A 280,708-nucleotide genomic window follows, 5' to 3' on the forward strand; every position below is an offset into this window, starting at 1 on the left:
GGTCACGTGCAGCTTTGGTAGACAGGTCTCTTTCCAGGGAACAGACCTGTCTCTTTGATCAAAGGTTTATGCTTGGCCCAAGTAACCATGGGGCCCAGACAGGAAATGTCAAATGTCGAGGAGAAATAAGCTAGGAGCAGCCCTCAGCCAAGAAGGCATAAGCTATGATAAATAAATACCCCGTGTTTTTGCCCATAGAATGTTCCACGGGTCTTTCAAAGCATCCCTGGAGAAGGAGCCCCATTGCCTGAAGTGGCAATCTACCTGTCATTGCACCCTGTGTTGGCTTCCGGACCTTCCCTGCCTCACTGTCCCCACTGTCCTGGGGTCACCACTTAAACTACTCACTCCTGAATCCTTAATTTAGGCTTTACTTTTCGGGGACATCCATGCTAAGGTTAGAGTTTGGGACGGTTGGAGTCCTGGTGGTGAGGGGTTGGGGGGAGGGGGACCCTGACAGCACAGCCTGATGAAATTTATATAGTAAATATTGATGGTGCCAGATACCATTCGTAAGCACTTTACATGCATTAAATCGGAATAACCACCTCATCAGGTAGGTGTAATTATCACCCTCATTTTACAGGTGAAGAAACCAAGGCACAGAAAGGTTAAGTCACTTGTCCAAGGGCACCCAGCTACCCCAGGCAGCCAAGTTGCAGAGTCTTGCTCCTAACGACTACACTAGCCTGGCTCTCGTCTGTCCACAGCTGCTCTGCCAGGATGAGCGGAGCACCCTCAAGGCTGGGCCCTTCCCTCTTGGACATCTGCTGCTGTGCTCACCACAGAGCCCCTGGCCACCCATCTGGGAAGGCCACACACCCACCACAAAGTTCATGGAGCCACTGGAAGTTTGTTTTGCCAGTGCCCAGGGAACTTGGCACAAAGCCTAGGAGAGACTGATATGTCTAAAAAGGATAGCTGCTTGTGAACTGAGAGGCTGTAGGTTCGATTCCCAGTCAGGGCACATGCCTAGGTTGCAGGCCAGGGCCCTGGTTGGGGGCATGTGAGAGGCAGCTGGTCTCTTGCACATTGATGTTTCTCTCCCTCTTTCTCCCTCCCTTTCCGTCTCTCTAAAAATAAATAAATAAAATCTTAAAAAGGATAGCCAACCAGATGCAGTGGGAAGTTCCACCATATAAAAGGTTTGTAAATAAGGGCCTTACACCATTACTTTTGTTTATTGTTACTATTTTTACAATGCAGCAGTGCAGGGCAGTTTCTTTTCTAGGCCACTACATTGTTATGTTCTCTTTTATTTTCAGGAGACTTTTTTCTTACTTCATGTCCATTTTTCTGTACCTTAGTGCTTTAATAGTGATTTCCCCAAATTTCAAGATTGACGTGTTAAAACTTTATAGTAAGACCATTTAAATTTCATAAGAATTCACAAGGCTATTTATCATGGAATTATTCAAGCCATTTTTATTCATGAGCAAACCTACTGAAATGGGTTGGTTTAAATAATTTAGAACGGAATTAATACCCAATATGCCCAGAATTCTAACATTAGTGGATATTTATTTAAAAATCAAAGAAGACATAAATGTATAGGGGTCATGTGAGTTCATTTATATTTCTATATTTTAAGAAAAAGTTCTTGTTATTTTTGCCTCATGACAAAGGCTGTGATTGTGGAGAGAGAAAAACGAAGAGACTGACATTATGGAATGAATTTGATCATCATGTAAGTTGATGGTTTTTCTGCAAAACTTTAAAAAAAGATTTTATTTATTTTTAGAGAGAGGGGAAGGGAGGGAGAGAGGGAGAGAAACATGTGAGAACAACACCCACTGGTGGACCCTCACACGTGCCGTATCCAGGAACCAAACCTGCGACCCAGGCATGCGCCCCACACACCAGTCAGGGCCTGACTGGGAATCGAACTGGTGACCCTTTGCTTTGTGGAACAATGCACAACCGACTGAGCCAAACCGGTCAGGGTGGCATGACTTGTTAATTTTTAAAAATTGCACAAGAAATGTATGTAATCATTATCTTAAGCTTTCATAGAATTCAGAAGAGTGTAGAGAAGCCAAAGTTAACTTTCAACCCTTGGCTTGCTAAAAGATTGTTTAAAAATCATGTTTAGGTGTTAAATTTTACAAAATGCTCCTTTGCTATCTACTGAAATACCAAAGATTTTCTTTGTTAATGTTTCAACACAGTGAATTACATAAAAAAATTCCCTATATTGAGCCAATCTTGTTTACCTGGAATAAACAATCTTAGGTTATGATGTGTTATTCTTTTAATATGTTGTTAGATTTGATTTAATATTATACTTAGAAATTTGGCTTGCATGCTGATAAATAAGTGGACATAAATTCCCTTTCCTTTCTTTTTTCCTTCCCTCTTGACACTTCTTCCTTTCTTCTCTCCCTCTCACGCTTAGTGCTGTAGAGCCTTGCTCTGTTTTAATAAGTTATCATTTTCTCACGCCCCAGCTGGCGTAGCTCAGTGGATTGAGCGTAGGCTGGGAACCAAAGTGTCCCAGGTTCGATTCCCAGCCAGGGTACATGCCTGGGTTGCAGGCCATGACCCCCAGCAACCGCACATTGATGTTTCTCTCTATCTCTATCTCCCTCCCTTCCCTCTCTAAAAATAAATAATAAAAAATAAATAAAATCTTTAAAAAAAATAAGTTATCATTTTCTCAAAGAAAAAAAGTTTGAAAGTTTTATGTTGTTTCCTGTGTTCTGGAATTCATCATTATTTTAAGATACTCAAAATGAAAAAATCCATTTGGATTTGAAATCCACTTGATTACATTATATTTGTCAACTAACAGAAGGGAACTACTGGAGCATTTAAATGTAATTTTACTCGTAAGCTTTGGAATGGGTTACAATCTTTTCTTATCAACTACTTGAAATTATGAAGTCTCTTGTCGATGTCGACTACCGAGAATTTGAAAAGATCATCATTAGTAGGCCTTGATCAGGAATTGCATTGGTGAACCATATTGATTGTAAATCCTCGTATCAAAAGGTTGCATTCACAGGAGCAAGATCAAGTTTCTTAAGAAATAAAATTTAAAATATATTTAGATGTTTTAATCAAAGTTAATACTTCATATCCTCTCTATGAAATATGTTCTTTCACTTCTCTCATCTGAAAATGTAATACATATAAAAGGGATGTGAGCCCTGGCTGGTGTGACTCAGTGATCGAGTGCCTGCTTGCGAATCAAGGGGTCACCAGTTCGATTCCCAGCCAGGGCACATGGCTATGTTGCCCACCAGGTCCCTAGTAGCGGGTGTGTGAGAGGCAACCACACATTGATGTTTCTCTCCCTCTCATTCTTCCTCTCTTCCCCTCTCTAAAAAATAAATTAAATCTTCAAAAAAAAAAAAAAAGGGATGAATTTTCCCCCAGGACTCACATAGACAGTCTGAAATCCCTTCCAACTTTCCCCCTCCCATAGTTTGTGCGTGTGACTGGCAGGTTTTAGATTGGGAATCAGTGAGTTAGAGGCCTGATTAAAAAATTTGCAGAATACTACACAGCTAGAAAAAATAATGAAGCTGCCCTGAGTTAACTGTTGAAGCTGCATGATGAATACAGGGGATTAAAGTCCTCATGGAAACCTCTTTTAAGTAGTTTTTCTTATTGTACTTTTTCCATTACCACTTACCCCCTTAATCCTCCGTCCGTCTCCTCCCCCCCCTGCAATCACCACAGTGCGATCCGTGTGCATCTCTTGGGAATTTCTGTAAGATTCATCATTTAGGTGTGAAATGCAAGGCACAATGTGTTACCATTTGTGTGTAAAAAAAAAAAGGTCACCATATTTATATCTATGTTTGCAAGTATGTAAGGTGTTTCTGGAGGGATACCAAGAATCCTGGGGAGAGGACTGAGTGGCTAGGTAAGGGCCAGGGGCCAGGGACGCTTCGTAGGCGTAGAAGTGGGTGGGAGGCCGGAGGCTTTGGTCTTGAACTAAGAATGGTGACCTGAGCTCCGAGAAAGTGGTGGCAAGCTCTGAATCCAGTACCCAAAGGTTGGAAGTGCAGACATCCTTCCGGTGAGCAGGAAGGATGGCCACTGGAGAAAGCTGGCCTGACAAGAGCGGGGGTCTGCACGAGGTGGGTGTGGCTTTCAGGTCGCAGCCCCCCCAGGGGGCAGTTAAGCCTGGTCCTGAAAGCGGGTGGGGTGAACGCCAGAGGCAGGTCCCACCTCCTGGCCTTCCCTGCCCCCCAGCCCCACGCTGGAGCACTGGCTCCTGGAGTCCTTTCAGGCTTTCCCAGGCCTCTCCCCTACCTCCCGTCACAGCCACATGGGGATTCATGAAGTGCATCTCATCCCTCCTCCTGTGCAGTGTGCCTATTGGTGGGGTGATCACTGCAGCCGCCCCCACCCCCCAATATTCAGTCCTCCCCGAAGCTCTGTTGGGTTATCTCATTCAATCTTGACCACCGTCTCGAGAGGTGAGAACTGACATCATACCCGTTTCATAGAGGGAAGTTGGGGCACAGACACTGATAACTTGCTCCAAGACCAGGAATGGTGACGGGGGGTACACATCTGGCCTGTCCATTCTCAAAAGCGGGGCAGTTGACTGAACATCTTCTCCACACTGCTCTTCTTCTAGAACCCTCTTCATGCAGCAGCCAGGGGGCGCTTTGGGGGTTCTCAGGGGGCTTATCACTACTAACCACCTTCCTACGGTTTTGGCCACCTTCAGGGTCAAGTTCAGTCCGCTTATCCCTCATCTCTGGCATCTTGACGCAGGAGCCCCATCTCAACTCCAGATGCACCAACTTACCTTCAGCCTGAAAACTCCTGTTCAACTCCTGCATTTGCTTCTTCATCAGGCTTCTCGCCACTCCCTTCTTTCAGTTAACTCTTCCACATTCCTCAGGCCCAGGCCCCCAAGGTCACCTCTTCCAAGGAGCCTGACTCCCTGACTGCCAGCTATGCTCGGGTCCCATGTTAAATGCTCTTTAAAAACTCATTATGAGCCTCTCAAGTAGTACTGGCCTCATTTTCGTAAACGCAATGGAATCATTATTCGAAAACTCCTCCTCTTATTCTTGTTATCTCTGATCCATCAGTTGAAACTGTGAGGTCCACCTTTAAGATGTTTTCTCAACTGACTCCCATCTCCTTCCCCACTAGGTCTTTCAAGCCTCGCCACACTTCCTCGTGGTCATGTTTCCACCTCTGCCCTACAACAGCCGTCTATTTGTCCATCGTCTTTCTCCCTGAGTAGAATGGAAGCCCCATAAAGGCAGAGACTTTGTTCACTACAGAATCCCCGGGGTCTTACAACTGTGGCTGTGACTCTGTCCCACTAGAATGGCAGCTCCTGAGGCCAGAGTCTACTTGTCCTGTTCATGTACAGCCCATTGCCTAGCACACAGCAAGTGCTCAATAAAAACCCCCTTTACAGACAGGTGAAGCCCTGGCCAGGTAGCTACGTTGGGTAGAGCATCACCCTGATATGCCAGGGTTGCAGGTTCGATTTCTGGTCAGGCCACATACAAGAGCAATGTTTCTCTCTCAGGCCTAGAGTGGAAAAGAAACTCATCCAAGATCCTCCTCTGGGGGCAGCAGAGCCAACCTCAGTACCCAGCTCTCTTGCAGCCTGTCAGCCAGGTAGCCCCTTCTTTCCCATTCCGGAACACATGAGCCCAGGCCCTTTGTTCACTTATGAACAGTTTATTACTTTACTCCACTTTCACCTGCACACAGACTAGTTCAAAGAGCTGGGACAAGTGTAGGATAGGGGTTGGGGGAGGGACAGGTGCCCCTCAGGAGCCAGGACCCCTGGCTGGCTTCCCCGGACCAGGGCAGGGAGGGAGCATCAGGCTGTTCGATCTCTGGGCACCAGCTCTCCACGTGCACACGCACAGCAAGCCAGCAGCTCCTCACACATAAATACAGACACGCTTAACAAAAATAGTATATCATCTTCACAAGGAATAAAAACTAGTTTCGAATATGTACAGCAGAGAGCCCCAGGGGCCAGGGCTAGGCCAGGAACCCCAGGGATGAGACAGGCCATGGGTAGAGCAGAGGAGAGAGGGAGGCCTGAAGGGCTCCTGGCCAGGCCACTCCGACCTGGCAGCCTGGCTGCCCAGGCTGCAGGAGGGTGGAGCGCAAGTCTGTTTGGCCAGGCAGGACTGACCCTCCAGCCAGCCCTACTTCCACCCTGTGTACCAGGCTCTCCTTCCTGCTCTTCCTGCCTGAGGTAGGGAAGACCCTAGGGCTCCCATAGCTGCTGCCTACTGCTCCCCTTCACCCCTGGGCCAAGGCCCCTGAACCCCATGGGCAGCAGTCCAAAGCAAAGATGCCACGAGGCTGATCTCCTTGCAGGAAGTGAGGCAGCTGAGGCCATAAACAGCTTTGGGGCATCTGTCTTGGGCCCACTTGGTCCCTCAGTCATGGTCAAGGGAGCCAGGGGAGGGGAAAGGGAAGGGGACTGGGGTAGTGCTAAACTGCAAGGGGTCACCCTAGCTCTGGTGTGGGGCGCTTCCTGCAGCCGCAGCCCCTCCTCCTGGGTTGGGCTGGCCTCTAGCCAAAGGCCTCCAGGACGTTGGGGATGGCGGGTGGGGACTTTGGCCAGGCCAGAGTTGGGGAGGGGGTCCTGGTCCTAGTTTCTTCATCCGAAGCAGCCTGAATCCCTAACTAGTCAGAATTGGCCCCTAAGTAGCTATTGGAGGGCGGGAATAAAAGGAAGGGGAGCTCAGGTCCTGGGGGGTAGGGTGGGGCAGGGATAAGAAATGATCAACTCTTGAGGCCACAAACATCAAAACGAAGGCAATCTAGTCTTTGTTTCTGGGAAAAAAGGTCAGAAAACTTTCTAGCTCCCTGGCAGGAAAGTATTCTTGGAGAGGCTAAGGGGTAAGGGGGTTCCACCAATCAGGCAGTGCCCTCTAGCCCCCAACTCCCACATACCTGCCAGCTTCCATGGGGCAGGTTTTGGGGAAACTTTGTGGGTTGCAAGGCCAGGAGAACTGAGGTGTGGGGGAAGGTGGCTCTCACAGAAGCATGGCGGAATCTAGAAACTAATTGCGGGGGGCCCAATCTAGGCCCAACCCTGTGATGTGTAGGGTGGTCACGGGCTGCATGTAGTGGTTCTCCTGGTGGCAATGTGGCAGAAAGAAGAGATCTAGTAGGGATGGGACGGTGAGTGGGTAGTCAGTGTCTGGTCATTTCCGACTGAGGAGCGAGCCCAGCAGAACCATGCCAGCCAGAGTCATGCCCGTCAGCAACCAGCGGTTGAAGCGCTCCTGGCCCTTCCGGCTCTCGGCCGCTGCATTGTTTCCGTAGAGTTCCACAAAAGTGTCCTGGAGGGAGAGAGAAGAGAAGGAAGGTACTGTTTGAGTCCTCAAAGGGTAACATGGGGGATGGGGTGGGAGAAGAAGGGCCAGCTTCATGTGATGGCCTTGATTTGAAAAAGTAGAGTCATCCATGCCCACTCTGGGTCTGATAAAAGGTTAAGGGCTTCCCTCCTTCTTGGCCTCCAGGTGGGGATGACCAAGCCATTTTATTGCTGAGAAAACAGGTGCAAAGTAAGAAAAGAGCTTTGTCCAAGGTCAGACAGCTAGGATATGGTACTCTAGAACCTGATGTGGGAAAGAGATGGGCCGGATCACAGAATAACAGGATGCCAAATGGCTGGGGCAAAGTGCAGAAGGAGGGGATAGGTGATATGAGGGTGCAGGGGTGAGTAAGAGCCAGACCACGTGTGGTCTGGAATCCACAGAGGAGCTTGGGGTCTGAGGGCAGGGTGGGGCTATAAGGCCTCACTCAGCCTTTCCACTGCTGTGACCGAAGCAGGGAGGGAGAGAAACGGGCCAGGGTGAATCCCCAGAGTGGTGCGCAGGGCAGAGTAGGTCTGGAAACTCTTATCCAGAGGCTCTTCTTCCTCTGGAGGGAGCCTCTGCCCAGGGTAGACCAAGCAAGGCAGAGTAGAGCTGGTAACGACCATGCAGGACTGGCATGGGGCTAAGAGCTCCTGGCCCTGTCCCCCACCCCAGGGGGTGTGACTCTGGGCCTGGGAGGAGGTGAGCAACAGCCCTGGGCCTTGAAGCCAGTCAGGAGGGAAGCACATGACACGGGGAGGGAAGGGCTTCGGTTCTGAGCCAGCCCCAGGGTGGAGCCAGCCCTCAGGGCAGGGAGAGGGGAGCTCAGAGCACCCTTTAATGAGGAGCCTCCCACCTCATTGGTCTTTTAATCCTCCCAACAATGCTGCAAGGCAGGCTGTCTCCCCCATTTACAGGCCAGGAAACCGAGCCTCTGAGGGCGGGGAGCCTGGATCGGCTCACCCAGCTTTGTCAGTGGAGGACCAAGATCCAAGCCTGGTGTCTGGCACCTAGAAATCACTGTGCTGTGTTCCACTGGGGAGGGAATGAAATGAATCAGTGGCTGGTTCCAGGCCCAATGTTCTTGCCTCTCCACCAAGAGCCCTCGCCCTGAGCCCACATTTCCACCTGGTTCCAACCAGCTGAGTGGTGTCGGATCCCTCAGGCAGGGCCTGCGTTTCCAGTTGGCCCCAGGGCACCCCTGGCCCTTTTGCTCCCTCAGATACTGCCTGGCTCCGCCTCTGGTCTTGATGACCCTCCTCAGTCCATGCTCCTCGAAGAGGAGATTTTTAAAAACATAGGTCGGATCACCACACGCCTGTGCGCAAAGTCCTCTAATAGCTTTCCCTTGTACTCAGGAAGCCACTGTCATGTCTGTTCACATCCCTGATACCCTAGCAGAGTGTCATGCGCACTGAGCTGCCAACTTGACTCAAAGAATCCTCAACATTTATTAAGCCATTAGGAAGGTCTGCTGAGAAAAGGCACTGGAGAACACAGGCAGGTAGGGAAAGTCCCTCCAGTTCAGACCACATCATCCCAAGCTCTCAACCTTTCCAAGGCTTTCCCATCACACCTGCCGTCGAGTCCTTACCACAGACAGCAAGGTTAAGCAGGACCTGGCTCCTCCCCAGTGCACACTCCACACATAGCAGTATCCTCCCTGTTGGTCCTAGAACATCCACTGAGCTCAGGAGCCGCTGCCTTGCTGCCTAGAGCACTTGACCCCAGATCATCACCGGCCTCACTCCCTCGTTTCACCCGACTCTGCTCACATGTCATCTCCTCAAGTGCCTTTCCCAGTCACTGTGTCTAGCATGGTATCCATCCCCAACTCTCTCATCTATTCCCTTGCCTTGCTTTATTTTTCTTAGCACTTTTTATAACCAGATTCTGCAGTTTGTTTTTATCTCCTGCAGTAGATGTGGCTTGATGAGGCAAAGGTTCTGCCTTATTTCTGTACACCCAGAACACTAACAGTGTCGGACACACAGCTGGAAGTCCACAAGTATACGAGTAGAACAAAGGTACTACATGTGTACTAAGTGCCCCGAGCTATTCTCTCATTTCACCTTCATCGTAATTCCCGGACTGGAGATTTGAACCCATTTCACAAATGAGACAACTGAGATTTACTGTAGAAAGGACCGTGTGAAAAGGTGGCAAAGCCAGGGTCAGAACTCAGGATGGCCCAGCTCCAAAGGGAATGCTGCTACAGCAGGACATTCCCTATGTGGGGCACCAGGGAGGACCTACCCTGTCACTAGTGCTTCATGGATTCCCTGAAAAAGGTCGTGGGGGTGGGGTGCAGGCAGAGTCTTGGGTCTGGGAGACAAAGGTAACAGCAGTGGCAGCAGCCAGCCCCCTAGCTCTTGGCCTGCTGCTGCCCACTCATGGCTGTTCGGATACGCAACCCTATTTCTCCCCCTTCACCCTGGCTAGCCTCCACGGGTACTGGCAAAGAAAATTCTTAGAGTTGTTTTAATTTCTCTGATCCACGTGAAGTAGGCCCAGGTGGAGTTGCAAAAAGGACAGACCTGTGATGGGGAGAGTCCTGGGCTGTGGGGAGCATGGGAGAAGTGAGGCCATGGCCAGAAGGCCCTGGTTATCATCCCAAGGGACCGAATGTCCCACAAGAAACCAGGGACACTGGGGTTGTAGCCAAAGTGGGAGAGGCCTGGCTCCCTCAGTGGGAACTTTCCTGAAGTAGAGGGCTGGCAGCCACAGGAAATTTTCAGCTCTGGGGCTGGACTGGAGTAAACAGGCTCTGTCCCTGCAAGGGCACAAAGCACTCACTGTCCAGGAACAGTCATTCCAGGGTGGAGGGAACATTCTCGTTTCGGTGCGTAGTGCATAGAAGAGAACAAGGCTGTGACCTGCCCAGCCCCCAAGCGTGCAATCCTGGCCAGAACAACACTTCATCTCCACTTCAAGGAGCTCCTTCTCCTGGGGAGGGGGAAGTAGGGTTTCCAAGGGCTGTGGATTCTGTGGATTGCTTTTGTAGACAGAGTGCTGTTCCAGGGCGGATGCTGGGTGCCGGGTGCTGGGAGGCAGCGGTGTGGGTATATTTAGCCCACGGTTCACACGACACACTTGGAAACAAACAGCCATTTTCTCAGTGGGCGGCCGCTCTAAATAAACAAACAGGATTGCAAAGCAGCGCAGTCTGGAAAAGCAGAGATAAGCCCCCACTGCTCCTCAGTGGCTCCCACTGGTTTTGGCCAGAGGGGGCATGGTGGGCAGGGAGGTGAGAGATAAGGGTGTGTTGCAAGGAGGTCCCTGATGTCACAGTCCTTGGGAGACCCAGGCCTGAGAGGTCATCTGCATTCTTAGCTTGAGTTAGAGCAAATGGGGGAAGTGTCTCTTTGCAGCTGTGACTGCTACCACGGGGATCCACGTGGGGGTTTTCAGGGCCACTGGGGAGAGGCAGTAGCTAATGACCCCCTTGGGAGGATCACGGGCATCTAGCCAGGCAGACCCACAAGTTAGCAAGGCCAACACACCTGCCCCTGATCACACAGCCAGTTGGTGGTAGAGCTTAGACTAGGAATTGGGGTCTCCCAACTTGGCATTGGGGCCCCTCAGAATGGCAAGAACCAGGGTCCCTGGGAGAAGCCAAGGCTGGGCCTACTTTCCAGTTCCTGCCTCCCACAGTCCTGGTCACACACGCAGAATGGTCTGCCCACAGGTTCCAGAGAGCCTCCTGCCCCGTGCCTCTGCCAACACCGTGCCCTCTGACTGGTCATCCTTCCCGCATCTCCCTTCCTCAGCCAACTCCTACTCAGTTCACAGGACTTCACTTTGAAGACCTGTCTTCCAAGGGGCCTTCCCTACTCGTCCCTCTTCCGATTCTGGGACGAATGTCTCCTTTGTGCTCCCAGGGTTTCTGGACTTCCCTGCACACCATAAACACTCACTGAGCACCTACCACGCTCTACGCCCGGCACTGGAGACACAGCAGAGAGCAAGACAAACAAGGTCTGGGCTTTCATGGGGCTCCCGTTCTCCTCCATGCACGCTCAATGGGGAGAAGTGAAGAATTCTGGGATATCGCAGTGGTTTGTGGCTCTCTGTGGTGCCGGAGCACAATCAGAGATACAGATACATGGAACAGCTGCACTCTTCAAATGTAATGGGAGGGCAATTAGGACAAAAATGTCTTGAAAAGACTCCTTAGGGGGTGGTAATAAGGGGAAAAAAAGTTGAGAAAAACCGTCCTCATGAGAAGCACACAAGATAACTATGAAACAAGAAACTTTCAGAGGTGATGGAACTTTGAAGACAGTAAGTCGTGGAGCAGTGACAGAAATGAATACTGGGGGACTGATGTAGGTGGGGTGCTCAGAGAAGGTGTCTCTGAGGAGAAAAGGGCTGAGCTGAGACCTGAATGACAAGGTGGAGGTGGTCAAGGGAGGATCGATAATCTCAAGTGAAAAAGGGCACGCTCCAGCACAAGCAAGTGCACAGGCCCTGAGGTGGGAAGGAGAGGCGGGGCGCCCCTGGATTGAGGCCCCGTATCTGTGTGCTGGTCTCTCCCAAAGGTCTGCAGGGGTGGCAGTCAGTGTAGGCAGGACCGAGTCTCACCCACATCTGAAGCCAGGGGCCCATCCAGACAGATCCTGGCTCAGAGGCAGACAAATGAACAATGCAGGTCACCCTGCAGGCACCCGCAACCCTGGAGAAGGCAGGACAAAGGCTGGCAGAAGGATATTCCTCGTGCGGCGGCCCAAGTGCCAGTGCATCGCCCACCCTATCAGGGCCTACAGTTCCGTCCCTGCTGGAATGTGGTAATTCTGCAATTCCTACTCTCCTCTGCAACTGCCTGTTTCCACGCTTCTTCCTAGTGGTGTGACTTCGAACAGGTTACTTCACCTCTCTGGCTCCTAGTGTCCTCACTTGTCAAACGACACTGAAATAACAGTTATATATTTTACCTATGCCAGTCACTGAGCCAAAACACTTTACCCTGCCTGGGCCACACTCCCTGACTATAGGTACGGCCATGGTCACTTCAGTGACTATTTTTTGCCTTGTTTCCCCCACCAGACTATGTGTGGTTTTGTCACTTGTATCTCCAGCATCTGGTACTGTACCTAGAACACAGAGGTACCATTCTAAAGGAGTCTGGTGACCTGGCTGGTTTGTCTGCACCAACCACCTGGCTCCAGCATCTCTGCTCACTTTCGAAAGGACGATACTTCTTGGGGCCCTGTGGTGGGCCAGGAGCACGCACTCCTGGGACTGAAGGAGGTCCTCATTCCAAGCCCAGGTGAACTGAGGCTCAGAGACGCTGAGACCTGATCAGAGTCGGTAAGTGAGGGGGCCAGTTTCAACCCCCAGCACGTGCAGCAGCAAGCCCCACTTTCTGGGCCAGGGCTACAGTCCTGAATCCCTCTAAGAAGAGGAAGGCAACCTGAGGCCACCAGCTTAATGAATGAGTTCTGCCCCCCTGCCCCCAGCTAAGAAGGAACCGGTGCCACAGGAAAAGGATGTGACGAAGACCAGGAGGGAAAGTGAAACCCTTCCGTCCTGGCTTCAATGGGGAACAAGTGCCTGTGCCAGACGAGCCCTTCCTTCCCCTGGGGTGACTCTAGAGGGCCCAGGCCCACTGCTTCCTTCCTGTTTGGTTATTTCGGGAAAGAGGTAGGTGGAGAAGAGGAAGGGGCTCCTAGTAGCCCAGAGAAAGTACCAGGGACATCAGCACAGTAGTTTGCCCTGGTCTCATCATGTCCCTGCTTGGGCAGGCTGCGCGTCACTTGCGGAGTTGCTTTCTGCTCTTGGCCTCCGTTTCCCTGGGAGAGAGAGAGGCTGATAAATGCCTGCTGAGTAGACAGACCAATGAGGCCTTGTTAGGACATCCCTAAGAGACGGCAGGAAGGGTGGGTGGGGCAAATGGAGAGACTTTATCACTCTCTTGGCAGGGAGTTGTAGTGGAGACTCGGAAGAAGTGAGGTTTGTGGTTGGAATCCACTTCCCTTGGCTTTCCCAGAGGAACATGGGCCTGACTGTGGGCAACTCAGGCAGTTTAATGGGGCAGGAGCAAATAGACAGGTGGCCAAACTCTGCTGGGCCTGACACTTCAGTCCGGCCAGCCCAGCTGTGGGTGTGTAGCAAGCCTCTCCACTTCTGAGCCTCGGTTTCTCCTGCTTTGGCCCCATCCACAGGCAGTGGTGGTGAGATCAGGGGATGAAAGCACTTGGTGAAGCAGGGTGACCTTGGTCACCCTACTGGCTGAAGAGGGCGTCACAGGGGACCCAAGCCAACTGGGCTTTAGGGAATATTTGAAGTCATCCTCACAGCAAACTTCGTTATAATCTTTGCCCCTGTCAGCTGCCAACCTCTCCTCCCCCGCCTCCTCCCCCACCATTAGTTCTAAGAAGCTAAGCCTGACAGATGTGCTCATTTCTCAGAAAAGGAAGTGGTTGTGCCGGGAGGAGATAACACCTCAGCTGGGGAATTGAGAAAGCTATCTGACCCAGCAGGGCGAGCGGGGCTCTCTCCACCTCCTCAGCTCAGACACAGGGTGCTGGCCTTGGAGGCGAAGAGACGGAATTCGGAGAAGCATTTACTGGGGCACAGATGCTCATTTAGGGGCTCACAACCTCCTTCCCTGGGAGTGATGGTTGATATTTACTGAGCACTTACCGTGGTGCTAAGAGCTTCACTGTGTATACAAATTCACTTAATCCTCACAATAACCTGGTGAAGCAAGTATTGCTAATACTCCATGTTACAGAAGAGGCATCAGACGCAGAGAGCTCAGGTGATCCCCCAGGTCACACAGTTCATAAATGGCAGAGTTGGGATTTGAACCCAGGCATCTGGCTCCAGAGCCTATGCACTTAATGGCTCCTAGGCAGCTGCTACACACTCATAGGCATCAATTCCCTGGAATTCCGAGGCCTCCCTCATCTCAAGTCTCTCTCATCCCACCCCTGGTGACTGTATTCTTTCATGAGTAGATGGCCACAGCCTTTCATGCTTCTCCCAGTGTCCAGGGCAAGAAGGACCAAGGCATACCCCTGAATCAGAGTCAGGCACTCAAAAGTGAAGTAACAACACACACACCCACCTTTCATGGGATGAGTAAGTTCACTCCTAACACTGTCACTGCCCAGATGGGGAGCAGAAAGGGGGAGCACCCAGGTGACACAGTGGGGGTCTGCTTCACTCCAGATGGTCCATATCTGGGGAAATTCACAACTCTCTCTAGGGCTTTCTCTGCTTACACACTTGTCATAAGGAACTCCCTTCCTCCCCATTAAATGGTGGAGCACTTACTCTTTGGGCAGCTCTACTGGAAAACGTTTCCCTTTGTCAGCTTGACTGGAAATCTTTGCCTCTGTCCCTCTGTCACCCACCCCCCAATCCCCACCTCAGTTCTGGCCTCTCCCTCTGCTGCTCTCGTCCGACTCCGTCTCAAGGGCTTCCCAAGAAGACAACACAGGCTGGCAGAGGCAGCTTTGCTGGCCTCACTCTGGGCCCTGGACCAGGTCCTGCTCCTCTCTGAATATCAGTTTCCTCATTTGGAAAATGGCAGTGCTGCTGGATGAGGCCATCGCTGGTGACAAATTAATTTCTATTTTCTCCACCAAGCTGGACTGCTGGAGCAAAGAGTACGCAGGTACCCAATAAGTCTTGCAACTAGACTAAGATGTTTAGCTGCGGACCTCACTTGTAAAATGGGGATTAAAAATGTACTTATTTCACAAAAACGCTGTGAGCATTCAATGCATGTAAAGCTCTTAGAACTGTGCACAGCACACAGCAGACCAAGTAAATGGTGGCTATATCTCCAAGGTTCAGTCTGAGTCTTAGAGACTTTTCCATGGTTTGCAAGACCCTGCAGGGTTTCCTCCGCTTTGACCAGGCCAGGCTGCTTCACTTCTCACATGCCATATTCTGTTCAGCCCCCAGACGCTTGTCCGTATTGGTCCCTCTACCAAGCTCTCTTGTATTTATCTCTTAGGTCTGAGATAGGTCTGACTTATAGGTCACTTCAAGGAGGATTCCTGCTCTCTGCCTCTGTGTCTCCCTCAGCTCTCTCACCAGTTTGTTTAGCTGTTCCATTTTGACCATGAGCTCTGTCCCCCAGGCCTGGCCCAGACAGTGCTGGGCCCAGAGAAGGTGCTGATGAGTGCTGCTGACTGCTAGGCAGTGAGGAGGGAAGGGAAGAGGAAAGGCCAGTTTTCTCTCTCTCTCTTCATCCCCATCCTCACTGCCTGGCCAAACGAAGAAAAGGATGGAGACACCAGGTGATTGGGCAGGGTGCCCCGGATTCCCCATACACCATGTTCTCTCGGGCTCAGGAAGACTGACAGAAAGCTATGGGAAGGATCTGGAAAAGGCATCTTCTGCACTGTGTTGAGGCAACAAGAAGGAGGGACTGTGGTAGCAACCCACAAAGAATAGGGACTTGGTTTCTGGGGCCAACCCCTTCCCTAAAACTCTGCTTCGTTCTGGGGTGTATGCTTCCAAGTACCCCATAGTCCAAAGCAGCCTTTCTACCCGAAGCTGTTCCCATGCCCCCATCTGATCGACATCACATGCTATAAAGAAAAGAGCAGATGCATTTTTCATATCCCAGCTCTATCACTGGCTTGCTTGGAATGCTGGGAAAGCCTGGGCCTTTTGCCATCTGTAAAATGAAGGGGATCATCTTAAAGGGCTCCTATTACTGCTGCAGCGTGAGGAGGATGAAAGTAATTCACACACAGAGGGCTGAGTGACACCCTGGGTTCTCTCTCTTAGGGGTATCTGACAGACCCGGTAATATGGAGGGGGAGAAGTGTCAGGACCTGTTGCCACAAAAGAATCTGACCCCCCTCCACCTCAAAGCCTGCTGATGAGCCTTGTCCTAAAACCTGCAGGATTCCAGGGGGAAAGAGCAATGGGCACATGTGACCCTGGGCAAACTCCTCCCATGGGCCAGACCTTGCTGGTCTCTGCTCCTGTGGTCTCAACCTCCTCACCCCAGCACCGCCTCCAACTAGTCCAGACAAGTCCCGGGTATTTATTTTCAGCCACCTTGATCTGATCGGAAATGTTTGGAATTCCAAGCAGAAGGGGGTGGGAGCAAATCCCTGCACCACCCTTTCCTCACCCTGTACATGTGAGTGCTCACACACACACCCCGGTAACCAAAAGCTCAGCTGAAGGCTCCTGTGGGGCTGCATTTCCTACATTCCTGGCCCAGCCAGTCTTCTCCCTGGTTTGTCTCCACCCCAGTCCACCAGCCCCTCAAGGTTTAGAATAGCAAGATGCCTGAGATGACGCCAGGAGAGCTAAAGTACTCTGTTTGTAGTGGATGATGCTGAGCCCGAGGCTACCTGGACGTCTGCTCTTCACAGTCGACACCCAGAGCCCCACAAGAAACTGCAGAAGACTGCTACCACTATGACCACCAGAAGACCCAGAAGCAACTCACTGTCCCATCTGATGCGGCAGGTGGAGCACCCAGAAACAGAATGTCATAATCTGTGGTTCATAGAGAGATGAGGCTGAGATTTAGAAACGCTGATGAGAATCCCCCGAAAAGCCCCCTGACCCTTGCTTGGAGTCTGACAGTGTGGGTTCTGACCTCAGCACTGTGACTGCCTACTTGTGGGACCTGGGGCAAGGCCTTTACCTCTCTATCTAAACTCACTGTCCTGTCTACAAGCAAGAACAATGTACTTCATAGGCTTGGCAGCGAGAATGAAATGGTTCATGGAACGTGCTCAATAAATGCTACTGTTTGTTTAACAGCTAAAAATGAGCGGGCCTATTTGTGTATCTCATTTGTAGCTACAAACAAAAAAGTTACAGCTAACATTTACGAGCTCTTGCTAGATTTCTGAGAATCTTGTAAGTAGGTGTTGTCCCCATTTTACCAATGAGGAAACTAAGACTCCGAGAGGTGATGAAACTTTGCCTGAGCTCACTGGTTACTGAGTAAGGGTGTCTAACTCCAGAGCACATTAAAATTTGCCAGTGCAGTAGGAGAGATGCAGAAGGATGTTACTAAGTTCTTCTTGGCTTCCTCATTTCACCCACCCACCCACCCGCCCATTATTTACTGAGGATCTGCTACTCTTGGGCCCTGGAAGTCAGAATGATGTAAACGACAGGGAAGAGGCACGCCCTCTAGTCGTCTCAGGGTTGGAAAGGGAGAGATGTGCTGATGGCTGCTCTGTGCTTCCCCCTACCCTCACCCCAACCCTTGCAAGGCCAGGTCGGTCCTTGCAGACAGAGTCCCTCCCACTATTTGGTCATTCTCTTGGAAACAGAAGTGATGCCCAGTAGCTTTGGTAGCTGTTTTCAAAGGCAGACTGTGACCCCATTGTGGGTTGACCTGTGGGGTTGCAGGGAGAACCAGACAAGCTGCTCTGCTTAGCTCTGGACATTTGCTCATTCTACAATTCTTTATTATTAAGTGCCCACTAAATGCCAGGCACTATGCTAAGTGCTAGGGATAAAGCAGTGACTAATTCAGATGAAAATTCTTACCTGCATGAGTTTACAATTTAATGGGAAGAGACAGGCAACTCTGTATTTTTTTTCAGACTATAAGACGCACCTTTCTCCCCCCCATCCCCCAAATTTGGGAGAAATAATGGTTGTTAATGCTGCTGTAAGTTCTGTTTACATTTACATTGGTAAAATGTTATGTTATTTATGTTATTAAATATTTTACCACATTTTTTGCTTCAAATTTTTTTTTCCCTATTTTCTTCCTCTAAAACCTTGGTGCGTTTTATGGTCTGAAAAATACGGTAAATGTGTCAGAGAGCAATACATGCTAAAAAGAAAAATAAATAAGAGAAAAGGGGTTCAGCAGAACATGGAAGAGGGCAGGATTGCAACCCACGGTCATAGGAAGCTTCTTGAGGAGGTGACATTTGAACAGAGCCCTGAATAAAGTAAGGAAACAGGCATTGCAAGGATCTGAGGAGAGGCAGAGGGAACAGCAAGTGCAAAGGCCCTGAGGCAGGTACACACCCAGTGTGTTCCAAGAACACAAAAGACACCAGTGTGGCGGAGGCTGAGTGAATGAGGGGAGAATGGCAGCAATGGGGTCTGGCAGTAGTGAAAGACCAGATTATGCAGGGCCTTGAAGGTCATTTAAAGCCTTGGGCTTGGCCTTTAAGTGACATGGAAACAATGCAGGGTTGTGAGCAGTGGAGGGACATGATCTGATTTGGTTTTAATAGGATCCCTCTGGCTGCTGGGTGCAGACCTCCACCGGCAAGGGTGGAAGCCAGAGGTCTGTTGAGGAGCCGAAGCAGTCACTCAGGGGAAATGCGATGGTAGTAGCTTGGCCAGGGCAGTGCCAGGGAAGCTGGTGAGAAGCAGGCAGATTCAGAATTTATTTGTAAAAGCAGAGCTGAAAGGATGTGCTGATGGGATGTGGACTGTAGGAATTGCTTGTCTCTTTGGTCTTCTGTTTCTCATCTACAAAAAGCTGAGAAGGAGCCTTTGGATATTTTTTCCCAGCTTGATAGCGTGAATGAAGTAAGATAAAACCATTTCTGTTGTCAATGAGGCAAAGCCATTTGCTCCCAGGCCCTGAAGGGTGGATGACAATAGGAGAAGGAAGGAGGAACTAGACAGAAAGGGAGGGCAGGATCTGCCTGGGCTGTGACTGCGCACTTTCAACAGGCACGTCATTCAAGCTCCACGAACGTGCAGGGCCAGGGAGAAGCCAGGCCTGGGATGGGGGTGGAGGCAGAGACAGCTCTGCTTTATATTCGGAGGGAGAGGGCAACAGACCTGTGCTGTCTCCAGGGCGTACTAGGCAGAGGGTGCCCAGTGGTCAGTGGGTGAGTGAATGGGGCAATGCCAGGAGGCCACAGGGTGTGTGCAAGAACTTCCAAGTCCTTCCAGAATCAACAAGAGGTAAGTAAGCCTGGCCCAAGAGATTCCCTTGCTTTTCATTCCTTCTGCATTGATTACATTCTAGGCTGTCTCAAGTTCCCATTCTTCGTGAATGAGAGACTCGGAGGTCTGAAATCAGCAAAGCTGAATTTTAGAGCTGGAAGGGAGCACAGACACATTGGATCCACTCTAACCTCGATTTCAGCCATCACTGTGTTGGCTTTCTCCATGTATCATTATTATTATTAACATTTTTCAATCAATTGACCTACTTTTAAAAAATTTAAATTAAATGTATTAAAAATTCTTAATGTGCCCCGCCCAAACTTGTTCTTTCCATATCTTTCCCCTTTTTAGTAAATGGTAGTAGCTTCATGATTCCAGGTGCTAAAGCCTAGAACACCTTGGAGTCACATTAAATCTGCTGTAGCTTTGATCTGTCGGCAAATTCCACTGGATCTACACTCAAAACAGATTCAGAGTCTACCATTTCTTACCACCTTCACCACCACCGTTTACTCCAAGTTAACATCATCTTCTGTTTGTATTACTGCAACAACCTCCTTTCTGGTCTCTCAGATTCTTACCCCTGCTGTGGTTCTTCACCAAATAACAGCCAAAAGGTACTTCTAAAAGCAGTCAGATCCTGCCTGGCCAAAACACTCCACTGCCTTCTCATCTCATCCAGAGGAAGGGCCAGAGTATCTCACCACGGCGCACACAAACCTCTCCCTTCTACCACTTTCTCCTCTGGTCTGTTCTAGCCACACATTTCCTCTCTTCTTCCTCAAACATGCCAAGCACATGCTTCCCACCTTGGGGTCTCTATATCTGCTTCCCAAGCCTGGAATGTTCTTACCACAGATTATTACACTGTTTCCTCTCTAAGGACATGCAGATCTCTCCTCACATCACTCCTCCTCACAAAAGTCTTTCCCAGTCACTCTTAATTAAAAAAACAAAAACAAAAACAAACACTTGCCCTGGCCAGGTAGCACAGTTGGTTAGAGTGTTGTCCTGACACACCAAGGTCTCGGATTTGATCCCTGATCAGGGCACATACAAGAATCAACCAATGAATGCACAAATAAGTGGGACAACAAATCACATCAATCAATAAAAATAAAGTAAAATAATAAAATAAAATAAACAAATACCCAAAGTTGCCTAGTCACCCTCCACCCCGTCATCACTGTCAGTCTTTTTAGAACAGAATCTCCATGAAGACACATATCCCTAGGAGCTAGAATAGTGCTTGGCATAAAGTAAACACTGAGTAGTTGCTGGGTAAATAAAATGAAAAGGCAACTTATACTATTATAAATACAGAACCAGTATCATTTGCCACCGATGAAATCAACATAAAATACCAACACTATTAAAATAAAAGTACATCCGTTTGCATATGACCCATATATTATCTTGAAGACCAGTGTGATTCATGTACCAATCTTGGTCCCATATCTTTACAAAGGAGATAAGCGAGGCCCAGGGCAGGAGACAGCTCAGAACAGAATAGTCAGCCAATTGGAAGTCTGTCCAGAGCAGCCACACAGGTGCCCACTTCATGCCTTAGAGCCATAATCCTGCCCTCTGCCCTCTGCCCTCTGCCCCCAGGGGTGAAGACAAAGGGCCGGAATCTTGGGAAGGATGCAGCTAGGTTGGACTCAAGAGCTTGTCTGAGGCCAGGAACAGAACTGGCAGCCCTGCTGAAGAGAACAAAAGCCAAAGAGGAGTGTGCCAGGCTGGAAGAGCCTCACGGGGCTGCATCGTGGGGGACGGGCATGCAGAAACCTGTAGGTGAGGCCCATGGAGACCAGACAGCTGAGAACAGAAATGAAAACAGACTAGGTCCCAAAGGGTCCCAAGGGTGGCAGCTTTAATCCCGTAAACACCAGGCAGGCGTGGGGGTCCAGGTGCAGGCCTGGGGGCCCAGCTGAGCCCTGGGGGAGAACGGGACCTTCCCAGTCAGCTCCCTCGGTGGTGATGACTCTGAGCTGAGCATGGGCACTGCCAACTCTGCTACCAGTCATGCCAGGCATCAAACATTAAGAGGGAAAGAGACAGCGCCGCCCTTCTAGTCCCCACATTCTAGGTGATCTCTTCTAGTGCCCTCCTGCCAGTTCTGCTCACGTGGACTCTGGAGGATTTGATTTCTTTGAAAGGGAACATCCTTCTTCCATCCCCATGAGGCTCAGCAAACATGGCTGCAGGTGCAGGGGGTAAAGCTAGAGCTGTTCTAACTGCCAAGCCAGCAATGTCTGACCTACATCTCCATGGCTGGTTGCATGCAGAGAAAAATACCAGGGATTTCCGTTGGTGTTCACCAGATGCAGCTGCCAAGGAAAAGACGGGCCTTCTGAAGGCCTATTGTGAGCAGGGCAGGGCAAGTAGTAAGCTAGCTGAATAGGTGGGGGGCGGGCCTATACTCTCCTGGCTTTGAGGACCTCCTTACATTCGGAGACTATCAAATTTTTATCTTTTTTCTACCAAGATCTTCCACTGAAGCTCCACCCACTTCTAGTATATTATCTTTGCTAAGAATTGACAGAAAGACAGAGACAGACAGAGAGAGAGAGAGAGAATGAGATTATATTTTGAGGGGGAAAAAAACAACTCCCCAAACCAGCTGTTCTCATTGTTACTGGCATTTGGAGTGAGGCTTTCGATTTGCATAGAAAAAAAGGCAATTTGGAAGTTTTGCTTGGCAGTATAAAGAAGACCAGCGGGGTTTACGCCAGCTCTGCAGCAGCTCTACTTGGTCACAGACATGTAAATTAAGCACCCTGGGCCTCACTTTTCTCATCTGTCAAGGGTGGAGGATGGACCAAATGATCCCTAAGACCCTCTCTCTAGCTCCAAAGTGCTATTGATCCTATCCCTAGGCTTTTGCCCCATGCCCCTTCAGGGAGCAGCGCTGTCTAGGGAAAAAGTAGTAAACTGTTTTAGGAGATCAGAGACCTGGGTTCTAATCCCAGTGTTGTTGCTTATTAACTCACTGTGTGATCTTGGGCAAGTCACTTCACCCTTAGGAGCACCTTGCTTTCTTCATACCTAGAACTTTGACATTATTATGCCTCCCTTATGTTGTCCCCTTCTTAGCATATGCTTGCCTCCCAAAGGTCCCGTTCTTTACCTCTAATCACCCCTACTGGCAAATCTTAAAACAAGGGTGCCAAACTCATTTTCACTGGGGGCCACATCAGCCTCAAGGTTGCCTTCAAAGGGCAGAATGTAATTTTAAAGCTGTATAAATGTAACTACTCCTTAACAGTTAAGCAAGAGCTCAGCGCTGCCGCTGGCTGGATAACAGAAGGTGGAGGGCTGGGTTTGGACCGTGGGCCATGTATTTGCCACCTGTGCCTTAAGATCTTAGAGACACGGAGCAGGTGGGGTTCAAACCCAGGTGTGTCTGAGTGCAAAGCCTGTGTTCTCCGACTACAGAAACCAGGAAGTGGAGAAAGCATGGATGGGATTTAAAATCAGAAGACCTCTTCTCAGTTCCCTCCAAGGTAAGGGGATGACCTCCTGTACCTCCTAGTAGTCAGAAGCTAAATGAGATAATGTATGGACACAAAGAAGCACTGGATGAACCTTAGTTAATGATCATGTGCTATGACTCTGTGGCCCGAGCCTGGGTTTCCTCTTGTTCAAAAGGACAGCAGAAGGTGCAAGCTATATCTTAGGGGTATTATGGCTCCACTTCTTAGACTTTTGTCCTACATCTCAGCCTCTCCTTTCTTGTCCATATCTGGTCTATCCCTCCAGACTCCTTTTACCTGCAGACTCCAGGCTACTCAACACAGAGCCCAGAGAGCTCTCCCTTGAGAGGCCATAGAAGAGTTCAGAGTCCTAACTCTGACTCATTTGCTGTGCAACTGTGGGTCAATCATGTAAACTCTGAGTCTCAAGGTCCACATTTACAAAAGGAACATAAGACCTACTGTAGAGTACTCAACAAATGTCTACTACTAGTATAACTATCGTGCTTGCCCTCTCCTCTGAACTCCTCTAACCCCTGCAGTCTTTTCATTTACTTCGGTAACTGCAGTCTCATGACCCAAGCTGTGGTGCTTTGCCCGTACTTTACACTTCTCTTCTCTCCCAACGGAGCAGTGAGCACATGACAAGTGTTCAAAGGGAACCTGCTACATGATTGGGAGACGGGTCCTTTCTGGGCTGTATCAGGAGGGTCATCAGCAATGACCACCCACCAATCCTCAGGCGTCATGTGTCAGCCCACTGTGGCTACACTGTGCTAATCACCGGGGTGGGGGATATGGGGCAAATGGAAGCTATCGGTTCTCTCCTTTAAAGCAGTCAAGGTGAAGTGGAGAAGCCAGACAACCCTCTGGAGAGGGCACCAAACAAAAGCGGAAGAGACAGAGAAAGGCAAACCTGTGGAGCACCACCAGATGAGGGAGTGAGGGGCTTCTGAGTCTAACACTCTAGATTTTATTAGAATTGTCCTTGGAACTATTTATTTAACTTGTTTTACAATCAGGGCAATATTTCCTGAGCAGAATTACTGTGAGGGTTAAAAAACATAACACAGTGTACCTTACAGCATCTTGCACAAGGTAGGACTCAATAAACAGCAGCAACTACATTGTCATTAGCCTATTCATCATAAATGGGTTATGTCTATGGGCCCCTCTGATGGCCAATAGACGAAAACCAAGAACCAGTGATTTATGGTTCTGAATGGCGACTGGAGCTCTGGATGGAGAAAGGTCTCTTGATGGAATCCTACTTAGATTTAAAAACTCCATGGAAGGAAAAGAGGCGGCTCAGTATAGATTAGAGGCCTCAGATCACACATACGTGGGTCTTCCCCTGGAGACTCCATAGCTTCCTGGCTGTGTGTTCTCTTGGCCAGTACTGCCTCTGAGCCTGGCTTCTCCTTTGTGTTATACTCCAAGACCATGTGTTATTCCTCTTGAGAGGCAGACAAGGGTGTTTTTTAAGAGCTCAGGTGCTAGAAGCTTCAAGCCTGGATTTAAATCCCAGCTATGCCATTTACTAGCTTGTGTCAGCAACCAAGTCACATTATTTAACCTTTCTGAGCTTTAGTTTTCTCATCAAAAATCTTCCTTGCCCTGGCCAGGTAGCTTAGTTGGGTAGACCGTTGTCCAGATATGCCAAGGTTATGGGTTTGATCCCCAGTCAGGTCACATACAAGAATCAGCCAATGAATGCATAAGTGGAACAACAAATTGATGTTTTTCTTCTCTCCCTGCCAAAATCATAAAAATGTAAAATCCTTCCTTGTTGGGGGTGCTGTATTACCAGATAATATGTCTGTGCTTGGCACACAATAACAATTTAACTTGATACATAAAAGTGTTATCTTTGTATCCAGGGCCCGCCACTGGAAGGCACTCAATAAATGTGCTGAATCAAACCCTAGAAGAGATACAAATGGCTAATATGTATAAGAAAAGATGCTTTACTTCATAAGTAACCCTGGAAATAGTCCTTGGATATTTTTTACTTTTTATTATGAAAACACTTGGACATGTACAAAGTAGACAGAATGATAAAATGAACCACTGTGTACTCATTACTCCACTTCAATAAATAGTAACTCAGTACCAATCTTATTTCATCTGTGCCCCAGCAACCCTCCTTCATCCCTGCAGTGTTGAAGTGAACCCCAGCCATAGTTGAGTATGCAGTTCTAAAAAATAAGGAATCTTGCCCTGGCTGGCGTAGCTCAGTGGATTGAGCGCGGGCTGTGAACCCAAGTATCACAGGTTCGATTCCCAGCCAGGGCACATGCCAGGGTTGAAGGCCATGGCCCCCAGAAACCGCACATTCATGTTTCTCTCTCTCTCTTTCTCCCTCCCTTCCCGCTCTAAAAATAAATAAATAAATCTTAAAAAAAAAGGAGTCTTAAATAGGAAACAAACAAATACACGAACATAACCATGATACCATTATTGTATCTAAAATTTGAAAAATCCAACAAAAATCTTAGAAAAGGTTTTAAATGTGATCATAACTCTTTCCCAAAGAGAGCACCTTTGTTCAATATGAAATATTAATGAGGTGTATATAATAAGCTCTAGGTGCGACTCAAGTTATAAATAATTCAGATTTGTAGACATTTAAAACCTACTGAAATAAAAGGTATTCCACCAGTAAAAACACTAAGGTGGACATAACAGTAAATTGCAGATCTATTAAAGACTTAAATATGAAAGACAAAACTTTAAAACTTTTAGAAGAAAATATAGACAAATGTCTTCAGGATCACAGGCTGCGAAGGGATTTTTTCAACAAAATGTAAAAAGTGTGAGTCATAGAAGGAAAGACTCAACTACTTTAAAATTAAGAAGTTCTAGTCATCAAAAGACAATACTGCATAAAAAGGAAAAAAACAAACTAGACACTGAGATCCTCTATTGTAACATGTGTAGATCAGTATTCAGAATACATAAAGAATTCCTACAAATCCATAAAAAAATATCAAAAGAGCAAAGACTTGAACAGGTATTTTACAAAAAAGGAAACATGAATGGTCAGTAGGTGGAAGACAAGACTCTCGACCCCACTTGTAATCTGAGAAATGCAAAACTAAAACCACAAGATACCATCTCACATCCACCAGCTCTATAAAAATTTTAAAGTCTGACCATATCAAGTATTAAAATGTAAAGCAATGAAAACTCATGTGTTGCTGGTGGCAGCATAAATTCTTAAAAACACAAAGAGAAACAATTAAGCATTACCTTCCGTCAAGCAACCTGACTCATGAGTACATACCCTACAGCAATGACTCTCAAAGTGTGGTCCCAGGACCTGCGGCAGCACCGGGAACTTGCTAGAAATGCAAATTCTCAGGCCCCAACCCAGACATACAGAATCTAAAACCATGGGGGTGGAGCCCAGCAAAGTGTGGTTTAACAAGCCCTCTGCCTAATTCTAATGGGCAGCTAAAGCCTTTGAAACCACTACCTTGGAGAAACTCTTGAACACGTGCATGTGCTGAGACACACACAAAGTGTTCAAAACCACATTATCTGAAGTAGCGAAAACAAGGGAAGGACCCAAATAACCACTGACAGTAGAGTGAGACACACAAAAAGATATGAAAATGAATGAACTACAGGTGTACACATAACATCAATGGATCTCACACTGCTGAATGAAAAAAGCAAACTGCAGAGGAATGCATGCAGTATAATATTTAAATGAAGTTTAAAGCATGCATTAAGAAGATATATATGTAGTAGAACCTTTTTTTCTTTAAAGCAAAGTAATGAATGATAAACACGAATCTCAGGAGAATGGGTAGGAGGGGCTGTGATTGGAGAGGGACACACAGGGAGCCCTAAGTTATCATAAATGTTTTATTTCTTAAACTGGGTAATGAATTTACAGGTGATCATCTTCCTATTTTTGAAACTTTACATACGTATTCTCTCTTGTATTTATGATAAATTTCTTTTTTTAAAGTGTGCTGGAACAGTGCAATACTTAGAGCCAGAACCACAACCACTAATTCTGGTGACATTTATGGTGTTCAAAGGGTTAAACTTGTTTCTCTGCCTGTGGGTGGGAAGGCAGGCGGCAGCTGGGGCACAGTGGGAGTCCCTGGCTCCAGCTGGCTTCAGCCAGGATCTGCCTGGATCAAGCACCACGCCCAGGAACTGGCACCTGGCGAGGGAGGAGCTCTAGACAGGTGGCACCTGAAGCCCTTGGTGACTTGATACACGTGAGGGGCTGGGCCCAGTCAGATGAATGGTGGCCCCCTCCTGTCAGAGCCACTCCATCTGGTAAGGAACTGTCCTGGTGGCAGCTTGGTAGTGGGAAGGGGAAGAGGGTCTGGTACTCAGGGTGGGGGTGGGGAAGGAACTGGGTGGGCTGGGCTCAGATACCAAGGGAGGCTGCTGGGATTAGCACCTGCTGAGAATGAGATTAGGTTTCCTGGGAAGGGCTCATCTATTTAATGTCCCCCAAAAGCTGTCTCCCTATGGCTTTTCTCTGCTGGACAGATGGCGTCTGAGCTGCCTCCTGGAGGGTGGGCTCCTTGAGGGAGTGGTGGAGGTGGGGGTAGGACCCGCTGCCTGCGAGGTCATGGGATTCCCTGCCTTCCACAATAACGAGCAGAGCTAACGCTCTCTTACTGAGGTTTTACTAGACATATGCCAGGTACCATCCTAAGCCCTGCACACAAATTACCCCTATTGAACTCTCACAGCACCCAGCTGTCTATGGTCTAGAAAGTAGATTTACATCTGAGGAAACCAAGGCCTGGTAAAGTTAAACTCTTACCCAAAGTCAAACAGCAAGCAAACTAGGACTTGAATGCAGGCAGTCCGACTTCAGAGCCCTCTCAGGAAACCATGACTTAGCCATGATGCCGTCCCCTCCTCGTTAACTGGCAGCAAGCTCCTTCCAGTCCAAGCGAAAAACCTGGACTCCTCTTTCTCTCTCACACCCCTTATCCAATTCTCAGCAAATCCAGCTGATCTGACTTTCACATTGTATCAAAGTTCTGATCACTGCTCACCACTTCTACCATACCTCCACCCTTGTACAGACCACCATTATCACCTGCCCAGCTTCCCACTGGTCTCTTGGCTCCCGCCCTTGATTGCAAAGTGGAAAGAGGACTTTGATTTGTTCATACTGTATGTTCAATCTATAGCTCAGTGCCTAACATATGGCAGGCATTCAATAAACATTTGTTAATGAACAAGTGAATGAATGACCAACATCCCTTTCAGGAAATGACTCAAAACTCAGAGAAGAAAGTCTGCCTGAGTGCCCTTGGCTTTCTCAGCCCTCATGACCTTCAGTAGCTGTAAGGTGGTGTAGTCAATGTCCTTTACTATTAGAAAATATCCTGGATGTATACAAATACCATCACCAGAGCCATCCACTTGTGCCTGCATACACACACACACACACACACACACGGGCACAGGAGCTGGAGCAGAGCTACTTCTGAGAACAAACACAGAGCACTCATTTCTAGAGGACTGTTCTCCATCTGTCCCTTCACTGTATACACTTTGCTTTTATTCTCATGAATACAAAGAGTCACTGGCCTTGGCCAGAGTGGCTCAGTTGGTTGGAGCATTGTCCCATAACCAAAAGGCAACTGATGAATGCTTCTCTCTGGCATCAATGTTTCTCTCCCTTCCTCTCTCTTTAAAAAGCAATGAAAAAATGTCCTCAAGTGAGGATAAAAAAAAAAAAACACATTAAAGAAAAGAGTGCTGGCCCTGGCTGGTGTGGCTCAGTGGATTGAGTGCCACCCTGCGAACCAAAGGGTCGCTGGTTCTATTCCCAGTCAGGGTACATGCCTGGGTCGCGGGCCAGGTTACCAGTGGGGGGCATGTGAGAGACAACCACACAGTGATGTTTTGCTCCCTCTTTCTTCCTCCCTTCCTCTCTCTTTAAAACTAAATAAATAAAATCTTAATAAATAAATAAATAAATAAATAGATAAATAAAAGAGTGCTAGAGATTTTGAACTGAAGAGTGGCAGGTTCTGACTTCTACTTTAGAAGGATCACTGGTGCTATGTGAATAACAGATCTGCGGGGCACAAGGACAGAAGAGGAAGATGGCTGGGAGAGCTGTCCAGCTGGGAGGGAATGAGCAATAGCTGTGCCCTCTCCAAACGGCTTCCAGCCTGTTACCTGGCTGGTTCCCCCGCCAAGTAAGAAATAGCATTGGTACATACTGAGGACTTTACTCAGCAGTTTCCATTATCAATATAGCACTTCATTAACTCCCTCAACAGTGAGGTAGGTTCTTGCAAAACCCACAATTTACAGAGAAGAAAACCGCAAGGACCTGAGAGGTAAAGTCGTCTGTCAGAGATTACACAGCAGACAGTCAGCACCCATCCATAGCCTACCCAGGCCCCAAAGCCCAGTCCTAAGTTCACCTTCTCCAGGAAGCCTTCCCTGACCTTCCCCAACGGGCTGTCCCTCTTTTGAGGACTTATCTACAGAGCCACCATTCACTGAGTGCTCCCTGGGTGCTGGGTGCACTGCTGAATGCTTTACATATTATGTAATATTCCAATAACAGAAGGAGCCACACACCTCGGTGATACCCATTTTTTACAAAACAGTGAAGCTGACAGAAGCTAAGTCACAGAGCAAGTAAGTTGTCTGCTGTCCTACTCACCTGGCACCGAGCCATCTTTTTATTACTTTCTTTGCTTTTTTTCTTTTTGTTTTTAAATATATTTCATTTATCTTTTTCCTTTTTGGTCACTGGGTCAATAGGGATATTCAATAGATCATAGTGTGGTAGCTGTTCTGCTCTGAAATCTGTCTCTTTGTCCTCTTGACCAGACTCTAAATGCTTTAACATCCAAGTCCACAAATAACATTTTGTTTGCCCAACCTACAGTGTTGGGCCTGAGCCTTGAACTTAGGCAGATGAGATCACAAGGGTCAGGAGTTCTCACCAAGGTAGAGGAGAGGGATGTGGGCCCTCCTGTGAATCCTCCTATCCCTCAACAGCACTGTTCCCTTAGCCTGAGAAGTCTTGAGGACGGCTTTCTACAGGAAAATGCTACCCTTCCAGTTCTGCAGGAAGTGAAGCACTGTTCCAGCCAAGACCCTGCGGATAGGCGGCATGGTCAGCCTCGTTCTGAAGAGGTCTGCAGTGGGAAGGAAGGGGCAATGACTTTCGGTTCCCGTTGTCTAGAAGCAGCCGCTGAATCAGCTAGATGATGTCACCTTCCCAAAACTCCTGACCAGCAGCTGAGATGGTGAAAGCAGGAAACTGGGGGATACTTAGCTGGCTAAGTCCAAACATGCCTCTGGCTAAGGCCAACAGTAACTCCAGGTTCTTGGGTACCCTCCTGCAGAGGAGCAAAAGGAGTCCTCTCAGCTGGGAGGATAGTAGGTGTCTTTCGAGACTCTTATAAGATGCTTTCCCAACTCTCCTTTTGCTAAGTAGTTTTCTGCATGTCCTGAGCTAACAATGCTTCATTTACTCCGAGGGTGGAGCAGTGGAAAAAAGCCAGGGTTTGGAGCCAGACCAATCTGGGTCTGAATCCAGGTTCTACCATGCACAAGCTGCAGGACCCTGTTCATGGAACTTCATCTCTCCAGACTTCAGTTTCCCCATTGGAAAAGAAATGGGAGCCACCAGACCACTTATCAGATAGGCCAGTGGGAGAATTAAATGAGAAAATGCATGTAGAGGGCCTGACGTGGAAAGGGTGCTCCGTACATGGTGGTCACCATTGCTCCCTTTGGACCTCTGTGAGGGAGGTCTGAAAGATATCTTCATCCATAACACAAAGGGAAACAAAGGCCAGATTGGGCCCACCACTGTCAGCTGAGATCTGTGTGGGCCCAAAGCTCAGAGGAGCCAAGTCCGGTCCTGCCTTGCTTTTCTGTTTGTAAAATCTTTACTTCTAATCTTCCCAGGCTGGCTCTTTCTCCTTAATCTACTCTCAGGTCAAATGTCATCTCCTCAGAGAGGCCTTCCTTGACCTCCTTGGATAAAGTTGCTTCCCCAGACACTCCATCACTCAGTTTCATTTTCTTCACATCATTTAGGCTCCTATCTGAAATCACTGTATTTGCCTGTTTCTCAGGCCAGCCGTCTCCCTCGTTAATATAAGAGTTCTATGACAGTAGTGCCCTTGACTGTCTTACTCATCGCAGCATCCTGACACTCAGCACAGGGCCTGGCATGTAGTAGATTTGATCAGTGGTTAGGAATCTGTGTACGTGGAGGGCTGACTTAAATTATTCATGGATTTTTGACTGGTGGGTGGGTCAGAGCCCCTAGTCCCCTGCACTGTTCAAGGGTCAACTGTAGCTGGTGCTCAATAAACACCTGCTGAATCACCAAGTGAATGCACCTGGGATGGCCGAAGGCTAAACTGACAGTGGCCCCCATACTTACTCCTCTGCTCAGGGTCAGTTCAAGGCCCTGGCTTCCATTTCAGCTGTTGGCACTGCTACCTGGGAATCGGTGGACCGACAGGTGGCCAGGATGGGCATCCATGCCTGGCAATGACTCATCTACAGGGATACCAGGGCTGCTGAGGAGGGCCTTGGAATCTTTCCTTGGCACTCAAGGCTCCCACAGACCTGGTTCCAGCTGACCTCTCCGGCTTTATCACCTAGTAAGAGAGACTCTTCCACGCATACTCCACACTGGCCTGCTACTGCTTATGGGTCTCTTCTTGAGAGCCCATCCCAGCCTGCACATCTTCGCTCACATGGATCCCCCAGCACCTCGCTGGGAACACCAGCCCTCTGTACCCTGTCTTTGTGGGTGAGTCCCAGCACAAACCTGACCTCTTCTATAAAGTCCTTCTCTTATTTGGCATCTAGCATTCATTTTTACCTTTCACAGAAATCTCTTTTTATGCTCCTTGTCTTTTCTCTTTAATTCGATTGGAAGTGTCCTGAGAGGAGAACTGGGTCTTCAATGGCAATACCTCAGTTTACAAATCTTCAGAGAAAAAGGTGCTCTTTGAAACAAAGTTGGTCGGATCCAGAGCGGGTTGGGGAGAGGGCCAGCCCCCTCCCTATAGGACTGGCCCCTCTGGTAGAAAAGGAGGAACAAGAGATCATGCTGCCTCCGTCCAGGAGCACAGCTGATGAGGCAGTGAGGGGCTAACAAATCTGGCACTATCACATGCAGTCTGGGACAATCCCATGGTCATGCGTGTGACTGGGTTTTTGAGAAACCGTCACTTTCAAGAATCTGGGTGTAATTTAGTTATCAGCTGTAAAGAATGGTCGAAAAGCTTTGCTCTGTTCAGAAGGACTCATGTGGCGTCCATTTCTGTGAACGAATCTTCGTCCTGGTCCCTGTCCTCTTACTCATATTCTCGCCTGACCCCTACACACTTTATCCTCTTGGTTCTATCCTTCGGTTCATTCTATCTTTTTGGAGCTTTTCTAAGTTGCCTCCAACTCTTCGTACAATAGAGTGAGGTTCCAATAAAAAATAAACAGTTAGTCCAGTTTTCTTTAAAATGCTACAATGGTGTACAAACAATGATTTTCCAAATGACTCTGTAACAATTAAAGATAAATGACAAAAATAATACATGCAAATCACTGAGTACAGTGCTTAGAACTTAGTGAGCGTTCAAAAGGTAAGGTGACAACACTCTCAATTCTTATTAGCTTCTCTGGGCCTCAGCTTCTCATGTGTAAATGAAGACAGTGTCTTAGGTTTGTTCATTTGGTCAATCATTCATCCCAAAATCATTCACTGAATGTTTACTACCTGCAAGGAACAGTTCTAAGCACTAAAGTGATGAACAAACCAAAGTCCTGAATATCATGGAGCGTATGTTCTAGTAGAAGAGACCAACAAAAAGAAAATGTTAAACAGAGGTAGTGCTGGAACAAAAATACAAGGTAAAAGACTACAGAGTGATTTAGAAGTAGCTCAGCTACTTTAGACCAAAGGTCAGAGCGAACCTCTCGGAGGATATGACCTATGAGCTGAGTCAACTGAAAAGAACCAACAAGGCAAACACCAGGGGCAGAACATTCCTGGCAGAAGAAGCAACTACAAAGTCCCTCAGGCAGAGACAAGTATGCCAGGAATCAGGAACAGCAGGAGTCCCCTGAAGCTTGAGTGCAGACAGGGAGGGGTGCAGGGATGCAGGGTGTAGAGGCTGCCAGTATCCACTTATATAGACTTGAGAGGCCTTGGTAAGGACTCTGGGTTGTATTCCAAGTGGGTGGAAGGTAGTTAGCAAGTTGTGATAAGCTCTGAATTTGGTTTTTAAAAGATCACTTTGGTTACAATTTGGGGCAGAAGTGATTTCTTAAGGTTCTTTCCCCACTCCAAACTCTTTTTCCTCTGTCATTCTAGGTTCCCTTCAACTAGGTTGCCTGAGCAAGAAAGATGATGCATCCTTCTCACAGGAGTGGAAGCCAAGGAGTGGTTTTTGCCCTGGGCAGGAGTAGGTAATCTGCCTCACCTGGTTCTGCAAGAGATGGAGGGAGTGGCCCAATCAGGGAGGGGTGGGAATCCCAGCTTGGAATACATCACTAAGCCACCTGTATTGTTTCTGCCTCCAGTGTGAAGTTTCTGCCAATGACACAGTACTCTGGAATGCTCCCTACCCCCATCTTCCAGTTATAGAGGCATAGTTGTACTTTGCACTCCTCCCACGATTTAGCTCAAATCTAGCCTATAGGAAATGGTCGCTAAAGAGCTACTGATTGATTAATGAAGAGAGGAAATAGTCTCAGCCATTAAGCAAATATTAATGAGTACTATGAGTACTATGTTGGTCTCTGGGGATGCAAGGTGATTAAGATGGGTTTCTTGACTTCACTGAGCTCAGAATTCAGCAGACAGACCAAAAGCCACAGACAGAACTCAGCAGACAGACCAGAAGCCACAGACAGCTACAATACTGGATACAAGAGTAATAGCAGCAACACTTATGAGGCCTTCCTTAACTAGAGGCAGCACACACGGGGTTTGGAGCCAGACAGCTTGGGTTCAAATCATGACTTCGGCTCTTATTAACTGTGCATCTTTGGACAAATTCCTTAACTTCCTTATGCCTCATTACTTTCCTCTATAAAATGAGAATAATAAGAGTACCTACCTTGATGGTATGGTTTTGAGAATTCAGTGAATTAATATGAAATTCTGAAGTGTAAGTGCTCAAAAGACGTTAGCTATTACTAAAATTACTGTAACATCTGTTAAGTTTGACATATATGATCTTACTTCATCCTTACAAAAATCTTGAGGCAAGTATTATTACCTCCATTTGTCAGGCAGGGGAACTAAAACTCATAAAGGGACAGGAATGTGCCACAATCAGAGCTGCTACATGATGGAGCCCAGATTCAAATTCAGCTCTGACTTCAGAGTCCATAATTCCAATAACGAAATGATCCCATTCTCTTAAAAAGCCTCCAGCATAGTACAGGTGCCCCATAAAGGGAGCTGTGGCTATTATTCCATTGTCCCTGAAGATCTTCCAATAGCAGGTGCTGTGGAGCCCAGAGGAAAGGCTTCTTTCACCCTGACGGGCTCTGAGAAGGCTTCAAAGGCACTGACTGACCTGGGTGCCAACTGTAGAGTTTGCTCTGGAGTTCCATGGACTCCCATCACTGAGACTTGGGGTACTAATTTGGAACCACAACCAAGTAATTCAGACTCAGAAACTGCCCCCAGGTGCCCAGACACCTGGCATGGATAGGCAGGCTGTTTCCTCAGGGTTGACTTCTTGTCTGGCCCTACATATCTTTCAGTTTCATTACTTAGCCACCAGCCTGGGGCCTCATACCTGCACCTGTGGACTGACTTAGTCCCAGGGGACACTGAGCCTTAGGCTTGGACCCCTCCATAGACCCTGCCCCAAAGGGCCATTTCTGAGTGACTACCTAGGGACTTCCTCGATATGTTAACCCCTAGGGTTCCATATGAATGTGGGTGCTGTGAGCAAAGGGAACATTTTCTAGCTGAGTAGCAGATGGAGAGTGGGTAGAACAAAGGGTAGGTGTTCTTGTTCTGAATGAGGTAAGTGCAGGGTTAAGGCCTGCTGTGCCTCACAGTTTTGTTTATGCAGACTGATCCTGGCCGAGTCAGAGCTCCCACTCAGCAGTACACCCCAGATGGACAGGAACTTCCTGGACTTAGGAATAATTAATACTCATTTCTACTGTCCACTTGAGTCACATTCAGAAGCCCAACCTTGCCGGGTAATTTGACTACAGAAGGTAACTGATGGCTAAATCAATGAATGATCAAACTTCACAGTGAGAGGAAAAGAAAAGGCCTAGCTTTGGTAAGCTTTTCCCCTATATCAGTCACTGTGCATACACCACTCATTGGTATGTTTGTTAACTCAGTCACTAAACACTTAGCCACCTAGTGCTAGGCCTAACAGTAGCTTATAACAGTGACTGAGACAGTTTCCATCCTCAATAAGCTCAGAGCACCTTGCTTAGTCTTTCTCCCAGCAATCCTGTGAAATGAGTATTATTTCCAATTTACAGATGTCCAGAGGCTTACAGAAATAGTTTGTCCAAAGTGAAGCCAGATAAATGAGAGAGCCAGGGTATTGCTTCCACTCAATAAACGCTTGTTGGTTGCCCTGGCTGGGTGGTTCAGTTGGCTGGAGAATCATCCCGTATGAAAAGGGTTGTGGGTTCAACCCCCAGTCAGGGCACATACCTAGGGTGCAGGTTTGATGCCTGGTCAGAAAGTGTATGGCAGGCAACTGCAACCAATCAATGTTTTCTCTCTTCCGCGCCCCCCCAACACCAAAATCAATAAACATATCCTCAAGTGAGGATTAAAAAAAAATTGTTGGTTGAATGAATGAATGACACACAGCTATGGCTGTGACCTCAACAAGGAGGAGCAACAAGACCAAACGTATTTCTGAAAGTGCTTTTTCATCTATCATTTCCTTGGGCCTCACAGCTAGCCCATGAGGGAGGCAAGTGGGGTGTTATCTTTCTTCAACAGATGAGGCAACAGGCAGAGCTTGGGCAAGAGACTTATGGCCACAAAGCAAACAAGAAATGGGGCCGTCCTGGAAAAACTCCAGAGCTCACACAACACCCCGTTTAATCATTCAAACACTTGCCACGCACCTACTGTGTGCTAGGCATGCTTCTACACACTTTATACTCAATCCACTCAGTCAACAAATATAATTCAGCACCTTCTGTATTTCAGGTTCTGTAGCAGAATCTAGGGATATAGCCATGAATAAAGCAGAGGATGAGGTCCCTGTTTATTGAAAGCACTTGGCAAAGATCGAAGAAAATATGCACTATTGCTAAATGCCTACTCTGCAACACTGGCCAATGCTCACAGTATACAAAGCATGACCTGGGGACCCTGTTGTGGAGGAGGGTGGGAAACAAGGTTGAGTCACAGTTCCGAGCTTCAGGAATCTTAAGATCTCTAAGGTCTTGGTTCAAAAGATAACCACATACTTTACCAAAAGAGTAGCTCCAATAGCAATGACAGCAAGCTGATCACCTGTGAAGGCAATTCAATAAAACAGTAACAGTTGCTGCCATACTGGGTAGTAATTACTGTATGCCAGGCTCTAGGCTAAATGCTCCATGTATCTTCCCATTTACTTTCATGCATATAAGACTCTTTCAAGAAAAGCATTATGTATTATTATCCCCTTTTGTAGAAGAGAAAACTAAGGCAGGGGGAGATTAAGTAATTTGTCCAAGGACAGCTATACAGCAAGCAGGATTCAGCACTGATTTGTCAAATTTCGTACCTGACTCTTAACAGTGATGGAATTCCTCCCAGGGAGGCACTGTAGAGGTGGACATCAGGAATACCAGGAGCAGCTGCTGCCTGGGGTGCTGGTGCCTCCAGAGCCCCCAACAGATTCTTCTTCACTCCACTGAGATGAGAAGGGTGGGAATGATTAGGCATGCTCAAGCTATCCCTAATGTTCCCTCTCTGCTGAATGTCCAGGAAAGAAGTTTGTGACCTCCAGTTGCCACCTACCAAGCTCCCAGGGAGAGAAAGAAGGAGGCAGGGCAGGGTAGTCTTTCCTCCCTGGGATCGGGGGGAGCACACCAGGGAGGAAGGGAAGAAGCCTGATTGGTTCTTTACTCTCTTGGGCAGGAAGCCTGTACATGTGATGTGGTGTATGTCCTTCACATGGAACCCCCTTGGGGTAATGTCAGGGCCCTTTTTGGACCCAAGAAGTCTCGGAGAGGAGGGACTGATACAACCCTGAACTGTAAGCTTAGCTAACAATTTCTAAGCATTGTAACTAGGTCACCAGGTTCCTGGAGAAGCCAGCTGTGGCTGGGGGGTGGGAAGGGAAATTCTGCAGCCTACCAAGATCCCTACTTCCCTTCAGGCCCCACCCTCCCCGAAATCTGCACCTGTTCCCAAATCAACCCCTTCCCCCAGCTGGGCCCAGCTGTCAACGGCTCCCAATGCCCCACTCTAGACTTCCACAAGCAGAAACCACAGAGTGGAAGGCGGGGGGTAGCTTTTGGGCAGTAGGCACCTTATTACCACCTGAGCTCTTCAGAAGAGAGCTGTGGGGCAGGGAAGAAGTGGCCTCTGCTAAGGGGTATTTCTTGCTCCACTAGGGCAGCAAGAAAGCTGGGCCCCTTTGAGCCTGCCCAGGGTACCTTCCTGGCATTGTTGTCACAGGTGGCAGGAGACAGGTGATGTTTACTCTGCTGAGACCAGAATTGCCAAAAGGCTTCAATCAAGTCTTTGAATCCGCACCTGGCCCAGAGCCCCAAAATAACAACCAGGGCAGCCTACCTGATCTGCAGGTCGCAGGTGCCTCTGGCTTTTATCTCCCTGCAGCTTGGTCTGCTGAACCCAGGCTGGCAAGGGATTCTCTTTCCCAAGGTTTACTGAAGACCTGGTCGCACCCCTCTGGTGTTGGGCCTCATCCCATCGGGCCCACCTCTACCATCAACCACCCCTAACCTTCTTCTGAAAGGCCTCCACCAGTCACCGCTCCCTTTTTCCTGAACCATTTCAATAACAACTCACACTCTCTTCAGTGACTCTGCCTCCTCACCATCTCCCAAATGCTTCATACACAATCCACCCTCTAGATCTGTCTGGGTGGTTCTTACCTACCACCATGCCACCCTCTTTTCACTTCCTGAAAGCCTTTATAACCCACATCTTCCTAATAGACAATAATAGTGCCTTACACTGACTGAACATTCTGTGCGTATGTCAGGCACTGTGCTAAGTGAGCTACAGAATCACTCATTCACCAAATATTTTTTGAGTGTCTCCTATGTGTCAAGCAATCTGCTAAATGCTGGAGATGAAGGTAAAAATGAGACAAGGACCCTACACCCTGGGAATTTAGGTTTTACTGGAAGAGACACGCAGTAAACATGTAAACGTGAGTAGCTTCTGTTGAGGAGATATTTGAGTTGAGACCCAGAGAAGATGACAGCCCTAATCAGCTCTAGGGGAGGGGTAACCCAAGCAGAAGAAACACAGCAGCCTATGAGAAAGAGATTACTGCTATTATCTTCACTGAGGGATGACTATTATCTTCACTTTACAGATGAGGAAACTGAGGACTCAGTGTGAATTACACAAAGCCACACTGCTGAGAAAACTATTATTCAAGCCCTTAGTGACCTTTTCCCTTTCTGACACTCCACAACTGGTACAGAAGGAGGTCTGGGCTGGTGATGCGGTTGGCGAGGGAGAAGGTGCACACTGATGATGCAGGCTAAGAGTTGAGGCCCCTGGGTCATCAATTGAGTGGCTGATCGTGGAAGTGGGCCGGTTTGGCAGGAGTCCAGGACATCTGTAGGATGCAGCCAGTGTGTCTGTCTTCTTCCGCTTCTGGAGTCCACAGCACAGATTTGGCACAGTTTGCCTGGAGCCATTTAGTGAGTGTTTTGGGTACTGCTTCAAATGAGTTTGCTTCCTTAGGAACAGAGACATTTTTGTAGTGTAACCTACACCTAATAATAACCACCCTTCATGTTCATTGAGCAGACCCTGGCTGAGCCCTTGCTGAACCCCAGGCCCTGTGCCCAGTACTCAGGGTGAAATAAGCCAGTCTGGGCCTGCAAAGAAGCTATGATGCAGTGGCCTGAGGGTAGGCTTTGGCACCAGATATATCTGAGTGCAAGATGCACAAGGTGTGTTACTGTAGATGCTTTATAGAACCTCTTGAGGCTCTGAGAATTCTCCATCTTCACATCAGAGCAGTTGTGAGGACCAATCAAGACGATGAAGTCAAAGGTATAAACGTTGCACCTGGCACAAAGCCAGCACTCAACATAGAGTATCTGTTATTATTACTGAAAAACACTTGTGTTTCACTTTCTAGTTTAAGCTTTGTGTGCTCTGGTAGGTTGGTATTACTCTCTCAGATTTATGAATGAGAATTTGAAGCTGATTTGCCTAGTGTTACACCACCAGCAAGAACTCAAGCTAAGTTTCAAATTGGAGTCAAATTTTATCTATGGGTATACTAAAAGTGATCAATACATAGTAACTAGGATAAACTTTGCCTGGCATGTCTGGGAACTGAGGGGACAGATCGGTGATGCACACGGCCTGATGACAGGATACCAACCGGGCCCACGGTGTGGGCCATAAAAACAGAGCATTTAGGCATGAAACCCAGTCCCACTCACTGCAATAACCAGTCTCCATAGCATTTAGCACATATAAAGCATCCATCAGTATTGGCTGACTTAACAAATAAAAAACTCTAAAGACAGCTCTGAGCAATGAACCAGACTTAGGGAAAGTAGGCAACATCGGTAACATGTGCCTTACAAGCCAGAACATGGATTCTCAGTCTGGCTCTGTTATTTGCTGTGGGACAAGCCCCAAACCTTAGTTTCCACTCTGAAATGAAACTGAGCATACCTACCTAACTACCTCACTATAAAATGATGTATACAAAGAAGTCTGCTAAATTATAAAGCGTTTTCATGCACATAAAAGCAATTATCAGACTACTAAGGCAGTAAAACATGAAGTCAAACACCTGGAGTTTGAATCCCAGGCCCTCCTGGTACTAGCCTATGAGACCCTGAGCATGCCACTGTGCTCTGAGCCTCAGATTTCTCAACCATAAAATAAAGACAATACCACCTACCTTGTAGGGTTTTTAAAGAATCTGGCTGCTGGGCTGGGGTAGGATTAAAGATAACATAAACTTTGGAGTACAGCAAACTTGGTTTTAAAGACAGACTCCACCTGCTGCTAAGTGATTCCTCCTAACTCTGTTGGGACAGTGACACAGAGATGATGTTGGTAAAAGGCTTGCACACAGTGAGCACTGGACAATGATCACCTTGACACTGGAACAGTGGGGACAGGAGGGACAGTGTAGTGTTTAAAATGTGGAAGCTTACCCTCCCAGGTTTTGCCACTTACTAACTGTGCTACCTTGCATAAGCTGCTTAACCTCTCAGTATCTCAGTTTCTTCATCTGGATAATAATAGTGCCAACTTCAGGGTGGTGTTGTGCGAATGAAATAAATTAATACATCTAAAGCACTTTAAACAATGCTTGGCATTGAGTAAGCACTTGATAAATGTTAGGTGCTATTAATAGTGATGTTAACAATAATATTAATCACCAAGCGGAGTAAGAGAGACTGTTTAATCCTGGGACACAGGCATCCCATGGAATAATTCGAGGTAAGAACCTGGGTAGCTGTTGCTAGGCAAGTTCTTAGCTGCTGAGAAAAACTCTTTATGGAAAGGACTTGAGGCTGGGGGCTCCTGAGCAAAAAAAATCCCAGTCCCACTGACCAAGAGGTCAGCCTCTGGGGAGGCAAGTCAGGCTCCTTGGAAGGGACACTGTGTTCCCAGCCGCCTGACTCAGGGGAACAAAGGCACGTGTGTGTGGCCAGGGAGGAGGGAGGGGAATGTTTCCCTTTCAAGAGCAGAACAAAGGATCTGAGGCATAGTTGAGTGCGTTCCAATCCCCTCCCAAGCTATCTCCCATGCCTCATGATTGTCCAACAAGGTTTTCAACCTAGCTTCCTCCTGAAAGGTGCCCGGGTGGGGGTATGGCTGGTGGGGTGGTGGGGGTGACAGGCTCTACCTCACTCTACCCTGTCTTCAATTTCCAAGAGGCAGGATTTATATGTGCCAAACCTCTAAGATCTCTCTTAGGAGTTTCCGTCCTGTTTAGGGGTGAGTGGGGACCCCTGGGGGAACTCAGGGTTAATGGATGACATAAGGCACTGCAAGTGACAGGATTAATGTCCCTCTAGGGAAAGTCCAAGACTGAAACTGCTACTGAGTGAAGAAGCCATGGAGAGAACCCTGGAGTCCTGACCAACCCCCAGCATGGGCTTGGGGGTAAGGTCTGACATAAGCAGAAATGCATTTTCTAAATCTTAAGAGGATGATCAGAGTCTGGAGAGAGAAGCTAAGTGAAGGGTAAAGGGGGAGTAAGAAAAGAAAGTAAATGACGAGGAAAGGGAGGGACATGTCCAAAAAAAGCAGTTTGTGTAGGGGGGAGCCTTTAGGGACATTACTTTCCAGTTTCCATACTCTCGCTCGCAGGAATCTGGCTGCTGGGTTGGGACAGGAAGCAGTCCATGGAAGTCATGGCAATGGCATTTCCTGAAGAGCAAGAGAAAAACCTCTAGTTCCGAGGGGAGCTCTGGAGTCTGCCCAAAAAAGCCCTGTAGCTTGGAGGTAGCTGCAAGGCTCCAGCCTGGCCCGAGAGGCTCATCAGGGATGAAACCAAGTAGCTGAAAACTCCAAAGGCATTTTCTTTCTTCAAAAAACTATTTGCAAAAATCAGTATGTAATAAACTGGAAGCCAGAAGATGTGACTAAAGCAGCCCTAGGATGCAGCTGCTGTGTGCTGCTGATCCCAACAGTCACTACTTGGAGAGCCTTAAGACTCGATCTAACTCATTGAATCTTCACAAAAGGGCACTATTACTATAGCCATTTACAAGTTAAAAGGCCTGCCCAAGGCCACACAGCAAGTAAATGGTCAAGTCCCCATAGGAAAGTCTGAACCCTGCATCTTCCTCCTGATGTAACCTTGGGCATGCTGCTTCTCCTTCTCAGCCTGATCTCCTTCCGGCTCACCTCCCTGGGTGGCCATGAGCATCAGAATGGCAAGGTGGATAGGAAAGCGCTAAACGGTGAAGTGCTACATACATCTGGAGTTATTATTATTGTGGGGCCTGTGATAAACTACCCTACATTGATCCTGAGATTAGCTAATTTTTGCATTTAAAGTACTGCAGCTGCTAATAGAAAAGAGTCACGCTAAAACATAGCTAATGTGAAATGTGCAACAATGATGGAATCTACCACAAGGCCAGTGAGAACCTTAACCTTAGTTAAGTATATACAATGTATGTGTATATATGTGTATATATATATAAAGTGTGTGTGCATATACACAAAAATATATACAAGTATATATGTATGTGTATATGTGCAATTACACATTTATTGTCTATCTCTCCCCACTGGAATGAATATGAACTCCACAAGGGCAAAAAATTTGTTTTATTTAATGCTGTACCTCTGGTACCTACGACAGGCTGACACATATTAGGAGTTCAATAAATACTGTTTGAATCAATGAATAAATGATTAGGTAAAGGGCAATCCCCATTACTATTATTCTGGTTTGATAAGTGGCTGCTTCTTCAGAAATTCAGTGGGCATCTCTTCTACTAGGTACCCATTATGCCTAAGAGCTCTGCTCAGTGCTGAGGAAATAAGTGTGGACTAGGACACTCAGGAAGCTCCTAAAGCTGACAGAGATGTGGTAGCTTTAGAAACGCCTTCTTTACATTAATTTAAACTCTACTGCTGTTATTCTCCTCTTACTTAGCCAAATTCTGCTGGGTACTATACCAATAAAAAGACTAAGCCCCTTTTCCTTCAGATATTTGAAACCAGTGATCATATTCTCCTGGGTCTTCTCTTCCCCAGGCTAAACAAAAAGACCCAGTGGGATTGTGTGACTTGGGCCTGCCAACTGGGAATGGGGAAGACAGACTGTCGGCTACAGGAACAGAAAAGAAGCAGATCCAGGAGCAGAGTGACTCCTTCAAAGAAAAGAGAGGGAGCCCTTGGGGAGGACTCCGTGGAATTAGGCTGGAGGTTGGGGATGGGGACAGGGCCCTGCTAATTAACGTAGTAGGAGATTATGTTTCTGTAGAAGAGCAGCTCACTGGGAATTACCTCTAAACCTATCCACACTACACCGAGAAAAAAAACACAGCTGCCGAAAGAAAGCCCAGGGTGAAAGGCTGAGGGCACTGGGAAAACCAGGGAGGCTGGGCGTAGAAGCGGACACTCAGGCCCACGGGCCTCAGGACAGATACCTGTATGGGAAGAGACGGCAAACAACTGCTGCTTCCCAGAGCCCTAACAAGTCTGGTGACCGCCCACACCGAAGTCAAGAAAACCCTCTGGGTTCCGTTGGGGCCCCCTGAAAAAATACCTGGGTAATTTTCTGCCAGAGGCTGAAGGGTCTCATGGGGCTACTGGGGAGATTCGTCGTAGGAAGTCTGGAAAACCCTGTGATGGTGACAGAGGTTTAACAGCAACCTCAAATGTACATCCAGAGCTGGGTTCTTTGAGGGGGAGCCCGAGACTTGTATCTCACTTTGGAACCTGAATGACATTACTAAAAATTTCCACATTTGGGGTTTCTAATGGGGTTTCCCCGAGAAAACCGCAGAACTGCCAAAGCTGCTGAGACCTGAAAAGGTCGCGGAGGTATTTCAGCTAAACATGTCTCTATGCCAAAGCAGCCAGAACAGGTAAACAGCAGTCTACAGAAAGTAGAATACCACAGAGCAATGAAGATGGGGAAAGGCCAAATTACATTTTCTCTCCCGCACCATCCACTGCTCTCAACAATGTCGTTTCCACCTAGCTATGGGCTTTTCCAGGGACAGCAATCCCAAAATGTCCTGGCCCACCAGGGTCCTCACACCGTAACTGTCCACATTCCCACTGGAAAGCTCCAGAAACACTCTTGTCCCTTCAGGAAAGGTCACATCATATACCATTCTGGGTGAATATCTCAGAGGCTGACTTATTTGTTCAGAAACTCTAGGGGCAAAGTTCAGTCTTCTGAGGCAAGTAATCTATTCATTAAAAGGGGTGCTTCCACCCTACAATTAAGGCACAGGAAGAGCCTTTGTCTAAATCCTTTACTAGAGTCAAGCTATGGCAGGTGGCTATCATTATTCCGTTTTATAGGTGGGAGAGATAGACAGACAAGACACAAACAGGCTCCGCATCTTGCCAGGTGACTCCGGGAAAGCAGTGGTGTGGCTATGAGTCTGGCATTTCAGTCCGTGGAGCACCCTCCACAATGAAGTAGTCATACCTGGAGCAGGTCACCTCCTCCCCACAAACACATCATTCTTATCTATTGGTAGCACCTGAGAGGATTTTAACGAAAAAATTACCAAGAAGCCCACTCTGACTGGGCAAACCCTTGATAGCCACTCGAGTTTTCCCAGTGCCAGAATATGAGGCTCCACACATGCCTTTGGGAACCTGCTACTGCCGACAGAGGCCCTGCTCCTCCTGCAGCTAACTAAACAGTGCCAGGATCACAGACCAGAGTGAGCACCTCCACAGGCGTGTTTTACTTGGCCCAACAGCATCTCTGGCTCTCTATGCTAGTTTGCTGGGGTCATTTTATTGCTCCGTGGAGAACCTGATAAGGATGGGAAGAGTTTAGACTTTGAAGTCAGGAGAACCTACATGTAACTTCTCATTCAGTCACTTCACTGGCTATGGGATACCTGAGGCCAAGTCACTTAGCCACACAGGTACACTGGGATTAAATCTACCTACCTTGGAAGGTTATTGTGTGGAATACATAAAACAGCATGTCATTTCCATGAGGAAAGGTGCCGTGTCTGGCTTATGGCTAGCACCTAATGCAGTGGATGTACCTCATAGCAGATGCTCAATAAATTGTGGTTGTATTAGTAGAAGACCTAACTAACACAATGCCTTGAACATAAGATGTGCTCCATGAAAGCTCATTTCCTTTCCTTTTCCGTTAAAGAGGTTAAATTTAGAGAATATCCAAGGATAGAATGACCCATAACTTCTACACTCACGGATCCCTCAGCCACAGCCTCCAGGAGATGCCACTGCAGTAGCCACTCTGTGTAGCTCACACAATGGTACCTGAGAGGGAAGTGGGAGGTACTTTCTACCCAAAGGATCCTGAGTCAATGTCTTCTGACCTCGGGGAAAATGCACACCCAGAAGTGGTTCTGACATAACTGGCTCATCTGCATGCATCCCTTATGTTCACCGAAGAGGACGTGATAATATGGTATGTTGTCCAACAAGCTCTGGCAATTCTTGAGCAAAGAGAGAGAAAATGGAATTTCATTCCAGTAGCTGTCTAATGAACTTGCCCAGTGCTGTGTCTAAAACCTCTTCTCACGTGCAACATTGGCTGCCTCGCAATTCTCTGGCCCAGGCAGAGCTCTGGAGAGGCTGGCTGGCAGACGAGGAACCTCTCCCAGATTGCCTTGGTTAATAGCTGGCAACAAGTCACCTGTTATTAGGACCACTGGCCAAAGACAACAGTCATGCAAAGTAGGCAAGTGGCCCAAGTCTCTACCTGGAGATGCCTCAGAGGGTGTGTCTGAAGCGCTGGAATCCAGTCCCTCCTATAATCAGCTGAACAAATATTTGCCCCCAAAGAGAATCAAAGCAGGAGGGAATGAGAGGTCATTGAACAAACCAACAGGAACTATTTAATCATTTATCCCCCCAGGGAGTTCATTTACAGAATGGCTTTCAAGTCTGGTCAGCCTTAGCTCTAGAAAGCCTTCTACCTTTACCTCCCCCAATCCCACCCTGGTCATCTGACCTCTGACTTGATCTCTTTACTTAGTACCAGGACTGGCAGTGGGAGGAGTGGATGAAATTGCAAAGAAATGGGAAATAAGACAGGGGGTGGGGTTCCAGGGCAAACTCAGAGGTCTCTGCTCAATGGTAAACTGAAGTGCCTGCCACGCCCTAGTCCCAGCCCAGGGATAATTGCATTCTTGACATTCCTGAGTCCAGGGTGCATGGCCCCTTCCACCTCAGCTCCTTCAATAGATGACTTATTTCCCACAGCCCCCTCAATTTTAGGGGTATTCTGAGGGGGCAGACTGCCTCTCATAAGCCCTGCACTTCCCCTAGGCTGGGAGATAACAAGGAAATAGGACTGAGCTCGCTGTAGAAGAGCAAACACTGTCTACAATGACCCCTGGTACAGATTCTCTCATCACTATCTCATCCTGACTTGGTGACAGGCTAAAGAATTCTCCCTCCCCGGGAAAGCAATGAGGCATGACTCCTGGGCCCAGAAAGTGTGCCTGGAACCAAGAACGACTACTACCACAGACTTGTTGGAGTTGGTCACTGTGCTCACATTAGCTCCCTGAAATTGACAATACCCTGAAAGTCAAGGGGGGCTTGCCACAATTTTTTAGTGGAAGAAACTGAGGCTAAAGGTAAAGCAGTCTGTCCAAGGTCACACAGCTAGGTGAGTCACAGTGGTGGGACCCAAACAGATGTTGGTTTGATTCTGAAGTCAGTCACTGAATCTCGATGTCCCACAGGGCCCCACAGACTCGGTTCTTGCTTTGCCAGCAAACAGTGCTCTCGGGGCCCTGGCAGGAAAGCAACAGGCAGAACAGCTGGAGCTCCCCAACCCATCCTAGGCAGTGAGGTACAAAGTCCAGGCTTAATGCGTGACACAGCAAGAGCTCAGCAAACAGGCCGACCGTGCAGAAAGTTGCACACTTCAGAACAAATGAACACAGGGGTGCAGCACAAACACAACTGGCCACTGCCCTAAAATCAGACAACCCTCAGCCATCCAAGCCAGTGGGAACTGCTGCCTGGCCATGCCCTTTTCTGAGAGAATAAATACCAGGTATGCAAACTCTGAAATAAAGAGAATTTGATTTGGAGGAGGGAAGCCAAGGGCAGACATCCCTGGGGGAGTAAGAACGGAGAGGCTTGTGGGTCACCGATACTCACTATCTTCTCCAGGCATTATACTCATCACCCCTTTGAGCGGCGAGCCATTGTGTCAGGGTGAGGGGACACTGGACTAACTTCCCACTCTCAAGTGAACAAACAGGCTACGCTTTCCTCCACTGAGAAACAAGAACACAAGTATGAAAGAGTGGGGTCATGAGGGTGACCAGAATGGAAGATGCCTGTTCCTTTGAGAACTAACTGGGTCATCTGTACTCCAGAACAGTTAACCTCTTGTGGTGCAATGAGGCCAGTCACGCCTCCTTAACAAACATGTGTGGCAATCACCCAGCACAACAGAAAGAGATACAGAGAAAGGCTGGTGAGGATCTCTCTGACCAGAGGCCAAGGAAAAGGGACACACAAGGGGTGCAATCCTTACCCAGCCGCCGTTCTCCTGGATCCAAGGCTCTAGGTGGTCATTCAGGTAAGTGGCCATCCAAGTTGCGATCCGACTCACCAATACCTGCATCTCCTTGTCTACGCTTTCCACACACAGCGCCCCACCGAAGGAGAAAAAGGCCACAATGCGACCCCAGTTCACCCCATCCCGGAAGAGTTCATTCACTACCTGCTCAAAGCTCTGATATGCTGTCCCTGGGGTGATGTGGAGCTGGGATGTCAGGTCACTGAATGCCCGCCGGTACCTCAGTTCAAACTCATCGCCTGCCTCCCTCAGCGCCTGCTTCACCGCTGCCATGGGAATCACCTCCCGGGCATCCAAGCTACTGCTGTGGCCAGTGGCTCCATTCACCGCCGGGCTGTCCGCCAGGTGCCAGGATGGGTTGCCATTGATGGCACTGGGTGTCTCCATCTCTGATTCAGTTCCTTCTGGGGCCTCAGTTCTGTTCTCTTCCACATCACTAAACTGACTCCAGCTGTATCCTTTCTGGGAAAGCTTGTAGGAGAGAAAGTCAACCACCAGCTCCCGGTTGCTCTGAGACATTTTTATAATAGGGATGGGCTCCACCAGTCCATTGTCCAAAACACCTGCTCACTCACAGAGTCTGGTCTCTACTTAGTGGTTGTCTTCTGAGATCCAAAGCCAAGATAAGGTTCTGAAGGGAGAGAAAGAGCTTCAGGAAAAGAAGAAATTAATACACGAGCTATTTCACCTACAACATCACATTCCACCTCCAGATAACCAGAGATGGTTTCTTTGTGGGTCTAGCTTCCCACAGACTTCAATGAAGTCCAATTGAAAGCACCAGTGGGCTCTGAATCATCACACCGGCATCTTTTTTTTTTTATCCCAGCCACCCCCTTTTCTCCCAAGCTGTCTGCCCCCCATCCCCACCACCCGCTTCACCTACATTCAAATCCGTTTCAGAAGTCAGGCAGGTGCAGCCCCCCGGAAGATCTTTTGTATCACAGGTCGGGAGAGGAGGTGGCAGCCGGGATGCCGGTAATTCAGCTGGCCCGGAGGTGGCTGGCAAAACAACCCAGCTCCGGCTGGAGGGATCATGCGACCCAGCCGGCTGGGACCCCAGAGGGCGACACAGGAATTACGAAGCTCAGAAACCCGCCACCTCGCTTGCTTCCTCCTCCATCGCCCAGAATGAGGGCGGCCTCCTGCCACCCGGGAGCCCAGCCCCCTCGCTCTCACACGCTCCTGGCTCTCCGCCTCCTACTGGGAGCCAGGAGAATTCTCCCTGAGGTGGCTTGTGTGGGCTTTAGGGGTTTTTTTTTTTGTTGTTATTGCTGTTGTTGTTCTATTTAAGTACCGGCCCAGGGTGAGGCTTCCGAAACCCTGAAGGGACTTCTCAATGGGGCTCAAGGTTTCCATGAGGGACAGAGAGAAGGGGAAACTGCCTTAGATCTGAGGTCTGACTTCGGAAAGACCATCCCCGGGCCTTTCCGGGAGGCTGAAGACCGGGGACCCCCCAGAAACGCCGCTGGTATTCTTTGAATTCCCCAAAGGCCCTGGACGCGGCGTTGGCGGTAGGGGATTGCCGGGCCCTCCATTTCCCGAACGGACATAATGGCCGCCGGCGCCCTGCACAAAGACCGGGTGAGGGTGAGGCGCCCGGCCTCTCCTCGGGTCGGGGAGAAGGGTTGAGGCCTGTTCGAGGACCCCCACAGCTGAGACCACGTTTTCCTGGAGCCAGGCCCGATGCGGCTTCCTGGCGCCCCCGGGAGGGCTTGGGGGCCAGGGGAAGCACCTCTCCGGAGCCCGGGGCGGGTGGGCTGTGGCCTCGCGCCTTCTCGCGCGCGCTGGGCCGGGTACCCGTTGGGCCACCGCCCCGTTGCTAGGCAACTGCTCTCCCTCAGGGGCGCCCCTAGACCTTTCTGGTCTCGCCCCCAGCGGCCCGACCGGCGTAACCAATCAGAGAACTTAGTCGGCACAGAAGCGGGACGGCGAGGGCTCCCATTGGGCGCAGCGCCTGCCACGCATCGGGGAGGCGGTGCTCTCACCTGCGAGCCCCGCAATTCGTGGGGGACCACATTCCCCCCTTCCTCCGCCAGGTCGTTTCCAGACGCCAGAGCTCTTCGCGGCCGAGTTCCGCGCCGCTGACCCGGGCTGGCCTACCTGGCTGACGGCTCGCTCTGTCTCTTCCGAACGAGCCGGCCTCAGTTTCCCCTGAAGAGATCTGGAGAACTTGCAAGCTCAGTCACTTCCGGTGCCGCGGCAGCGCGCGCGAGCCCGAGACGCAAAAGGAGTGCACGACTGGCGTCAAGACCTGGAAGCGGGCGCCCCCTTGCGGTACATCTGGGGAATCCGGAGACACACACAAAAAATCAATGTTTGCATTCACATTTCAATTCATTCATTCAGTCAGTCAGTTTCATCCATCTGTTAGTTTATATATGGAAAAAGCATTTCATTGTGGCTAAGAATATTGAGTTTTGGATTCCAACTCCAGTTGGTCAAGTTCATCAACAGCCCTGTGCCTTAATTTCCTTCACTGTAAAATGAGTAAAAATCAAACTCCATCATTGAGTTACTGTGAGGATTAAAAAAATTATTGTTTGTGAAGTCCATAGAACATTGTATGGTCCATAGAATAGGCTGCATAAATCCATCCATCAAATGTTTATTGTTTGGGTGGCTGAAGATAGAATTGGGAACAAGAAAAAACATGGTCCCTGCTTTCATGGGCACCTTTTCAATCCTTTAGATGGAGAGAGACAGTAAATAACTAAGAAAATATACAAACAAGGTATTTCAAATAGTGACTAGTGCTATGAAAAAATAAATCGTGATTTGTCAAAAAGGGAGAGATGCTACTTTTGACTGGGTGGTCAGGGATGTAAGCTTTGCCCAGGGAGGGAAAGAGACATTTATTCAACAATTGTTTGTGTAGAGCGGCTGGGTGTGTCCTCTTTGAGGAGATGACACAGAATCCAACAGTGGAGGTACAAGAAAATGCCAACCCATGGGAAAAGCCTAAGGAATGTCAACCTCGGCATAGGCAGCAGCTGCGCAGTGTCCAGAGGCAGGAAGACTTTGGCATGTTCCAGAGGCTGAAGCAGAAGCAGTGTGACTGGAAGGGGGTAAGAAAGAGCAAATGTGGTGTGAGAGGAAGTTGGAAAGTTGATCATGGGACTAAGTTGCATTTGATTCTAAACATTGAAAGATGTAATTTAATTGATTAAAAATTAAGTATACAGAAAAACAATGTTAAAAATATACCAAAACCCTGGTCGGGTGGCTCAATTGGTTGGAGTATCCTCCCATACACCAAAAGGTGGTGGTTTCCTGTCCAGGTCAAGGCACATACTAGGTTGCAGTTTCCATCCTGGACAGGGTGCTTATGGGAGGCAACTGATGGATGTTCCTCTCTCACATCGATGTTTCTCTCTCTCCCTTCCTCTCTAAGATCAGTGAAAACATATCCTCCAGTGAGGATTAATATTTATATATACACATGAGGGGGGAACCCCCAAAACCAGAATTTATTTTTTAATTGTATATTTGTTCTTACATGTTTAAACTTCAGTCACCTTCAAAGTACTCTCCATTTGATGCAACACACCTATCAAGACGTTTTTTCCAGTGCTCAAAACAGTTTTTGAACGTGTCAATTTTGATGCCTTTTTTTTTTTTAGTGATTTAATACAGTTTTATTTTTCAAAATGTGCAGCTGGTGGGACCTGTTGTTCATGCATCTTCACCAACAGCTAGGGCATCCCCACCTTTTGTGTTTCTTGTGTAAATTACTTGAGCTCTGTGCTTTGAAACTAGTTTAATAAACCCTTCACTAAAGAGCCCCTGAAGGGCTGCCCTGGCCAAGGAACCGCAGACCTTCAATTGCTCAGAGACAATAGCTGGGGTTAGGAGCTTGTACTTGGGAACTTCCTTACAGAGTTTGTCATGTGTCGCTTTGTCAAACAAGACTAGGTTACTGACCTTGTCCCAAGCTTTGCCTTTGGACCACTTCTTCTTTTGGGCCTTCATCCCAGATTTGTTCACTGGGTCTTTGTCTTTCTTGGCTGACTTTCCAGCATCTTTCTCATCATCCTTGGGTGGCACAGCGAAACTCGAGGAGCACCAGCAATCACTCCAATTTTGATGTCTTTTAGTGCTTCTGCTGTTTTTTGTCTCACCTCTTCCACATTGGCGAATGTTTCCCTTGGAGGGCTTTTATTTTTTTAATCTGAGGAAATAAAAAGAAGTTACTTGGAGTGAGATTGGGTGAATAGGGAGGGTCGAGCACAGGGGTCATGCTGTTTTTGGTCAAAAACTGCTGAATACTCAGTGCTGTGTGGGCAGGTGCACTTGCTCAAAAATCACGCATTACGAAAGGGGTGAATATGTTGAAAGAGTCTACAAAACAAATTCACTGAAGTAGAGTGCAGCCTCTCACAACAACACCAGCGGGTACACTGATACAGATGGGTTCCTAGAACACTCACGTAGCAGAAGCCTGCAATACAAGGGGCCCTCCAGAAGAAAATTCTGGGGTTTTTTTTGAGGGGTCCCATATGTATATACATATACAGGGTCCAACAGAAGTAATGCCTACTTGAGTGTGGCAACAATATAAGTGTAATAATTTATTGTTTTAATTCAAACATTTCACCTGAAATGTCATATGGTGTGCCTGAGTGTGATATTGTGTTATAGAATTACATGCTTATGATTTTGTAATAAAAAAGGGACGTTATTTGTGCCAGACCTCATGTATATATAAAACAGAATAAAAAAGTGAGTCCTCTTCTCACTCTGCTTCCCAGGCCTCAGTTCCCCACACAGAGGTCATCATTCTTAACCCCTTTCCTCTATAGCTGGAGTGTCAAACTCATTTTCACTGAGGGCCTCATCAGCCATATGGTTACCTTCAAAGGGCCGAATGTAATTTTAGGACTGTGTAAATGTAACTACTCCTTAACTAGGGGCAAGGAGCTCAGAGCTGCCGCTGGGTAGAAACAAGGTTCAGGGCCGGATAAAACAAGGTGGGGGGCCGGATTCGGCCCGTGGGCCTTGTGTTTGCCACCTGTGCTCTATAGCCTTTCAGAGACAGTTGCTGTATTCACAAACAAACATATGTATAAATGTTTTACCCCAATATGCTTTTTTTGCTGAACTCTACATTTTGGATCTCCCTCAATTTTTTAAATTACCAACTTTTTTAAAGACGTGTCATAATTTACTTGCCCAATCTCCTATTTTGGAACACGTAGGTAGTTTCCAAATAATGCTATAACTTGTCCATTTGTTACTTTGCATTTGTGGGAGTTCACCTGCTGAGTAAATTCCGAGAAATGGAGTCATCAGTAAATGAGCGTGTGGATTAGTTTTCCGTTTGTTTTAACGGGTCCTGGCACGGTGCTCTCCGCAGCGGCTGTACCAGTTCGCTCTCACTCCAGCGGGTGCTGATTTCCTCACATCCCGAGCTGCATGGTGTGTTGTCAAACCTTTTTACCCTTGACAATCAGATAGATAAAAACCGAGAGACATTTTTATTTTCCACTTCTTTTTAGTAAGACTGAAGTTGAGCAATTTTTCATGAGTCTTTTGGCGGGGCGGGGGTGCTTGTTTAGGTAAATTCTCTGTTTAATTCATTCGCCCTGTTTTTTTTTTAAGTTGGTCTTTCTGCTGATTTTTTCCCTTATTGATTTAAAGGGATTTTTATCCTTTTTACATATAAGTTGTAAATATTTTTCTAGTTTATGAAGACATTTTTATTTTGTATGGATTTTCATTTATCGGTCTTTTCCTTTGTGGCTTCCAGGTTCTATGTCATTCTTAGGAACACCTTCTTCTGATCAGTATTATAAAAATAGTTCTTTGTTTTCTTCTAGTTTTTAGTATATTGTTTCATATTTTATATTTAAATTCTTGTCCTACCGTAAGTTCACTTTGGTGTATGGTGCAGGCACCCAAAATTGTTTGCCAAGTAACTACCCCATTATCCCAATATTGCCATGTTTCCCCAACTCATTTGCAATGTCTCTGTTATCGTAATCTACATTCCCAATTTCTGAACTTTTCATTAGTTCCATAGAAGGGTTTTAAACTGGGGTAGGGCATGATCTTGCTTTTATTTTTAAAATCTGTGGCATCACAATGATCTCACTGTAAAAATTAACATTACAGACGTCTATGACGTGCTTTGGGAGCCCAGCAGAGAGAGGGCAGATCAACCCTGCCCAGAGACACAGAATCCACTGAACTGGCCCTTAAAAGGAGAGAGAGGAGGTAAGGGGCATTTGAAGCAGAAGGCACTGCCTGAGCAAAGGCATAGAGGTCTGATGTAAGAGCACATGGTACGTTCTAGGAATGAATTGAGTTGACTAAGAGGTCATGGTGGTAGGGGAGACTAAATGGAAACGTGTATCCAAGAGTGCAAGACACTAAACAGGCACCAGAGAAGCCAGTCAGGCTGTTGAAACGGAAAAGTCACAGGGAGATATTTATTTTGGAAAGGTGCATACAGTCTTTTGGGAAAGGAACTTTGCAGTATTAGTCAAGAGCCTTGCAGACAACTCTGGAAAGGTCATTAAGAAATGATCTTTCATTGGAATCTAATTTATTTAATTTTACTATTTTTTAACCAAATAATAAATATTTACTGAGGGTCTTCTATGCATCAGGCATAACACTGAAAGTGATTGGAATCTAATTCAAAGAAGTGAAATGTAGCCAAAGATTTACCTTTGACAGAGGTGTTTATGCTAGGTTATTTATTGGGTTGGCCAAAAAGTCCATATGTTTTTCTGTATGATAAAAGACATATTTTTCATTTTCACTAATAACTGTATTGATTTGGATATTTTGAGTATGTTGGCTATCTCCTGCGTGCTGTAACATTGAATTAATTGTTCTCAATAAATGTCTCAATTTGATTGCTGTCAATTTCAACTGGTCTGCCCAACCATGGAGCACCGTCCAGAGAGAAATCTCCAGCATGAAACTTCACAAACCACTTTTGACATGTTTGATCAGTCACGACACCTTCTTCATTCACTGCATAAATCTTTTTGTATTTCAGTTGCATTTTTACCTTTCTTGAAATAATAAAACACAATACACTGAAAATGTTGCATATTTTCTTCCATCTTCAATATTAAAATGACTTCATAAAAATTCATCAATTTTAATGTTTTTTTAAATGCACATGGATATGACAGCTGTCACAATACAATGTCACAAAATTGTCTCAAAAGAAGTTAAAGACAACTAAGGGCTACTAGAGCCAACGTATAGAAAACAAACAAACAAACTTTTTGGCCAACCCAAATCGCACAGGAAAGAAATTAAAACTGAGAAGTTCAGAATGATGGTTTATATGGGTTAAATTCACACATTACAATTGTAATTGAGGAATATTTAGTGGTGTGGAAAAATGCTCAGAACGTAACATTTTGTAAAAAAAATAGACTATAAAACTATACTGAGAATTATTTTAATTTTTTTAAAAATGTACATTACATGCAAAATACAGAAGGAATTATACCAGAATGCTTAAAGGTGGTTATTACTGGGTAATAAAATTATGGATGGGGATTTATTTTTTGTAATACTGTTCTGTATTATCTAAACATGTCTGTATTTTTCAAATTGGAAAACACTATTTAAAAACTTCTTCACTGAAATTTAGATGATAAGAAAATGGTAGTGTTAAATGAAAATAAAAGTATACAAAATTAGTTGTGTGATATGATCTCAACTTTAAATAATACCACTCACAGGAAAAAGCTGGGGAGTCAATATGATAAAGACAAAAGAGAAATAGAGAACCCCCTGGGGGCACAGATGCTGAAGAGAAACTGGACCAGAATGGTCAATAAACCTGAAAAGATGCTCACTTCACTCATTGTCAAGGAAAATGCAAACAGAAGCCTCAGTGAGATACCATTTCATACCCGCTAGATTGGCAAAAAGTGAGACAATCTAAACAAATCAAGTGTGATTCAGAATGTGGAATAACTTTGGAAAAAACCTGTATTGTTACCTAGTAGAGTTGAAGATAACCATGATGAATGACCCAGCAGTTCCATTCTTTGATATATGTCCTAAAATAACTCTCGCACATGCACGAGACACAGGTATAAGAATGTACCCTCACTACTTGTAATAACAGAAATTGGGAAACTACCTAAGTGTCCATTACAGCTAAATGGTTAAACAAATAGTAGTATATTTATGCATAGTAATATGAGATAGTGAGAATCTAAGTGACTTTAGCTACATGGGGCATGACAAAATCTCTCACACACATTGCTTGAAAAAACTGCAAAAAATAATGCAGTGTAATTCCATTTATATATTGTTCGTTTCCTAATCAACATACTGTTGTGGGTTCAGGGTAGCCAGCCTTCTCCAGACGGCCCACCCCCAAAGATCCCTGCCTCCAGTCATTCACACCCTTGTGTAGTTTCCTCCCCCATGGCACCAAAGTTGTTCCGTGTGACTGACAGCAAATGGCAGAGGTGGTGGTATGTCACTTCCAAGGCTAGGTCACTCCCTAAGCACGAGCAGCCCTCTGGAGAGGCCCACGTGTGGTGAAGATAGGAAGCTTCCTACTAGCAGTCGTGTGACGGTTCTTCTGCTCCAAACAGGCTTCAGATGACAACAGGTGACAGTTTGACTACAACTTTATTTGAGACCCTGAAACAGAACCACTCCAGTAAGCTGGGTTCCTGACCCTCAGAAACCATGTGAGATAATAAGCGTTTGTCATTTAAGCTGCTAAGTTTAGGGGACATTGATTCTGCAGCATTGGAACACTAATACAGGGATGTATGCATATGTGGGAAATTATGTATGTATGTGTGTTTGTACATTCTTATCTTACTTCAAAAGTAATGCTTTTTTATTTGTAATATTTGGAAAATATTGGAAATAATAAAGAAGAAAGAAAAAATAACTATAACCTAGACTTTTGAGGCAATGTCTTCACTATTAGCATTTTAATGTATTTTTTCCTTTTTAAAATTGATTTTGTTAGATATTGAGTAGTGTGTATATATATAAATACATACACATATATGTAAAATGTATGAAAAGTATTAAGAATAATGAGGCAATAAATCCTGTGTACATATATACAATTTAATTTAATAAGAACATTTCCATGACCTTCCAACCTCCCCATTGTATCCTGTTCCTGGTTTATTTTGTACCCTCCTCTATCATGTGCAATGACTAGCTTGAACTTCACGTTTATGATTTCTTGACATTTCTGTATAATTTCCCTTTGACGGCTGTCACCAGCGGCTCCCACCAGCAAATTTCCCCAGGAGTGTCCTTGGGTGGTCACAGCGACCTCACGTGGAGGTAGCTGACAGTTACCTCGCCGCCCAGAGCCAATGACCGACTGATTGCGTCTCTTCTCCGAGAAGTAGGAGCCTCAGCGGAGCAGAGTCCAGATTTCTGGCCTGGTTAGATGGTAGGAGTGACGGGCACGGAGCGAAGGAGCGGATTTGGTAGGGGCAGGAGCAGAAGTTGATTCTTTCTTTCTCTCTCACCGTTTAAAAATAGAGCCTGAAGAACCCGAATGATTTTCTACCCCACTGGCTCCTCCTCCTCTGTCCTTTGTAGATGTTTCTTTCCTACCAGGCTTTCAGTGTTAAAAAATAAATAAATAAATTCAAATACATGGCAACATTCTTTTTTTAAAAAAAATTAAAAGATAAAGCTCCTATCACCTATCCTTTTTGTCCATAAGTCCAGTTTAGTTCCCTCTGAAGTTCCCACAGCTGTCATTTTGTTGCACATTCTTCCACACCTTCCCTCTCTCCGCACACATCCATGTCAGGAGAGGCAGAATGTGCAATGGTTAGGGGTTTGGTGTCTGGAGATGGCTTTCTTGGGTTCAAATCCTGACTGTGTCACATGCAAATTGTGTGACCATGAAGTTGTCTAACCTTTCTGGGCCTCAGTTTCCTCAATCTATAAAATGGGAATGATAACATTACCTACCTCCTAGGGTTATTGTTAAGATGAAGGGAATTAGTACGTATTTAAACTGTCTGGTATAGGACAAGTGTTCTATGTTATTACTTACACATACACATGGGAAAAGTGGAGCATTGTTTTGCAAATTAAAAAAATTATGGTTTCATAATGCATTTATATCAGTGATTTTCCACCAGTGTGCTGCAAGAATCTTTAAAACATGTAATACCTATTTAGTCAGGTGCACTGACCTCTTTTTCCTTAGATTGTCAAATTTAAAAAAAAATGACAACAGCCAATGCAACAACAGCAGTCCAGTGTGATTGAATCAAAATTGTACCTATTTTTTATTGCCAGATTGGCCAAAAATGTATTTTTTGGTGAGCCACAGAATTTTAGTAATTAGTTTCCATGTGTCATGAGATGAACAAGTTTGAAAATCGCTGATTTATATCAATCAGTGCTTTGTTTTTTAACACAGAATGTGTCTCAAAGATACCTCTTTGTTAGCCCGGATCTATGGAATTCTTTGAACAGATGCTTAGCTTAGCATTCCATTCTATAGGCAGGTTATTTTTTTTCAGATTTTATTTATTTACTTTTAGAGAGAGGAGCAAAGAGAAAGAGAAACATCAATGTATGAGATCATTTGTCTCTCACGCATTGCTTCTCATACCCCGCAACTGGGGACCTGGCCCACAACCCAGACACGTACCCTGATTGGAAATCAAACCAGCAACCTTTCAGTTCACAGGCAGGCACTCAATTCCCTGAGCCACATCTACCAAAGCTATAGGTAGGTTATTGAGATAAGCCCCTGTATATGGACATTTAGGTGGTTTCCAAGTTCTCACAACTACAGTGCAACAGCCTACTAAGTGATTTCCCTATTTCCGGTCTTGTTCCCCTTCCCTCTGTTTTCAGCATAGCAGCCAGTTATTTCATTAAAAGCAGAGAGTAAATCAAGGCTCAAAACCCTCCCAGGACTTCCACCTCATTCAGAGTAAAAACTCAAAGTCCTTATAATGGCCTAGTTGGTCTGTATCCTGCCCCAGAATATCTCTGCCTGCAACCCTGATGTTCTCCTCTTTGTCCATTTGACCCAGTCACCCTGTTTCCTAGCTATTTCTAAAACATTCCTGCTATGCTCCTGCCTTTGCACTTGGCCGTTCCCTGTGCCTGAAACATCTTCCTTCAGTTATCTGCATGACTCACTCCTTCACTTTCTTCAGGTCTCTGCCCAACTGTCCCTGGCCCGCCCTGTTGAAAATTGCAAAACTCATTTACAGAGATAAAGCCCAAACAGTGATGGCTGAAATTGTGGATAGGATGGACCAGATGCGTCTGTGCTCCCTTCCAGCTCTAAAAGTCTGCGCTGGTGATTTCAGACCTCGCTGTCTCTCATCCACAAAGAATGGGAACTTGAGACAGCCTAGAATGTAATCAATGCAGAAGGAATGAAAAGAGAGGAATCCCCTGGACCAGGCTTACTTACCTCTTGTTGATTCTGGAAGGACTTGGAAGTTCTTGCACACACCCTGTGGCCTCCTGGCATTGCCCCATTCACTCACCCACTGACTCACTGGGCACCCTCTGCCTAGTACGCCCTGGAGACAGCACAGGTCTGGTGCCCTCTCCCTCTGAATATAAAGCAAGCTCTCTCTGCCTCCACCCTCATCCCAGGCCTGGCTTCTCCCTGGCCCCGCAAGTACGTGGAGCTTGAATGATGTGCCTGCTGAAAGTGCGCAGTCACAGCCCAGGCAGACCCTGCCCTCCCTTTCTGTCTAGTCCCTCCTTCCTTCTCTTATTGTCATCCACACTTCAAGGCCTGGGAGTGAATGATTTTGCATTTATCACCTCCTAAGACACAACACCATTTATTTATTTACCTTATTAATGTTCGTCTTCACTTAGAATGTCAGCTACCTCAAGACAGAGATTTTGTCTGTCTTTTTACTGCTGAATGCCCACACTTAGCACAGTGACTGACACAGAGTAGGTCCTCAATAATTGCAGTCACTGTGTCTGTGAGAAAATGGGTGAGTATGTCTCTTGGAACTTAACTTATAAATAGAAATCCTAGGTTGCAAGGCATATGTGTTTGTTGTTTTAGTAGATGTTACCAAGTTGCCCTCTAAAGCAGTGGAACCCATCCATTCTCCCACCTGCTGAGTTCCCTTGCAAATCCTTGATACTTTCCAACTTTTAATTTTGGTCAATCTGATGGGTGAAAAATGGTACCTTTTTGTTTAAATTTCCTATACTACTGGTAAGCCCAAGCAACCTTTTATGACTTTAATGGCCAGTTTTGTTTCTTCTTCTAAGAATTGGCTATTTTCCCCATTTTTTTCCCATTGAATTTTTTTTTTTTTGGTCCTTTCCTCAGGAGGGTCATAGGAGACATTTTTTTCACATTCGGGGTTCTAATCCTTTGTTACACGTGTTGGAAGTATTTTACCTCTCAGTCTTGTTTTTCTTTTGTCAAACAGAATTTTAAAATTTTGGTTTGGTTGGTCTTCTCTTTTGTCTTAATTTTTTCTTATATCTTACTTAAAAATTTCCTACACCAATGTCATCAACATATTCTTTTAAGATTTAAAAATTTTTCATTTTTAAATATACCTAGGGTTTTAATTCCTTTAAAATTCATTTTTGTAACTGGTACAGGATAAAAATCTAATGTAATGTTTTCTTTCCCCAAATGAAAAGCAAATGTCCCAACTCCATTATGTATCTGATTTGAAATTCTAATCTGATAAATCTAATTCCAAATTAGAATTAGAACAATTCTATAATCTAATTCTAAATTCTGATACACATGGGTCTGTTTATGGACTCATAACTTTTCCACCGGTTAAAAAAATTTCTATGGTAATACCCTACTTAAAAATACTTTTGTGTAAAATTTCAAACACATATATGTACATGAGTATGGATATGCATACATGTGTCATGAACCTATCGCTCAGCTTCAACAATTACCAATTTTTGGCTAAACTTGTTTCATTTATACTCCCACCTCCTTTCCTCCCCAACATACTCCCAATTATTTTGAAGCAAATTCTAGAGTCATTTCATCCCTTCCATTTCTGTATGTATCTCTAAAAATAAGAAGTACTAAAAAACAAATAAACCAAGCTAAACCGAAACAAACAAACAAAAAACCCTTGCAGTTTATTTTTTAAAAAAAACTAGATCTTGAGTCCTGTAGAGTTTTCTCATCTGGATTTTGCTGATCGTGTCCCTATGGAGTCAATTAACCATATTTAAAAAATTACTATAATTTCATAATATGTTAATGTTTATGAGATCTGGTATGGCAATTGCCCCCTCTTAATTTTCAAAGTTCAGATGCCACTTCTTGTGCTTTTCTTCTTCCATCTACGTTTTGTAATGAACCTGGCAAGTTTCATAACAAAACCTATTGGTATTTTCATTGGAATTGCCTTGAGCTTTTATTAGGGAGAATTAACATCTTTACAATATTGGATTTTCCCATCCGTTAATCATGTATATCCATCTTATTTAATTACTTTAGAGTTATCCAACACAGCTTTACAGTTTTTAATTTTCCCATAAAGGTCTTAGGTTTATTCTTTATTTATTTAAAAGATTTTATTTATTTTTAGCGAGAGGGGAAGGGAGTGAGGGAGAGAAACGTCGGTTGTCTCTCGTGGCCCCCAACTGGGGACCTGGATGAAACCCAGGTATATGCCCTGATCTGGAATCCAACCAGTGACCTTTTAGTTCACGGGCCTGGCTCAGTCCACTGAGCCACACCAGATAGGGCAATTTTAAAACACTTGGTAGCTTGTGTTGTTATTATGGACGGTGATCTTTTTGTTCTCGTCGTTATTTTCTAATTGATTATTGATGATGTACAGACCCATTCTTAATTCAAATCCCAGCTCTGTTTATCACGTGATTTTAGACAAGTTTACTCAACTTCTCTGAGTCTTTGTTGTCTCTTCCATAATATGAGAATAAAAACACTAGCGATGTAGTTGGAATTAAAACGGAAGGACGATGGACCCAATTAACCGCCGTTTTAAAGCTGTAATGTCAGGGCGTGGACTGGATAGAGAATTTGAGGGACTCCTTCATTGGCAGAGAAGCTGAGGGTGATCTATCTCGCACGCAGGGGATTCCATATTAAAACGAAGTGAATTCCTATGATTATTCAGGCACAATGCACAACTATAAGGAGAACATTAAATTGTGTTTTTTTTCCGCGAAAGTTCTGGGGAGGTCTAGGATTGACGCTGTTCTGCTACCAACATCGTCACCCCATCTGTTCAGTTGGTACCACCTTTCCCAAATAGTTTGGAGCCGAGCATTCTGGGCTTTGTAGTAAATTCCTAATTAGAGAGGTTCCAATGGGCTCACGCAGTCGCGTGAGACTACGTTTCCCAGAGGCCTTCGGGGCAGGCTGTAGGCTCGTTCGCCATCTTGACTTCCGGCGTTTTGCGATCTCTACTGCCAATCGGAAGGCTGAGATCACCGGGTCCTGGCAGTCTGATTGGTGCATTCGACTGGAGTTCCTGGGTTCAAATTTTCAACGGCGCTCCATGAATCCCGCGGCGTTTTTTGCGGGTGCTTCGCCGTTGCAGCTGAGTCCAGGTGAGCCAAGCGGGGAAAAGGGAGCAGCTGGAGCGCAGGAGTGCCTTTTCCTGATTTTCGAGCGGCTGGAGGTTGCCTCCAAATTTCCAGTCGGTCCGCGTCTCTAGGCCCGGGTTTCTGAAGCTTTTGTTGGGCGCTGCCCTGGCCCGGGCGGAGTGGGAGCCGGGCTTCCAGAACAAGGAAGCCTTGCCTTCGTTACAGGATTTTCCCGAGAAGTCTGTCCGCGGCTAGTCTAGTGGGCTGTATCTGGAGGTAGAGGTGGGGGCCGGCCGTGGGAAGTAGGCGGAAGGAGTTGCGAGAGACTGTAGGGACTATTAGTAACGCTAGCAGTTGTTACTACCACGCACTCATGAAATAAGCATTTACTGGGGTAAGCACTCTGCGTGCGCTTTCTCAGTTAATTTTCACATCAAGCCAATGAAGTAGGCGCTGTTCTTAGCCCCACTTGGTAGAGAAGGAAACTGAGGCCCACAACCTAGATACATTTAGAGAAATGGGTGACGCGGTATCCTCACCCTCAAGAAGTGTTGCATTTGGTGAAGGGAAACAGATGTGGTCACGACTACATTTCATATGTTAAACTTCCCTGGTCAAGCCACCCCTATATCACCCTTGGTTGTTTGGGAGTAGCGCTGTTGAGTGTGTCAGTTCAGTATGAAGTTGTCACTCCTGGGATCAAAATTAGTGTAGCTCCCAGCTCACTTAGCTAATTAATTGACTTTTGAAGGACTACTGTATGTTCAAGTTGGTGTTCGATACTGTGGTTCTATCACATATGATGTACTTACTCAAGGGGTTTTCTGGTATGCTTGAGGGCAAAAGACGGATTCGAGTGGACAAGTGACAACCGGAACAAATTAAGATGGCATCTGAATGCTCTGCTGTTTTGTCTTGTAAGTGTCCTAGCAATTGAGAGGTGAGGAAGATCAATGAAGCTTAAATATAGATAAGGGTGTCCTTGTGAAGTAGGTGGGACCCAAACTGGCTCTTGATGAGTGAAGTTTGTGAGACAGGAACTAGAACAGTCTTGGTACATAGACATCACCCACTTAATGTCTATTGAGGTGACTAGGCAGGAGGGCATTATGTAAACATACTACAAAATTGCAGGTGTGAAAAAATGGACTTATTCAGCTAGGTTGGTAAATTTGTTTAAACTTTGAAATCATATCAATAAAATAGGGTTACTTTGGCCAACCTTATGCTTAAGTCTGTGTATTCTAACCTGAATTCATGCTATAGTTGTGATTAAGCTTCTCCAGGAGACAGGATTGTGGGGGAAGATCTTTCATTTCTTGTTTCTCAACAAGGAGAAGTTCACAGTTCTTCTATATCCCCTATATATTTATTTTCTCCAGCCTTTTCTGGATCTCTTCCCTAATTCTTTTTGAATTGCTAGAGAAGAAAGGAGGAGGAGAGATTCAAATGCCCCTTGGCAAACTTAATTTTCTTTGCCATGGGTAAAGGTAGGAAGCAGAATTGATGACAGGGAGATCAAACAGCTTGAGCAATTCTGTGAATAGATCTGTGTTTGAGACAAGGACATAGAGATCAGCAGCCCAAGGTTGGTTGTGAGAAAGGTGTAGATAACTGGGAGGTGTTCTCTTTCCATCTGTTTGCTTGATTAGGGGGATTTTAAAGATTAATGAGAAAACCCTCCACGTTAGAGGGGGAATAGGAGAGGGAGAAAGGGGGAAAAGGTACAGGGAGTAAGTAGCATAAATGGTAGGTAGAAAATAGACAGGGGGAGGTTAATAGTAGTATAGGAAATGTAGAAGCCAAAGAACTTATATGTACGACCCATGGACATGAACTAAAGGGGAGGAGTGCAGGTGGGAGGGGGTGTGCAGGGTGGAGGGGAATAAAGAGGGGAAAATGGGACAACTGTAATAGCATAATCAATAAAATATATTAAAAAGATAAAGATTAGTGAGAAAGGTAAAAGTTGTATGTAGGAGCTTGCTTTGGAAATTAGAAAAATGCTATTTCTACTTTTTAAAATAAAAAAAAAGTAAAAGCTTTTTCATATTTTAAGTGTGCCTACTATTTGTCCTGTTTGAATAGGACAGAAGTACACATTACCAGTGCAAAATTGCAGGTTTCGGAAAGGTTTCTGTAAAATGGGAGTAGGTCACATGAAGGACACCAGGAGACAGCAAATGTACCCTAAAAAATTCTAAGAACACGTTTACACTGATGAAACAACACTCTGTTAAATTTGGCAAGGGATCTCTACAGCTTAGACCTTAGCTCTCAGAGCACTCTCTGGTTTTGAGAGTGGGTATCCTCAGTGTTATAGCTCCTTCCTGTTCTCTGTTAACCTTTTTTACCACAGAGAATTTGAACCTGTTTCATCATCTTTCTGTTTCTTCCAGGTTACTGGAAGACTTGCTAGACTTCAAGATTTCAAAAAGAGAGGTGAGAGTACATTGCAACTTCGATTGGACTGACAGATTGAACCACAGGTAAGATTGTGTCCACGATGAGTTATATTTAAAAAGAACAAGGGAAGCATTAATATATTAGCTTCAAAAGTATTTAAATATGTTTGACCCATCTTAATAATGTGTTTTAGAACAAAATTTTATATTGGGATAGCAAATGAAAACACTATAACCCATTATCCCACTTCTCATAAACTATGGCTAACATTTTGATAGGTTTCTTTCCAATGTTTTTTTGTTTATATTTGGTTTCAGAAAATCACGCACCAAACACCTTCATTTTTTCCCTGATTAATAGGGTATGAACATTTTTTCGTGCCATGAAAATTTTGTAGAACATAACTTTAATGGTTATGTAGTATTCTGTTACTGTATGGTTCTACTTTGGTATTTTACCCAGTGAAATCAATCGTCAAAAAGAATGCATATTTGCCCTGGCTGGTGTGGCTCAGTGGATTGAGCACAGGCTGCAAACCAAAGCATCGCAGGGTCAATTCCCAGCCAGGGCACATGAAATCTTTTTAAAAAAGAGAGAATGCATATTTTTAAGACTTGGGTACATAACACCAAATTGACTCTTGGGAGAATTATGCTGATTGACATACCCACTGACAATGTACAATGTATTCACACTGGCACAAATTTATATATTAAAAGTATGTAATACATTTACATCATGCAAAAATCACAATAATGTAAAAAGATTTAAAGTAGTTAAAAATCTTCTTCCAACCCTGTAACTGTCTACCTCACTCTGTGTCTCCCTTAGATAATCACTTATAAATTTTTTTAAAGATTTTATTTATTTATTTTTAGGGAGAGGAGAAGGGAGGGAGAAAGAGAGGGAGAGAAACATCAATGTGTGGTTGCCTCTCATGCACCCGCCCTAGTGGGTACCTGGACCACAATCCAGGCATGTATACTGACTGGGAATTGAACCAGCCATACTTTGGTTTGCAGTTTGGCGCTCAATCCACTGAACCACACCAGCCAGGGCAATAATCACTTCTTTAGGTTCTTGGGGGTGTGTGTGTATATTTCCCAAACCTCTTGAAGGATATAAATCTTTACAAGTGATTGAAATTTGATGAGGATTGTAACCTGCAGCCCCACTGTCCACCCTTACAGACTCTTTCAGCTTCTTACTCTTGGAACATCAGAAACACTTTGATATTCTACAAAGATTTTCTGTTAGTATCCTACAAAGATCTGTGTCGTTATTTGGTGTAGAGGTAAATGGCATCATTGATTTCTATCCAGGTCCTGTTAGTTGTGTAAGAGTGGATTGTGGTGCAGGGGTATCTAACCTTTTCGCATCTCTGTGCCACACTGGAAGAAAAGTTGCCTTTGGCCACACATTAAATACATTGTGACACATAATGACAAATCTCATAATGTTTTAAGTAAATTTACGATTTTTGTGTTGGGCCGAATTCACAGCCATCCTGGGCTGCCTGCGGCCCAAGGGCTGCAGGTTGGACACCCCTGGACAGAGTCTGTGAATAAATTAAATAAAGCAGAGCCGAGTAATTCTTACAAGAGAGTAGAGGGAATTCACAAGTTTGAGAGAGAAGTCATAGAAAAATATATTTGCTTGAGGTTTCTGGACAGTGATGAATTAAAACAAGTGTCCTGTGCTGACTTCTGAGTGCTTGGACAGAAGGATTGTCATTGGATTTTAAATTGACCCAGTTTTGGAAGCTTCATAGATCTGTTTCTGTAAACAGATCCAATTTCAACACAGAAGTTAGCAAACTTAAATGTGGAAACACAAAGTCCATTAACATCCTTCAGACTTAGTTTTTGATTTAGATTAACAGTTAAGATTGCATGCTGGATTATGTTGCCATTTACTGACTCCTGCTGATCTCTATGCACACACAAAAAAAATGTAGGTGTTTTCTCCCTGGGTAAGATGAAAATAACTCAACTCTATTTAACTTGTGGTATTGTAACAGGATCTCCTATCCCTTGTGAAAGCAGAAGAGGGTGTCCCTGGGGAAATGGCATTGCCTGGGATGGACCATCGTAACTAAGACTTCTAATGGAGTCTTGGGTTGCTCTGTTTACTCTGTGACATTACCAGTTGTTTCACTCATGATTTTTTTCCTGCAGTAGAAATAGGCAAGATACAATTTTCAGGCTGGGTAGTGAGGTTCTCATTTGAGAGGATCTATCACACCAAAGTCTTTGTTTTGCTTAGGAGCTGCTAGTCCACTACTTCAGCCTTGCTTAGAATGTCCCCTTTTGCCATTTCCCCCCACCTGCTCCTGAACCTGCACCTTTTGATTTATAGAGCTTGTCAAAGCTAGTTATTTTTGGTTTGAGAGTGAAGAGAGACAGGAGGTGATAAAGGTTCATTTCAGATGACTGTGGGAACAGGTTACGTTGCTGCTTTTGCAGTCATCCTCAATTTGTATGCTTTACCCCCATTTGATTCCTCTTTCCATTTACCTCCTCCCCTAGAAAAGTCAACTTTCATCCTTAGCCCATAGAACTAGAACTCTGCAGCTCAGCTCTGTATCACTTTTACCAGGAGTGTGCTCTGACCCTCCTTCACTCTGCCTCTTCTCTGCACTCCATAGTTTATCCTTAGTTGCCCTGGGTTTGTACCCCACTATAGCAAGGGTCATAGTTGTATCCTCCATTCAACTGGGAGTTCCTTAAGGGAAGGGATTGTGTATATCCTTTCAGTCTTTATTTTTTTGGGGGGGGGGGATGATCTCCTTTGTTTAACAAAAGTAAACTATATGATATGATGGATGGCACTTCATAAGCAGTTTTTAAAAGGAAACTAACTAGTTCATAACATTTGAGAGAGGCTTTTTTTCTCAAGTCTTGTAGGTTTATTGGTCAGAAAGAGCTATTTTTTCACTTATGTTTCTACATTTGCAGGAATCTGAAGCTATGGTGGATTTAGATAATTTTGAAATGTAATGCTGACTTTTGAAATGTAATACTGATTCTCTTTCTCTTGCTTGGCAGCTTAATTTGTTTGGGGGAATACGGTTGACTCGTGCTTGCTTTTTTTTTTTTTTTTTTTTTTAGTGAGACCTGTTGACAGAAATTCAGTCTTGATTAAGGGGTGCAGGAAGGTATCCAGTTCCCACCATGCATGAGGCTCTCTCATTTGTTTGTTTATTTATTTCTCTATCTTTTTTTTTTTCTTTTTAGGCTCTCTCATTTAAAGTTGGCTTTGGCCCTGGCCTTTCCCACTAGGCCTTGTGCTCTTTAATTTTTGAAGGTTTTACATCCTAATAATTATTGTCTATGGAAGAGGCAGTGCAGTGAAACTGGCATGACTCCGTAGTTACTTTTGGCTCTGTTCATGGCTCGTGCTGTCTGTCGCCCGTTACTGAGGAGAGCCAGACTTCCCGATGGCTGTGCATTTACTTACTTGTTCCCCTCTTTCAGGGGTAGGGGGTGATCTCCTCCTGAGTTGGCAATACTATACCAAAAGATAGCTCAAAAGAAGCTTTTTAAAAAAGAGGTCATGTTAAAAGCAGTATTTTGGTTTTAAAATAACAGCTAAATAAAGATTAGGTGTATTTAGGTTTGAGCCCCTTGCCTTTTAACCCCCACCAATTGCATGCAGTCCGAGACCTCTGAGGCCATCCCTCCTTCTGATGTTTGAATGACCTCTTCATAGAGGTTATTCACTTATGTCTCTCTTTCTAGAATATCCAGTGAGAGGTTCAGGCTCACCTTGCATGTGGCAAAAACTTTATGTACAAGAGTACAAACTTAGAAAAATTAAGGGGCAATGTTGTACTTTATGAGAAGATCCAGCTCAGAGCTTTCCTAGTATATTTAGAATAGGGTTTTTAATTTATTGTTGTTCTTTAGGAACAACTTGTCAGGGATGCTTGTTTTTTGTGTAGAGCAGAGTTTTATTTTTATTTTTTTGGTCTAACAGATCAGTAAAATTTGGTTGACTACCTCAGTTTTGAAGGAATATTTATGGGGAACTCTGCATGTTATAATGATTCCAGATTTTGGAGTCCTACGGACCTGGTGTTAAAACAAAACTGCTACGCAGTTGGTAATTGGAGTAGCTTAACTTCTCTGAACCAGTTTCCTTATTTGAAAATGATGGTATCTGTCTTTTATATTGTTAATTCACTTTAAATGAGATGATTTATGTAAAGTGTGTGGTAAGGTGCTTGGCCTATGGTAGACAGTATTTAAAATTTATTATTACTTATAAATGGTTTTGTCTCTTGATTCTTAACATTTGATATTGATCATACAAATATCTATTTTTAAGTAAATATGAGAGGCAGTAGATGGTGCAATGGGTAAGGACATACCTTTAGGGCCTGTCTGGGCCCGAATCCTGGCTCTGCTACTTCTTAGCTGTGTTATGACTGAACAAACGGTAAATAACACTGTCTCTCAGTTTCCGCTTCTGTAAAACAAAGGTGTGACAGCACCTACTTCATAGGGTAGTCGTGAGGGTTTAGTGACTTAATGTAAAACATTGCCCACAGTGCCTGGCCTGTCATAGCACTCAGTAATTAATAGTCATTATTTTTAACTTTTTTTCAAGTTTACAAACCTTTTTTATTAAGTCAATACCCAGGAATATTTTATTTTTATAGAAAAGCATTACAAAAGAAAGAGGATGTATAACATTGGATATGTGAAAATTAGTAGCCTACTTATAGACCATGCAAATGGGAAGTGTTATTTCCAGAAATCAAGAGTTTTAACAGTTATTACTGGATTTAAGAATATTTAATAAAAATTTCAGAAAGCCCTATAAACCTTGATTTAGGGGTATTATACTGCTTAACCAGTTCTTTAAGCTGAAAAGGTATGTATTTATATAATAAAACATATTCAGAGAGTATAAAAGTTCATATAATAAAAAGATTTCTTCTGACTCAGCACTCCCAGCCCTCTTCCCAGACAAAAATACTGTTAACATTTTTGAGTCTCCTTCCACAATAGTTTATGTATGTGTAGGGGTACAAATAAGTACATATCACCCTTTTCTCTCTTTTTAACATGAATGGGAACACGCACTTCTGCATTTTGCTTTTCTCATTCAATAGCTTGGAGCTCCTTCTGCACATATAACCACATATGACAAGTTACTTAATATTTTATTATATGTTTGTGCCATAATTTATTCAACAAATCTCTTATTGTTGGTATTTGGGTTTTCAGTTTTTTGGCTTTTATGCACAATTCTATCACTATAGATCACTTCTATCACTTTCTTATACTTACATATATGCATAAATACATATTTATAAGATAAATCTTTATGTTTGGAAAGATCTCTCAAAAAGAAAAATGCAAATAGCCTCCAAAGAGGCTAGCAGTGTAGATCCATAACTGAAAGAAAAAAGAGAGTCTGAGGGGTTAAATTTGATTACTTTCCAGGTGGTTTTCAGCGGCATGCTTTGGTGGAATCACAATTTTTAGGAGGCTAAGTGGGGTTGCTGCAAATTACATTCCTGCCTCTTCCCTCCCCCAGCTTTAGTTGTCTTCATTACATCCCTGCCTGGGAAGTGTTCCCAGTGACCTGGGTTAGGCGTTAAGATCATGGGAATCCAGGATTTTCCCATGTCTTCCAGCATGTTTGTTCACAAGAACAGGAAAACTTCCCTTTGTAGAAGGGGAATTTTAACCACTGTTAGTCACTGGGGAATCTTTCAATAAGGGTCCTTTGAATAGAAATTTGACCAAGGAGAGGAAAGGTATCAGTAAGTCAAAAGCAGTGATAATATTTTATGGTTGTATGTATTCATAGCATTCAAAATATCTCCTGATTTGTTTATGGGAAGTAGGTAGGCAGAAAGGTAGAGTGACTTGCCCGTTGCCATGTACATCTAGTAAATACCAGAGGCAGGGTGAGAATTCTGGACTTCTGTGTTTGTTGGGATTGTTTTTAGCTATTAAGTGACAGAAAATGTAACTATAGTGGCTTATACAAAAATAGTATTACTGTCTGGAGATAGATGGCTGCTGATATTTGGTCATCAGTGGTCACTAGCTCGGTGATGTCAGGGTCAGTGTCTGCTCTTAGCCACCAGCTTAGGTGTACACCAGGGCTGCTATACCTGTAGCCATTATAACTGCCTTCAAGGCAAGAAGGAAGGTGAAAGGAAAGGGTCGGAACAGGCACTGTAGCCGATTCTTCGTTTTCTCTTTGGCTAGAACTGTCCTGTGGCTAGTAGCCTCTAAGCTTCCCAAGCTTGGAAGGTGGCAGTCAAGGAGGTAACTTCCATTATAGTGTGCTTCCTACTGCTTTGATGATGTTCAATGAAAAGTATTTAACAATGGCTTGACTTAAGCTATGTTAGTATCTAATTCCCTTTATACATAAAGTTCACACTATAGAATTTAAATATTGTATACTATCCTATTTATTGAGAATATAGGACTTTGGCTACTGTCTAGATATAAATTCCTTTGTGTCTGAGACCAGATCTACTTTTTGTATGAGACTTGGTGTTTCATCCTCGAGTATTAGAAAGGAGCTTCAATATCATCAAGCCCACATCTTATGGCTCTTAGCAAGTGTATATGAGTGGATCGCTAAGAAATAGCTTATCAAGTTAAGTTGAATACTGAAAGTAGAAATGAGGGACAGTGAAAATATTAGAATGAGGATGATAAAGAATTGTCTATTTAGTGCAGAAGACTGGAGAATGGATCTATTTGGGAATAAATACATCACTACTTTCTATGAAAATGGAAACCTTAACTACATTAATGTGCTTCTGTAATTCACAGGGTGAGAGGGAAGAACAGTATGGAAAGAACATTGTGCTGAAGTCAGGGTCCTCAGTCATAGATCTAATTCTGCTTTTACGTAACTGTTCGATATTGGGCAAGTCATTTATTTATATTTTATTTATTTTTAGAGAGAAGGGAAGGGAGGGAGAAAAAAAGAGAGGGAGGGAAACATCGATCAGTTGCCTCTTGCACGCCCCCAGCCTGGCACCTGGCCTGAAACCCAGGCATGTGCCCTGAATGGGAATCGAACTAGCAACCTTTCAGTTTGCAGGACAACAACCAACTCACTGAGCCACACCAGTCAGGGCAGTTAATCACTGCCCAAGCAAGTCAGTTAATCTCTTTTACCTTCAGCTTCCTCTTCTGGGGCTGGGATGATAATCGTTGCTTTATAGGATTGTTGAGAATATTAGGAGTAATACGTACTTAGTATTTCATGGTGCCTGGCACGCCTAAGTGCCTTTGGTAACTGTTTTTACCATGATTGTTAGTATTATTGCTGTGTGATCTTGGAGGATGCCTTTTGCATCAACTAATCCTTATCTATAAACTGCAAAAGTTATGTGTTGTCTAAGATTCCTCCCAATTCCAAAATGTCGTGTTTCTACACTAAGTTCCTCAGCCAGGGCATTATTTAAAGGTATCTGTGCAGTTCTGATTACACAGGGAGACCATGGGAAGATGGCATTCTCTAGTGTATAGATTGATGTCACTATGTAAGCCAAACAGCTCAGAACAAATGTGTCTGAGGAACTGCAGTAGCTTCTGAGTTATCCCAGGCCACTGAAAGAAGCTAATGAAATGCTGGCCAAACCACTGAGCAGCAATGAAGTTGGATATAACTAACCTTAAGATTTCTCTCAGAGTATAGTAGTGGTATAATGTAGAGAAATTGAACACTGAGGGCCATTAGTGCCTAGGGGAACTGGCACACCTTTCTAGTGATGTAAGTGGGCATTACTCTTCTGAGGAACATTTTCACAGTATGTATCAAGAGCCAGCAAGTCCATCTTTAAGAATTTTTTTAAAAGTATTAATTTTTTTATTTTTATAGGGAGGGTAAGGGAGGAAGAAAGAGAAGAAGAGAAACATTAATGTGTGGTTGCTTCTCATGCACCCCCACCTGGGGACCTGGCCCACATCCCAGGCACATGCCCTGACTGGGAATCAAACTGGTGACCCTTTGATTCACAGGCTGGCGCTCAATCCACTGAGCCACACCAGCCAGGACCATCTTAAGAATTTACCTTAAGGGAAGAATTATGAATGTATCCCGAAATTCAGCTGCAAGGATATTTTTCTAGAAGTATCTTTAAAGTGAAAATAGTGGGAAAAGCCTAAATGTAGGGGATAAGTAAACCCCTACATCCGTTAGGATCATCCCCAGTCATCCGTTAATGATATATTGATATTTGTTGGCATGGAAATATATGAAGCATATGCAAATGTCAAATGATCCCATTTTTTAAAGTTTGTATATATGGAGTAGGGGTGGGAGACTGGAATAGTGTGGCATTATAGATTTTTTAAAAATCTACAAACTTTTTGTGCTCTAATTTTTTAATGAGCATGTATTTTTATAATGTTAAGGGCTTAAAGAAAGATACTTAATTTGATAAATGTGTATGCAAGTGATTACTGGTATCCTCTTCTCTTCTAAGATACAGAATACCTTAAGTACATGTTGTTCCCTGGGCGAAGACAAATGGCTCATTGGGTTTCACAGGAAATTATTTGCCAGTAAGTGTGGCCTTTAGGCTATTTTTCAGTCCACTTCCAACTCTTTTTTACCCATACAGGGCTGTAGTGGGGGCTGACTTTAAACCTGCACAGGCTTCCACAGTGCGGAGTGCAGAATTGGTACCCGGGACGGGCCCATGCCTTTGACTTGTTTCTTTTACTTAATCTTCATGTCACATCATATATATATATTTTTAAAGTCTTTTTCTTCGTGCCCAGGAACAATATTTTTATGAAAATAAGGAAAGAAAACCTATACTTGGCAAAACTATATTGCGCTCTTATTAAGTATAAGATAACTATTCTAGGCACCTTGATGAACTAGGTATACACAGATGAGTAAAATCCATTCTTTTAAATATAATAATCATCCTGTTTTTGTTGTTGTTGTTTTTAGATTTTATTTGTTTCTAGAGAGAGGGAAAAGGAAGGAGAGAGGGAGAGAAACATTGATGTGAGAGAGAAATGTTATCTGTTGCCTCTTGCCCATGCCCCATCCGGGGATCAAACCTGCAACCCAGGCATGTGCCCTGACCAGGAATCAAACTGTGACCTTTCACTTTGTGGGACAATGCCCAGCCAAATGAGCCTCACCAGTCAGGGCCAATATCCATTCTTGTCTTTAGGAACTTAATAGTCTACTAGGAGAGACACTTGTGTAGTTAACTAATATAACGTCGGATGGTAAACAAAGCACTATGGCTTTGGAGGGGCAGCAGTTATGTAGAGTTGAATTGGACTTTTAACGATAGTAGGATTTTGGTTGGAAGGTATACATTTTTTTTAAGATTTTATTTATTTATTTTTAGAGAGGGAAGGGAGGGAGAACGAGAGAGAGACAGAGAGAGACACACAGACACATCAATGTGCGGTTGCTGGGGGTCGTGGCCTGCAATCCAGGCATGTGCCCGGACTGGGAATCGAATCTGTGATGCTTTGGTTCGAAGCCCGCACTCAATCCACTGAGCTATGCCAGCCAGGGCGGAAGGTATAAAATTTAATGGTGTTTTTCAGAAATTGGGTTGTTTGTGACAGAGAGTAAATTGGATGAGAAAATAGTAGATTGAGGGGAAAATAGAATAATGAATGTAGAACATCTAGCCCAGTGCCTGGCATGTTGTAGGTACTCACACTTTGCCTCTTTCTAATTCCACCATATTTACCTCGAGGAGTATCTGCAAGTTACCAGAAAGAACAGTTAGCTCAGTTTGATTGAAAGGTGAGGCAGGTGCTATCAAGTTGCTGAACCATTTTTTTACTTAGAAGGTGAACTTTGAGAAAAGTGACACTAATACTGGAAAAACTTGCTCTCTTGTGCCAAGGTGGGGACCATGTCGCAGGTTAAAGCCTCTTACTCCTATGATGCTCCCACGGACTTCATCAATTTTACGTCTTTGGATGATGAGGAAGACACCCAAAACATAGATTCTTGGTTTGGTAAGTGTCTACTTTCTCTGGCCGTTTTAAAGGGTTAGTGGCTTGCTTTGTTCTGAGGACCTGTAAAAAAAAAAAAAAAAAAAAAAAAAAGGAGGGGTTGCAAGAAAATAACTAAAATACAAATTTCTGCCTGTACCAAGATACTTTGTCATCTGTGATAAGAGAGAAATAGTTCAAGTGCCCAGTATTTTGGGAATGGACTATCAATATAAGTCAGTGTTATTTTGCAGTTAAGAATGACAAATATTTAAATGGAACAGATGGGGAAATCCAGAAATCCATATTTCCTTAAAATATGATGATGGCAGCCACATACAAATTTGCTCCACTTGTCATTGGGCATAGCGTATATTACTACAACTAGAATATTGACATCGATTCCATCCACCACTCTTCCTGCAGTTTCCCATTTCACTCATGCTCATCTTTGTCTGTATGTGTTAAGTCCTCTGCGATTTCATCACCTGTGGAGGTTCACGTATTTTCCGCCACAGCCAAGGTGTTGAACAGTTCTCACCTCACAAGGAGCCTTGTGTTGCCCTTTTATCCACACCCACCTTCCGCTGGCTAAGCCCTCCCCAATTCATTTTTTAAAGAAGATTTTATTTACTTTTAGAGAGAGGGATAGGGAGGTGAAAGAAGAAGAGAAACGTTGATGTGTGAAAGACATGGATCAGTTGCCTCTTGTACGCCCCTACTGGGGACCTGGCCTGCAAACCACGCACGTGTCCTGACTGGGGATCAAATTGGCTACCTTTCAGTTCGCTGACTGGCACTCGATCTACTGAGCCACACCAGTCAGAGCCCCAATTCATTTTTAAATGGATGGATTGTGCTACTCAGAACCCAGTCCCTAAACACAGATAGGGTTGCCTAATGTTGGGTCATGTGGTATGGCACAACCCTGACAGCAGGCCAACGATAAATAAGAATGGTTATGTTGTTACTTTACTTTGGAATAATATGTGAGACAAGTGATATTTCAGGATAGTAGTTGCTGGGGCCCCTTCATTTAATTCTTTCTCATGTCCTTTTTCCTCCTTATTAAGATAAATCATTATTGAAAGAGGATAAAAATGATTCCATTTCAGCTGTACTTAGCACGGATAATGCAGAGTCCAGATGTGTGAGGGCACATGCCATTCTCTTGGAAAAGGGCTTTAGTGGTGTCCAGTGGGGGTCTCGAGAAGAGAGGTCTCTTGGAAGTGGTGTGGGAGGAAGGTGGACAGGTGACCGTCTGCCCTGCAGGGGTCTTCCCATGCCCCTGCTCCATGGAAACCCTGAGGGAATGGTTGGGTTGTCTGCAGTCTTTTCCTTAAAGTTCCGTAAAGTTTTTCTTTAACACCAAAAAGAACTATTAGTACAACAAAACTATTAAATACAGTCTGAAAGAAAAAAAGTAAGCCCACTGTTTTTTCAAATCCGCCTTGGTGCCAATGTATCAGTTTGTAACGTCCTCCAAATAATCACATTTTTTACACAGTTGCGATCAGGATCACATGTACATTGTTATTGCTGGGGCTCACCAGGGTCCTGACACTTCTGTCCGTCAGTGGACTGTTGGCAGAACAGGCGTTTCACTGCCTTGTGCTGACTTTTGGGCACACAGAACGTGAGATAAAATTCCTGCATAGAGCCTCGGTCTGGTCCTCTCTCAGAAACCCCATCACCGTCCCAGTCGAAGAAGAACCTCAGCTCAGATCTTAGATGGCCCTTGTGAGCGTGGCAGAGCTTGGTGGTTACAGTTCTCTTTAGGAGGAGCACGATGTGTGTGGGTGGCAGATAAGGCCGGCTCATGTTAGCAGGGTCCCAAATGTGCATCGAGCAGACAAGGGGCTGTTCACAGTGCAGAAGAGTCTGTGCTGCTTTTTTGTGATACATTGTTCAGTGTTTCGGTGATAGTTTTCAGTCTGTATCTCTGAGGTATAATGTGTACTTTTTTTCTTTTTCATCACCAGAACTTTGCTTTGTACTTGCCAAATGAGTTAGAAGTGTACTGGTAAGGGGGCATTAGGCCCCATTGTTAGTGCACGGTACTGACTTACTGTACTTGTTTAGATGATGATGCTCTCACCTTTTCACAGAGGAGAAGGCCAATTTGGAGATTAAGTTTCCTGGGAAGAATGGGATGGGGCTTTTCCCGGACAAAACTCCTTTGAGAAAGGCAAATCCTCAGCAAGCTATTGTCACGCCTTTGAGACCAGGTAAGAGAGAACATAGGAAAGAGTTCTTTGACAGAATGCTGGGACAGTGTGTTAGGAGCCTGAGGGATCTGGGGGAATTACTAAATACTGTATCCCTTGGTTTATTATTGGTGAAATGGGCTAATTCATTTCATGGTGAACGGGAAACAGATGATGTGCTACACTTTTAAAATCATTTCTTAACATGGAATCTGATCAATAGATACGTAACTATCTCCTTTTTATGAAAGATTTAACATAACATGGGCCTGGCTGGGAAATAAACCAGTAGGAGAAAAGAGTGTACTGCTTTATATTATCCAAGAATTCTGTGAGTCATGTGTCTGATTTCAAAAGATGATTGACATTTAAACTGGTGGTCACTAAATCTGTAGAATATTGTTTATTTGATCAGAGGTCATAAACCCTTGAAAATAATTTTTTTGAAGTCATAGCTTTATTTAGCTATAATTTACATATATAATTCACCTACTTAAAGTGTACATTTCATTGTTTCTTGCAGTATGTTCATAGCGTAGTGTGCAGCCATCACTACGGTCAGTTTATCATTGACTTTTTTCCTATTGTTTTTCTGTTTTCCATTTTATAGATTTCCATTCTGACCTTTGTTATCTCCTTTCTAGTTACTTTGAGTTCAATATGCTCTTCTTTCTTTGGTTTCTTCAGGTGCCAGCTGAAGTCATGGATTTGAGATTTTCTTTTTTTAATGTGTTTACTATTGTAAATTTCCCCCTAAATACTCATTTAGTGCAGCAATTTTCAACCTCTTTTTATCTCATGGCCTAATAAACTAATATTGCAAAAATTCTGTGGCACACCAAAAAATAATTTTTTGCTGATGTGAGAGAAAATAGGTATAATTTTGATTGATTTACCAAAAGGAAAAAAAAGTAATTACCTATCCTTTTTGTTCCAAAATGATTTTTTTTTTTAAGTCAGGTGCCTATACTTGCATATAAGGATTTCTGGTACCAAGAATTAACCAGTTGGACCCAACCTTATCATGTGACATGACCAATAAAATGCAACTTTATTATGTGACCTATATATTTATGGTTCAAGATGGGGCATTCACAATGGATGGCTATTGTTGTGTTGCTGGCTATTGTTGTTTTTTGAATTTGTCAATCTAAGGGAAAAGAGATCAGTGCCCCTGACTAAATCAGTCAGGAATTGCATGTTTTAAAAATTCTTGCAGCACATGATTGAAGATCACTGCTTTAGTGGCATCCCACAAATTTGATGTGTTGTGTTTTCATTTTCATTCCATTCAAACTACTTTTTAATTTACCTTTTGTTATTTTGTTTGACTCATTTTTCTAAAAAAAAAATTGATTAAATGACATCAATTGATTAATTGACATTGTATGAGTTTAAGGAGTATAACTGGATTTGATACATTTATATACTACTGCAATGTGATAAACAATCCACTGATCTTACTCCAATTTCTCATTTCTCTTGTACTTACTTTTTTTTTAATAGCAGAATGAGAAAAAGCAGATTTATTAAATGATAGTCCACTCCACAGAACATGGGAGTGGGCCAACTCTGAGCAGCGATTGACCCTCAGTGACTGAAGGGATTCTATTTTTTTTTCCCTTTTAAAATTACATTTTATTGCTTATGGTGTTACAGTTGTCCTGATTTTTACCCCTTCACTCCCACCTCCACCTAGCACCCCCACTACCTCAGGCAGTTCCCCCACCATTGTTCATGTCCATGGGTCATGTGTCTAAGTTCTTTGGCTACTCCATTTCCTATACTGTACTTGACATCCCCATGGCTATTCTGTAATTACCTATTTGTACTTCTTAATGCCCTCACCTCTTCACCCATTCCCCACATCCCCCTCCCATCTGGCAACCATCAAAACACTCTCTGTGTCTGTGATTCTGTCTCTGTGCTTCTTGTTTGCTTAGTTTGTTTTTTTTAGATTCAGTTGTTGAATGTATTTTTTGCCATTTTATTGTTCATGGCTTTGATCTTCTTTTGCTTAAATAAGTCCCTTTAACATTTTATATAATAATGGTTTGGTGATGATGAACTCCTTTAGTTTTTTTTTTTTTTTTTTTTTTGTCTGGGAAGCTCTTTATCTGCTCTTTGATTCTAAATGACAGCTTTGCTGGGTGAAGCAATCTTGACCAAAGGTCTCTGCTTTTCATGACTTTGAGTATGTCTTGCCAGTCCCTTCTAGCCTACAAAGTTTCTTTTGAGAAACCAGCTGACAGTCTTTTGGGTACTCCCCTATACATACTAACTTCTTTTCTCTTGCTGCTTTTAAGATTCTCTTTATCTTTAACCATTGGCGTTTTAATTATGATGTGTCTTGGAGTGGGCCTCTTTGCATCCATCTGGTATGGGATTCTCTGTGCTTCCTGGACTTGCATGTCTGTTTCCTTCACCAAATTAGGGAAGTTTTCTTTCATTATTTTTTCAAATAGATTTACGATTCTTTGCTCTTTCTCTTCTCCTTCTGGCACATCTTTTTAAAATTTAATATAATCATCTCTTCCTTTTAATTAGGATAAGTGCCTCTATTGTAGCCTTGACATAATATGCTATCATTTTTTTTGTTTCTTTGTCTTTTTCTTCTCCCTTAAAAACATTCTTCTGGGAATGAGTCAAATTATATTCCCTGGAATAAATAATGCATGAAATGTGTTTTCATGACCTTTTCTCCCCTGTTATATAGTTGGAGTTTTCTTCTTTAAAAAATTATTTATTTACTTATTTTTATTTAGACAGAGGGGAAGAGAGGGAGAAAGAGAGACCACACTGGCCAGGGCAGCGTTTTCTTCTTTTATCGAGGCTCAGTTCATAAGCTGTACCGTCAAATGCTGTTTTTTCCATGAAGTCTTTACTTGACTATTCCTTCCTCAGTATTCTCATAGCACTTTTCTTCTCTTTTTCTGTTTCATAATGGCTGTGGTAACATCATAATATTTAATGATAAAATGTTTTCTTCCCCTTCCCACCCTTATACCCAGTCCCCTTTCTCAATTGCTACATCTTTGAACTCTTACTGTTATAAATTTCGGCTATGCCCATACTGCATGATGATATGGTTGTATCAGCAATATTTACATTATTGTGATTCTGTAAATATATTCGATGAAAGGTCAGTTAGTGGGATGTGCAACTGCATTCCTTCTTTGTTCTCCCTGCTTCTCCTCAGCTCCACTGTTAGAGCCTTGGGGCCACGTAGAGATGGTCCTGATACCAAGGTCAGGTCGATTCTCTTTGAGCTTCATCAGTTACTTAAATTTTGTCATATTGGACAATCATCCTTGGAAGTTATAACTGCTTTTTGGGGGGAGGACATTATTTTTCTTAATATCTTCTCAATGTCTTTGCTGACTTACTTCTTGGATAGTATGTCTATTTCTTGTATTCTTTTATTTGTCCTTCATTTTGCTGGAATACATCCTCAGGGAGCTTCCCAAGATTAGGTGCAGGAGAAGAGGACCTTGAGTTCTCTCATGTCTGAAAAGGTCATTGTTCCTCCTTCATATGCAATGGAAAGTTTGATTTAATATAGAATTGAAGAGTAAAAAACATTTTTGACTACTCTGAAGGCATTGTTTGTTAGTTTGTTTTTTATTTTCTAACATCCTGTCACTGATAAGGAATTCAGCTTATCATATTTTCCTTGCATCTTAGGTGGTTTCTTTTTCTCTGGGGAAGCTTTTAAAGTTTTATCTTTTGGGATTTTTTTTTTCTGAGGTGGTGCCTTAGGCTAGCACTAGGCAGGACCCTGGATACTTTCTGCCTCAACTCAAGTAGCTTTTATAAATTGGTTGTCTATGGAACGTTTCACTGGAAATAAAGGTTTCACTGCTTAGGAGGGCTGTATATGTACACACATAAAATTTTCAATCTAGAATTCTGTAGTAAGTCATATGTATAGGTTGGGGCAAAAGTAGGTTTACAGTTGTGAGCACATGAAACAGTTCTTGTATTTTTATTTGTTAATTATTGTATTACTTCCCATACAAACAACCATAAACCTACTTTCGTCCCATCCTGTATATCTTATTTCCAACTGATTTTCTTGGGATTTGAGTGCCGACTAGTTTTTACTTTCCTGCAGCTGATAACACTTATTACAAAGAATCAGAAAAAGAGAATCTGGTGCAACAGTCCATTCCCTCAAATGCTTGTTCTTCCCTGAAAGTCAAGGGAACCACCTCAAGAAATACTCCATCCGAGGCTCAGAGGTAAGTTTCAGGGTCAAGTTGGTGGTAATATTAATGATGTTCAATGACTACTTACTGGACAGAGCATTTAAGAGGTGTCCCATATTTTGTTAGACTTATGTTACCTTATTTCATCTTCATAACATTTATGAGTTGTAGGTCTTACAGATAAGGGCTCGGAGGTACTGAGTTGCTTGTGCAAGGTAAAAACTATTTCAGAGCCAGATTCAAACAGATTGATTCGGTTCCAGAGCTCTTGCTGTTTGCACCATCAACATGGGTTGCAATTTTACATTTATTTTTGTGGCTGTTTGACAGATTTTTTTTTACCCCGTTGTAAATAAATTTTATAAGGGCAAGTATCATGTATCTCTAGTGCTTAACAGTGCCTGGCTGGAGCAGAAGCTGAAGAAATATTTTATGAATGAACGAATGGATGGATGGGTAGATTACCCTGCAGTCTCATGCCAGCAATCTCAAAGCTTTCACCATTAGTAATTGCCACCCACCCAGAGTTTAAAATACAGGAGTGTTTATTGCTTTATACTTGGATATCACCTAGACTATCCTCAAGGAAGAGGAGTGACAGGATATTTATAATGTTATTGCTCAGATGTAATGAAATTACCCTTTGTAAAGCCTTATGCTGGCATAAGAGTATCACTTTTGAGGATGGTATCACACACTTATACTAATCTTTTCTGGTACAGAAGCCCATTTTAATCAAAGAATTCTGTGAAATCTACCAGCCTGGTATCTGTCACAGGAGTTTTAAGAGACACGGTTGATTCTGTGGTCTCTGTTCCAAGTTTAGATTGTGAGGTGGGGCATATGGAAAAGAGACCTAGCGTCCCACAGATTCCTTCAGAACCCAAGAAAGTGTTAGTGCCGTGGCTTCTCTGTGTTGTGTATATGTGTGACTGCTAAAGTGGTTCCTCATCCTGACTGAATTCCAGAAAGCTTTTTGGAAATGATGGTATGGCAAGATCATAGTTGCTGTCAGAGTCAGAAGACCTGATTTTTTTTTAAGTCAGTTACCCTTTACTATTCAGAAACCTCAGTTTACCAAGAATAAAGGAGCTAATTGTAAGAAAGGTCCAAATAAGATAACATGTGGAAGTACTTTGTAAGTGATACCGTGTTATGAAAATGTGTAAGAGGTAAAACATTAGTGCCATTATCTCAGATCTCTGATTCGTCTTGGTCCAGAGATGCCCAGTCTAGAAAGGAACAGTAGATGGAATAGGATGGTGTAGGCGGTCATATAAATTCTCTACTATTTTATTTTCACATGATGTAGATGGGTAGGTGGAAAGATGGTCAAAACTCTTTTAACACAGCAGTTACAAGTCAACAAGACCTTAGTCTGTAATAATAATTTTTCCATGGAGGTGTTGCTTTATCACAATAGTGAGACCAGTGAAATTAAACAGAAACTCACTTTCCCATGTGTGGAAATGATATATGAGAAATATAGTATTGCAGAGACTTCCGGCAAGATGGAGGCATAGGTGGACGCACCGTACCTCCACGCACAACCAAGGTTAGAACAACAACAATTTAGAGCCAGAATAACACCCAGAACTGACAGAGAATTTATCTGAATGGAAGTTGGACAGCCAAGAAGTTGAAGTAGACCCGTTCATCCAGACCGGTAGGAGGGCCGTTGAGGAGGAGCGGGCGTGGGTCATGGCACACGGAGATCGGGGAGAACTGAATGCATAAGGCACTGGGAGCATGTAAGCCTTCTGGGACGAGCAAGATCGCAGCGGGGGGGACCCTGAGTTCGCAAGCAGTAGCTGGCGGACCCAGTGAGGCGGCGATTGTGGACCAAGGCAGAGTGCGCAACCCAGGATCCCAGAGAAGGGACTGAGATCCCAGGAGATAGGAACTACCGCCATTGTTCCCTCCCGCCCCCGCCCCCACATACAACGTCATAATCTAGCGACTGGGGTGCCCAGCCCAGGGTAACACCTAAGGCTCCACCCCTCACCGTAACAAGAGCAACCAGACCGGAAAAAAAAAAAGGAGAGAGAGACTTGTCTCCACAGCAGAAGAACAGATCAGTCCCCAGGACTCATCCTTTTGAGCGACCAAAAAATAGCCAATCTATCAGATGCACAGTTCAAAACACTGGTGATCAGGAAGCTCACGGAATTGGTTGATTTTGGGCACAAATTAGATGAAAAAATGCAGGTTTTTCACTACGTATTGACTATGGAGAGCCAATAGTGAAGGGAAGGAAACTGGGACTCAAAACAATAGAGTGGACCAGAAGGAAGCAAGAAACAACCAAGCAGGAAAGCATGAAGAAATAAGAATTCAAAAACACGAGGAGAAGCTTAGGAACCTCCAGGACATCTTTAAACGTTCCAACATCCAAATTATTGGGGTACCAGAAGGGGAAGAGGAAAAGCAACAGATTGAGCATGTATTTGAACAAATAATAAAGGAGAACTTACCCATTCTGGCAAAGGAAATAGACTTCCGAGAAATCCAGGAAGCTCAGAGAGCCCCAAAGAAGTTGGACCCAAGAAGAAACACACCAAGGCACATCATAATTACATTAGCCAAGGTAAAAATGAAGGAGAGAATCCTAGAAGCAGCAAGAGATAAGGGGACAGTAACCTACAAAGGAGTTCCCTCAGACTGTCAGCTGATTTCTCCAAAGAGACCTTACAGGCAAGAAGGGGCTGGAAAGAAATATTCCAAGTCATGGAAGGCAAGGACCTACATCCCAGATTGCTCTATCCAGCAAAGCTTTCATTTAGAATGGAAGGGTAGATAATGTGCTTCTCAGATAAGGTCAAGTTAAAGGAGGTCATCATCACCAAACTCTTATTTTATAAAATGTTAAAGGGACTTATCTAAGAAAAGAAGATAAAGAAAAAGCATGTATAGTAAAAGGACAGCAAACTCACAATTATGAACAACCACACCTAAAGCAAAACCAAAAGCAACTAAGCAAACAAGTAGAACAGGAACAAAACTGCAGAAATGGAGATCACATGGAGGGTTAGCAATAGGGGAGTGGGAAGAGGAGAGAGGGGGAAAAGGTACAGAGAATAAGTAGCATAGATTGTAGGTTGAAAATAGATAGGGGGAGGGTAAGAATAGTATGGGAAATGTAGAAGCTAAAGAACTTATAAGTATGACACATGGACATAACTAAAGGGGGGGATATGGGTAGGAGAGGTGTACAGGGTGGAGGGGAGTGAAGGGGGGAAAATACGACAACTGTAATAGCATAATCAATAAAATATATTTTAAAAAAGAAATATAGTATTGCAGACCTGTGGGGAAAGTTTTTTTTTTAAGTTCCCTTCATTAAATACTTGGACAATGGCTATCCAAACAGAACAAAATGACACTTGGCCTCTACCTCACTCCATATAAAACAGCCAGTTGTAGGTAGGTGGTAGATCTAAATGTGAAAGCTAAAATTCATACAAGGAAATACAGAATTGCCCTGTCTGGTGTCATTCAGTGGATTGAGCGCTGGCATGCAAACTCAAAGGTCATTGGTTTGATTCCCAGTCAGGGTACATGCCTGGGTTGCAGGCCAGGTCCCCAGTTCAGGGTGTGCAGAGGCAGCTGATTGATGTATCTCTTGCACATCGATATTTCTCTTCCTCTCTTTCTCCCTCCCTTCCCCTCTCTCTAAAAATAAATAAAACATTTAAAGAAAGGACAGGAAATATAAGAGAATATAGTTATAACCTTAGAATGGGGAAAGATTTTTTGAATAGAATACACAGAAAGACACTGACCATGTTGGGATGGGAGAGGGGCGTTGATCTATTTGAGTACCTTTATGTAATCAGATGATACTATAAAGAGACTAAAAAGCCAACCCCCATAGTAGGGAAAGATATTTGTAACAGATTAAACCTACAGAGGGCTCATATTCATAGTATGTAAGACTCCCTACACTAATCATTTGGAAAAGGATTAACAACCAACAGACAGACAACTGTCAAGAGGAGAGGGGAGAGGAGATTGGATGAAAGGAAGTGAAAGGATTAGCCAAAGAACGTAGATGCTTAATCCATAGACCCTGACGGAGTGGTGATAACCAGAGGAGAGCAGGGTGCGGGTGCTCGGTGGAGGAGGGCAAAGGAGGGGTAAGGGGGGACATCTGTGATAGGGTCAACAATAAAGATTTTTAAAAAAAGACATAAAGGCTTGACCCCATAGATAATCAGGAAGAGACTCGAAATACTAGCACTTTTGAAGGAGGATAACCAAATGGCCGATAAACATGAAAAGCCGCTCAGTCTCACTGTTAATCAGGGAAAAGCAAATTAAAACCACAAGGAAGTTCTACTGCATAGCAACTAATATGGTTAAAATTAAATCATTTGATAACACCTAGTATTCAGGAGGATGTAGAGCGAGGCAGAAGAGACTTATAAACTTGCACAAATTGGTACAAGCACTTAGGAAAACAACTTCAGGTGTTTTAACCAGTGTGCTATGACCCAGCAATCGTACAACTTAACATACCCAACAGCAATGTGCGTACGTATGCACCAAGAGATGAGGGCATCAGTAGTCGACTGGACACAGCGGTACGTTCCTGCAGTGACTGCAGCATTGGAAACAGTGAAGCAAAGCTACATGAATCAGTCTGGATTGACTCTCACAAACAGAATGTTCAGTGAAATAAACCAGACAGAATAAAATACTTGCAGCAGTCTGATTATACTGTAAAGATTTATTTTTGTTTCTTTCCTAACTAATGTGCCATGCTTATGGGATGCACGCTTATGTGGTAAAAAGGTTAAAACAAAAGGTAACAATTACTATAAAACAAGTCAAGGAGGCAGCTGCTGCTTATGTTCTGTTTCTTAGACCAGGTGGTGATTTCATTTTGTAATATAACTTAATTTTTGTCTGGTGCACTTTTTGGTATGTGTTATATTTTAACAAAAAGGGGGATGTGCTGAAAGAAAAATTAGAAAATGTCAGTTTGTAGGAGATCTGATCTCTAATTTCAATTCTGACAGCACTTAGCTATGTAGCAGGGTTGGTCAAGTCACCCCATCTTTTTTTGACTTTTATTTTTACTTATAAAAGGAGGGAATTCTACTAGGTGATTGCCTGTGGCTTAAAAAAGAACGTTAGCTTTATTGAGGTCTGGTTTACAAACACCAGTGCATTTAAGTACCAATGTTTTCTGATGAGATTTCAAAAACTATCAGTAAGATAAGAAGAACTTAGATTTTCAGAGTGGGAATAATATCACTAAACTTTTCACAGCCCTTTGTAATGTGACATATTTCTGAAGAACATTTACATATCTGTAGTAGTAGATATATTTATTTCAGATAAATTTTGTCAATTCCTCCACCACAGAAGATCTGTTAGACTCTCTGCTCGGAAGAATTTGGCCCAGAAAGAAAAACGCCCCATAAAAACGACAGCTAAGAGATGTTCTAATCCTGGAATCACCAGTGAAACTCCACCCTCCAAAAGAATGAGAGTGTAAGTAGCCACAGCTCCTGTCCGTTGGCACAGCTTTTACCCCCATCTGCCCCCGTGGTTAAGAGCCAGCAGAATATATGGTGCTCTTACTTTTATCAGTCAGGAATGTACTTTGTCTTTTATCTGTCCAGCTGGAGCGGTTTACAGAATAGTTAGTTATTTGCTTCACGGAGGTTTGCTGCTGGCTTTGGAGCAGCAGCTGAGCCGTGCTGGGGCAGCATCTCTGCGACGCAGCTTTTGGTTCTTGCTCGTTGCTCAAGATGGCTGCTCTGTATTTCTTAGCTTCCCTCCTTGTGCTTCTTGCCTTGCTGCCACAAGAGAGGTGCTGTATCTCTAGAGATCACACCCATGTTCGAGAGAAAAAGAAGGCAAAGGAAGAGGGGCGGCACCCATATCACCAAAATGAAATATTTCCCAGAAACCGTGGTTGTGTCTCAGTTGTCTGACTGTGGCACGGGTCCCTCCTCGTTGCGGTAGAGCTTGTTGACTGAGTACAGTGCTTTTGCCTTCTTGCATTGTCGCCCCAAATCAAACTGGGGCTTTATTGAGAAGACGGACAATGGAACACATACTGGGAAGGCAGCTGTGTGCCATTGGTGCATTCGATGATGAGCAGTTGGAATCAGTCCCATCCTCATGAACCATCACCCAAGCACTGTTACCCTGACTGTTACTGGTGTTCTTAAAGCTTACCCATTGTAGCCAGCGGTGTATATGGTCTGATGGTTCTCGTGGAAGACTCCTGTGGTTGAAGCATGTTTGTCTTCCTAAAGAGTGTGAAAGTTGAAGTCATATGTGGTAGGTTTGGGGAGTAGGCTAGAGCAGGGTGTGCTTTAGGGAATTAAGAGGATATTTTTTATTCTTTTGAACTCAAGCTCTAACAATAAGAAGAAGCCAGAAGAGGAAGATAGTGCTCATCAAGATATGGGTGGAAAGAACGAGTCTTCCCCAGAGAAAGCCAAGGGCAGACATGCTGTGCCTGGTGTACCACCCGTGAGGTAGGCTTCCTTCCTGGACTCACACGTGCGAGGCAGCGGAGCACAGTTACACGGGGGCACGTCTGTAGCCCGTCTGCTGTGCGTGGGGCTAGGGAAACTCCTAAGGCTGGAATCACGGTGAGGTGAATTGTTTTATATCCTGGTGGTTGCCCAAGTCTTAAACATGGAAAAAATATGCTATTAAAGCAAGTAAAAATAAATACAAACAGAAAAAGCAAAGGTTCTCACTACCTAAGTCAAATGTTTGTATTTTGCCAAGCTCCCTTCTGGTCTTTATTCAAGTAAAATACATATTTTCACAACCAGTATGTAAATATCCTTTGGATTTGCTTTATTCACTCACTGTGAAACTTAAGATTTTTTTCTGTACTGCTATAAAATCTTCACATTTATCCTTTTTTGATAGTTTATTAATACCCTCTCATATTTAAACATTGTTGAAAATGCAGTCTCCAATTTTTTACTGTTGTGAAAGTCACTGAACATCTTCACAGGCGGAGCCTTTTCTTTTGGGTAGGCTCAGGGTAAAGGAAGAAATTCTGTGGTCAAAGGGTACGACTAGTTTTACGGCTCAATAGCCATATTTATTGCCAATTTTATTTCTGAAACGAATGTATGAATTTACAGTGCTCTTAGCTTTGAATATTTTTATTTCCTTGTCTCATCTGCATTGCATTTTTTACTTTAAAAAATGTTCCCCATTTAATTGATATGTTGTTGATGCATCCAGTTATTTTAATTTGTATTTACCTGATTGCTAACAACAGGTATGTTATTGTTATGTAACATCTTTTCCATATTTCCTCTTGGGTACATTGTCCATTTCCTTTTCTGTTTATAAGTGGGCTTAGTGATGTTCTCATTACTAAGAATGGCTATGATAACTGGAACTTTTACTGTGTGTTGAGTGCGGCAGAAAATCTGATTTAGAAGATCCGTGTATATATAGGTTATCTAATTAAGTATCTATTAGGTGACACTTTTGTTTGGATGACTATTTTATCTCAGGTTTAAAATCTAATCTACATAATGCCTTTAGATTAGTTTGAACCATTGAGCCTCTTTTCCCTCTCCTCTCTTAACTCCTCTATTGATCTGCCCTTTAGGCAGAAGATTCTAAAAAGTACTGAGGAGCAAGAGTTGGAGAAGAGCATGAAAATGCAGCAGGAGGTGATGGAGATGCGGAGAAAGAATGAAGAATTCAAGAAACTTGCTCTCGCAGGAGCAGGTCAGTGTGGCTCCGGTTGGGTCTAGTTTATGAGGGGCGCTTCTCGTAAACCTTGGTGGGGTGTCTGGAAGTCTCTATGGCAAAAAAGGCTTTTTCGGTCAGGTGTTGGCATAAAATAGTGTGTTTATTCAGAGGGCTGGTCCCGGGCACCATTTATATCCTGATGACCATTCCTTAGAACTCGGTACATGCGTCGGACCTTTCTTAGGGCGCACTGTTCCTCCGTGTCTGTCACACCCGTCGTCTGAGGCCTTGTGGGGGCGGGGGGGGGGGCTTCCTTCATTTCTTCAAGTAGAATACATTTCTCCTCCCTTTTTCCTTTTTTTCTTTTTTAAATTAGAAAAGATAAAAGGGACTAGGATTAAGGCAGAAGATGAAGCAGTTTGGCAGGCCAGTTTTTTGTTGCTGTTTTCCCACTTTATTTTAGGCCGAGGAAGAGGAAGCCGAATGGCTTCAGTTGTGCCCGTACGGCAGAGGGAGCCGCAGGTGTCAGGGCTCCTCTTTGCTCTGGCACAGAGTTCTTGCCGGTGGGGGCGTGAAACCCCGCTCACTGGGTTGGAAAAGGCACCTCTGGGGTTTATAGGGTTTCCTTCTTGGTGATATTTAGTTAGATGTGCTTTTAAAGTCAACTGAGAGCTTCGCTTACCTGAAGTATTTTTAGTTACTCTGTGTCTTCAGACCTATGGCCACATCCGGGAGATGGAATTTTTCTTTCCTTTGCTACCTCTTTACAGTTTGTATCTGACTGAAGGACCTCAAACTCAACAGTCTCGACTCAATGAATAAGCATCTATATCGGTTTCTTGGAGGACTGATTCAAATATTGGGTTATATGTAGAGAATGAACAAAGGTAGATCCGTGGTAATAGAAAGACCAAAGGGCCTGGGTAAAAGGGGATTTACTAATATTCTGTATTCTTAGTGTTACCTGTGTGTTTTACTCTGCTCCTCTCTCAGGGCAACCCGTGAAGAAATCGGTGAGCCAGGTAACCAAAGCAGTCAACTTCCACTTCCGCACGGACGAGCGGATCAAACCACAGCCTCAGAACCAGGAGGAGTACAAGGAAGCAAACTTTATGTCTGAACTGCGAAAGCATCCTCCATCTCCTGTAAGTTGGTGAACTAGGTGACTATTCCTACTGCTAACTCAGTGAGGGTTTCAGCTGTGGCACTTGTGGTCACTACTTACAACAATAAGATTGAATTAAGATCTGAACCCTCTCTTTTGTCCCTTGTTAGCTCTGTGATCTTGGATAAATCACTGTCTCTCTGGAAACCATCTTGCCAAGTTACTGTGGAAAGTGAATTGAGAATATACATAAAACACATAGAATTATGGGTAAGCACAGGCTTGTTACAGCTTGTGCTATTACAAAAATTCTTGAAAAACCTTGGGTTTGCAAAGTGTACAAAATATAACAGCATTTATGGGGAATATGGGATTGGGGCAGACCACTCAAATCCTGTGCAGTTTTGTTACCAGAGCCCTAACAAAAACAGTAAAAATTCTAGTACTGAGAATCTCTACTTGCAGTTGCAGTCATCATTTATTGAAGTCAGTCTTCAGTCTTAATCCCTGGGGTGTGCTGCTTTCTTTGAGATGTAGGTTCTGGAAGAGTTTTGTTTCCAGTAAGAGACCAGTTTAATCCAAGTCAGTGGTCCAAGGAGCAGACTTCTTTAACTGCCAGGTTTTGGGAGTGTGTGAGAGAGTCTGATTCAGGCAGCTGCCTGACCTGGTCCACCACCAGAAGCCCTATCAATTTTTTAAATGGGATTGGGAGTAGGGTGCCTTTTTAGCTTTTTCCCCCCTTCTAATTCTAAGAAGATTTGCTTTCAATTGCTTCAGAACATTAACGTACTTGTGAAAAAATCATTTTATGTACTTTTATAGGACAATTTGCTAAGTGCTAGATCCTCTCTTCCTTTTTGAAAAAGATGGGCTAGACTGCTTATAACTTGTGCTCAAGGACTGCCAGGCCGAGTATAGTGGTCCTGGTTTTCTGTGGGCTCTCTTTCTTTTGATCTTGCTGAAGGCATGGCTCATGGTACATCTGAGCATTTATAAACGTTTCATTTGGGGAACAACTTCTTTCTTTACAGGCCCAAGTGAGTAAGGGATGCACCATCATAAAGCCTTTCAACCTGTCCCAAGGAAAGAAGAGGACATTTGATGAAACAACTTCTTCATACGTGCCTCTTGCACAGCAGGTCGAAGCCTTCTATAAACGAACCCCTAACAGATATCACCTGAGGAGCAAGAAGGATGATATTAGTAAGTTTCTTACTCGTATCATAGCTAGCTGGAGTATCTCCTAAAATTCCTTTTGCTTACATCTTAGGCACAATTTAGCTTTAGTTGAAATCCTAGTTTTTGAACTAAACTATGGCACATGCCTACAGGCGGACAGCTACCGTGTTGTTGAGCATGTATCAAACCACCCAGCTCTCTGTCCACTTTCATGCCAATCAGCCACCTTCGCCCTGGTCATAATGGGCCAAGGGGAACCAGGGTTACCTGATGTGCTCTTATACCTCAAGGATGTCTTTGCTGTGTGTCAAGAGTGTCCCAGTGCGTTTACTCACCTAGAGGAAAGGAAGCATCCCACTCATTTAAGATTGCGTGCTTTTCGTTCAGCGATTCAGCACATTTTTCACCACCACAAACCTGGTACTTTGTTGGGTACTGGGTGTATAGAAGTGAACAGAATGGACTTGGTGCTACTCAACATTAAGTTTCTAATTCAGTGAGAGAGATAAAAAGATTATTACAAATTATTGTAAGTGCTAAGAATGTGGAGGGAGATGTCAGGGTTGAGCGTGTCTGCATACCGAGACGTTGCGGATAGAGCAGAAGAAGAAGGTAACCAGTGGTGAAACCCCTGCACAGGCAGGTAGAGGAGGGACCCTGGCACAGGTGAAGTGAACGTTCTTTGAAAGGAGGATGGACGAGTGAGAGCCATGAGTGCACCTGCTGGTGGGTGTGGGTTTGGTAGTAAACAGATGAGAGGATTCTAATCTAAGAGCTCCTACTTTTATGAAAAGAATTACTACAAGAAGGGAGGTAAAGAAGCTTGAGAATCAGATAGAAGTGGTGTAAAATAGTTGTGCAGAGTATGAGACAAGCATTATAGACAAAGCAGAACCTCGTGGTTTGCCTTTGGAGGTCGGTTTTTCTGCCCTTGCTTAGGCATCGTTCAGTGCGGTGGCGGGTAGGCAGACAAATTCCTTTAAGTGCAGCATTTCTTAATACTGTTGTTAGTTCTTCTCATAGCTATTTGTCAAATTTCATACTAGTAAAAATAATAAAATTTTTTTAACCTAATGGAAATTGAAATATTAAACATTACTTATCAAATATGTGACTTTTGGAGTTTGGTATGTCCTGTTCTTCAAATCTCAGTCCTGGCAAATAGAAATAAAAATCACATTCTGTAATTTTTATTTAAAACTTAAAAAAAATTTTTTTAGATTTTATTTATTTACTTTTTGAGAGAGGGTCAGGGAGGGAGAAAGATAGGGAGAGAAACATCAACGTGCAAGGGAAACATTGATGGGTTGCCTCTTGCATGACCCCAAGTTGGGATCTGGCCAGCACCCTAGGCATGTGCCCTGACTGGGAATCAAACCAGGGACCTCTCAGTTTGAAGGCTGGCACTCAGTCCACTGAGCCACACCAGCCAGGGCTATTTAAAACTTTTAATAGTTAAAGCTGAATAATGGTTATATGTATACTTGAAGGCTTGCTTAGTTGTAAAAGAAATAGATTTAGATTCTACCTTCTTATACATCTAAATCAGATGACTCATTCTGTATCATTTTGAAAACTGACATGGCCGCCCCCGACCAGGCAAATCAATGTTTTCTCTGAGTGGTAGTGGTGGTCTTTTTTTTCAATGTTTATTGAATTTATTGGGGTAACATTGGGTGATGGTCTTAATATTGATGCTTTAACATTTTTTTTTACTTTCTCCATGTGTCTTTCTGTGAGAGGTAGTCTTCATACTTTGATACAGATGCTTTTAGGGAGCTTATAAAATTAGGAAGCATTACTTGGTCTTTAGAAAGGCCTCATTTTAAAGCTAGAATAAATAAAAATCTTACTTGTCAATACGAACAAAACAGTTTGTTGGCATTGCCAATAGGAGGTGAGTGGTGAGTACAGGCCGGTCCAGTGATAAGGAATTCGCTAGACACTGGTGGTCTTTATGTTCAGAAGGTCATAGTAGAGTTTACGCAAAGGCCACCATCGTCATACCTCTGACTGCATGTTTGTCTGGTTGACTGGTGTGGGCAGTGCTGAGTGTGGGGGGCATCTGTGGTTGGGCATCTTGGCTGCCAAGGTGAGTCAGCACCTATAGGTTGGGGTCTTGGGGAGCCAGGTGAATGTCTGTGGTCTCGGTTTACAGCTCTGTTACCCTCCAAGTCTGCTGTGGCCAAGATTTGCAGAGACCCACAGACTCCTGTGTTGCTCACCAAACAGCGCACAAGACCCGTGACCTGCAAAAGTTCAGCGGATCAGGAGGCTGAGGAGCTCGAGAAACTGCAACAGTAAGTACCATCACCGGCGGTATTAGAGCAAGAGTTCCAAGAGCCTGCCTAATCTTTCAGTTCTGTAAGGGGACAGTTGCTGTTTTCGTGCCATGGGAACTTACAGTGTCCGAGTTACTGGCTCTGCAGGCTGTGCCCCTGCCTCTTTGTTTAAAGCCTCGGGAGTGGGACTGTGGAGATGTCCTGGAGTGTAAACTGGTGAAAAGCTAATGCAGAAGTGGGGTGGGAGAACTTGCTTATGATTCCAGTTAGGGAGTGTCCTCTGAGGTTAGGTTAGGTATACCCCACCCTCTCGTGACTACCCCGGGCATTGTCCAAGGCAGAAAACCGGAACTGAATGGGGTTATCACTGGAGTGTGTCTCCTGTATCCTTCTTCCATTTCTTTGTGTGCTGCTTTTGAGAAGGGGGAGAGCTTCCACTGTGAAGAGAAACTCCAGTTTTTAAAGTGATGGGAATGTTGGGACTTCCTTCCTCATTTATTCTTTGTTCTAGAGGTAAAGATAATGGCTATGGAGAGAAATTTTGCCCTACATAATGACTAAGCTTAATGATTATTATTTTTCTGTTTTGGCCTTTGTTGTTTATGTAGTTTTCATTTTATTAACTTTTTTTATGTCTGTGGTTATTATTTAAACTCTCACCTTACAGATATAAATTCAAAGCACGGGAACTTGATCCGAGAATTCTTGAAGGTGGGCCCATCTTGCCCAAGAAGCCAGCTGTGAAACCGCCCACTCAGCCCATTGGCTTTGATTTGGAAATTGAGAAGAGAATCCAGGAGCGTGAATCAAAGAAGAAATCAGAGGATGAATACTTTGAATTTCATTCCAGACCTTGCCCGACTAAGATCTTGGAAGATGTTGTGGTGAGGCCTTGCATGCTGGCCAGCGTGTCCTGCTCGTGACCAAGTACCCACCCATGTACACACGGGTGAATGGGTGCTGTGATCAGGGCACCGTATTAGGAGCTGTAGGTGACAAGGAGACATATCAGAGGTGGATTGTGCCCTCAGGGGACAAAATCCCATAAGGGAGACAACACGGATAAAAATGAGACAGAAGTGTTGTTCTAAGAGAGATGACAGTTAAAACTATATAGGAATTCAAAGGAGATAGTGATTTTTTTTGGATAGGGGTTTTAGGGAATAATTTGGGGAAGAAGACGCATTTGACCTGATCCTTGACAATGTGTTGTGGTTGTCCTTATCATCATCATGTTGTCACCATCACAATAACTGACACTTTCAGCACATGCACTGCTCTAAGCCCTCCTTGAGTATTATACCATTTGTTTAGACCAGGGCCCCTCCAGGTTGTTTACCCTAATTGTCAGCAGTTTGAGATGAGGCATTTGACACTCAGCTAGTAAATGGTGGAGCAAGGGTAAGAATTCAGGCAGTCTGGCTCCGGAGGCCATGATCCCAAAATGTCACTACGTTGCCTCTCTGGTGTGCAGTAGAATTGGGACTAGTGGCAGTGCAAGTGAGGCAGACTCACGGGGCATTCTAGGCAGTGGGAGGGACACCAAGAAGGCCTGAAGAGGGAAACATGGGACAGCTGCTGGAGACTGTGAGCGGGCCAGGTAAGCTGGGAAAAAGTCTACATATCAAGAGGAGCAACTGGAAACTAGATTTGAGAAGTGGGTTACTTTCTTTTGATGGTGGGGAGGAGATGCCACGGTCCAAGGAGAAGCAGTGGAGTTAGCACCTGTGTAAGTGCAGACATGGGTTTTAGGTGTATTTTTTTGCAGATGAGGGAGTCCCCTCTTCCCTCGGTGTGGGTTCGCTGTTTTCCTGTCCTCTTTTTTGCTTTCCTTTTGTAATCACCACCGATTCAAGTGAAACTGTACCATTGTATTACCTGTGGGTACTTAGCTTTTGTTTATTCTGTTTTCTTATTACTAAGTCGGAGGCAATTGGAAGTTTTATTTTCCGGGCTTTAAAAAGCATGATGATGCTTAGAAGTGGTTCTTACCCTCTTCCACCTCATATCTTGTCAGTTGAGAGCCTTCTGCATGTGAGATCTCTTTTCTATCATGATTTTTTTTCTCTACTAAGATGCATGGGTACTATAAGGTTAAACTGTGTTATACAAACTTTTTTTTTCCAAGTGAATTGTGTATTTTATTTATTTTTTTATCCTTACCCAAGGACATGCTTATTGATTTTAGAGAGAAGGGAAGGGAGGGAGGGAGAGTGGGAGAGAAACATCAATTGGCTGCCTCTCGCAAATACCCCAACCAGGGACAGAACCTGCATCCTAGGTATGTGACCCGACCAGGAATTGAACCCGCAACCTTTTGGTTTATGGGATGATGCTCCAACCAACTAAGCCACACTGGCCAAGGCTGTTATACCAACTTTTAAGAAAACTCTTCCCACCCAAGTGAGTAGTCTGTAAGAGCTGTTGCCACCCTGGCCACCACCCCCCACTGAGTAGTGTTCTGCATAGAACAAGGGGAGTGCAGGTTTATATGCAGACCTCAGAATCCCAAGAGCCAGAGGGGCTCGTGCAGTGTTTTCCTTTTACACACTGGGCATCCAAGGCCCAGACAAGAAGATGAATTTCTCTGGCTTTCTGTAGCGTTCACTGGGCACCTTGCTTTTAATGACATCTTCCAAGCTCTTGCCTTTTCCCCTTGCTCCAAGTGTTTGGTTTTTTAAATTTAATTTACATATCACTCTTTCAATTTTTTCTATATTCTTGTACCTCATATACCAATATTGACTTTATATATTCTTTTTTTATATATATATAAAGATTTTATTTATTTACTTTTAGAGACAGGAAGGGAGGGAGAAAGAGAGGGAGAGAAACACCAATGTGTGGCTGCCTCTCATGGGGACCTGGCCCGCAACCCAGGCATGCGCCCTAGACTGGGAATCAAACCGGCAACCCCTTGACTCGCAGCCCATGCTCAATCCACTGAGCTATGCCAGCCAGGACAACTTTATATATTCTTAAGATCAATCGCTTTTTAAAGTGATTTTAAAGGAAACATTTAAATCTATATGTAAATGGGAAACCAGTACATTTTACCATGAATAATAACAATATAGCTACTACTTACTTAAATCATATTATGTACCAGGTTTTATTCTAATCTCTTTCTATAGTAACTTACTTAATGCTCATATTAACCCTAGGTGGTAAACACTAGAGGTAGTATTACCAATCCATTTTATGGTTGGGAAATAGAGAGGTTAAATAACTTGCCCTGGATAACAAACTAGCTAATGCCAGAGCTAGGATATGAATCTAGGTAGTATGTTTCCAGGGTCCATACTCTTGGAGCATTGTTTAATAAAATAGAAGGCTCTTAAGAAAATGTGGGTATGAAAAAAAAGTATATTTCATCTAACATTCTCTTCCAAATCACCAGTCATACCTGAACCCCACTTTTAGAAACATTGATGGGGAAAATCTTGTACTTTGGAAACACTCAGGGGAAGTGTTAAATGAGGGAGGGGGGCTAAAGTTCATTAGGAGTTAGTTGAGATCTTAGAGAAGTGTTGTACCAGGTCATGCCTCGTTGAAAATTCTGGATAAACAGATCAACAAAGCAGTAGGTTAAGTAAGTATGCGAGTGAATTGAAGTGCTATGCGGCAGGCAGGCTAGTGTTTGCCAAGCCCAGCTGGTTCTCAGAATCCTCTGGGGATCTTATTACGTAAACAGATTCCTGGGCCCCACCCCTGGAGGTTTTGATTTGTTAGGCGCAGCATAGATGGGAGAGCCCTGTGAAAGATGTAGCCTCTGACACACCATGAGCGGTCATATTGTTAATAGTAATAACTCTTATTGCATGCTGACATTGTGCTGAGTGTTTTATGTAGGTTATCGTAATTATTTCTCATAACTCTGAAGAGGTAGGTTCTGTTTTTATGTGGTTTTTGGATGAGGAAAGAGACACTAAGAGGTGCCTAACATGTAGAACCAGGACTTGAACTGGCATCTTCTTAAGCGTTCTCATTCTATCCCATAATGCTGTTAATCATTGTCTGTTTCAGCAAATAGTTTTTGAATTTGACACTAGCTGTTTGCAGCTTTCTCAAACTTCCAGTGATTTCACTTCAACCCTTGGTTTCTAGAAGAGCAAAGTGCAGGAGACACTAGGTGTATTCTCCTTCCCTCTCTTCATTTTTTAGAAAGGGAAGCTATGGAGGAGGAGTGTGGCTTGCCCATTTTTGAAAGCTGGTGGCAGAACTGAGATCGGGTCTCTTAGCGTCTAGTCCTGGGCTTTTATAGTAGCACAGAAGAGCCTGCCTCCCAGAGCCCAAATACAGCTGGTCTGCCTGCCACTGTTGTTCCTCATTCATGTCCTTCGGGTCCTGAAGCTCGCTCTCTCTGTTCTCAAGCTGTTTCTTGTGCTCCCCCACCTGTGGTTGATAGGTGGCAAGGAGACAACGGGCTTGGGCAGCAGTGGGCCACGAGGTGGGGATGAAATAAGGGCTCTTGGGGGAGAGGGGGAGTGATGAAAGCCTGGAGCTCCAGGGTGTGAAATGTGAACTTGGTGCCAACATCCAATGGGGGAGCTGGGGCACCACAGAGGTGGATATGGTGTCGGTGAGGCCAGTGAGTAATTTTAGCAGTGATATTTTAGGGATGACTTGGGGAGACCAGTAGGCTCCCTCCCCACCCCCACCCCCCATATTCCCTTAGATAACATTGTTACGCAGTAATTTCCTAACTGCTCTGGGACAAGCCTAAGAAGTGGTCCCTGGGGACTTGGGTGTATATTATGTGTTAGGGAGATGTGCTTGCCCCCATTATACTTTAGCTCCAGATTTCGCTAGGTTTCTTCAGAGCACTTGTGAAAGTCAAGAAATCACTGATTCATTACTTTTCATTCTCTCTCCTCCAGTAGAATGTGAGTTCCCTGAGAGAGAGACTGGATATCCGCACCACTCACTGCTCTGTCCCCAGAACCTAGCATCACAGCATGGGCACTCCAGCCCGGGATGCGTGAGTGAGTGAGTGACAGTGCAAGCTGAAATGCCCGGCCTGTGTGCCTGGCCTGTGTCGGACCCTGGAAGTTCAGAGGTGGAATGTGAAACAGCCCTGGTGGTTAGAGCTTTCACAGCCTGCCTGGTAGAGTGGATTGACTTACAAACAAATTAATCAGCCTTATGTTCATGGAACAATTACTTCTTTAGGTACCTTGGAGGATGCAATGGAATGCCAATGCAACATTACTGCCCTCAAGGAGTTTATAACTAAAAAAATTTAAAATAATAAAACAAGAAGCCTTTTTTGTTTCTAAAAACCCAGTTTCCTTTATGGAGCGTGGGTAGATAGTTGCTGCAAAGTTGACTTTCATAAATCACCTTTCCCTCTCTCCCAACTAATTGTGAAGATTGATCCCACTGGTAACTATCTCTTTTCATGGCTTGCTTATTAGAGGTTTCTATCTTTAAAATTAATTTTAGAAAGAGGAAGGGGGAGAGAGAGGAACATTGATTTGTTGTTTTACTTATGTATTCATTGGTTTGTTCTTGTATGTGCCCTGACTGGGGATTGAACCTACAACCTTGGGGTATTGGTACAATGCTCTAACCAACTGAGCTATGTGGCCAGGGCCTCCATTGCTTTTCTTTCAAAGTGCATGCCTCACCCTGGGTGTATGGCGCAGCGGACTGAGCACTGGCCTGCAGACCGAAAGGTCAGGGCACATACCTGGGTTGCAGGCCAGCTCCCCAGTTGGGGGAGTGTGAGAGGTAGCCAAGCGGTGTTTCTCTCACACATCAATGTTTCTTTTCCTCACTTTCTCTCTCCTGTCCCTTCTCTCTAAAAATAAAGAAATAAGATCTTTAAAATGCACGTGTCTCTGCTAAGTGGATTTAGAGTGAGGAGAAAAATAGGAAAAGAAGCAGTATTTTAGAATGAAATGAGCCCTCAGATATTTATTTCCGATCCTTTGTTAATGGAAAGAAGCAAAAATTCGAGGTCTGAAGGCTGTCTGATGTACCTCAGGTTGTAGCAGTTGGAACTGGAGTGGGCGAGAACAGGTCTCTGGCTCCCTGCTTGGAGCTCTCTCGTCCCCACACGGCCTGGGTGTGTTCAGGTAAGAGGCTGCTGCCTGCTTGTCTAGAATGTGGTGGAACAGTGGATTTTGTTGTTGTTTCATGGTAAGCATTATTTGAAATCCCATTTCATGGACCTTTGTTGCTCAGATTACAAGTTCTGCTATATCGGGTTTCACTATGGTAGAGATCTTGGCTTCATTCAGGGAACATGTAAGAACTTTCACAGTAGATTGAGCATGCCCTTTATATTGGTCAGCTTGGTGGGGTATAATTTTTTTCTAATGATTGGTATTGTGCAAAGCATTTTGGAAAAGCCATTTGTCTTAAATCCTATGGCAGTCTTTTGGATCTCTTCAGCGATGGCAAAGCTTCATATTTCAAAGATTAATTTCCTTTTAGAAGCTGGTGTAAAGTCATTTGGAACCAAAACTTCAGAGTGGTCCAAGGTAATAGGTCTGGAAACTATTTTGTTTAATTAAAAATAAAGATTGAGTGACTACCTTGAATGGCCCAAAAATTGGCCTTAAAAGCCACTCCAAGAGAGATCCTAAACACGTTTTGGGCAGTTGCAGCATTGTTGGGATTAAGGAGAAGTTTCCCAAGATGTGAGTGAAGAGTCTAAGAGTCTTAGAGTCTACAGTATAAATTCTGTTATTCTTACTACTTTCATTCAACAAACATTTACTGAATGCTTGGCCTTATAGTTGCCAAGATATCTGTTAGGTGCTAGGGACTGACCAGTCCCCACTCTCACGGGCTTACACAAGGAAACGAGCATCTAGATAAACCAGTTCAGTGGGGTTTTGGTTGTACTGAGATAGAACTATACACAGGGGAGAGAGGGGTCAGTTCTGTAGGTTCTGAGAGTTGGAGAGATCTATTTGAAAGGCTTTATAAAGAAGATGTGCTTCAGGGGAGGCTTGAAAAGAAGGGTTAAGTACTTCTAAGTGGCCAAGAGAGAGCACACACAAGGAAGGTATTGAGTTGAGAACCAGTGTTACATTTTGGCAGCTGCCAGCAGTTCGTTGTGGTTGGAGGGTCATGCATAAGAAGGGGCAAGAGATAAGGCTGAAGAGTCAGGCAGGGTACCAGCTGATGAAGAGACTCGAACTTCATGCCGAGGCATTTATTATACCGTTGTAGGTAGGCAGTGGGAGCCCTTAAAGAATTTTAAGTCAGGAAGTAACGTTATCAGATGTGTTTTAGAAAAATAATTCTGACTGTATACAGAGGACAGATTGGATGAATGAGACGAGAAGGCTGGTGAATGGTATAGGCCGTCAGAGGTGCAGCCCGCGGTGTGGCAGTGACGCATTAGGGAGGAGGTGGAACAGGAAGCTGACGGGGCAACATCAGCATGTGAGAGGGTTTTTTTTTAAAGCTGGTCTGGTCATACGCTTTATTCAAAACCACAGCCCAAGAGATAACATTTTGTAGTTATTGTTAATTGCCAGATTCATGATAGAGTATAAATTCTATGAGAATCAGAAAACGCTTATGGAAAGACTATATTTTTATTTTGTTTTTGAGTGATTTCTATTTTTATAGAAAGGAACAGAAACAACAAAATATTGGCATTAGTTTATTTTCTGTTGTGGTGAGTGTTTTCCATAAATACCAGGAAAAAAAGATTTTGATGAATTCTATTTTTACTGAATATACAACTCAAACTATATCCTTATTATTTGCCATTCTCCTATCACAATAATCCACCTCTGGGGTACTACTTACTGCAGATCAGATACATTTTGTCTTAGTTGGGTGACATTCTGAAATACTAGCTTTTTTTTTTTTTTTAATGTTATGATCTTCCCTTTAAGAGGGGGATTTAATCTTAGCTAGTGGAGATGGTTGAGGGATGTCTAACTGAGTTGCTTATTCCTTCCAGGGTGTTCCTGAAAAGAAAGTACTTCCCATCACCGTGCCCAAATCACCGGCCTTTGCATTAAAGAACAGAATCCGAATGCCCACCAACAATGAGGTGATTCCTTGGGACAGGGGTTTCTTCTTCCTTCTGCGTAATCAACCTAAGCATTACTCTTTCTTACAACTTCATGGGATTCAAAGGCAGTCATTCTTGGCCAGGGTTGTCTTGAACAGTGGGCCTAAACATTTGATCATCACTTTTGCTCCTTCAAGAGCAAAGTTGTTGGTAAGGGAATGAATTTTCTGTCTTGCAGTGGTAACTGTTTGTGACTTATTGGAGCATTGTAATGTGGATCAAAAGTCGCCAATCCCTGTACTCCGTTTTGCCTGACTATTATCACCATTCACTGAAGGCCTTTAAAAAAATTGTTATTTATTGATTGATTTTAGAGGGGGAGAGAGAGAGAACATCTATTTGTTTTTCCACTTACACATTCACTGGTTGCTTCTCGTATGTGCCCTGACTGGTGATTGAAAATCCGCCATATCAGAACGACACTCTACCCAACTGAGCTACCTGGCCGGCGCACTTAGGGGCTTTTAAAGTCCACACCACGCAGTTGCCTTTGCCCTGCCCTGTCTTCGTTAACCCGAGGGTTGCAAGGGTGACTGTGTGATGTGGTTCCTGAAACTGGAATATGTAAACTGTCACTGATCAGGCTAGTTTCTTATTACATCTCCATTTTATCTATAAATATCAAGAGTTAGGGTAATTTTATAGCAGATCTCAAGCATACGCCTTTTTATAGGTTCATTTGAAACTAAAATACACAGTAATCTTATGTTACCAGCTTGAACCCAAACAACTTACTCGGTCCTATTCTGGGTTTGGCTTCACACCGACTCCCAGTCACATGGTTCAGTGGGTCCAGATGGAGGGTGGGTCGCAGAGGAGGCCAAGTTGTGTGCTTGGTTAGTACTTTCTGTTCTACGTTTTATTCACATTGTTTGATCTCGTTTACTTTTTACAGTCTTCTCTGGAAGACTTTAGATCCTTCAAGAGTAGTTGTGTTAGTCCTTTATCAAATACTTTCATACTGGTCTCGCCGCTGTGAACTGGTCTGTGACTTCGATACACAAGGAAACTAAGACACCAAAGAGGTGGAGTGACTCACCTTGATTAGTGACTCCTCTCCCGCAATGTCCTCTGACTACACATTCTGAGGCGGCGAGAGTGAGCGGTCTCGTTTCTAAACTGTGATTTTTCTTGTAGGAAGAGGAGCCGGTAGTGATAAGAGCTCAACCCGTGCCACATTTTGGGGTGCCTTTCAAGCCCCATATCCCAGAGGCAAAAACTGTGGAAATATGCCCTTTCTCTTTTGATTCTCGAGACAGAGAACATCAGCTACAGAAGGAAAAGAAGATAAAAGAACTACAGAAAGGGGAGGTAGGTGTTTTCATTTCTACAAGTGGCCAACACTCTTCTTTGACTCCTCAAAGATCATCTTTTATGTTGCACTTGTAACTCCAAAATCACTGACTTCCTTTGATCCCTCCATTAGCACCTTATGAAATATGAATAGGGCATGTGATTTTAATAGCCTTTCTGGCACAAGGAGGTTAAATGACTCGCTCATGTTTATGTTGCCCTCCTGTTATTGGTAGGAAAACCTGGGTTTCCTTTTAAGCACATTATTCTTTCTGCTACGTCATGCTGCTTTAAAACTGGCCTTTCCTACTTTTGGATTTAGAGTCATCCAAATATTCTGCTGCATCTATTGCTTCCTGGCTTGAAAGGCCTTATCTTAAATCTTACGTTTTCTTTTCTATCAGGTACCCAAGTTCAAGGCACTTCCTTTGCCTCATTTTGACACTATTAACCTGCCAGAGAAGAAGGTGAAAAATGCAACCCAGATTGAGCCTTTCTGCTTGGAGACTGATAAAAGAGGTGCTATAAAGGCACAGACTTGGAAGTATCAGGTGAGGGCTTGGAAGAGCAGCTAAGACGTTAATGGCTTCTTTGTCGGTTTGTTAGAAGGGGTAGACCCACTACATTGAAATTCATTTGGGAACTAACACATTGGATTATTTCAGAGTCTCCACTCTAAATCAGGGATCAGCAAACTTTCTCTATAAAAAAACAGATAGTAAATACATATGTTAGGTGTTGTTGGCTACATATGATCTCTGTCATGTAGTGTGTGTGTGTGTGTGTGTGTGTGTCTCAACTCTGACAGTCTCTCTTAGCTCAAGGGCTGTGCAAAAAGAAGTTGCAAGCTGGCTGAAGTGTGCTGACTTCCACTCCAGGTGCTCATCTCGAGAATGAGAACTAGAAATTTTTTGCATCAGGAGTTTAAGATTAGACTTGTTTATTAAATGATCATTGGTTTCTTTTGGTGCTTTGTAAGAAATAGTATGGTGAAAATAGATTCTTGATATGGTACGCTGTTTTGTCAACATTGTGTGCTATTTGCTCTTTATAGAAGACAGGTGGTTAAAAACAATTAATTGGTTTTGGCTAGTTTCACTGGAATCTAATTCTGCCCTATCTGGAAAAAATTTTTCCTGAATTCCTAAGTTTGTCAGTATTTTTATATTGTCACTTACCTTGGACTATGTCCAAAAGGAGCTCTGGGCTAATTTTTGTGGGAAATCGCCCCTTTGGCAGCCCAAGAAATGTGGTCGCTGACATGACGGAGTGTAGGCTCCTGGCGGTGTGTTTCCTGGAAAACTCAGGGCCAGTGCTTGGAATGCACTAGTGAGTCTCCCTTCCAAGGACCATGGCATAGCATGTCTGTGGGAGGTATTTTCCATAATAAAAAAATTTTTTAAAGTTTTTCAGACATATGCAAAAGTAAAATAGTATAATGAACTTTCATGAACCTGTAACCTGGTTCTGTAGTGATCAAAACATGTAAAATCTTACTTCATCTATAGTTCTATCTACTTATCTGTATACTGGATACTTCCACCTACACACATGATCACTTTGAAGCAAATCCTAGGTATCTCCTCATTTCATCTAAAAATACTTCAGTGTGTATCTTCAAAATGTAAGGGTTTGAAAAACTATAGCCACAATACTATCATTGTATCAAAAACATTAACAATAATCCCTTAATGTTAAGGGAGCATTCAGCAGGGAGCAAGTAGTCAGCATTCACATGTCCCCGGACCTCTCAAAGTTTTTAAAATAGTTGAATTGTTCAAATCAGGATCCAGGTGAGGTCCACATGTAGCATTTGGTAAATCTCTAGACCCCGTGTAGTCTAGAGGCCTGTCTGCGTGCGTTCCCCGTGTTGAATGAACCGGGCTGGCTGTCCGGGAGCTTCCTGTGCTCTGGTCCTCGCGTCCCCGAGGTGCTGTTCTGTGTGCTCCTCCATCTGCTGCGTCTCCTGTAGACGAGTAGTTATGTCAAGAACTTTAACTGAAGTCTAGTTAGTTTCTCTTTTGGGATTGGGAGGGAGAATACTTTATAACTGATCACATCTGGGGGTATGTACTGTCTACTTTTGGTGGGGGCTCTTCAGATAAGGCCTTAAAATCACAGTTGACTTTTGTACAAGATGGGTTTGAACTGCACGGGTCCACTTATGCCTGGATTTTTTTTTCAGTAAAAACTGTATTTTCTCTTCCTTATTTTCTTAAGATTTCCTTTTCTGTAGCTCAATTAATTGTAAAATACAATATATAATATGTACATACAAAATATGTGTTAATTGACTGTTTATGTTATCAGTAATGTTTCCAGTCAACAGTATGCTATTAGGAGGTAAGTTTGGGAGGAGTCGAAAGTTCTGTGAAGATTTTCAACTGTGTGGGAGCTTGGTGCTTTTTCAAGGGTCAGCTGTATCTTAAAGATACTTTCTAGCTCTCAGTGGGCCTAAATGATGTCAGTCTGCTCTACTCATTGTACAGGGGGTTTGAACTGGGGACTGGGTTCAGTCATCTGCCGCCTTGTGGGTGCTGCAGTTAGAACCCTAGAACTTGAGTCACGGAGGTGGTGGTCACAGCAAGTTGTCTGACAGACTCTCTCCCTAACAGCTGGAGGAAGAACTGAGACAACAGAAGGAAGCAGCTTGCTTCAAGGCTCGTCCAAACACCGTCATCTCACAGGAGCCCTTTGTTCCCAAGAAAGAGAAGAAATCCGCAGCTGGTAGTATTACATGTATTCTTGGGGGGTTGGGGCCACATTGTCGGACTTCCCCGGCGGAACACCTGGGACTTGGATGTGTCAGTACAGTGCTGTGTCAGCCAGAAGCATTTGCCTGTAGAGGATACAGTTTTTCTTCCCCTGGAGTGGGTCTTTTACTTTGGTTGAACCCAGCAGCTATGTTGAGTGGCAGAATGTGCTGGGGGCCAGATTCATAGAGCAAGAGCCTGGGCAAAGGCAGCTGGCATTCCAGTGACAGTTACAGGCTTTGCCCACCTGAAGAGTAACCAGGGAGGGAGGGAGAGGCAGGAATCTCTGGAGTGCACTCCGAAGCAGGCCTTGGCTACAGAACATTTGGTTCTTAAGCACTGGGCAGGATGTCAGGAAATGGGTTCTTCCCCATCTCTCTGCCTCACAGTCCCTGTGTGGCTTTGAGCGGGCTGCCTGACCTGCATGGGTGTTGCGTTTCCCCTAATTGGTTAGTTTCCAGGGGCCCTTCCAAATTTGAAAATTCTAAGACTTTCTGTGTGTCGTTGACTCCACCTTTCTTCCAACGAGGCTTCCTTAGTGCTCAGCCCTTCCCTTGCCGTGCATGTCCGTGCCCCTTGCTAGATCTATAGGGCCAGGTCTGTGCAGGCCCTAAACCAATGTTTTCTCTGTTTCTGTACTCAGAGGGCCTTTCTGGTTCTCTAGTTCAGGAACCTTTTCAGCTGGCCACTGAGAAGAGAGCCAAGGAGCGGCAGGAGCTGGAGAAGAAAATGGCTGAGGCAGAAGCCCAGCGGGCGCAGCAGCTGGAGGAGGCCAGGCAGCAGGAGGAAGAGCAGCAGAGGAAGGAGCTGGCCAGGCTCCGGAAAGAACTGGTAATGGGCAGCAGGACTGCTGACCAACCCCCAGTTGTCCTGTTCTGTTTTGTCTGCACTTCACATTGGTCCGGAAAGGAGCTGAGGTGGCAACGTGTACACCTCAAAGAGGAGTGGAAGCGGGAAATCCCACAAATCGAGGGTGGCGACAAAGCAGAGATGTGAACTGGGGTTAATATGTGTACGTTGTGATCCATGTATCTGCTAGTTTGAGTCATTGTTTTGGCCCTTTTTAGGAACCGGCCTGTCAGTTACAAAACTTACAGTGTTCATCAGACCAAAGCAAGGCAGCTGTTTAAAAATAATGCATTTCTCCTTGGTATTGAATTCAGACAGAATTTCTTCCAAGGGTCTTCATAAGGGGGAAATCATAAGGTACACAATGATGCACTATTTCACTTATTATTTCCTTTAGGTTTTCTTAAGGGCATTCATTGGTTACGGAAACCAATGTATTTTACAATTAGACAAAAATAAACAATTAGGGAAGGACATGAGAATCGGGCAGGAACTATTTTCATTTTCCTCTTAATACTTGACTCAAGTTCCTTGGAGTCACAGTGCATGTCGGTCCATGTGACTTTGCTAACACTAGCATCACCATTTAAATATTAGTTATCCTAAAAGGAAGCTTGATTCTCAATAGAGGGCCCTTTCTCTAGGAGCGCAGCAAGCCACGTTAACTGCATCAGTGAGGAAGAGGATGGTTTTAGATAGAACCTCATATGATTAATAAAAGAGGGAATAGAGAAATACATAAGTTGTTGAGGTTTTGTCTACAAGTGCCAAGCCGGCAACTGATGCAGCGGTTTGCAGAGGTGCCTGGCTGCAGGAGGGCTCTCAGGACAAACTGTTACAGGGGCTAGCTTCTCAGCAAAATCCAAGCTATTTTCTGATTCAATGAAAAAAAAAAACAAACAAAAAAATACAGTCTCCACTCCAGATACACCGAGAAAACCAAACCTTTTTCTACCTGCAGTTTCTTTGATTTTTCTTCAACACTTGGTCCTTGTTTCTTGTGTTCGTCCCCATCACAGAGCTGTTTCTTACAGCGCGCCTCAGTGGGGGCTGAGAGCACGGTTCCGCTGGTGCTAGTTAGCGCTCTGTCTGTGAGCCCGGCCCTGAAGGATGGATGGGACCGGGCATTTTCCCAGCACCCCTCCCTAGCTGTTGTTTTGGGGTTTTGTTTTTTTGTCTGCTTTTGTTTAATATTAAGACTCATTGAGCTTGAAACTGTACTCTAGCCAATTCTTAACATGCATCTCTTTTCTGCTGAAATTGAGGCAGCCTCTACACACCCTAGTGATAACACTGAAGCTGGAGATAGGTTTGACATTCCTGAGTGTAAGCTGAGGGATCCAGCGAGACCTGAATGGAAACCTGCCTGGGCTCTAAAACTCATAGGCTTTTCCATTATGCTGTGTTGCCCTTTTTTCCCCTCTCTTTGAGTACATGACTGGGATCTGTAAAACTGTGCAAACATTTTCTCAAGGGGGAAAAAAAATACCCCAGAAGCGCAGTTTTCTCACATCCTTGTCAGTGGTGACTTCATTTCCCTTACTTTGTAGGTGCACAAGGCAAACCCAATACGCAAGTACCCAGGCGTGGAGATCAAGTCAAGTGAGCGGCCTCTGACTGTGCCTGTGTCTCCCAAGTTCTCCACGCGGTTCCACTGCTGAGCTCGGCTGCGGGCGAGGCCTGGGAGCGGAGCTGCATGTTCCATCGTACCAGGAACCATCTTCCTTTGTCACGGGGGCATGGGGAGAAGCCATTTCTCCAGACTGTTACCTACCCATGCCTGACAGAGCGTGCCTGACAGCTGCTGACTGGGTTGAGAACTGTGACCCTGTGTCACTGAGGCCAATAATGAGACTCAGCTCGTGTGTGTCTCGGGCACACTCCGTGTCGTTACTTCTGTTGACCCATCAGTTGACCTTTAAAATGGGTGTTAACTTTGCCTAGAATTGAGAGTCTTTATATCAGCACAGTGTAATTTCTTTTGTCCCTTCCCTAACTGCCCCTTTTTTTTCTATTTTAAATCAGAAAATAAAGACAGTTAAATATTGAGATAGGATTTAACTTACGGCTTCAACGAGGAACAATCAGATTCTTCAACAAGCATATCAGATTCTTTCCTCTGCACAAGATAAATTCAGAGTTAAGGGGCCCTGTGCTGTGAGGGGGAAAGCCTCATGAGCTTCACGTGAGGAAGGAGACGGTGTGGGCTGGTGGGGACCCTCACAGAGCCCCCAGCGAGCTGTGGGCCGAGCTGCCATCTAGGCCTGCTCTCCCGTCATCGTGCTGATGGTGACGGGGAGCGCCATGCGGTGCGTGTTTTAGATCCTGCAGTGACTGGGGCTGGAATAAATACGTCTGCCTTCCCCTCCCTGTTTTTGTTATTTGATGTCTTAAAATTTGTCCAGCCGCTTTGGAGGAGGTCATGTCTTTTTGGGAAAAGGGTACTTTGAGAGGAGGGTTCAGGTAGCAGGAAAGTGCTTTGCAACGTTTTTTCTGTCTTATGTCAAGAGTATCCTTCCGTATTTATGGACTCGCTCCCCAGAAGCACCCTGGAAGGCAGTCGTGTGTGCTGTGCCTTCGCACAGACTGCGCCTTCGTCCCTAAATGTGCTTTTTCTCGTCTGGTGAGCTCTTCCTTATAAGACTCAGCTCAAGAAAAATTTTTTCCATGAACCCTTCCTTGACCATCTGACCTCCCCAGATAAGGATGACCACTTCTTTTTCGTGCCTGCCCAGTGCTGCTTCTGTGTATCTGGTGCAGCAGCTATGCCGCCAAATCCCTTGGACTTGTTTACAAACCGGTAGAGACACAGACACCTACAATTATCTCGGTTATCTCTGTATTTCCTGTAGCTGGCACAGCATTTTCTCGGGCCATATTAAAGAGTGTACTTTCTTTGAGACTTGACGTTTATGAGTTCTGCTGTGTACCAGTCATGTTCTGCCCAGGCCAAGTCCTAGGCCTCATGGGTAATATTAAAGCTAGTTTATATTCCTTTCACTTACTTATTCAGTATGCATCATGTACAAGCCATCATAGATTCAGCAAGATGGGACTTGCAGATCCCTGGGCCTCCTGAAGGCCCACAAACTGATGCAAAATACGGTTCCTTTATTCACTGCCTGGATGTGTATGGTATACGGTTCCATTACTATTTATATAGTTTATTTAACAAATAATTTGGTGCCAACGGTACATAACTTGCCGTGGTCTCTGGGAATACTGCAGTGAACAGAAATAGAAGACCTGGTCTTCACTGAGCTTACCTTTTATGGGGGAGACAGGTAATAAGCAAGGAACTGGCCTGTTCCGTGAGGTGATAAACGTTTCCCCAACTGTGTGTGGAGAAAGGACAAGGGCGGGAGCCAGGGTGGGAGGTGGGAAACGGAGGCTGGGGAGGTTCTGCCGTGGTCTGTGAGCTGGGGATGGCTCAGGCAGTGTGGTAGCAGCGGAAGGTGAGGAATGGTTGGATTCTGAATGAATTTGGAGGCTGTAACTGGCAGCACTTGCTGACAGACTGGACGTGGAGTGAGGGTGGCAGGGGCGGGGAGGGGGTGGGGGGGGAGTTGAGGCGGACACCCTGGAACCGCCCGAAATGGCGTTCTCCATCCCTTGTCCTCTGAGAAATCTAGTTCAATCCCAGGCCTCACATCTCTTGTGGATTGTCTGGGGGGCTTCATTTTTCTGTTTTTTTCTGATTGCCTTTTGCTTTGGTTTTTCACTCTTCATTTGATCCCCTCTCCTGTGTAGCTTTTCTCCTGCCTATACCAGCCTCCCCCTTCTAACAGGTCACTGTTGCTCGTATTTCCATCTGGTATGGTTCTTCTTTTCGCTGTCCAGTTTTTGTTTTTGCTTGTTTCCGGTGGGAGAATAAATCCGGCCCTCTCGTGGAGGGGTTTGGGAAGAGCATTACTGAGAATTACGGACTTGTGGGGTCCCTTCGTCCCGTTTGCTTCACTCTGGATTACCTCTTCCAGACACGCCCATGTCCGACTGGTGATACATGACAGTCATTTAGCAGAGCAAATAGCTGGAAATTGAGATGCAGCTATCCATTGCCTCTCCCCAGAATTTCTCGGGTTCCCAGGGGCCCCCTGTTTCTCCCCAGCACAGTCTATAGTATCGAGTCCTCTCTGGACTATCTCACATGGCCTTCATTTTTCTGGCACAGCCTCCCATGTCCCCTGAAACTCCCAACTCCCCACTCTTTGCAGAGAAATTCAGCTGCTTTATCTGTTGAGGCCATGTCCTGGAAGGAGCCTCTCAACGCTCGGAGGCCACTCTGTAATTTTTCTAAAGAAAGAACCCGGCCAATAGGAATTGACTGAATTCTGAGAAATCTGGCCGTCACCCTTTGCTTGGCATTTGCACAAAGTTCCCAGCTTATGTGCATTGTTGCAATTCCCACGGTTTCTGGGAAGGCCTCTGTTTTCGGTGTTGTTTTGACTTGGTCAAGGTTTCCCTTTGCTAATAGTCCTGAGCTAATTTAAACACTTAGAAGATCATTGTGCATGCTTACTCTGGCTGATCGTTTGGTTCTCGGGTAATTACTTTGTTGCCACCTTGACTGCTGTTTTAGTGCTTGCCGGCTGTTTCCCACAGAACTTGTCCCTGGGAAGTGGAGCTTGGGTGGTAGACAGGCCGCGGTCGCAGTCACCCCATCACTCAGCAGAGATGAGACCTGAACCCGAGTAGATGTGAAACAGGATCAGACGTGACTGAGCAATGTGAGACGGAAGGAACAAGTGCGCAGGGAGATTTCTTGTTGGGAGTGAGGTTTCAGTTCTTAAAGACATTTCTTTTTAAGTAAAAATTGCAAAAGTAATACTGCCTTTTGGAAACAAAATGATACCGATTGTATAGAACAAAACACGAACACCCCTTAACTTCCTCTATTCCCATTCCCCAGGAGAGACCCAGTTAACAGTCATGTGTTCTTCCAGAAGGTGTTTTTATGTACACACAGATTTCTAGAGCATTTGTCTTTTTACAACAAAATGATTGCAGCATTCTGCCTTTGATTTTTAATTTGCTCTTTGAAAGGTTATGCATTCACACGGTTCAGAATTCAAAAGCTACCAAGGTCAAGTCTCCCACTCTTTCCTCCAGCCCCTCCCCTCCCCTCCCCTCCCCTCCCTTCCGAGACATTGCTGCCAGCTGTGCTTTCTCACAGAGATGGCTTCTGCATATACCATTTCTACCCCTCCCCTCCTCTTACACAAATGGTGTCATACACTACACTCTGTACCTCGCTCTTCTCATGGTCCGCATTGAATGACGTGGTTCAGCTGCCACCGTGGGCATGTCCTGCCTGGCTTCCCCACTGAAGTCCGAAGCCTCTTAGGAGAATCTGGTGACCTGGAAGCAGATCTGCAGTGGGGTCTTGTTCCTCCACAGGTTGTCCCGGGCTAGTGACCTCAGGTCCAAGGACTTGAGGGCGGGTCAGCAGCCCCTGGGCTTTTAGCTCCCAGCTTAGCTGAGCCTTGAGGGCTTACTGGCTTGCGTATCTGGTCAAACCTGTGCATCCCTTTAGGTGAATCTTGACATTGCTTTCTTTTCACTTCCCTTCTGAATATCGTCTCCCGGGGAAGTTCCTCCTTGCTGAGAGTAGCAGTTAAAAAAGCCATTAGCCACGCAGCGGGGCTCCAATTTCTGCACAGACAGGCTGAGTTATAGCTTGGTGGTGTGGATCCAGGTAGGAGTTGGTCAACATTTGGAACCCTGAACTGCCATCTGCCCTGCAGCTTGCTGGGGTGGTCAGCTTAGACAACATATAAAGTTTCCTGGATGCGGGTCAAGCCCAGGCCTATGGAAGGAGCAGGGAGGGTGAACTGTGTGGTGCTTTGAGCGGTGACGAAGGCGTAACCAGGGAGCTGACATGTTTGCTCTGGCGCCAAGAATTCCAGGACAATTTGTTATCCAGCTGAAGCCAATATCGTTGCTACCAAAAAGAGGCCGAGGGACAAAAGCATATTTTTTCCTTGTTGCCTCGGTCTTCTTGCATACCCACTCTTTTCTAGTCCTGTAGGGAATGTTACCCACATGGAAAACGTCTGGTGATATTCGCTATTCTCTTGCAGGAGAGGGAGAGGCTGGGCTCAGGCCAGAGCCTGGCTTTTATGTGCCGAAGGTGTCAGCTTCCTGAAAGGGCCTGACAAATGCAGACCTCGCTCACTCGCAGAAACCATAGTTGGAGGGGCAGGGGTAAAAGGCTTAGGGTTAGGAAAAGACTAGGTTTTATTTAGGAACTATTTCACCAGACTAAGCCTAACCTTAGCATATCCATTGCCCTCTCCCCTTTCTTGAAACTTTTATTAGAAAGGAAATAAAACTGCATGTTTCTGATCTGCTGAGACCCACGCAGTGATGGGACTGGTACCCCAGAGCCTCGCGGGCAGGTGTGTGCATGTGCGAGCATCGGTAGCCAGGTGCCGTGGCCAGCTCGTTTGGACACGAGTGGTATTTTCTCAGGTCTTCTTTCAACAGCAAGGGTGGGAGACGTCGTTTGCAGTTGGTCAAGATGCTGAATAGTCAGTGGTCCTAACTTGTGCTGTGAAAAGTGGTTCGGGCGGCATTGTTCAGGCTCGTGTGATGTAAGGAGAGATGACGTCTCTAGCCAACACTGACTGTCTCTTACAGGTACTCTGTCACTAAGTCACTAGGAAGTGACTTTAAATTTGCCTTGTGCAAAAACCTCACAGTGTTGTTATTTTCAGTTTTTAAAATGGGGTTTACTGTTCATTAGATACAATTTGGAACATGCCTGGTAATAAATAGGATGAAAGAGAAGAAAAACCCATACTCCCATCACCCGTCTTGAACACTGGTGTTTCTTTGTTTAATCTCTTTTTCCCTGTGTAAAACTTTAGTCTGTTTTTCTGCATTGTAGGTGTTTATATATAGTTTGTATTCTGCTTTTTTTACTTAGCATAGCAGTAACGCAAATATTTTTCCTATATTACTGCATACTTTGTAAATGCCAATTTTAACAGACGCATATGGTCCATTGTTTTGAGTTTGCTTCTCTCTGTTGAAAATGCTTGTTTTGCAAAGGATTTTTTTCAGACTCTATTTATAGGACAGATTTGTCTTTATTTGCTTCCCTCTAATGTATCATGTCTGTCTCAACTTTAAATGACTGTTTCCAACCACTTAGTTAAACTTTGTAAATAAAATATTAAAAGGAAATCAAATCCCCTCCCCAAAGCATAGTTAATGGCATTATTATTCTGGCATGCCCATTTGCAAAGTGGAAGGTTCCCTTTGGCTGATGTGATGGCGATGTTACTGGCACCCACGCCCCATGAAACGTTTATTGGCATCTAGCAGAGCCTTTCTGGAGAGGACTCCGGTTGTGTTCAAGTCTTGGAAGGCTGCCTCTCAGACGCAGTGGGCTGTTATCTCCAAGCCTTCAAATCAGACTTGAAAGAACGCCCTTTGTCCTCACACTCGCTGGGGCCATCATGTGCCTTCTGGGAAGAATAGCACAAACAGGATCCCACCTCTGCCACTGACACCGTGTTCCAACTAGCAAGTCACTTCCCTTTTCTGGCCCTCAGTTTCCACATCTGTCAAACGAGGAGATGGAACTAGATTGATAAGGCTCCTTTCAGCTTGAATATCTTCAGATTTTTTTTTTTTGGCAACCTGTTTTCACTCCACCAGCCCCACTTTAGAGTTAATATTTTTTCTGTAACCAGCTACGAGAGGGCACTTCTAGCAAACTCTCTGGCCCCTGGAGTTTCATTTGAATTTCAGTGAAGTATGTTGGAGACCAGTTTGCCATCTTGTTGAGGACTTTCCAAGGGTTATTCTGGAAGCGGAAATCTCTTCCAAATCACTCCAGGGGACTAATCCCTGAATAACGTCCTCTGACACACACGCCTATTTTCTGATGTTTCTCTTGACCTTGGAAATGGTTAAAGACTGCACAGAAGGTTCAGCGGATTCTTACAGACCACTGCCCGAAGTCCCTCCCAGGCTTGGTGACTTCAAGGTGTGAAGTTAGCCAGTGGCCATTCTGCTGTTGTTGGAAGCAGCCCGTGGGCATCACAGTCACACAGACGCCTAGCCTGGCTATTCCTCTGTTTCTCCCCACTGCGATTCAGTCTGTACAGTGTCTGTGGTCACAGGGCCTTAGCTCGTTTGGGGACAAGTGTCGCAGGGCTCAGGAGAAACGAGACCAGTTGGAGGGATGACCCCTAGATCAGGAATTGCAAGAGTGCTTTCTGGCTTTGCGACCTTGAGCAGGTCGTTTGAATTCCCCGCACCTCGGTCTCCTCGTCTTGGGAGTTATGATGATGTTTCCGGGAAGGACTGTCCTCCAGCCCTGTGCGTGAGGATTTGCTCCCAGCTTCAGCAGGACCCAGCTGCACTCTGGGCAGCAGTGACGACTGTCATGTTGGGCACTCACTTATCCCTGCCGGGCAGTGTGACTCAGCCGTGTATTCGGTAGTAATTGTCCGCGGGTATGTGTCACCAGGGGTTGCCAGAACCCCCTGCTATTTACTCAAAGCTAACAGCCTAACAGGACAGGGCCGCAGGCGCTATGTGACAGCCAGCTAAAGGAGCAGGGAGACTTCTCGGGGAGGAGGCTGCGTGCGGGTTTGTGCAAGAAAGGCAGGGGTTTGAAGTGGGTTCATAGAAATCTCGTCCTTAATGGCTGGAGCTCAGTGTCTACACTGCAGGTTCTCTGGTCTTATCTGCTCATTAGCTGCTTTCTTTCACCATTTGTTACTGCGGAATAGAAAATGAACACAGGAAGCAACAGAGCAGTCAGAAGTTGGGAGGAGCTGCCACTAGCGCCCCCTTTCACCAAACCGCTTAACTTTTTGTGCGCCTCCCCCTCCTGAAACACCAGCTGTGCTGACAGTGGGGTCTGCCGTCGGTGTGTTCCTCAGCAAGCGCCCAAACCCTCCTGCGCACCCAGAGGCCTCGTGAGAACGGGTAGGGGCTGGCAGGCTGGATGTTCAGCAAGTGGGGCTGGGGACTTGCCTCTGGGACAGTGGTCCTCAGAGTGTGGTCTGGGGACTGGCAGACCAGCGTCACCGGGACTAGAAATGCAAGTTCTCCAGCCCCACTCCCGACACCCTGAGTCAGACACTCTGGCAGCACCGTGCACGTTGACAAGCCCTCGGGGGCAACAATGCACTCCCAAACGTGAGGACCACTGTGCCACCAGGAGAGGGCCCCGAAGGTCTCCCAACCCGAAGGTCTCTCTGGGCAGGGAGCCAGCAGCTGTTCTGTCCTGCGACCCTCAGTGCCCGGGCCCAGTGAGAGCCAGTCTAGCGGGCCACACCTCTCCCCACCAGAGCTTCCTGGGGAGGTGCCTTTGTGCAGTCTGTTCGCATTGCCCAGGAGAGCCGCCAAGTTTGCTGAGTGGGTTTTTATCTCCTTTTGCGAAGTCCTTAACCAAGACTTTGTGACCAGCGTGAAGATGGAGGAAAGAATGCTTTTCCATATGTCCTTCCAAAAGTCATGTGACAGATAAGGAAACCGAGGCTCAGAGTTTAAGTTATTTTCTGGAAGTTCACAATGCAAGTAAGTGGCAGAGTCAGAATCCGGATCCAGGTCTCCCTGTCCCCAGGTACCCTGTCCGCCACATCCGTGGCATTCCTTGAGTGGAGCCAGCTTCAGGCTTTGTCATTAGGGATTGCCAAAAGCCCCTGTTTTTTACCCGAAAGTAGCAACCTAACAGGACAAGGACACAGCCGCTCGTGAACCAGCCAGTGACAGGAGCCGGGAGACTCCTCAGGGAGAAGGCCACCCCGGACCCTGTGCTCTCCTGGCTCTTTTTAGAATCAAGTGACCCTTGATCGAAGACCCCCGGGCAAAAAAGAGATTGTCACACCCCAGGACCAGCAACTCCAGACCTGGGAGCACGTGTCTTGCTCGTGAAGGCTGCAGTTTGGGCTGGGGCCGGCACCGAACTCTTCACCTTGCTGCGGAACCTCTAGCTGAGCTTCCCAGCGGCTGGGAGGCAGGTCCTCTCCTCAGGTTCACACAGCAGGCATCTCCTCAGACCTTTCCGGATGCTTGGGTTCCTGTCAGGGACGCGGTGGCTGCCAGTCAATTAAGTCACAGGCCTCAGCAGGCCTAAGTGCTAGCCAAGGTGGTCAGCGTGCCAAGCGCCGACGGCTGGAAGGTGCTTCGCCCGGCCCACTCATCCTTTATTTGGACACCCTCGGCACCCGCACAGGCCCTCGTCTCCCAGCAGCCGCTCAGAGCTTGCACGCACCCCCTGGTTCTTATGGTAACTCAGTTTAACAAACGGACCTAAGTTTTTATAAATAGCACCATGGTGGGCGGAGGAGCTGGCCTCTGCTCCCGGGACAGAAGACACATTCCCCACTTTTGGAGCCATTCCTTGGGATCGAGTGACAGGAGGGACTTCTGGGGCAGATAAAGCCCAGTTACTCTCAACTCCCAGGTCTCTCCTTGGCCGTTGCGTCTTGCTCCTACTCTTCTATGTGTTTTTGCTCGGCCCCCGCCCCCACCAGGGCGGCCTTCCTGAGGTGGTGCTTCCAAGTCTGCTCCCGGGATGTTTCCTGTTCTTGGAACAGCTGCACCAGCCTGGGGTCCCCTCCTGCCACTTGATCCTGTCGGGAGGTGTCCAGTGGCTGTGGTCAGTTTTCAGATGACCTTGTTCCTCTGACGTCATTAGCCGGCTATTTCTGGCTTTGCTGTTTATGCCGCAGAGAAGTCGGGCTGAGATGGGGGAGAGGGAGAAAGCTAAGGAGGAGCTGGTCTGGGTGCCCGTGGTTCCGGGCCCTGTCGAAGTAGCAGCATTTATTGGTCAGCATTTACAGAGCACCTACTGAGTGCCAGGCCCTGGGGCTTCCAGGCTGGTGACGTCGTCATCTCCACTCACAGACTGACTTTTCAGCAGACGTCGACTCTGTGACGTGGAGTAGTGAGTGTGAGGACGCTGAGCCAGACGGCTTGGGTTTACATCCCAGCCCCATGGGAATCCTCTCTCTCAAATCTTGGGCAAGTCACCCCTCTGTGCTTCAGTTTCCTCTCGGAAATGGGAGTAATAACAGTATCTACCTCATAAGGTTGCTTATGAAGATTGAAGGGGTTAATACCCGTGTCGGGCACGTGGTAAATGCACAGTAAACATGAGCGGCTATCCCTGTTAACGTCAGCACGTTTTGTACAGGGTACAGAATCCACTGACATGGTCTCTGTGTGTTCAGAGTGGGCATCTGCGTCCCAAGAGCCCCAGATGCTGGGACAGCGTGCATAGTCGATACAAGTCAGAACGGAGCCCCACCCGTGTACACTGCTTCGCCCAGTGGCATTCCAGGGAAACGCAGTGGCGTCATGACCCTGGGACGGCCTCAGAGCAGTGGCTCTCAACCCTGACCGCACACCAGAACCTTCTAGGGAGATGTAAAAAAGTACCCACAGCCTGGGCTCTACCACTGAGTGTTCTGATTCAACTGGTCTGAGCTCAGGGGGTGCTCAGGCTTCGGGAGCTGTGAACGCTCTCCAGGCGTCCCCATGTGCATCAGCCTTGAGGAGCACAGCCCAGAGGGCTCTAGAGGGACATGCACATGGGACTGCGCCCATGGGACGCTCCCAGGGGTGCCTCAAAGCTGGTCCCCTGACAGGGGGGCTCCTTAAACTTGGGTGTGCATGAAAACCACCTGAAATGCTGGTGACCGAGACACATTCCAGGGAGGCTGCTGCTGCTGCTGCTGCTTCTTCTTCTTCTTCTTCTTCTTCTTTTTCCTATCCTCACCCAAGGATATATTTATTGATTTTTAAAAGAAGAAGGGAGAGAAAGGGAGAAACATCAATCAGTTGCCTTCCAAACACGCCCAACCAGGCATCGAATCTGCAACTTAATTATGTGTCTTGACCGGGGATCGAACCCTCAACCTTGTGGTGTACAGATGCTCCAAATGAGCCACCCGGCAAAGGTGCGGGGGCTCCACTTGAAGCCACCTCTGGGGCCTGGGCACTGAGGGAGCCTGCGCTGGCCAGGCCCCTGGCTGAAAAAGCATCACTGTTCACAGTCTTGAGATTCCTCCTCTGGAGCCCCACCAGATGTGACAGCTCACATGTAGCTCCTCCCATTTTCTGTCCTGAATTGTAGAAATATGAGTCCATATTGATATGTTTTGAATTATTTATTAATCTGCTCAGTTACAAGTAGTTCAGAAAAACTTACAAAAAACAAAGACTAAAAGTTGTGTACCACACCTGTTCATAGGCATATTTCTACTCCACCAGACACTTTCTCTATAAATATTTTTAATAAAAAAGAATCCCAAGTTCATGAATGATCTGACAGTCTTTTCCACCTAAAATGCACTATGTGATGATGCTACAGCTTGTCCCCAGCTCCATCTCTCTGTCTCCAACGTGACCAGTGTAGTCCTTGCCAGAGAGTAAAACACTCGGCAAATAATCTTTGCAATGAAACGCTGCAATTCTGGGGTGGGACAGTGCCTCATCTGAGCTCCCAGAGAAACCTATGTCCACTGGACATACAGCCTTGGGAGTAGGAGAGAGGGTCCGCTGTAAGGACAGCAGCCTTACCTAACTTACCTAGAGCTTGTCCAGAGGCCTGACAGGTAATGCCAAAGCCCCGGGCTCAGGGGCCCCGGGTGGGAGAAGGCAGGAGAAAACAGGGGCCCCAGGTGGGGGAGGGCCAGAGAAAACAGGGGCCCTGGGTGGGAGAGGGCAGGAGAAAACAGCCCTGAGCGGCTCCCATACCAGGACCAGAGGGAAGTTGTGAGGGGACTTGGCTGCTCTCCTGAGAGTCAGAAGGTCATTGCTCAACTCCCTAAATTTTCCATCACAGCCGAGCAGGGTGAGGCTGGGAAATGTCTCCTCTGAGCAGGTCCTTTTAAAAGCATCTTGGCTGGGTCAATTTCCTCCTAGGAGCCAAGGAAGCAGTGCCCGGCTGGAGTTAACCCCTCCACTCCCAAGGAAATCCCAGGAATGGGTGAGCCCAAAAGCCCAGGCTTCTGAAGCGCAGAGCCATCCAGGGCAAGAGGCCTAAGGAGCCGTGAACTCTGGCTGGAGATGCCTTCCCTCTGGCCTTGTTAAATCCAACAGGCATAATTGCATCCTGCTGACCTTAATTCCTCTGGCAGGTTTAATTGGTCCTGGCATTGCCCTACTTCCTGCCCTGCCCCTGGAGAGGCAAAAAACGTTGGCTGCACAGCTGGTGCAGGGTGGGAAAGCCCCTTTTTAAGGGTGGGCAGGGGCTCTGGCAGCCCCCAGCTGGGTGGAGGAGGTTTCCCTGTGCCCCACCCTGTGCCTCCAAGGGAGAGCCGAGGCGAAGCTCAGGGACTCCCAGGAGCAGCTGGCCAAGCTCTGCTCAGCCTGGGCGGCCAGCGAGCTGCAGGCCATCCTGTGGATCCAGAAAGCAGGCCAGCCTCTCGTTCTAGCGGGAGGGACCACGGAGGAGGCTGCAGGGACAGCTGAGCCCTCTACCTGGGGTGTCCACACCACTGTGGAGACCCCACAGGGATAGCGACAAGCACTCTGATACTTGTGCTCACGACACGCTCCCAGCCACCTGGGGAGAGAGATCCCGGGCACATCGATAGGTAACGAGCCGAGCCTTGGATTAGGTGGTTCCAACCCACCTCTGTGAGTTTGCTCAGTGACTCAGTTTTCCTGTCACATCTTTGAAATGGGGTTGAAATAGTTGACATTTTAAAAGCACTTACTATGTACCCATGCACTATTCAAATGCTTTCTATCCCTTCCCCTGGGAGGAAGATGCCCCTCCTACAGATGCGGAAACGAGCAAAAGCATTTGCCCATGCCTCAGTTATTAGTCTCAGCTTGATTGACAGAGCTCCTAACCACTACCTAGATTGCCGGAATTGAATGGAAGACTTTCATGAAGCTGCTTACCTAGGGTCTGGCCTGTTTACGTAAGTTTAAGAAATGCTAGTTATTGCCCTGACTTGTGTGGCTCAGTTTTGTGGGCGCTGTCCCTTAAACCAAAATGTCGCCGGTTCAATTCCCAGTCAGGGCACATGCCTGGGTTTCTGGTTTTGTCCCTGGTTGGGGTGTATACAAGAGGTGACCGATCAATGTTTCTCACATCAATGTTTCCCTCTTTTTCACCCTTTCTTCCCCTTTCTCTAACAATAAATAAATAAAGTCTTTTTCAAAATGCTGGTTATTATTTGGGAATCACAACAGTGACAAAGGTAGCAAAATCACACCCCTCACGTTGTCCCAGACTGGACTGTGGTCTCATCAGGAGGTGGCTCTGGATTTGCAGCTGCTCAATAACTTCGTGACTCTAGAGACAAGCCTCTTAACCCTTCTCAGCATTAGTTTCTGCGCCATTAAAGGGGTCTGACCCTTGGCCCCTGGAGTCCCTTGTGAGGACCTAATGGGCTGGGTGAAGCCTTTAACAGAGTCAGGCATGGCCCGTCGTGGGCCCTTACTCAGGAGATGAGCGGTATTGACAACACACACGCTGATAACGAGAGGGCATCAGCAAGGGCCGCCCCAGAGTAATCCCGCAAACCCGGTCCAGACCCACGCTAGTCACTCCCCCAGCACTGACTGGCAAGCACACTTTGTGCTGGGAGCACATGTGAACATCACACCGCCTCTGACCTCTAGGGGCTCCCAGATGGTGTCAACAGTGGGATCGGCCCGGGGTTGAAGGAGGCCAGAGGAGGGAGATCTAGCGTTACAAGCTCAACTAGAACCTGCTGTGGGGATGACCCGATGGAGGCCTGGGGGCTCCTGACAATAGGCCCGGAGAGGAAGTGTTTAAACTATCAGAATGCTGAGACCCCATGGGGAGAGTGGGCAAGGCACAGGCTGGGAAATTTTACAGAAGAGAGAGAACTCTGGGCTGTGAAGAAGGACATTTGTGGCTCAACTCCCTCAATGCCCTTGTGGAGTGACTTGGAGCAAACTGCTCACTCTTTTTGTGTTTTATTTATTTATTAGATTTTATTTATTTATTTTGTTAGATTTTATTTATTTATTTTTAGAGAGAGGGGTAAGGGAGGAAGAAAGAGGGAGAGAAACATCAATGTGTGGTTGCCTCTAGCACACCCCCCAACAGGGACCTGGCCCACAACCCAGGCATGTGTCCCAACTGGGAATCGAACTCATGACCCTTTGGTTCATAGGCCGGCGCTCAATCCACTGAGCCACACCAGCCAGGGCAAGTTGCTCACTCTTTCAGTCCTCCCTGTCTTCATCTAGGAAATAAGATGAAAGCTCCCCAGAGTTGAATTATCAAGATGATATTTTAAGACTCAGAAAAGTGGGGGCTCCCTTCCTTTCAGAGAGCCTGGGCTCAGTCCCAGCTCAGTCCCTGCCAAACCAGACAGCTTTGGGTTAGTCACTTACCCTCGCCGTGCCTCAGTTTCTCCATCTGTCGTCATGCCTACCTTGCCGGGTTGTTCTGAAGATCACATGAGTGAATCAACACAAGAACACTTGGAACAGGGCCTGGCGCACGTGGCAAGTACTAGACAGGCATTAGCTGTGATTTTTGCTTTCTAGAAAAGGCAGACCATTGAGTGGACCTTGCGGAGGGACACGGGAGTGGTCAGGAGAGGGGTGCCAGGAAGAGCAAAAGTCATCAGGAAGGAGGAAGGAGCTCCAGCTCTGGTTTTTTCTCACCTGCACTGTCCTCCTCTGACTAGCATTCTGTCCACACAGTTCATGGTTCAAACGAAAGGTGAAAGGCATTCATCTCCCTCCCACCCCGGCCCCATTGTTCACATTTCCTGCCAAAGCCATTGTTATGTGCACAGAGTAAAAATGTATGTGTCATTACATATACAATTTCCTTAAATATTATATATTTTACTCCCTTGCCCCCAAATGATAGCTTTTTCTGCATGTTATTCTGCACCTGGCTTTTTGTTTGTTTGGTTTTTTCCTGCTTTGGAGGTTGCTTCCTATCAGTTCATTCACAGATTCCTCCCCTCCTTTACAGCTGAGCTGTAAGTTTCCCATTGCTTAGACGTGCTGTGTCCTCAGGTCGCCCCCGCCCCGTTCCATCCAAGGGCCGGGGGTGTCTCCACCATTTACAGAGGGGCTGAGGCTCGCCACAGTCAGGACCTGATCCCAGACGCCTACTCCAGAGCTATTTCCAATGCACACAGCTCGGCTAGTTCTCAAGCTCCCTTCAGAGAAAGACTGGGGGCAGGCAGTGCCTGGGTGATGGGAGACCCCTTAGATCATACCTCACCCCACCCCATCTTGGTCAGAACACCTCAGGCTGGAGCGGCCCCCAAGGGTGCCCCTTCAGGGGAAGACCCTTGGAAAAGACTGTCCATCAGCTCCCTCCTTCCAGGCGAGCCATTGGCGAGACCAGGGGCGGCTGGGGGTGGGGGCCCTGAGCACTGACCATCTCCCACAGTCACTTGGGACAACTTCCACCTCCCCAGGAGCCCAAGAAAAAAAGACATTTTCCAAAGAGAGGGCTTTCAGGCCCGTGGGCATGCTGAGCAAGTGCCCCTGCAACAATTTCTTGCCCAGAGATGTTCCAGGTAGGTCTGATTGCCAGGGGTGAGGTTCATGGGCACAGAGCTGGGTGCTAGGGTCGGGGCGATTATTCTGGGCCTGTGTGGCTCTAACCAGGTTCTGGGATACCTAGAGAACCCCAGGCACTCAGGTGGGTAGAGCCAGGGCCCAGCCTGGGCATAGCCTTGCCCTTCAGCACTGCCTGAGAGTCCCTCTTCTGCCAGGCCCCCGTCCCTGATCCGGTTCAGGCCAAAGCCTGAGAGAAGGTTGCTCCCCTGGGGCCCCAGGTACCCCCTCCTTTTTCTCTTCCTGCCCGTTCCAACACCACTCTCCCCCCAGTCAGTCCGTGGGAAGAATGCTGTGTCCTCTGAATGGGGGCCAAGAGTGACAGGTGGTGGCAGTCCGAGCTGCATGGCCCCTGGTGTAAGAGATCCTCTCCTCCGTCCCCGCCTCCCCTGTGGGCGCCCCTGCCTCCGCCTCTGCCCACCCGGCCCAGTCCCTTACAACTGCCCCAGGACAGCTCCGGGGAAGCCGCTGCACAACAGACAGCTACCAGGTTGCCCCTCTCTGCTTCAGGTACCTCTCTCCCCTCAGTCAGCTGGCCCCGGCTTCCTTTCGACGCGACAAGAGGAGGAATCCAAAGGCCTGATACACCTCATGCTTCTTTCTGCAGCTAGCAAGACTTGAGTTAGACAAGCAGAAGCATACGCCTCCCTACCTCATGGCGACAGAAAATGGAGCAGTTGAGCCGGGAATCCAGAGTTCATCAACAGGTGCCGAGCTGGGCCAGGAGACGGGGGAGGAGGTTGGGTGTTTGACTCCAGGTTTTGGGCTGGTTCCTCAGTGGTAGTTTCATGCCCTAGCCTCCTTGTGTGGTGCATGGGGGACTCAGAAATCAGAATTCTCTCTGGGTAGGACTGGGCTGGATCAAGAGCCTACGTGAATTCCTTCCCAGAGAGACTAGGAAAATGTCAAGCTCCCATGGACAGCTAAGCACAGGGCAAGAGATGGTGGGGCACCCAGGCCCACCAGGGGACCAGAAGCCCCGTGCAGGCCTCTGCGGTCCCAGCAGCCCACCTCTAGAGCCCATTGAGTGGCTCCGGAGGCTCCATGGAACCAGCATTTGCAAACCGTTGCCTTGGTGGGGGCCTGGACCCAGAGCCGGTCTCTGGCCAGCCTGGCTGGGAAAAGAGGGGGAGGGGGCTGAATCCTGACGGGTATCTCACCTCCTCTACAGACAAGGCACCTCAAGGTGCAGCAGGTGAAGGACCCCCGGCTACAGAGAAAGATCCTGGCCTCCCAGACCCACAGAAGGAACCTGGCTCACTAGACCCACAGAAGAAAACTGGCCCCCCAGACCCAAAGAAGAAACCTGGCCCCCCAGATCCAAATAATGAACCTACTCCCCTAGATCCAAAGAAGGAACCTGGCCCCCCAGATCCAAAGAGTGAACCTGGTCCCCTAGATTCAAAGAAGGAACCTGGCCCCCCAGACCCGAAAAAGCAAACTGGCCCTCCAGACCCAAACAAGGAACCTAGCCCCCCAGATTCAAAGAAGGAAACTTGCCCCCCAAAATCAAAGAAGGAACCTGGCCCCCCAGACCCAAAGAAGGAACCTGGCCCCCCAAAATCAAAGAAGGAACCTGGCTCCCCAGACCCGAAAAAGCAAACTGGCCCCCCAGATCCAAAGAAGGAACCTGGCCCCACAGACCCAAAGAAGGAACCTGGCCCCCCAAAATCAAAGAAGGAACCTGGCCCCCCAGATCCAAAGGAGGAACCTGGCCCCCCAGATCCAAACAAGAAAACTGACCCCCCCAAATCAAAGAAGGAACCTGGCCCCCCAGACCCAAAGAAGGAACCTGGCCCCTCCAAATCAAAGAAGGAACCTGGCCCCCCAGACCCAAAGAAGGAACCTGGCCCCCCAAAATCAAAGAAGGAACCTGGCCCCCCAGACCCAAAGAAAGAAACTGGCCCCCCAGATCCAAACAAGGAACCTGGCCCCCCAGACCCAAAGAAGGAACCTGGCCCCCCAGATTCAAAGAAGGAAACTTGCCCCCCAAAATCAAAGAAGGAAACTGGCCCCGCAGACCCAAACAAGGAAACTGGCCCCCCAGACCCAAAGAAAGAACCTGGCCCCCCAGACCCAAAGAAGGAACCTGGCCCCCCAGACCCAAACAAGGAATCTGGCCCCCCAGACTCAAAGAAGGAACCTGGCCCCCCAGACCCAAAGAAAGAACCTGGTCCCCCAGACCCAAACAAGGAATCTGGCCCCCCAGACTCAAAGAAGGAACCTGGCCCCCCAGAGCCAAAGAAAGAATCTGGCCCCCCAGACTCAAAGAAAGAACCTGGTCCCCCAGACTCAAAGAAAGAACCTGGTCTACCCACCCTGAAGAAAGGTGACAAAGTCCCTGCCTCAGAGAAAGGGGATGATGCCCCGGCCCAACCCTCAACTGGCAGCCATGGCCCCGAGGGAGAAGGCGGCTTGGGTGAGTGTCCTGCGGAAGGCAGTGTGGGGCAGCCAGCAGCCCTGCCCCAGCAGACCCAGACTCCAGAAGTGGGGGCCGGTGTCAAGAAGCCCAACGAGGACGACAATCAGGGGACCTCGGGCAGCCAGGATCCCGGAGAGCCCAAGGCAGGAAAGAAGGCGGCAGAGGGCCGAGCAGGGGCCAAGAGTGGCTTACCCGCCTTTTTACACAGCCCCAGCTGCCCTGCCGTCATCTCCAGGTGAATGCCCCCTGCCTGGGAGCGGGGAGGGGTCCTGGGCTCTGTCCCCAGGGGTCTCGTTGAGCTCCTCTGTCCTGAGGATCATTGGGTCCACCCAGGGTGGAGCCGAGATGTCAAGAGGAAAGGATAATCTCTCTTCTTAGTATAATTATCAGTATAACATGGAAAGATGACTAATAACATTAGTCATCTAGATCTAACTAGATTGGTAGATCCTTACTAATACTTTCATAACTTACTAATACTTTTTTATAATAAAGTGTCAGTCTTATGATGCAATCAATTACACTTACCTGAATGTTAATGATATTAATGAGGTCATTAATGAAGTATTGTAAACCACAATAATAACACCATATCAATTTAAATTTTATATTAATATCAATTGCATTGCCACAGTTTTTATGAACCAAGAGCTATGTAATCTCCCTAATTATATCCACATAATGATGAACTATATCAACAATCTCATTAATAGTTATTAATGATCGATTAGTGTGTTGATAGTCAAATAATGATCACGGTCATTTATGGAAATATTAACATCCCTTAATTTTGTATAAAGTGAATTTGGATGCATTACCCCGTGCACCGGGGGCTGGGGAAGGGGCAGGGTTCCATCAGCTTCAGGGAGCAGACAAGGCTTTGGAAGGAGGAAGCCCTGCCGGAGGCCGCCGTGGGGCTGCGGCTGCTGAGGGCATCACCTCTGTGTTCTCACCTTCTAGCCCTGAGGAGCTGCTGGCCGAGAAGCCCCCAAACGAGGCATCGGAGCTCATCTTTGAAGGGGTGCCCATAACCCCCGGCCCCACGGATCCCGAACCAGCCAAGGAAGCAGAAGAAGGGAAAAACATCCTGGGAGGCAGCCAGGAGGAAGCGGGAGAGAAGGCTTCAGGCCAGGCTGGCCAGGCCAAGGTGCAAGGGGACACCTCGAGGGGGATCGAGTTCCAGGCTGTGTCCCGGGAGAGATCGGAGGTGGGGCAGGCCTTCTGTCCCACAGCCAGGGAGGAGGACTGCTTCCAGATTTTGGGTAGGCCAGGGGCAGGCATGGGCGGGGGCTGCCTGTGGGCCAGGGAGGAGGGAAGGGGGTTCCCCAAGTCTCATTAGTTTAGAGGCCGAACCGCTCTGAGCCATGTCTCACCCAGGCGGATTCATCTTAGTGCTGTTGGGCTCTGGAAAGCAGAAGCGCCTCGTCCCTTTTGATTGATGGGGAAACAGGCTCAGAGAAGGGAAATGGAGTAGGTACTGCAAAACCCATAGCTACTGGCAGGATGACCTGACTCCAGAGCTCACTTTTGCTTTCTTTTATTTTGGCTAAAATGGGACTTTGAAGAAAGCCACGCATATTATTGGTGCAATACCAACTCTCCGGACAGTGGAATCTTAAGTCAGTAGTAGAAGAACTAAAATGCCAGGCTTCGGTAGTTAAACTACATCCTGGACGGGGTGGGGAGGGTCATGGGAGCCACAGAGGACTGGTGAGCTGAGGAGCACTGGTTTCTGTGTGGAAGCAGTGACCAGGGAAGCTGGGCACGTGAGACGCGGCAGGACTGGGGCATGGATTAACTAATCATCAGACTCGGAGCGGGTGGTTTATTCAGCGGGCAGCAGGGAGCCTCTGAGCATGCGTGAGCTTGGCGAGTAGGTGAATAGGCCTGGGCAAAGGTGTGGTGAGGCTGGGGGTGGGGTGAGTTGGGGTCAGGAGAGCCCAGAGTGTCCTGACACCCCCGCTCAGGGCCGAGGTGCCCTGGGAGACCCGCCAGCCTGCCTGGTGAGCGGCACAGTGCCACCCAGACAGGGTGGGAGGGCCTGGCGGCTGGGCGGCAGCCAGGAGTCCTGCCTCCTTCCCCGAGCCTCCGCCGAGACCTCCGCCCCGCCCCGCCCCGCCCTGAAATCACATCCTCAGGGTGACGGGACCTGAACCACCTCCAAGGGCCGTCTGATTTATCACCAGCTCGGCTTCCCTGCCACCTCTTGCTATTTATAAAGAGGTTTCCGTTCCCTACGATTCAGCCTGTCGGCCTCCAGGGCCCCGTTCCCGGTGGATGTCACTAGGTGGCAGCCTCTCCCTACCGAACTCTGTCCCTTCCTCCTTCCCGCTCCGTCCCCTCCCGCTCTCCCTCATCCGCCGGGCCCTGCACAGCTTAGACACCCATTCCACAGGCCAGTTTGTGGTGACATCTGAGGGGATGGTAGGCACGTCCCATCACCTACCCCATCAGACACAGTGACCCCTAGCTGGCACTGCACTGCTGTAGCGGTTCCTTCAAGGGAAGTGCAGACAGCTGGGGCGGGTGTGAGTGGTCTAATCAGCCATCCCCATTTTTGTGCGGGGAGAGGCTGAGCCTCCCTCCGTCAGAGGCATTGTGCATGTTGGTGGCAGAGCTGAAACTGGAAACTGGGTCCCCAGGCCCCTGTCCTGGAGACAAGCTGTCCCCTAGGTATTGCTCCGTGCACTTCCCTGTTTGGGCCCAAGCCAGGCGGGGCGGGGTGGTACCAGGGTGGATCCTCAGCAGCCCCTGGCACTGACTGATGGCTCTGCTCTGCTCCAGACGATTGCCCACCACCCCCGGCCCCCTTCCCCCACCGCATTGTGGAGCTGAGGACGGGGAATGTCAACAGTCAATTCATCATGAACTCCAAGGAGGCGCTGGGCGGGTGAGCTCGGGGACCCTGAGCCCCCGAAGAGCATCAAACCCCCTGGGGCTTCACATCTTCCCTGTGCGAGGCCCCACCACACCCCACTGGCCGTGACCCACGTGGACACAATTGCTTCTGGTGGCTGCACCTGTCATGTGGAAGCTCTCGTGTTGCTGATGTCTGATGATGTCACTGTCACTCACATGGACACCTCAGTCGTTCTGTATTTTCTGCAGGGAGCACACAGTGTCTTCCTGTCTCCCTCGGTCGCAGGCCCCACCCTGACCCTCCCACGGTCATTCCTGCCTTGTAGAAGGCACCGAAGGGCTCCTCCCCTGGGGCCCAGAGCCGCGGGCCCCTGTCTGCCACAAGCCTGTGAGTTGTCACATCGGAGGCCACCGTTCAGATCAGCCTGCCCTTCCCGTGTCCCCAGTTTCTGTAGTTCAGACATTGTCCTCACAGTAGAGCTTTAGGGGGGAGTTGGGGCTGGCTGGGGCGAGTGTCCCCATCTCGTGGTGGGGACCCAGATGGGTGCAGAGTGCAGGCCTCCCTCAGCCCTTGTCCCTGGGGACCCCCTCACTCCCAGCCTTTTCTCTCTCCAGGGGCAAGTTTGGAGCGGTCTGCACCTGCACAGAGAAAGCCACGGGCCTCAAGTTGGCAGCCAAGGTCATCAAGAAACAGACACCCAAAGACAAGGTAGTAGGGGTGGGGGCTTGCTGTGTGAAAGGGGCGGGTCTTGGAGTAGGAGAGCCTCTCACCTCCCTCTACCCATGTGTCTGTCTAGATGGACAGACGGATAGCCCTTCCACTGGGGCCTGATGCCCCTAAGTGTGAACCAGACGCCTCCATGAGTGAACTCATCCTGGGACTTCCCCTTCTGGGCACAGGACAGTCATGCCCTCTGCTTTGTTCAAGTCCACAAATGCTGATACGTGCAGGCTCTGGGCCAGGCCCTGGGCGGGGCGGCGGGGTCCGGAAGTGGAGTGAATGTGGTCCCTACCCTTGGGGAACACCATGGGTAACAGGCCTGGTCTAGAGCTCTGCCTCCAGCACCCAGCTCAGGCCCAGTTCAGCAGGGCCCAAGAGCAGAGCTTGGGAAAGAAGGAAGGGAAGAAGGAAGGGAAGCAAGGAAGGAAGGGAGGGAGGAAGGAAGGGAAGAAGGAAGGAAGGGAAGAAGGAAGGAAGGAAGGGAGGGAGGGAGGAAGGAAGGAAGGAAGGAAGGGAAGAAGGAAGGAAGGAGGGAGGAAGGAAGGAAGGAAGGAAGGGAGGAAGGGAGGGAAGAAGGAAGGAAGGGAGGGAGGGAGGAGGAAGGAAGGGAGGAAGGAAAGAAGGAAGGAAGGGAGGGAGGAAGGAAGGGAGGAAGGGAAGAAGGAAGGAAGGAAGGGGGGAGGAAGGAAGGAAGGGAGGGAGGGAGGGAGGGAAGAAGGAAGGAAGAAAGGAAGAAGGAAGGAGGAGGAAGGGAGGAAGGAAGGGAGGGAGGAAGGGGAGGGAGAGAGAGAAGAAGGAAGAAAGGGAAGAAGGAAGGAAGGAAGGAAGGGAGGGAGGAAGGGAGGGAAAGGAGCGAGCTCACAAGGAGTGAGGGAGTCGGGGGTAAGGAGGTGAGGACGACTCAGCCACCTGGTGAGGTGAGAGCTGTAACTGGGCAAAGTTAGGCCAGGGCAGGTGTGGTGAGGAGGGGGCAGAGGAGGCTCCTGTTTCAGCCCATGGGGTCAGAGAAGCTTCCTGGACTGGCTGTCTCCTTAATGAAGACTATGAGGAAGGAGGGACTGTGGGAGGAGGGGCCTGAGAGCTGGAAATAGCAGGTGACTGCTGGGGAGCCTTGAGTCGAGGCAGGAGGAGCAGGGAGTGAAGTTACGGGCATTCCAGGCAGAGAGCACAGCACGCAGAGGCCCGGAGCCTGGGATGAGTATGAGAAGCGGCTCTGAGTGTCGAAGCCCTGAATGCCCTGTCTAGCTCCCCACACCATTGGAAGGCACGTGCTTTGTGACTCTGTCTCTTCCCTTTGACGGGCCTGGGTCCATGTCATTAACTGCTGGGTCCCCAGGCCTCTATCTTGGACCTGGCTCAGCATAGATGCTCAGTCCATATGTGCCATGTGAAAGAATTGGAGGCAGCTATTGATTAATTAATTATCCAGCAATTTTTTTCATGCCATTCACCATGTGAGGGAAATGACAATGAACTAAACAAGTCCCTGCCCTTATGGGTTGCCATGCTGGAGCAGAGAGACAGACAACTAGAAAGCAAAATGCAACGGAAAGCAGGGTGCCCGGAACTGAGAAGGGCTAGGGGGAAAAATGAAGGCAGCTAAGAAACAGGGAGTGTGGAGCCAATTCAGGTGGGCGAGGTGAGGCCTCCCTGAGGAATGAATGTAGGTAAGATGAGCTCTGAGTGGAGGAATGGGAAAATGAGAGAGGCACAGCAACTCGGGTGGCAATGCGATGTACCGGGGGGACAGCGCAGGGAGAGGCCTGATTGGCCGTGTTCGCCGATTTCCGTGGTGTAAATATTTCTACCATAGCTGATTTCAGACTGCCAATGTGACAACTGGCCTGAGAGCTTTCTCAAAGTCACAAATGATGGTGGCGTAGGCTGGGAAGGCAGTGGTGGAGGTGCCAAATTCCTGGATTTGAAATCTAGTTTGAACGTAGAGTCTGAAGATTTAGTGATGGATTGGATGTGGGGTGTGAGGAAGCAAGATTAAGGGAAGAATCTGGAATAGCTCCTAACGTTTATTCCTGCATGCCTGGGTGAAGAGTGAGGTCCTATTGCTGATGGGCAAGCTGAGGGCAACCCAGTTGTGGGGCAGGGGTGATATCAGGGGCTTAACTTTGGACACGATAGGTTAGAGATGCCTAGTAGACATCCAAGGGAAATGGCGGCCGGGCAGTTGGAGACATGGGTACACTGAGTTCACAGGAGGGCTCAGAGGTGCAGGTGTGTATTTGGAGAGCTAGAACATTTGGGTGGAATTATCTAGTCAGGGGGAATGCCCAAGGAGAAAGTGTAGGGAGGGGAGGGATGAGCTGGGAGGACTGAGCCCTTGGGATACTGGTATTCCATCAGGAGAGGAACCCCAAAGGAATTGTGTTCCAACAGGAAGGACAGGGGTAGGGGAGGACACAGGCTTGTGGGTGGGGAGAGACGGGAGCCACGGAGGCCAGCAAGGAGAAGGCGGGGCAGTGGTCCAGGCAAGGTCCGGTCAGGGCGCAGGTACGGAGAGTGGAGGGCAGGGAGTGATCACTCTTGGATGGTACCCCCGACCTCCTTGGCCCCCAGGAAATGGTGAAGCTCGAGATCGAGGTTATGAACCAGCTGAACCACCGCAATCTGATCCAGCTGTATGCAGCCATTGAGACGCCACAGGACATCGTCCTGTTCTTGGAGTAGTGAGTGCCAGCAGTGGGGGCAGGGGGCCGGGTGGGGTGCCAGAGGCCCGGAAGCAGCCTGTAGAGGGGTCTGTGCACGCAGCATCGAGGGCGGCGAGCTCTTCGAGAGGATTGTGGATGAGGACTATCAGCTGACCGAGGTGGATACCATGGTGTTTGTCAGGCAGATCTGCGACGGGATCCTCTTCATGCATAAGATGCGGGTTCTGCACCTGGACCTCAAGGTACGGGGGCTGGGGCCTCCTGGGAGGGGTCAGGATCAGCGTCCGACCACTTGAAATCAGTGCTGCAACCCTCCTCCCACCCCTTCTTCTCTTCCTCCATCCATCCTTCCACCCGTGGACTCAAAAAGGGTGTATTGGACACTTACTAAGTACCAGGGGTGGAGAATAAGACAGAAAACAAACAAACAAACAAAAGACTTGGTCCTCGCTCTTTGGAGCTTCCAGTCTAATTCTAGGTACTTGTTAAAAGTGTCTTCTGCAGCCCTGTGAACTCCAAGCTCAGTGCCTCTCACAGAACTCACTAATAGGTGTTGCAAAGCACCTCCCTCCATGCTGGGCCCTGAGAGACACGGCTCGTGCCTGCTTATTTACTCAACAAGTATTTGTCGAGGGCCTGCCCGTGCCAGGCTGTGTTCTAGCTGGTGGAGATCCAGCGGTGAGCCTAACAGATCAAAATGCCTGCCCTCGTGAAGCTTCCGTTCTAGAAGGGGAGTCAGAAAAACGAATCAGTAAGTGCAATGTCCGTGCAGCAGTACACAGAGTAGATGCCAACAGAAATGCTCATGAAAGAATATTTACATCCCTCTTCCGGCCTTGCTCGGCACCTTGCCCAGAGCAGGTTAAGAGAAGCGATAGATCTTACGATCAACTGGTCGTGGCTCCCCGGAGCTGAGTGACCTCGGCTGTGGATGCGGAGCAGGCAGGGGCAACATGAGCGCCAGCCAGTCCCCGTTCTTCCACCGGGTGTTAGTGTTTGTGGGGCAAGTGGCCAGGGGAGCAGAGGTGGACAGTGCCCTCCAAGGTGGGTTATATGAGTCAGCAAGGTGGACAGTACTTGCACATTCGTTTGATAAATACCTGCTGAGCACCTGCTAGTGCGCCGCTGTGCACCGCGTGAGACGTGGGGGTTACCATAGGGATGAGGAAGGACACGTCCTGCCCCGTGGAGCCTGCAAGTTCCTCGGGGAAACAGACATCCATAAAATAATGACCCAAGAAGTAGATCATTTAACACCATCAAAAGCATTATGAAAAAGCCCATGAGTAATGGGGAGATGGGCAAGGTGAGATCAAAGAAGTGGGAAAAGGCCCGAGCATTCGAGGGCTGGAGCTGACCGGGGAGCTGCTGCTGGGGCTGGCTGCACCCAGCCCCTGTCATTAGGGGTCAGCTCAAACCCCCCCGCCAGCTGACAGGTGGGTCAGCTGTCCTGTTATCATCCCCACTGATTAAGGAGGAAGAAAGGACATAAGGAGATGGATTTCAATGGGGCCAACATGGCGAAAGGAATTTAGGAGGCTGTTGAATTAAGCCAGGAGAGAGATGGTGGGGCTGGAGCCAGTGGCAGTGAGGGATGGGAAGCAGCCAGGGGATGGGTGCAATCTGAAAATAGAGTCATTTGGACTTGCTGGTGGTTTGGGTGGTGGTGGGAGGAGGGGAGGGAAGGAAAGAGTAAAGGCGACCCCTGAATTTCCTGACGGCACCATGTCATTGGAGGCTTCCCATTCCCTGGGGAAAGCCAATTTTTGGGGGGTGGAGCAAGGTCCCCAAGGAAAATGCCATGCCCCAGGATGAAACTCAGCTTTAAGCCTCTGTATCCCAAAATGAGCTTCTTTCAGAATAACAATAGTTTTCCATTAAAAAAAAAAGAATGGCTTCACGGTCAAGTAAGTTGAGTGAATCATTTTCCAGACCGGGGCTTCTCAGAAAGTCTCACATCCTCCAAACGGAGATCTAAGCCTGTGTCGTTTTCCTAGCTGATTGTACCTGGGACCTTTCTTTTCTTCCCCTGTTTTGGTGGGACAGCAGGTCCGGCTATTGAAGTCATCGGTGTCCTGCTGTAACGAAGGCACCGGTGGGAAAAGGGCCCTCAGGAAGTGTGTCATTAGGAGCCCACGGTCAAGTGACCACACAGCCCAGTTGAATAACAGAACCGGGTTAAAGGGTGGGGGCCCCAGGGAGCAGGAGGACTCCCCAGCTCCGAGGTCAGCGGCAGCTCAGTCAGGCCGTGCGTGGCTGTGTGGCTGGGGCTTCGGCTGTTTCAGGAGGGGCTGAAAATCAAGAAATCAGGGTTTTGGGGCAAAATTTCCTGCCTTATCACCATGGTGAACTACTTAACATATTTCTGCCCTACCTATAACCTCAGCTTCATCCTGTGTCCTTGTGTTACATGAAGAGGAGATGGAGACCCAGAATGGGGAGGGGCTAGCCTTGAAGTAGCTTCCTTCACATGCTCATCTGGGCCCGGAGCGCAGGATTCTGGGAGCCCTGGCTGAGCCTCTACGGGTGTCTTTGTTAGTAGACTCTGAGGGTGCACAGCAAGCAGCCCAGAGAGGACCATCTTTGCCCTGGAAGAACCGACCCTCCGGCATTCTGTCTGCCGGCCCCCACCCCACAGAGTGCACTGGGGTCGCTGCTGGCTGGTGGCGGAAAGAGTGATATCAAGAGATCAGTGCTGGGGCTGACAGTCCTGGGGTCAAGTCCTGGCTCCGTCACTTGTTGGGTGACTGTGGCCAAGTCATTTCTGTGTCTGAGCCTCTTCTTCTCAACTGTGAAATGGGGATGCAAAGTGAAAGGCTCTGCCTCACAGAGCGTTTGGGGGGACTGGTGAGCTAACGTGTGGATAGTGACTGACACGGGGCCTGACATTTTGTTGGTGATGTCGTCACCCCTAAACGGGGACACAAGAGTGGCACATCTTAGAGCAAGCCCCCTCCGTGCCCGAGAGGTTTCCTCTGGGGGCCCCGAGCTGCTGGGCTCTTCCCAAGGTCTCTGGGCCTCTGCGTGCCCGGTGGTGGCCCTGAACTGGCCTCTCTCCTGGGCACAGCTCTGCCCTGAGGGCCCCCGTCACTCCACCACAGACCTGCCAGAACGCTGTGGTTCCTTCATGGCCTTACATGAAGGAGAGCACCACCTGCACCCGTCCGGAAGCCTTGGGCTGCAAGGCCTCAGCTGAGCCACTCTCGGGCCCTCAGGTTCCACATCTGTGCCTGGAGCAGGTGGGCCTGGGGGTCTGGGATGGGCTGCCAGTTCTGGCAGCCTGGGCTTCCGGCTGCACCTGGGGCTTAGGTGGCCCTGGCCGGGGAGGGAGGGTGAGCCAGGTCAGAGGCCAACCCAGGCCACCCCTTCTCCTCAGCCGGAGAACATCCTGTGTGTCAACACCACGGGCCACTTGGTGAAGATCATTGACTTCGGCCTGGCACGGAGGTACCACCTGAGCGGGGAGGAGGGCAGAGGGGTGGAGGGCGCCTGGGAATGGGCTGGGGGCTGTGCTCTGAGCGTTTGGTCTCATCCCCAGGTATAACCCCAACGAGAAGCTGAAGGTGAATTTTGGGACCCCGGAGTTCCTGTCACCTGAGGTGGTGAATTATGACCAAATCTCCGACAAGACAGACATGTGGAGTCTGGGGGTCATCACCTACATGCTGTGAGCCCCGAGGGAATGGTGTTCCTGGGATTGGGGCACCTGGGTGGGCAGCTGAGGCCAAGACTGGCCTTGGGGTCCAGTGAGGTGGTCCCACTGCCCCATTCACTCAGTCACGGGTTTGCTGGGGGTTGGGAGTGCTAGGGAGAACTAGGAAAGAGGAACCTTGTACCCATTTTACAAATGGAGAAACCAAGGCCCCTAAAGGTATAGCGTCCCAGCCCAGGGCTCTGGGTAGCAGATCTCTGATGACCCAGGGTGGGGGCAGAGGGGTAGGGGCCATTTCTTTGTGCACTCACCATTCCTCTTCTTCACTGTACCTTGGGAAGCTGGGATGATTATGCCCATTTTACAGATGAGAAGAGTGAGGCTCAGAGAGGGGAAGTGACTTGCCCAAGGTCACGCAGCCAGATTCAAACTCAGGTCTGTCCCACTTGAGAAGCTGGGGGTCTTTACAGCACCTAGTGCTGCCTCCTAGGATCTCCCCACCCCCCAAACCCTCAAAGGTGACTTTCTAATCTCACTTTCCTGCCCCCTGCCACCCCCTTCCTCCAGGCTGAGTGGCCTCTCCCCCTTCCTGGGAGATGATGACACAGAGACCCTGAACAATGTTCTGTCTGGCAACTGGTACTTTGACGAGGAGACCTTCGAGGCTGTGTCAGATGAGGCCAAAGACTTCGTCTCCAACCTCATCGTCAAGGACCAGGGGTGAGGCTCACCACAGGATGTGGACCCCCTGTGTGCGGGCCCAGTGCGCGTGTGTGCAGGCCGGGTGGGAACTGCGGGAAGGCCCGCTGGGCTCTGCTGCTGTGTAGGCTTGCCACCCACCCTCGCCATGCTGCCCCCCCACCCCCCACAGGGCCCGCATGAGCGCCGCCCAGTGCCTCGCCCACCCCTGGCTCAACAACCTGGCGGAGAAAGCCAAGCGCTGTAATCGACGCCTCAAGTCCCAGATCTTGCTTAAGAAATACCTCATGAAGAGACGCTGGAAGGTACTGCAGGGCTGGGTGGGGGAGGGAGGGGCTGCAAGGCAGGAAGAGCTCCTGGCACGGGCTCCCAGGCCCCACCAGCCCTGCCTTGGCAGGTTCTGTGGACGAGGCCTGGCCCCATCTGGAAAACAGGGCTGGCTTTTCTCTCTTTGTCCTGGGCTGGCTGTAGGCCCTCCACCCCGAGGAGGGGCGTCCATCTGGGGCTCGGGCTCAGGAAAAGGTCTCCGACCTCATCACAGGCTTCCTTCCTTCATTTCACAAATATTTATTGAGCCTCTACTACTTCCATGCACTGGGGATATACCAGTGGATAAAAGAGACAAGAGGTTCAGTCTTTGTGGATTTACTTTTGGGCGGAGGTGGGGTGGGCGATAGTAAGAGGGTTAAGGAAGGGCCCTAGGAAAAATAAGGAGAGTCGGGAATGCCAGAGGAGAGGTCGCACTTCTAAGCAAGTGGCCAGGGCAGACTCCTTGAGAAGAAGAATGTGAACGAAGACCTGAAAGAGCTGAGGGGTGAACAGAGTGATAATAGGGGAAGAGTGTCCCGGGCAGAAGGAGCAGCCAGTGCAAAGGCCCCGAGGCAGAAGCGTGGCTGGACGTGTGAGGAACAGGCAGGAAACCGGCGTGGATGGGGCAGAAGGACCAAGGGGGTGGGGTGGGGAGACGAGCTCAGAGAAGAGCGGGAGGCAGGGTGTGGCGGGACTCACTGGCCATGGCGAGGGGTTTGTCTTTTACTGGGAGCACCTTGAGCAGGCCCATAGTCCGGCAGACAAATCTGCTGAATGAAGGACGGACTCCTGTGGCCATGTTGAGTACCGCACCCTCCCTGGCACCTGGCCCCTGGCCCTCCTGCAGTAAAGGGGACTTGAGGAGACACTCAGCTGTCCCATGGCTCTTCCCCTGCCCTGATGCTGACTGGGGCCCCTCTCCCTCCTCCCCCAGAAAAACTTCATTGCCGTCAGCGCTGCCAATCGCTTCAAGAAGATCAGCAGCTCAGGGGCACTGATGGCTCTGGGGGTCTGAGCCCCAGCAGTGGCTGAGGCCTGGATGCAGCTACACAGTGGCCAGGGCTGAGGCCGCACAGCCCAGAAGGCCGGAGCAGATGGGCCAGACCCCAGGCTGGGCTGGCCAGGACAAGGCTGCACCAGGCTGGGAGGCTCGGGGCTCCCTGCGCCCCCACGCAGTGACTGCTTCCCCGATGACAGCCACCTCGGATGTGGTCTGAATCCACCCTGCTAACGCCTGCCCAGATGGGGCTCCGGCCCTTCGGCCGCAGTCCAGACGCCACGGGCCTGTCGGTCCCTCCCTGGCTCCCTCTTCTTGGAACCGTCGCCCTGCCCTGCTCGGCCCCACCTGGGCATCCCTGGCCCAGGCTCGCTCCTAGCTGAAGTAGGAGGGCTGGGGGTCCCAGTGTGGGGGGCTCCTGCGGCTGTGGATGGGAGGCTCTTGGTGGGGCAGGAAGGCAACAAAGCCGATTCCTGAGGCCCAGCTGCTGGGGAGACAGAGCAGGCTTTGTGAAGAAGGATCTTCATGCCCTGCCCACCTCCCCACACCCAACAGATAAGGCCCAGCACACACCATCTGGCCAGGTCCCACTCCCGCCCACCTTCCTTGCCGACCACCAACACACAGGAACTCCGTGTGAGAGAGAGGACGCCCAGCCCAGGCCTGGCGGAGGGGGCGGGGAGGGGCCTGGGGGACACGGGAGACCACCCTTGAGCTAGCTAGAGGGCCAAGCCAGCTCATCCCAGCCATTCTGGGCCCCCATGCCAGGGGTCACCCTTGGGCCTCAGAGGGTAGGGTCAGCAGGCCCAGAAGGAGTGGGAAGGCCATGGGGTGGCCCCCAACCTGCTCTCAGCTTGTGCCTTGTAAATAAATGTACAGGTTGGATGTGGCCTCCTTCCCTCTGCATTCACTTAGGGGAAGGCACGGACGACCCCTGTTCATGGACAACCGCCGTGTGCCGGGCACCCTAAGGACATCCGTCGGTTCGCAGTGTAGTGGTCACCAGCACAGCCTCAGGAGCCAGACAGACTGCCCGGCATGTGACGTGGGCAAGTGGCTTCCTTCCCTTGTGCCTCAGTTTCCTCATCTGTGAGAGGGAGGTCATAGCACCAGCTCACATTTATTGGGTGACTACTGTGAGTTAGGCTTTATGTTGGTATTTGTGTGTATATTGACTCACTCTTCACAGAGGGGGACACTGAGGCTCATAGGGGGGAAGAAACTTGAAGACTACTCAACAAGTCAGACTCTGGGGCTTGGAGTGGACTCTTCTGTCTCCCAGAGCGGGGGTCTGCTGCTGAGCCGACCCTGCTTCTCACCAGAGCAAGGCGTGAGCAGAGAGCAGAGTCTTCGCCGGGCCTGCAGTGCTGGGGGTCTCCCAGGAGGCCTCGGGAGAGGGCTCTTCCCGGCGGGGCCACAGCCCACCTCACCGTAGGCCTGCACTGCAGAGGAGGGGCTCCACCTGCTGGGAGCGGGGGAGGTGAAGCAGGACTTTGAGTCAGAGGTGGGATTGACTAAGCCAGGCAGCTGGTCTACCTGCTGGGGTGGCAGGGGTGTGGGGGTGCGGGGGTCGTATCTGTCGATTCCAGCAGGAATTGCAGTCACAGCAGTTCACGTGTGTCGTGCTGGGTGTTCAGGACCACATCAGCTGCTCACAGTGACACTGCACGGTGGGCATTATGCCGTGTCCGTTTCTCAGACGGGAAAGCCAGACTTCAGGGAGGGTCAGTCACTGGCTCAGGGTCATATAGTGGCAGCGCCAGGATTTGTACCCTTAGCTGCTACACTGCCTGCCTCCTGAGCATCTTGGACTTGCTCACAGACCGTGACCGAGACCACCACTGTTTATCCCCTCCCTCCCCTGCCTCTGTGGACGTTGTCCTGGTGGGTGAGGCCAGAGTCCTCACCAACACTGCTGCCCTCGCCCAGCAGGTGGGCGCAGAGCCCTGCAGCGGCAGGTTCCCCGGGGGCAGGTGGCTCTGGGCTCAGAGCCCGGCAGGGTTCTCAGTCAGGGCCGGCGGGGCTGGGGAGCCTGGCTTGGGCTCGTGGTGGGAAACGTGTTTATGGACAAGGCCCCCGTGACCGTGGATCCCTGCCCGCCTGCCCGCCTGCCACCTGCCAGCTGGGCGAAGCCTGTGGTTTCCTCTGAGCTCTCTCAACCTTGCTGGTCCCCACCCAGGCTGAGCCTTGGCCACACAGCGCGATGATGAGGGATGAGTCACTACTCTGGGGTTGGGGGGGCAACGGGGAGGAGGAAATGAGGTCCAGTGAGAGCAGAGATTCAGGGCCTGGATCCAGCTGGGGAAACCGAGGCCCAAACGAGGAAGCCTCCTCATCAGGGACAGCAGCAGCTGGGACTCAAACCTAGGACTCCTGACGCCCAGGACAACCCTCAGTTTCCTGCTCTGCATCAGCTCCGCGCTCCTCTGCCGTCCCTAGGGCCGTGCTGGCAATCAGGATATGGGGTTGGGTGCTCGTTCACCGTATTTCATAGGCGAGGAAACAGGTTCAGAGAGGGAAAGTGACCTGACCAGGGCCACCTCGAAGATTAGTATGTCCTGGGCAGGAAGCCCACCCGGAACCGTGGAACAGGGCTGATCCCCTTCCCTCCCAGGAGTACTCCTCAGAAAACTCTTTTGATTCATTAACTGCCTCCTCTGGGCCTCCTCGGTCCCTGGAGGTAACGCTGTGGATGGGGAAATGGGGATCCAGAGAGACTTTGCTCCCTTCAAGGGCCACAGAGCACACCTAGAAGAAAGCTGGGGAGGCAGCCCCTCACATGGGGCTGAGACTCTGCCCTCCCGGCCCCAGCCCCATCACCAGAGTTCCCATCGCCCACAGCCTGGGGGGCAGGGGGCTCGGGGCTTTTTCACCCTAGGACCCACCCAGATAGACGGGGTGAGCCCTCAGCTGGTTCGGGCCTGCTGGCTGAGCCAGGACCAGTGCCAGAGCTCTGGGTCTGAGGTTCTGCCAGCCCTGGGTGCCAGGCTATTGTCCCCTGCCCCTTGTTTGGTGTGCCCGGCCTGCCACCGTGCCTGGTTCTGGGCTCCTCCTGCACGGGGCCCACCACAGTGCCGATGCTGCCACCTTTCCTGCAAGGTGCACTGTGCCTTCCGGGGCCAGAGCCATGCGTTTCCTCTGCTCAGTGTCCTGGGCCCCCTTGGTGGGCTAAGAAGAGTTAACAGTCTCAGTGGGACAGCTCCTCCCGTTGGTCCCAGCCCAGAGAGTGTTCCTCCAAGACTATTTCCTGCCTCTGGGCCTCGGCCAAGCCCACAGTGACCACCCCATGGGTTTGAGGCTGCATCTGGTTTGGATTACACCAGGGCTGGTGACGCTGCCTTTTCCTGTCTGTGTCCAATGGCCTTGAATTCCACAGGTCACCTTGGACCCAACAGGGCAGCGGTGGGAAAAGATTCAGCCAGGGACAGGGCTGCCTCCAGGGTGTGAAGCAGCCAGGGCTGCCCCGAAGGGTGTGCCCACTGGGACCAAGCTCCCACTCCCTGCCGCCACCCCTCACCTGTTCCCTGCTTCACTCCAATGGGCCTTGTTCAGCAGGCACTAGGCCCCGTACCAAGTGATTCCACGTATGAACTCATTTCATCCCCAGCACTGCACAGATGAGGAAACCGAGGCACAGGGAGTTGGCGGACGAGTCCATGGGTTCCCAGCCTGTAAACAGCGGAGTCAGGGTGCAAAGCCAGCAGTCTGACTCCCGACACATCCAATCACTTCACAGTTATTTGCTGGGTCCCTGTGCTGAGCCTGGCCCCAAGCGAGAGCCTGGAGATGAATTAGTCATGGCCCCTGCCCATGGGGAGTTCACAGCCTCTGCAGCCCCAGTGGGTAAGAGGTTGGGGATGACAGTGAGGCTGGAAGGATATGGAAGAAGACACCAACCCCTGTCCTCTGTCCAGTGAAAGTGACGCCAAAGCTGAGAGCAAAGAGGAGCAGGGTTTTTCCAGATTGAGGGGAGAGAGTGTTCCAGGCAGAGGGGGGTCACGTGTCTAAAGACTTGGAGCTGAGAGCAAGCTTGCCTGGGAGCATGTCATTCGGGCGTTTGCATGTGACAGGGCAGGGGATCCGTCTGGAGAAGTCGGCAGGGCCCCAAATGCCAGGCTGGACTGGGGCAATGGGGATCATGGGAGGGTTTTGAGCACAGAAGGGCCATGGTCAGACCTGGGGTTCAGAAGGATCTCTGCAGCCAGGGAGGTCAGTGGGTCGGGGAGAGAGACTGGAGACAGGGGGACAGGTGGGAGGCTGGGCCACATCTGCTGGAGTGGCTGTGAGAACTGTGGGGACAGGAGGAGCCAGCCGAAGACCTCACACCCCTCTCAGGAGACAGGCTGGTGACAGAGAGACTGGGTGCAGGTCAGACAGAACGGGGTTCCAATCCACTTATTTCCCTCTTCTGAACCGCAGATTCCCGTCTCTGACATGAGGTAATAACAGGCCCTGCCTCCCAGAGCCAGGCCGAAAGCTGCGTGAGATGTGTTGACGGAGCTGGCCCAGGCTGCTGGCCTCACGTCCGTCCCACAGCTGTTCCTCCAGCTCCTACTGTGTCTCAGGCACCACTCTAGGTTCTGGGGACAAGCAGCCGGTTGACAAAAAAGGATCTCTGTCCTCGTGGAACTTCATTCCAGCGGGGAGAACTCTGAAATCAATAATGAATCAGGAACGTGTTGGTGGGGTGGATGCCCATGTGGTAGTCAGGGGGGTTTCTCTGAGGGCTGGAAGGGCATGAGGGAGTGAAGCATGAGGGGATTATTTTTTAAGGTTTTATTTAGTTATTTTTAGACAGAGGGGAGGGAGACAGAGAAGGAGAGAAACATCAATGTGTCGTTACATCTCGTGCACGCTTGCTGGGGACCTGGCCTGCAACCCAGCATGTGCCCTGACTGGGAATCGAACTAACAATACTTTGGTTCACAGGCTGGAACTCAATCCACTGAGCCACACCAGCTGGGGTGGTTCTCTGAGACTTAATTCATGGCAATGAATGAATGAGTGACAATGACACCATTTGTACAGTCAGCAAACCTTTACTGAGGGCCTGGCCCGGTGACCAGGGTTAAGGAAGTGGATACAATGGTTCAGGCAGAGCCAACCCCTGCCTCCCGAAGCTTACGTTCTAAGGAAGAGGCAGAATACAAAGTGAATACACACTAAAATGCATAACCCCACATTGCATTAGGTGCTGGATGGAGAAAATACACAGGGTGCAGAGAAAGAGGATAACCCACAGGCACCTAGTCAGATGGCGGTGGGTGGGGGAGAAGAGGCATCCCTGAGGAAGTGGTGTTTAACTGGGGCTCTGAATGTGGAGCAGTCAGTCAGCAGGGAGTGGGCATTCCAGGTGGGGGTTGGGGGGGGGGGCGGGGGGCGGGACAGCAAGTGCCAAGGCTGGACAGGTGGGGAAAACGTTCACAAGGGAATCAGCTGTCTTAACTTGGAGCAGGAGGATGAGACTCCCCTTTGTATCTGAGATCAGTGCACCCCGAGAACCGTGGTCAGGGGCAGGCGGCCCTGGCCTTTCCAGGGAACACCAGGCAGGGTTTGGACTGACTCTGGCCTGCTTTTAGCTTGGAACTGCTTCCTTCAGCCCCACCAGCTGGCTCTCTGAGGTACCAGCTAATTACCAGCAGGGCAGGAAGAGGGGTTCAGGTACCCCCAGGCCTGCTGGCACGCAGGTGTTGCCACACGCAAAGGAAGGGGCAGAGAGGACTGAGCTGAGGGTCCACGGCCCTCCAGAGGGGCTGTTTTATGTTCCGGCGTTATTCTCATTGATTGAATTGTACACAGCGTGCGGGTTTTCCACATGCCGGTCCTGGGAGTTGGAATCATTACCCCATTTTAAGGTGAAGACACTAGAACTCAGAGAGGTAAAGCCACTTGCTTGAGGTCACACAGCAAGGAAGAGGAGATGCCAGGCAGTAAATCAAAAGCCTTGTCTATGTAACAGTCTTTTCTCCTCTGCATCCCCCCACCCCCCACCTCCACAGTAGCTTGACCTTCACTTGGGGGTAAACCATTAAGAGGACATGCACCCCAGGTCCACATATTTATTTATTTTACTTAACGAACACTTAACATTGCTGTTTCTGTGTGCTAGACTGTTCTAAGCATTTTGCAAATATTAACTTATGTAACCCTCACAATAACCTCTCGGGAGTGGGTACTGTCAATGTCCACATTTTAGAGAAGAAAAATGCAGAAAGGGGAAGCAACTTGTCCAAAGTCGCACCGCTAGAAATCGACAGAGCTGGGAGCCGAACAGGCAACTGGGCTCCAGAGCTCTTGCTCTTAGCCGCGACCTCTGCTGCCTCTGGCGGCCTGGCCTTCGGGGAGACAGGAGCCCGGGTGGGGAGGAGCCGGTTTGGCAGAAGCCTGGATTCCTGGGTTCCGTGTACTCCCAGCAGGCGGGTGCCAGGCTGGCTGACACTGGCCTCCCCCAGCTTTCTTCCTCAGCACTCGGTGGCCTCTGAGTGCCCCGCCCGTGGAGGGGGAGGGTCTCCCCACTTCTGGCCCAGGGGCTGCCTGGGTGTGGGAAGGAGTGTTGACCTCTGGGCAGTGGAATGCCAGAAACCAGGGAAGGAAACGGGTGGGCGGGAGGGGAGATAAGATGTGGAGGGTGGAGGAGCCGGCTGAGGAAGGCCCAGCCCTGTGGCTGGGGGTGGCCTCCTTGGGGGCAGGGAGAGCGGAGACCAAAGGCCCAGCAGGTGGGGAACTTCCCGACAGTCCCTGGGAGCAGCTGACCCCAGTGAGGCTGGAAGGGCTGCCTGTGAAGTCGGGGAGCTCCCTCTTCCTGGCGGCCCACAGGACAGGCCCTGCTCGGCGCGGAGGGATTCAGAAATCAAGCCCTGCCCTTCCCACTCCGATATTCCAGGAATCCAAGCCGCCGCTGTGATTAAACACTCGACCTGCTCTGAAATACCGCTGACTTTACTCTTCTCAATTTTGATTTAGCAAGGTGACTCAGTACCCTTTTTTTAAAATCCTCACCTGAGGATGTTTTTTATTTTTATTTTTGTATTGGTTTGAGAGAGAGAGAGCAACACTGATGTGAGAGAAGCATGGATAGGTTGTCTCCCGCATGCGCTTTGACAGGGGGTGGAACCCACAGCCTAGGCCTGTGCCCTGACCAGGAATCGAACCTGCAGTCCTCTGGTGTTTGGGACAACGCTCCAATCCACTGAGCCACCTGGCGGAGGCTCAGTAGCCTTTTGGGCTCTAACCTGCGCAGAGGAGGAGTTGGGGCTGGGATCCCCTCCTGGTTTCAGACAAACCCGAGGTGAAAAGGGACCTTGAAGCAGAGACAGATGGGATGGCACTTGTCCAGTGAGAGCTTAGAGCGGCAGAGGGAGCCGTCGACGGCAGGGAGGACAGTTCTGGTCCTGCCTTGCTGTGCGGCCTTGGGCCTGTTGCTTCCCTCCTCTGGCCTCGGTCTCACCATCTGTGCCGAGGTGTACTCTCTGGGTCGGCCCAGCCTCGGCATTCTGGATCTCTGTGAAGCACTGTCTACCCTCTGCAGGTGGGGGTGGCCAGGCAGGAGCCAGAGGGCGTCTGTTGGTCATGGAAAGAATGTGAGGGCGGGAGGCCCAGTGGGTGGGGTCCTCACGCCGCGCAGCAAGCGGAGGGCGACAGGAGATCACGGTATCTGGGCCTCTTGGTCCAGCACGTCTGAGGATGGGATCCCCTCCAGGCCATCCCCCAGGGCACACCCTCCTCTGGGACCCCGACTCAAACAGTCAGGCTGTTCCCCTGTTCCCCCGCTCCCCTGGGGCAAAGGGAATGAAACCAGGGCCAGAGAGGTGGGCACTGGTCCAGTCTTACACAGCTATCCAAGGCAGGCACTGAGCCCAGGGTCTTGCCTGGGGATTGGGGCTGAGTCGGGCGGGGTGCGGGGGGGGGGGGGGGGGGGCTGTCTTCGCTTCTTGACTATGTTGGGAGCCAGAGAGGGATGTGGAGAGGGGGCTCTTGCCCAGAGATGAGTCTGTGCTCCTGGGTGTGGGCGGCTGTTGTGCATGTTTCCCCAGGGCGAAGGGTGGGCAGGGGATACGGCTCTCTTCTCCCCAGGCCCCCTCCCCAGTTCAGAAGCTAACCCTTGTGAGGGGAGGACTGGGCAGGGTGCAGAGGCCTGGGCTCCCCCAGGCGGGCCAGCCTCCCCATCCTCCTAGCAGCTCAGGACTCAGGCTGGGAAGGGACCGGGGTCACCAGGTCTCCACAGGAATGCACCGCAGGGAACAGTGCCTGGCAAAGGCCTCGTTCCCTGACCCAACTGAGAAAGAATCCCCACGCTCCTGGATCTGCTTGTCCTTGTCTGTCTCTGTGCATCACACACACACACACACACCCTGAGACATACTGCCCCACACAGGCACACACCGTGGTATGAACCCACACAAGAGCCTCCTTCCCCTCTGCTCGCCCATTCCCCGCCCCCGACCCCAGGACCTTTCTCTCCTCCCCTTTCAGCCATCAGGCTGCCCGGATGTGACAAGACAGACCCTCTCTCCTTCTCCCCATCACTCAGTGGGCTCTAGGTGGGGGTCCGGCAGGCATGCTGGGGAGGGACCCCACAGCTGGTCAGGCCCTTTCCCACCCCCTCTGGCCTCAGTGAGCCCCCACCCTGCAGGTTCCCCTTCCACCCTGGCTCGGGAGTCTGTGGGAACCAGACAGTTGGGGCTGTCCAGCCGGGCTCGCTTCCTCCCAGGCCCCAGGGGACCTGCCGAGGGAGGAGGGAGGAGCAGAGACTGAGAGGCTGAAATTGGTGTGGCCGCCTGCCCGGGAAAGGCCTCTGGAGGGGACTGGGCTGCCTGCCCGATGAAGGGGTCTCCAGCTCCCTGGGTGTCGCCTTGTGGGACATAAGACCCTCCAGACCACTCCACCAAAGACCAGAAAGGGGGAGAAGAGAAGGATCTCTGGCCCTTCTCTTCTCCCCCTATGCCCATGGTCCAAACCGGGGACTGAGGCTCTGGAAGGAAGCCTCAGCAGCTCTGGAATTAGGGGGTCCGGGGACAGTGAGGTTTCAGGCCCCTAAGTGCGCTCTTCTGATGAGGGCCACAAATATACCCATTTCTCCTGCTTCCCCAAGGGGGCAGCTACAGAAGGCCAAAGGTCAAGGCTCTGTCACTTCGGCTGTACCCAGGACAGCCGCCCCCCCCAACCCCCATGAGAGAATGCTTTCTTAAAGAGTCACCAGGAGAACTCAGAGAGCTGGGGACTCAGGGAGGCCCCACTCATGTGGGAAATCCAGACCCGAGGCTTGGTGCTGCCCTTCAAGCCTCCAAAGGCGTAAGCAGGGCCTTGCTATCACGGGCTTTGAATCCCCGCCCCTCACCCCCATCTCCCCGCACACCACTGCCTCTGCCTGTATGCACCCTGTGTGGCGTTTCTGCGTCCTCTCTCAAACGGCACGTCTGGGGCTGGGGGCAGAGTACGCAGACCTAGTTTTGTTTTTCTCTCTGCCACTCATGTGCCATCCAGAGCCAGAGCTAGGAGCGCCAAGCTGTCCAAGCCTCAGACTCCACCAGTGTGCAATGGTGAACCCATTCCACACCACCCAGGATTCGGTGGGAGGACATATATATATCCGGGATGGAATGAATGTCTCGAATGGTCACAGTGACCCTGACCGCTCACGATGGGGGCAGCTGAGTCACAGAGTTTGGGACTCGAGAACGAGCCAGGCGCTCAGGCCAGGCCAGCCTCACCCCCTGCCTGGTTTCTCTCACGGGGCACCCCTCTACTCTCTCCCCCATTTCCCGCTCCCCCTTTCTCTGCCTTCCTGGGAAACTCCCGGAGAAAGTCCCCAGCAGGAGAAGTCCTCACGAGGGATATTTCCATCCAGGGTCTCTCACCCCTGCCACACAACCCCACAATCGCAGCCCCTCCCCCCCGACCCCAGAACCAGGCCTCCCGGCCCTCAGCCCCCAACCATCCAGCAAGCTGATCCTCATTATCACACGGGCTTTATTGGCCTTGAGAGCCACAGAGTAAATCCCGAGGGGGCTCTGCTTCCCCTCACCCCAAGTCTGTCCAGAGGCCCCGGAGGCTGGTTGCGCGTTCACCATTCCAGTCTTGGCTGCCTGTCCAGGTTGTCGCTGGCTTGCCAGACCTGGGTCCTTGGAGAGCTCCCCAGATCCTAGAGTCAGGCTCAGCCTGGAGGATGCAGTGGGAGGGGTCCTGCAAGGACTGCCCGAGGCCAGGCTGGCTTCACTCGAAGAAGAACATTCCTGGCGTCCGGTATAGGCAGGGGGTCAGTCCCAATGGGTAGCCAGAGCCTCCCTGGACAGGGAAGCTGCCTGCAACCCAGGGCTCCTTGGGGTCAGCTGGAAGGGGCAGCGGGGCCCGCAGTGAGGCCGGAGGGGTGGGAGTTGCAGGAGAGGGGGCTGCTGAGGCCAAGAGGTGTTCAAGGCCTGGGTCAGTGCCCATGCAGAAATTCAGGGCCTGCAGCCGGCACTGGTAACTGCTCCCAATGCCTGTCTCGGGGGTCAAGATGGGCGTAGGGGCCTTGCTGAAACCCTCAGCCTCAGAGAAGCTGGCAGAAAAGCCAAACGCCGGGCAGGAAGAAGACGAAGTGGCCACAGGGAGCTCTCCTGAGCCTGCAGGCTTGGGTGCGGGCATCTCTTTGGGCTCCGTGGATGACCGGGGCCTGACATCGGTGGTTGCCGGGCACATACTGCCTGGCAAGCCCCCCACAAACCCCCCAAAGCTTAGGCCTTTGGTCTCTGGCATCTCTGGCAGGAATGGACACTGCCTGCCAGTCGTAGTATCAGGGACTCCTGGGTCCTGGCTGGTTGCTCGGAGGGGTCCTCGGCGTGCCTTGGCAGGGCCCTTGGTGCCCTCGGCACCTGCCCGCCTGGTGAAGCGTCGGCGTCGGCGCAGGAAACTGCCGTGCTCGAACATGTCGTGGCAGTCGGGGTCCAGCGTCCAGTAGCTGCCCTTGCCTGGCTTGCGGTCATCTCGGGGCACCTTGACAAAGCACTCGTTGAGTGACAGGTTGTGGCGAATGCTGTTCTGCCAGCCTGGCCGGTTGTGGCGGTAGAAGGCGAACCGGCCCATGATGTAGCGGTAGATGCCACTGAGTGTGGCCCGCTGTCCTGGGGAGCTCTGGATGGCCATGGCGATCAGGGCTATGTAGCTGTAGGGGGGCTTGGTTGGCTCGGCTGCAGGGGCCAAGGGCCCTGATGGGGGCTGCTGTTGCATGCTGGCTGGGCTGGCCGGGCTGGAGGCTGCCGGAACCACGGGAGCCAGGCACGGCGTCCAGAGCTGGTGTCCGGCACAGCCTGCCCAGGCTGGTTAAAAGGCCCACTGGCCCAGCCTCCCAGCCTGGAAAGGCAAAAAGGGGTGGGCCCACCAGGCTGCCCTCCCTTCCTCCTTTGCCCCCCTCCTCCAAGGCCCAAGAGGGGCGGGCAGGAGAGGCCAGGACTGGGAAGCTTTGAGTGGCTGCCAGGGGTGAGGAATTGGGAGGGAAGAGACCCCCAGCCCACATGTGCTGGGCGGTGGTGGCCGGGGAGGGATAGGATGTGAAACTGAGGGCAAGAGAGACAGAAGCAGAGAGAGAGAGAGAGAGGAAGATAGAGGCAGAGATGTAGAGAGACATAGACAGTGAAAAAAAAAAGACAGATAAAGACAGGTAGAGACACAAAAGGCAAGAACACACGGAGAGAGACAGAGACCGGGACATTGTGAGAGAAAAAACACACAGGCACGCACATAGTGCACAGAAAGAATCACTAACATAGAGAAGCAGAGAAATCTACAGAGACAGAGGGGAAGGGGAGATACGGAGAGAGACACAAGTACAGGCACAGGAGAGGGAGGGGCAGAGAGACCGTTGTCTCTGATGAGAGAGGGGGGTAGAATCTAAGTGTAGAGCTCGAGAACCAGAAGTCTCCATGCGAAAAGCCACCAGGGCCTCTCAAGTCCCCACTTCCAGTTTCCCTTTCCTCCTCTCCTCCTCCCAGGCTTGTGGTCTACTGCTCTCCACAGCGCAGGGTCCTTGAGGTCACACTGTTACCTGCCCTCCTCTCACTGCCCTGTGTGTGGGATGGGACACCTAGGATGGTGAGGAGAGCCAGTCAAACCCCTTCTGCTGAGTCCTGGCGCCCTCTAGTGACTGGTGTGGGGAGAACAGATATTTGGACAGAAATATCGCCCCTCCCAAGGGGTATCTCAAACAAGTCCCTGACTCTGACTGAGCCTCAGTTTCCCCTAGCTAAAAGTGAAGCCAGTGACTCTCCATCTATATGAACTATGGTAAGGAGGCAGCAGGCTCCCTTACATGGCTAGGGGTACAGCAAAACCCAGGACAGACACTCAGGCCTTCTGAAGGTTGGGGTCACCTCCTCCATGTTCCCTCAACTACAAGTAACCAAGTCAGGGGGCCCCTCCTGTGTGCCACTCTCCATACTGGATCCATCCGCCTTTCACATTGTCACCTCAGACCACCCTGTTCCAGAGGCCTCCATAGCTTCCTTGGATAGATGAGGAATCTGAGGCTCAGAGAAGTTGACTTACTTAAGGTCACACAGCTAGTGAGTGAAAAAGCTAGGATTTCAACCCAGGATCCTGTAACTCCTTAACATGCCTCCTGTGAGAGGCAGGGGTAGAACAGTCACCGGGGCCCCCTGGAAAACAGGCCGTGAACCCTAAGAGAATAGAGACCATGCTGTTTTGTTCTATCCCCAGTGTCCAGCATTGGCCTGGAAACAGGTGCCCCATCAACATTTGTTGACTGAATTAGAAAAATAGTGATGTGATTGACTTCTGTCCTTTCCTGAGTCATAGTTTCTCCCCCTAAAAGTGGCTTATTAATGTATCACTGAGAAAGATGTCTTGTGTTGCCATCTGTAAAAGGAGCCCTAAGAAGCCAGAAACCAGAAAAGGGAAAATGGTCTGACATCTGGGGCGGAAAGCAGTGACTGACTGAGAAGGCGGGGTCAGCTGCCTTCATGGCCGAGGGGCTCCCCCCCAATCCTCTAGAATTTCCTACAATGTACAGTTTGCAGAGTTTGAAGGGGCTTGGGGAGGGGCTGGACTCCTGGTCTCCACTTTGGCTTCTGCCTTAGGGCTCTGTTTGGGGGCCTGCCTCAGTTTCTCCAAAGAAAGTGTCTACCGGTGCTGGTGGTTCAGTGGTTAGCATCCCAAGTCCCGGGTTCAGGCGGAGTCCTCTGTTAGGGGGATCTCCTCTGCCCACACACACTCAGAAAGGAGAGAGATGGGGCACCAGACGCCCCAAGTGGCAGGTAGGAGGAAGGACCAGGAAACTCAGAGCCCCTCAGAGGTCCCACTCTAAACAACTCGGAGGATCTACTTATTGGTAAATTCGGTTTTAAGCAAAGCTTATAATCACAGGTAAGCTCTGCTTTAGATAAACCACTGTAGGCATGTTGGGTTCTCAATAAACAGATGAAGTCTTGTTTCTTCTGCCCTAATTTCCATTTCAGGAATCTCAAGACTGAGTTCAGTTTCTGCCTGACTCCCCAGACCCAGCTTCGGCCCGGCAATCCATGAACCACGTTCCAGGGCTGCATCTCCTCGGCTCAGAGGTTGAAGGCCACGATCAGCTTCCCTGATCCCAACCCATGTGGGCAGTGGGTGGGGGGAGGCCCCAAGTCCACTGGCTCAGTTTGTGCAGAGCTGGGGTGCGCCCATGCCATGTGGGGGGCTGTCTTTAGAGGGTACAACAGGAGAAAGTGGCTGCTTAGGGCTGACTCCGCTGCGTCATCAAGGGAGTGATGCCATCAGAGATTTGTGGGCTAGGGACCAGCCGCCAGGGCTCTGTGGCTGTGGTGCCTCGAGTGTAGCAGGAGCTCTCTGGCAAAGACGGGCTCCACCTGTGGGAGACAGAAGGCAGGGCGAGGAGACAACTTTCTCCCTTAACTATCCCCCGTGGGAAGTCACAGCCCTAGTGACAGCCCCCTCCTCACAGGGACTTTACATGCAGGGTCATTACAGACCAGAGGCTCATGTAGCAGGTCAGGCATAGAGCTGGGACTAGAGGGAGCGGTGAGGGGCTGTTAGGAGGGGACTGAAGGGTGTGGTTCCCCACTGGAGCGAGGAGGCAACTCACGTGGGCCATGATGAGCCGCTCCTGGGGCTGGTCCGGGGGACCTGGGTACTCCTCACCAAAGCACAGTCGGATCTGGTACTCAGGCTCCGGGCGACCATCCTGCAGGTGGGCCCGCAATTCTACGGGCGCTGAGACTGTAGGGGCTGGGCCAAGATGGGGCGTCCCACCTGGCACCCACCTTGTGCCCTGCCCCATGCCCACAGGCTGTAAGCCCACATCTCCACTCTGTACCCCCATGCTGGATGCCCAGGTCCACACCCTTACACCTGTCTCATCTCCCACATCTGCGCTCACTTCCAGCGCTCACGCCCCATGCCCTGCGCCCTTATGCTCACTCGCTGCCTTGCCTTTATGCCCGCCCCATGCTCACTGCCACTCACGTAAGCCTATCTTGTGTCCAGGGCCCCTGTTGCCCGCCCTATGCTCAGCACCCTATGAGGAAGGATCACACGTGACCAAGTCCTATGTGTGTGCTCACGCCCATGCCCCATACCCAACGTCCCCAGCCTGTTCCTCGCCCATGCCTCCTGTATGTCTGTGACAACATCTGTCCCCAGCCCTCTTGAGGCCCATACTCCCACTCACGGTGCTTCTGTGCCATGTCCTTTGGTTCCGTGTCCACCCCATGCCCAGAGCCAGTAAGCCCATTCTCCTGCTCCCACATCTCCTGTGCTCTCTCTTCTCTGCCCACTTCCCTTCACCCACCCTTGTGTCCAGCCACCCTGCCCTGAGCCACCAGCGGCCCCATCTCCGCAATCTTACCGGCGAGGAAGCGGCGCGTGTCGAGCAGCTGGCAGGTGCGCTCGCGCTCCAGTTTGTTGGGCTGCTCGCGGTGCGGGGCAAGCGGGCCGCGCCAGTACACGCGGCCCTGGCACAGGCGCTTGGCGAACACGCCCTCGGGCGCCACCCACAGCAGCACGCCGCGCTCCAGGTGCGGCAGCAGGCGCCGCAGCACGCGGGCCCCGGGCGGCGGCTCCGGGAAACGAACCTGCGCGATGCGCGGAGGCGGCCCCAGCAGGCGCTCGGCGGCAGAGGCGACCGCTGCCCGCGGGCTCAGTCGGCAGCCCTCCGCGGCGCGCGCGGTGGCTTCACGCACCAGCTCCGCGCCGTAGAATAGTCGCACGTGCAGCCAGCAATCTGAGGAGGGGGGAGGAGAGGCGCACGCCGGGTGTTGGTGGCGCCAGCTCCCACCTACCCCCCATAACAGGGCAGGGGACCCTGAGGTCCTCCTGGCCCCCACCTCAGGAGATTTTGGCGGTTCCTCCCGATAAGTGATTATCATTTTGGTGGCGATAAATCATTGCAGCTTTCAGTAGAAATGAACTGATAGTTGAGCTTCAAATCTTAGGGTCTGGGCCATCTATACAATGAGGGCACCACACTGAGGCCCTCGCAGCCCCAACTTCTGGTACTTTAGAAGCCTCCTCCCAGCAAATATTTTAATGCTGGTGGAAATAACAACAACAGCAACAGAACAGCAGCCTCCCAGGGGAGGGACCAGCAGCATGCTCAGTGATGAAAGCTGTGGGTTTTGCAGCCAGGCCCTGGGATTCTAATCTCTCACTGACACTTCGGAGCTGTGACCTCTTAGTAATGTTCCCAGGTTACTAGCTGTGTGATTTTGTCAGGTTTCTGCACCTGTAAAATGGGCTGATGGCAGGGTCAATCTCTCAGGACTGTGGGGAGAGCTTAGAAAAATGCCTGGAACTAACTAAGCCCGCAACAAGAGTTGGCTGCCGTTATTGGGAGTCCGGGCTGGGTGCTTTGTGTGGGAGACAGGCTAGCTGGCTCCAACCCCGGGCCTTCCCCGTTTCTGTACAGTGATCCGAGTGGGGAGCCTTCAGATTCCTTACCTGGGTTGCTGAAGGCCTCAGAGGGCACAGGACTCCAGGTGTGTATGGGGATCTGTGCCTGGTATCCTGGGGGAGGAGGCAGTCAGGTACCACCTCACTCTTGACCCCTAGATCAAGGTCTTGGAGGAGGCCAGGGAGGGGAGGGGGCAGGAGTGGGTGAGGAGACCCAATACTTACTGTGATCAGCCAAAGGGCCTGGGAGCAGGGCAGCTGGTGGTGATGAGCCCTGCTGGGCCAGCCTGAGGGGCTGCTCCTTGTCTTCATCCTCTGTGGCGGATCCGGAGCCAACCTGAGCATCAGGAGAGAGGGCTGTGAGGGTGGGAGAGGAGTGCCAAGACTTTGGGCCCTAGGGTAGAGGGAAGTCTGGGCAGGCTGAAGGCCAGTTGGGGTTGGAAGTAATGAGGTCAGAGATGAAGCTCGCCATGATAGCAACAAGGATGTTAGGAATGAATCGGGAGATGGGGAACAGAAGTGACAGAGAGAGGAGGGAGTGATGGAGTGGATGTTGGTGGGGCTACTAGGAACAGTGGAAGGGACCAGACTAATGGGGGGATGGGGACAGAGTAATAAACCACCGATGATGGGGGAGAGGTGATGCTGTGGGAATAGCACGGGTGATACAGACAGTGATGGAGGTAGAGATGGAGACGATGGCTTCAATGGCCACAGTAAGAGAGCTAAAGGTGATGAAGGTAAAGGGAACACAGGTAGAACTGGATCTCACAGGGTGACAGGGGACAGAGTGATGGACCCAACAATGATGGGGGCAGGGGGTGAATTTGGAGAAAAGAGGGTTGATGCAGAGTGATGGAGCTGACAATGACGGAGGTGAGGGGAACAGGGAGGGAGGCAAAGTGAATGGAACAATGCAACTGAAACTGATGGCAGGGATGAGTAGGAGGGGTAGGGGTGGAGGGGATGAGAATGTGTGCCGGAGACCACAGAGAGTGTGGTTTGGGGAAGAGGTGACTTAGCTGGCAAGGCCACAAAGGGCTGGCAAGGTACGCTGACCAGGTCTGTCTTGCAGGCTGGCTCCGTCACTTCTCGAGGGGGCTCCCGCTGGCTCTGGGGAGTGCCCTTCTCTGCAGAGGAAGAACAAGCCCTGGCAACTGGATGGAGTAGGAGATAGCCTGTTGTTTCCTGGGCCCCCAGGGGAAGCCCCTCAACTGCGATGTTCCCAGACAAGAGTACCCCAGCTCGCTGCAGGATCTCACACAAGACCCACCTCTCTCTGGGCCTTGGTTTTCTCCCTTTCAAATGGGAAGATTAACTGGATGGTCTAAGGGTTCTTCTGTGTTTACCTGCCCATGAGTTTAAGCTCAATAAGTCGACCATTTCCCATTTTACAGATGTGCAAAGTGAGGTGCTTGTTGCCCAAGAGCCGTCCTTGGCCACCACCTCCAGGAGCAGGATGATACCTGGGCCATGGGCACCGTCGGATGAGATCCGGTAGACCTTGTAGGGGTTGGAGATGTCCAGCTGGCTGCGCTCGCGCACCTCGCAGAAGTCGGCACTCTTGTTGAGAGCGCATCGAAGCCGAGTCTTCCAAGTGGAGGGGTCCTCCTTGTCAGTGCCCTCCAGGTGCTTGCCCTTGTATATGGCCCAGGCCTAGGGATGAGCAAGGGTACTTGGGGAGGAATAGCCTGGGGTGGGGGACTGGTGTTACACCGAAGGATGAGGGCCTGCCGTGCCTCCCACCCTTCCCTATCTCCCTCTGGCCCTCTGGCCCTCCGTGTCTCCATCCCTTCCTCTCTCCTCCCTTCACATTGTACACATATTTGTGTTGGGTTGGCAAAAAGGTCATATAGTTTTTTTTCCATAAGATGGATCTGGGAGCACTTAGTTGTCTTTAACTTCATTTGAAACAATTTTGTTAGATTATATTGCAACAGCTGTCATATCAGTGTGCATTTAAAAAAATTATCAAAATTGGTGAATTTTTGTACAGTCATTTAAATATTGAAAATAGAAGGAAATCCACAACACTTTCAGGGTATTATGCGTTATTATTTGAAGAAAGGTAAAAATGCAACTGAAACGCAAAAGAAGATTTGGGCAGTGTATGGAGAAGGTTGCTGTGACTGATCGAACGTGTCAAAAGTGGTTTGCAAAGTTTCTTGGTGCTTATCGGCATTTTGGCCAAATATTTCTTTGCTGTGGGGCTGTCTTACGCATTGGGAGATGTTTAGCAGCACCCTGGCCTCTGCCCACTAGAAGCCAACAGTGGGAGATAGCTGACATATTTAAAATATCCAAATCAATGAAGTTATTGGTGAAAATGAAAAACGTGTCTTTTATTTTACAGGAAAAAATTAGTGGGCTTTTTGGCCAACCCAACATTCCCTGCGCTCCTACGATGTGCCAGGTTCCAGTTAGGCACTGGCTGGGGAACAAGGCAGCTGCTGTCCTTGCTCCCACGGAATCACGGCGGATGGGAGAAGGCAGCTGCAAACAGCTCACTGGTGATAGCTGTTTCAAACTATGGATTGTGAGAAATAAAAAAATAAATAGGATGATGGGATATAAAATAATGGTGGTGGTTTTTTGTCTGGAGAACCATAAAACTAAATTCCTACCTATTGCCACATACAAAAAATGGACTCCAGGTGATGAAAAAACTAAAAGTAAGAGGTAAAACTGTGAAATTAATAGAAGATAATGTGGGAGAAAATCTTCTAGGGGCAGAGAATGCTTGGAAACAAAACTGCAAAGGCATGGACTATAAGACAAAAAAAAACGAATTTACAATGTCTGAAGTCAGCAAGGGGCTAAGATCTGGAGCAGACTTCTGCAAGTCAACAAGGAACGGAGAGCATCCTGTGAATAAAACATTCTCACCAGAGGCCAAGAATGAGTGGTTTACGGAAAAGGGACCCATAAGCCCATGAGCATATAAGTCCTTAAATTCATTAGATCCTGGCTGGTGTGGCTCGGTGGATTGAGCGCCCATGTCCGAACTGAAAGGTCACTGATTCAATTCCCACTCAGGGCACATGCCTGGGTTGCAGGCCAGGTCCCCAGTTGGGGCATGTGAGAGGCAACCAGTGGATGTATCTCTCATCCATCAGTGTTTCTCTCCTTTTCTTTCTCCCTCCCTTTCCCTCTCTCTAAAAATAAGTAAATAAAATCTTTTTTAAAAAATAAAAAATTCAGCCCTGGCTGGTGTAGCTCAGTGGATTGAGCGCGGGCTGGGAACCAAAGTGTCCCAGGTTCGATTCCCAGCCAGGGTACATGCCTGGGTTGCAGGCCAGAACCCCCAGCAACCGCACATTGATGTCTCTCTCTCTCTCTCTCTCTCTGTCTCTCTATCTCCCTCCCTTCCCTCTCTAAAAATAAATAGATAAAATCTTTAAAAAAAATAAAAAAATTCATTAGTGCCAGAGAAATGCAAATAAACATAGAGATAGCACTTGTGAGCTGGCACACTCTAGCAGCTGGATAATGCCAGCAGGTGGCTGGGATGTGGGCATGGTTGGTATGTGGGGGATGGGTGCAGGGCTTCTGGATGGTCATCTGGCATGCCTAGTTGAACTAAGTGTAAACAAATTCCAGTTCAAAAGGAATTCTCACAGAGGCTTATGAGGGAACCAGGGCAAGACTCGAAGTGCCGGAAGACAAACTTGTGTCCCTCCCTGGAAAAGTGGGTGGGTGTGCGTGTGTAAGGGACATCCGCTATGGAGTCTATGCAGCATCTAGAAGCATCCAGGAGCAACAGATTAAATGTACGGAGAACAAGAATAGATATCCAAAGTTTGGCCATGAGTGATGAGCCACAGAATGAGGTCTACAATACAATATAATGTGTATTAGGTAAGAATACACACAAAACAGCAATGCTCACTTGCCATAAAGCATACACACTCAGAATAGTCATTAAACACGATAGAATGGCTTGCGGCAACAGGTCTAAATAAACACAGATGAGCGGCTACTTTAGAGAAGGTGATCAGAAACGGCCTCTTGGAAGAAGTGGCATTTGAGCTGAAGCCCGAATGCAAAGAAGAATGCTGACAAAGAGTGGGGGGACGGTGTTCAGGGTAGAAGGAAAAGCAAGTGCAAAGGTCCTGAGGTGGGAAGAGATGGATATATTCAAGGAAGGCCAGAAGTCAAAGGAGATACATTGCTTGCATTGATCGAGTTTAGGGCTGGGAGTGGGGGTTTCACCAATGAATCACACACACGCTCAGTCATTGCCCTCAGAAATTCCAGACCTAGTGGGAAGCGTGGACACCAGAGCAAAGAGGCACATTCCTATGTTGGGGCCACTTGCCAGTGCTGAGACCTTTAAGGCTCGATTCTGTTGTCTCTGAACAGTGCCAGTGATTCCTAACCTCACGTGGCTGTGGCCGGGTGTGAGATGAGTGGTCTACGTAAAGTGCTTAGCACTTAGTACAATAAGGGTGCTCTCACCCAGTGGTAACCCGGCCACAGGGTAGAGGGTGCGATTCCTGTAACAAGAGAGGGATCTCGGTTTGGTTCACTGCTGTGTCCCCAAGCACTTAGAGTGGTGCCTGGCACACAGGAGATGCTCACTGAGTATCTGTGGAATAAACCGGGAAGTTGCAGGTGGAGCGACATTTCCTGGCAGCGGAAGCAGCTTGAGCAAAGGCCTGGCGGTGCGTGTGTGTCTAAGGTCACGTGTACAGTGGAGTCTCATTACCTGCCATAGTTATGTTCTATAAAGTCCACACAAACCCCGAATTAGTGAGTATCAAACCACTAGGGAAAACACACAGCTAGATTTCTACGAATCTCTGTTTACAACATTTCCATCCACTGATCAATACATAAATTTATTTTATGTGCATTTCTGCAGGATGCCGTCTTTGATATAAACTGTTGGTTTCTGGCCGAGAAAACAGTAACTGACACCTGAACGAAGCTTATCTGACACATGTTCAGGGTGGGGAGGTGGGGGTGGGAGGGTGGGCAAAAGTAGGCCCACAGTTGTAAGTACACGAAACACAAAGTTTATTCTTGTATTCACTGCCCGTTGCATCATTGTCCATCTAAACAATTACAAACCTACTTTTGCCCACTCTGTATTTTCTCCGTCAGGCACATCACGGGCTTCTTGTGCGGAGGAGCCCTGGACAGCACTTCGGCACTACGTAGGCTTGGGGCTGTTTTACATTGTGAAATCACCAACAAAAAGCACGAAGGTGTTTAAAATGTGGCACTCAATAGGCCGAGAAAAGGACAGCTGTGTGTAGGATGAGAGTGGAAACAGGAAGGCAGAGCGTCACCTGTTCAACCTCAGCTGGGAACGTGCACGGCCCGTGACTCGGACTTCTCACTCTCCCGCACCTGTCTGTGGATGGCCCCCAAAGTGCTCTGGGTACTGATTTGGGGATTACAGAGTTCAGCGAGTGAGTGAATTTGCAAGTAAGGAATCCACAGACAAGGAGGGTTAATTGACTGTATGTGGTGGGGAAAGGGGGAGAGGAATTGAGGGAGGAGACACACAGGTACTCCAGGAGGGATTCTGCAGCGTAAATGTGATGGGAAGGAGCCAGTTTAGAGGAAGCTAATGATGACTGAATCTGGATCACGAATGTCCCCAAAGGCCAAGCTTTGTCCCCTGGGATTTGGGCACCAGGAAGGTGTGAAGCCAGGAGTCACATGTGTGCATCAGCGGTGGGTTGAGGAACAGCCAAAGTAGCCAGAACAGAGGGCCTGCCCACGGAGTCTGTTTTCTGAACAGCACATAAGTTTTAAGGGACAGGCCATGCAAACACTTATTCAATACTGACTGAGCACCTACTGTGTGCGAGACACCAGACTCGGTGTCAATACCTCAATCAGCTGGCGAAGACAAAGTTGCACAAGGCACTTACAATTCATAGGGAAAGTTGCTTCAGTGGGGAAAGCAGAAGGAATAAGGGATGGATGGGAAAAAGCACTGAGTTGGAACTTAATAGATGGATTAACACACATAAATGCATTAAATGCACGTATCAGGGAAGGCGCTCTTGAGGAAAAAACATTTAAGCTAAGCACGAGGGCAGCTGGCCAGGTGAGTGTGGAGAGCAGGGGGTGTTCCAGGCAGAGGGAAGAGCATGTGCAAAGGTCCAATGGTGAGAGAGCCATGAAACATTTAGAAACTGAAAGAACTGTCAGGCATGGGTCTCAAGCGGGGAGGGGAGGGGCGGGGGTGGGAGAGGGGAGAGATGAGGCCAGGGAGGAGCAGTTCCTGCGGGGCTGCCTGCTGTGATAAGTAGCTGGAACTTTATCACTAGATCGCTGAGGAGCCATGGAAGGATTCTGAGTAGGGAACTAGTGAGGCAAGATTTACATTTGGAAAGATCCCTCTGGAAGACTGAGGGGAGAGCTGGGCGACAGGTGGAAGCAGGGAGTTCAGTGAAGTCACAGTGGGTGTCCTGGTGAAAGATTATAAAATGGGTCCAAGTAGACGGACTGAAGGGGAGTTCTGTGGGAAGGGCCAGCAGGCCTTGGCAATAGAGTCAGATGAGACTGGAAGAGAGGGGAGCAGCCAGGGTTTGGGTGCCTGGCTCTGGGGTCTGGATGACAATGGTGCAATATTCCATTTTGGGAAACAGATGCTTGTAGGGGCGAGCTGATGAAGACGTGATGAGTTGGAGAGGCCTGGGGACTGAGAGACCACCAGCTTGGGGCTCCCATGCTAAGCCTGTGGAAGGGGAGAGCGGGACATGAAGAGGGAGGTCCAGCAGTGGATGCTGAGAGTCCCCAAACAGGAGGGGAGGAGTGGGAGGCTGAGAAGCAGGGGCCACGGAGGAAGGAGGAAAAGGGAGGGCAGGGCGGGGAGTGGGGTGGGAGGCAGAGACTCTGGAAATACAGTGAGTGTGTTTCAGGGAGGAGGAGAGGCAGGGGTTGATGACCAGGAGACTCAGTCCAGGAGAGGGGAGACCAGAGGACCTGGAGCTGGAGACACTGAGGTGTATGGGGTGGCCTGGAGGTGGCCTGATAGGTGGTTGGTTGGTCGCTGGTTCCTTACTGCTCACAGGAGAGGTTCTGGAGTTGAAATGCGATGGGAAGGAGCCAGTCTGGAGGAGGTTAATGATGGCTGAAGAAAGGGGGTGCATCCCTGCAGGGGCAAGTCCCAGAGAAGGGCTGGTATTGGGAAGCACAGAAAATGTCCCCGAGCTGCTGGGTCGAGGGTTCGGGGGCGGGAAGTTCAGGGAGTTCTCATCAGTGGCGTCTAATTTCCCCCTTTGGAGACGGAGGAGAGGCCCCCGGAGAGGTGGGGACGGTACAGGTCATGCTATTGCGGTCTTTCTGATGTAAGAGGGTGTCCGAGGGTCTCCATCTACCGAGAACACTAGACACGGCTGAAGCTAAGGGCTAAGCGAGTGGCCCAAGGTCACCCAGTGCGTGGACCGCTCTGGGCGCTGGGGCCGTGCTGATCCAGAGCCCTCCCGGGCGGGGCCGGGGTCCCCCTGCCCCCGCCCCCTTACCCTGAACAGCGCCGCGTCCTGCTGCGCCTGGTAACCCTGCTTGGCTGCGTGCTTCCAGGGGATGCGGAAGAGAGTCTTGCCCTCGTCCTCCCAGCGCAACCCCGCGTAGCGCCCGCTCTCGATCTGCGCCACCAGCCAGTCGCGGAGGCGCAGGGGACCCCTGGCCTCCGCCGTGGGTCTGCTGTCGCCGGGGACCTTCCCTTCCTCCCTCCGCCAGGGGTCGCCGGCCATTGGGGACGCGGTGCTCCAGGACCCAGGTCTGGGGCGTGCGGTCAATTGGACCCCTGCGCAAACGGTGATCGCGGGGCCACCTGAGTGGCGCGTGGAGGCGGCGAAAGCGAAAGTCTGGCCAAGCAGGTTTCACTTTCCGTTTTGTCCCTTCTCCTGGGAGGCCCTTTCCTTTCGCCCCTCCCCGTACAGCCTGGCCCTGAGGGCGTCGGGCAGCTTGCAGGGATCAGCTGGAGCTGCCGTGGGCCGCCAAGACCCACTGAAGGGTAAAGTGCGCCGCAGCCGGGCCCCTGCGGGCCCCGGGCCCGCGGAGGCATCCCCTGCCCCACCCCTGCACCTGTTTGCTACTCTTCCCAGCCATCCAGAAACTTGTGGTCCCTTCTCAGAACCTGAACTGTAGAAGCTGGAAGGTGTAGTTCTGCTCAAACTAAGTCCCCTCAGAATTGCGAACCCTCCATTCCAGACTTGTAGAAGCGGATTTTAACAAGTTAACAAATCAGAACCCATGTGGTTCTGATCCGGGTGGTCCATGGGCCATCATACTGGGAGAAATGCTACCTCAAACCTCGGAGTCCCATTTATTGGTGCTCGCCACAGTGCTGGGCCTGGCTGGAGCCTTTCCTGCAGTGGCTGGACTGGTTCTCACAACAGCAAGTGAGATGAATACAGTTGCCTACCTCATTGTTAAGAAGACTGAAGCTCAGATAGGTTAAGCCCTATAACAGGGCCACAGGGCTAATAGGTGGGGGCGCCAGGATCCAAACCCTGGTCTCTCTGTCCCAAGGGCCCCAGACCCTAAACCGTGCCCTGCGGTGCCTCCTAAAAGCTACACCTGGAACTCATGGATTTCTGATGGGCCTGTGATTTCCCTGAAAGTGCGTGCAAATTTTTTATGTTTATGCATTGTTCTAGAGTTTGTATCTTTCATTACATGGTCACATGGGGTTTGTGATCTGAAAGAGGTCAAGTAGCTCAGACTGCTCCACCCCCTGCTGTGTACACCAGGCAGCTGAGGCTTCGAGAGAGAAACCACCTCTGCAACAGCAAGCAGCATTGACCTGAGGCTGGAGCACTGTCCCTAACATGTACTTGTGGGGGGGGGGGCGGCATTATGCTCCCTGCCCTCTGTCCCCATGTCCCAAGCAGCCACCCAGTTCTGACACTTCTAGTCGTAGCCAGGATTCAAACTCAGGCTCATCGGGTGCCCATGGGACATACAGCATTTCATATGATTAAATACAAGAGTATTTAAATAATACAAAATAATTGCATCAAAGCAGAGGTCTTCAGTGTGTCAGACAAACCCTCCGTTTTCCTAAGTGGTGGAATTGTAGTAATTAGGAGGGTGGGGTCCACGACCAGATTGCCTAGATTCCAGTCACGGCCCCCCCCACTTGCTAGCTGGTGACTTTGGGGACCAACCTTAGTTGCCACACCTGTTACCTACTTCTCAGGGTTGCTTGAGGATTCACTGAGATGCAGGTAAAATGCTTAGCACATTACCTGGCCCATAGCAAGCGCTCAGTAAATGCGTATTGTTGTTGTTGTTGTTGTGGTTGTGGTTGTTGTTGGGTTGGAGTGTGGTAAAAGTAATGATGGAAGCAGGTGGAGCATCGAAAAGGACCTGCAGCATCAGACCAAGGTGCTTTGTTTTGTGCTCTTGATGACGGGGGTCATGGAGGCTTTTAGGTAGGGGAAGACATCAGCAGAAATAGAACGGCGTTGTAAGCCCAGTGGGTGGTGACCCCATGAGCTAGCCAGGACTCCTACAGACCCCCTGCACTCTGATGAGTCCAGCCATCTTGCTCTCACACGGGGTCCTCCCTCAGGACCTTTCACTTACTGTTGCCTCCACCCAGAATGCTTCTCCCAGATAGCACACCAGTTCACTCCCTCACTCCCTGCTTTATTTTTACTTTTGTTTATCTGACTGTCTGGTGTCTTTCCCACAAGGATATCAGCAGCACCAGGGCGGAGGTCTTGCTCCCTGCTGTATTCCCAGTGCCCAGCACAATACCTGGTGCACAGTAAATACTCGATGGATGTTTGTTGAATGAATGTGGAGTGGGAGGTTGGGCAGCAGGAAAGGGTAATTTGCTCAGTCCCTCCAACCCCAGAGCTGGAATCTGGGTCTCCCCCACAGCCCTGAATGCAGTGTTTGTGGCCTAATAAGAGCCCCAAGAAGGTGGCTATATTATTATGTCTATTTCAGACCCCTTACAACTCTGGGTTAATTTTAGTCTAGGAAAAGTCAGCTCCAATGACCTCTGTTCATCCTGGAAGTCAGTTTGCTGCTTTACTGGGCTGACTGGCCTTTAAACTCTAGGTGGGAAGGGTCATTCCCACTAACTGGGGATGGATCCCCCTCTCCAGTAACCTCCAAGATCAGAAGGGGCTGCTTCTTAACAACCATCATACCATGCAAACAGCCTAGGTTCAAACTGGCCTGCCCTACTCCAGCTGCGTGTCCATGGGCAAGCTGCCTGCCTCCGGATTAAGTGAACTTGGGTGTGTAAAAGGTCAAGCATGAGGGAGGCCTTTACCAGTTAGTATTTTTGAGTAGAGCAGGGGAGGGTGTTGGAGAGGAGGGCCTCTGGGAGGAGATAGGATTCGGAGAGAAGGAGGGCCTACTCAGAAGACCAGGGCCTGGGGGAAAACAGGGAGGGAGGCAGGGAGTGTCAGAGAAGTACTCAAATTCAGGCTCGCGAGCTGCAGTTTACCGGAGGACGGCCGGCTGCTCAGGCCCCAGGGGATGCAGGCCTCCTCCTACCCCGGTTTCCTGCAGGCTCCTGGCCCCTGGCAGAGTCCTGCTGTCCCACCTTTGCTCAAAGACTTGGGAGGCAGTCAGACAGGCAGCTTCTGTGTCTCTTTAATATCCTCCAGGCCCGTCCAATCCCCACCCACCCACTCCCACCGACTTTAAGAGGGGAGGCCCAGGTGCCCCCCTCCTAGCCCAAGGACTAAGGCACCAGATGGCTGCAGCAGCCTGGCCAGGACACAGAACAGAGACGCACAGACAGAGGACACACTACTGCAGACAAGCAGGGCGGCATAGGGGACAGGGGCAGGCATCAGGCCACTGCGGGGCTCCCACGGACTCTGGGCCCTCCTGGAGGCCGTGGGAGGCCCAGTCGGCCCCTCGCAGGGGACCGGTCGGGAGGAAAAGGGGCGGGATCCTCACTTGCCGCCTTTGCGGGACAGACACCGCGGGAGGCAAGAGAAAGTCTGCTTGACGCGCGCCAGCAGCGGCAGCGGCCGGTGGGTTTCCCGGGGCGTCCGCGGCACCAGGCGCTGCAGCGTTCCCTCCGAGGCTGAGGACTGCGGCACAGGGGAGGCGGCGGAGGCGGCAGAGCCCTGCCGGCAGCGCTTGCACAGTGGCAGCAGCGCGCGCACCTCCTCCTCGTCGCGAAACGGGCTCTCTCCGAAGCGCTCCTCCAGCTGCCGGCGAAGCTGGGGTGGGGGTGTAGGGGTTCGGGGATCGGTGCCAAGTCGCCGGCCCCGGTCCCCTCCCCAGTCCTCAGAGCTTCCGCCCTTCAGCGAGCTTTCAACACCTCTCTAAGCCCCTCCCCTTCCCCAACATCCTCTTAGCCTCCCTTCTAAGTTTCCATCCCCCTCACGGAGCACCCTCCTCCCCCCGCCATGGGTCCCTTCCCTTTCCCTGAACCCATTTTCCTTTGACACTCTGTCTTCCAAACCTGCTGAAGCGAACCCCCAGCCTCCACAGTGGAGACTACGTGAACCCCTTCCCCCTGCACGGCAACTCCGCCCACACGGGCCTCTTTCTCACCTGCCTCTTTCCTAAAGCCTTGCAGACAAGCCTCTGGGCACCAGCCTGCCACCTGGTAAGAGCCTGTCTGCACTTGCTGCTTCTCCCTTTGTCTCTCTGTCTCTCATCCCCTGTTGTGTCCTGACATCTCCATATGCCACCTGCCCAGTGGGCGTAAGAGGAAAAACTGCTTTGGCCTCATCAAGGACGCAGGGATGGAGTAGGAGATGGACATTTCTCCCCCAAGGGGCCAGATGCTCAAATGCCTTCAGGTTCCAGGCAGGTAGAGCAGGCAGTTCTGGGACCCAATCAAACTGAAGGGTCCATAGTGTGGCCCAAAGGCATTTAAATTCTAAATTAAAAAGGTAAAGAAAACATCTGGCTATCCAAACAAAATACACCTAGGGGCTGTATTGGTGAGACCTCAGAGAAATATTCCACCAGGTCTGAAGTACAGGCTAAATTCTTTCCAGTATGTGCTCAGCCCAAGCGAGGAAAGAAAGGCCTTCCGCCCTGCCCCAGCGCCTGCCCCTGCCCCTGCCCCAGCCCCTACCTTCCGGGAACTGCCCCAGCCAAACTCTTCCAGCTGCTGCCTAAAGCCTGGGTTGGGGTTGGCGATGGGCCGGGTGGACTTGATGGCTTCAAGCACTTCCCGCCAGCCTAGCCCGGTCACAGTCATCACATAGGCTGTCACGATCGTGGTGCTTCGGGAGATGCCTGCAAAGCTGGGGCCACCCCCCACCCCTCAAGCTTCAGGTAAGGCCCAGTCTCCTCCACGCCCCCATCCCCACTTCAGTTCTTCTGCCCTTGACCCCTGAACCCAACCACGAGGAACCTGCCAGGACCTGTCTTCCCACCTGCAGACCTTTGCCCGTTCTGTTCCCTGGGCCTGGAGAACCCCCCAGGCACTCCCCCACATTAGAGGCCCGAGTGAAACATCATTTAATTCATTCAGTCAACACACATTTCCCGATCATCTGTTATTTTCAGATACTGGGGATGGAGTGGGAAGTAAAACAAAGACAGTCTCTGTCATCCTGGTACTTACAGTATGGTCGGGGGACACAGACACTAACCAGGGAAACGAGTGCATGTGGTGATAATTGCTTTGAGGGTGAGTCCAGGGGCCAGGATAATCTAATGCGGGGGCACTGGGGAGGGTGAGGGAAGGTGTTTCCAAGGAAGTGACCTCAAGCTGAGTCTTGAAAGAGAGGTAAGGATTAATAAAGAAGGTTCTGGGCAGCATGGAGGAAGACCATGAGGTGTGAAGCTGGTGGACCTGAAGAACAGGAAGATGGCCAGTGCCCTCGGAGCAGGGAGAGGAGGCAGACAGGGGGAGAGACAAGGCTGGAGGGGGCTGGCCTGCGGCTGGGGCTGCAGCGCTGGGGGCGTGCTCAGTGAGCAGTTATGAAAAGAATGACACCTACTGCGCCAGGGGCTCCTGGGGAGACTCAGGGTCCCGTCTCCTAGCCTGGGGCTCCCCACTGTCCTGCGCTACCACCTCAAAGGCTTGGAAGGGAGGAAAGAGAGCTAGAACCATATGGGAGGGTATTTGGCTACCTGCATGACTTCTCCTGGCCCTCCCAGTAGCCTGGCATGTCGGCATTGTTTTCCCCACTTTAGAGGTGAGGACATGGAGTGTCAGGGGGAAGCAGCTCTTTGGCTGTGGCCACACAGCTGGTAGGGGACAGAGACCTAATTTGAGCTCTCTCTCAGTCTCTCTCAAGTGAATGGTGGATCCTCGGCCCTTGTGACAGCTGGACAAGATCTGTCACAGGTTCCTCCTTCCCCACAGCATGAGTGTGTGTTCAGGATGGAGGACAGCCACTGCCTTCCTTTCTCCCCACGGCCCTTAACTCACCAGTGCACAAGGCAGCTCCCCCCATTGAGGCGGCAACAGTGGATGAAGTGGACACATTCTTTGAAGTGCTTTTTGCTGAGAAGAAAGCAATAGGGTAGGGAGCACTGGTTGGGGGGGGCATGTCTCCTAGGAGTTGTCCCCTTCCCCATTTATGGGATGGCAAGAGACGGAGGACAAAGACCCTGGGGTCTTTAGGTCAGTAGCACATGCCGTGAGCAGGAGCCAGTAGTGTTATATGAGGTGGAGATGCGTGTGAAACCATAAAGGTGGCACTTCGCGTGGTGAGAGGGGCCAATCATGGCAGATCCCACCACAGCAGAAGGAGCACCTCCCAGTGCATCCTGTGGACTCTATTTTCACGGGGTGGTTGATCTTGACATTTCAAGGACATGGGTGGGAGAAGACACAGGAGTCCCCCTCCTCTGGGGTCTGCAATCAGAGCATCTGGGGACACCAATGGTCAGCAGTGGGGTTAACAGCGAGATTCCCGAGGGGCAGGAGAGTCTTGTCTGGGTCCCTCCCAGGCTGGAGGCCCTGCTGCTAACATGAACCAGAACCCCGGGTCCTGAGCCCCCACTGCACTCAGGCCAGTCCGAGATCCTCACTCAGTCCATGCCATTTGATCTAGCAAAGCCTCCTGGGTACCTATGGAGCCCGTTTTCCCTCTCAGAGAGGGGAAGTGATTTGTTCAAGGTCACACAGCAAGTAAATGGCAAAGCCTGGCCAGAACCCAAATGTCTTAACTCCAAGGCCAGGAACCAGCTGAGCCTGACCTTTTCAAATCCGCTGGTGCAGCTGATCCTTTGAGACAGGGCACTTTCTCCAATTCACAGCAGAAGAGACTCAGCTCTGGGAGGTTAATGGTCTCGGTCAGGGGCACAGGCAAAGCCGTAGCTGAGACAGTCAGACTTGGGGCTGGGTGATCGTCTGTGCTGGGGTTCCAGGACAGTTTTCTGACCCAAGTCCTCTCTGTCTCCCCTCAGACCACCTTCCATCCTCCCTCCCACCACCACAGGAGGCGGCTGTCTGTCCATCTGTCGGTCCATCCCAGGGAACTTACATGGGTACCTCAGGGGTGTCAGCCACTGGGATGCGAAGGTAGGTTATGCCCTGAAAGTACAAAACACACACAGGCGGTGGGGCAGGGGGACTGGCTTGCACCCCCTTTTCCCAGCCTGGGTCCCCAAGCACAGCCTGACCCCAGACCAGTTCCTGTCCCTCTCTGGGCCACGACTGTCCTCTCTATTCAAAGAGAGTAGATGCCATCTGAGGGCCTCCCAGCTCTGACCATCAGTCAGATCCTAGAACCTTCTGAGAACTTGATACAAATTATGCGGGGGCCTTTCATTTCATAGCCAGGGAAGGGCCACTTAAAGCGACTCCCCTCCAAATGAGGATTACAAAAGTATGTAGTAAGAAGGGCAGATTTTATTTCCTTAAAAAGAAACAAAGATTATGAAAATAAGTTTACACTTCATGAATTGTGTTATAGTAAACTTCATGCTAATTATTAAAATAATGAAGGAGTGAATTGTCAGTTTTTCCAACCAACTTGCCCCAGTGTCCTTCCCTTCCTGCTTCATCTGCGTGTGAAATAATAAAGATGATTTTTTGCCCACATTCCAAGAACCTCCTCACTGTTCTCAAGGACCTCTCTTACTCATTCGATATTCAAATGGCTCTTTTCAGGTGCCTGGCCCACCAACGGCCAGTGGCTCAGGGATCTCCCCATTTGTTAATGGCTTCCTGTGAGAGTCCAGCCTTTCTCTAAGTCACTTTCCCCAAGGTCACTCAATCCAGATAATTTTGCAAGGTTTGCGATTTCATTCGCAACACACTTGGCCTTGCATTTGCACGGCATAATCAACCCCTGGCTGGTAAAGTCACTGAGGTATGAAGCGGGAGAGGCGCTTGTGAGACGAGGGGAGGGCTGCTGGAGCAGGGGTTCATTTTGCAAGCAGTCATTTCATTAGTAAGTGTACTCCTGACTCGACAACTTTCCCCATGCAATCTAGTGACCACATACTCCAATTACTCCAAAACGAGTCTGTTCTCTACAGCAAAATCAGGCTCCACTGACCCGGAAATTTTTTCTTTGAATGACACTGAGAAACACAGATTACTGGAGGTTGCTCTTAGAAGTCATCAAGACAGACGCATAGAGTAACTAAGGCCCAGAGAGGGGAAGGATCCTGCCCAAGGTCACACAGCAAATCCGTGGCAGAACCTGGTCTGAATCTCAGATCTCCAGAGCCTTTTCCCACCCACAGCTCTTTCCCTTCAGTGGGGGACAGAGACTGTAACAGATAAGGAGGAAGGAACTCTGTTTATGGGGTAAGATATAATTAACCTAGTATTATAGCAGTTGTAATTTGTTAAGCACCTATGATGTGGCTCTCAGTAACTTGGTGAGGTTGGTACTATTACAAAGTTTCCTTTATAGATCAGGCCACGGAGGCTCGGACAGGTGAAATCCTGTGCCCAAGGTTTCAGGTAGTGATGTGAACTCGAGCCTTTTGACTCTGGCACCTGTGTTTCCTGCTTTCCTCCTCTGGGTCAAAACACCCTCACTCCCTTTTTCCCGGGACTCCATAATATTTGGGGCAGATAGGGCTGAAGAATCAGAGTCCTGGAGAGGTGAAGTCACAGCCCCAGGTCACTCAGCAAGACCTAGAGTTCAGAATCATCCACGTGGGGTCAGCTGCTCAGTTGGGCAGTGGGACGCCCACGTGGGAGCCTTTCCATGCCTCACGTGCAAGGCGCTTTGGGCCAGCTCCTTGTACAGCTCCTGTGTACAAATTCCAGCTCCTCAGCTTCCTAGATGTGTGAGTTTAGGCAAATTACTTTACCTCTCTGGGTCTCAGTTGCCACATAGGGATCAAATAGGGGTGCTAATGTAAAACAGGCGAAGTGTTCAACCCAATGAGTTAGCACGGGTCAGGAAGGCAGTGTAGGACCTGGCACATAGTAGGTACACGATAAATGGGCACCGTGGTGGGTGTGGAGCCCCCCGCCTCCATCAGTGCCCAGCTCTGGGATGAGGGTAAGGAGTACCTGCAGCAGAGGCTGGGGTGACTCATGAATGGAGATGATGTGCGTGATTTTGTTCCGGCCCAGCTGATCCGGGTCTTTGGCATCTGAAAGAGACAGGGAGCTTGAGCCAAACTGGCAGGTGTGACTTACGTGTTCCTGATGAGCAACTGAGGTGGGACTCCCCACCCAACCCTCCTCCTCACCTCGCCCTCTCCACCATGGCGGACTTCTGCCACTCCCTGCACTTTCGCCACCTCCCACTCCTACCTAGCTCGACAGGTCCTGCCACACCCCTCCGCTTCAGTCTTGCCTCTGAGGCACCCTCGAGTAACAGCTCGGCATCTCCCCCGCCTTCTCATGCTATTTTTCTCCACCGTAAACACCCTTCCCTGGCATATCCTTGACCTAGTAATTCTACTTCTAGGAATCTTGTCTGCAGAAGGATTAGCTCACACGAGAGCTGCGTGTAGAGGACGGCAGTCTCTATCTACAGTGCTGCTGGCAACAGTAAAAACATCAGGAAGAGTTAAAAGCAGGAACAAACTAAACGTCCATCCAAGGGGAGCTGAATAAAAAGTGGTATATTCATACCTGAACACTATGCAGCCACTAAAAAGATCTCTATGTGCTGATGTGCAAGGGTGTCCGCAATATATTATTAAATAGGAAATGCAGGGAACAGAACAGCATGCAGAATAGCATTCCATTTTTGTTTTAAATGTTGTACCCGTATTGCCAAAGAGTTGAAAAATGACCCAGGGGTATGCCTCGCACTGCTATTAGCCGCCATCTCTAGGGGCTGGATTTCCAGTGTGTGCAGACCTTTTATAACCAGAGTAAATAACACATCTCCCCTCTCTCTCCACTTGTCCACATTCTCATTCAACCCATTTACTGAGGGCTTACTGTGTGCAGCCATGGCTGGGCATAGAGGTATGGGGACAATTCCTGCCCTCATGGGAATTCAGACCTTATTTAGTCAAATACTCAGAAATCAATGTGGTGTGAGCTGCTGAGATAGCTGCAGGGAGGAAGGGGCCGGGATAGAGCACCTAAGCCCGTGAGGGACAGGGTGGATGAGGAAGCCCTGTCCCGATTCAGATGCCCCTCCCCCCCTGAAGCTCTCTCTGGCTCTACAGATGGAAGGGACTTTTCTCACCTTTGCGTCCCACAAGCCCTGGACCAGCCTGTCTCTTAACACAGGCCCGGGACAGGCAGAGTGCCATGGCCTTGGGGACAGAGTAGGCAGTGCTGACCAGTGAAGTTTCTAGAGTAGAGTCCAGTTTCCAGGACTTCTCCTCTGAGGAGGAGGTTGTGGGGGGAAGGGTCCCCAGCTCCCCAGCTAGAAGCAGCGTCTGCAAACAGACCTCCCCCAGGAAGAGGCTCAGAGCAGATGCTGACTTGCTCAGCGTCCAGTGTTCTGAGCCCTTTGCCCTGGAGACGCTTTCCCCACCCACGTCCCCCTTCGTCCTCTTGAGCTCTTTCCCCCTCCCAGCCTGGCACCACTTCCCTGCCCCCAGCCCCATTCCTGAGCTCCTCCAAGGTGCGTGGGCCAGAGCATGAATGATGGACACAGGCCTGCGGCAGGCAGAGTGCCAGGGCCTTGGGACAGAGTGGGCAGTGCTCACCAATGAAGTTTCCGAGGTAGAGTCCAGGAAGTACCTACAGGAGAGACGGCAGGGTCAGCCGGGTAGGGGAGCAAGCCCTTCCCACCCGACGGCTGGAGCCCACTGCCTTCTCCATCGCATGAAGGGTGTCTGAACCTTGGGACTCAGGGAGCACTATCCTCCCTCTGGTGGGCTGGGATTCTGTGAGAGGGGCTGGGTGGGCACGAGGGGGCACCCAGGGAGGCCACCTTGGGTAGGGGTGAGAGGAAAGAGCAGGGAGGGCACAAAGACCCAGGGGGTCGGGTAGGGGGAGCAGAGGGGAGAGGGTCGGTGAGAGCTGGACTTGCCTGGGTGGGTTGGGGAATTCTGAGGAGGGAGCAGGAAGGCAGGAACCGGAGGAGGGAAATAATGGAGAAACAGCCCCAGGGAGACAGTCGGTGGAGTCAGAGACAAGGGAGACAGAGAGAGAGGAAGGGAGTGAGAGAGAGACTCTGGGAGTGACAGAGAGTCACAGGGAGAAATAGAGAAACAGGCAGAGAGGGATACAGAGACCAGGGAGAGAGGGACAGGGTCATGTACCGAGACAAAGGGGGACGAAATTGGAGAGAGATGCAGCCCCAGGAGACACCCAGCGGGATACGATCTCAGACAGAGTCGCAGGGAGACAGAGATAGGGACACAGAGCGACTCGGCGACAGCCAGAAGGTCAGAGGCGGGCGCTGCGGTCGGGCTGGGGGCGGGCAGGTGCGGGCTGCGAGATCCCCGCCCACCTACCTTGGTCATGCCATTCCCCATGATCCCAGGGGCTGGGGTCCTGGCGCAGCCCCAGCTCGCAGCCGGGAAGACTCTCGGGTCACAGCTGCCTTGATGGCCCAGGCCCGGCGCCGGCAGCCTGAAGGGGAACAGGGGGCCTGGCGTCCGCGGCCCCGCCCAGCCCTGCCTAGCCGCCGCCGCCGTCACAGCCCGCCGACCCCAGGCCACGGAGGGATATGATGGTAGAGCCGCCACCGCCACAGCCGCAGGCTCCTCCTACCCCTTCGGTCATGTGGGGGCCCCTCCCGTGGGTCGCAGCGGGGGGCTGGACAAAGCCCCAGTGTGCCGGGCCCAGGGCCCGCGGGACAACGGCAGCTTGTTGGGGCCTCGTGGGGCCGATACCTCCGGAGGTGGGGGCGAGGGCCCTCCCCCCACCCTGGCACTGTCAGGCTCGGGCGGGTGGGGGGCGGAAAGAGCCTTCCGCTGGGGGCTTAGAGACCCAGACCCCAGTGCAGGCTGTGCCTGGACTCCCTATGGGCCCTGGGGCAAAGTACCTCAGTTCCTCTGGCCTCGGTTTTGTAAGCAGAAATGTGAAGGGGGCTGGACTTGGATCGCTATGGGTACTCTGTTCTCCAGATTCTGTTTGAGATGAGAAAAGAGGGTAGGTAATTCCTTCCTTCTGTGATCCCCTCTCCTGCTCTACCAACCAACCATGCCCCTTCCCCGCTCACACACAACCATCTGTCCTCCCAGCCTTCAGTCCATCCATTCATTAGCCTGTCCGTCCATTCAGCCATCCTCCTGTCCCTTCCTCCCATGTGCTTTGACCTCTCTGTGGATGGTGCCATTTGGGTCTGTTCTGCTGGGAGCAGGCACACCTGCCCTTAGGCCCCCAAGAAGTCAGAGGTAAATGTGAGGCGAGGGGAAGGGTCCCCTGGACTAAAGGAGATTACAACAGGATGTATTTGGAGGCAAGAGTCCTGGAAGGTGATTCTGGAGACAAAGTTTCCAGCCCCTATTCCCCTCTGACCTGCTGGGTGACCCTTGGGGTCTCAGCTGCCCTGTGTATCTCAGTGTGTTGAGCCCTTCCTGCTACTCGGAGCAAAGCTGGAGAATGCAAAGTAAATCCTGTGATCCTGAAACAAAAGCAGCTGAACCGGCTTTGCTCCTCCAGCCTACCCTGCGGCCCCGCCCGCCCCCATCTGCAGCAGTGGGTGACTGCAAGGGAATGTCAGCACAGAGCAGGACAGAGTCGACAGAACCTGTTGGAAATGCAGCGACTGGAGAAAAATAAAACCCTCCTTTTGCGTTTATTTCTCAGATTCACAGCATGCGTGGGGGCTGCCTGTCTCAGCTCTCCCAGCCCAGAGTTCTCATAAAAACCAAGTTATTCAACAAATACTCACTGAGCACCTATTACATGGCAGGTACTGGGAACGCAGAGATAGATACGGGAGACGGTTCCTGCCTCCGCTGGCTAACAGTCCAGAATAGCACTGCTTGATAGAAATATCATGTGAGTCAAATGTGTAATTTTAAATTTCCTAGTAGCCACATTAGAAATGCAGAAAGAAGAAAGTTGTTTATCATGTTTTAACCCAATATATGCAAAATATTATTTCAACATGTAGTCAATATTTAAAAATGATTAATGACATATTTTATATCTTTTTTTATTGTATTCAGTCTTTAAAATGTAGTGTGCATTTTACACTTAGAGCACGTCTCACTTCAGACCAGGCACTGTCCTGGCCTTCACAGCCATGTCTGTCTGGTAGTTACGGATTGGACATTTCGGGTGTAGGGGGGATGGCAAACAAAAAAGCAAGTAGACAAATAGAGCATTTACACATAGTCTCAATTTTCTATGAAGAACACAAAAGGGGGAAAGAAAGAACCTCTCTAAATAGGTGACATTAAAGCTGAGACCTGGAGTAGAAGAAGGACCCAGCCGCTTAAAAAGGGGCGATATTCCCAGCAGAAAGAACAGGTCGGGCAAAGGCTGTGTGGTGGGGAAAGTTTAGCCTTTGGAAACAGCCCGGTGAACTGCGGGGGAGAAAGCCAAAGGAAAGCGAAAAGAACGAGGCTGAGCGGAGAGAGGGAGTGGAGTGTGCAAGACCATGTATGGCCGTGGTTGGGGGCTTAGGGCTTTCTTTTCAGCACAATAGACAGCCAGTGGGAACATTTAACTGAGGAAGCCATGTCATCTGATTTACATCCCAAGTCCATTACTTGGCTCCTATCACTATATGTGTAGATTAGAGAGCAAAGCAGGGAGGCTAGTGAGGTTATTGAGGCAGCCCAGGCAAGAGGTTTTCCTGCATTGAAAATCACCACCTGTGCCACAGAAGTGAAAGCAGGGTTATTCATTCATGCAACAAATGCTTATTGGACACCAGATTAGGGATGAAAAATTGCACCTAAGGTGTGCTGATGTCTGACTTGCGTTTCCCAGAATGCCCCACCCCACGGATGACATAAAGAAATGGTGATAAACAGGCCTGGAGACTAGTTACTCATCATGGCAGCTGTGTGAACCTGGGCAGGCAACCAAATGCCCCTGGGTCTGTTTCCTCGTCCATAAAGGGGAAATTACAGCATCCCTTTGAACTTCTACTTGTACAAAAGAACTATCAAGTTAAAAATACCTTTAAAAAAGATATGAGTAGGGGGGAAGGGGGGAGGGTTGGGTGGGTGAGCTGGAATGGGAGTAGGGGGGAGAAAACTGTACTTGAACAATGATTAAAATAAAATTAAAAAAAAAAGAAAAAAGATATGAGGCAGGGATACCACCCCCCAAAAAAACCCCAAAATTATCTTCTGGAGGATGGACCCCTTGCAGTACAGGCTTCCCCCGCTATGTGAGTGTTCTAGGAACCCATCTGCATCTGTGTACCAACTGGTGTTATTGTGAGAGGCTGTGTTCAGCTCCAGTGAGTTTTTTGAAGACTCGATGCATGTGCCCGTTTCGTGATGGGTGATTCACAAGTGCACCTGCCCACACTGCGCTGAGTGTTCAGCAGTTTTCGACCAAAAACGATCTCGTCCCAAGAGACTTTTTTTTGTCTTCCCAGATGAAAAATTCCTCAAAGAGAAATGTTTTGCTGATGTGAAAGAGTTGAAATAAAAAAACAGCAGAAGCACTAAAAGGCATCAAAATCGACAAGTTTAAAAACTGTTTTGAGCAGTGGAAAAAACATCTCAGTAGGTGCATTGCGTCAAATGGAGAGTACTTTCACTGAAGTTTAATCATGTAAGGATAAATACACAATTTTTAATAAATAAATTCTGGGGCATTGGGTCTCTCCTCATATACTTATTACATTGAACAAATTTAATACCTATGAACTGTTTATTCTTTGAAAGTGTTAGTTGTTTGTTGCAAGCTCAATTTGCTGTAAATAAGTCATGAAGTGACAGTTTTATCAAACCAATAATAAAAATATACTAAAATGCGGGTCTCGCCTTGTCATTTCCTTGCTTAAAACCCTTCAGTGGCTCATTGTGGTAGGCAAAATAATGGACTCCCCCCGCCCCGGCCCCCGCCAGCCACCAAAGAAGTCCATGCTCTAATTCCTGTAAACTGTGAATATGTTGTGTGACATGGAGGGGGTGGGGACTAAGGCTGCAGATGGAACTGAAGTTGTTAATCAGCTGACCATGAGGTGGAAAGGTTATCCTGGATTATTTGAGTGAGCCCAATGTAATGATAAAGGTCCTTGTCAGTGAAAGAGGGAGTCAGGAGAGGAAGAGGCAGAGGGCACATGACGGCGGAGGCAGAGGTCAGAGAGATGTGAGTGCTGGCTTTGAAGATGGGAGGGGGCCACAAGCCAAGAAATGCAGGTGGAAAAGCAAGGACACAGATTCTTCCTGCAGCCTCCAGAAGGGACCCAGCCCTGCCTCCACCTTACTTTTAGCCTAGAGAGACCCATTTCAGACTTCGGACCTCAGGTGCTGTAAGCTAATACATTGAAGTTGTTTTAAGTCACTTCGTGTGTGGTAATTACAGCAGCAGTAGGAACCTGATACACTCACCGATACCCCTAGGAAAAAGTCCAAACTGCTTAGCATAGCACACAAGGCCTTGTGGGACCTGGCTTCTGCCACTGTGACCTTGAGCACATTTCTTAATTCCTGCAAGCCTGTTTCCTCATCTGTAAGATGGGGAGGAAAAAAATCCCCCTGGGTCCGTAATGAGATTAAATGAGAGGACATTTAGGAGACCCAGGAGAGGGGCTGGCACACCATTGTTATTATCGTGGAGCAGCCGGCAGGGAGTTAGGAGGGCTGGGTTCTATCACTAGGGCTCTGTTTCCGCAACTGTGAAAAAGGAAACACACACACACACACACACACACACACACACGCAGGTTTAGCAGCTTCATCTCTCCCCTTTCCTTCACTCCTTCCTGGTCATTGGTCTGCTTTCACTTGATCAACCTGCTTCAACTCTCTCTGACTTCTGATTTTGCACAGGCTGTTCCCTCCACCTGGAACGTTCTTCCCATCTCCTTGCTCAGGCTAACTCCCATTTCCTCCAGGCTGCTTCACAGACCCCAGTTCGAGTTGGTTAGACCCCACTGTTACGCATTCCCGAGGCACCCTCAACTTCCTCTGTCATAGTGCTGATTTTCTTTCATTGCTACAGCTTGTGTGCTTTTGTTCAGAAAAAAATCCCCCCCCAAAAAACAACAAATCCAGATAAGAATACTTTGACCTATTATTTGCTTCAAGTGCATTGTTTAAATAAAACACTCTAAGTAAATTTGAAGTGTTGAAGTTGCCTTCCTCTCTTCTCTTCCCCAGAGGCAGCCACTGTTATGAATTTGGTGTGCAGCCTATCAGCCTATATTTTAAACTTGTAATACCTATATACCCATAAATATACATAGACCATACTTTTGCATGTGTGTTTATAATATAAATTGTACATTTTAAAAGTATTTACCACTCTACAACTTTCTCTTATTTCCTCAACAATAGGTTTGGGAGATATTTCTTATTTATATTATATTTATATGCTGACTTATTCATTTTTATCATTGTATAGCATTTTATTATTAGGATCTACTCCATTTTATTCATTCATTACTCTAATAATGGACATTTATATAGTTTCTATTATTTTCCACTATTATAAAGAACATTGCAGCCCTAGCTGGTGTAGCTCAGTGGATTGAGTGTGGGCTGCGAACCAAAGTGTTGCAGGTTCAATTCCCAGTCAGGGCACATGCCTGGGTTGCAGGCCATGGCCCCCAGCAACTGCACATTGATGTTTCTTTCTCTCTCTCTCTCTCTCTTTCTCCCTCCTTTTCCTCTCTAAAAATAAATAAATGGGATCTTTAAAAAAGAACATTGCAAAGAACATCCTTATACGTGTGACCTAGGCACGAGTGTGAGAATTTCTTTAGGAAAGGTTGTCGTCTTGCACTTTAGTGGCAAAATGATAGGTAGTTCATGGGTTGTGTGGCTGTATTTGGAGAACTGGTAAAATACAGCCAATAGCATAGGCTTAAGTAGTGAAATCGGTGGGTTATAAGCTGTGTGCATTTTCAACTTCACAAGATAGTGCCAAATCGCCTTCCAAAGTGTGAGTGTACCAGCAGTATATATGGTCCCCATTGCCCTGCATGCTCACAAACTCTTGACATTGATATATGTTTGTATTTATATCTAGCTGATCATAAAAATCACATCTGATCATTTCTGTGTATATATCTCAATTTGCTTATTGGCTATTTAAGTTTATTCTGTTTGAAAGATCCTTATTTATATCTTTTGTCCATTCTCCTTTTCTCTTGCAGGTTGGAGGAAGTCTTACTTAATGGTGAGCAGGAGTTCTCTGAGTGCTAGTCCTTTCTCATACATGCCGCAGTTATTTCCCCTTAGATCGTAGTTTGTCTTGTATTTGAATTTACAGCGTCTTCTGTTATATGGCGGTTTACACTTTGAGAGTCATAGATCAATTTTTTCCTTTATGAATTGTGCTTTATTATTGCTTATCCAAGAACTCCTTCCCAATCTTGAGATCATAAAAATATTATGTGTATGCATATACATATTTCTAATAGTCTGACATATTTATTTGCCATATTTATTCCTTAATCCACTTGCATTAGGCTTCTACTTCTCATTCCCAGGAAAGCCAGTTCCTTGGTACCATTTACTGGGTCCTCCATCCTTTCCCCACTAATTTATGATGCCACCTCTATTGTTCATCAAATTAACACACATGCAGACACCCACTGTGTCTGTGTTTAGGATCCCCATTGTATTCCATTGATATTTGCCTCTACCTGCATTATACTGGGGCTGATAGGCACGGAAATGTCCCCAGCTTCCACACATACACTTCATTGTTTTGGTTTGACAAGAGCTCTCAAAATTCCTGATTGGATTTGGGGGAATACACATCTTGTGTAGACATTGAACCTTCCCATCCATACACACACTATATTCCTCCACATATTCAGGCCTTCTTCTTCTACTACTTCTTTTTTTTTTAAGATTTTATTTATTTATTTCTAGAGAGAGGGGAAGGGTGGGAGAAAGAGAGGGAAAGAAACATTGATATGTGAGAGAAACATGGACAGGTTGCCTCTTGCAAGCACCCCAACTGGGGCCTGGCCCTGGCCAGGTTAGGAATCAAACTGTCCCCTTTTCCTTTTGCGGGATGACATCCAACCGACTGAACCACACTGGTCAAGGCTATTTAGGGCTTCTTTAATGTCCTTCTGTTAGGTAGAAGTCAGCAAAATGCAGGAGGAAAGTAGGAGGGGATCCACAGTATGCAACTTAAAAACCCTGTAACTTTAATTAACTGCCTCTGGTCACCTACCTATTTTACAGTGAATGACAAAAGTGGGCTGGAGTAAAGGTGAGAGTCTGGGTTAGCAGCCCTCCACACATACCTACGTTCAGGTGCTCATGTCTGTCCCTAGGGGAAGCTGACCCCGCCTTTACCCCTCAACCTATATGCAATTCCCTCACCCTCATCCCGCAAACCATACAAGTCCTCAGGACAAAGGACCTGATGCTTTTTGCCTCCCAAGCCTACGCCTTTCACCCCACTGTGGCCAGGCCTGTTCTCTTCCATGAGAACTTATCACTAATAAATTTTGCTTGCATGCTAACAGACTTGCTGATCTGTAACTCTTTCCTGCATTAGCAAGAAGATCCGAGTTTTTCCCACAACACCTCAATGTTTTGTCATTTTCTCTATGAGAATATAAACTCCACAAGGGCAGATGCTTGTTGATTTTATTCACTGCTGTCTCCTCAGAGTCAGGAATGGGACATGACATAGGGAAGATGCTTAATAAGAATTTGTTGTTTGATGAAATATCTTGCATACATTTTGTTAGTGGTATTCCTATATGCTTATATTTTGGTCACTATAAAGCAATAACAAAATTTTAAAAACTAAATCAGCGATGATTGGTATACAGATCCTGGGGTAGTGGGGGAGTGAGGAAGGGGAAGCACGGGGAGCCAGTGCAGAGTGTGATGACCAATAAGTTGACATTTTGGGGTATATGCGGGGGAGAGACAAGATCGGGTGTTGTTTTAAAGAGCCCTTTGAGTGCAGTGTGGAGAATGTTACGAGTACACTGGTTGGGCAGGTGGCGACTGCAGGAGCTGAGATAAGTGCTGGCAGAGTTGGCACTCAAGAATTACAGTCACTGGGAGAGAGCAGAAGTGACTGGGCCCGTTACCAACTGATTAGCAAACGAACCAGGTGACAAAGTGAGGGCCCCAGTCAGGACACTTAGAACCATTGCGTTTACCAAAAAAAATGACAACTTTTCAGACTCAGCACCCTTAGGTCAAGCGAAATTCAACTGGAAGAGGCGTTAGGCAATGAACGACCGCGGCAGTCTGGTCGGGAGGGCCCCAGGGTCGTGGAGGCACTGGGCTTCGAGAAAAACGTTGAGGGGGTAGAAGGGTCTGGGCTGCAGGCGCGCGACGACTGGCAGCCGCTCGGAACTAAAGGAGTGCTCTTGGCTCATCCAATCAGAACTGCAGATCCTGCTCCCCCCCCCCCCCCCGCCTCCGTCTCCTTGGCAACGGGACGCACTGGCTAGCGCCCGGCATGGTGGCGGTTGGATCAGGCCCTAGGGAATCGCTTCATGTCGCGACCGAAGGTAGGAGTGCCCCTGGACCCACGCGCTTTCATCGTCCCTAAAGAGAGGAAGGCAAGCTGCGGAGGGATTCAGAATTTGGGATCCTCGCTCAGAGATTCCGATGGAGTGGGCGAAAATGATCAATTCAGAGAAAAGACCACAAGTCCCGGCAGGCCGCGAGCCGCCACAGCCTCTGCGCGTGCCCATCGAACCGGACTTGCCGGCGGGAAATTTACGAAACTCTAGGATTCTAAACTGTACGCCGTAGTGTGCGCGTCCCCAGGGGGAGCTCAGAATTTCGGATTTACTGACTTGGAAAACCTCTTAAGAGTTCTGTTCATCCCTTCTCCCATTGCCTACTCATCCATACATTCATAATCCACCCATCCATTCCCAAAACATTAATTCTTTTCCAAGCGGAGCCCAGTGCTGGCCAATGGGGGTGCGGAGGTGAATTGAACTGCGAGAAGTCCTGACCTCTTGGAGCGCACATGCCATCTCCCCCACGTTAAGAGTGTATGAAGGAAGGCCCAAACCCGCTGCTTCTTATCCCGTGCTCCACCTCTTATGAATGACAACTCCTTTCCTTAATTCCCTTTTACAGTTAAAAATGAGTGATCACATTGAGTTTACCCAGGTAACCTCGAAAAATCCAGAATAATCAATATTTTCAAGTCAGTTGGTTAGCAATCTTCATCCCATCTGCAGTTAAATTTCCCTTTGCCATAAAATGTAACATATTTATAGGTTCTGGGGAATAAGAAATGGACATCTTTGGGGGGGACATCATTCTGCCTACCTCTATACTGTCATCGATTTAAAAATAAAATTTTAAAAATACTGTTTACAATAGCATCACAAAATCAAATACGTATGAAAATTAGTTAAGAATGTTCAAGACATACACTGAAAACTAGCAAACATTGTGGAAAGAAATTAAAGAAGACTTAAATTAATGGAGAGACCAACCATATTCATGGATTGGAAGGCTCAGTAATTTACAATGCCATTTCTCAAAACAACCTTTAGATTGAATGCAATTCCAATCAAAATTCCAACATACTATTTTTAAAAAGAAGTTAGCAAGCTGATTCTAAAATTTATATGGAAGGACCCCAAATTGCAAAGACAATCTTTTTTTAAAAAATATATTTCATTGATTATGCTATTACAGTTGTCCCATTACCGCCTCCCCTTCATTCCCCTCCACCCCGCACACCCTCTCCCACCCACATTCCCCCCCTTTAGTTCATGTCCATGTGTCATAAGTTCTTTAGCTTCTACATTTCCCATACTATTCTTGCCCTCCCCCTGTCTATTTTCTACCTACCATCTATGCTACTTATTCTCCATACCACAAAGACAATCTTGAAAAAAAAAGTTGGAGAACATGCTACCTGATTCAGATGTACTGGGAAGCTACAGTAATAAGAAGTGTGACAGTAACATAAGGACAGACAAATAAAGAAATAGAACAAAATAGAGATTAGAGATTGATCCACATGTAGAGAGTCAACTAAATTTTGACAGAAGTGCCAGTGCAGTTCAGTGAGGAAAGGAGGAAAGACTGGGGCAGCTAGGTAATCATACGGGAAATGTAACTGAAAACATGAGTATAAAAGGCATAATCAAAAAGGACAAGGACACGACTCGTTCTGGGGGAGCTGGAGGGGCTTGAATGGACAAATCAGACAAGATTGCACTTCCTTCTGTGGGGGAACTTGCTTCTGCCAGTTTTGTAGATATGTAGATACTGCTAAAGGCAGTATCCACATCTCCCTCCAGCAGCTCTTTGTGGCTAGAATGGTGTGGTAGGCAGAATTCTAGATGGCTCCCAAGACCCCCAGTGTACACCCCTTATATAGTTTCCTCCTCTTAACTATAGGTGGAGCATGTGAACTCAATGGGATAGTTACTATCCTAATTACAATGAGTTGTACGAGATTCCATCATGGCCGACTTGGAGGGGCAGGATTGAAGTTGGAGGACGTGCTCCTGCTGGCCAGGAAGGAAGCAAGTGCTCCTGTTGTGAACTGCCTGTGGGCTCCAGCACTCTCTAGGACCTGAAAGCAGTCCCCAGCCAATGGCTAGCAAGTAAACAGGGACCCCAGTCCTACAACCCAAAGTAACTGAATTCTTCCAAATGATCCGAATGATCTTAGAACAGGACCCACGCCCTGGATGAGAACCCTAACCCACCCAGGTCATTGCCTTCATTGTGGCTTTGTGAGACCTGAGCAGAGGATCCAGCTACGCCATGCCTGGCGTCCCAGCCCATGGAAACTGTGAGATACAAATTTGCACTGTTTCACACCATTAAGTTTGTGGTAATTTGCCATGCAGTAATAGAAAACGAATGCAGATGGCAAGTCTGCCCAAGCCGCAGAGGTCATCCTGCACAAGACCAGCTCCGATTTCTTTTTTCATACCTGCCATTAGGGATCAGTTACACCAGGGTTGAGGGCCAAGCTGTTTTGGACATGGTAGAAGCAAAATAATACCTACCACCCTCTGAGGATTTAAAAGATCCAAATTGGGTGGGAGAAATTAACTTCGCTTTGAGTCTTTGACCCAGCCATCTCCTGGATCATGAATCTAAACACACATCCAAGGTTGGAGTAAAAGGTCTTCTTGCAAAGACTGTTCAGCTGGATGCTCAAGACTGGGTTTCAGGGTTGGATCTTTAGAGCACTGAAAACTAGGTAGGCACTCTCCCGGTCATGCCTGCAGAGCCAGGCTACAGTGAGGCGGGTGTTGGACACTTGGGAATTCATTCCAAGGACCAAGTTCTGGGCATATGGTGACTGATGAGAACTTGGCCAGGCTGGACCTTACTGTCTCAGGATCTGGACGGGGTTAAGTCTGATCGTTTGAGCAGGTTAATATCTGCAGTAAGTTGAGCTGAGAAGGCAAGGTGGATATTCACAATTAGTTGCATCACTTTTCTTGTCTCATTGCAGAATCAAAATTACAAGGCCTATGGATCATCCAAAGGAAAGGAACGGTGAGTGGTCCCACCCATTCCAATAAACACAGAAATAGCTTCCTTCTTTCCTCCCCTTCATCGATCCCCTCTCCTTCTTCTTAACTTCAGTGATCAGGATGATGATGATGATGATGGTGATAATAATAATAAACAATAATTGAGCATTTTCCATGTGCCAGGCCCTGCACTAGTCGTTTTACCTGTATTATCTCATTGAACCCTTTTCACAATCCTTTGAAGTAAATACTACTATCATGTCCACTTTACAGGTGGGGAAACAAATGCAGAGACTATGTAACTTGCTCAGAACCATACGATTAGCCAGTGGCAGAGTTTTTGGACCCCAGGGCCCATGTTATATCTAACTATGTTCTCCCGCTTCCTTCAACAACCACGTGAAAATGACTTGATAACTCCAAGTTCAGCTCCATCCTGATCCTCTGCTTCACTCCGTATCAATAACCTGGGAGTGAGCTCAGCCCCTTCTCGGACTTCCTGAACAGAATCTAACTGCACAAAGCAGGAGTGAGCAATGTCGACTCAGCTGAAGATTTTTGTGGGGAGTTAGGAGAGGTAGTTGACTTTGTACACACCATGGCAAATATTTTAGATATTTCAATTCTTTATTTCTTTTGTTATTTCTGTTCTCTCTCAAGTCCTTCCTGGCTACACCCCCATCATGGGGTCTTTCCCGCACTGCGCGTCTTTGCTTTCTGTCTCTCTGCACTGACCCTGTCCCATCGATTTCAGCTCTCTCGCTCTCTTATGCAGAGCAGTGCAGCACTGTCCCAGATCCTGGCCCTCAGCTTGCACGCCCACTCCTACCCCAACAAAATGAAGAGCACTTTAGTTAACAAGACCCATCCATGTATTTTATTAGGGCAGAAATCAGTTAGAAACAGGAAGCCCAACTAATAGCAGCTTTTAAAATGGTATTTCTTTTTCTCACATAACAGTCTGGAGGGCTGGCACAGTGATTCAACAGTGTCAGAGCTAGTATCTGTGGTTGTCTTGACTTGTTGTTTATGGATACCAAGTGGCTGCTAGAGCTCCAGCCTTCAAGTCACGATCCAGAAGGGAAGAACTGGGGAGGAAGACACAGTCTCTCTCTCTCTCTCTCTCTCTCTCTCTCTCTCTCTCTCTCTCTCATACACATACACATAAAAAAAAGCCACAAAACTTCCCAGGAACCCACTTTCCTCAGCAGTCTTATGTGTTTAACTTGTTGACCAAAACTGTGTGACACGGATACCCCTAGCTGCAGGAGTGGCGAGGAATACAAGTTTCATAAGTGCCATTATACTGTGATCATCACGCACCCTGTTTTTGTCCCACAAAATCTAATTTTCAGTATTTATCATGTTTACACATGTAGGTCTGATACATTTTACTCCATACGGTCCACTGTGCACCACAAGGTATTAATCTATCTTCCTGTTAAAAGGCATTCAGGTTGTGTATTAGCATTGGTTTCCTCCAGAAGCCAACCCTGAGACAAGGATGTGAGTACACGTCATTTATCTGGAAGGTGATTCCAGTAAGCGCTGGCAGGGGAGTACGGAAGTGGGACAGCTAAAGGAAGGGAACCAGTAAAAGGTACATTACTGACAGGTTACTCCTTGGGCAAGTGGCGCTCAGTCCCACTGGAGATTCCTGGGGGATAGCACAGAACACACCACAGTCTTAACCCAGCTGAGAGACGAGAGAGCTAGACGGCTTACCCATCAACTCCAGGTTATTCGCTGTCGGGGGAGGGCATTCACTTCCTGGTCCTCCAGATCTGTTCCAAGCGCTAGCTGAGCAGAGCCTGGGGGCCAGGAAAAGCCCTTTGGCCAAGGGCTGCAGGTGCTGGCAGTGGGAAGCCCACGGGCTGGCATGCACAGGAATGGCGAATGCCCAAGGGAAGTGGCCAGGCTACCAACAGTGTATGCTACAGTTTAGTTCCATACAAAGTAGTAACAAGTATAAATGAACTCCCTTGTACATATATTGCCTAGTACATACATAGAGTATCTACTAGGGTATTGAACTAGGATAGAACTGTTGGGTGCTGGGTGCATGCTCATTTATGCATATTTAGCTGTCCAAAATACTGCCTCGTGGATCTCCAAAGTGCCTCCTACCAGCAGGGGAGGGAATTTCTCTTTAGCACATTGTCACCAAAACTTGGGCTTTGAGATTTTTGCCAGGCTAATGTGTATGAAATTGTATGGGATGACTTCAATATGCCAAATCGCTCTCCAAAGGTTCATCCAGTTTACATTCCCATCATGACTGTAGAATAATGACTATACCCCCACATGCTTACGAACACTTGGCATTTGTCTGATATTAAATATTTTGTTTTTACAGCTGGGATCTACAAGCCAAAAAAAAAAAAAAAACCCCATGCAGAAAATTTGCCACTCTGCTGTTCCTTGGGGGCTAAAGCCCCCAGCTGGCCTACCTCCCTTTGTCCATCTTACAGAGTCTCCTGTGTTTGTTTCATGCATAGTGTCCTGGGGTTTTCATTGCACTTGTAGGAGGATTACGGAAAAGTGCATCTGCTCCATCCTTCCAGATGGGTGCCAGGAAAGGGGGGTTGCCGATTCTTACTGTGAAATAGTAGGATGAGGCAAGGCACGTTAAAGCAACCAGGCCATGCCTGGCACGTCATAGGCACTGAATGAAATGACTGCTATTACTTTTCAATGATTCAGAGTCTATAACTCTCAATTTGGTTATTGAAGTGTTGCATGCTGTATGCTAAATTCTGAGATTCAGTAATTCTAATTTGGGGCATTTCCAGGAATGCAGTTTGACCTTTTCTCCTTCCCCCTTTTTCCCATCCCCGGACCAACCTAGAGAAATAGTTGGTCCTCAGCAAGCGTTCTGTTGCCTTGTCTTTCAGAGAGCAGAGAACATCGGTCCGGTTCAAGACCACATTTATGAATACCCTTATAGATGTTCTTCGCCACAGGCCAGGCTGGGTGGAAGTAAAGGAGTAAGATTCCCCCCTCCCAACCCTCCCCCTCCCTCCCTTTGTCTTGCAGGCCTTTGTCTCCCTTGATTTTTCTCCCAGTTCCCCTAGGCGGCTACTGGGACTTGTCCCAATTTGGCTGTGACAGGGGCCAACATTTATTTAGCACTCAATGCATCAGGGACATTGTTGATGTCATCTCTGTCTTATTTTTAAGCATTATAAGCATCCAGCAAGATCTGATTATGTTCTGAGGTATTAAACCAATTGTTTAAGGTCACACGGCAAATAAGAGGGATTCAAACTCAGTTCAGTTATTCCACAGCCATGCAGAGTCCCAGGCTCATCTCTGCCCTGTTCTAGCAGCATCCCATGGCTCTCTGTAAAAACAAGGAGTGCATCCATCACAGACCTGCTGGCTTGAATGTCAGGTCCAGGTCATGTCAGGTCAAGTCCAAGGTCTGGTGATGTCAGGTCCAGGTCAAGAGCTGATCTTCCCTGACCACTTACTACTTCTGTAACTTTGAACAGGTTACTTGACCCCTAAGCCTACATTGCTCCTTCTATGCTGAGTCCTGGGGATACTGTGATGCGTCAGCTTACAATGCCTGGCATGTAGTAGGTGCTAATATTAGTTACCAGGGTTAAGGTTTGGATGCATGTAGCAGAGACCCAAAGTAAAAGGGACTTTGATGCACTAGAAGTTTGTTTACCTCTCTCACTGAAGTCCAGATGTAGGATGTTTAGAAATGCTATGGAACTGTGGGATCCATGTGCTTCCCTCTTTACACCCCGCTGTTCCTTGAGTGAGGCCCTCGTCCTCCATGGTCTGAGGTGAAGCCCCAGCCTTGCATCCACATTCTGAGAGCCGTAGGTAGGAAGGAGGCAAGAAAAGGCACACCCTGCCCTTGAAGAACACAACCCAGGAGTCCCATTTCAATGGCCAGAACTTAGCCATGTGGCCATACCTAGCTGCAAGGGAATATGAAAAATGTAGATAGGTAAATGCTGGGATTTTTCCAGGTAAGTATTAGGATTTCCACTATAGAGAAAGAGGGGGATGGGTGTCAGGGGCAGGGGCAACCAGCTGCCCTGTCGTGGGCAGTGACTGTCTCAACAACAAGCACTAAGCCCGCTAGACACTCTGCAGCACTTCACATGCAGAACCTCTTTGAATTATCCAGCAAACCTCTTACGTAAGTGCTATTATTATCCCCATTTTACGGATGAGAAAACAGGACACAAGAGAGTAAAAAATGTCATGTTTGAGGTCAATCTGCTTGTAAGGGCTTGTGCTAGGATTTGTACCTCCCCTGTCTGCAAAAACCCAGGCTCATTTCTGCCCGCTTCCAGCAGCCTCTCAGTGACTGAAGGGACAAATGAGCCAGTGGATGAATCCGTGAACTCCACAGATGAATGGGATGAATTCCCATTGCCTGGTGTGATGGAGGATGCAGGAGGGGTTGGGGGATGAATTAGAGGAGAGTGAAGTGACTGGCACATGGGGGTGTCAGGGGACTGGAAGGGGCTCTCTCCTGACTCCTGTGTGACCTCAGGCTGTTCCCGGTCCCTCCTCAGCCTTCTTCATGGTAGGTCTGAGGGTCTGAGGGTTTGCCTGGCACAGATGGTACAGGAGACCATGAAGCAGGTTTCTTTATAACTGACCCCAGATTTCCTCAAGGATCCTCAAATCAGGAAGGGCCAGAGGCCAGGGCCATTACATGGGACATAACTCTATGAGTTTAAGGCCCCACCCTTTTGGACCTAACGGGGGTCTGGGGTCTCCCGATAGAATGAAGTCTCTGTTCAGACTGTCGGCCTGCCAGGTCAGAGTGTGGAACAGGCATGGCCGGAGCTGTCCCTTCCCTTGCTTGCTACCTAGAAAGCCGGGGTGACGCCTGGAACTGCAGCGCCCGTCTTGCAGCCCGGAAGTGATGAGCAGGAGGGCATCACAGTGGGGACGGCGGGAGGGGAAGGTAGAAGGGACCTGAATCCCCACTGCCCTTCTTGAGAAGTTTAACGTCTTCCTGGGTGATGGAAGAGCAACTTGACCGTGATGATCCTGAGGATGGTGTACAAATGAAGGAACTTTCAGAATTAGAAAAGACTCCGCAACCCGCCCCATGGGCCACCAGGCCCTTCCTGGTCGGGCCCTACCCCACTCTTCAGCCTCACCCCTGACCTCCCTCCCTCCACTCCCGCCTTCCTTCATGCCCTGAACGTGCCCCTTTCAACCCCAGGGCCTCACTTCCTGCCCTTGCCTCTCTTAGATTCCTCTCCCCACTGCTCTTGACCTGGCTGTTCCTCCTTACCCTCAGTCCTCAGTCAAAACATCACCTTCACACGGTGATCTCCCCCCAACATAGGTCCCTCAGCTACCCTGCCTCGTGGCCTCCTGCTAGGTTACTCACAGCACATTTCACAGTTCCTCACTGTAGAGTCACTTATTATTTCCTTGCCGGTTAACTTTCACTGCGGCATTATATGCATCACCTGGCCCGGACATTTGGCTCCTCCTGCACCCTTGCACCCGACACTGGCTCTGACAGCAGGACAACCTCCACTCAGCTGTGTTGGATGAATGAGCGAACAATGCATTACTTATTCATTCATCTATTATTTATTCATTCGTCCAAAACAAAAAGTCGATGGAAAAGCAGGTTGTAAAAGGAAATAGTCAGGACTGGTGCCAACCACAGAGCTTGGAATCAGAAGCCTGATGGCCTGAGTTCAAATCCTGTTCTGCAACTTACTAGCTGTATGAACTTGGGTGAGTTCCTCCACGTGTCCGTGCCTCAGTTTCCTCATCTGTAAAATGGGTTTAATAATAGAATTTAACACTTAGGATGGCCATGAGGGTCTATGAGTTAATATTTATAAAGTATTAAGAACAGTGTCTGGCAGTATTAGCTGTTAGAAAGTTTAAAAACATGCCGCACAATGCCATGTACTATGTCCAGATACACATATATGTACATAGGAAATCTGTAAAAATACTCGTAGAATGACACACACCAAATTCAGGCTAATGGCTTCCCCTGGGACAGGAGAGAAGATAGAATCAGGGAGGAATATACATGGGGCTCCAGTCATACCTAACATTTTACTTAAACAAATTAGAAGCAGTCATGGTGGCATTATTTTATTTCACATCTTTTTCAAGCACCTCCACCCCAGCTGTGGTATCAGATTGCATAGATTAGTCTGGTTTCTGTCCCTCTCCCTGGCACGTTGGTGAAGAATGAGGTCGGCATTTGGAGTCAAGTGGGCTGGGTGCGAATCCTGCTGCTGCCTGGTTCTGGGGGAGCATGCCACCCTTGTCTGCGGGCTCCAGGTGTGAACCTAGTCCCTTCCAGGGCTGTTGTGCTGAGGATTCAGTGAGAGGGGGGAGGGCTTTGGAACTGGGAAGGGCTTGCAAATGCTACCTGATTCCACTGCTCAGTAATGTGAGCTGGGGGGTGGCGGCCCCAGGATGCTTCCAAGACCCAGGCAGGTAACAGGATCAGGTGAGGTCAGCTGGTGCCCTAGGCTATAGGGAGTGATGGGGGCTGTGACTGGGAGGGAGCGCCCCATTGGACGTAGTGGCTGCTCCTCAGCCCAGCCAATAGGTTCCAGGAGGATCTGGGCTCACTGGAGGCCGGCAGCCTGGATTTTTTGTAGCTATATTTCTCTAGTTTTCATTCAAGCCTAACAAAGCAGGTTGTGGTCGGTGGTGGCCCATGCCCACCTCCTTGAGACCCCTACTGGACACACTGCTGTGTATCCCTCAGCTGTACCTCCCTGGACCCAGCAGTGCTGAGGTCCTCTGGTCATGACCTTTGTCCCACCCCACCCCCAGCGAAGGGGAGTGGGACTTTTACTGGTGTGACATCGGCTGGCTCCGGGAGAACTTCGACCACACCTACATGGATGAACACGTGCGGATCAGTCACTTCCGAAACCACTACGAGGTGCGCTGGCTGGGCTGAGGGGACTGAGTCAGTCACCTGGGGTTCCTGGGTGTGGCGGGGAGCAGGAGCTAGCCTGGGGTTACAAGGACAGGAATGAAACATGTGAGGGGCTTTGGGATACGTGCCGGGGGGGAGTACGTATGTTAGATGTATGGTGAGTTAACTAGTGAGAGGGAGTAAGGGTCTCAGACCCGAGGAACAGGTTGTCTTGGGGTGGGGTTCGAGGGCACGGGCTGGTGGGTGTTTCAGCACTAGAGGTGCGAGGGTCAGGCTGGTGTGGAGTGCGAGGGCCAAAGGAGCTAGAGGCTCCTTATGAGGACCTCAGGGTAGAGAGGGGTTGAGCAGTTTGGAGTCTGGAGACCAGAGGGAGGTCCAGCAGGAACCAGACCACAAAGATGAGAATGGAGAAGGCAGTGGTGGGAAATTTTAAAGGATCAGTGCAGCTTAGCGGTTTGAACATGAACTTCAGAGTCAGGCTGACCTGAGTCAAAGCCTGGCTATGTCTTCCGTTAGCTGGCTAGCTCTGGGCAACTGACTTAACCTTTGTGAGCCTCAGTTCCCTCACCTGTCAAGTGGGGAGAACTGTAGAACAGCCGGCTAAAGTTACTCTTAGTCAAAATTACTCTTACTGTTACTGTTAGTTTGCAGGCCAGAGGATGGAGGCTGCGGCTGGGATGGGCGGGGTTGGGAGGAGGAGCGGGGCTCTGGGCTGTGGGCTAACCGCCGGCCCGTCCGTCCTTTGGCCCAGCTGACCCGAAAGAACTACATGGTGAAGAACCTGAAGCGGTTCCGGAAACAGCTGGAGCGCGAGGCAGGAAAGCTGGAGGCAGCCAAGTGCGACTTCTTCCCCAAAACCTTTGAGCTGCCGAGCGAGTACCACCTGTTTGTGGAGGAGTTTCGCAAAAACCCAGGCATCACCTGGATCATGAAACCTGTGAGTGCCCTGTGCCCGGGACTGGGGGGAGGGGGCTCCCAGGCACCAGCGCAGGGATGCTCCCTGGCGCGCATCTCGGACAGGACCCTGTCTGGCCATTTAGCCTCGGACGCCTCCCTGAAGGGTCGACGTCATCTCCTCCTTTCTTCAGTGTGTGGGCCCAGCGGCTGTGAATACTAGTACACAGTAGGTGCACAATAAGAGTTTAGTAGGTGAACAAGTGATCCTCAGGGCACCAGGGCAGGGAATTCAGGGCCTTTTCAGACCCCTGCCTTTCTTCCTGCCAGGAAGGGAAACCGAGGCAGCCTAGGAGAAGTGCTGCACCCACACTGCCACCGGGCCTCACAGTCCTTGGAAGGAGATCCTACCCCCCACCCCCACCCTACCCCCACCCCCACCCCCACCCCCACCCCCACCCTGCACTGTAAAGAGGAGGAGCCCAAGACCTAGTTATTCCAGCTTTCCACAAACACTCATGGAGCAAAGGCTGAGCCAGGATTTACCCAGGCCTCCTGGCCCTCCCCTGGCGAGGTCCGCGGGGAGGCTGGCATCTCTTCCCGGAGGCACAGAGCGGAGGGCCGGGGAGACGGAGCGGCAGGGCTGAGGCAGAAGAACACTGCAACCCACCTGCGGATTCCAGCTCCCAGCAGGCATTATCCGCTCAGACAAATGATAATTTGTGCTAATTGGGAACGAGCAATCTCACATTAAGCTGATTCCTTTCCCAGCCCCCGGCCTTCACAGCTGTAATTAAGAGGAGGAATCTCGGCTCTGTGTGCGGGCACGTGCCCGCCCTTGTCCTCCCTCCCGAGTGGCTGAGGCAGCCTGTCCAGGGTGTAGGGTGCGGAGAGTGGGTGCTACCAGTCAGACCAGCCTGGGTCCTGGCTCTGTGTCTGCCACTTATGTACGGCCCTGTGCAGGCCGCTCAGCCCCTCTCCGTCCATTTCCTCCTCCGTGAGATGGAATTGATGAGCGTGCCGCTGCCGCTGGCCCCCGCGCAACACTTGGAGTCATGAGGCTCTACTGAAGTCATTCTCGACCTTGAGAGTGCATCAGAATTTTCTGGAGAGCTTACTAAAGCGCCCCACTCCCACAGTGTCTGGTTCAGTAGACGGGGTGTGGGCTAGAGCTCAGCTGTCGCTCCTAGGGAATATAAAAACAAACCCAGTCTGGAGTTAAAGCGCACACACCCAGACTTTATTTCCATCTGCGCATTCTCCCCTCCCGCCAGCTCAGGCCCTCTGGGTTGACAGGGAGGTGGGCAAGACCCCGGTGGTGGGCCCGTGCTTGCTCCTCCAGCCTCCCTGGTGAGCCTGGGAGGCAGGTGCCGGGCTGTCAGGGCCCAGGCCTGTCCACCAGTCCCTGGGGGGTAGGGGGGCTGCAGAGTTGGTTAACACCTCCCTCAGGGTAGAGAACCTGGGCAACCGGTTTTGGGGGCCTCTTTCCAAATGGCAGAACAGGAAGAACCACATTTTTGTGTTCTGTTTTACGAGTTCACCCCAATCAGAACTTCTCACACTTTTTTCACGGCTGTCTCCTAAGGGCTGGGACACTTTGGGCAGCAAATAACGGAGAACCCAACAGCAGCTCAAACAAGGGGGCAGGGGTTCAGAACTGTCGTGATGCCTGGGGCCTCTTCAGCATCTGGTGAAATGTGAGGACTCTGGCACAGGATAGTGGTTATAAGAGCAAACAATAAAGTGTATTTGATTATAAAAGAAAGCAACAGTATGAAAGACAGTTATCAAACTGTGTGTCCGGGTCCTCTGAGAAACATGCCAACATAAGATCCAACTTGCCAGAGCTTTGCCTGTGAGAGAACAGGGCAGGGATTTGGGGAGGCTGAGAGAGCGGTCAGACCCCAGTGGAGGAAGGAAGGAGGGTTGGGGAGAGCCTCCTAGCCTGCTGTGCAGCCCAGGGAAGTTCAGCGAGGCGGAGGGGAGGCAGCAGACCCATGCTGCCCATCAGAAGAGCCCTCTGTCTCTCAGGACTGGCCAGCCTTCGTGTCCTGCCGTCCTCAGCTGTAGGCTGGGGCCTGAGTGCGGCCTGGCCAGCCCAGGGCGGGCGTTAGCAGCAGCAGCCGGGACTCCCAGTCAGTCACTGTCCTATAGCTAACTACAGGCCTGTGAGTGTGTGCTGACAGCCACCACGCAGACTATTAAAACATCCTTTAGCTGTGCTAACTAGTATGTGCTTTTCAGGAGCAATTAAAGAGAATCTGACAGCAGGCCCAATAGTTACCATAATTTCAAAGTCATCACGAGCACAGACAACATTTGAGATATCTGCAGCAATTATAATGCAATATGTAATGATAACTGTGCTTTCTTCTGAGAGCAGAGTCCCAGGCACGGCCAACATTACTGTGACTTGTGGCCAGGGCTCATGATAAAAGGAAACTCGACAATCTGATTAGGGGTTAATGACAATAAAGATGAGATTTTCTTTCTTGTTTGAGTTTATGGACCCCAGGGAATGTCCTTTAGCGATGGGAGGTCGACTCCAGGGACTGTTCATGGGTCACCCGGACGTCCTCGTCATCAGTTCCCGACTCAGCGGGCTAGCCGCTCTGCTTGGGCATGGCACGGCCGCCGCAGCTCCAGCTTCGCCTCCTTGCAGCTTCCCCTGCCACACACTCAAGGACCACGCTAGCCTGTGTCCCTTTTGAAGAAGACACAAACTGTCCAGCAGTCCCTGCAGCAGAGTTCCCCTGGCATCCTGCTGGCCGGAGCCTGAACCAATGGCAGGGGCATGGGACCCCCATGAGGGCTCAGACCTCCTGAGAGGAAAGGGCCCCGGAGGAGGTCATCCCAACGGGGTTCTGTGGGTAGGAAAAGGGGGCGTTGCTGGGGAGGCCACCAGCCACATCTGCCGCACCAGGTAATGCTACACAGCGAATGCCACAGGAGGAATGGTGCCCAGGGGCCAGGCAGGGCGTGGCAGGGGGTGGAGGGCTGTGAGTGGCCACAGCTGGCGCAACGTCAAAGTACAGTTCGTCCTAATAATCCAGATATTGTTTTCCAATCCATACCGTCTCTTCTTATAAAAATAATACAAAAATCGTTTCCTCGAAAATTGTCAAGCTAAGACTGTCACTCCCAGAAGTGGCACCATGTTTGTCATTTGATTTTGAGTGTTCCCTGGCCCTGGAGGGTGCATGAGCACCAGCCTGTTGAGGTGCAGATTTGATGAGTCTGTATTTATCTCCTGCTGGCTGGGTAACCTCGAACAGAGTGCTCGGCCCCTCTGTTCCTTGGTTTCCTTGGCTGCAAAATGGGAACCACGTAATGCCACATGTAGGGTCTCGTTTTTAAAGCTTTAGTGAGGTCCTGTGTGTAAGTCCTTGAGCCCAGCACATGGGAAACACCTGAGAGGTACCAGCTGCTGGTGTTTCTGTCATTACGGACCATTTTCCTACCTGGTGCTCTGGTCCTGCTGCTGCAGCCCAAATCCAGGGCCTTGAAACCACAATCATGTCTCAATTAGGCCATGAGCCTCCTGTTGGGCAGCACTTGACAGTGAAGGCTCATGCTGCTCCAGCATCTACTGGGGCAGCTCCTCTGAGGGCTGCAGGCTTCGCTGTGCCAAGCTGGCTCACACACTCGGCTGCAGTGTGGGGCTGGCTGTTGGCTGGGAGCTCAACCAAACTTGGAGCCTGGAGACTCAGTTGCCTGCTTTGTGGGCCTCTCCCTGTGACCTGGGCTTTCTCATAGCGTAGTGGCTGGGTTCCCGGGTGCCCCTCCCCAAAGAGAGAGCTGTGTGGATGCTGTATTGCTTTTATGACCCAGCACTGGAAGCCACACAGTGTTGCTTTTGCCATACATAATTAATTGATACATTTTTTAAAGGCTTATCCAGATTCAAGGAGACGGGGCAACGACTTTACCTGTTGACGGAGGGTGGGGGTAGCAAGGTCCTAGAAAAACACAGGGGCTGGAAATATTGTGATTATTTTAGGAAACAGCAGTCTGTTGCAGCAAGTATTGGGCGACTTCCAGTCTTAACGACCTGACATACACCACAGAGCAAGTTTCTTTCCCACTCCATGGGATAGTTCCCTTGGGAGATTGGTTACTAGCAATGCTTTGAACAATAAAGACATTTCATCATCTCAGATAACAAGGAAGCTAAACTAGGAAATTCTGGGTTTGGGGTGTGCTCAGCAATGCCGCTAAAAACCCAGGTTCCTTCTCTTTGCTCATTCTGCATCCTCAGTGTGTTGGCTTTGTGTCATCAGACTCGTCACCTCATCAGTGTGAGGTGGTTGCCACAGTCACAGGCATCACCTCCTCAGACTAGTATTTGGGGAAAGGAGAGAGAAGCCAAGCATTTCTTTCTCTCTCCTCCCTCCCTCCTTTCCTCCCTCCACACACATTTCTCTCTCTCTCTCTCTCTCAACCTTTTTCTTCCTCCTCCTCCTTCCCCTCTTCCTTGTCAACACCAATGTTTTTAACAAAGAGGAAAATCTTTCCCAGAAGCCCCAAAGCCCCACACAGACATCTCCTTAGGTCTCATTGACCAAAACAGGTCACATGGTTTCCACTAGCTGCAAGGGAGGCTGGGAAAATAGCTGTCTGGTCTTCCCAGCCTCCACGGTGAGAGGTGGGCTTGCCAGCCAGGAAGAGGAGGAAGAGGAATGGCTATAAGGAAGGCAGCCAGTGGTGGGCGTGAGGTTCCTAGATCAAAAGTTATGAGTCTTAAAAAACTTTTTAATTGAAGTTTAATAAAACAGAACATGTCTACCTTTCAGGGGTACAGCTTGATAAATTTTCACTCAAATAACCAGCACCCTAGCCCTGGCTGGCATAGCTCAGTGGATTGAGCGCGGGCTGGGAACCAAAGTGTCCCAGGTTCGATTCCCAGCCAGGGTACATTCCTGGGTTGCAGGCCATAACCCCCAGCAACCGCACATTGATGTCTATGTCTGTCTGTCTGTCTGTCTGTCTCTCTCCCTCCCTTCCCTCTCTAAAAATAAATAAATAAAATCTTAAAAAAAAAAATAACCAGCACCCTGACCATAAGCAGAACATGACCAGCCCCTTAGCTGCTCTCCTCAGAGCCTCTTCCACTTACTATACCCTAGTCCCTCAGAACGCAGGACCGTAGAACCATTTGCCTGCTTTCATACTTTATGTATGATCGGAATCATGTAGTATGGCTACCTTGTGTCTGGTTTCCCTCCCTCAACATCATGTTCATGACATGCATCCATACTGGTGTGGCTAACTGTGAATTGTTATTTATCATTGCTGTTTACTACTCCATTAAGTTAATATTCACCCATTTGGGGATTCTGCGATTGGAGCTGTTATGAATTGTGCTGCCATGCATGTTCCTGTACATGTTCGGGGGCACCCATGTGCATGCTCCTGTACATGTTTGGGGGTTTCCATGTGCATGCTCCTGTACATGTTCGGGGGTGCCCACATGCACATTTAGGCACCTGGAAGAGGAATTGCTGGGTCATGGGGGCGCCTGTGTTCAGCTTTGGTGGATGCTGCCAGAGAGTTTCCAAGCAGTGTACGCCCCATCAGCACATGTGAGAGTTTCTGCTTCCCCACACCCTCTCTGGCACTGGAGACTGCCTGTCTTCCACTTTAGCCATTCTCAGGGACTGTGGAGTGGTATCACATTCAGGTTTTCATTTGCATTTTTCTGAAGACTAATGAAGTTGAGTGCTTTTTTATTGTTTACACTGAGTAGCCCTCTTTTGTGAAGTGAATTTAAATCTTGCATGGCTGCGAACTCTTGGGAGCCCTTGATGCACACTGATTATTAGCTGCTTTCCAAAACAGCTGTGTGTGTGGCTTCCCCTGAGGCACCACAGGGCTCCACAGTCTTTTGGGAACCGCCCCTCACTCTGGGCACACACGACCCCGAACCAGGGTGCACAGCACAGCAGGCTGAACAAGGCTGGGTTTCAGCTCCCGCTGCCCCAGCGACCGGGGTGGGGAGCCCTTCATGCAGTGGACCACCTGTATGGCAACGCCTGACGACTCTGCCCACCCCTACATTGTACAGAGGGCCCCACAGTGACCAGCTGGGCCACGCTCAGAGGAGACCAGAGAGAAATGAGAGTTTGCACTTGCTGGGTGCCTTTATGCTGGAGGAAAAAATGACTCGGGGGCCTGCTCAGTGGCTGCAAATGACTAAAGAACCCAGGAATCAGATTCATATTGGAGGCCCTCAAGGCCAAACCCAGGCAGGCAAACTTTAGTTCAATTCAGGCCAGGCTGTGAAAACTCCCCGGGGTCTGGATTACTGGTGTGGCATGACACCTGGCACACAGTAGACACCGACTATATACCTTTTGGATGACTGCTTAATAGAGCTATTCCGAAACAAATGGTCTGTGTCTGGATGTTCCCTGGCACTGTGGAGGTGCAAGGCCTGGCAGGTGACTGTGGCAGAAGACATCATAGGAGGAAGTAATGCTTTTGCTGCCGACTGCTCTGCATGATATTAAAGATTCTCCTAGCCTCTAGACTCTGTGAAGCTATGAATTATCCATGCTGGCATTCAGCAGAGGCAGACCGATTTCAGTATTAGCTGAAGGAAAACCTAATTAGGAAGGCAAATTGATTTCCAAAAAAAGAATTGGATGATATGTTCCCAGGACTGTTAGAAATGGTTTTTTAATTGTCTGTTCTTTTGTATTATTCATGCAATTGATGCCTTTGTGAGCTAAGCTGGTCCTCAGTTTTCTCTCTGCTTCTCTCTCCCTCCTGCCAGGCTTAGCGCCTTCACCGTTCCAGGCTCTTCGGGGCTGGGCTGGGCCTCTCCTCTGGGGTAGCTGGGGCCCCGTGAGAGAGATGGAGACAGAAATGCTGGGGGGTGGCCCCAGGCACAGGGGTGAACAGGCAACCACAAAGAGCTGAATGCTGACCTTTCTGCATCTGCCACCACCACCCAGGTAGCCAGGTCCCAGGGGAAGGGCATCTTCCTCTTCCGGAGACTGAAGGACATCATGGACTGGCGGAAGGTGAGCTTACCTCTCCCCCTTCCTCCCTAAATTCTCTGCCCTCACTGGGAGGAAGGGCCCCTGTTTCCCTCCCTGAAAGCTTGGAGGGCTGGCAGAGAAGTTCTGTGCACAAGTCTGCCCATGAGTACTAGAGATCTGGAAGCAGCTTGCCTGGGTTCAAATCCTGACCTTGCCACTTAATAGCTGTGTGACCCTAGGTAAGTTACTTCACCTCTCTGTGCCCAAGTAAATGAGGGCTAGTAATAGCACCTGCTGAGAATGCAATGTGTTAACTGAAAACGTTGCATTCTTCACCTGGACCTCCTACTCACCTGTCAGGGGAGAGTTTAGCTAACTTCCACTAAGTCCTAGACTGAACCTGAGGTAGCTCCCTTCCTCCTCCTACCCCCATCATATAATAAGACACAGTTCAGTAAAAATCCTGGTTCTAATCCTGCTTCCACCACTCAGACGCTGTGTGGTCTTGGGAAAATTGCTGAAGCACCCTGAACCTTACAGACGATGATGGTGCAGGGTGGGTGAGAGAAATAGGACAACCAAACTCACGCACAGCCAGCACCTACTGCGCCAGCAGGCCCCTAGCAGGTGCTCAGTAAATTAATTTCCTCCTTCCACCGTGTGACCTGATTCCTTCCACGAAATGGTCAGGGCACTGCTGGGAAGAAGCCCACCAGCTTGGAGGCCCAGCAAGCCCGGGGCGCTGTCAATCCTTCTGGCAGCCACGTGAGTATATGTGGGGGCGGCCAGGGTCCCAAGAAGAGCAGCCTGGCTGCCCCTGTCTTGAAAGAGCTTGGGATGGGAGGATGTCAAAAACCCCACCCTGCGGGCAGGAGCCCTGGGTTTCAGTGCCCCTTGCCACCAGTCTGTTCTGTGACCTCACCGAGTGTGTGAGACTGGCCTTCGGGCCTCGGTTTGCTCACCAAGTTCCTCTGAAGGCAACAGTGTCGGGGGTTGGGGGGGGTGGGGGGGTGGGGGGGGAAGGGCTTGGCAGACGGTGAGGTGCTATGCATATGTGAGGGCTGTCCTCCTGAGCCGGGCTGGCCGGCAGGGAATGAGCAGGCAGAGAAGGGAGAGGCAAGTCCCTGCGGGCCTGTGTGGGGCGCTGGGCAGCATTGGCCGGTGGAACTTTCCACAGTGGAAGACTTGGTGTGCACTTGTGCTTTCTGACATGGTGACCGCTAGCCTGTGTTGACAGTAAGCCATTGAAATGTGGCTAGTGCGACTGAAGGACTGGATTTTTTTATTTGTTTCCTTTTTATCACGGTAACTAATATGTAATATTTACCACTTAACCATATTTAAGTGAACAGTTTTGTGACACAGGTCACCCTCGCATTGTTGTGCGACCGTCACCACGAGCTGTCCTCAGAACTTTTTCATCTTCCCCACGGACACTCTGCACCCGGTTACACGCTGCTCACTGTCCCCCCGCCACCCCCACTCCCAGCCGGTGGAAGCTGCCAGCCCACCTTCTGTCTCTATGAATGTGATCATCTAGGTGCCTCACTTAAGTGGAGTCACATCCTATTTGTCCTTCCGTGTCTGGCTTCTTTTACTTAGCATTACGTCTTCAAGGTTCAACTGTGTTGTAGCGTGTAAGTTCACTCACTTTTAATCAATTTAAGTGTGTGCAGCCGCACATGGCCAGTGGCCGCCCTATTGGGTTAAATGCCCAGGTTCTAGACCCAGTCTCCGTGGGTCCACTTCCCAGCTGTGCTAGCGACCAGTTGTGTCACCTCGGGCAAGTCACACCCCCCCCCCCCCCCCCCCCCGTGCTTCAGTTTCTCACCTGTAAAATGGGGACAGCAGCACTTCCCTTAGGGGCAATTTAAGGATCACATGATGTACCCCAAGTAGCGTGCCTAACACAGAGGCTTGTACTCAGGATATGCTCCATAAATGTTAATAATTGTTATTATCACAACTAGGACTCGAGAAGTTCGGATGACCAGAAAGAAGAAATCCCCGTGGAGAACTATGTAGCTCAGCGTTACATTGAAAACCCCTATCTGATAGGAGGTGAGCTGGCTGTCCCTGCCCCCTGCTCTTCCACTGGGCAGTCCAGTGGTCAGTCGGCAAGCACTGATGAGCAGCCTGCTGTGGGCTGGGCCTGACACTGGGCGAGGCGGGACGCAGAGATGGAGATCCGCCCTGCGCTCGCCCACCTCCTGGCTGTGCCCGTGCAGCTCCTCTGCCTGGCATGCCCTGCCCACTCCCTTCTCGGTGCACTGTGGTTCCCGCCATGCTTCACGAGCCAACCCGTTCATGCGTTTCTCCTGCAGATATTTATAAAGAGCCTGCTCATGGCCAGCCCCTGTCCTGGGTGCTGGCTGCCCACCCTGCTCTCACGGAGTGGAGACCCCAGGTGAACAGACAACGATAAGCCAGATGCAAACAAATAAGATAGTTCCACAGAGTGTTATGAAGTAAATCAAGCTGGATGGTGGGAGAGAGAGGGAGGGAGGGCCTCTCTGAGGAGGTGATAGGTGAGCTGAAACCTGAATGACACCTAGAAGTCACCCGTGGGTAAATTTGGAGGGAGAGGGAACAGCGAGGACCTAGGGCCTGAGGCGGGCTGGCAGAGAAGCTCTGTTTGCAGGGCTGTCAATGGGTGCAGGGTCCCTGGAGCCAGACTGCCTGGGTTCAAATCCTGACCTTTCCACTTAATAGCTGTGTGACCTTGGGCGATTTATTCACTTTGCCTGAACATCCTCTTTTCCTGTTTTTTAATAACAGCTTTATTGAGATATACTCACATACCACACAATCCATCCAGCCTAAATATACAACCCAATGGTTTTTATCATGTCCACACAACCCAGTCCCTTCCTGCGAAGCCTTCACGCATTTCCCCAGGGCATCCGCACATCTGCTTTTCCCACATGGGGTCCAACACGCAGGCATGTCAGTCCGTGTGTGACAGGGGCTGTAATTCCAGAGGGTCTTGTCCTCTGAGAGGGGCCAGGTGCCGGAAGGGGCATCTCTGAGTACTGTCAATCCACTCATCCCCCTACTCACCTCCCTGAACAGTGTCCTCCTCCAGGGGCAGCCCCTGGGTCCCTTCTCCTTCTTCCCCTCCCTCTCCCAGGGACCCCAGCCTCTCTCTCTGTGGCTTTAAATGTCATCCAGTGAGTCCCAGCTTTCTATCAAGAGCTTGCCCCCCACATCCCGAATCCTGACGTCTCCTAGCCCGTGACATCCCCTTCTGGGCCTCTCCTGGCAACTCAAACCCAAATACCTAGAATCCAGCCCTTGTCCTCCCCCGACCTTATGGCCCATTCTCCAGCCTCCCCATCTGAGGGGATGACCCCACCACCCCTTGTTGCTCAGCCAGATGTCAGAGACTATCCTGAGGGTGCCCCTCTCTTCCCCTCCCACATCCAGTTCTTCCCCAAGCTCCCAGCTCTAGATTCTGAGTGGCTACCTCCATCCCTGTCCTGGCCACTGTCCTTTCCTCCTGCGCTGGCCTCCTCACTGGTGCCCACTGCTGCTCTGGTCCCCTTTGGTCCCCTCCAACACAGCAGCCAGAGGCATTGGATACCCTTCAGCGGCTTCCCCTGGTCAGTGGAACAAAATCTAAAAATTGCACATGATCTAGCCCCTACTGACCTCATCTCCTTCCACTCTGCTCTTGGCCCTGTCTGGGGCTCTGGTCCCGCGGTTCCTCAGGCCTGAGGGCCCTGCCCCCTCTGGACCAGGAGGGCACCTTGTACCTCGTGTGGTATGTTGGGATTCATGTCTGTGGATCTGCTGGCGTATCCCCCAGACCTAGCGCGGTGCCTAACAATCCATATCTGCTACATGAATTGAGTGTTCCCTTGCCTCACAGGCCGCAAGTTTGACCTGCGCGTCTACGTGCTGGTGATGTCGGTGAGTAACTGAAACAGGCACCCTCCTCTGGTGGTAGGTGGGGGTGGCTGGACTCAGGGACGGGGGCAGAAGCCGTTCTGGGTGTAACTGTGTGAGCTTGTCTGACTTTGCCCACCTGGGAGAGCCCAGACGGACATCCGAGCGTGGGTGGGGGGAGGCAAACAGATCTGTTACCACCTTAGACACCGCAGCATGTGGGTTTGCCCTCCACATCCTTTTTCATCCATTCTGTCATCTGTGGCAAACACAGCTAACATTTACCGAGCACCTACTAAGTTCCAGGCGCTGGTATTTAGCAGGTTTTATCTCCTTCAGTCCTTCAATAACCAGGGAGATAGGTTCTATTATTCGTTTTACAGATGAGGAAACAGAGGGATTGAGTGACTTGCCCAAGGCACACAGCTGCTAAGTGAGAGCTGGGATTGGAATCCAGGCAGCCTAGCCCCAGGACCTAGTCTCTTAACCAAGGAGTTGCTATACTCCCTCTACCCATTCATTCATTCATTCATTCAACAGACATTTAAACCTTCACAATGCTGGGCACAAGGAGATAGGCTCACCCACTGTCTAGTGGGTGCTGTGAACACACCCTGAAGTGGGGCAGTCACATGGGGTGAGCAGAGAAGTCCCTTAATTTTGTTTTCTTCTGCATCTTGCCCCCACCCCCGCCCCTGGGAAAGAGGGAATAGAATCAAAGGAGGCTGATGTTTGGGCAGATTCTTTTTGTTTTTTTTAAGATTTTATTTATTTATTTTTAGGGAGGGAAGGGAGAGAGAGAGAGAGAGAGACAGAGAGAGAGAGAAAAACATCAATGTGCGGTTGCTGGGGGTTACGGCCTGCAACCCAGGCATGTACCCTGGCTGGGAATCAAACCTGGGACACTTTGGTTCCCAGCCTGCGCTCAATCCACTGAGCTACGCCAGCCAGGGTGGGCAGATTCTTGAAGAGTGATGCGGGAAAGAAGGAAAGGCCTGCCAGGTGGAGGGAACAGCAGGAGCAAAAGCCAGGAGGTGTGAAAGTGGGTGTACTTACTTTTTCCCATTTTTCTCTTCCTCCGTTCCCACTCTGTCACAGTATATCCCCCTGCGGGCCTGGCTGTACCGGGATGGCTTCGCCCGCTTCTCCAACACCCGCTTCACACTCAACAGCATTGACGACCAGTGTATCCTGGGACCTCACCTCCCCAGCCCCTTCGTGCTCCGCCCTTCTTGTCCTCTTGCTGTCCTGAGAGAGCACGTCCATTCCACAGATACTTTCTGAGTACCTGCTGAGTGCCGGGTTCTGGCCCGGGCACCAGACAGGCGGCAGCAGCAAACAAGGCAGGCCTGGTACCTTCTCTCCGGGAGCCGCCAGCCTTGCGGGGGTGGGAGGTCCCCCAGGGACCTGAGGAAAGCAGCCCTGCCCTGCTCGGGGCAGCTCACATCACACAGTCCTGTCTAATGACTGGGTGGGCGGTGTGCTTGACCTGCACCTTGATGCCCATTCACAGAATGCGGTATTCACGCCCATTAGAGTTCACAGGATGGAACAGCCTGAGCCCCTGTGGAGAGCGTTTGCATTGTCCTTTCACGTGCCTTTTCTCCCGTGCCTGCTCACTGGCTCACTCCCTCACTCCCTCACTCACATGCAATTTGATGCCACCCATCAAATTGGCGGGCCAGAAATGTGCTAAGACGCTGTGTTGGCAAGGCTGGGGCAATACATCCGTTGTTGGTGGGAGTGTACATTGGTACAACTTATTAGGAGGCAATCTGGAAACTGTCTATTGAAAGGCAAATGCACATACCCAGCAATTCTGCCTCTGGGACTTTCTCCTGCAGGCATGCTCACCACATAGGAAAATGGAGGTTTGAAGGTTATATTCATTGTGCAGCCTTGTTTGTGAGAGTGAAACAAATAGGAAACACGTAAATGAATGGTTCATTTCTACAATGGAATACTATGCAGCTGTCAAAAAGGAATGGGGCCGGGGTGGGGGGGTTACTTGATGTACTGATGTGAAATAATCTCCAAGATGTATCATTAATAGAAAAAAAACAAAGCATAGAACTCTGTGAAATGTCTACTCCCGTTCATGTTAAAAGTAACTCTATTCATGTTTCTGTCTGTGCATAGACATCCCTGAAAGGAGGTACAAAAATCTGTGTACAGAAGTTGCTTTTGGGAGGAGAAATGGGTGGCTGGGAAGGGTTTGGAAGGAGATATTTCCTTATATACTCCTTATACCTTTTGGCTTTTGAACCATGTGAATATATTATCTGGTTAAAATATCAACTTCAAAAGATGTGTTTAAGAGTTTTAGGCCTGAGCATCGGAGGAAAGGGGGCAAACAGTGTGGAAACATATCGGAGATGAATCAGCGGAACCAGGTTACCTGCAAATGGGAGAGGAAGAAATGGAGGGTGAGGCTGCCACGCTCTGGCTTGGACTGTCCAGCGGAGGCTTTTCCCCAGTCCCCAGCCCTCTGCCTTGATTTCGGCATTCGATTAGGTGTCTGTCCACGGTAATGCATTGCCTCGCCTGCATGTCAGAATGGGGGTAGGCCCTCCTGAGAATATTTTATAATTTGGGGGTTTTTTTCCTACTTGGCCAACTTCAGCATTTCCAGTGTGTTTCATTTTGTAAATCTAACAAGCATTTATGAGTTGCAAGTCATCAAATTTTAGTTTTGTTTTTGTTTTGCATCTCACATTTAAACAAATTAAAATTAAATGATGCGAGTAATGTCCTCAGAACAGTGCCAAGCCCAGGGCGACTACTCAGGACGAGCAGGGGTCCCTCCGCCATTCGAAGTGCTTACAGACCTCGGGGCGCCGTGGGGTCTGATTAAATAAACCCAGGCTGGCGCTCGTTTCTATTTAATGAGGCTTTACTGTTTTCATGGTGAGTGACTGCATGTAATTTCCCACCCCTTCTTTTAATTGTTTTACATTTTTAATATTGAAAGATTTAAAAAAATATTTTAAACTGCAGAAAAGACTATAACAGAAATCTATGCATCTACCATCCAGAGTGAACAGAAATTAATATTTTGCCACATTTGCTTCAGATATTACACACCAACTTTTAAAATAATAAAGCAACCTTGAGTCACAAAATAGTAAGACACGTTTTTAACCTGACTTTAATAACTGTGCATTAAAATATATATAGTTCGATATGTATGAACATTATGTATATAGTAAAAACGTGCACACAAAATACAAAAATACTCACCTTAATACTGTAATAGTGAACAAGTAGAGCCCTGGCTGGTGTGGCTCACTGGACCGAGTGCTGGTCTGCAAACGAAAGGTCGCCAGTTCGATTCCCAGTCAGGGCACCTGCCTGGGTTGTCGGCCAGGTCCTCAGTAGGGAGCATGTGAGAGGCAACCACACATTGACGTTTCCCTTTCTCCCTCCCTCCCTTTCTCTAAAAATAAATAAAATCTTTTTTTTTTAAAAGAAATCTCAGAGTATTAAGCGAAAGACAACAAGCAAGTTGCAGAAGTGGTACATCGATAATCCCGTTTTTGCTTTTAAGGAAGTATGCTTCTGTGTAGAAGGAAGTATGAAAGGGAGGGAGGGAGAAAGGGGAACTGGGAAGGATTAGATTCAGGTCAGGAAACATTTATTTTTTACTTTTCGCATTTTCCTATATTATGAGTTGTTTTTACAATTGCTATGCATTACTTTAAGAATAAAAATAAAACATGTAAAGAATATAGCTTTCATAATAGCAATAGTATAGCTCTTTAAAGATAATTCAGAAAAAGCAAAAAGGAGAAAAAAAGACAAGACACTTGTCTAGTCACATTTTCTGGAGATAAGTACTTCCTATTGTGATGTATTTCCTCCCAGGTTTGTTTGTGCAGCTTTTTTATTGTTTACCATTGTATAGATATAACCTTTTTTTTTTTCACTAAATAGTATATCAGCATTTTCCTTGTAGGCATTTTTTATTAGTTACAGAATGTTCCACTGAGTAGATACACTGGTTTACTAGTCACCCATGCTGCAGGCATGGGGGAAGTATTCAGCTTATTCCTACTATGGCATACAATGCTGCAAAGAAACATATTTTTAAATAAATCTTTTACTATATTTTTCCCCCTTTGGATGATGTCACAGGGGTGTAAGTACCAGGTTAAGGGCATTTGGTCAGACTGGTTTCTGGAAGATCGCTTTATATTTGTGCCCTCGCACTGGCAGGCCCCTCCCACCCCACCTGCCCCGGTCCATTGCTGCCCAAGGTCGTTCCTGAAACGACTGCGCATCTGGGCGCAGCGCACGTGGATGCGGCGTATACGTGGGCCTGCGCTGCCCTGTCCCTGCAGCTGCCCTGGGGGTGCGAGCTTTTTCCAGATAAAACGGTTAACAAAAATTCGAGTGACTTGGGGAAGCAGGGTTTTGCCTTAGAATTTCCCTCTCTTCCCATTTGCATTTTTTCCCCATTTCGCATCCCGTTAAAATTGTATTTTATGTCCCAAAATACAATTACTAGAAACCTTGGGCACTTTCCCAAATGGTCTTTACCAGTTATATTTTCTCTTTTATGTTTCCATATCCTTTATTTATCTATTAGGGTCATAAAATTTTAGTGCTAACGATTTATGTGGAATTTTCCTGTGACAAAAATATCAGCCTGTCGTGTTTGCTACAAATCTTTTCTCTGGTCGTGTTTGCCTTTCACTTCTGCCTGGATAGTCTGATTATTTTTATTTTGGCATAGTTGATTCTGTCCACTGATTTCCTGTGGATTTTTACTGTTGTACCTAAGCTGTGGAAATTCTTTTGCCCCAACAATTTCACAACGAATAGGTTCCACTTCTCCAGAGACTGGTTTCGGTTGTTCGTTTACTCTTTGCTGCCTGGCTGTTTGGTCAGTGTCTGTGCAGAGGGGAGGCTCAGAGGTCAGGTGAGCAGTCACCCCAGCTTCTCTCTTAGCCCCCCACGCCCACCCCAACTAGGGAAGCCCCTGGTTTCTCCTTCCTGCAGGCAGGCGCAGTATGTGAAGGGATGGGAACAATGCTCCCTCCATCGCAGGGAGTGAGGCCCCTCTTGAGCCAGTAACTCCCTTTGCCTGAACATCCTCTTTTCCTATCTTTAATAACAACTTTATTGAGGTATGTTCACATGGCATAGAATTCACCGAGTCGAAGCATACAACCCAATGCTTTTTATTGTATTCACACAAACATCCCCATGAACAGGCTTAGAATTGTCATCATCCCCTAAAAGGAACCCCAGACTCATGAGCTGCCGTTTCCCACTTCCTCCACCACCATCCCCGCCCCAGACCTAAGCCACCACTTTCTGCCTATTTGCCGGTTGCAGACATTTAATATGAATGGATTCAAATGGTATGAGGTCTTCTGTGTCTGACTTCTTTCACTTAGCTTAATGCTTTCAAGATTTATTCATGTTGTAGCATTGATCAGTGTTTCCTCTTCATTGGCAAATAATATTCCTTCTATGGATATAACACATTTTATTTATCCATTCACGAGCTGATGGATGTTTGGGTTGTTTCCACTCTTTGGCTGTTGTGAGTAATGCTGCTGTGAATGTTCATGTGCAAGTTTTTGTGTGGGCATGTGTTTTTATTTCTCTTGTGTATATACGAGAAGGGGAATTGCTGGTCATGTGGTAATTCTGTTTTACTCTCTAAGGAGCCTGGAGACCATTTTCCAAAGCACTGTGGCATCTACATTCCCACCAGGATGGTATGTGGATCCCAATTGCTCTACACTTGCCGACACTTGTTACTATCTGTTCTCTTTCTTATAGCAACCCTAGGAGGTGTGAGTGGTTTGTATTTGCATTTCCCTGATGACTAATGATGGTAAGCAATTTTTCATGTGCTTGTTGAGCGTTTGTTAACCTTCTCTGGGTAAATGTCTACTCAAAGTCCTTGCCTACTTTTCAATTGGATTATGTGTCTTTTTAATTGTTGAGCTGTAAGAGTTCATGTATTTTTAATACTCCCTTCTCAGACACATGACTTACAAATATTCTGTTTCATTCTGCATGTTGTCCTTTATTTTTAAGGGCTATTTTTGTAGCAGTTTTAGGTTCAAAGCAAAACTGAGAGGAAGGTACCGAGATTTCCCATATGCCCTCTGCCTCCACACGTGCATTCTCCCCCCCGTTATCAGCACCCCCCATCAGTTAGTTACAATTGACAAACCCATATTGGCACATCAAATCACCCCGAGTCCAGGACTTACACTGAGGCTGTGCACTCGATGGGTTAGATAGGTATACGGACACGTGTCCGTCCATATTATATCGTGCAGACTCTCGTCACTGCCCTAAAATCCTCTGGGCCCCACCTCTTTACGTGCTTGATAACATTCTTTGAAGCACAAACGTTTTAAATCCTGATGAAGTTCAGTTTATCTATTTTTTTTTCTTTGGTCACTTGTGCTTTTGGTGTCCCATCTAAGGTCATGACTTTTCCCTGTATTTTATTCTAAGAGACTTACCATGTTGGCTCTTATGTTTAGGCCCACGGTCCATTTGGAGTTCACTTTTGTCTGTGGTATGAGGAGAGGGGTCCAACCGTATTCTTTCGCACTCGGGGGTCCAGGCATCCCGGCCCATTTGGTGAAAAGACTGTGCTTCCCCATAGAACTGCCTCAGCATACATTTCGTAAATCAATTGACTATGAACTTAAGGGCTCTTTGATTATTTAGTGGTTTGTTATGTGCTTATTCTTTTGAAATTAAGGTAGAAAAACTCTCAGATAAATGTGAAAAAAGAAAAATCTTTGGAAAGCTCCTAAGAAGACATGCTAGGACGATAGTGCTAAAGAGGGTGCCCACCTCTCTCTTGAGGCCGAAGCCGCCTTCCCTGTCGGACACGCTACGGACACGGAGCAGCGTGTTTTAGGGGGATTAGACTTGGGTTAGTGACCTAGAGCCCCACCTCCCCATCTTTGAACTGTCCCGACAAGTCCTGGAGAAAGTTACATCTTACGGTCATTTCATGAGGTTTGGGGGCTTCATCCTCCTCCACTGTGGGGGGTGGATGATGAGGAGGGGCCATTCTGAATGGCTGTCCCTTAACCTCACCGTATCTCATAGGTCTCTTCTTCGAGACAGGGACGATCCGGAGAACGCATGAGAGGATGCATGTGAGCATGCTCTGCAAGCTGCAGAGAGCTGTGCGGGCCTCCCTGGTGGTCAGCATGGGGATGACAACAAAAGGCAGACTTTCAGAGCTGGGACATCAAAGGCTATCTTGACCTCACCCCAAAGCTGGACCATTGTTCCAATGTTCCTACAATGTGGCCACCCAGCCTGAACCCCTCCGGTAACAGAGAGCTCCAGATGTCCTGAGATGGCTGTTCTGTGTTCAGTCTCTCTACTAGTTAGAAAACGTTCTCCTCTTGAGCTGGAAAATCATGATATAAGACCAGTTATGCCAGGCACTGTAAGAGGTGCTTCTGTGCAGAATGTTGTCTGATTTTCAGATAACCCTGGAGGCCAGTATACTATTAGGTACTCCCATTCAGTAGGTCGGGAAAAAGACTCGGGGGCCCAGTAAAGATGCGGGCAGGATTTGAACCCAAGACCTCTGACTCTAAAGCCCATACACATGACCTCTGGGCTGTTTGTCGTCTTCCCCATCAATTCCCAAGGAAGTGCCTTAGTTTGGCCTCTGGGATCTATGTGGCGCAGGACTCACCCTTCTTGTCCATGTTGATCCTTGACCGCTGACCTCTGCCAGATGTGCACCTCACCAATGTCGCCGTGCAGAAGACGTCCCCCGACTACCACCCAAAGAAGGTGAGCACGCTGGGCTTCTGCCCTCCAGGTGCAGCCCCTGGGACTGGCGGGGGTGGCGAGTTAGAGAGTGAAAGAGCCCAAGACAGGCTGTCTGCCTTGCGCTCATAGTTCACAGTGAAGTCAGGCCCCCCTTCCCAGTTGCAGGGCCCACGGCAAGAGTACAAATGGAGGCCCATGCATTGCGTCCAGGTTTCTAAGTTACCAATCAAACTAACACACCCTCTGGCATATGTGTTCTGTCCTTCTGCCTCGACAGATATGCTTCTATCTACCTATTTTTATCTATCTGTCTATCCATCATCATCATCTAATAACCTGCAAGGCCAGGTTCAGATTTAGAGTTCTCGGACTTCTCAGAGGTAACAGAACAGAGGTGCACTGGGAGAGCTGGTTCCCTGCTCACACCCACACAGTGGGGGCCTCCTGCACACCCACCGACCCTGCCACAAACAGCCGTTGATCGTCCCTTGGGCCGTGGGATGCAGCACGGTCGGTGCAACCTGTCTTCAGGGAGGCGGCAGGCCCAGGAGAGAGGGCTGCACAGGATGTTGGTGCAAGAACTCCTGGGGCTGTGGGTGCCCAGGCTATGCTTTAGAACGAGAGGCACACACACTCTGGACTGGCGCATCCCCTTGGGCATGCGGCGTCTTTGCCCCGAAAGGAGGGACACACTTGGGGTTGGCCTAATCACAGCACTCAGGGATGGGTTCCCCATGTCCGAGCCTGAGGACCGTGTTGATGGCAATTGTCGGAGGGTCCTGGCCAGCCAGGTCCCGGTTAACTGGGGCTCCCTCTCCCCAAATCCCAACACACGGGCCCCAGGGCTGCAAATGGATGCTGCAGCGCTTCCGGCAGTACCTGGCGTCCAAGCACGGGCCAGAGGCAGTGGAGACGCTCTTCAGCAACATGGACAACATCTTCATCAAGAGCCTGCAGAGCGTGCAGAAGGTGATCATCAGTGACAAGCACTGCTTCGAGCTGTACGGCTATGACATCCTCATAGACCAGGACCTCAAGCCGTAAGTGGATGGGCCAGTGGCCCTGGAGAGCTGGGGGGGGGGGGGTCGTTTTCCACACTCCGCACCCAGACTGCCTGGGTTTGATCTCAGCTCTGCCACTCTGTGCTCGTTGGACACACTTTCTGTTGCCTCAGTTTCCCCACCTGTAATATGGCGGTCGTGCCTGCAGGATTGTTATGAGGAACAAATGAGCTATTGTCTGTGGATCACTGAGCCCATGCCTGGCACGGAGAGGCCTTTCCTGAATATCTGCTGAGTCAGGGACCCTCCCCTGGTGCCAGGCAGGAAAACCCCCCTTGGAAAGCCCTGGTGCTTTCAGGATGCAAAGTGTCTCGTAAGGGAGTATCGTTACCATGTCAATCCCTGTCCAGGACTGGGTGCACCCCCTCGGTGTCCATGAGGTTGAGCTGATGAGTAGAACAAACCTGAGGTGACAGGGACCACAGCGATGGCCCTCCCATGAAACCAGTGGGGTTGTTCTGGGAGCTGGAGGTCACACAGTAGGTCAAGGACAGAGCCAGGCCCCGGGAACTATGACCTGAGCCAGCCCCGAGACTCCTGGATCCAGCCCCTCCCCAGGGTCACTGTGTGGTATTGATGGGTTTTCTGAGCCAGAAGTAGGAGTCAGAGAGCAAGGCTTCAGTCAGGCTCAGGTTCAAGAGGAACAGGGTTCTGGTACCAGTGGGTCTCTCTCCTGTGCCCCCTGGGGTAAGGTGTGGCCGTGGGCGTCAGAGTGGATGCTGATGGGGGACACAAGCTGGGAGGAGGCAGCAGATAGTAGACAGTGGGGCCCGAGTCTCCTGCTGACCTGCTGGGGGAGCCCTTCTGTCTCTGTGCCCAGCTCCTGGCTGCAAATGCGCAGGTTGCACAAAACAAGAGGCAGTGAGCTGGAGGCCCTTGGGTTGCTTTCCACCAGCAGACACTTCACATCGGGCCTTCAGAATGCCTCTTGTTTCTTCTTCACTGAAATCCAGTGACAATCTGTAAACACTGGCAGATCTGGATGTTTGGCTTTTCTGGAGAACTCAGATGATCCAGTGATTCTGGGCTCACACTCCCACAGGCAACCCTGCCCGGAAGCTGGCCACAGCCAGCCCTTTAAGTCATGGAATGCTCTTTCCAGCGCACCTGAGCCACGCCCCTGTGGGGGACAACAAATCTTTTTAAAACTGTTTTCAAAAAGTTTTAGCCACTGGAGCCTTTCTTCTAATGGAAAGTGGAGGAAGCACTCTGGTTGAAGAGAGGGTGGGGCCCAGGCCCCCCATCCAGCCTCTCATTGAAATTCCAGGGGCTCCAGGGCCTGAGGTTCTCCACTCCCCTCCCCGCTCAGGTGGCTCCTGGAGGTCAACGCGTCCCCATCACTGACAGCCAGCAGCCCGGAGGACTATGAGCTCAAGGCCTGCCTCCTGGAAGATACCCTGCACATCGTGGACATGGAGGCCAGGTGAGGGCGGGGGGTGGGGGGAAGCCTCGCTCCTGCACCCCTGCCCGTGACAACTAGGGCTCCCCCCAAGGAAGAGGTAGGACTCAGAGCCCCAGGATGTGGGCAGCCTGCAGAAACACCCGGCCTGCCCTGCCACTCTACAGATGGAGCGACCACAATGGGCTGGCCACGCGGGCTCGGGGCCTGGTCCAAGGACTCAGCCCTTTGGGGGGGTCAGAGCGGGGCCCTCCACCACTTTCTGGGACTCGGTCCAGCAGACTTCCTCAACACCCCCTGACTGTGGGACCCAGGACCAGTCTCCTCACCTCTCTGAGCTTCTTTCCTCCTCCAGAAAATGGGAAACATTGTGCCTGCCTCTCGGGAGTGTTAGGTTAATTTACCGAGATCATTTATTGTCAAGTGCCTATCAAGTGCTCGTAAGAGACCATGTATTGTTACAACAATGTGTATATGATGGAAAAATCCAGGGTCTGACTTCGGTCAGTATTGGTTTGTCTGTCTCCTCCCTCCCCCCTTCCCTCTCGTCTCTTTCTGCTCTATTAGATGTTTATCAATTATTCCAGCAGGAGTTTGAGGGCTGACTTTCACGCTCATGGGTAGGGATTGGGTCACATGCCCATCTCTGAACCAATCACTGTGACTCTGATTGACAGGCCTAGGTCTCGTGTCCACCTCCCGAGGGGGTGGGGTCAACCTCCCTTGAGCCACATGAGTGGGAGAGGGAGGAGTGGTCCTCAGAGGAAACACCGAGGCACCCGTAGGCTGAAAGAAGGTGAAATGGATGCTGAGCAGAGGGAACATCAGGTGCCCACTATATCTACTATCACTTATTCATTCAACAAACATTTGAGCCCCTACTTTGAGCCAGACCCTGTGCCACACACTGAGGACATGGTAAAGGACAGGACAGACCCATCCCTAACTTCATGGAGTTTATGGTCTGGGGAAGGCAGCACAGTTTAAACAGAAAGCAGAAGTAATGAGGACAAGTAGTTGAATCAAGGGACGAAAACAGGGGACGACCCCTCTGAGACCTGTGTGGGCACCCGGGAGACAGCCAGTGAATGGGTGGAGAAAGGAGGGAGTTCTTACAGTGTTGGAACTTGCATGGTGCCAGGGTGAACCGGGAACCTGGCTCCGGTCTTTGGGCTGTGGCCCGTGCACCTTCCTTAACCCTTTTCTGTCTCCTGCCGGGCCAGGCTCACAGGAAAGGAGAAGCGAGTGGGAGGCTTTGACCTCATGTGGAACGATGGCCCCGTCAGCAGAGAAGAGGGGGCTCCCGACCTGTCAGAGACGGGGAACTTTGCGACCAACACACACCTCGGTATGTGGGGCCAGGTGGGGAGTGGGCACTGAGGATACGTCAATGGGGGGGGGGGGTGCCAGGTAGTCTAGGACTGGTAGCTTGGCACAGCAATATGACCTTGGGCCATGGACTTAAACTCCTTGTTCCTCATCTGTAAAATGAAGATTAAACAGTTTCTATCTCAATACATGCCTAGAACCCTGGCTGACACATAAGAGAGAGACATTATTAATCTGTCAGGAGGTAGATTTCAAAAGGCTCAGAGAAACCACCAAAAACAACCACCAGGAAACCCTGCATGACAGGTTAAGAGAAATTAAGGACTTCGGGGCTTGACTTTAAACTTGGTGTTTAAAAAAATGAAAATTTCCTCTGATTATAAAAATTATTCACACTTATTGCAGAATATTTAAAAACTAAAGAAGGAAATAAAACAACATTCCGACATAACCATCTTTAACAATCTGGTGTATTGCCTTGCAGTTTTTAAAAAACGCACACGCTCATCCTCCCTCTCGCACAGAGCTGGCACAGGGCCGCGGCTCCGGTCCCGCTTTCCCACGCAGCGCTCCTCACCATTCAACAGTATTAGTAAGAGCCTATCTTTTGGAAACACTTATTTGCCAGGCCTAGCCTAAATATTTTACATACTTAATCTCGTTTCATTTTTAGACAGCTTTCATTATCAGTTTACAGAGGAGGAAATGACCTCCAGATGTTACACAGCTTGCTTAGAGCTGGTGGGCTGGGACTCGAACCCCCATCTGTCTGATTCTGAAACCTGAATGCTGGACTGCTAGGCTCTCCTGTCCCTTGGCACCGTTAGAAATGAAATTACCACATGGCTACAAAATATTCCAGCTTGTAAAGATGCCAGGTTTGCTAAACCAATTTCTTGTCATCGAGCACATGGCATGATTTCAACTTTTCACCTTTATAAACAAGGCCGTGGTCAACACCCTTTCACAGAAAGCGCGACTGAAAAACCTGGCTGTTTCTTTATGACAGATTCCTAGAATATAACTACTGGGCCAAAGGGATGGGCTTATTACAGCCAAATGGTTTTCTAGAAAGATTACTCGAATTTGCCAGCTCTGAATTAAAAAGAAAAAAAATTAACAACTTGTGCATTGCACTGATTACTGGTGAGGTTTCAGATTGTCGAATTTGCATTTCTTCTTTTGTTAGCTGTCCATACTCTGTTTTCCAATGGGTTTACATTTTTCTAGATGTATAAAGGCCTTGGATAGTGATACGTTGAGGATATAACCCCTCTGTCGAGCTCATTGTAAATATTTTACTGAGTTTGTAATTTGATTTTGAATGCAGTTTGTAGCATCTTTTTTTTTCTTATGAAAAGATTTTAAGGTTTTTTTTAGTGATTTAGGATTGGGCTGGCCACAAGCCATAAAAAAGCCAGCTAATAGTTATCCAGAGAGGGACTGAGTTGTCTGAGTCACAGGAAGTCTCGGGGTTGGCTATGCAGGGCTGACACGATGGCAGCAAGATGCCCCCAAAGACCCAGCTCTTCCCTCTTTTTGCTTTGCTACACTTAGCAGTTTGCCTTGGTACGCGTGCTTGTTGCCTCATGGTTGCAAGATGGCTGCTCCAACTCCAGACACGATATCCTTATCCCAGGCAGAGAGAAACAGGAAGATCCAAGGGCCAAAGCCTTTCCTTCAAGCTTTGACTGTTTATTCCAGAAGGGAAGCCCTCTCGTGGACCTCTCCTGATCTTTTATCCGTCAGGCCTGGCTCACATGGCCACCTGAGATGCAAGGAGGTTTGTGGATGGCTTTTCCACAGCAGATCCCTAGTGTCTGCCACATCATGTTCTTGGAGGATGACAGCATAGTGCTTTCAAGCGTACAATCACCTGGAAATCTTGTTAAAGTGAAGTTTATGATTCTGTGGGTCTGGCATAGGGCCCAAAACTCTGCATCTCTGGGAAGCTCCCAGGGGACGCTATTAGTTAACTGTTACTGTGTAACGAGCTTTCCCAAAACCTGACAGCTTAAAACAACTATCTTATTTGCTTCTCATTCTTCAGGTGTCATCTAGAGTCACTCATAGGGCTGCAGACACCTGGCACATTTACTGAGATCTGATGGCCTAGGACAGCCTCACTGACATGTGGTGGCTGGTTCTGATGGTCAGCAGGGCCTCTCCTTCTTGGTGGCCATTTGTCCTCTGGAAGTGCTGCCCTGGCTTCTTCACGCGGTGCTCCCAGGGATCCAAGGCGGTGAGAGAAGACGTAGCAAAGCTTTGAGGGCTAGGCTTAGAAGACCCACAGTGTCAGCCTGCCACAAAGCATTAGTTAAAGCTAGTCCAGCCCAGATTCATGGGGCAAGAAAATAGACTCCACCTCTTGGTGGAAGAAAAGCAGTCACCTTACAGAGAGGTTTGCCTCTAGGCAAGGGAGGAGCCGTTGCAGCTTTTTTGCTAACAGTCCACCTCAGAAATCGATGCTGCTGCTTTCTGGACCCTGTTGAGCAGCAAAGATCCAGAACAGTGTTGCTCCACCTCAGCTGCATTTTGGAATCACATGGGAGCTTTAGAAAACACTGATGCCTGCTGGAGAAAAAGATATGGGTGGTCTGGACATCAGTGCTTTCTAAGATCTCCCAGATGACTCTGAAGCACAGCCTCAGTGGAGAGCCGCTGCTCAGGAAGTCTCTACAGAATCATTGCCAAGTACCTAGTAGAGTGCCTGGGCATATGGTGGTGAAGGCAAGGGACTCACCAGGGGAGGGTGCTGGTGAAATGCGTCACGGATGTGTTGAGGGATTTCCCAATGAACGGATGAGCAGATACCCCAGAGACAAGGGTAGAACTCCGAGAAGAGATCTGTGTTGGACGTAAAGACTTGGGAGTTATGAATAAGTCAATTACAGCTAAGGCCAGGGTTCCACGGAACCCTGGGGAGGCGTACAGTGGGCTTGTAGCTCAGTGAGGCCTCGGTGAGTGGTGAGTGCATAGGAGTTGGAAACGGGGCCTTGGGGTGCTAAGAAAGACGGCCGACGCTGCCAGGTCAGTAGCTGTGGCCACACGAGCTCATCACTCAACCAGCAGTTGGGAGTGGCATCAACATGCCTGGCGGGGTGGTTCAGCTGGTTGGAGCATCATCCTGGACACCAAACCATGGCAGGTTCGATTCCTGGTTTGGGTGCACGGGAGGCAACTTGTCAATGTTTCTCTTTCACATTGATTCTCTCTCCCCCTTAAATCAATAAAAACACACCCCTGGGTGAGAAGTGAAAAAGAAAAGAGAATGACCATGAAGTTGTTCCATGAATGTACCTGGAGAAAAGGTGTCTCAGAAGCTCATACTGGCCTCTCAGCGTGGACTGGCCGGGACACACTTCCATGAGAGTAGGGGTCGCTTGTGGGAAAGATTCATCCCTTACCCAACTGCGCCTGACACAGGGGTTGCATGGGACAAGAGAGTTAGCATTTAGCCTATAAGGTACCAGGCACCGGGCTAGCTTTCAATGTATTGTCACTGAGGCCGGAAGAAAAACAATGTGGGGTAATGGTAAACTTGACCTCTGGAGCCAGACTAGTCTGGGTTCAAACCCCAGATCTGCTGCTTAGTGTGTGATTTGGAGCAAGTTACTTTAGCCTCTCTGAACCTGTTTTATCTTCTACACGTCATTCTGATGAGAACTCAAGTTAATCTACATTCAGCACCTGAAGTCCCTGGGTTAGTTCCCAGTGAAGGCCCCCTTCCTCTGATGACCCGTACACTGGTCCCATAAAGCACGTACCTGGCTGACAGGTGAGAACACTGCTGCTCCAGGAGGAAAACAGCCTGAGGGCCGCAGCAGCTGAGGGTGCAGACCACAGGCCATCCTACACACGGCTGCTGTCCCCTCCTCCCACCAGGGAATGGGGCCCAGGCCGCTCCACTCTCCCGAACCCCCTGTCCTGAGGACAGGCCCTCCCAGCCAACACTCCACTTCCCTCCTAGGTTGCATCAACGATCGAAAAGCACAGCTGAGGCAACTGTTCCGCTCCCTTCAAAGCCAGAAGAAAGCTTCCAGCTAATCCCAGCCACGGGACCCTGGGAGGCACCACGCCAGCCAGTCCTCCCCCACTCCATTTCCAGCACCGCAGCACCTCCGAGCATGCGCCTCCCTCCCTCTGGCTGGGCCACAGCTGCTGGCTGCTGCTGGGCTGGGCCCCCTGGATTCCCTGCCCGACCCCTGGGCATCTTTGCCCTAGGAGCCAGCCAGGTCCCTGGACTGGATCGGTTTTAATCTTGACAGACTGGCTCGGTGAACAGGTCCAAAGAGGAAAAACTCAGCAGGTTCTACTACCCCAGAGATCACAGCTCTGTGTGCATAATAAATGAGCACAGGCCGTACTAGTACTTGGAGTTACTGGGCACCAGGCTTGGCTCAGGGGTGCTGTCGGCAGCTGGCTTTGACCCTTTGATGTCTCTCAGGTTAATGGTGAGAGTCCTGCAACAGTGAGGGTTCACAGGCTAGGAAACTCATCAAGCAATTGTCAGACTGTGTTTATTGGGGGTCTGGAGGACTGAACCCTAAGTACATTCTTCCCTCCTTGCAATGCCCTGACCTCTAGTGTCAGGGGAGCCCATCTGAAAGCCAGCAAGCCAGACTACCCCCATTTCTCAGATGGATATAGTAAGAGCAGGGAGACAGAGTTGCTTAGTAAAGATCCCTGCAAAAAAAAGTGCCCTTATCTAAGTCACCTGGGTGACAAAGGTGCCTCTCTGGGCCTTCTTGCTTGAAGCTGGGAGCTGAGCTTTTTAAACCAGAAAGCCCTGGGGTGGCAGACAAGGAGATGGCTTAAGGAGTTGGGTTAAGTGAAAGTTTCTGCATTTTCCACATCCCTATATTCCTACACCTCCTCTCCGTTTAACAGAAGCTCCAAGTGGGCTGGTGGGGTGCCTATCACGAGACCCCAGGCAGCTCCCCCTGCCAGTCTCCCTGCTTCAGCGCAGTTCTTTCGGCTGCAAATAACAGAATCTGACTGCCCAGGAACGGGAAGGGCTTTGGCAGGAACATACTGGCAAATCCAAGGGAACCAGTAGCTTTGGGAAGGCCAGAGGCCAGGCCACTCTGGGCCTCCTGCCTCTAGAGCAGGGTGCTCCCCTCCATCCCACGAGCCTGCCCTGTCCAGCAGGATCCAATCGGCTCTTTTTTGGCCTGGAATCTAGCCTGCCAGATAGGGAGGGGCAATGTTCAGAGAGATTGTAAACAAGGCAGTCATATCAGATAGTATCTACCAGTGAATGCTGCTACTCCCTTTTTAAATTTTGTTTTAAAATATGCAATGTAACAGCAACATGCTCTTCCCTTCCGCCCCAACCATGTGGTTTCTGTTCTGAGGGAACCACATAGTGACTGCATGCAAGTCATCAGTTTATTGGAGCCCTGCCCTGCTCCTCACTCTGTCAGTCCTGGGGCTGTCGTCCCAAATCGGTGCTCAGAGTGTTCCCCTGTCCTTGATTGCACGGCTGTGCAGTGCCCCACGACTGGGGCCACCAACTCCTTTCATCTGCTGTGGACATCTGGTTTCCAATGCCACCTCCCTACTCTTAGGGTCATTGTGGGAAAAACACACAGAAATTTCTACTAAAAACTTACAAAGAGGATGCAAATTTGATCTAGGTAAGGTATTTTGTTCAGCTAACACCAAAGTTTTTAAAGACTTTGAGTCAGTAATATTTAAAAGACAGAAAGTTCAACTTAAAAATCCAAAGTGTCAGCTCCTAACAAGAAAACACAAGGTCTGGCCACGCCGGCCTGGGCTCCCACGTAACTGCCGGCAGGGCCCAAGTGTGGTGAGGGGAACTGAGGCACGCCCTCCCCATCCTGCTCTGCTGTTACTGCCGGTCCTATCCTGCTGTCATTTTGAGGAACCACTGGCCCTTCCCAGGTGATATCCCCAACCTAAAGGGAGCAATGTGCTCTCCATGGAGGACCAAACGAGGTGAAGACTAGAAGCTGCCATTCATTCATTTAGGTAACATTTATTGGGCCCTCAATGAACAGGAACGACACAGAGTTGCCCTCACAGCGCATTCACACTGAAGGGAAGGAAACTCGGAGCGGCCCTGGCCCTGCTCTTGGGGGTGCCCCGGCGGAGGTGGTGGCGGGGGGCATGCTGAATGCCTGAAGCGTGTAAGAGGCAGTCTCCCTTGCCCGTCTCTGGTGCAGGAGTCTGCACGGCCTTCCTGACCAGAGAGCAGCTGTGGGGGGCTGGCAGGCAGCACGCACTCCGGGCTGTCTGGAAGCAAGCAGGAGAAACAGGCCGAAGTGGAGCCGGCGGGGAGAAACGGTATGTCTGCTCCACAGATAGTTGTGGCTAACCACGAGCACCGAGATTCTGTCCTTCCTTCAGAAACCACCTGTGAGCCTCCTGCTTTATTCCAGTTCTGTTACACACGCTGCCTGAAAACGTCTCGCTTTCTGAGAGGAATGCTGGAATGAAACTCCCACTCTTCCCCTCTCTCTCCTTCCCTGCCCGGGGCCGTGCAAACAGCAGGCCACTGTTGAGAAGTGGCGGTTGCAGTCCTTCTCATACCCCCACAGGCGCTGCCCGTGCCCTCCCACTGGTGGCTGCTCGGGCCTGTCAATGGGTCTTGTGTCTTTCCGGCCCCCGCAGACAGGCCCGGCAGACACTGGAAGGCTGAGGGTTCCCTCCCGCTGTCATGGATCAGTCGAGCACTGCAGAAAAAGAGACTTCATACAGGAGCCATGGCCAGATGCCCGTCGCCTTGCAGGGCAGACACCGTCTTTGCAGGTTTCAAAGGTTGGAGAGTTCTGGGTCCTACGTGACCCCAGGGGGGATTCTGGCATTAGGTCCCCTATGTTGGTTCTTGAATTTCATCCTTTCAAGATGATCTTGAGAGCTTTAAGCTCATCCTGGTTGAGAGGGTTCAGGTTGAAACCCTTCAGCTCCGGTTTGCCTAGGGGAAGAAGACAACCCATCAGTGAGTTCAGGCCTCCTGCTGGCCCAACTATGGGCCCCGGAGCCAGGCCTGGGAAAGGAGCTTACACCATGTGCACGCTGCCGACCACCTGGCTTTGAGGTCTGACAGCGAAGGGCCTCACATCTGCCATGTACTGAACAGCACACATCGACACCCCTCCCAAGTCACCAAGAGCCTGCAGAAGCATGACTCTGCTGCCCAGAAGCCGCTGGACTTCTGCTGTATCGGGGATCGGTCTGGAGCAGTGAGGTTTACCTAGAAATGCAGCTTCTGAGCCAGAGCTATCCTGGTCCCCACACCATACCCTGGCATAAAATGGGAGACACCCCAGGCTGTCCCTGGAGCCTGGAAAAAGAACTGTGATAGGAAGAAGACCCCACAAACTTCCCTGTCCATTTTATCTCAGGGTGGCTAGGGACAACCACTGCCCACGGCCCACAGCTTCAGTGCCACTCACATGCAGTCCAGACTGCTGTCGATCTGGGAGGGGCTTCCCACCCTGCCCTCTAAGTCCGTGATGATGATGATTACAAACCCTCCCGGTTTCCTGTCTCCCCTCTCACCCAGCCCAGGCCAATACCTTGGGCCTCAAACAGGCGGTTGACCTTCACTTTAAGTTGTTTCCGGAGTTTCTCTATTTCTTTATCCAGATGAGCCTGATCTGAAAAGTAAAGCAGGCAAACCGGATGAGGTTATACTACAGAGACAATGACCCAAAGGAGTCGGGGGTGCCAGCCTCTCCCTAGCCCCTCTGACAGCAAGGGCCCTTAGCATTCAGGAAGGAAAAAGGGGACTTCAGAGACCAACTGAGGCAGGAACCAAAGGCTAGAGACGCAACGTGACCCACCCACCACCACCGAGGGAGCCCAGGGTCAGGCTGAGCAGACCATTCCCGATTCTCAGTCCTCTGACCTGTGCACAGGGAAGGCCACACCAGGACTTGAGGTCACCACTCACAGTGTAATCAGGGAAAAGTCAGAGTCTGTTAGAACAGAATGAAGAGCCTACACCCCCACCTACCCGAAGATGGTCGGGAAATGGGTGGCTAAGGAATTGGAAAAGCCCAAGTCCATCAGGGGGTTTTCAGGAAAGCATGACTGTGGAAACACGTGACCTAAACAATCAATGGGCTGGCTGAATGCTCAAGCTGAACCTGATTAGCCACAGTGAACAGAAAAGGCTATCCTACCTCAGCAGGCTGCACCTGAAAGCAAACAGCACTATGAGAAGTGGAAGCTACAAAGCTCAAGGATCCACGCCCAGGGAGCCTTACCTTTCTCAATCATTTCCTTAGTCTGAGGGTGAGACATCTTGATAAACATGTTCCCGAAGCAAACCATCACATCTTCTGAAATGGCAAATGGTCATTCATTCAACAAACATTTTTAGTACCTATTATCTGCTAGGCATTGTTTTAGATGCTGAGAACACAGCAGAACAAGACAAAGTTCCTGCATTCCTAGAGCTGACGTCATGGTGGAGGAGGGGGAATAAACGAGCAAAGATGTCATCTGTCAGACTCTGACAGGCCCAAGCACTGTAGAGAAACATACAGCAGGGCAAGAGGGATGAGGAATGCCCGAGTCGGCGAGGGGCTTGTTTTTGATACCAGGTGGTCTGAGAAGGCCTCGCTGATTATTTCACATCTGGACAGAGACTTGAAGAAAGCGAGGGTGTGTGCCCTTCAGCAAAGGCTAGTAATGCGCTTGGGGTGTTAGGCAGAGCAAGGCCAGTAAGGATGGAGACAATGAGTGAGGGCAAAGTCGAGACGGCGTTGGGGAATCTAAGGGGGTCTGGAATCCAGGGGGGTCTTGCAGGACTCTGAATGTCAGTCTGGTGAGAGTAGAAGCAACCGGGAAGGTTTCGGACCTTCCAGTGCACTTTAAACGACACTCACGCTTCTTCCCTCCACTATGGCCTGGCCCCTGCCCATCTTTCCAGCCTCTTCACATGCCCTTCCCTCCTTGCTTACTGTGTCACCACCACTCGGCCTCTAAGAGCCCCCATCCCCTCCTCCAACACCCACCCCCACCCCACACCCAGCCCCTTCTTCTGCTTTCTCATGATTTTCTATGATATATGTATGTTGCTCTGCTCGGTTGTGGAGAACAAGGCCAGGAACCACACTGTTTTTACACCACCCTCCCCACCCCACACCCCCAGGACTCTCCCAGTGGCATCAGTGACAAGCCAGCACCTAATGGCCTGTCACAGAGGCAAGCAGCTGAAACCCTGAACCAGTCTGTGTCAGACCCATGAAAATGCCTCCCCTATCTCCACGGGCTATGTCACACACCTGTAGCCTCCTGCCTGGGCTCTAACAGGGACAAGGCAAAGACCTTAGAAGGAAAACTGAACAGGACTCCTGGGCTGTAGTGAGGAAACCTTGACTTACCAGAGAGGCTGAGATCCTTCTGCAGGGCCCTCAGGCCCTCTCGGTTCTGATTCCTTTTCATGTCCAAGTCCACAATCTGAAAAACACAGGGGCAGGGGGGTCTCAGCTACATCTTGCCCCAGCCTGTCCCTTCCCAACAGACCCGCCTCTCTATTAGAACCGACAAAGACAACAAGGCATCATTGCTAGGTTACTTCCAGTGTCCTGTCTAAAATGGACTGATGTGTAAATGTATTTCTTCCCCCATTCAGTTTCCAGGTCCTTAAAAACCACACGTTGTGCTGGAGTTTCCCCCCAGTGCAGGTGCTGGGAAAAGGCTGACTAAACAGATCATTTTTCATTATCCGCTTGAGTGCCAGTTCTCCAGCTTTAGGGGATTTCTGAATCACCAGGGAGTGGAAACCTCTTCCTGGGCGAGCTCCTCAAGCTGATTCTAACCTAGTATCCTGAGAGCCCACAGTACTAGACTGGAACAGAGAGGGTGGGGCACGGAGACAGTGGTACAGGCATGACAGCTACTGAAGAATGACAGGGAGTGTAACACGCTGCTTTAGAGCACTGGCCCTGGAGTCCTAATACCCAGGTTTGAATCCGGCTCTCGCTATGAACCGTGTAATTTCACCTTTCTACTTACCTCTCTGCAAAATGAAGGTATGAACAGTACCTACTTCATAGGTTACTGGACAAGGAATGAAATGAATTATTAACACAGCACCTGACACATGGTAAGGACTCACGAACTTTAACAGCTGTCATTATCGTGGCTCAGCACGCCTTCACGCAGCGTTTCATATTTCACAGGCTCTTCTCCCAAGTCTCATTAAATACCCGACCGACCAACCAGCCAATCCTTCTAACTGAAGAGGAGTCATGAATCACTCTTGTCTCCTCCTAGCCCCTCACTTCTGTATGTAACCGGAATCAAGACCTACTACGCTCATCTCCAAAACACATTCTGACCCATTGGCTGTCTCCATCACCTCCACCGTGGTCCAAGCCCATACCTCTCCTGGACCCGGGGCGGGGGCGGGGTCCTTTTAAAACCGGAATCCAACTACCTTGTCTTTCGCCCCCTCCCCCCATGAACTCCCTTCAAACACTTGGCACCCGGATTAGAACCAGACCCGAGCTCCGTGTTGAGATCTACAAAGCCCGCTGAGCCTAGGGTCCCACCCGCGTCCCCACCCCGGCGCCATCACACGCCACTCAGACCTCTTCGATGTTTCTAATCTCCCCTCAGGGCCCTGACTGGGGCCGCGCAGCCCAGAAATGCATATTGAAGAGGTTCAGGTAAAAATGGTTCGGGATCCGGGGGGCACAGTAAGGGACAAAGGACGGAGCGAGGGGATTGCTAGCACAGAGCGGGCGCCCCGCTAGTACGTGCTGTACAGAAGAGGGGAGCGCGGAGCTGTGCCAAGCACTTGCCTACATTACCTCAAATTACTATATGTTTGTCGTCACCGCTATTCGAGTACCTGCCGGGGTCAACCCGATGCCAAGGAGTGCTAGAACCAGATTCCGGGTCCCGTGCGCTCCCCTACGGGTCCCATCAACAGGCCCCAACCGCTGAACCCGGGTTCCTGCTACGCGGACGCCCCTCCTACCTGCCGCTTGTCCGCCAGCACTGCCTCGGCGAGTTCCTCCACTTCCACCAGGTACTGCAGCACCCGCTCCGCCTCTGGTGCCAGCATGATGCTCGGGCAGCTCCGACTGCGCTCCTCCTGCTCAACTCCGCTCCAGCTCCGCCTGCGCCAGCGCTGCTCTGACCCGGCTTCCGGCGCGCATGCTCAATTAAAAGAGGCCGGCGGCGAGCAGGCTCTGACGCACGCGCGTCAGCTGAAACCGAGACGCTGGACCTATCTTTGGGGGCGGGGCTGGAGCGCCCCCTGCAGGCCCAGAGAGCACAGGCCTCGGGGCAACCTCTTAAGCTCTCCGTTCCTCCCTACATGCATTTCTTGAGCACCCGGCTCTGTGTCAGGCACTTTCAGGAGTTGAGAATGCAACAAAAAACAAAACAGAGTCCCTGCCCTCATGAAACTTCATCTAGAGGGAAGGGCGACAATTAATGACCAAAAAATTAATTATATACTATGGCAGGCCGAGAGGTCTGGAGAAGTGTAACTCATTCTTTCTGTTTGAGGAACACCAAGGAAACCCATGGGGCACTGTGACTTATATTTAACCTCTGACACCTTAAGTTTCTAATTTATAAAACAAGGGTGAATAAAAGTCTCTCTCATCATCTCTCTGCAGGATCAGAAGGGGCAGGAATAATTTTTTATTCACTTTGACCAGTGCTTAAGGGCCCCTATGTTGGGCCCAGTGTGGGAAATAGTGGACCTAGACCCAAGGCAGGTGCTGGAAAACCATGGGCAGTGAACAGTGAAGTTCTGTAAGTACTGAAAGCAAATTGGTGTGGGCCGTAGCATCCAGGAGGACCTCCAAAAAGAGGCAAGTAGGGAAAAAGTGGCTGTCCTTTAGAAGCAGAGGGTTCCCTAGAGATCGTGCCCAAACCCCTCATTGTACAGCTGGAAACCAAGGCTCAGGGAACAGAGAGGACTTTAAAAAATCAACAGCAGACCTGACACTAGAACTCTGACCTCCTACCTACCCGAGTCCAGAGTTTTATTCCCTCCTTTTGGCCCCTTGTAACCAAGCTCTTTCACATCCCTTGCCTTGCTTGAATTTCACAGCCTTTGTAGGGAGGCTTCCTCCTGCCCCATCCCACAGCTGCAGACTGAGGCCGGCAGCAGGGCAATGCTGTGTTACCCAGAAAGTCAGGAGCAAACGTGGGTGGAAAAGCTCTGTGGTCTCCATACCACAGCTGTCTCTGAGCCCTGAAAAAAAAGCCCTCCCTCCCTGATACTGTGGCCCTTCCTCTTTGCCTGGCCTTTGGCTGCCTTTAGCTGCCAGAGGCAGAGCTAATTTTCCCTGAAGCTGCCTGGTGGGGGGAAGAAAGGAGACTCATTAAGGATTTCTCGCTGAGGGTGAACTTGTCCACAAACCCAGGATGTTTTGTGTAAACACCTTCTGGTTCAGAAACGCTGACACAGCCCTGGGAAGGAAGTGGGGACTGTTTACCAAAGAGGCATGGCTCAGCAGACATCCATGGGGTGCGGACCCCAGAGCTGGGTCTCCTTCACCGTGCGGCCCAAAGATAGCTGAACTGGGTCAACTGACCACTGACCCCTGCCAGGTGAACCTGGATGAAGAAAGGCTGATTGGAGGGAGGCTCCCAAATTGGCAGCTTCTTGGCTGTGACTGGCCCTTAGAGGGTACCCCTGGCTTTGGAGATGTTGGGGTGGTCATATCCAAGACTTTGAGACAGTCAGACCTGGAAGGACTCTTGTTTCAGAACCGCTTCTGTTTCAGAACCATCAATTACACAAATGTTTATTGACTACCTTAGCCCTGTTTTAGGGATTCTGCCATGACCAAAACCAAACATGGTCCTTGCCCTCAGAGGCTTCCAGTCTGGTGAGAGAGACAGACAATAAACATATGAACACATAAATATATCATATTAAGGCTGGTCCAAAGGTAGTGAGTTATCTCAATTGATCATCACAGTCAGTTACAGATTTAAATATATCATGTTAAGTGATGATAAGTACTCTGCAGAACAACAGAGCAAGGCAAGGTGGGGAGGAAATGATGCTTTGGGAGCTATTTGAGATAAGGTGGTCAGGGAGGGCTTCTCTGAGGAGGTGTCATTGGAGCAGAGAGCAGAGGTAGAAGAGGTGAGGAATGTGGATTTTTGCAGGAAGAGAACTCAAGGCACAGGGAACAGAATGCAAACGCCCTGGAAGTTGGAAGAACAGCAAAGCCAGTGTAGGTGGAACTGAATGAGCAAGGAAGGGAAGGCAGGAGCTCAGATCGGAAAGGGGAGGGAGGTGCCCTTCCCACACTGGCAAAACCCTCCCTGGAGGTCACGTGTGGACATTGCTGCACATGCCTGCGGCTTCCTGCTTCTCTGCCCGTGGATGTGAGTGGAGTGAGGAGTGTGGTATGTTAATGTCCACAGGAGTGGCCCTCAACCAAGAAGAGAGAGGAGTCAGAGGCTACACACCCCAGCTTCTTTGCCCCTCTGTGGGAGATCCAAGGGGAGACCACTGCAATTACCCAGGGAATACAGGATGGTCGCTAGGCCAGGGGCCGGGGTGGGGATGGTGAGCACAATTGGGATTGTCAGGGACTTTGCATACACTCCTCCATCAGCCTGGATTCTTTTTCTCCCCACACCCATGTACCTGTGTGACCACTACATGTCTCCCACTTATCAGCTTGGTGTCGCCTCCTCCCACAGGTCAGAAGTCCCCTATCGCCCTGGCAGCTTCCTGGGCTTCCCCATCACTGCCTTCGCCACACCATCTTTCTTCTCTGGTCATCTCCCTCTCCAGTCAGGAGCTCCTCCAAGCAGGGACCTTGTCTGTCTTGTTTTCTTCTGTGTCGCTGGAACCTAGCATGATGCCTAGCACACAGTAGGTGCTCAGTGGATGTTGACTGAATGAGTGAACGGATTCAACATGAAGCAGAGCTTTGTACAATCCAAAGTATCCAAAAATGAACAGAACTAACTCAGGGATAAGTAGTTCCCCATCCCAGAGGTACGGGGATGCCACATAGTTGGTGGGATATTGTAGGTGGTGAATCCCTCCACTATCCTGGATGGGAGGGATACCTACTAAGTCTTTCCTAATCAAATAAACTCCACTTGGTCACACTAGGGTACTGCCTCCCCATCTCCAGCCACCCCAAGCCCAAGCCAAAAAGGATGTGGCTGCTGGGACTTTGGCGTTTGGGGACTGGAGTCAACAAGAGTGATGCTTCACCCATTCCCCTCAAACCCCGTTTCACCATGTCCGTGAGCCTTCCTTGGGTAAGTGTTCAGTGACCAGCATCCACTTCTGTCCTCAGGGAGGACACCCCTCAGACTTCTGGAGCCCCCTGGGTGACTTACCCTCCCCACAAGCTGTACCCCATCATTTCAGGCAGGGATTTGAAAGCCCACCTTCCTTGTCTGGGCTGCTGGCAGGGGTGTGGGTGGATAACTCTGAGATATAATTATACTCCAGAGTGCCCTGTGGGATCGGGATGAGGCAGCCACCCACAAGACATCCACGAGCCCTGCTGGCTACCCCTCCTTCTCGGTTCTGCCTCTCCCACTCCCTTATGGTCAGAACCCTCCAATGCTCCCACCTCACTCAGTAAAAGCCTGACTCCTCACTGAGGCCCCTACGGCCACACATGAGCGTCCCTAACTCTCTGAGACATCTCTAATCTCTCTCCTCACCTCCTTGCTATTCTTCATGCATGCCAGCGGCAGTACCCACCGCAGGGCCTTTGCACTGGCTGCTTCCTCTGCCTGCACTTCCCCCAGTGTCACCTGTCTCCCTCCCTCCCCTCCTCTAAGTCTTTGCTTAAATTTCCCTTTCTCGATGAGGCTCACCCTGATCATCCTATTTTAAAATGCACCCCCTGCCCCTCTAGTACTCCTCCTGATCAACTTCCTCTGCTTTACTTTTTCTTAACAAAAAAAAAAGAGAATAACATCTGCCACTTCCCAGCATGCTGTTTAATGCATTTATTGTTAACTTCCCTGTGCTATAAAGGAAGCTCCACGAGGCCAAGGACCTTCGTCTCATTTGTTACTGATGTATCACAAATGCCTCAAATGGTACCTGGCCTATATTAGGTACTCAATAAACATTTTTGAATGGGTGAAGGAATGAGGAAAAAAGCCAGAATTCTAACCAAGGGAGATTTTCTCTGATGCCAGGCTCTTGACCCCCATGCTGGAGGAGTGGGCGGGGAGCAGGGATGGGCAGATCAGGCCTGGCCTTGTGGGCTATGGAAGGGGCGTTGACCTTTGTTTTCAGATCAGTGCGAACCTACTGGAGGGCTTTGAGCAAGCTCAGGATGTACAAGGGTTTTCTTTGTGGAAGCCCATTCTGGCTGTGGGGATAAAATGAACTAAAAGGGGAAGATATGGCGTGGTCTTTGTGTGGGGGGGGGTGTGTGTGTGGGGAGTGGGAGGGTGATGATGGGGACTTGGAGAGGCGGCAGGGCTGTGGCTGCACTGAGGCAGAGAGCAGTGAGAAGCCAGTTCATATTCATTTCTCCAGGCGGCCTGGGCGGCTGCACCACAGGCTCTGGGCCGTGGGCAGTCCAGGCCAGCTGCGAACCACATGCCCCTGTCCCACACATGGGTTGTTTGCTCTCCTGGGTGGTCCCCAGCTCTGCTTCCTTTGCACCCTTGTGGGCTTGGCAGGTGGTAGGAAGGCCTCCGCTCCCTGACTCCCCTGACCCAGAGAATAATCCCTTATATTCATGGGATTCTCCTTGTGTCCTCATTTCATCCTCCCACATCCCCTGGTAACACAGCAATCTGGTTCCCATTGGGCAGATGAAGACACTGAGGTCCGGAAAGGGGATGGGACCTCCCAAGGTCACTCGGCCAGATGGGGACTCCGGGTGGAGACCTGTCTCCCAACTCTCCACGCCTCAATTTCATCAGGCAACAGATGGCCCCAAGACTTGACTTGAAAAATCTTAAATGACCTGAAAAAGAGCACAAGCCCAAAACATTCCAGACCTCCCTGAGCTGGTCTTTACCACTACCTTTAATACTAAATCCATTCATTTTCAATTCTATGAATAGATTCTTATCAAAAATAAAAATATTACAGAAAAGAATGTTTCTTTTTGACACCCTCCCCCATCTCAGTTCCCTCCAGAGGCCCAGTTTGGGTGCGTCTTTTCAGAACTGATACTCATTTAAAAACATAGTTAGGTCCTGGCTGGTGTGGCTTAGTGGACTGAGCGCCAGCCTGCAAACAGAGAGATCACTGATTCACATCCCAGTCAGGGTCCATGCATGGGTTGTGGGCCAGGTCCCCAGCTTGGGGCAAGTGAGACTCACATATTGATGTTCTCTCCTTCTCTTTCTCCCTCCCTTCCCCTCCCTTTAAAGGCAAATAAATGAAATATTTTAAAAATATCTTTTAAAAAAGGATGTAGTTAGAAACCCAGAGAACAGATGCAGGACAATTACGTGTGAGGCAGGGCAGGGAGCTGGGGTGGAGGGCCCTGTGCACAAAGGTGTCATTCTGCGGCCCGTTTGCTCTGGGACATCCTTAACTGTTCCATTTCCATCTGTCTCCTGCTTTCTTACAGCTGCAAAATGTTGTGTAGGGTAAGCACCATAGTTCATTTGTTTATCTAACTTTATAAATTAAACTCTACATTTATTTTTCATGCACTAAAGTACAGAGGGTTCATTAATCCCACCTTTCAGTTCTTACCATGTGGTCGTGAGCTAGTCCGCAAAGACCCTCTCTTGTTTGTGATATTTTCTCTCTCTCCCCACAGCCCCACTCCATGCTGACCTCACCGAAACCCTCTCTGCTGTGTTTGATATACATTGTTAAATGTTTGAGAGTTATTACGCAATGAACAGTAATTATTTTATGTGTCTGTATATTTTAAAATGTATTAAGGTATAATGCACACAGAAGAGTGCACAAACAAGTGTACACTTTGAAAGTTCCTAAGTGTACAGTTCATGAACTGTCGAAACCTGGACACATGTCACTAGCACTGGGAGCAAGCAGCAGAACGTCAGCAGCCCCTCAGCTGTCCCCTCGAAGTCCCCTCCCACTACCCCAAGAGTAACCGCTCCCCTGATTTCTAACACCGTACACTGGTTTTGCTAGTTTTTGAACTTCGTACAAATGGGATCACGTGGTGTGTGCTCATTTGGGCCAGGCCTCTTTCTTTCCCCATTTAGTTCCTGAGATGTAGCTCTGCCACCGTTTGTTGCTGTAGATCGCTCACTCTCAACACTGCGGGGTAGCCCGTTGGACACCTGCCCTACAATCAGACTGTGCGGCCGCTGGTAGACAGAGGGTGGTTTCCAGCTAAGAGCTTTTACAGACAGTTTGGCATGAACACTCATGTGTGTGTCTTTGGGAACATGCACTCATCTAAGCGTTTCTGCTGTGTGCATACCGAGGAATGGGGCTGCTGGGTGTGTTCCGCTTGAGTAGCTACTGATAAACTGGGTATGTATTTTTAATCCACATAAATATTACTGTGCTGGAAGTGGTGTGCATTTCCTATGTTTTTTTTCTTTTCTCATCCGGCGTTTCTCTGATCTATCCATGTACCCTGTGTGCCTGTAGTCCCTTGCTCCTGGCAGCTCCCGAGAACCCAGAACTGCTTTCCTCACCCTTTGCTTGTCCTCTCCCTTGGTTGTGGATGCTTGAGTTCCCCCTTCCTCCCCCTCCCCACACACGGTGCCACACTGAACGCCCTGGTGCGCTGTTTCCTGGTCGTCAGACATGCGTACACTTGTTTTTCCTAAGTACCGCCCCAGTCCTCTCCAGAACGGCTGTATTCAGCTTCTACCAGTGCTGCGCATCCTCACCGACATCGGGTACTGTCCATCTCTCCATGGCCTGCCAGTGTGGCGACTGTCAGCATCACGGCTACCGAACACTCCCTGGTGGACTGACGGACGTCTAAGTCGTCTTCGTCCTTCAGGACAATAAGGAATGCCACTGCAGGGGTCCCGCAGGGGCACAGCTCCCGGTGCTTGTCTGCTTGTCCTTCTCCACCTCATCTTCCACCACTGTTCTTGGGCCCTAGTTCCCAAACACACTCTGACTGTCCCACTCTCAGCCTTTGCTCTGGCTGCACCCACTGCCTGGAATAACCTTGGCCTTCTTTCTCCACTCGCTGAGTGCTGACGCCTCCCGGAAGGCTCCTCTTCCTAGAAGACCCTCCCTCCCTGATCTGGCCTCCCAGGAAGGTCACTATCTCTCAGATTTTCCAGAGGGACTTGGGTTCTGGTATTCTCCAGGCACCCATCACTTTCCTCTTTTGGAATACTTTTTTTTTTCGCCATGATTTTGGCTTTCTTATCAGCCTGGGAGCCCACTGAGGCCAAGGGCTCCATCCATGGGCTTCCTCCCGGGGTGCCCAGGACCCCTAGAGGTTGCCTCAGGAGAGGTCTGCTGAACAACTGAGTGAGGCCTTCACCTAATCACGCCTTGGAGGGATTAAGGGTCCAATCTGTCTGTCTGTCTCCTCTCCTTTATCAGCCAGACTTTGCAGAAGTAATTCATCCTGCTGGAATGAAGGTGGAACATGGTGTTAAGACTTCCCCTCTCTCAAGAGGGGTGAGTGACTTGACCCATCTGTGAAATGGGCATTGGCGAGGTAGGAGAGAGAAATGTGTCCCCTTTGTACCTTTGAATTTTGAACCATGTGAATGTATTAACTATTCAATAAATAAATACAGCCTTGTTTGTTTAAAGGACTTGCAGATTCTATACGGAAGAAAGTGACATCAGAATAAAGAAGACATCTGGGATCATTGAACCAAAAGTGTCTTAGTGACCGCCTTGTCTTACAAGTGAGGAATCTGAGGCCCAGAGAGGTCAGGTGACTTGCTCAAGGTCACCTAAGCAGGCAATGGCAAAGTTAGGACTGGCTGTCACCTGAATTGTCACCTGGGCCTTTTCATGTCACAGCTGGTTCAGGATCACTAAGCATCTATGTGCCAAGCTCTGCTAAGGTCTGAGGACACAGTGGGGAACAATATAGGCATGACAGATTTTATATTCTAGAGAAGAAACAAATAAATACATATGAAAATGTCATGTAGTGATCAATGCTTTGGATTAAAAATGCCCTGGCTGGGTGGCTAAGTTGGTTGAAGCACTGTCTTATACACCAAAAGGTGGTGGGTTTGATTCCCAGTCAGGGCACATACCTAGGTTGCAAGTTCGATCCCTGGTCGAGGAACTTACAGGAGGCAACTGATCAATCTCTCTCTCTCTCTCTCGCTCTCTCGCTCTCTCTCTTTTTCTCTCTCCACTCCCTCTTCCTCTCTCTCCTAAATCAATAAACATATTCTCAGGTGAAGATTAAAAAATAATAATAAGGCAGGTGAGGGGATAGAATGTGGAGGAAAAATTATCGGGAAAACCCTTCTGAAGAGGCATCATTTTAGAGAAGAGGAAGATGGAGCCCCTGACTACCTGGGGGGATTGCAGGAACAAAAGCCAGGGGGGCAGGAGAACACTGAAGTGTTAAGGGAATGGCAGGGAGCCAGTGTGGCTGGAACAGAAAGAGCAAGGGGGAGGCGGACGGACGTGGGGTCAGAGAGGAGAGAGGGAGAGAGACTGCAGGCAGGACAGAAGACTTTGGCTCCAAATGAGGTAGGAAGTAGCCAGAGGGTTCTGAGCAAACATGGGACCTAATCAAATTTCTTTTCCTGAGGCCCTTCCGGCTAATGGTGGAGATGGGACTTTAAGAAGGGAACGAAGGGCCGCAGGGAGCACAGGGACGAGGCTGATGCAGTCCAGTTGTCCAGGAGAAAGGTGGCAAGGCCATGGCCTGGGATGCTATGATGGGGAGCAGCAGTGGGTCGCCCCATCTGTGCAGCAAAGGGATGGGATAAGATGGTCCCGTAGGGCCTTCCCAGCTCCGGCACTTTGTGCGATAATTTGGTGGGTAATTTGGTGGGTCGTCTCAGCATACACCCAGTAGGTGTGGCCAAGCCCCTGCTTTTCTTTTCTGAAATCTCTCGGTTTCTTGGTTTCTCGTCTCAAATTCCAAATCTCAGCAGAGCCCAATGATCTGAGGCTCGGAGCTCCTTCTCCTTTTCACCCCCATCACTGCCAGCCCCACTCCTGTCCCCACCTCCCAGGGACAGATGGGTGGGCAGCAGGAGGCAGCTGGGCCGTGATGCCTGCAGGGCCCCAGGAGAGGAAATTATCTGAGAGTTCATAACCCCTCTCTGCCTTCCAGATCTTGAGTTAAAAGCCCCAAATGTCACAGCCTCAAGGGATGAGGGTTGGGAGGTGCCAGGAGAGGGGCAGGACAAGTCGCCTTTCTGTCTGCAGCTGCCCGCGAAGAAGGGGCGGAGACCTGGGGTGCTGAGAACTCCCGCCCTGGGAGCAGGAAGCCATTAGTGCTGAGGCTAAACACCAGTGGCCTTCAGGCCCAGTCTGACCCACTGACCTATTTACTTGGCCTGAAAAGTGTTTGAGAATAAAAGCAGAGCCAACGGTTAAAAATGAAGAGATTTTACAATACAATCCAGATTGCTGGCTCCTCTTGAACAATTAGAAAATCTGACACACCGACTGCCTATTCCCATATGACAACATTCAGCAGTAGCTGACTAGCAGCTGTCCCCATTATTATATTATTTCACTAATAGGTAAATACATTCGCATGGTTCCAAAACAAATTATAAATAGGCATATAATGAAATCTCCCTCCCAGCCTTGTTTCCCTCCTGCCCAGTGCACCCTTCAGTAATCTCATTTTTCTATGTATACTTCCAAAGTTTCTGTGTGCGTGTACATACAAATACAAGTAGTGATTATGCCTCCTTTTCACTCAGCTTTGTCTCCTATTCTGTCCCTTGCTTTTCTCCATGGAGGCCTCTCTGTATTAGGAGATAGAGAGCCTCCTTTACTGCCACATGCTGTTCCATTGTCAGGAAGTCCGTGATTTATTTAGCCAGTACCCCACTGATGGGTATTTGGGTCATTCCCAATATTTGCTGTTAGCGACAATGCTGTGTCAATTACCTCGTGCATACTTTGCACAGGAACAAAAGGAATATCGTTAGAAACTGGTCCAAGCTGAGGGTAAGTAGGCATGGACCGAGCTCTCAGTTAAATGAGAAAATGCGACAGGGGCTGTTCCCTAGAGGGATTCCCAACGAAGCCCAGAGACCATGCCCCTAGCGACCAAGGAAAGGCTCCCAGATTTGTTTCTGCCACTTGCTAGATGTGGGGCCTCTGTCTGGGCTGCAGTGTCCTCGCCTATAAAAGAAGACAGCAGCTTGGGGAACTGGATGAGATCTCAAAGGGTCAGTTCAGGTCAGCGGTGGTCCACCTTTTCCCTCCATACCTGCCAGACCCAGCCTCTGCTTAGCCTTTGAATGAGCCTGGCTCAGCCCAATTGCAGAGCCTTTACCCAAGAGGTTCTGCCCCCCACCCCCTCTCCCCCCACACACTGAAACACCCTTCCTGTGCTTCCTTATTGGATTATTCAGATTCCTAATCTGAATCCCAGATCTCTGCTCTCAGGCCACTCAGTACAGACTGCTCAGGGCAGAGTTCCCTCTACAGCACCATTGACAGGGGGTCACCCCCACACTTCAGATACCAGATCGAATCCTTCCTCTGGGTCCCCTCCCCCCGTTGTCTGAACTAGAGTTCTTGAATGCCAGCTGTGCTATGTCCTAACAAATGGCCTTGGGCAAGTGACACCTCCCTGAGTACCAGCTGCCTCATCCAAAAAATGTGAGGAAAACATGTGGTGCTATCAGTAAAGTGCTTAATGCAGCTCCTGACCCACAGAAAGGATTGTTAATTCTGTACGTTACTGCCCTTATCTGAAGCAGTTACCTTGCTTATAACATGGGAAGAATAAAGGAACCTATTTGATAAGGTCGATCATTCATTCATTTATTCATCATTCATTTATTCAATTCAATGATTTTTATAGAATACCTGTTGAGTGCCACGCATTGCATTGGGTGCTCAGCGATTTCTTGGTGAAGAAAATAAATTAATCCATCCTGACCAGTGTGGCTCAGTGGATTGAGTGCTGGCCTGCGAACTGAAAGTTCACAAGTTCAATTCCCAGTCAGGACACACACCTGGGTTGTGGGCCTGGTCCCTGGTTGGGGGCATGCAAGAAGCAACCAGTCGAGGTATCTCTCACACAGTGACGTTTCTCTCCCTCTCTTTCTCCTTCCCTTCCCCCTCTCTAAAAATAAGTAAATGAAATCTTTTTTAAAAAAGGAAATAAATGAATCCCTCCAGTGTAGCAGCCATTGGAGAGCAGTAGATATGGCTCCACACTACCCCCTGGCTGTGGCCCACAGCAAAGGCTACAAGGTAAACAAGAGCATGAGCGAGCCGAGGCACAGCTGTCCCGGCCAAAGGCACCTCACCAAGCACACCTGGTTTGTGCAGAACATGATCTGAGAGGTGTGCAGCTTCACCGTGTATGAGTGGCATGCCAGGGCACTGCTCAAGATCTCCGAGGACAAGCAGGGCCTCAAGTTCATCAAGAGAAGGGTGAGGACACACATCCGCACCAAGAAGAAAGAGGAGCTGAGTTATGTTCTGTTGGTCAAGAAGGACTGAGCCTCCTCCCTTCTGTGAATAATAAAACCTTTTCAGAGACTCTGACTGGTGTGGCTCAGTTGGTTGGGTGTTGTTCCGCAAAGCAAAAGGTCACTGGTTCAATTCCCGGTCAGGGCACATGACTGGGTTGTGGGTTTGGTCCCCGGTCAGGGCACACACAAGAGGTAACTGAATGACATTTCTCTCCCTCTGTCTCCCTCCTTTCCCCTTAAAAATAAATATGTAAAATCTTTGGAAAAATTAAAAAACCTTACAGGAAAAAAAAGCCAGATGAATGGTCTCAACTCTCATGGACCTCCCAGGTCTCACGGAGCTCCCAGGCAATTCCAAACAAGCAAACATAAAAAAAATAAACTCCCAGTGTGCTGATGTTAAGAAGGAAAAGAGCTCTGGCTGGTGTGACTCAGTGGAATGAGTGCCAACCTGCAAACCAAAGGGTCAGCTGTTCGATTCCCAATCAGGGCACATGCCTGGGTTGCTGGCCAGGTCCCCAGTGGTGGGCACATGAGAGACAACTGAATATTGATGTTTCTCTTCCTCTCTTTCTCCCTCCCTTCCCCTCTCTAAAAATAAAGAAATAAAATCTTTTTTTAAAAAAGAAGGAAAAGATGAAAAACTCATAATGGTGTTGGGGTGTCAGGGAAAATTTCTGAGGGATACAGAGCAGGGCACAGCTGGCATAAAAGTATGTCCTGGGCTGCTTGTTTGAACAGGACAATCCTGTTGTAGAGAGACATGGTAGGTAGAGGGGCTCCCTCTTTGGGGTGGGGGGTGGGGCAGAGGTGGGAACCTAATTCAGTCAAGCCCCATCCAGGACTTGTGAGAGGGCAGAGAACCAGACACACGCAGAACTGGCCCAGGGCCACGAGGGAGTCTGGGGTCAGACCTGCCCTCTGTCCAGGGCTCTCTGTGCTCCACGAGTCTCCCTGCCTAGGGTTGTAGGAGAGAAAAAGAAAGGGAGATTGCTCCTGCCTAAATCACTTTAGGAATCAGACTCCCCTGTAGCCCAAGGCACAAAAACTCCCACTAGTCTACACATGCCTTTGGATAGGGATGGTCAACTCTGAAGCCTGGAAAACTCCCTTAATCCCTAATTTTTCCTCCTCCATTTTCAGCCTTGGGCAATGGCTGGCATGCCAATCCCCAGAGCATTGCTGGAACCAAAACAGCCCCTGGACACGAGCAGGATGCTGGGCTGCACAACTGCAGAGAGCTGCTTCTTCCTGACCCAGAGCAGCTGCCTCCCCTCACCTTCCCTTTTCTGCCACTCTGAGGCAGGGTGGTCCTCAGATCGCCCCTCCTCCCCTCTTCTTTCCTCCCCATCTTACCTAGCTCTCCTCCTCCCCTTGGGAGGTAGCAAAACCTATTCTAGAGTCAGATTATGGGTTTGAATCTAGCTCCAGCCCTTACTGTGTGATTCCAAACAAATGAATTAACTTCTCTGTGATTCAGTTTCTTCATCTATAAAGTGGGAGGAACAAGGCAAATTATCTCAAAAACGGTGAGGATAAAATGAGTTAGTAATTGTACAGTGCTTAGAATAGTCCTGAGCAGAAAAGAGACTGCTATATGAGTGTTTGTATAATGAATGCCCTGATATATCCACTCTGAGTGAAGGGGGTGGGGAGCTGGGGTTATCCAGGATATATGAGAGACACTACCCCCTCCTGGATTACTGTTACAGTCTTCATCTGGCCTCTCCATCCCCAGGCTACTTCACTGTGAGCACTTCTCTCCTCCGGCTGCAGGGTCTTCTTTCAGAATCCTGACTTGATCACATTACCCTCTGCTCAAATTCTGCAGCGGTTCCCCATATGCTTCCTGGATAAAGCATATCTTCTGGCTCCTTAGGATCTCATGCCTCAGAACTCTCCAGCTCCATCTTTCTCAGCTTTCCACTCCCCTGGATCTGTGATCCAGACTTCCTTGAAAATATGCCTTCCAGCCTCAGGCCTCCAGGCCTTCCCACTCGCTCTTTCCTCCACCGAGTGTTTTCTCCCATCAGCATCAAAGACAATCCCATGTTGTCCCCTTCCCCTCCCCTAGCTACCAGGGCTGTAGCCAGATGAAGGCGGGACCTGAGCGGGGAGAGTGGGGAAGAGACAGCAAACTCTCAGAGCTGCAGTGTTCTCAGCTTCAAAACAGTAAGAAAAAGACGGTGAGAAAAGGGACCTCTCAAGATCAAAGAAGGGGATGAAACAATGTGCGAATACTCTGGGAACTAAGTAGTGGCCTGTTAGCACGGAGTGATTGCTAGTTACTGGGGTGTCCGCTAAGCAGCGCCTTTCAAGCTCCTAGTCCCTCACCTTCCTCAGACCCAGGTCATTGGAGGTAAACAGAGGAGATAAATGCAAGAGGAGTGGATGGAGAGGGGCGCGGCGAAGAAAAGAGAAAGGAAGGAAGTGGAGTGGGGTTGGGGGGGGGGGATGAGAAGCAGAGAGCATGTGGCTGGGGCCCCACACCTCTGAGGAAGGAAAGAGAGGGTGACCTGGGATGCTCTCCTCTCCCCTCTGCATCTCCCTTCCCAGGGGGCGCTCCCCGATCCGGCCACAGCCCAGACGGGGTGGGGGAGGGGCGAGGGCGGCGCCCAGGGTAATGAATAATTGAAGTAGAGGGGAGGAGGAAGAAGAGGAGAAGGAGGAAGAGGAGGAGGCGGGAGCCACCCGCAAAGGGTCCTCCCCACTCCGCACCCCACCCCCTCCGCCTCCCGGAAGTCGCTCCCCGCCTCCTGCTCCGCCAACATGGCCGCGAAGTCTGATGGAGCGGCGGTCGTGGCCAGCCCGGGGCCGGAGGGGGCGGCCGGGGGAGCCCGGGGCAGTGCGTGCGGGCGCGCGGAGGCGGCGACCGCGGCCGGGGGCCCCGGAGTGACCGGGGCGGGAGGCTCCGGTCCGCGCTACGAGATGCGGGACTGCTGCTGGGTGCTGTGCGCACTGCTCGTGTTCTTCTCCGACGGCGCCACGGACCTGTGGCTGGCGGCCTCCTACTACCTGCAGGGTCAGCGGACCTTCTTCGGCCTCACATTGCTGTTCGTGCTCCTGCCCTCGCTTGTAGTGCAGTTGCTCAGCTTCCGCTGGTTCGTCTACGACTACACTGAGCCCGCGGGTGCCCCGGGACCCGCCGTCAGCACCAAGGACAGCGGCATCGTCGGGCCCTCTGTCAGCACCAAGGACAGCGCCGCCGCCTTCCGGACCAAAGAAGGCAGCCCCGAGCTGGGTCCCCTGCCCGCGCCCTCCTCGGCCAGCGCCTACCGCCGCCGCTGCTGCCGCCTCTGCGTCTGGCTGCTGCAGACTCTCGTCCACCTCCTGCAGCTCGGCCAGGTCTGGAGGTAGGAGAAGCGCAGGCGGAGGGAGCGATTCCAAGGAGTGGGGGTGGAGAAGGGCTGCCTCCCACCCCAGCCCTCTTCTGACCTCTCTAGGCAACCTTCGTGTCCAGACCCCCGCCCCGCCCCACCCCAATACAGCTCTGATATCTTCTCTGCCAGCCTCCTCCCTGACCCCTGCCCTCAAACTCAGACCAACCCCGGTGCCATCCTCTCTAATCTGACCTTTAGGGGAGGAGGGGATGGAGCAAGGAGAGACAGAGATCCTCAGGAGTGTGTGAATGAGGAGGGCCCTGGGCTGAGGAGGATGAGTGTGCAGCTTGGAACAGAGCCCCAGGGCTCCCTCCAGCCCTGACCTACTCCCTTCTGCCTGAATGCTGAGCCTGGGTTTAAGAAAGAGCTCAGAAGTCCTTCCCAGCTCTCAGAGACCTCAGTTCAGAATTGCAATCCATGCCTAACCTCCAAGGAGAAACATGGAATTTGAGGCAGCTAAACAAATATCCCGCCCAAACTTTTTAGACTTTTGGGAAAGGGTGTGTTGGACCCAGCTGAGAAACTCTCTGGCTCCTATTTCTTAGAACTCCCCCAGTGTCCACCTCCTGCCCCCACCTCAGCAAGGACAAGGGAATTGGGGATCTTGAATCTGAGATTAGATGGCCACTGGCTGCCCTTTAATCCCAGGACAGTAACACAAAACTGAGGCTTTGTACAAGCAGCCTACTTCCTCTGCCAAGTCTGAGGGTGCCTGCTGCGCTGAGCTGAGGAAATTGGAGACAGGGGGAATTCTGAACCTAGGGCTCCCCTTGAATCAGGACTGCTCTAGTAGCTTAGGCTCCACTGTGCACTGACAGAATGAACTTGCCTACTATATGATCTTAAGCAAAACCCCTCTTCCCTCCAAGACTAAGTGTCCTCACCTGTGAAGTGTGGGAGACTCCCTCCTCCTCATCTCAGTGTCTACCATCATATTTTTCTTGCCTGGTGGGTGGTCAGGTGAGAGAAAATCTGTGTGAAGGCCATGCAAACTGCGATATGTTTAAGGAATGTAATAGATAACTATGATTATCATAGATATGGGGACAGCATGGGAAAAGTCAAAGTCACGGTAGAGATGTAAGGGGTGATTATTGCTGTTCTTACATTTATTCTGCTACTTGTTAATTCATTCTGCTTAACTCAGAAGATTTAGATCTGGGCTGAGGGCTGGAAACAAGACACCCAGGGTTTGTCCCAGCTGCTCACTTGCTGTGTCACCCTTGTTGTGTTGCCAAAGCTCTCGCTGCCTTGGTTTCCCCATCTCTGCCTTGCCAACATTAATGTGTATATTCCATTTAGCTGTCCTGGGGGGAAAGGGGAGTGAAGTTGTATCCACACAAAATAGTGTTATTATTATTAGCTTGACACATAAAAATATTCATGTCTACATCCAGGAACTAATCTACATTTACCATTCTGTGCCTGAGTGGACAGATGGTGAAAGATATTTTTAGATTCTGAAATGGTAACTTCCTATTCTTGGTAGCCAAATCTTCATCCCCTTTCCCTTCAGCCTAAAATGGGCCAACTGCCCTTCGACTCACTACCTCAAGCCCCTCTCTTCCCCCTTTTCAGAATCTACTTGCAAGAAGCTGACACTTCTTTTTTTTAATATAAACTGAATTTCCCTCAAACAGGGCAAAAAATGACCACAGAGTGAGGGGTGGGACCTCAGAGCAGTGGCTGGAAGTAGCTAAGGGTCCACTCAGCTCCATGGTTTCTTAGGTAAAAGGGCTAGCTACTCCCACTCTCCCCTATTTGTAAAGTAAGGTGATTGGGATGGCAAACTATTGGCCCTTGGAATTGTTTTGTTTGGCTTGCATAATATTTCAAAAATCGAGAACTCCTAGCTTCTCTTGAAAAATAAAAATAAAAAAAAATTAAAAAAGGAATCTAGTAGTATCTGGCTTGTAACAATTTAGACAGGGGATACATGCTCCAATTTGTCCAGCTCCATTCGCATATGCATCGTTTCACCTAAACTTTAGGGGCACAGGAGCCCTCATTTACAGTTCTATGACAATTATTTCATTCAGAAAGGGCATATCCTTGCCCAAGGTCACACAGCTAGGGAGTAGGAGTGCTGGGACTCAAGACTCTGCCTTCAAATCTCAAGTTCAATTCATCCACCCTGCAGTTCTGCCACTAATGTGTCTCCCAAGCTCAAAGAATTATGAGTCTGAGATCCCAAGATTCCAGGATGATAGAAAGTCAGGGCTTCTGCTGCACTGAGATAAGAATGTGAAAGGAGGGGGAGGGAGTTGGACCATGTGGGCAAGGATGGGGAGACAGTGTGTATTGTGGGGAAAGTGCTGGATTGGGGCAGTAGATCAAGAGCTTCACGTCTCCTTCCAGGTTTGTAACTAGCTTGCTAGGTGGCCTTGGATGTTGCTTTTCCTATATCTGAGCCTCAGTTTCCCTGTATGTCAAATGAAAATATTAGATTCGATCCCCTTAAAAACCTTCCTTTTTCTGTAATTCTGACTATGGGTCTAGTTATCAGAGCTAAAACCTCTGGGCACCTGTCCCAAAAGCTTTGGCTTTTAAAATGGCTGAGGGTCTGGGTAAATGGAGGAAAACCCAGACAAATTCTAGAGAAGCCAGCAGGGCTGGCATTCCTAGAAATTCAGCAATGTTGGCACAACAGGCTTGCTTACCACATGAAACGCTCCCACAGCGAACAGACTCCCTGTGTGGCAGGACTTGGTGCAGATGTTCTGGGTGGTGAAACCCTGGGTGATGAGGAAGGAGACGTGTCTGAGATCTCCAGGGTCAAAGCCAGGAGACTGGCCAGTCACTCACCTCCTGATCTCAGGCCCCCAGTTCTGCATAGAATAATTTCAGTCATAAAGATATCTTTCAACTCCTCATGCTTGTACAATGTTGGAGCGAAAGCTTAAATACTTTGAGAAGCCGGGGAACACAGACCTGTGACAGCACGTGGGGGTCAGTCTTGAGGACACTGGGGGGAAGCAGTGTCCTGGCTGCAACTGGCAGTGCCGTGAGAAATTGTGGACCCGATATTGTCAAGTCTTGATTTCTCAAGAGAAATGGATTGGGATTTTTTTTTGGTGAATTCTTCCCATTTTCAACTACTAATTAAGGTTTTTAAAAATAGTATCAATGAAAGGAAACACATTTGTGGGACTCTCCTCTTTCTGACCTCTGGTCTAGCTCTTCACAATTGATAAGGTCTTTTCTTATTCTATTCCCAAACAACCCTGCAAAACGGGTGTTGGTACTATTATTTTTAACACAGAGTGGGGCCCTGAGGAGGGGGTGAGGGGAAGGAGTCTTGCACCCACTGTGTCCCAGCTGGCCCCATGCGAGGTGCTCAAACCCTGAAACTGTCCCTTTGTTGGCGATTTGATACCCCCATTTACCAGACAAAAACGTGAGGCTCAGAGAAGTCAAGTAACTTGTCCAAGATCACCCACCAACAAAGTGGGGGAGAGGTGAGGTGCTGACCCATTTTGACCAACTTCCAAGCTTCATCCCTGGCACCACCACGCCACCTGCTTTGGGGGTTCCTAGAACAATGGCCGTGTGCCGAGGCAGATTGAACGCCCAAGAAAAGGGCACACAGATCCTTTGGTGAGACATGAAGCTGGCTGTGGGCGGGACACCAACCTGTGTTTTCATCCCCTTGCCCCAGCCCTCTGAGCTGTTAAGCCACTCTGGGCTGTTAAGCCAATTAAAGTCCTAACCCTCTCTCCTCTGACCCTGTGGGCAGCAGAGCAGTAAGCCATGAATCCTGCTTTTCCTAATCGTGAATTCACTGGCCTCCAGCTTTGCCCAGATAAGTATGGTTTGCTAAGCCAATTACTGGAAGATAATCTGGCATGGGATTCCTCCCAGGCTGTCAGGGGGATCTGGGGACCCCAGAATAGGGAAGGAGGGAAGCAAACTGGGCTTTGAAGAACCTCCTTCTAATACCCCCTCTCTGTCTGAGCACTGCTCCCTCTGCCTCTTCAGGAACCTTGCACTCAAGAGAAGTTCTGAAATGAATTAGTGACCTGCTTGGTGTGAAAGTCAGGCTCTGTGTCTCCCCTGTGGGAAGCCATATTCTCGGAATAATGGTTAAGAACGTGGACTCTGAATTCAAATATCCCCGGTTCAAATCCTGATCCTCTCATTTCCTATATGTGACCTTGACAAGCCATATAATCTCTGTCCCTGTGCTTCATCCCTTGTAAACCAGAGATCATAATGGTACACCCCTTGGGCTGTTTGGAGGTTTAACGAGATAACGTGTGCCAAGGGTTTAGCAAAGGGCTGGCCCCATTGTTAAGTATTCAGAACGGTTGGCAGTGATTAGTGCCATCAGCCTGGGCTTTGTTCTCTGCAGAAGGAGGTTTGTTCATTGAGCAGGTGGCCAGGGAGGGGGCAGGAGAGCAAGAGGGCCTTCAAGGGCCCTGAAGCCATAAGGACACGACAGCTGTTCATTTAATCTGCAATCATTCATTCAGCAAATACTTATGGAGCACCTGCTGTATACCAAGCACTATGTTGAATGCTGGGAACAGAGTAGCTCAACAGTTTAGTGGGGGGAACAACAAACAAACAGAATATAATATGTATTGTGTTGTAGGCAAGTGCAAAAAAAAAAAAACAACTTTCCTCCCACCTCCTAAGTTCCTCTAGCTGGGCGAGTAATCAAATTTGATCGATTAATGAGAGAAAATGTCCAAAGTTTATTACAGATGTACATGTGGGGATGCCATGAGATAGGAAATGGGAAAACCACGGGGCAGCTGAGGTTTCTAAGCCACTGTGGACAAAGGCGAAGGGAGGCAGAGGCCTGGGGTTCCAAAGGGAAAGCAGGTAATTCACAGGGAGGCAGCATGTAGTAAACAGATTCTTGCTGGGCCACCCAGAAACAACAGGACACAGGGGAATCTAGCAAACAGATTTTTGTTTGATTCTCCCTGTCTGCAACACTTAAGTCACATGTGCTCAGGTAAATTCTCTTCTTGAAGCAAATTTTTCTTTCTGAATTCACCTTTAGGTGGGTAAGGAGGAGGGTCCAAGTTTCTTTGAGCCTTTTGTTTCTTAATAGCCAGCTTAAAATCAATATTACAAAATGCATATTTGGGGGTGGCAAAACTTTGGGCACTTTCAGTATGCATAATATAAAATATAATGGCTCAGACAGCAGTAAGTGCTATGGAAAAAACTGAGACAGGGCAGGAGGCTACAGAAGCTCGGAAGAGGGAGTGGCTTTTGGAGATGAGGTGGTCAGAGCAGGCCTCTGGGAGGAGGTGGTGTGTGGGCAGAGGTCTGGATGAGGTGAGGGCTAGCTGTGTGGAGGTCTCAGGAAGGGTGTTCCAGGCAAAGGGGAGGAGAAGAGCAAGAAGACCTGTGTGGCAGAAGCGGAGTGCGTAGGAGATGGTGGTGGACAGGTTGGCTGGGGTTAGATCACACAGGGCCCGATGCGTGAAATGGGGAGCCCAAGAGGATATGAGCAGGGGAGGAACAGGGGCTTGACTTACATTTTCCAATGTGTACTCTGGCTGCTGGATGGAAAACAGGCTGGAGGGAGGCCAGGGTAAACCTGGAGGCCCATGAGGAGGCTTTCCAATGATCCAGGTGAGAAAAGATGGGGGCTGGACCACGCCAGCAGTAGCCAGGGCAGGGGGTCTGTTTCAGGCAGAGTGGACGTGATACCTTTCCTTCTCTGGTCCATTTCCCTATCCAGATAGTTAATGGGGAAGAACTCCATTTCTGGAATCAACCATATTCTGTGTCACCACTTTCTGTGATTTTGGGCAAATGCAATAACACATGTGCCTTGATTTTCTCATCTGTGAAACGGACAGACATTCTAAATAGCAGCACCTCTCGCATGTGGCTCGAAGGAGTCGTACATTAAACAATGTATATACAGTGTTTAGCACAGTGCCTGGAATACAGAACGTGCTCAAATCTCATCAGCCATTACTATTTGTATTATTATTTATAAAACGGGCCAGGGGTTGTATTCCACTGTGGTTTTCAAATTGTATGTCACGGCCCTTTCACAATCATTTCGACCTGAGTATCTCTGAGTTTCTCTTTTTTAATATGTTGGTTTTGTTCTAAGGTTTTGTTCAGTCCCTCAGCTGAAACATGTTTACAACCCCCTGAACTCCATGACTCCCCACAAGGTTCCTCCCTGCTCTCTGCAGGACTGTGCCAGTTCAGCCTCACCACAGCGCCTCCTGCGGGACCCTTCTCCATGACCCCACCCCCACCGTCCTCCTCTCCCCGCCCATCCGCAGCAACAGGCCATTAGCGCTGCTCCTAACAGACACAGTGGCGGCAGTTGGGCCCAGCGTCCCCTGTTTGATCTATAAAGACCACACAGGAGAAGCCTTGCGGGGGAGGAGGGAGGGCTGCCAGGAAATGGCTTTGAACCCAAAGCTAGGGCGAAAGTCCCTGGGGAGAGGAAGGAGGATGGGTTGGGAACTACTCTGGCCTCTCCATTCATCGCCCTGCCTGTGTTAGGGCCTCGTAATTCCTCCCCTGGGAAATCCTATCAGCCTCCAATTCCCCCCCTGAACCCATTCCATCCCACCTCTACCGGTAATCAGAATGATGGCTCTAAAGCTCGGGTCTGACTCTGCCATTGTGAAGCCAGAAGGCTGGCACGGCCCGCCTCTGCCCCTCAAGCTAGTCCAAATGCTTTAGCGTGGCCTCAGGCCCTTGCCTCCTGCTCTTTCCTCTCCTTGCTGCTCTAGCCCCGCCCCCCCGCACCCCCCCCCCAAAAAAACAAACCACACACTCCCTTCCCTCCCAGCTCTGAGTACTGCCTGCAGTCCTTCCTCCAGCAAGCCCCTTCCCCATTCTCCTCTCAGTAGAAGTCTGCACATCCTTCAAGGCAAAGCTGAAACACCACCTCTTCTGAGAGGCCTTCCCCGAATAAACCCGACATGTGCCACCCTCTGCCTCTCCGACCTCCCACTCCTCAATCAGGCAAAAGTTGTGTGGTTTTTTTTTTTAAATAAAAATTGCTTTGCTGTTTTGTTTATAAAAGAGTAGTACACTTTTGTTGAAACCTCAGGCAGCACAGAAAAGATCTGAAGAAGACTCCCCTCCACTCATTATCTCTGGGGGTGAAGAGGTGAGATTAGGGGAGATTTCCACTTACTAATTAGATCTTGTACAGCTTGAAGATTTTACTTTGGCTTTTAATTAACCAGGAAATATATGCATACACGCATCTGTTATTAAAAAGTCAAATATTGCTGAAAATTATAGCTCCCATTTATGGAAACTTAGATCGTTCTTCCTCACGACAATCACATCAGGGAGGGAGTGCGGTGAGGGAGAATAAGGGCTGTGGAGCCCAAGCTCTGGCTCTGCTATGTATATGCTGTGTGACCTTGAACAAGTCACTTAACCTCTCCAGGCCTCAGTTTCCTCCTCTGTGAAATGGGATAATAACATCCCTATACAAATGGCCATTGCGGAGGTGTATTAAATTAATATACAGAACATGCTCTCCACATCTGTAATATAAACCAGTAATGCTGACCCACGCTAATTGAGTTAGTGGAAACTGAGGCACAGAGTGGCTAACAGCCTCCTAGTTAGTAAGTTGCAAAGCCAAGGTCTGGAGCAATACAGCCCAGCTCCCAAGCCCACGTGTGTGACCACCACGTGATACCACCTTCCCCTAGTTGAGTGTATTAGTCATGTATTGCTTTGAGAAGAGGAAAAACAATCAGAAAAATAGTTTTAAGTGTTGATTTCAATATCAAATACACACTGTTAACTCTCTGGCTCCTTCCCCTCAGACCTTCCCCCAGGCGCAGTTACTGTTCCTCTTCAGGCTCACAGTCCTGATCACATTCCGCTGTGATCGTCTGCCCACTCACCTGGTTCTCCTGCCAGACCCCAAACCCCTGTGGAGTTGCGGTCTTGTCTTTTCTTCTCTCTGTCCCCTGTGGTGACTGGCCTAGAGCAGGCCCTCTGTTGCTGTTGGTGGCCTTGTACCTGGCCTGCTCCGGCAGGTTGTTAGTACTTGAAGCCTGTTGAAGCAGGCTTTGCATCTGTGGTTGATGCAGGGAGTGCTGAGGCAGTGGGGGAGCCCTTTGCCTTTGTGGACATGGCCCTGTGGGCCTGCATCCACAGGCTTTCAAACTGTCATGGACAATTGCAAGCTAAGAGCAATGTATTTGTATTTGTATAAGACGTAAGGGAACAAGCATGGGCTGAGTTTTTAGGAGGGTGAAGGTGTGTGGCTTACTTTAGAGATGGAAGAAATAAAATTCTTCATATGCAGTAGGTGCTCAATGAATGTTTGTGTCAACTGAATAGAATCTGAATGAATGTTTGTATGAACTGAACATACTTCATTGCCTGGGGTCCAGTTACCGCATCTGTAAGGTCCTGCTGGAGGTTTGAGAATCCTAGAAGAGTTTTCCCAGGGCTCAGACAAGATAGCAGAGTAGCTGAGGCCTGGGGCACTGGTGCAGCTCATGGCTCCCTGACAGCCTAGCTTTGTGACCTTGGGCAAGTCACTTCACCAGCCAGAGCTCTAGTCTCATCTATGAAGTGGGGGTAATGATAGTATCTACCTCCTAAGATTCTTATAAAAATATTGGGAGATAATATGAATGCACAGGGCTTATCATATACTACATGCCCAGAGAATGTTAATTAATATTATTGTTATTATTAACCCAAGTTGCAGCCCATCCTACTTGCTTAGTAACAAGGTAGGGAGTGGGAGAGGGGAATGGGGCGTCCTAATGCTCATTAGCTCTCCCCCCGACCTCCCTCCTTTCAAGGAAGGAGATTTGTTCTATGGCCCCGGAGGTGGTGTAGGGACAGATGACAACCCAAGGTCAAAGGGAGGTAGAGTCTGTTTAAATAGTCTGACAATAGGCAAGAACACTCTGACAGTCACGCAGCAGAGCAGGCTGCTCCCGAGGGCAGGAACTCCACACCACAGATGCACGCAGACAGAAGTGGCTGGTTTTGGCAGGAAATCTGTAGCGGCTCTCCCAGGTGGGAGCGGAGGATAAACCGGATGGATGATCTCTAAAGCCCCTTACAGGTTTAAGAGTCTGTGGATCTAACTTGGGGGCTTTATGATGCTTGACAGTCAGGCCACAGGTTGCAGTTCAGTAGCCATGGACAAATCCAGCCCGAGGGTGTGTTTGGCCTACACAGTATTCCCTCTCTGCTATTTAATGAAACTTGTTATTATGGAAAAAATAAATGTATAAAAGTAGAGGGAACAGGATAATGATCCCCCATGCACCACCACCCCGGCCAGCTTTGCTTTATCTGGGCCAGCACCAACCACAACAACCTTCTGCAGCAATGGAAATGGGCTATATTTTCACTGCCCATTACATGACACTGGCCGACATGACTACTGAGTGATTGAAATGTGCCTAGTGTGCCAGAGGAACTACATTTTCAATTTTAATTAATTTTGACTAATGTAAATATAAATAATCATCTGTGGCTAGTGCAGAACATATATGTATTAGAGAGCATAAGTCCAGACCCCCCCCCCCATTTCTTTTCTTTCCATGCTACTTTAAAGCATGCCTCAGACATCATATCAGTGCATTCATATGTGTTTCAGTACATCTTGAAGGTCACCGGTTCAATTCCCAGTCAGGGCACATGCCTGTTTCGCAGGCCTGATCCTCAGTCGGGGGTGCGTGAGAGGCAACCGATCCCTGTTTCTCTCACACATTGATGTTTCTCTCCCTCTTTCTCCCTCCCTTTCTCTCTCTCTAAAAATAAGTAAATAAATAAAATCTTGAAAAAAATAAAGAGATAGACTTTTTAAAAATATAACTAATATGATCACACCTAAAACAAGGAATAATAATTTCTTAATTCATATGGTATTTTTAAAATTAGTTGCCAACATTTCCAAATTGGGATGACATTTTTGCATAAATGTCTTCATTTCCAGCTTTTCTTTTTTTTTTTAAGATTTTATTTATTTATTTTTAGACAGAGGGGAAGAGAGGGAGAGAAATATCAATGTGTGGTTGCCTCCTGTGTGCCCCACACCAGGGACCTGGCCTGCAACCCAGGCATGTGCCCTGACTGGGAATCAAACTGGCGACCCTTTGGTTCGCAGGCCAGTGCTCAATCCACTGAGCCACATCAGCCAGGGCAGTTTCCAGCTATTCTTGAAAATTAAAATTCCAGCCCCACTAGGCTCACATTCTCCCAGGGCAGCAAGCAGCTGGAGCTGAGGGGCAGCTGCCTTTTTGGAGAGGGCACCCCTCAGTCCTTCTCCAGAGTCCCTCATAATGATACCAGTTTAGCCCCCCTGTCATCTAGGATCTCACACCCAGACCAGGGACAGATAGAAGAGGTACTTTCTCCCTACCTTGAACTACAAGTTCCCTTAGGCGATCAAAGCCACCAGAGGAGTGGAATCTAAATTCCCCTCCCCCAGCTGGCTCATGACATCCCAACTCTGCAAGGAACATCAGGAAAAGAAAGAAGGGACTGGGAGTCTTGCCCTAGAGTATGGGATCCTGGGTCCTAGTCTGCTCTGTACCCATTGCACAGGTGGGGAAAGTGAGGCCAGAGAGGAGAGAAGATCCGGCTGCAGCCATACAGTGAAAGATGTAAGGTGGGAACCCAGTCCCAAAGGCTTTGCTGGAGAGGAACTGCCTGCTTAGTTGTTGGGCAAAAAGAGGGGCCCTGGCTGGGTGCTGCTGGCGGTGGGTTGGATAGGCCAGGGGCTCAGTTCTTTAGCCGAGGCTACACTTAGTGGCTAAGAAATATTTGGCTTCAGCCCAGCAAAAAGAGGTGCTATGACTCTCCAGAGGGCTGCTAAGGAGGAGGGAGACAGCCCCACTCCCAGCACCACATGAAATGGGAGCCGAACGTGTAAAATCACATTCTTTGCTGGCATTTATGACTCATTTGGCTGCCAACCCAGGAAGGTCTTATTTTGAATCCATGCAGGAGTGCTCAGCATCAAGGGGCCAGCAGACGGGCAGGGGGCCTGAGAGCCATTCCCTACAAGAGCCTCCTGGGCCACCCTGCAGATGAGGTAGCACAGAGAACCCACAGGCAGCATCTGGGTTCCCAGGGCCTGGCTCAGCTTCATTTATACCCTGTGGAGGAGTTAGCCACCCTGCCTTAAGATGCCACTCTGATGCTATTGGGCAAGTCCCTTCTCCAGATGCTTGCTAAATGTCTCTGGAGACCATTGCCTTCCGGGGCCATCCTCACCTCTCACCTGGGAACTGGTCTCCCACCTTCCACCCCTGCCTCCCTCACTCCAATCTGTTCCCCACAGCGAGTACTGCCTCTAAAACCCAGAAGCGCTGTCTAATCCTGTCACTCTCTTATTTAAAGCCTTCCTGTGGCTCCCCAGCAATCTTAAGATAAAGACCAAATCCTTCACCATGACCCACTCATCTCTTGCTTTCTAACCTCCTCCTCGAAGCTACAATGGTTTTGGCCACTTACTGCTTCCTCCCAACTCAAGACCTTTGCCCATGTTGTTCCTCTGCCAGAAACTTCTTTCCCTCCTGCCTTCACCTGGTTAACTCCTATGCCTGCTTCAGATCATGGCTTACTAGCCACCTCCTTCAGAAAGCCTTCTCGGGTTGCTGCCCCCTTCCCAAGCTGGGCCAGGCCCTCCTGCAGTAGCACTGCTTTGCTCAGTGCTGGAACATGGAACCTTGTTTGCAGCAGGTCCGGAGCCCATAGAATATATTTGTTGTTCCATGTTTACGTGATGATTTAATTAACGTCCAGTTTTCCCCACAGACAGTAACGGATGGGCGGGGCCTGTCTTGTTCAACATTGTGTCCACCAGCATTTTAGCACAGTTCCTGGTGCACTGCAGGTACTCAGAAATGCTGGGTGAGTGAATGTCAAATGAACCTCCTCTTTTCTGAGACTCAGTTTCCTCATCTGGAAAATGGGGATCATGCCCACAAAAGCTCACAGGGCTGCAGTGAGGATTTTAGCAAAGTCTGTACAGAAGGTCTTTGATGAATGACAGTTATTTTCAGAGGGAGACAAAGACACCAAAGAAGCCCCTGCCCTGTGAACTTGCCCCAGAAGGACTTCTCTCACCCACTCTCTCCCCAACACAGATTCAGTGAGCACAAGGGAAAGCCAGCCTATGAGCGGGCCGCAGCTGTACCAGACGCTAAACTAGAAAAGAGAAGGCCTCCTCTTCCTGCTGGGGCCTCAAAGTCAGAAAACTCCTTAAGTTCTCCCGTTGGTTGCACGCCCAGCACCGGGCTGAGCATTTTACATTATACCACTACTTGCTGATTTCATAGCTACTCCAGAAGGTGGGCATTAAGCTGAGGGGTTCAAAGAGGGAAGCGACTTCCCCAAGATTACACAAACAGTGAGTGATGGAGCCAGGGCCTGAACCTGGGTCTCCCTGACCCCCGAGCCCGGGTTATTTCCCTCTGCGTTTGGCTGCCTTCCTTGGGAGCTTGTAAAGTATATTCACACTCTTCATTCACTCACTCACTCAGAAAACAAATATACGTTGAACATTAACTATGTGCCTGCCACTAACGACATAGAGAATAGGAGAGCTGTGGTCCCCACACCACTGGGGAGACATACGATAAATATGTAAGCAAGTAATTTAGACCATTTCAGGTTGTTATATGTGTTGTTAAGAAAAAAACAAGTTAACATGTCAGGAAGTGGCCAGAGGAGTGAGCGGAGTGCTTTGGGAGGGGACCTAGGAGGGTCTCTCTGAGGAGATGACACTGAGCTGAGGTGGAAAGAATGAGAATTTGCCAGAGGCTGGGGGAGCCCCTTCCAAGCAGAGGCTGGAATGAGCTTGGGGTGTTCAGGAAGCAGCAAGGCCAGTGCAGCTGGAGAGGCGGAAGGTGGGGAAGGCAGGGCGGTGGGGGGTGGAGAGGTGCTAGAGGAGGGCAAAGGCTAGATTGCACAGGGCCTCAAAGGGCACGGTAAGAATTCTGTTCTACTCTTAGAACAGTGGCATGCACTGATCTGAGATGTTACAGGATCCCTTGGGCTACTGTTTGAAGAATAAGCTCAAAGAGAGCAAGGATGGGAGGAAGGGCTCCAGCTGGGGTGGAGGGAGGCTGCCGCGGCTTGGAGTCGGCTGGCTGGGACCAGAGTGGTGCCATCAGGGCAGAGAGAAGTATCTGGGTTCAGGACACAGGCACTGGGCCCTAAGGTTATAAGAATTGGATGTGTGGGGAGACGGGCCTGATGGAAATCCCTTGTGGAGGCCAGAATTGGGGTACGTAGGCCCATTCTGTAGAGGAGGACCGAGGCCCACAGAGGGGTTGGGTTTCCCCAGAAAGGACATGAGCCTGGGTCTCCTGACTCTAGTTACTGTCGTCACCCTCCCACAGTGTTCTCTAACCCCTCCTGATGCCCAGCAGAGCTCATAGGTCCATCTCTGTCTGACACGGGTCCTCCCGGGCGTCTCTGCCTGATATGTGACTCCGTGCAACTGAAGCACCTTCTCTGGGGCAGGGGCCCATGGAGAACCACATCTGAGTCCTAGGTGCGACACTCACCTGCCGTGTGGCTTTCTACAAGCCCAGTCCCTTTCTGGGTCTCAGTTTCTTCATCTATTAAATGAGGATAATAATAGTACCCACCTCAAAGATTTGCTGTGAAAAATGAACAATATGTATAGAAAGGCTTAGCATGCATGCCTTAGCCAGTCATGCAGTTGGCGCTCAATAAATACGAGCTATTAACAGTATCATTAACACCTGCCCACCGTCCCCTACAGACCTGCAGAGCAGTAATAGGCCTGGCTAGTGTGGGGTGTCCTGTTCCTTCCCTTCAGCCCTGCTTCCCCAGCCCCGCCCTGCTCATATCCAGAGGTTTGCCGACCTATCCCACAGGGGAGGCCAAGAGCTAGCCAAGGCTGCGGGAATTTGGGAGGTGGGGGGGTTCCTGGATGGAGCAGGAGTAGGGGCACCGCTGGAAGCTGCTGTGCTTTTGGCCCAGAGTGTGAGGAGGAGTGGAGAGGGGCGAGAACACACACTCAGAAACACGGAGACCGACAGATGGAGGCGCTGAGGATGTGAGAGACGCAGACAGACAGAGAGAGACCCGGAGTCGGGGAGAGGATGCGCAGGCAGGAGAGGACAGCGGAACACTGGCAGTCTCGCCGAGCCGTGAGCTGAGCAATAGACCAGCAGATGGACCCAGCAGCCAAGAGACTGACAGATAGACAGATGACAGGCAGACTCGGCATCCAAGAGACAGACAGAAAGACAGACTGAAAAGCGGACCGGTATCCACGAGGATGGACAGGCTATCCTGGTATTCAAGCGATAGACAGACTGACGTCCCCGGCCTCTAAGAGCGGACACACCTGTCTAGGCTTACACACGATCCTGGGCCAGACGACTAACAAATGGACATAGTATCTAAGAGACAACTTGACCCATAGTCCAAGGTACAGACCACTGGACTGACCCAGGGTCCCAGGGTGAGGCTGACGGATGGACAAATAGATTGACTGACTGACAATAACTAAGGAACAGATAGATAAATAGGCTGACCCTGCATTCAAGGGACAGACACAATACGCTGGACTGAGCCACAGACAGAAGAGACAGTGGCTCAGGCTCTGAGGGTAGACAAAGGGACAGGTCCAGCTTGGACACAGGTTGGACCATCTGCATGGGGACAGAGGCCCTGGCCAGAAACCCCAGCCTCATACCAGAGACTCAGGGCAACCCAGGAACAAAGAACAGCCAGACACTGGGCCCAGAAGCTTCCCGCTTCTCAGAGATATGGATCCTCTCTTCCTTCCACATTAGAGAGGAGCCCCCCAGCCCCAGGGCATGCTGAGAGATTTCTGGGTCACAAAGGCAGCCACATCTGGGAGGAGAAAGTAAGCTGTGTCCATTGCTTGACCCTGCTGGCTGCTCACGGAAGCGATGGGGTCCAGAAGGCACAGCTCTCTGGGTCCTTGAGTGCAGGGATCTCACACCCTAACTGCTGGCTTCTCTCCTCTCTAGACTTGGTCCTGTTTGCTCCCAACCCCCCACCTTCAACAACACACACTATCTGTTCTTCCAGCTTCCTCCCAAACATGCTTCTTCTCTGAGCACAAGGCTGGGAGTCGGCAAATTAGATCCCAAATAGGCCTCCGAGCACCTCTATTTCCTCACCCGAAAAACAGGCAGTGAGGCGAGTGGTAGAAGCTGTCTGTTAGGTTCGTTAGGCTCTGGCTCACGCTGGCCTCCAGCAGCATAAGGCTGAGAGCTGTCAAACGTGGCTGGGCCCAACCAGGCTGAGGAAAGTTAGGGAAAGCTTCCTGGAGGAAGAGGACAGAAATAAGTCAGTGAGGACAGGAGTGGCCTGCGAGGTGTCCTGGCTCTATGCAAACTCAGGCCGAGCAGCCCCAGGGCCTCCAGGGTCAGGAGTGAGACACATACAAACACATTTATTCATTCAACATACATTTATTGAGTGCCTACTGGATGTGCTAATGCTGGGGACACAGTGGTGACCAAGACAAAAAAGGTCCCCACCCTAATAGAGCACAGTGGTTAAATAGGAAAACAAATGTGTGAATTAACACATGAGGTCGCTTTATGGTGCATGTTAAGAAAATAAGGGGGGGCAGTGTGACAGACTAGAGTGATGTGAGAGAGCAGAGGGGCTGATGTGGGACTGGCTCCCAGGGAGGCCACTCTGAGAAAGGGACTCAGGAGCTGATCAGGAGCCAGCCACAGGAGGATCTGGGCAAGGGGTGTTCCGGGCAGAGCAAGTAGCAAGTGCAAAGGCCCTGAGTCAGGGACGAGTTTGGCTGGGTTCGAGGAAGCTGGGGTGGGGGCGGGTACCTAGAGCGCTGAGAACAAATGACACAGTAGTTTAGGAAGAAAAGGGAGAAATGGGCAGGGCCAGAGGGTTCAGGGCCTGCAAGCCAAGGGGAGACGGTTGGATTTTTGTTCTAAGTGTGGTGGGTGACCCTTGGAAGGTTTTGAGAAGGGGAATGACATCTCTGACAGGTTTTCAGAATACCCTACTCGTTGCCATGTGGATGTGGAGAGCCCACCGAGAAGGTGACAGTGACAGTGGCCTAGACCAGGGTGGTGGCGTTGAGAGAATGAATACGCTGGGGATGGTGTTTTGAGGAAGAGCAGATACATCCCCCCAAGGCTGCCTTCCTTCCCCTGAGACAGAACTTCCTTCTCTGGGGGTGGCATCAGTCCCATTTGCGGTGAAGATCAATGTCTTCCAGTCTCCTTTCAAACAGAGTGGAATGGGGTGGGCTTCCTGGAGGAGGTTTTAAGAGAGGCTGCTTGGTGGAGGAGGGGCCAGAGGTCTCTCTCCAGCATATGCTCCTCCCACCCCCCCACCGTGTGCACATCCCTCTACAATTTACGAATGCTCTCAACAAGGAGGAAAATCAGGCTCAGAGAGGCAGGGAGAGTACCCAAGGCCACACAGCATCCCGGGCAGGGCTGCGCAGCTCCCACAGACTCAGTGTATTGCCATCTTGCCTCTCTGATCTTCACAGGAGGAGCTGTGATGTAGGGAGGAAGGCGGTGCCAACCCCTTTGTTAGAGAAAGTGAAACTGAGGCTCAGGGAAAACAGTCCTGGGCAGGGCTGCTTTAAGACCTCCACATCTATCAAGCATATTAAAATGCAGCCATAGCAAACATCAAACGTATATTCTGTATAACCAGATAAAAGCCAAATTGCCATTGACTGCCTGGTATCGTGTTCTGTTTTGCAGACATTTAATTAAACATTTATTAATTTTGATTCTGCAGTTTTTTTCCCTGTGTTTTAGAGCCAATTTCTTTTTCCAGGCCTCAAACATTTTTCTAGGCCCCTAAAAACCTTGCAGGCCTTTGGCAGTGAGCATGCAGCGTGGCTGGCAGGAGCAGCCGCAGATTTCGGTGCCCTTGCCAAAGCAGGCAGAGTATTGTTGAACCCTGGCCCTTTCAGCCCCAGACTACCACACGATCCTCCTACACTCCCCGCTGACCCCACGTTTGTGGGCCTCAGAGGCCTTCTGTCTTCCCCTCCCCCTTCCCTGCTCTGGCCCACTGTGGTCCTGGGTTGGGTGAGTCCTTTGTCTGTGGTTAGTGGGCATGGGGCTTTGGGAGCTGGCAGGAGTGGGCGGGGAGGTAGGCAGGCAGCCTGTCAGGTGGTGATGGATGCTGGCTGGGCCGGGGCCTCCCTCATGCTGACCAGGGCCAGGAAACAGATGGTCTTCCAGCCTGAGAGAAACTTCCAGGGTGTCGCCCTCCCCCAACTCCCCAGGCCCCTTCGCGTTGGACCAGCTGGTCTCTCCTTCCTGTTCAAAGCCAGAGCCATGGGAATGGGGACGGGAACTGGGTTGGGGGAAGATGCAGGCTGGGAACGGTGGTCTGTGCTCTTGGCCCTCAGGAGCTTGGGGGGCCATCTGGGTCTCTCCCTAAGCACCCCCCACCTCTGGCCATCTCCAGTTCTGTTCTCTGCCCCTCCTCTGTGCCCTGCCTTAGCTCAGCCCTGTCATTTCAGGCCTGGACCAAACTCCAGCCTCTCCTGGCTTCCCTCCAAGCCAGCCTCCAGAGCAAGCTTTCTAAGCCACTGAGCTTATCACATCACCCCTGATTCTGGGATAGAATTCAAATTTAGAATAAAATATGAACTCGTCAGTCCAGAATTTGATGCCCTTCACAATTCTGGTTTTCTTATATCCCTGTGCATGAAAACCCTGCCCTCCAGGCCTGCAAACCACCAGCCGTTCATTCCCCTAAAAGGCCATGTTCCCTCATGCCTCTATGCTTTTGCTCAACGCTTCTTCCACCTGGAATGCCCTCGCACTACCTGTGTGCCTTCCAACACCTGCCCATGTTTTAACACTGAGATCAAATGTTTCTTCCTCTAAGTCTGCCCTGACCTCCCTCAACCCCCAGTTAAAGTTACCCAGCTCTCCTCTGGATTCCACAGCATCTTAGAGCATCTATTTCAGCTCTTTATCTCCTTCCCATGGGAGTGAGAGACACTTAAGGGCCCAGGATGTGGCACAGAGCTAGTGGTCAGAATGTACTTGCTAAGTAAACGAACGATGCTGGCTGCAGGGATTCTTACGTGGGGCATAGGTAGGGGCCCAGAGAATGAAAGTTACGAGGAGACAAATTTCTGCGCATCAAAGAAACACAATCTGTGTGAAGCTGCTCAGAAGCGGAAGGCCCTGCCCCAGGAGGTGGGGACTCCCCACCATGAAAGTGCACGAGCAGAGAGAGTAAATGCGCAGGCTGGGAAATGCTCAAGGCGTTTCAGCACTGGATGGGAGAGTTGGACTGAGGGACCAGGGATGGGGAGGAGAGCCCTGGATGGGGTGTTTCCAGCCACATTTTCAGGAGAGAGCTTGGATCCCAGGATGTTAGCTCTGAAAGGATCTCCAGAGTCATCAAACCCCTCCCTCTTGTCGGCGGATGGAGAAACTGAGGCCCAGAGACGGTCACACCGTTGCTGAGACCAGGATACTCCCTGGGGAAACTCTGGGTCTGTCAGCTGACCCCAGATTCCAGGGAGCACTGTGTTCCTTGGGCTGGCAATTCACAATGGAATGCCATTGGCCTCCAAACCACCTTCTGATGGGGCGTACCTGCCCCATGAATCAGGGGGTTGGGGGTTGTGGGGGCTAGTGTCTGTGATGGCAACAGCCAGAGGTGGAGCTGCTGGGCAAAGCACCAGTGCAGAGAGGGGAAATCAGTCCCTGAGATCTGTGTGGACAGGTCTCTTGTCACCCAGTGGACACTGCACTTTAAAGCTGCAAAGTATCTTCTTGTCCATTTCATCCTCACAGCCACTTTGGCAGGGATTAACGAGGGCTCCGAAAGGGTCTTTTCGCTCAAGATTACACAGCAAAGTCAGAAATTGAACTCAGGACTTCAGGATCCCTTCCATGTCCCCTACCTTGTTCTCATTCAGTGAAACAGACTTTCAATCATTCACACATTCACTCATTCAGCCAACACACAGATCAAGGGAGCATTGACAGTGCTAAGAACTGAAGAGGCAGCAGTTATCAAGCTGACCTAATCATTCTCACAGAGTTCACAGTCTTGGGGAGACAGATGCATAAGCAGGCAGTCACAGCCCACTGTGAAAAGTGCCGGGTGGGAGGGCAGCCTACACTCCAGGAGGAGTGTAGGAGGAGAAGCCCCTACTCCAGGTAGAGGGTGGTCAGCGGAGGCTTCTGGTTGGAGTCATGTTTATAAGCTGAGCTTTGGGGGGAGGGAAGCAAGAGTGATCCAGGTTGGGTGGGGGCTGGAGTGGAGTGGGGGGCAGGACAGGAGAACAACTGTTGCAAAAGCCCAGTGGTGAGGGGGAGCATTGTGAGCTGGAATCTGACCTGTGCAAAGTAGCTGCAGACAGGGAGTTTGTTGGGAGAAGTGACATGAGAAGCAGCAGCAAAGCCTCAAATGCCAGGGGCTCTCTAAGCAGCTTCCCGGTGCCCTGTGGGGAGGACTGGGCACTCAGAGGGGGGATTGGGAACAGGCCAGGAAGCGGCTGGTGGCGACAGAACTGGGGGCTGGCACCAGCAACTGTTCCTCGTGTGGGCGGTGTCTTTATGGCACACAGGGAGAGGCAGAGTTGCCTAACGGTTAGAGGGGGAGCCCTGAAGCCAGGTTGCCTGGGTGTGAGTGCTGGTCCACTGCTTCCTAGCTGTGCGATCTTGGGTCTCAGTTTTCTCATCTGTAAAATGGGGATTAAAAAATGACAGCGTGCCAGGAACTCTATGAAGAAAGCAGGCCCCAATGTTCCAGAGGAATAATGCTGATGAGAATGCTGTAGTAAGTAAGCACTTACTTTGCATCACTGCTTTAAGCTTAGGAGCCCACTGGGAGCTCCCCATCCACCGCCCCAAGGAGTTCATCGATCCTTTCAAAATGCCCATTTTATATCTGTGGGAATAGGCTCAGCGCAGTCAGTGACTTGCCCAGGGCTACACACTACACACGGTCACCCTTGCCCTTTGCGCTTGCTGGGTGGCAAGGGGCCGGTTGGGAGTAGGTGCCTGAGCATGAGCACCGCGTCCCTCCGTCCCTCCGGCAGGTACCTGCGCACCATGTACTTGGGGCTGCAGAGCCGCTGGCGCGGGGAACAGCTCCGGCGCCACTTCTACTGGCGGATGCTGTTCGAGAGCGCCGACGTGAGCATGCTGCGCCTTCTGGAGACCTTCCTGCGCAGCGCGCCGCAGCTCGTGCTGCAGCTCAGCCTCCTGGTGCACCGCGGCGGCCGTCCGGACCTGCTGCCCGGTGAGCCCCGCTCCCTCCGCCCCTCCTGCCCGCTCCACCCTCCTCGCTCCAGGCTCTGGGGACAGAGCCTCCCACCCCCAACCCGAGCTCACTCACCTTCAGTATTCAGTATTCTGACAACCCCACGTGCCAACGCTCCGAGCCTCAAGCCCCCTGGGGATGGCCTGTGCACCCCCTCACCCCACCCCACTCACTGTCAAGGCTGTGCAGGCCTTGCCCCTTCTACTCTCACCCCCCTCCAGGCCTCCCCAATGGCCCACTTACTCTCAGTGTGGGAAGAGACCTAGCCCCCCCACCTCTTCCTCTCCTCTCAGGCCCCATTGGGCCCTTCCTCCCTTCCTTATTATCAGGGCAGACCAGACCCCGTTCTGCCAAGTCCGAAGAGGCCCTTGACCCCATCACCACACCTCCGGCCCAACCCTGCCCCCTTCATTTTCCAAACTCCCCGGATCCCAGCCTCCATCTCCTGGGACCCCCTGTCCATCCACCCTCTCACTGCTCTTCAGCCCCTGGGAGCCCCTCCCAGGTCTGGCTCTGGTCCCATCCCTCACCTCCACCTTGCCCCTTCCCTCACTCCGACAGACCAGACAAACGCCTTTCATGTCAGCGGAAGGCCACATCCCCTATCTCCCGGGGTTCCCCATGCTCCTTCCACCCAGACTCGCCCAGCCCACCCTCAATGTCCTGAAAGACTCTCACCACCTCTCAGGTACTGGGCCCCCATCAAAACTCTCGCCACCCTAGATTGCTTCCCATCCCCTCAGCTGTGCTCAGGTTCCCATCCCTCTTCACAGTCCAATCTCATCCTGCTTACCTATAGCTTCTAATGGTCTCCTCCTGGCTCCTCCACGCCCTAATTGTGACCCCCCCCCCCCACTCTTTACCTCCTTTTCCACTCCCAGAGTCCTATACCCTAATTTCCCACCTTTGCACCAAGCCCCTGAACCCTAACAGTCCCGTACTAGCAACCTGGGCCTGACCCTTATGGAGACCCAAATCACCCACCTTCCCTTTCCCTTTACACTCCTACCCCTGCAGAAGCACCCAGTTCCACTCACTCTTTCCCCCATCATCAGTCTTGAAGACCACCCACTAAGACCGTCCCCATACCCTGCCTGATTAATAGACCCTTCCCTCACAGGCCTCAGAACCCAGCTCCTGACCCAGAACCCTCCCCTTTACCCAGCCCCCAACCCAGACCCACCCCTAACCCAGCCTACCCCGCCCCTGCCCTGTCTCCACAGCCCTCTCCACCTCCGCCTCACTCGTGTCCCTGGCCTGGACGCTGGCCTCCTACCAGAAGGTGCTGAGGGACTCCCGAGACGACAAGCGGCCACTGTCCTACAAGGGCGCGGTGGCCCAGGTGCTGTGGCACCTGTTCACCATTGCGGCCCGCAGCCTGGCCTTTGCGCTCTTCGCCAGCGTCTACAAGCTCTACTTCGGCATCTTCATCGTGGCCCACTGGTGCGTCATGACCTTCTGGGTCATCCAGGGTGAGACGGACTTCTGCATGTCCAAGTGGGAAGAGATCATTTACAACATGGTAGTGGGCATCATCTATATCTTCTGCTGGTTCAATGTCAAGGAGGGCCGCAGCCGCCGCCGCATGACCCTCTACTACTGCATTGTCTTGCTGGAGAACGCAGCGCTCACGGGCTTCTGGTACTCAAGCCGCAACTTCTCCACCGACTTCCATTCGCTCATCCTGGTCTGCGTGGTGGCCTCCAGCTTCGCACTGGGCATATTCTTCATGTGCGTCTATTACTGCCTCCTGCACCCCAATGGGCCCATGCTGGGTCCCCAGGCGCCTGGCTGCATCTGCCCTGAGGCCTCAGAGCCCTGTGGCCCACCAGCGGACGCTGTCACAAGTCCCCCGAGGTCCCTGCCGAGGACTACAGGCGCTGAGCGGGATGGGGCCTCTGTGGGGGGTGAGCGTGCAGGGACCCCCACACCACCTGTCTTCCAGGTGCGGCCTGGCTTGCCTCCCACGCCAGTAGCCCGCACCTTGCGGACAGAGGTGCCTGTCATTCGGATTGACCTGCCTCGTAAGAAGTACCCAGCGTGGGATGCTCATTTCATTGACCGCCGGCTCCGGAAGACCATTCTGGCGCTGGAGTACTCCTCGCCGGTCACGCCCCGGTTGCAGTACCGGAGCACGGGGACCTCCCAGGAGCTGCTGGAGTATGAGACCACCGTGTAGGCCACAGGGGTGGGCTCGGCTCATCCCACCTCCACCACAGTGTTGAGCCTGGAATTTCAGGGCCACCAGGCTATGGGGATGTGGGTCTGTGGGCACAAGGGTAGAGTGGCTCCACCGTTGGGTTCTTTCAGGGGAGGGGCAGCCTGGTGGAGACCCCAGCCCTGGGCTATGTTTTAAGCCCTGCGGCCCAGTTTCTAAGCCCCCCTTGGACCAGGGCCCAGGGAATTAACTGGTGCTACATTCCTCATGAGCTGCCCTGCTTTCACGAAGGCCTCCATACCACCTCCGGTCCTGGGGACCCCGCACCCTCCCCCTTGCCTGGAGTTGCTCACATGTCACCTGTGGTGGACCTGTCAGAGAAGGGGCGCTGTCCGGGGTCCATGACCGAGGCCCCGTGCTCCTGAAGGGGTGCTGAGGGTGGGATGCCCCTGCGGTGGGAGGAGGTCTCTGAGGATGAAGGAGGCTACCAAAGGTGTGGGGTGAGGTGGGAGCGTCTGGTGGACAAGGTGGGTCCAGTTCCTGTGGGCCCAAGGTCTGGAGCCTGGGCCAGAAAGGAATTAAAGGAGGGAGTCGGGGTGGGGTGGGGCATTGGGGGTGGGGGGCAGTGAGTGCTAGAGCTGAAGGGGAGGAAGAACGCTGGGACATCTGAGGGGTTCAGGCTGGCTGAAACATGAAGGGTAGCAGACTTGGGGGAGGGGAACCCTTGGTCCAGTGCACAAGGCATGTTCCCCAAGTGAGCTCCTCCAGAGACAACCTCTGTGTGTGGGTCTGTCGGGGTTGGGGTTCCAGACACCTGTGGTGAGATGTTTCCAGAAGCCTCGCTTTGTTCTAGGTGAGCACCCAGAACATAACATGTCTTGTAGAAAAAGGTCTTGAATGCAACAGATAAAATGTCTAGGCAGATCCACTACCTGGGCTCGGTCACAGATGAGGTTCTAGCACACTGGGCAGAGGAACTTCTTAGAGAGACATTCCTAGTCCTGGAGGAAGTCTTAGAACGCTGTCCTAGGCAGTCGCCGATCTGGGTTCTGTTGCGAGGTGAGCGTACTGGAGCCCTGCGCTGTGCCCTGGGGGATGCTAGCCCCACCGCTGTGCTAGCGGAGGGCTCGAGGGCCCCGTGTGCGGGGGGTGTTCTAGGAACAGGTACTCCAGTTCTAGATTTCTGGGGTTCGCAGGAGTTCCATGCTCCTGTCCACCTTGGTCCATAGCCATCTTCCCAAGAGGAAATTGTCCTTGGGAACCCCTGGCACATTCCAGCTGCCGACTGACTTCCAGGTATAAAAAATGAGCTCTGGGCACGTGACATACATCTTGGCTCCGCGCCACCCTGCACATGTGGCTCCCTTAGGCAGCGGCTGGGAAACTGTTTTGTTTTGCCCAACCCTCCGGGGCTTGTGGTCCATTCCCATGTCCCAAAGACCCCATGGTGCCCGTGATGTCATTCATCCAGGGCCCCTCTTCTCCACCTGGGACAGCCGGTCTTGAACTGAGTGGGGAGTGTGGGAGTAGGCAGTCTGTAGGGGTGGGGGCAAAGCCTCTAGGCAGAGCTTAGAACACCCCACCTTGTCCCCACTCCCCCATGGCCCCTAAGGGGTGTTCCCTGCAGGGGCACAGCAGGTGATGTTAAGGCCATCTGCAGACCTGGGCTGGGGGTGAGGTGGACCATGAGAACCCTAGACTATGCAAATTAGAGGAGCATTCAGCCCTCTCTGGATCAGCCTCCCTGGGGTGATAGATGGGAAACTGAGGGCCCCTTGTGGCAGCCGATCTCACAAGGTCCCAGGCTCCTGGCCGTTCCATCAGATAGTGATGGGTGATAGTGAGCGGGCTGAGGAGGCAGGGAGAGGGCCACACTCAGGGTGCAGGGTGACCCCAGAGGCAGAGCGGACAGGACCATCCACGTTACACACACACATAGAAGCACACATCACACCTGTGACACAAGTCACCTCACGCCCCAGCACACACGCCGAGATGGTGTGTGCATCCCTCCCACACACAAAGAATGCTTTCCCCTCCTTCCGCTTCCCTGATTCCTAAGAAGCCTTAGGAACCGGGCCTCAAGGTGACAGGTGGTGGGGGAAGCCTGAGGCTGTCCCAGACCCGCCCGGTGGGTCTGTCCAACCCCCTTGATCTGCCCAAATCAGTCTTTGGAGACCAACCTTCACGGCCAGCTCCACACCTGTTGAAGCCCCTTGTGAGATGGCGCATGCGTGCGAGACGCAGACCCAGATCGGCCTGTTTCCCCAGGGCTGACCGCGCTGGGCGTTTCCGCCCCATCTCGTTTCACTTAAACTTTCCGCTGCTTGCAGCTTCCCTCCACGAGAGGCGTTGTCAACCCATCTTCCAGAGGAGGAAACCGAGGCTCAGAGATGTGGCGTGAGCGTCACCCTTGGCAAGTTCTTTCACTCCCCAGTGTCCTGGAATGGCTCCTCCGGCTGCCCCGTTCCCCAGCACCCTAAAAGGGAAAGTTCAAAAATATCTTTCCTGGGAGCTGGGAGTTCTTTCGGCTCCAGGAGACACCAGAGCACAGGGCTGAGACCGAGCCGGCAGTGCTGAGGCGTGGCTTGAGGCTTTCGGAGAAGCTGTGGCCACATTTTTGGACCTTACTCCGTCCCCAACCCCCTCACCTTGTCAACATCTTGTCAATCCCACAAAACCTTCCCTCAGAATCTGCATGCCAGGACATCGGAGCAGCAGAAACGGCCCTCGGAGAGGGCTGCGGGCACCTCCTGCTTCCCACCCTCAGGAAAGAGTTTAGCCCCTCCACCCCCCAGGGACTCAGGACCCCATCCCTCCCGGGCCTGAGGTCCCCCTTCACCAGCCCGTCCTCCACCTCATCTGGCCCCTTGCTCCACTAGGTTAAAGAAGTCACCATGGAGAAGGGCACCGCCCCATTTGAGCTGTTGTTTTGCATTTGTTTCTGTGACAATCTACCTCAGCCAGTCTCTTCCCCACCAAAACTGGGTCCCCTGAATCCCTGGCTCCTGCTTCCCATATTATACTCCCTACCCCAGCCTAGCTGCTCCATCGTCCCCAGAATCCCTACAGCATCCTCACGTGAGAGCAGGTTCCAGAACCACACTCCAGTGGAGCCCTTGGGGTCCCCTGAGCCACCTGCCCTTTACTTCCACTGTAAAGAGGAAGTGGAGGCCCGGAGAGGGCCGGGGACTTGCCCAGGATCACACGAAGACAATGGCAGAGTAAGGCTTTTCCTGGAGCCGAGATGCAGCTGGGTCTGTCTTAATTTTTCCGGGAACAGAAGAGAACAGGACACTGGGTACCCAGAATACCAGGCCCTACTCTGCCCTCAGTATCTCCATCCCCAAGAGACCAGTGTCCCCATTCCCAGGACAGACTTCCATCTCAGTTCTCTGGAACTGATCCCTCCTACTGACTGTGCTCCCCGAGCCTCAGCAGGCACCACACACTCCTCATACCTCCATGCACTGACATACCACGTGCCTTGTAATCGCCACCCCGGTTAAACAGCGCAGACCTCCACCCCGCCCCAGCAGGAAAGGCTTTTTTGGTTCCCTCCTCTCATCTGCCTCATCCCCAAACTCACCTGTGCCCCAGCCAGCTCCCTGCTCCACTAGTGTCCCGCAGGGGTGTGTAACCCACGAAAGCTGGAGGAAGCAGAGGGCAGGGAAGGCAAGGCCTGGGGAATGTCCAGGTCCCGGGGTGAAGGTCAAGGCGGCTGGGAGTATCCAGGGAAGGTCTTGCCTGGCAGCCCCGGTGCCCTTCTAAGGGCCAGTGTTCCGCAGGTCCTCCCCTTGGAGCTCAGCTGGCCTTGGAGTTGACAGAAACCTCAGACAGTGGGGGGAGGTTTTCTAGGGTAGGTGCAAGTTCCAATGCCTTCAGGTAATGAAAATGAGAATGCGGCAAAAAAAAGAGTGTGTATCCCGCCTACAGGCACTAAAATTCCAATTTTTGAAAAAGCCAGTGCTGGCCAAACTAAACACTGGATATTTGGGCCATGAGCCACCAGTCTTAAACCTCTGGTTCAAAACAAGAACATTCTGTGGAGCCCTACAGAGTCTGGACACCCCACTGGGGAAGTGAAGGACAGAGGCCCTGGCTCCCTCTGAGACTTTTCTAGTCCAAGCCCAAACTCTCACCACCCGGCCACCTGCGGTTTGGCCCCGATGCCCTCTCAGTTGAAAAGGCAAGGGAGGTTAGGGTGTCCCTGGGTCCCCCATTTAGGGACCACCATCTGATAAGGGCTACAGACCCCTCCAGTGCCTGAGCAGGCTAGTAGGCTAGTAGGGGCCCGGTCTTCTCTAACGGCAGTGGGAGGGGCTCTGGTTGGAGGAATCTGTGTTGGGGGGTGGGGGGGAGTCCACAGGATGAGGTCTGAGAGCCGGAATCCATCTGCTGCCATCCTGTGCCGGGCCCTGCCATCCTTTGGCCCATCCCCCGTCCAGGTGAAGCTGGACCTAGGGCCTTCAGGGGGTGGAGCTATCAATTTCTGTACCAATGTGCTTTGTGATTCGCATGAAAGGGACTGAGTGCCAAGCCACTAGGGTAGCCGTGGAGATGGGGCCGGAGTACCTCTTCCCACCAGAGGGGCTTCTGGAGCTGGAGGGAGAAGGAACTGTATGTGCCCTTCTGTTTGGGGATAGGACATTTGTGGGTTCTTGGTTGCTTCAAGTAGAGGCCAGGGGAGGAAGAGCAAGGCATTGTGGAAGCGGGAGAGAAAGGCTCCTTCCCGGATGGCCTGGCTCCTGGAAGCAGAAAATTCCCCAGGGAGAGAGGAGTGGTCCTCCGTGCCTGGCCCTCTTCACCCTTCCCTTCTCACTGCAAGGAGGGGCTGCCCTCCCCCAGCAATCCTGGCCTTTATTCTATGCACAATCACTGTAAGGGCACCCCAGGCCAGGATGAAGGGGTGAGGGCCCTGAGGCACCTGCAATAATCCCAGAATGGAGGGTAGCCTGAGACAAAAGGGGAAGAGAAAGGGCACCAGACAGGACACCGATATCCCTCCACCTCCTTCTGTCATGGAGTCCCAGGCTCCCAGCCAGGCCAGCCTCCGTTGGGCCAGACTGTCAAACTTAGGGGGGGTTCGTAAACAAAAGCCCCCCACCCCTGGGTTTCCTGAACCAGTCATAAACAGCTGGAAGGGACTCGAACGATTCCCAGAGCCCCCTCTTACTATTCTCACCCCCCAGATCCTAGAGTTTGGGAGATTTTTTCTTTCTTCCAAACAAGCCTCAATTCTTGAAGAATAATTAATTTTCCCATATTAAATTAACTCAAGCTGAGCTTTTGATTGCAGATAAATGCTGCCAAGACCTCAAGTTAGCTTCTAGGGCTTGAAGGTTGGGGAGGAGCTGTGTTCTGTTGCAGTGTTTACACAATTCTCAAGAGCACTAGTGGGCCCCCATTTCTGCCTCTGCAGACCAAGGCTTGGGGCTCCAAGGTGGAAATCAGTGGTTTAGTCGCCCCGCATCCTGCTCTACTGAAAGGGTAGGCCTCGAGAGGCAGCCAGCCCAAGGACACACAGTGAGCTAGCTGGTGGCAGGCAGGCAGGGTGTTCCAGAGTGCCACTGGGGCACCCCTAGCCCTGACCCCTCCACCCCAACCCCCCCACTGCAGGAACCACTAGCCATGCCTGGGGGGCCGATTTCCCTCCTTCAGCACAATTCCCAGTGATTCTCCCCTCCGGATTCTCTCTTCCCTGCCACATGGGCCCCGCCCCTGCCCACATCTGTTCCCTATTCCCTATTCCCGTCCGACCTCCTGGTATTTACTACATCTGTGCCATCCTCAGTCCTCCACCCCCAATCACGCCTCTGCGCTTCCCCCGGGAGGGGGAGGGGCCCCACGCTGGGGCTTCTGTACTGAGACTCTTTTGTACACCACAAACTTTTTGTATATTTTTAATTTTACTGCGACATGAGATATTAAAAGTCATTTCAGTACATGTCGTCTGTGTCCTATTGTTTTGCTGTTCTGGGCCAGAGGAAGGAGACGGGAGGCGGGAGTGGGGAGGAAGGTTATCCACGGCCACAAAGACTTTTGGTTGGGAGAGGTTGGGTTGTTACACAAACTCCCTGTTGATTGGACAGAGCCTCAGTCAATCAACCAGAAAGAAGAGGGGTTCCGCAAAAGTTTTAGGAATTATTTTCAAACTCTTCATTTTACAAATAAGGGGGGGAAATGGGGTGGGAACCGATTTGCCAGAGGTCAGGGAATGAGTCCATGACAAAATCAGGACCCAGACTGAGGTTTCTAAGGCCAAACCCCAAATATTTATTGAGTACCTACTGTATGCCAGGCACTCTTTCAGGCACAGCAAAGGGAAAACTAAAACAGACACAGTCCCTGCGGTTATGGCGGTTCCATAAGGTCTCCCTGCCTCGGGGTTTTCATCCTGTAATCCAGTGGCTCTCAAACTTCAAAATGCACCAGAATCCCTTGGGATAGAGGGGCTGTGTTTTAAATGCAGACTTCGATCTCCATAACCAGCAAGTGGACAGAGCCTGCCTGGGAATCTGCATTTAGAAGATTCTGGCACAAGGGGTCTGAGGATCTCACTCGGAGGACCGCTGCTTTGAAGCATCCTCCTACAGATCCGACCGTGACATTTCCTTGCTTTAGCACCTCCTGCGGCTCCCCAGGACTTTCAGGATGAAGGTCAAAGCCTGGAGACTTTTTCACAGGCTGAGCCCAAATTACCTCTTGCACTTCATCTCCAACATTACCCTGTCAGGCCCCCCACCCCACCCCAAAAGCCTCTCCAAACCACCCATCTTTCTGTTTCTGTGGCACTCTCCCAGTTGCCACCAACGGCCTCTCTCAGCATTCTTCCCTGCAGGTAGAGCCCCACTCTCCTAGAGGGCCCCATCCCAAGTGTTCAGGGAGTGTATTCTCACCCATGTGGCCCCCAAAAGAAAGTCACCATTGGCCTAAGACAGTTGTTCTCAAAGTGTGGTTCCCAGACCAGCAGCACCAGGAAACTTGTTAGAAATGCTAATTCTCAGGCCCTGCCCCAGACCCACTGAATCCGGCCACTGTGGGGTGGGGAGCCACATGCTTTTATAAGCTTTATAGGTGATTTTGATGCACACATAAGTTTGAGAACCATTGGTCCAAGATAATTGCCATGATGGAGGATTGGTGGGATTGGGGGCACGTGACCCAATTCTGTGAGGCAGAGACCACTATGTGTCCCCTAAGAACCACCCCTTTTTCCATAAAGGAATTTTTAGTGGGGCATATCCATGCAAGCTACATTTCCCAGCCTCCTTTGCAATATGCGCTGCCATGAAAACAAGTTCTGGCCAATGGGATACTAGCAGTAGACCTTCGGGCTCCTTTTAGATCATCCCTTCAAAACGGGGGTTGTGCTCTCCCTGGCTCTGTTTACCGTTCTGCTGGCTGGGCTGCCGCTGTGGGGAGCGCCATCTTGAAGCTGAGAGCAAAACCCTAGTAGGGGGCAGCAAGCTAGGTAGCCCCTGGGTCTTGCGTACACGGGGCTCCCACACCTGCCCTGGACTACTTTTGTGATAGAAGAGATAAGCTTCTATTGTGTCTAAGCCACCGTTATTTAGGTCTTTGTAGCAGCCGAAATATGTTCTGGCTAATACAGCTGGCCTTAGATTCCTAAGAGAAGTCTTTTGAAGAATTTCTGGGGAAGGTTTTTCCTCATGATAAAAACACACAAAAAGGAAAAACCGTGGGCCTCATCAAGGGTTGATGGCATCAAAAGCCTAATAATAATAATCCTAAAGCCGCACAGCCATCTTGCCAGCTGTACGAGTTTTCTGGGGCTGCCAAAGCAAATTACCACACGCTGGGTGACTTGAACAGCAAAAATTCATTTTCTCATAATTCTGGAGGCTAGAAATCTCACATCAAGGTCTCAGCAGGACTGGTTTCTTCTGAGACCTCTCGCCTTGGCCTGCAGATGGCCACCTTCTCGTGGTGTCTTTACATGGTCTTCCCTCTGTGTGCGCACATCCCTGGTGTCTCTGTGTGACACACGTCCTCTTGTTCCGGCAACACCAGTCAGATCAGATTAGAGACCCCTCTCTGGCCTCATTTTAACTAATCTCCAAAAACAGTCACATTCAGAGGCACCGGGTGTCGGTGCTTCAACATATAAATTTGGGAGACACAATCCAGCCCATAATACTGGCAAAGAACGACGAATATAAGGAATTTGCTGCCATTTTTGAGCTGCTCCATTAACCAGCCCTGAAATCACCATTGAACTTCCTGTCCTTATTGTCTAAACCACCTTTGATAGAATAGTCTATTTTTTTTTTTTTGCAGCCCAAAGCGTTGCAGTTCAGGCACTGTGTGTTTGTTCAAGCTGTTCCCTGCGTCTAGAGGGACCTTCCATCCGTATGGCCTTCAAGTATTGAATGCCATGGGCTTGTTGAACGGCTCCTGATTCTGCCTTCCCCAGACTAGCCACTTGCCTTATATCAGAGTTCTTTACCTACGTGTGTGTCTCTCTAACCAGGGCAGGGCCAGCAAACGCATTGGACACCAGATGCCACATTTCCCCCTCCTGTCCCACGGCGGGCACTGATAATCAATCCCTTTTTCATGCTGGGAGTGGATCTGGTGTTTATAATCCTCTACACAGAGCTCTGGGCAGCCCCTGCCAATCAGCTGGAGGCAGTTCAAAAGAGATGAATACTATTTGCCACAACCGCTAAGTCTTTGAGAGCAGGGACTTTGTTTTACTCATTTCTTTTATGATTCACAAGCTAATTTGAATAGTAAATGTTATCATTGTATTCTTCTGTTTCCGTTTAATCCCTTTGGCAGTCTTCTGAGGCAAGCACCAGCGTTATCCTGCTTTTGACACGTGAGGATTCTGGACTCCGGAAGATGGACTAACTACCTGTTCAAGGTCATAGACATTTAAACCCCTAAGGGCCACCCATCTCCACCTACTTCCACTGACATTTTCTAAGCACTTGATCTGTGTATGGCCTTGAGGTGGGCACTGCAGGGAATAAGACATAGATAGTTTGCTGTTTCTAGTGGCGCTCAGAACAAGTTTTGTCCTATTTGAGATTCCCAGAAGTTTGGTGATGGTTGCAGTCAGGCCAGGAGTAATAGATGTCTCCGTTTTACAGACAGGTGAAACTGAGGTGCAGAGAGAGGAAAGGATTTGCAGAAGCCGGCCATGGAGGTGCCAGAGCAAGAAACCACTGTGCATTCCCTGCTGCCACTTGGAGGGTGGGAATTCAGGACTTGCTCAAGAGGTTAAGTGGGAGTTTTGATGTTGGGAACCGTCAGGAATTGGGTTGCACAGCCCGGCCTCTTCCTGTTGGCCAGCAGGCTGATGGAGATCTTTCTTCCTGCTGCTGGGAGGTGGCAGGAAGTAGGGTGGCAGGAGCAGGAGGGTGTGGCTGTGTGAGCTTGCACTGAGCAGCCTGGGCCATTTCCCCTCCCTGGAAAGGGGGCAGGAGGTAAGGGGGAAGGCTGGTAGCTGGCAGTCTCCTGTGGCCTCCACACCCCGAGGCGGTGGGAGCTCTGACCTTCTCTCCGATGGGCACTGGCCTGGCACACCCGTGCTTTCAGAAAATCTTTCAAAACTGTCCTATGCATTGTTTGGCCCCTGCACTTCACAGTTTCCAACCACTTTCTCATCCAAGGCCTGGTGTCTTTCTTGCTACATCTCTGACTGCAGGGCAGGGCTTTGGGATTATCATTCCCATTGGAAAGATGAGGAAGCTGAGGGCCAGAGAGGTTATAATAAACAACTTTCCCTGGATCATACGGCATATCACTTCCAAAGCTGGGTCTCCAGAACCCAAGTGTCATGGCGAGGGGAGAATGGGCCAATCAGAACCTTTCCCCCTGCCCTGGGTGGGGCATGCAGAGTGCATAGGCCCTAGGGGTAAGGAATGAGGAGGCTTCAGATCCAGACCAGGTGGAAACCCCAGGTCCTCCTCTTATTCACTGTGACCTCCCTGAGTCAGCCTCTGCAGTTGAGCCTTTAAAAAAAATCTGTATAGTGAGTATAACAAGGCAACCCAATGTTGTGAGGAATAAGTGAGATGAAATACATGAAGTGCTCAGCACGGACCCACAAAGGGAGCCTTTTACTGTCTCCCAAGAGACAGTAAAATAGCCCAGCACACACAGACACATGGATAAGTAAATAGTTAATATTTATTGAGCACTTCATGTGTGCCGGGAGCTCTTCTAAGTGCATTTAATCCTCTCAAGGGCGCTATGAGGTCAGACTGGTGTGTATGCCCATTTTACAGTCGGGGAAAATGAAGCACAAGAGGTTAAGGGGCTTGCTCGAGGTCATAACCCTAGTAAGCGGCAAAGCCCGGATTCAAACTCAGACAGCCTGTCTCTGAAGCCCATGCAATACGGCCTCCCTTAATAGAAATGATTAATTTTTAAAATTATAGCTTTTTTGGACATATTATTCTATAGTTTATGAAGCATTTTCCAACCCATTCTTGCATTTAGTTCTCACTGCAGCAGCCCAGAGAGGGAGGCACTATTTACCCCCAGTTTTTAAAATAACTTGTTTTGCTAAGGTCACACAGCAAGGTCAGTGGTAGAAGTGGGGGTGGAATCTGGGATTTTCTGACTCCCAATTCAGGAGAGCCTTCCTTCCCCAGCCTCACTCAACTCCTAAGCCCCCTCAACAGCAGCCAGCTCTGGCTGGAGGCCGTGAAGCTGTCTCCGCAGGTCAGTTCCTCTGGCTGGGCTCCCACCGTAGAGCTGAGGGGTCCCAAGGCTGCATCCCGCCCCCTCCACCTCTGCTCACTATCACACAGGAGGGGCAGGAACTCCAGGGCTGGTGGAGTTTCCGACCAGGCAGGAAAAAGAACAAAGGAACTGCATGGGGGGGAGAGGCTGGAGGGGGTGGCCAGGAGGGCAGCAGGAACAGAACGCTGCACCATGGAATATGAAGTCAAGAAAGGGAAAAAGGTAGGTGGGAGGCTGGGAGGGATGCGGGGCAGAGAACTGTCCCCGGAGCTGGCGAAGAGGGAAGCCTGGCGTGGGAGTGAGGGGCAGTGAGGGGTGAAAATAGTGCCTCTTTTCTCATTTGGAAGGACCTTCCTCTTCACCCTTGGGCAGGCAGACAGTTGAGTTCCAAACTCCCTAACCTGTCCTCCCTGTTCTCAGTGGCCTCCGCCATCCCTAGAATCTGCAGACAGACAGGACCTTCCAGGGAAGCCCAGCCAGATTCATTTGGGAGATACTCCCAACCGCCTTCCCTGGTATTCCTGGGGGAATTCCTCCTGTAGCTTCTCTGACCGAGGGCCAGACAGACACCAACCCAATAGATCTATTCCCCTGCATTCCCCTGCTCCCTAACCCCCAAGGCAGAGGACCTCACCCAGAGCAATTCTGTGCTCTAAGGCTTCCAATCCAGGCTAGAGACGCCTACCTGCTCCCCCGCTGGGTTGCAATCTAGCCTGCCCCTCCCCATCTTTACACAGGGCCCGCTCCTAAGGCTTATGTTCCCAAAGGCTGGGCGCCGAGCAGGAGCAGCCGTTCGGAGCAGTGTGAGCCGCCGGCCCCTGCACTCGATGCCCCTTTATCCCCCTGACTACCTCATCGACCCCCAGATTCTGCTGTGTGATTACCTGGAGAAAGAGGTCAAGGTGCGTGCTGAATGAGGAGAAGGGGTGGGTCCAATCTTGGGGTGAGGGGTGCAGGGGAGAAAAAGTTTTCCTTGACCCTCTTCGTGTCCCTGGCTGGGATTCACGGGAGAAAAGTATACATATTTTATGCAAGTTTTACATGTCCATGGGAGCCTTCACAAGAGAATGAAAAGCCCAAGAAGTGACCAAAGCAGGAAGATTTGATACCTTTGTAGACAGAGAAACAATAAATGCGTGAAAAAAATGACAAGGGAAAGGGTTGGGCTAAGGCGAGTAAGGGGTGAAGAAGTAACAAAGTTTGTTTACGTAGTCTTCTCAGGCCTAAAGCTGGTGATAAGGACGTCTGTCTCCTCTTCCTGGTACAAAGAGGGCACCTTTCACACAGATTCATCTCCTGCTTTCAGGGGAAAGTCAGCAGGGAGGTCAGAGTGCTTTTCTCAAACTCCTTCAGCTTCAGTTACTCTTAATAAGGTGCTGTATTTGGGGGTAGCATGTCCTGAGCCCCATCCAGAGAGACCTTACCTCCCCTCCATTACCTATCCTTGGCCAGCCCCGTCTCATACAAAGAAGGCTCAGGGGGAAAAGGACTGGGCAGCCTTTCCCCTGCCTTATGCTGTGGGCCCTCAGCAATGACCTCCACGTGCTCAGTGCCCGTGTTCCCAGCTGAACGTGGGGCTCAGAACCTACTCCCGGGGTAGCGCCAATGGGAGAGAGCGCTGTGTACGGAAGAGCCACACCTCCCTGTGAGATTTCACTGCAGTGGTGTTGTTGCTACTCAGTGTCCAGGTTAAAGGAACCAACTCAGTTCAGCAAACCACAGGGGACTTAAAGAACTCATTTCTTTCTTTCTTTCTTTTTTAAATTTTTGTTTCCTGATTTGAGAGAGAGAACAACATAAGTTTGTTGTTCCGCTTATTTATGTATTTATTGGCTGCTTCTTGTATGTGCCCTGATGGGATCAAGGGCTGCTATTTCACGAACACCGTGAAGGAGCAGTGAAGAATCCTCACCACCCAAGGCAGGTTGATATGGGGTTGAGTGTCAGATTTAGCAAAAACAGTTAAATTTGAATTTCAGACAAGCAGTGAATGCTTTTTAAAAAAAGATTTTTATTTATTTAGTCTTAGAGAGAGGGGAAGGGAGGGAGAAGCAAGAGGAGAGAAACATCTATGTGTGAGAGAAACATCAATCGGCTGCCTCTCACAAGCCCCCTGCCAGGAACCCGGCCCGTAACCCAGGCATGTGCCCTGACCCGGAATCAAACTGCTGAACTTTCGCTTCCCAGGATGACACCCAACCCACTGAGCCACACCAGTCAGGGCTGAATACTTTTTTAGTACTAATCTATGTCCCAAATACTGCATGGGTTGGCGGGGGGCTGTTTTAAAACATATTTGTTGTTTATGTGAAACTCCAATTTAACCAGCATCTTGTATTTCATCCAAAAATCCCATGTGGAGGGAAATGCTAACAAACAAATCCATTTAAAATGAGGGGACTGAAATTTCATGCAGAATAAAAAGAAAACAGTTGATTAGTGAGATTCACCTGAAAGAATAAAATTAAAATAACAGAAAAAAGTTAATTCTTATGTTGATGGAATAACATATAAGTTAAATGAAAGCTTTAAGTTATAGCAAAGAATGAATGAAGAATCCATTTATTGATTCAGGGCATCATTTTTTCTGACAAAATTATGCACTAGTTTGATATAACATTTGTTCCTTTTCATTTGACTTCTGCAACAAGATCACAAAGAGGGTGAGTGACTTGCACATGAGTCAATCCTGGTGCTTGGGGTGGACAGAGCATCTCAGGCGAAGTGGGAATTCATAGGTGGTCAGTTCTTTCAAGCGATGCCGGTGACTTTGGATTTCATCATAGCTGAATAACTGTGTTCAGGCAATAAAAACTAGCAGTGAGAGTGTGGACTCTGGCGTGTGGAGTCGCTCTGCCGTTTCTAGTGATATACTCATAGACTGGGCATGTTACTTACTTATCTTTGCTTGCCTTAGTTTTCTCACCCTCGAAGGGAGGATAATGAGCGAATGTGCACAGAGCTCTCAGGACAGTGTCTGGCTTCCATGACTGGCTCAATAACAGCTCTTGTCAGGTTCTTATTGTTAATTCAGATATTTCTATCTCAGCCTATCTCACTGTGTTAGTGAAGAGGTCAGGGTCCTCCAAGACTTCAGAGTGACCTCTTTCTGCCCTTCTCCCACCATTCTCCCCACCCCATCCTGGTTTGCCATCCAGTTCCTGGGCCACCTCACCTGGGTAAACTCCTCACTGAACCCCTCCAGCCGGGATGAGCTCCTGCAGCTGCTGGACACCGCCAGGGTGAGTCTCTGGTGAGGGGAGTGGGCAGGGGCTGTCCCCTTCTCCCTCTCCCACCCAAGGACCCTGGGGACTCAGGAGATCCGACCCACCCCGCAGCAGCTGAAGGAGCTGCCACTGAAGACTACACCGGAGCAGGACAGCATCCTGAGCCTCTCGGCTCGCTGCCTGTTGCTCACCTGGCGCGACAACGAGGAACTCATCCTGCGTATCCCCACGCACGAGATTGCCGCTGCCTCCTACCTGCAGGATGACGCGCTGCACTTGCTGGTGCTTAAGACAGGTACAGCGCGTGGAGCCTGCAAGGGGACAGGGCCATGAGGTGAAAGGGAGAGAAAAGTTTCAACGTCTTGTTTTGGGAATGTGTGTGACATGGGGCAGGATTGAGGCCTGAGGCTGGATGATGAGGTGACAGGAAAGGCCTGACCACCCTAACCTACTACTAGGGTCAGTCCATGGCCTTACGCAGGAAGACCAAGCCCAAGGTTGAGGCTGAAGGGTGGGCGGCCAAACTCACCATCCCGAGGCCAAGTGGTGAAGCCAGGGAAGGATGGAGAAGCCAGAACTCCGCAGCAGGCGGGGGGGGAGGGCAAAAAGTTAAAGGGCGTGGCCACAGCTTTCCGAGGATGGGGTGGAACTTCGGACGAGGGGAGGAGTCTGACCTAGAGTTGGGGCCAGACTCCTCGAGCGGAGTTCGAAGCTAGGGTAGCCTTTGGCATACGTCACATCTCGCCAACTTAGGCGCAGGGCCTGAGGCCAGTGGTGCCGTGGAGGGACGGCCGGAATCTAAGGAGGGGACCCTGAAACCAGTGAGTCCGAGTTAAGAATACAGAGGGAAGGGACAGCATGACCACCCACAGGCCCTACGGCATGGTCTGAGGCTAGGGGCACCGAGGTGGGGTGGGGCAGGTGTGAATGCCCTGCAGAGCCAAAACCAGGGGTGGGGCCTGAGGCCAGGGGCGGGGCCAGGAGCGGCTGCACAACAAGGCAGCACACTCAGGCCCCCCGGGTGGCCTCTGGGGGGCGCTCTTAGCCCGATCTCCTGTGGGTGACAGTCACTCGGTCTCTTCTAGGTCTGGGCGTGGATCCGGTGCCAGCCGGTGTAGACGCCAGCCCCGGCGGGACCGGTCGCGACACTGGCCCGCCGGGCGCTGCTCCCGAGAAGCGGCGGGTGGGCACCACGGAGCGGCGTCACACCATCTGCAGCCTGGACTGGCGGATGGCGTGGGGCGGGGGCGCGGGCGCGGAAGCCCGGGCCGCGGGCGGCGGCGGCGGCGGGAGCCTAGAGCGCCAGCGCGCTGGGGCGCGGGCATCCGGCAGCTGGGAACGGCGTCAGACGTTCAGCGGCAGCTGGGAGCGGCGGCATGGTGGCGGCGGTGGCGGCGCGGGCAAGCTAGGTGGCAGCTGGGAGCGGAGGCAGGCGGGTGGCGGCGGCGGCGGCAGCTGGGAGCGGCGCCACCCGGGCTCCAACCCACTAGACCCGCAGGATCCCAGCCCCGACGCCTACTGCAATCTTGTCATCCTGGCTGTGGCCAACAGGGTGAGCCCGAGGGCACCCCACGCCCGTGCGTTCTGCCTCCCGGAGCGCGCGGCTCCTCACCAGCACCCCGGCCCAATCACGAGGTTGCTGGTCTCTACCCTCGCCTCTTTCCTTCTCCCTTGTTCACCCCTGCCTAGGATTTCGAGTATACCCGTGTGCTCGTGACGCCAAAAGGCTTCTTAAAGCCTAGCCCTGGACCCCTCCAGGACTCTTCCCCCTTGCTGTCCCAATGGAATGAAAACTCAAAATGGCCCAAATAGACTTGATCTAATCCCCTCTCCAACCCTGCTTTTCGTCCAATATCGTCAATGTCCCCGCTACCTCAGTAACAATCAGGAGGACACTAATCACTGGCATGAATAGAGTTGCCAACCCATGCCAGGCACAGAACGAGCACTAACTTATGTCCTTCTAACGGTAAGGTAGAGACAAATACTTCGATCATCCCCATTCCATAAAGAAGGAAACCGCGGCCCAGAAACTAACTTGTGCAAGGTCACGCAGGAAGCAGGTGGTGATTTCAACGTTGGAACGCACGATGTTCAGAGCCTGTAGTCTGGGTGACTAGGGGGTCAGCCAAGGCAACAGCCTTTCTGCCATCCTTTCCTCACCTATCCTCCCTCCACCCGTCCTCCACATTCACCCTTGCTTTTATCCATTTGACCGTATTTACTGGGCTCCACCGTGTGCAAGGTATTGGGCTAGGTGCTGTAGATACAGAGATAAATGAGACATATTTGGTGTCCTCCCTTAGGGAGCTCACAGTCTAGCAGACACCTTCAAAGCCTCAGGCTTCAAAGATTTCTCTCTGACCCAGGTCCCCAGCTCCCTCTGTCTATGAACCGTCGGAAGCAACACCCACAGTGCCTGTCCAGGGAGAGACATGGATAATAGTCAGTAAACTTGGACTCTGGAGCTGACTCACTCTTCCCTGAAACACTTTCTCACTTGGCTTCCAGCTCCTCCCCATTTTCCTGGTTTTCCTCTTACACCCCTGGCCGCTCCTTCTCAAGAGCTACTTCCTCCTCTTTTCAGTCTCTTAAGTTTGGAGTGCTCCAGGCTTAGTCCTTGATCCGCGTCCCTCTTACACCCATTTCTAGGTGGTCTCCTCTGGTCCTGGGGCATTTAAAACTCCGAGAACTCCCTGAAGTTTCTCTCTCATCATCATATATGCCAACATGTTTTTCCACTCTGCTGCTTCACTTGAGGGTCTATGATGTCAAAAGCTGAGCTCCCAGTCGTTTCTCCTAAACCTGCTCTGGCCTGCATCTCCCTGTCTTGATTCATGGCAGCTCTGTCCTTCCGTTGTTCATACCAAAACTTCGCAGTGGTTCCTGGCTCCCCACTCTCCTTCCCACAGCCCATATCCACTCTGTCAACAAATCCTCTTGGCCCTATTTTTAAAATATAACCCAAACCCATCTGTCTCTCCCCATCCTTCACTGTCTCCACCCAGGCTCATGCCCCATCTGTAATCTGAATGATGCCGTCACCTCTCACGGGTTTGGCCCTTGCTTGCAGCCTGTCCCCCGCCACCCCACAGTCAGAGCAGTTCTAGTAACACTTAAGTCACATGCTTTCAATGCTCAAAATCTTTCAATGACTCCCCATTTCACTCAGAAGAAAAGCTAATGCCCTTACAACTGCTGAGAAGGCCATCTACCTTATGACAGTGGCTCCAGCCACCATCCCCTCTCTGGCCACATCTCTTTCTACTCTCCTCCCTTATTTACTCTGCTCTAGACAGACTGGCCTGCTTGCAGAGTGCAAGAGCCCTGGGGGTTCTGCATGGCTCACTGTGGTATCTCCAGCTCCTAGAATATGTGCCTGGCACATAACAGGTACTCAATACCTGTTGAATGAATGGATCAATTCAATCATATAATATTAGTATACCTTGTGATAGGGACCAACGAGAAAATAAGCAGGCTGCAGTGATAATCAGGGAGGAAAGTGAGTTTGTGCCCTACCTATCTTAGCAGACTGGGAGGGTTTTAGGGTACAGATTTCATCTCATTCACCTCTGAGACCCCAGAGCCTGACCCAGTAGCTGCCACACAATAGGACTAAATGAGAATTTGCAGAATAAATCAATAAATGAAAAGTTGTTTTTCAGGGGTGTCTTAGTCTCTGCCTCTTGTCTGAAGCATTGTGGTCCCAAGGAGGGCACAGGAGTTATAGAGTCAAAAAACCTGGGTGCTGATATAACCAGTGCCCGGAGCCTGCTGTGCGAGCCTGGGCAGGGCATTTGGCCAATCTAAGCCTCGGTGTCTTTAACGATAAAATAGGGATCCTTTCTTCCCTGGCCATTTTGTAGGGTTATTGGAGGGCTCAGTCCTGGTTTAATGATTAGTACACTCTCCATCCCAACATGCCTATCTGGGTTACATTTTAATTTACAGCTGAGGTTTTTTTAGGGACACAAAATTGGAAATGCCTTCGTGGAGATGGTCTTCTCATCATTTATGGTCTTTCTGTATCTCTTGCTTGAAGACATAAAGAGGTTGATACAAGAAGCAAATTCTTCTTCAGATTTGCAGTCTCTAAAAAGTTTCACCAAAGAACTTAAACCCCTTCTTTCTACCAGAGACTGAACTTTATGTATTCATCCTGCTTCCATTTTTGCCCTGGGTGCCAGGGAGCTCATATCTAAATATGGCATCTGGTAGTGTAGTAACTATGTTGACCCTAAAATTGTTATACACTTAATTCCTCCTCCTTCAACTAGGTATTAGGAGGTCTGGGTTCTAGTCCTGGCTAGTTACTGTACCTCTCTGGGTTTCAGCTTCCTCCCTGTAAACTGAAACAAATTAGGGCTTATTTTAGATAAGCTTCAGGTAAGTCCATGAATTCCCCCAGAAAGTGGGGGTACATGTTTGCATTTTTTCAGGGCAGAAGGGTTAGAATCATCACTCTATTCTTTAAAGGGGTCCAAGACCCAGAGAGTAGCCATTCTAGTGGGAAATAACTTTGGTGGGAAATAACCTTAAAGCTGATTTATTAAAGGCTTTCGTAGGTGTATGTGTGCCTCCGTGAGCCCGCTCACACTGTCTTAGGAAGCAGGGGCATCCTGGTGCCAGGAGAGAGCCTGAGTTCTACCCTCCCCCCGAGCCAGGATGCTGCGGAGGAGTCCTGCGCTCTCATCTGTCAGGTCTTCCAGATCATCTACGGGGACCAGAGCATCGAGTGCGTGGACCGGGCTGGCTACCACTACACGTCCACGCCCGAGCGACCATGGCTCTGCAGCCGCAGTGAGTACTCCCCTCCTGTGAAACATTGCAAAAAGCCAGGGGAGGGGGGTGCCCCAAGACTTGGGGCCAATGAAAGCCGTTAGGGGTTCTGATCTCTATTGCAATTACAGTGCACCCCAGATATGGAGTTTTTAAAAAAATATCAGTTTTCATGATGACCTCAAACCTAGCTTTTTCATAGATGTTCTGGTTATCAGATTCACAACAAAGCCCCTCACAACTGGGCTTTTTTCTCTCTCTCTTTTGTGTTTTTGTTTTGTTTGGGGAGGGGCTGTGGTTTGTTATTGTTTTTATCCTCATCCAAGGACATGCTTATTGATTTTAGAGAGAGGGAAAGGGAGGGAGAGAGAGAGGGAGAGAAACATCGATAGGTTGCCTCTAATATGCACCCCAAACTCACCTGTTCCCACATCTGTTACACCCAAGACCCCCTTGAGGTAGACAGGAAGGTGGTGCCCCCCGTGTTGGGAAGGTTGAGGGCCAGGAGATGGAGGTGAGTTGCCCGAGGTCGGCTGTGTGTCAGTGGGGCGGCGGCAGGGGGAAGCAGGAATTGTGGTCAGAAGTTTCCAATAGCTGCCCATTTCCAAGAAAAAGCTAACATCCTGATGACTGCTTATAAGGCCATCTAGGTTTTAGCCACCATCCCAACCTCAGGGTGGCACTTAGGTCGTGGCCTCAGGAGCAGGGGGTGCTGGTCCCTGCTTTGCTTCCTCTGACAGGCCCTCTGTCTGCTGGTCGCAGGTGAGAGCTGCCGGACCGACGGGACTTACGCCTATGACGCTGACTTCAGCTGCTGCAGCTCCTTGTGGGTACCTACTTGCTGGGGACCCCATGCTTGCCCCCCACCTGTACATAAACAGGCTTGCTCTTCTAGGCATTCTTAAGGCTCCTGTGGGCGAGAAAGTGACCTCGCTTTGATTGGTGCTGGGATGCTGGGCATCAAGGGTGGGAGGTAAACTGAGCTCCAATGGGCTCATGGGATCCACGCCCCTGAGAGACCCAGGGTGCAACCTGAACCCAGAAGTGGGCCCACGTGGGCCTGGGGTTCTCTCCCAGCCATCCAGACACAGTGGCCTGCAGCGTCCAAAAGCTAATGCCAAAAAAAAAAACATGTTGGTTCACTTTGGTTTTGGCTCCGTGTAATAGAAAACTCTAAAGAAGAGTAGCTTGAACAAGATGGAGCCTTTTTCCTGTCTCCTACATAAAATACATATACTGGGAGTTCACGTGTGGTCCCATGGTTGTCAGCGGCCTGGG

General features: G+C 49.4%; 11 protein-coding genes and 2 long non-coding RNA genes across 28 annotated transcripts in view; 6 read left to right on the forward strand and 7 right to left on the reverse strand.

Moving 5' to 3' along the window:
• Positions 1 to 6,064: 6,064 nt before the first annotated feature.
• Positions 6,065 to 49,321, reverse strand: BCL2L1 (BCL2 like 1). Of its 6 annotated transcripts, none has more exons than XM_028524863.2 (3): positions 49,198 to 49,321; positions 47,050 to 47,725; positions 6,065 to 7,295 (listed from the first exon to the last, which is right to left on the reverse strand). In XM_028524863.2, exons 2-3 carry the CDS (start codon positions 47,611 to 47,613, stop codon positions 7,158 to 7,160), a joined length of 702 nt encoding a protein of 233 aa, XP_028380664.1. In that variant the 5' UTR covers positions 47,614 to 47,725; positions 49,198 to 49,321; the 3' UTR covers positions 6,065 to 7,157. The 6 variants fall into 6 exon arrangements, with proteins under 6 accessions (XP_028380664.1, XP_028380665.1, XP_028380661.1 ...); XM_028524864.2 differs by having other exon boundaries at positions 49,083 to 49,318; XM_028524860.2 differs by having other exon boundaries at positions 47,050 to 47,743; positions 49,198 to 49,307.
• On the forward strand, positions 12,771 to 17,067 carry LOC118496812. The gene is made up of 2 exons (XR_004899366.1): positions 12,771 to 12,956; positions 16,542 to 17,067. It is a non-coding gene; the product is annotated as an uncharacterized LOC118496812 (long non-coding RNA).
• A 1,382-nt stretch (positions 49,322 to 50,703) lies between the features above and the next one.
• Positions 50,704 to 51,939, reverse strand: LOC114506103 (40S ribosomal protein S25-like). The gene is made up of 3 exons (XM_036009457.1): positions 51,882 to 51,939; positions 51,525 to 51,535; positions 50,704 to 51,240 (listed from the first exon to the last, which is right to left on the reverse strand). The coding sequence occupies exons 1-3, from the start codon at positions 51,937 to 51,939 to the stop codon at positions 50,770 to 50,772; spliced, it is 540 nt and encodes a 179-aa protein (XP_035865350.1). The 3' UTR covers positions 50,704 to 50,769.
• A 9,556-nt stretch (positions 51,940 to 61,495) lies between these two features.
• TPX2 (TPX2 microtubule nucleation factor) lies at positions 61,496 to 108,582 on the forward strand. Of its 3 annotated transcripts, none has more exons than XM_028524766.2 (18): positions 61,496 to 61,632; positions 64,008 to 64,097; positions 73,889 to 74,003; positions 76,088 to 76,207; positions 80,301 to 80,427; positions 85,765 to 85,893; positions 86,769 to 86,891; positions 87,998 to 88,119; positions 89,077 to 89,228; positions 90,220 to 90,391; positions 92,526 to 92,667; positions 93,317 to 93,533; positions 100,580 to 100,672; positions 101,831 to 102,004; positions 102,391 to 102,537; positions 104,602 to 104,713; positions 105,383 to 105,570; positions 107,139 to 108,582. In XM_028524766.2, the coding sequence occupies exons 3-18, from the start codon at positions 73,898 to 73,900 to the stop codon at positions 107,247 to 107,249; spliced, it is 2,235 nt and encodes a 744-aa protein (XP_028380567.1). In that variant the 5' UTR covers positions 61,496 to 61,632; positions 64,008 to 64,097; positions 73,889 to 73,897; the 3' UTR covers positions 107,250 to 108,582. The 3 variants fall into 3 exon arrangements, with proteins under 3 accessions (XP_028380567.1, XP_035865575.1, XP_035865576.1); XM_036009682.1 differs by having other exon boundaries at positions 61,511 to 61,632; positions 105,404 to 105,570; XM_036009683.1 differs by lacking the exon at positions 86,769 to 86,891 and having other exon boundaries at positions 61,511 to 61,632.
• A 13,921-nt stretch (positions 108,583 to 122,503) lies between these two features.
• MYLK2 (myosin light chain kinase 2) lies at positions 122,504 to 137,337 on the forward strand. Its single transcript, XM_036009684.1, has 14 exons — positions 122,504 to 122,640; positions 122,738 to 122,837; positions 123,302 to 123,358; positions 124,379 to 124,787; positions 125,513 to 125,814; positions 127,337 to 127,442; positions 128,027 to 128,120; positions 130,704 to 130,813; positions 130,896 to 131,037; positions 134,172 to 134,242; positions 134,334 to 134,462; positions 135,015 to 135,167; positions 135,319 to 135,451; positions 136,390 to 137,337. The coding sequence occupies exons 2-14, from the start codon at positions 122,786 to 122,788 to the stop codon at positions 136,468 to 136,470; spliced, it is 1,839 nt and encodes a 612-aa protein (XP_035865577.1). The 5' UTR covers positions 122,504 to 122,640; positions 122,738 to 122,785; the 3' UTR covers positions 136,471 to 137,337.
• Positions 123,313 to 124,030, reverse strand: LOC118496813. Its single transcript, XR_004899367.1, has 4 exons — positions 123,977 to 124,030; positions 123,653 to 123,760; positions 123,437 to 123,490; positions 123,313 to 123,382 (listed from the first exon to the last, which is right to left on the reverse strand). It is a non-coding gene; the product is annotated as an uncharacterized LOC118496813 (long non-coding RNA).
• Positions 137,338 to 146,403: 9,066 nt separating the features above from the next.
• On the reverse strand, positions 146,404 to 148,080 carry FOXS1 (forkhead box S1). The gene has a single exon (XM_028524468.2). It carries the CDS (start codon positions 147,655 to 147,657, stop codon positions 146,665 to 146,667), a length of 993 nt encoding a protein of 330 aa, XP_028380269.1. The 5' UTR covers positions 147,658 to 148,080; the 3' UTR covers positions 146,404 to 146,664.
• Positions 148,081 to 149,264: 1,184 nt separating this feature from the next.
• On the reverse strand, positions 149,265 to 160,173 carry LOC114506104 (interferon regulatory factor 4-like). Of its 3 annotated transcripts, none has more exons than XR_004899368.1 (8): positions 159,816 to 160,150; positions 153,798 to 153,987; positions 153,391 to 153,488; positions 152,557 to 152,668; positions 152,380 to 152,445; positions 151,289 to 151,663; positions 150,527 to 150,625; positions 149,265 to 150,290 (listed from the first exon to the last, which is right to left on the reverse strand). XR_004899368.1 is itself a non-coding variant. In XM_036009686.1 (8 exons), the coding sequence occupies exons 1-8, from the start codon at positions 160,044 to 160,046 to the stop codon at positions 150,213 to 150,215; spliced, it is 1,293 nt and encodes a 430-aa protein (XP_035865579.1). In that variant the 5' UTR covers positions 160,047 to 160,173; the 3' UTR covers positions 149,265 to 150,212. The 3 variants fall into 3 exon arrangements, 2 of the variants coding, with proteins under 2 accessions (XP_035865579.1, XP_035865578.1); XM_036009686.1 differs by having other exon boundaries at positions 150,527 to 150,669; positions 159,816 to 160,173; XM_036009685.1 differs by having other exon boundaries at positions 150,527 to 150,660.
• Positions 160,174 to 162,896: 2,723 nt separating this feature from the next.
• On the reverse strand, positions 162,897 to 171,666 carry LOC114506462 (dual specificity protein phosphatase 15). 4 transcript variants are annotated; one of them, XM_028524209.2, is made up of 7 exons: positions 171,085 to 171,571; positions 170,332 to 170,365; positions 168,725 to 168,807; positions 166,731 to 166,780; positions 165,671 to 165,745; positions 164,363 to 164,534; positions 162,897 to 163,493 (listed from the first exon to the last, which is right to left on the reverse strand). In XM_028524209.2, exons 1-7 carry the CDS (start codon positions 171,103 to 171,105, stop codon positions 163,221 to 163,223), a joined length of 708 nt encoding a protein of 235 aa, XP_028380010.1. In that variant the 5' UTR covers positions 171,106 to 171,571; the 3' UTR covers positions 162,897 to 163,220. The 4 variants fall into 4 exon arrangements, with proteins under 4 accessions (XP_028380010.1, XP_035865582.1, XP_035865580.1 ...); XM_036009689.1 differs by lacking the exon at positions 170,332 to 170,365 and having other exon boundaries at positions 164,363 to 164,526; positions 171,085 to 171,666; XM_036009687.1 differs by lacking the exon at positions 165,671 to 165,745 and having other exon boundaries at positions 171,085 to 171,659.
• A 7,470-nt stretch (positions 171,667 to 179,136) lies between these two features.
• On the forward strand, positions 179,137 to 216,774 carry TTLL9 (tubulin tyrosine ligase like 9). The gene is made up of 15 exons (XM_028524702.2): positions 179,137 to 179,207; positions 182,147 to 182,190; positions 185,063 to 185,155; positions 188,970 to 189,081; positions 189,830 to 190,015; positions 196,929 to 196,997; positions 197,646 to 197,720; positions 198,926 to 199,016; positions 200,827 to 200,867; positions 201,942 to 202,029; positions 208,582 to 208,640; positions 209,463 to 209,659; positions 210,990 to 211,103; positions 212,303 to 212,427; positions 216,379 to 216,774. Exons 1-15 carry the CDS (start codon positions 179,193 to 179,195, stop codon positions 216,453 to 216,455), a joined length of 1,386 nt encoding a protein of 461 aa, XP_028380503.1. The 5' UTR covers positions 179,137 to 179,192; the 3' UTR covers positions 216,456 to 216,774.
• Positions 216,775 to 218,384: 1,610 nt separating this feature from the next.
• PDRG1 (p53 and DNA damage regulated 1) lies at positions 218,385 to 223,547 on the reverse strand. The gene is made up of 5 exons (XM_028524476.2): positions 223,372 to 223,547; positions 221,768 to 221,843; positions 220,646 to 220,720; positions 219,953 to 220,033; positions 218,385 to 219,348 (listed from the first exon to the last, which is right to left on the reverse strand). The coding sequence occupies exons 1-5, from the start codon at positions 223,456 to 223,458 to the stop codon at positions 219,266 to 219,268; spliced, it is 402 nt and encodes a 133-aa protein (XP_028380277.1). The 5' UTR covers positions 223,459 to 223,547; the 3' UTR covers positions 218,385 to 219,265.
• Positions 223,548 to 237,689: 14,142 nt separating this feature from the next.
• Positions 237,690 to 264,649, forward strand: XKR7 (XK related 7). The gene is made up of 3 exons (XM_028525090.2): positions 237,690 to 238,273; positions 258,321 to 258,523; positions 259,768 to 264,649. The coding sequence occupies exons 1-3, from the start codon at positions 237,690 to 237,692 to the stop codon at positions 260,721 to 260,723; spliced, it is 1,743 nt and encodes a 580-aa protein (XP_028380891.1). The 3' UTR covers positions 260,724 to 264,649.
• A 6,921-nt stretch (positions 264,650 to 271,570) lies between these two features.
• CCM2L (CCM2 like scaffold protein) overlaps positions 271,571 to 280,708 on the forward strand; it is a 12,930-nt gene continuing 3,792 nt past the window's right edge. Inside the window, exons 1-7 of one of the 4 annotated variants that reach the window (XM_028524440.2) lie at positions 271,571 to 271,643; positions 272,159 to 272,323; positions 274,580 to 274,663; positions 274,760 to 274,943; positions 275,734 to 276,200; positions 279,316 to 279,451; positions 280,193 to 280,256. In XM_028524440.2, coding sequence (XP_028380241.1) covers positions 271,614 to 271,643; positions 272,159 to 272,323; positions 274,580 to 274,663; positions 274,760 to 274,943; positions 275,734 to 276,200; positions 279,316 to 279,451; positions 280,193 to 280,256 — 1,130 coding nt within the window. In that variant the 5' untranslated portion in view covers positions 271,571 to 271,613. The remainder of the gene's footprint in view (positions 271,644 to 272,158; positions 272,324 to 274,579; positions 274,664 to 274,759; positions 274,944 to 275,733; positions 276,201 to 279,315; positions 279,452 to 280,192; positions 280,257 to 280,708) is intronic. The other 3 variants (XM_036009691.1, XM_036009690.1, XM_028524441.2) reach the window with 3 other exon arrangements.

The sequence above is a fragment of the Phyllostomus discolor genome, chromosome 9, assembly GCF_004126475.2.
Source record: "Phyllostomus discolor isolate MPI-MPIP mPhyDis1 chromosome 9, mPhyDis1.pri.v3, whole genome shotgun sequence".
NCBI lineage: Eukaryota > Metazoa > Chordata > Mammalia > Chiroptera > Phyllostomidae > Phyllostomus > Phyllostomus discolor.

Bases quoted from the DNA above. Each gene is read 5' to 3' on its own strand.
- BCL2L1 (XM_028524863.2), bottom strand. From the start codon at position 47,613: ATGTCTCAGAGCAACCGGGAGCTGGTGGTTGACTTTCTCTCCTACAAG. The intron at 7,296-47,049 runs GTAAGGATTGCA...CTCTCCCTCCAG, and splicing joins TCCAGGAGAACGGCGGCTGG to GACACTTTTGTGGAACTCTA.
- LOC114506103 (XM_036009457.1), bottom strand. From the start codon at position 51,939: ATGGCTGATGAGGCCCTCAGTGAAAATGAGTTTGACACTCCAGCTATA.
- TPX2 (XM_028524766.2), top strand. From the start codon at position 73,898: ATGTCGCAGGTTAAAGCCTCTTACTCCTATGATGCTCCCACGGACTTC. The intron at 80,428-85,764 runs GTAAGTTTCAGG...CCTCCACCACAG, and splicing joins ACTCCATCCGAGGCTCAGAG to AAGATCTGTTAGACTCTCTG. The intron at 100,673-101,830 runs GTGATTCCTTGG...TTTTTCTTGTAG, and splicing joins GAATGCCCACCAACAATGAG to GAAGAGGAGCCGGTAGTGAT.
- MYLK2 (XM_036009684.1), top strand. From the start codon at position 122,786: ATGGCGACAGAAAATGGAGCAGTTGAGCCGGGAATCCAGAGTTCATCA. The intron at 128,121-130,703 runs GTAGTAGGGGTG...CTTGGCCCCCAG, and splicing joins AACAGACACCCAAAGACAAG to GAAATGGTGAAGCTCGAGAT. The intron at 134,243-134,333 runs GTACCACCTGAG...TCTCATCCCCAG, and splicing joins GACTTCGGCCTGGCACGGAG to GTATAACCCCAACGAGAAGC.
- FOXS1 (XM_028524468.2), bottom strand. From the start codon at position 147,657: ATGCAACAGCAGCCCCCATCAGGGCCCTTGGCCCCTGCAGCCGAGCCA.
- LOC114506104 (XM_036009686.1), bottom strand. From the start codon at position 160,046: ATGGCCGGCGACCCCTGGCGGAGGGAGGAAGGGAAGGTCCCCGGCGAC. The intron at 153,988-159,815 runs GTAAGGGGGCGG...GCTCATCCCTAG, and splicing joins AGGACGCGGCGCTGTTCAGG to GCCTGGGCCATATACAAGGG. The intron at 150,291-150,526 runs GTGAGTTGCCTC...TGTCTCCCACAG, and splicing joins AGCGGCTCATCATGGCCCAC to GTGGAGCCCGTCTTTGCCAG.
- LOC114506462 (XM_028524209.2), bottom strand. From the start codon at position 171,105: ATGGGGAATGGCATGACCAAG. The intron at 166,781-168,724 runs GTACTCCTTACC...TTGTACTTTCAG, and splicing joins CACCCCAGCCTCTGCTGCAG to GGCATAACCTACCTTCGCAT. The intron at 164,535-165,670 runs GTGAGTTAAGGG...GGGTGGCCCCAG, and splicing joins GGGAGCTGCCTTGTGCACTG to CTTTGCAGGCATCTCCCGAA.
- TTLL9 (XM_028524702.2), top strand. The intron at 196,998-197,645 runs GTGAGCTTACCT...CGAAATGGTCAG, and splicing joins ACATCATGGACTGGCGGAAG to GGCACTGCTGGGAAGAAGCC. The intron at 197,721-198,925 runs GTGAGTATATGT...TATCACAACTAG, and splicing joins TCAATCCTTCTGGCAGCCAC to GACTCGAGAAGTTCGGATGA.
- PDRG1 (XM_028524476.2), bottom strand. From the start codon at position 223,458: ATGCTGGCACCAGAGGCGGAGCGGGTGCTGCAGTACCTGGTGGAAGTG. The intron at 221,844-223,371 runs GTAGGAGGGGCG...TGTGTTTTTCAG, and splicing joins TGCTGGCGGACAAGCGGCAG to ATTGTGGACTTGGACATGAA. The intron at 219,349-219,952 runs GTATTGGCCTGG...TTCTTCCCCTAG, and splicing joins CCGCCTGTTTGAGGCCCAAG to GCAAACCGGAGCTGAAGGGT.
- XKR7 (XM_028525090.2), top strand. From the start codon at position 237,690: ATGGCCGCGAAGTCTGATGGAGCGGCGGTCGTGGCCAGCCCGGGGCCG. The intron at 238,274-258,320 runs GTAGGAGAAGCG...TCCCTCCGGCAG, and splicing joins CAGCTCGGCCAGGTCTGGAG to GTACCTGCGCACCATGTACT. The intron at 258,524-259,767 runs GTGAGCCCCGCT...CTGTCTCCACAG, and splicing joins CCGTCCGGACCTGCTGCCCG to CCCTCTCCACCTCCGCCTCA.